At 43.2% G+C, this 288358-nt stretch overlaps 1 protein-coding gene across 8 annotated transcripts; it reads left to right on the plus strand.

Moving 5' to 3' along the window:
* The first annotated feature begins 12774 nt into the window (after nt 1-12774).
* zgc:174356 (uncharacterized protein LOC100137120 homolog) lies at nt 12775-159460 on the plus strand. Of its 8 annotated transcripts, XM_063054994.1 has the most exons (8): nt 12775-13149; nt 22815-22903; nt 23453-23550; nt 25013-25110; nt 86603-86741; nt 117976-118059; nt 123500-123656; nt 159058-159460. In XM_063054994.1, the coding sequence occupies exons 1-8, from the start codon at nt 13048-13050 to the stop codon at nt 159128-159130; spliced, it is 840 nt and encodes a 279-aa protein (XP_062911064.1). In that variant the 5' UTR covers nt 12775-13047; the 3' UTR covers nt 159131-159460. The 8 variants fall into 8 exon arrangements, with proteins under 8 accessions (XP_062911064.1, XP_062911056.1, XP_062911063.1 ...); XM_063054986.1 differs by having other exon boundaries at nt 22815-23550; XM_063054993.1 differs by lacking the exon at nt 23453-23550 and having other exon boundaries at nt 22815-23001.
* Nucleotides 159461-288358: the final 128898 nt, after the last annotated feature.

Genomic DNA, 288358 nt, shown 5'->3' on the forward strand with positions numbered 1-288358 from the left:
TATCTGAAAGCCATCTCCCTGCCTTAGTTCTGTAACCCATAATATCCTTGCCTAATACAAGCTTATCTATCATTGTTTAACATTTTCAATGACACCGTTCTTCAAAGGTGAGATAATAAACATACCACAAAACAGCACAGAAAATGAAACTTCTGTTAAGATGTGTCACAATCTGTAAACAGAAATTAGGGCGCATGGGCCAAGTGGAATCAGGAGATGACCATTACCTTCCTTCAGCAAGATGATGGGGGAAAAGAAACAGCAGCGTTTTGGACAAAGCTCAGCACATCACAAAAATCAACCTCCCCTCTGAGGACTCTGTCCATACTTCTCGCTGCCTCAGTAAAGCAGCCAGCATCATCAAAGACCCCGCATGCCTTGGATGCATAATGGCAAGATAAAAAACTATCATAAAGCCATAGGGTCATGGAAAAGTACAACACAAAAGCAGGCCCCTTGGCCCATCTAGTCTATGCCAAACCATTTAAACTGCCTACTCCCATCGACCTGCACTGGGACCATAGCCCTCACATCCATTTTAAATTTCTCTTAAATATTGAAGTCGAGACTGCATGCCCCACTTGTGCTGGCAACTCATTCCACACTCTCACAACCCTATTAGTGAAGACATTTCCCCTCATGTTCCCCTTAAATTTTTCAATTTTCACCCTCAACCTCCAGTTGTAGTTCCTATTTATACCCCTCATAATTTTCTGTACCTCTTCCAAATTTTCCTCCAATCTTCTACATTCCAAGGGATAAAGTCCTAACCTAGTCAAACTTTCCTTGTAACTCAGGTGCTCCAGTCCTGACAACATCCTTGTAAATGTTCCCTTGTAAATGTCCTTGAGATTGACGGTGCATGTTTCAAAGCCTTTGTATCTTCTGTCCAATAGAAGGGGGGGGGTGGGGATAAAGAGGAGAAAATGTCAGTGTGGGGGGTGCCTTTGATTATGCAGGTTGTTTTTCTGAGGCAGTGTAAAGTGTAGACAGAGGACATAGAGGGGAGGCTGGTTTTCATGCATGTCCACTACTCTGCAATTTCAACACCCCAACCTATCAGGAAGAATATGCCATCAATAAACTTTAAACACATTAAAACATAACTAAAATTGATGAATAGTTAAAACATTAAGATAATGTGGATGAGACAAAGCATTTATCTACACAGCCTTCAGCAAGAGGCAAATAAAGGGAGTAGGGCAGCTGTTAGATCAAGCTGCAGTGCACCTAGGATTCTTTTAATGGTGCATTGATAGAATCGGTGAGAGACAATGGGGATATGCCGAATTTCCTTCGCCTTCTGAGGAAATAGAGGCACAGTGTGTTTTCCTGGCCATTGTGTCTATGTGGCTGGACCAAGACAGGCTATTGGTGATGGTTACACCTACTACAGGGACTTGAAGATCTCAGCCTTCCCCACCTCAGCTCTATTGATTAAAACAGAGGCTACCTGGTCTCTCACATGTGCTGTGCTATACAATATGTCATGGCTGATCCTCCCCTGAGCTCAAATACTCCTCTGTGTCAGTTCCCCAACATTCTTAGTACACTGATGTGTAATAATATATGTACCCTTTTTTAAATACCTCCAATAGTCCTCTGGGGTAGAAAATTCCAAGAATACACCGCCCTCTGCAAGAAGTTCCCACCCATCTCAGTTTTAAGTCCCTAACCCCTTATTTTATAACTATGATCCCTTCTTCATGTCTCTCCCACTAATGAAATACAGAGTCATAAGGTACTACAACACAGAAACAGGGCTTTTGGCTTACCTGCTCTATGCTGGCCCGATCTTCGGCCTAATCCCATCTACTTGCACCTGGACCATATCTCTCCAAGCCCCTCCCATCCATGTACGTATCTGAATTTCTATTAATTGGTACAATTGAACCCGTAGCTATCACCTGCTGGCAGCTTGTACCACCTCATTCTCTGTGTGACAAAATTTCTCCTCAGATTCCCCTTAAATATTTCACATTTCACCCTAAGTATAATGCCTCCAGTTCTAGTCTACTGGAGGGGAAAATGCCTACATGCATTCACCCCTCAAAATTTTATATACTTCTCAATCTCTAGTCATGACCCCTTAAGGAATTTCTGTTTTCACAAAGACATCCTTCATTCTTTCAAACTTCAAAGAATACAGATCCAAATTCTTTAATTATTTATGATAGTGCAGAACACATCCCAGGAATTAGAACATGGAACCTTACAGAACAGGAACAAGGCCTTCAGTCTACATTGTCTACGCTGAGTGTGATAACAAAATAAATTGCATTCCTTCTGTCTGTACACAATCCATATCCTTCCATTCCTTCATATTCATATGTCTAACTCCTTTTAAACACCACTATTATATCTGTTTCTATCCTGGAAGTCCATTCTGCACACCCTCCATTCTGTAAAAAGCCTGGCCTTTGAACTTTCGCCTTTGAACTTTCTCACCTTAACTGCATGCTCTGTAGTACTAGGCAATTTACACTTGGGGAAAAGTTTCTGGGATTCTGTCCTATTTATGTCTTTGTATTTCTCTTTTTCTCTAAGATTATTGCAAATGGGTTTCAACACAAGTATGTCATCTAATGGTTCTTCTCATTTCTGCATGGGATGTACTGCTCATTGCCATGACAATGATGTTACCTGACAGAGAACGGTGAATTTTAATGCTAATGTTCCTGCTAATAGATCCCTCAAATTTGCCGCGCAAGCTGATAGAGTTGTTATGAAGGCTTATGGTGAAATAATGATCAGGAGACTTGGAGTGACAGTCAGTTCAGATGAAAATGGCCTAAAGAACCATTCAATGCAGCACAATTAAGCCTTAGCTTGTTTGCTTTTAATTTTTATTTCAGGTTATGGGTGTTTTTTTCTGTTTTTCATTTATGTTTGGCGAAATTAAACACTTTAGCAAATTAAAAACAAACTGCCATTAGTTGGGGGGATTGAGTTCAAGAGCCGGTAAGTAATGTTGCAGCTCTATAAAAACCTGGTTAAACCACACTTGGAATATTGTGTTCAGTTTTAGTTGCCTCATTATAGGAAGGATGTGGAAGCTTTAGAGAGAGTACAGCGGAGATTCGCCAGGATGCTGTCTGGTCTAGAGAGCATATCTTATGAGGATAGGTTGAGCAAAACAGGGCAATTTCTCTTTGGAGTGAAGGAGGATGAGAGGTGACTTAAAAGAGTTTTAAAAGATGATAAGAGGCATAGATCGAGTCTCTTTTTCCCCAGGATGGAAATGGCTTAATCCGACGGATCATGATTTTAAGCAGATTGGAGGAAAGTACAATCGAGGAGGAACATTTGTGGTAAGTTCTTTACACAGAGAGTGGTGAGTGTGTGCAGAGCTCTGCTGGGTGCTGTGGTAGAGGCAGATACATTAGTAGCAGCATTTGAGAAACTTCAGATAGGCACACAGCTGACAGAATAATGGCGAGCTGTGTAGGAGGGAAGCGTTAGTTTGATCTTCAAGTAGGTTAAAAGGTGGCACAATATTGTGGGCTGAAGGGCCTGTACTGTGCTGTGATCTATAATATGAATGGGCTGCATTAATTTCAATTGCTCTATAACATGAATGAGCTGTATTAATTTCAATTGAATTGGATTTTCTGGAGACCAAAAGTTATACTTGTCAAACAAGTTTGCTTCTAATTTGCTAAAATGTTTAATTTTGCCAAGCATAAATGAAAACCAGAAAAAAACTCCCACAAACTGAATTAAAACATTGAAAGCAAAGAAGCCAAGGCCTAATTGTGCTGTGTTGAATGGTTCCTCAGGCCCACTTCCCTCTGAACTGGCTGTCACTCCACTAGGTCTCCTGATCATTATTTCATCAAACTGACTCGACAGAAAAGAGCACATCTGTCATGTTGTGGTCAGAGCATGAAAGACTGAAGTTCCAGAGAACCAAAGGACAGAGCAATTCACTCACAGTGCTGACAGCAGCAAATGTAAAATAAAACTATGGAATTGCACGCCAGGCTCTTATATGGTGAAGTGCTGCAATACTTTATAAATGACAATCACCATCTGTGGAGGAGTTAGAATGTGTCTAGATACCCAGCGTCCAAATGGGGAGACATCAGTCTCTTTAATTCATGCACATTTAAAATCTAGAAACTGACGTTCACATTTTCCAATGGTGAATAGATTTTTTTTCCCCTGCACAATACGATGATAGCAATAACATTCAACCTGTTCAGTTTGGCTCTCTGTGGTCTGTCAACACCCCTGACCTGGCATGTTTTGAATTGTAGCACAGATCTATATACTCATTAACTAGTTCTTGAAACTACTGGAAAGTTACATACGTGGATAGAGCGTTGGCTGATTGGCAAGAAACAGAGAGTGGGAATAAAGGGATCCTATTCTGATTGGCTGCTGGTTACCAGTAGTGTTCCACAGGGGTCCATGTTGGGGCCGCTTCTTTTTACGTTGTACATCAACAATTTGGATTATGGAATAGATGGCTTTGTGGCTAAGTTTGCTGACGATATGAAGATAGGCGGAGGTGCCGGTAGTGCTGAGGAAACAGAGAGTCTGCAGAGAGACTTGGATAGATTGGAAGAATGGGCAAAGAAGTGGCAAATGAAATACGATGTTGGAAAGTGTATGGTTATGCACTTTGGCAGAAGAAATAAATGGGCAGACTACTATTTAAATGGGGAGAGAATTCAAAGTTCTGAGATGCAACGGGTCTTGGGAGTCCTCGTACAGGATACCCTTAAAGTTAACCTCCAGGTTGAGTCAGTAGTGAAGAAGGCGAATGCAATGTTGGCATTCATTTCTAGAGGAATAGAGTATAGAAGCAGGGATGTGATGTTGAGGCTCTATAAGGCGCTGGTGAGACCTCACTTGGAGTACTGTGGGCAGTTTTGGTCTCCTTATTTAAGAAAGGATGTGCTGATGTTGGAGAGGGTTCAGAGAAGATTTAGTAGAATGATTCTGGGAATGAGAGGGTTAACATATGAGGAACATTTGTCCGCTTTTGGACTGTATCCCTGGGAGTTCAGAAGAATGAGGGGGGACCTCATAGAGACATTTCAAATGTTGAAAGGCATGGACAGAGTGGATGTGACAAAGTTGTTTCCCATGATGGGGGAGTCTAGTACGAGAGGGCATGACTTAAGGATTGAAGGGCGCCCATTCAGAACAGAGATGCGAAGGAACCTTTTTAGTCAGAGGGTGGTGAATCTATGGAATTTGTTGCCACAGGTGGCAGTGGAGGCCAAGTCATTGAGTGTATTTAAGGTAGAGATTGATAGGTATCTGAGTAGCCAGGGCATCAAAGGTTATGGTGAGAAGGTGGGGGAGTGGGACTAAATGGGAGAATGGATCAGCTCATGATAAAATGGCGGAGCAGACTCGATGGGCCGAATGGCCGACTTCTGCTCCTTTGTCTTATGGTTCTAAGATCTATATTAAACTGTAGCTAATTAACCAGCAATGTCACCCTCTACCCCTTCTCTCTTCTTCCATTCAACATTCTGGCTCACTTCTTCACTGTATAAGAGCCTGGCGTGAGAATCCATGGAGTTTTATTTTACAGTTGCTGCTGTCAGCACTGTGGGTGAATTACTCTGCACTCTGGTTCTCTGAAACTTCAGTCTTTCATGCTCTGACAACAACAGGCCCATCACCTCCCTTTGGTACTCCTCCTCCTTCCCTTCACCTCAAGGTCTACTCTCCTCTGCTATCAAATTCCTTCTGATTTATTCTTTTTTTAATTTGACTGAGGTTCAGCATGGAACAGGCCCTTCTGGTCCTTTGAGCCGTGCCACCCAGCAACCCCCAAATTTAATCCTAATCACGGGACAATTTGCAACGACAATTAGCCTACCAACCTGTGCGTCTTTGACTGTGGGAGGAAACTGGAGCGCCCGGAGGAAACCCATATGGGAGAACGTACAAACTCCTTACAGGCAGTGGCGGGATTTGAACCCGGGCCATCTGTACTTTAAAGTGTTGTGTTAACCACTATGCTATCGCGCCACCCATGCATCTCCTTTTCACTCTATCATTTCCTGCTTCTCACTTCACCATCCCCCATCCCCACCCACCTACCTTCTCCCTCACCTAGCTTCACCTAACACATATCTAGTACGCCTTCTCCTTCCACCCCTCCCCCACCTTCTTGCTCTGGCTTATTCCCCCTTCCAGTCATGACGAAGTGTTGGCCTGAAATGTCAACTCTATTCCTTTCCATAGATGCTGCCTGACCTGTTGAGTCCCTCCAGCATTTTGTATGTTTTGCTTTGGATTTCCATCATCTACAGAATCTCTTGTGTTTGTGATCTCAGACAATGGTCTTTCTAACTTATAGAAACTTTGGGTTATCAGTGGTTCTCAGAACACTTACGTGACCCTTGAGTATTTATATATGAAATGAATAGTTTTCCTTCTCAGAGGAAGCTGATTAGGGGCATTTTCTGTGGTCAGGATTTTCTGAGGTCTGGTACGTGCAGCAGTAAATCATCCCACGCGCATCACAGTAGAGTTATTGAGAAAATTGACATCAAATCACAAAGGAATTCAGAAAGAAAGCTTAAACACAAGAATTTCTGCAGATGTTGGAAGTTTGAGAAAAGCTTGGTCAGTTCTTTTGAAATTAATTTTCTGGAACTGGCTTTCACAGCGAAGCCAACATTTATCGCTAATTGGCCTTGAGAAGGTAATAGCGAAGCAGCGTCCTGATCTGCAATCCTACCTGTGAACGTGCTCCCACAATGCTGAGGAAAGACCTTGTTGCTTTAGCCTCAGCAACGGTGAAGGAGTGGTGATATATTTTCAAGTTGAGCACCTTTGCAGGGAGCTTGCTGGAGGTGATGCTCCCCTGCCCCTGCTGTCCTTGTCCTTCTCAGGGTATAAATGAGACTACCTCAAAGGGAAAAAGAAGGTAGAAGGTGCGAAGATGTTTACAGAGGGAATTTAAGGATAATAGACTTATAAACAGCAAGGAAACAATCCCTTTGGATCACTCTGTGTTACGGTATGCATCTGACTGTGCCAGTCTCTGGCGATCCTCCACTTAAAGATTCTGGCCCGCTCCACTAATTGGTGGCCATGTTTTCACGCCAAGATTTGGATATTTAGGAAGCATCTGAACTCGGTTTCGGGGCTCAATTGTCAACTCAACTTCGGTTCAGTCTGCGATTGCATTTAGGGTTTTTGTCCCTTTTGGATGTTCAGCTGGTCTTGTCAGGTTAGTCATGGAATCATAGAAAAGTACAGCACAGAAACAGGGTCTTTGGCCCATCTAGTCCTTAACCTGCCTACTTCCATTGACCTGCACTGGGATCACAGGCCTCCATACCCCTATCATCCATGTATGTATTTAAACTTCTCTTAAACATTGCAATTGAGCTCATGTGCACCACCAGCACTGACAGCTCAATCCACACTTGCCCGACCCTCTGAGTGAGGAGGCTTCCCCTCATGACCCCCTAAACCTTTCACCTTTCACTCTCAACCCATAACCTCCAGTTGTAGTCCCACGCACCCTCATCTAACATCTAGTCAAGTATCCTGCTCTCGTCTCAGTCTCGAAATCATGACTCGATTCTAGTCTTGGATCCTCTAGCACTTGCGTCCTTACCATCCTCGCCTAGACCTCTTGTCACACCCCATCTTCATTGAACGTCAACTACCCATTAATCCCATTGTACATTCATCTCATTATTTGATGCTCCCCATGTTTTCAGCAACTTCACACAGATTCCAGCACTCAGCGACAGACCTGGGAAAATGACATAGCCCAGTTATTCTTCCAACCTGCAAGCTTTTGGAATGTGGGGTCAACCACAATTAAAGGACAAGCACACACACACTCACTCACTCACAGGAAGAGTGTGCAAGCTCTACACTGATAGCAGTCCACTTTCGGACTGAAGCAGAGTCTCTGGCACGGATTATTAATAGCTCTCAACACAACCTATGTGTACACTATGTGGCCATTCTATCAGATACAGGATTAGAACCTGGTTTGGTCTTCTGCTGCTGTAGCCCAGCCACTTCAAAGTTCGACATGTTGTGCATTCAGAGATGGTCTTCTACATTGTTGTAACATCTGGTTATTTGAGTTAATGTCACCTTCCTTTCAACTTGAACCAGTCTGGCCAGTCTTCTCCCAACTCTCTCATTAACAAGGCAATTTTGTCTACCGAAATGCCGCTTATTGGATGTTTTTTGATTTTTCACACCTTCCTCTGTAAACTCCAAAGACCCATCGGTTAATGGTAGGGTGCCGTGGCATAAAAATGTTGGGAACCCCTGCTCTAGAGACTGTTGTGCATAAAATCCCAGGAGATCAACAGTTTCCAAGATACTCAAACCACCCCGTCTGGCACCAATTTCACAGTCAAAGTCACTTAGATCACATTTCTTCCCCATTCTGATATTTGATCTGAAGAATGTTTTGACCATGTCTGCATGCTTTTATACAGTGAGTTGTTCCTATGTGATTGGCTGATTAGATATTTGCATTAACGAGCAGGTGCACAGATGTACCTAATAAAGTGGCCACTGAGTGTACATCTAAAGTGTGCAGTGTGACACAATTTCCCATAGTTCCAAGAAACCTTAAACCAATACTCCACTGGTTTAGATTCTTTCCTTTCTCCAACACAAGAAATAAAATGTGTTTTACTTACAGTTAACAGAATATTTTGGCAGAAGACATAAACAGGCAGATTATTATTTAAATGGTGAGAGAATTCAAAGTTCTGAGATGCAATGGGACTTGGGAGTCCTCGTGCAGGATACACTTAAGGTTAAGCTCCAGGTTGAGTCGGTGGTAAAGAAGGCGAATGCAATGTTGGCATTCATTTCTAGAGGAGTAGAGTATAGGAGCAGGGATGTGATGTTGAGGCTCTATAAGGCGCTGGTGAGACCTCACTTGGAGTACTGTGGGCAGTTTTGGTCTCCTTATTTAAGAAAGGATGTGCTGACGTTGGAGAGGGTACAGAGAAGATTCACTAGAATGATTCCGGGACTGAGAGGGTTAACATATGAGGAACGTTTGTCCGCTCTTGGACTGTACTCCTTGGAGTTTAGAAGAATGAGGGGGGACCTCATAGAAACATTTCGAATGTTGAAAGGCATGGACAGAGTGGATGTGGCAGAGTTGTTTCCCATGATGGGGGAGTCTAGTATGAGAGGGCATGACTTAAGGATTGAAGGGCGCCCATTCAGAACAGAAATGCGACGAAATTTTTTTAGTCAGAGGGTGGTGAATCTATGGAATTTGTTGCCACGGGCAGCAGTGGAAGCAAGTCATTGGGTGTATTTAAGGCAGAGATTGATAGGTATCTGAGTAGCCAGAGCATCAAAGGTTATGGTGAGAACGCGGGGGAGTGGGACTAAATGGGAGAATGGATCAGCTCATGATAAAATGGCGGAGCAGACTCGATGGGCCGAATGGCCGACTTCTGCTCCTTTGTCTTATGGTAATATTACTGACAGAATTCTATGTAAGGTTTACATTTGATGGAATTGCTCCATAGACACGTACACTTAGCAACAAGGAGGAAGTGTGCGCGGGACACACTGAGGAGCAGAGACAGGGAAGAGACAGCAGAAGGGAAACTTGCTGATAGAAGCACAAAAGACTTTTGTGGAAGTATCTAGATGAAGGATCATGAGGGGAAGACAGACACAGGAGAAATGAGACAAGAGGCAAGCAGTTGCATCACTGGCTGGAGAGAGGGAAAGAAGAATATTTCCCTCTGGAGCTCGTAAAAATGGATGCGATTTACATTGTTGGACTCAGAGTCATAGGATCACAGTGTATGGAAGTAGGCACAACATTGGCATGGCATGACCATGCTGATAAAAATTCCCATTTGCCTGTGTTTGACCCATATCCTTCTATACATTTACCATCTATGTGTCCCAATGTCGCTTTGACGTTGTTACTGTACTTGCCTTAACCAACTCCTCTGGTCGCTCATATCATATACTAACCTTCTTCAGTGTAGCGTAGTGGTTACTACAAAACTTTACAGTACAGACGACTGGGGTTCACTTCCTGCCGCTGCCCGTAAGGGGTTTACACATTCTCTCCGTGACCATGTGTGTTTCCTCCGGACGCTTTGGTTTCCTCCCACAGTCCAAAGACGTACATTTGGTAGGTTAATTGGTCCTGGTCCGTTGTCCCATGATTAGGCTAGGATTAGATCAAGGGGATAGCTGGGCACATGGCTTGAAGGGCTGTATAAGATCCTAAGACATAGGAGCAGAATTAGGCCATTCAGCCCATCGAGTCCACTCTGCCATTTCATCATGGCTAATTCTGGATCCCACTCAACCCCATACACCAGCCTTTGATGCCCTGACCGGTCAGGAAACTATCAACTTCCATTTTAAATATAGCCACGGACTTGGTCTGCACCACAATCTGCGGCAAAGCATTCCACAGATTCACCACACTTCGGTTAAAAAAAAATCCTCCTTACTTCTGTTCTAAAAGGTCACCCCTCAGTTTTGAGGCTGTGCCCTCTAGTTCTGGATATGTCCACCAGAGGAAACATCCTTTCCACAGCCACCTTATCTCGTCCTTTCAACATTCAGTAGGTTTCAATGAGATCCCCACGCATTCTTCTAAATTCCAGTGAGTACAGACCCAAAGCTGCCAGATGCTCCTCATATGTTAACCCCTTCATTAACATATAATCGTGAACCTCCTTTGGATGCTCTACAATGACAACACATCCTTTCTGAATTTCTGAGATAAAGGGCTCTAAGCTGTTGACAATACTCCAAGTGTGGCCTGACTAGTGTCTTACAAAGCTACAGCATTATCTCCTTGCTTTTATATTCTATTCCCCTTGAAATAAATGCCATCATTTCACTTGCCTTCTTTACCACAGACTCAGCCTGTGAATTAACCCTCTGGGAGTCTTGCTCAAGGACTCATAGGTCCCTTTGAACCTCTGAAGTTTGAATTTTCTCCCCATTTAGATAATAGTCTGCACTATTGTTTCTTTTACCAAAATGCATTATCATACATTTCCCAACACTGTATTCCATCTGCAACCTTTTTGCCCATTCTTCCAATTTGTCTAAGTCCTGCTGCAATCGCATTGCTTCCTCAGTACTACCTACCCTCCACTGTCTTCTTATCATCTGCAACCTTTGCCATAAATCATCAATTCCACTATCTAAATCATTGACAAACAATGTGAAAAGTAACGGTACCAATACTGACCCCTGAGGAAAACCACTAGTCACTGGCAGCCAACCAGAAAAGGCCCCATTTATTTTCACGTGTTGCCTCTTGCCTGTCAGCCATTCCTCTCTCCATGCCAGTATATTTCCTGTCACACCATAAGATTTTATCCTGTGCAGCAGCCCCACGGGAGGCACCTTATCAAATGCCTTCTTAAAGTCTAAATAAATGTCATCCACTGCCTCTCCTTTATCCACGCTACTTGTTACTTCCTTGAAGAATTCTAACAGTTTTGCAAGATTTCCCTTTACAGAAACCATGCTGTATTTCAACAAATAAATTTAAAATTTGTCCGTAAGATTCCTATTAAATCTTTTCTATCTCACCTCAAAACCTATACATGCTTGCTCTTGATTCCCCAACCCTGGGAAAAAAAGAACCATGTGCATTCAACCTATCTATGCCCCTCCTGAATTAGGAACTTCTATAAAATCAGTATCATTGACCCACATTCCACTGAATAAAGTGCCAACCTGTTCAATCTCTTCCTGTCACCTGATTCCTCCAGCATCCTGGTAAGTCTTTCCTGCTCAGTGCTTGCACGTGTAGTTATCAGCCTCTCCCCCGTGTTGTCCATCGTTATCCCTCGTGTCATTCGGCAAACTTTGTTCACATTGATGCAACAGATAAAAAAAATCCCTGTTGCTCTGGAGCACCAAGCTTTTGTAACCATTGGAAGCAATGGAGACTGCCAACTTTCTCAGATTACACTGACAGCCCCCGAGAGTGAAGTTGCAATTCCAGGATACCAAGGTTTCTTTCCCAGAAAGAGAAAAGATTTCCTTTCAAATCCTCAGGTCAGGGAACTCTGGTGACTGGGTGAAAGGACATGGTGGCTGTGTCCTTAAATAATCCCATTTTACCACATAGAGAGACGTCCAGAAATTCCCTCATTAATTACTATTTGGTATTATTGAGTAGCCCCATGTCCAAGGGTCCTTGATAAAGAATTCCAATTTTTCATGCTCCGAAGCCTTTTCTCCTTGTTCCACATTTTGTGAAACAGGAGAGCAAGAGGACAAGAAGCCCTTTGTAGGAAGAGCCCATGTGGGCTTTCAAAATTGGAGTTCACAGTTGTTACCGGTAAGGAAGTGCATAGATCCATGGTCCATTATAGGATGTGATGCATCTGCATCAAAGAACAAGCGACCTTAAAACCCGTCTGGATTTTCTTAAGACTTGTCATGCGTGATCCCAAGTACTTCTGCAATGGAAGTCAAATCAAGTCACATTCATTGTAATATGCACAAGTATGGCGAAATAGAGGTACAATGGAAAAAAAAACAACTTGCTTGCCGCATCATCACAGGTGCATGGGTTCAGTCAACAGACAGAAAATACAGAAATTATATTTGCAGGTGTGAGCCATGTAGTCAAACGTCTCCTCGGGGGGAGCCCGTGTGTGCGTTTCGAAACTAATCAAACTTCATCTCAGGGGAGTGTCAGCACAAAAGTTGACGCTGACATTGACCGCTGTTACATTGACTTGTGACTCGGGGTGAAGGCGAGAGAGAAATAAAAAAATGTCATGACGACTATTTCTTGGAGTGAACCTCCCGAACCCAGAGGAATGGATAACATGTGATTCACTCATGCCGCGGTGTTGTACTTTGCGGACAGTGTGCAAAATCTCCTCCAGGCAGCCAGTAAAATTTAGCCGCCGACTTGTTCGCCAAGGTGCCGTGAACGTTGCCATTGGCGCTGGAGGCAGCGGAGGGCGGGTCCGCCTGAAGCACGACCGGCGCTGGACAGGTAGTTAACCCGCCTCCCTCACCTGTCTCCCTTACTCGCTGGAGGCGTTGGTTGCAAGTGGCTTTGAAATGGATCTGAGGACCATCGTCACGGTCGAGCCGGTGGTGTTCCTATACTTGATGTCCGGCCTTCTCAACTCCTTCGCTGTTCAGCAGTTGGTGTTGGTCAAGGTGAGTCTGAAGCTGCTAAGCGGCGCCGCGGTTTGGTCCGACTGCTTCCATTCTTTGCCAAAAACATAGTAGGAACCAGCCGCAAATCCAGAGGCAAACGCGCTTCCTCAAAAGTTGCCACCGTTATGAGGTGGTAAGGTGTGCTGCAAAATACTTAAGACTTAAGTATTCGCTTCCATGTCCTCCCAAAGTACCGTAACGGCAGCAATACCGTTTTGTTCTTGAGGTGTATTCAATATTTAACATAGGAACCAATTAATAAACAACAGTTCAGCAAATAAAAGTTTTAACCACTTTTTCTCACGCTGGAAAATAACTGAGGAATAAACTTTGATCAGACCCATACACTTCCTGGGATCTGTTACTTAGAGCTGAGAGAGCGTTAACATTAATTACTCACCACCAGTTAGAATAAGGGAAACGTCAGCCTGGGAAGGTGGTAACTTGGTCCCTCACTCACACTTTACATGTACTAGGCTCATCTTTCCGGGCCAGAGCACAGACACTCTGCACTCACTTTATTAGGTGCACCTGCTAGTTAATGCAAATATCTAACCAGTCCATCGTGTGGTAGCATGCGGATACCTTCAAGGGGTTCAGACCAAACATCAGAATGGGGAAGAAATGTGATCTGTGAATTTGTCCACGGAATGATGGTTGATTTCAAACAGGGTGGTTTGAGTATCTAAGTAATTGTCTGTGAAAACTTCATCAGGTACACCATGTCTGAAAAAAACTGATTTCATGCATGTAATTACGTTCTCTGCTGTTGTTCTGCTCAAACCACACACTTCAGGGTACAATGAGTAGTGATCTGTTATTACTGGATAATCTTTGTTGTCAGTTACAAAAAGATCAATGCCTACCTTTTGATAAGGTCTCTGAGGACTAGGATGTGGATGCAATGGCTCCTTAGGGTTGCTAGATTGGTATTTAAAGCATATTCGACAAGAAGATACCAACTCTGCAATTTCTTGATTCATCTTGGGCCAAAACATCTCTTCCTGCGCCCTTCTCTTACACTTTTCAATACCTAAGTGGCCTTCATGAATTTTCCCAAGCATTTCTTTTCTATAACCTTTGTACAATATCCCATCCACAACAGACAGTTCTGATCTGTGGTTCCAATATTCTTGTACTTCTGAGGTACAGTTCTGCCTATTATCTGGCCATCCATCCATCACCACTTGTATTACCTGACTGAGAGTTTTGTCCTTCTCTATCTCCAGATGCAGCAGTTTCAACTTCTCAGCAGAAACAGGTACAGTCTCTATGATCATATCAACAAACGTCTGAACATCAACAGCGTCCCTGTGACTGTCTTTTGTTGTTGGATCCACAGCTCTGGAAAGTGTGTCAGCCGTGTACATGAATTTTCCAGGTGTGTATGACACTTTCAGGGCATACCTTTGCAATTTGATCATCATTCGCTGAATTCGCAAAGGACAGTCGCTTAAAGGTTTGCGAAACAATGCAATCAGAGGCTTATGATTGGTTTCAACATTAATAGATTGACCCGACACAAACTGATGAAATCTCTCGCAAGCAAACATAATGCTGAGCAATTCTTTTTCAATTTGGGCATATCTTGTTTCTGGATCAGATAATGAACGAGATGCATATGGCACTGGTAGCCATTCCTGATCATGTTTTTGGAGTAATACTGCCCCTAAGCCTGCTTGAGATGCATCACAAGAGATTTTGATGGTTCTCTCAGCATCATAGAATTTCATCACAGGTTCTTTTGAGAGCACTTTCTTGAGATTTTGCCATGCCTTCTCCTGTTCATGATTCCTGCTCCTTTCATTTTTCTTTTCCGCTAGCTGCCTCAATGGATCAAGCTGTTCCGAAAGATCCGGTATGAATTACTCATGTAGTTGACCATTCCCATAAACCTTTGAACATCCTTTTTACATTGCGGTCTTGGCATGTTCTCAATAGCAGGAACCTTCAGTGGATCAGGGTGCACACCCTCTTTGCTGATGATATCACCCACAAAGATAAGTTCAGTCACTCCTAGCTGACATTTGTCTTTATTCAACTTCAGGTTTGCCTTGCGTGTTGCCTCTAAGACTTGTCTAACTCTGGCGTCATGCTCTTGTTTAGATGATCCCCAAACAATAATATCGTCCATGGATGTATCCACGCCCTCAATGTGCTAATATAGCATGTGAATGGTTTTATGGTATACTTCAGGAGCTGATGCAATTCCAAACGGAAGCCTAAGAAAACAGTACCTGGCAAAAAGAGTGTAAAGGTATACAACTTTGAACTCGGTTCATCTAGTTTAAGTTGCCAGAATCCAGAGGATGCATCTAATTTACTAAAGTACTTTGCATTAGCAAACCTTGACATAATTTCTTCATGAGTAGGCAATTTGAAATGTTCTCTTTTATTGGCTCAATTCAAGTCTCTTGGATCTAAGCGAATCCCCAGTTTTCCATTTTTCTTATCAACAATAACAAGTGAATTGACCCATTCAGTCGGTTCATCAAATTTTAGTATGACTCCTAACCATTCCATTGTGTTTTCAGTTGATGACGTAATGCAAAAGGTACTTTTCTACATTGATGTACTACGGGTGGCACTGTGCTGTCAATTTTGATCATGTGCTCTCCTGGAAGACAACCAAGCCCTTTGAACAAGTCCTCATACTCTTTCATCAAGTCACTGTATTCTGACTCTGTATCACTGTCCAGGACTAAATCTCTTTTCACCAAATTCAGTCTCTCACAGGCAGATAGACCCAGTATAGACTGTACATTCTTTGGCACCACCACAGATGAAAGCGTGTGCACAAAATCTTTGTGTGATACTTTTGCCACACATGTTCCTTTAACTGAAATGTCTGCACCTGAATACCCAGTCACTTTTATATTTGTCTGATGTAACTTTGGTCTAGGCTTTAATGCATTAAACTCAGATTCTGCAAGAACATTTACTTGTGCTCCAGTATTCAGTTTAAACAGAATATTGTTTTGGTTCACCTGCAATGGAAGTCCAGTCATTCTTACTTTGTTTGTTTTCACAAAGCACATCTATATGAAACTCCTCCTGTTCATTTTCAAACACTGCAAGTCTCCCCTCTCCACGCCACCGATGTTGTCCAAGGGAAGGGCATTAGGACCCATACAGCTTGGCACCAGTGTCGTCGCAGAGCACTTGCTCAAGGACACATACACTGCCTCAGCCAAGGCTCGAACTAGCGACCTCCAAATCACTAGATGAACGCCTTAACCACCTGGCCACTCACCAACACTATCAATAAATAGCAATAAATAACAAACATAAAATAGCAATCTAACAGAATCTTTTAATGATTCCTTTAATGAATGTAGTTATCCTCTTTTGTTCAAGAGTCTGATGGTTGAGGGGTAGTAACGTTTTTGAACCTGGTGACGCAAGTCCTGAGGCACCTGCACCTTCTACCTGGAGGTAGAAGTGAGAAAAGAGCACGGCCTGGTTGGTGAGGATCCCTGATAATAGATTCTGTTTTTCTACAGCAACGTTTCATGTAGATGTGTTCAATGGTTAGGAGGGTTTTACCTGTGATATACTGGGCTGAATCCACTACCTTTTGTAGGATTTTCTGCACAAAAGCATCGGTGTTCCCACACCAGGCCATGGTGCAGCCAGTCAGCACACTCTCCACCACACACCTATAGAAGCTTGCCAAGGTTTTCAATGACATGTCAGATCTCCACAGACTCCTGAGGAAGTAAAGGCACTGTCCTGCTTTCTTCACAATAATGTTTTTATAATGGATCCAGGACAGGTCCTCTGTAATAGGAACACCCAGGAATTTAAAGTTACTGACCCTCTCCACTTCTGATCCTCCGATGATTACTGGATCATGGACCTCTGGTATCCCTCTCCTGAAGTCTACAATCATTTCTTTGGTCTTGTTGACATTAAGTGAAAAGTTGTTGGAATTACACCACCCAGCCAAGTTTTCAATCTCCCTCCTGTATGCTGATTCATCACCACCCGTGATACGGCCCACAACAGTGGTGTCATCAGCAAACTTGCATATGGTGTTGGAGCTGTACTTAACCACACAGTCACAGGTGTAAAGCGAGTAGAGCGGGGGGCTAGGTACACGTCCCAGCGGTGCTCCCGTGCTGATGGAGCTGTTCTTGCCAATCCAAACCGACCAGGGTCTATAAGTGAGGAAATCCAGGATCAAATTACACAGGGCAGTAGTGAGGCCCAAGTCTTGGAGTTTACTGTTTAGTTTTGAGGGGATGATGGTGTTAAATGCTGAGTTGTAATCGATAAAGAGCATCCTGATGTATGCATCTTTGTTGTCCAGATGTCCCAGGGTTGTGAGAAGAGTCAATGAGATGCCATCTGCTGTAGATCTGTTGCTTCGTTAGGTGAATTGGAGCGGATCCATGTCACCATTCTGACAGGAGCTGATATGCTTCAACACCAGCCTCCCAAAACACTTCATCACTGGGGATGTAATTGCCACTGGGAGATAGTCATTTAGACAGGATACTATGCTCTTTTTGGGGACTGGTACGATTGAAGCCTGCTTGAAGAAAACTTCCGGAGCAAGAGGTTGAAGATATCCATGAACACACCAGCCAGTTGGTCAGCAGACGTCTTCATTACTCAGCCAGATACTCCATCTAGACTGGATGTTTTCCTTGAATTCACTCTCCTGAAGGCAGCATGCACGCCATCTTCAGATACTGAGACCAAAGAATCACGGAGAAACATGGGGTTGCGCGATGGCTCCTCCCTGCTCTGGTGGTCAAAGCGAGCATAGAAGGCACTGAGCTCATTTGGAAGCGAAGCTCTGCTGTCCCCATATCGCAAGATTTAACTTTGTAGGAGGTTATGGCATTCAGACCCTGCCATAGAGGCCAAGCATCCCTCGTTGATTCCAGTTTAGTCTGGAATCTCCACTTCTTGTAGCATTCTTGATCTCCAGACTTGAGTGCCTCTGATCTGGCTCTCAGCAGGTTACAGATTTCATTGTTTGCCCAGGGCTTTTGATTGTTGAAAACCCTGAATGATTTTGGGGGGACACCTTCATCCACAGCTGTTTAAATAAAGTCTGTAATGACTCCGGTGTAATCATTCAGGTCCTCAGATGAATTCTTGAACACGGCCCAGTCCACTGACTCAAGGCAATAAAAAAAAAAAGGCTATCCTGTAACCATTCCTCAGCCTCCCGTGCTCACATGCTGGTGATATGGACTCACTTTCAAGGACTCTACGTCTCATGTTGTTGATATTTATTGCTTATTTATTATTATTATTATTTCTTTCCTCTTGTATTTGCATAGTTTGTTATCTTTTGCATACTGGTTGAATGGCCAAGTTGGTTATTATTCTACTATGGATTCATTGAGTATGCTCACAAGTCAATGAATCTCAGGGTTATATGTGGTGGCATATATGTACTTTGATAATACATTTACTTTGAACATTACAATTGTTGTACTCGGTCCGCTGACCAATGATGGAAAGCACATTTCACCACCCTGTCTACCAGTGTCACCACTTTCGGAGAACTCCGTACTTGTTTTCTCTGAATGTCTCTTTTCTACAACACTCTGCAGGTCCCTGCCATTCAGTGTATATTCTGGTCCGGCTTGTTGTATCACTTCCCCTTTCAATATGTAGTTGATGGGGTGTGGAGTGCAGTTACTGTTTAAAATACAGGAAACAATTTTCGCGTAACGCTTTCCTCCGAGCTGACCAGAGAGTCTGAATCAGAAATGTAGGTTTGGGGTTAAACATTCAGGACAGAAGATGCTTTCAATTTGTATTGCCTTGTTATATTGCCTTGTTGTTTTATGCCTTGTTTCAAAACCTCATCCAAAAGATGACAGTGTAGCTCTTCCTTGTTACTACCTTCTGGATTTCGGTGCTCAGATCTCCTATGAGAAATGTGAACCTGTGACCTGATTTGGGCAGTCATGCTATCCTCTGTGACACATTAAAATACGTGTGTGATCTTGGTTGTTCTCCACTGAGTAGGTGAGGGATTCTCGTGAAAGTCACAGACAGAGAGAACACAAGGGATTCCACGGATGCTGGAAATCTTGGTCGACACACAACAAATGCTGGAGGGACATAGCAAGTCTGACAGCATCTATTCTGCTTCCTGAGCCCATCACCCCCATTGGGACGTAGGCCACCAACAGCAGCTCGCCGGAGTCCGCTGTCCTGGGCCAGTCTTTCAAATTGTCTCCAGATGTAGCCCATCATTGAATACCCTTCCTCTCCCAGCGATGGTATCTTTGTAGCTTCTGCTGGCGTTTCTGTAGTGCTGGGTTTTTATGGGATGCGTTTGCTAGACCCATGCCTGACCCTTCTCCTTTGGAACTGTCCATGACGGAGATGGCTGGCATCTATGGAGAGGAATGAAGAGTCAACTTTTCAGGCCGTGACTGTTCTTCAGCACTGGAAAGAAAGCGAGCAGAAGCCAGAATAAGAAGGTAGATAGAGAACATTCTCTCATTGACGGAAGGGGTCAGAGTCTAGGAAAAATAGAATGAAAATCCGCTGCAAGTGAGGTGATGAAAATTCAATAGCGTGCTGGGAAAGTGACAGAGCGTAGAAACAGACCATTCAGCCTGCCATGCCCATGCTATCAATTATAATGGCTTACATGGACATCGCGGCAGATAAGTCTGTTTTTGATAATATACCTATTTACACTAATCTCCTTTAGTAGAATTTGGTGCACAGTCCACTGTACCTAGGCGATTCAAATGCGCACCCAGATGATTCTTAAATGTTGTGAGAGTATTTTGATTTCAGAATGAGGATCTGGATCTGCAATGCACTGCCAGTGGTCAAAGTGGATGCAGATTTATTGTGATGTCTGAAAGGGAGCTGGATAAATCGCTGAAACCATAGGGCTTTGGGAAGTGAGTAAGTAAGTGAGGGAGCACAATCAAAAAATGCTGGTGAACGCAGCAGGCCAGGCAGCATCTCTAGGAAGCGGTACAGTCGACGTTTCAGTCCGGGACCCTTCGTCAGGACTAACTGAAAGAAGAGATAGTAGGAGATTTGAAAGTGGGAGGGGAAGGGGGGAGATCCAAAATGATACGAGAAGACAGGAGGGGAGGGGTAGATCTAAGAGCTGGAAAGTTGATTGGCAAGAGGGATACCAGACTGGAGAAGGGAGAGGATCATGGGACAGGAAGCCTGGGGAGAGAGAGAAGCGGGGAGGGGAGCCCGGATGGTGGACAGCAGGCAAGGAGTTATAGTGAGAGGGACAGAGGGAGAAAAAAGAGAGAGAGGAAAAAAGGGGGAAAAATAAAAAATATATTAAAAAAAATTAAATAAACAAATAAGGGATGGGATGTGAAGGGGAGGAGGGACATTAATGGAAGTTAGGGAAGTCAATATACATGCCATCAGGTTGGGGGCTACCCAGATGGAATATAAGTTGTTGTTCCTCCAACCTGAGTGTGGCTTCATCTTGACAGTAGAGGAGGCCGTGGATAGACATATCAGAGTGTGAATGGGATGTGGGAATTAAAATGTGTGGCCACTGGGAGATCTTGCTTTCTCTGGCGGACAGAGCGAGGGTGTTCAGCGAAACGGTAAGTGGGGGAATGGGACTAGCTCTGGCATAGAACCAGTATGAAATTGATAGTCTGATTTGCCCCTGAAAGCAACTCAAATATCAAACAGTTTTCAGTGCCCAAAGCCATTCAGTAGCTCATTGTCTCTTGTCCATGACTTGTGTGTACACAGTTATTATTTCAGACATTCTTAGTCTGATTTGGATGGAGGACCAAATATCAAAACCCTGGCATATTAATAGATCAATAGGGTTAGTGAAATTAGCCAATAGCTGTACTCAAACAAGTGAAAACTGCTTCAAACTTAATATCATTTCCCAAAAAATCACCTCATTTTTAACAGCTTAGTTTGAATTTTACTGACAGTTTCAATTTAAATATTTTAAGCTAATTAATTAATATTTTTAAACTAATTGACAAAATAAAAGATAATTCAAGAGGTCTGCTTAAGGCTGCTTAATTGCTTTGATATTCCTGTAAACAGATGCTGTTTTTATCTGAATGTTACCGACAGATTTACTTTGGCTCTTGAGGGAGTTGGAATCCATATTACTTTTCCTGATTATGTTAGCTAAAGACTTTTCATTTTGCATGCAGTATTTGCACTCATTGGCCACTGTATTAGTTACTCCTGTACACCTGCTCTTTAAAGCATGTATCTAATCAGCCAATCATGTGGCAGCAATTCAATGTATATAAGCATGCAGACATGGTCAAGATGTTCAGTCGTTCAGAACATGGAAAGATGGGGTGGCTTGAGTGTCTCAAAATGCTGCTCTCCTCAGATTTAATGCACAACAGTCTCTAGGAATCATATTATACAGAAGAATTTTTTCCTAACCACCCTTCCCACCTCAAATTTGTCATTAGTTTTTAACTTCTTTCTGGACACCTTTTGTTTTTAGGACACTAAAATCTCCGAGAAGGTGCAGAAAAACAAATTATTCAAGCATTTCATTGATGGGAGATTTTAGTTACAAAGTTAGATTGGTGCAAAAATAAACATGACTCAGTTACAGGCCTTGGTATTCTTCAAGTGTGATTCTTCATTCCAGTCACGGCCAATCCACTTTATTAATGCTGCATTCCTGTCTTTTCCCTATACCCTTTGATGCTTAGTGCTTCTAGGAATTGTCTGTCTTTTCTCTTAGTAAGTAACTTAGCCTCTATAGCTCGCCGTGGAAGCAAATTCTACAGTTCACCACTCCCTGACTGAAGAAATTCCTCCTTATCCCAATCCTTAATCTCTTGCCCTGTGATTTTAAACCATGATACTTTTCGGGACACCTCAGCTAAGGGGAACTTTCTCCTTTCATTCTGTTGAGCTCTAGCCAATACAAAACTACTTCACTCAATCTCTCCCCATCCAACTGATCTACCACCTTACAGATCAGTCTGGTGAACCTTTACTGCACTCCCTCTATAACAAGGGGTCCCAATCTGGGGTCCATGGACCCCTGGATTAATGGCAAATAAAAGGTTAGGAACCTCCGCTCTGCATGGAGAAAAGAGCTAGAATTGGCATTGATGGGATTGGAGAGGCCGTCATTGATAAAGTTTAGCATTAAAGAATTTGGGTGTATTTAAGACAAATATCAATAAGTTCTTGAACAGTAATGGGGTAAGGATTATAGAGAGAAGGCAGGAAAATAGAATACAGAGAAAAAAACAACTGCGATTGAATGGCAGAGCAGATCTGATGGGCTGAATGGCCTAATTTGCTTCTCTATCATGACCTTGTGATTGTTCTAATTGAAGCTGCTATAAACCTATTGAGCCAAATGGCCTTTATCTTGCAGCAAGTTTATTATTCCTTTTTTAAATTGAGATACAGCACGGAATAGGCCATTCTGGCCCTTCAAGTCACACCGCCTAGCAATCACCCGACTTAATCCCAGCCTAATCGTAGGACAATTTACAATGACCAATGAACCTACCAACTGTACATCATTGGAGCACCCAAAGAAAACCCTTGTGGTCAGGGGGAGAACGTACAAAGTCCTTACAGTCAGCAGCCGGAATTGAACCTGGGTTGCCTGTACTGTAAAGTGTTGTGGTAGCCACTACGTTCACTTCATAATGTTGAATAATTGAAGTGTTTATGTCTTCCAGGTCTGTGAAGAGCTGCATTTCGAAAAGGAAGTGTGTAGCAGCTTCTCACACAATTCGCAGGAATCGCTCGTGATTCAAAGCAAAGCCTCGTATGTTATGCTACTCTACGTAGCTGTTCTTACCTTCTTGTCCATACCTATGTCAATCCTGCTTGGTGCCTGGTCTGATCAAGGAGGTCGTAAGCTTGGTATGATATTGCCTTGTGTTGGCGCATTAATGGGTGGCGTAACTTTGATAGTGATGGCGTGCGTGAAAGAAATGTCCGTGTACTGGTGCATTTTGGCGTCTGCTTTGATCGCAATCTTTGGAAATTATGCTGTTATTTTTCTCAGTGTCTTCAGTTATATTTCTGACATTACTAATGTTGAGGATCGAACCAAGTATAATGGCATTGTAGAAGCAATGATTTATATCGGGGGGACTGTTGGTTTTCTACTGAGTGGATGGTTGTTCCAGAGTTTTACCTTAACGTATTGTTTTGGTGTGTACTGTGGATCCCAAGTACTGACTATTTGCTACGTACTTCTGTGGCTGAAAGAGTCAAGTCATTCCAGTGAACGGATGCATTTGTCTGATGAAACACCTCCGGACAGCACAGATAGAACCCTAAAAATGTCCTTGTTATTATATGCCTCAAGAACATTGAAAACTTTTTCGAAGGCACGAGAAGGACAAAATCGATTGAAGCTCTATCTCATTTTCTTTTGTGGCACGTTGATAAGTGTTTGCAACACTGGTAAGTTGCAATTTATTTTTTATGTTCAAGGCAGCTTGATGTCCTAGAGTGCGAATCCGCTTGGGCTGGGCTTGTGTTTGAGTTCATGTGTCTGATATCACAATGCTAGTCATTTTAAGAGAACGTAACTGATCTTAATTTTTTTTCTTGTTTAATCTCATTTGGTTTTTTCCCTTGGCTGGTGTTCTTTATTAATTAAGAAATGAAAGTGGACCTTTGTTCCATTTCAATTATATTTAAATAAAATCTTCTGTTGCACATTGGGAAGATTTGCAGTAAACTTCGTTAAGTTGGTGAGATCAGGGACATTGGTCTCAGGGAAATGGAAGGAAATGGAGATGAAAAACAAATTGCTGTTATAGAATCAGAGAAGTATAGCACAGAAACAGGCCTTTTGGCCCATCTAGTCCGTGCCAAAACCACTTAGACTGCCTATTCCCGTTGACCTGCACTGGGACCATAGCTCTCCAAATGTCTATCCACGTACCTATCCAAACTTCTCTCAAACGTTGAAATTGAGCTTGCATGCTTTACTTCTGTGGGCAGCTCATTCTACACTCTCACAACCCTCTGAAGTTTCCCCTCATGTTCCCCTTAAACTTTTCACTTTTCATCCTTAACCCTTGACCTCTGATTGTAGTCCCACCCCAACTTCAGTGGAAAAAGACTAACTATGCCCCTCATAATTTTGTAGACCTCTATCAAATGTCCCCTCAATCTTCTACGTTTTAAGGCATATAGTCCTAACCTATTCAATCCCTCTTTTATAAATTAGATCCTCCAGTCCTAGCAATATTCTTGTAAATTTGCTCTGTATTCCAGATTAGGCTTTGGCAACATCTCATACAACGTCAATATAACATCTCATCTCCTGAGGATGTGCTAAGTTTAATTGTAAACTGTGTATAGGTAAGTTACCAAAGTCCCAAAAAGGGGTGGTTGATGGGAGTAGGCAGTTTTAATGGTTCAGCATGGTCTAGATGGGCCGATAGTCCTGTTTCTAAACTGTACTTTTCTGTGACTCTATGACTCACATGGGCAACTCTTGTAGCTCTGTGGAGAAAGAACAGAATGTATACAGTCAGTACTCAAGGCCAGGACTGAACCCAGATCTTTAGATCCGTAAGATAGTAACACTAACCACAGTGCTGCTATGTTGCAGAGGGTATGGTTAGGCCAAGATTGACCAATCATGTTTTGTGATGTCAGAGAAATTTGAGTGTTATGTCTATGGTGGAAGGAAAATTATATGTGGTAAGATAAAATTGGATGAGAAAGGCAATTGTTATTTTCTTGTTTTCAATTATGTCAATATAGTTTAAGTAGCTTCAGGACTAATGTTACCATGACTTTTCCTCATCAGGTACTTAAAATTTTCTCTCTACTAAAATCGATTATCCAAAAAAAAAGATGCAATGTCCTAAAATTATCTGCATGTTAAATCATTTTCAATATTTTACAGGCGAACAAGCTATTCTGATTTTATTCCTGACGCTCCCACCACAACACTTTTCACCAGAACTATATGGAGTGTACAACGCAATGAAGATGTTTCTTGGTGTAAGTACTGGGCAAGGGTATTGGCCTCTCTTGCATGTTGCCTATGTTTGATTCTCCTATCGCCAGCTCAGGTATGTAAGGTTCCCAATATGAGATGGTTGAGCTGAATGGGTGATTTTTGTGCTGTAAATCCCGTGTACATTTGTTGGAGAAGCCTTGCGTGAAGGATACAATTCAAACAGAGCTGCATGTATTCTTGCATTCCAAAGCACTTACAGATATGTTTGCACTTTATTGTTTTGGCTTTGCTGTCTTTTGATAATTACTTAAAGATCAATTTGTTCACCTGTATCCTTTCCCTTTATCCAATTTTCTGTTTCCCCCTCCTCTCCTGTTTAGAAAATCTTCTTGTTTGAAGCATGAAAGGGAATCACAGCAGAGTCCAATTCTGACCTCACTAGATGATTACACATATGCATTCCTATAGAGTATTTGACAGCAATCAGGTGTAGGGATCTTGCTACTTTTGTCTTTCTTTTCTTCTGGGTTAAATTCATTTAGCAGTACAACCTAATTATGCACAGCACAGGGAGATAACTGACAAGTTACATACTCTCAAGTCCTGATATCAAAATAAGTGGTTTACTTAAACATTAGTAACTCTGGTTTCATTTGGGGTAAAAGGGGCCAGTCTTAAAAATGCAGTCTGCTTGAAATTTGTTGTTGCAAAAGGGCTGGGATTATTTCCCTTGATTCCTTAAGTTGGTATAGTCGGTGGAGGGAGTGGGGATAAACTAGCACGACCTATTAAACGTTTCCGATGGCATGCATCTCAAATAGCCTCTGACAACCAAGTCCAGCTCCTGACCTTCACATGCAGCTTAGAACTACTACTACTGACAGGTGAAGGGGCAAGGCTGGGTTACTGGTGCCTTAAAACCAGTCGCCGGGCAGATGGGGCTCATTTGCTGTGGTTGGCAGCTTATCTAGGAAAACAAAAACTCTGATCTCAAACCTCTGCTTCCTTATGGCTATGCTCATTCATGGGGAAAGCCTCGAGAGTGAACCCTGGGGAAGTATCTGGAGCTGGGGTCCTTAACGCAGTCCTGCATTGTGTTCATTACTGACTGGCAACTCCCGCGATGCTGCTTGTCTCTGTCATCCATTGGATTCATCAGCTGTGTGGAGAGGGGGAGCCTGCTATCAGGGCAACACCTTGCTCTACATATTGTACTGCCCTGGCTTGCATACCACCTCCGGGGCTGGGACGCAACATCCAAAGTTGACCCTGAGCAACGGAGAGTCTATTTCCGCTGGAACAAAGGAGGCTGAGTGGTGACCTTATAGAGGCATTTAAAATCTTGAGGGGTATCAATAAAATGGATGGTCCGTCTTTTTTCCCCCCCAAGGTAAAACGGATCTAAAATTACAACTCCCTTGTCCATTCGTCCCCCCCATCCCTCCCCACTGATCTCCCTGCTGGCACTTATCCGTGTAAGCGGAACAAGTGCTACTCATGCCCTTACACTTCCTCCCTTACCACCATTCAGGGCCCCAAACAGTCCTTCCAGGTGAGGCATCACTTCACCTGTGAGTCGACTGGGGTGATATACTGCGTCCGGTGCTCCCGATGTGGCCTTTTATATATTGGTGAGACCCGACGCAGACTGGGAGACCGCTTTGCTGAACATCTACGCTCTGTCCGCCAGAGAAAGCAGGATCTCCCAGTGGCCACACATTTTAATTCCACATCCCATTCCCATTCTGACATGTCTATCCACGGCCTCCTCTACTGTAAAGATGAAGCCACACTCAGGTTGGAGGAACAACACCTTATATTCCGTCTGGGTAGCCTCCAACCTGATGGCATGAACATTGACTTCTCTAACTTCCGCTAGGCCCCACCTCCCCCTCGTACCCCATCTGTTACTCTTTTTAATGCACACATTCTTTCTCTCACTCTCCTTTTTCTCCCTCTGTCCCTCTGAATATACCTCTTGCCCATCCTCTGGGTCACCCCCCCCCCGTCTTTCTTCCTGGACCTCCTGTCCCATGATCCTCTCGTATCCCCTTTTGCCTATCACCTGTCCAGCTCTCGGCTCCATCCCTCCCCCTCCTGTCTTCTCCTATCATTTTGCATCTCCCCCTTCCCCTCCAGCTTTCAAATCCCTTACTCACTCTTCCTTCAGTTAGTCCTGACGAAGGGTCTCGGCCTGAAACGTCGACTGCGCCTCTTCCTATAGATGCTGCCTGGCCTGCTGCGTTCACCAGCAACTTTGATGTATGTTGCTTGAATTTCCAGCATCTGCAGAATTCCTGTTGTTTGCGCTAAAATTAAAGGACATAGGTTTAAGGTGAGGGGGGAAGGATTTAAAATGGACCAGGGGGACAAATATTTCTTTCAAAAGGGTGGGGGGGGGGCATGTGGAACGAGCTGCCAGAGGAAATGCTAGAGGCAGATACAATTATGACTATTCGAAGGCATTTTGACAAGAGAATGGATAGGAAAGGTTGTGTACATAAGACCATAAGACATAGGAGAAGAAATAGGCCATTTGGCCCATTGAGTCTTCTCTACCATTCAATCCGGGCTGATCCATTTTTTCCCTTCCTCAGTCCCATTCCCCAGCCTTCTCCCCATAACTTTTGATGCCGTGACCAATCAAGAACCTATCAATACCCCCAATGACCTGTCCTGCACCGCCGCCTGTGGTAATAAATTCCACAAATTCACCACCATCTGGCTAAAGAAATTTCTGTGCATCGGTTTTAAATGGATGCCCCTCTGTTCGGAGGCTGTGCCTCTCGTCCTAGACTCCCCCACTATGGGAAACATCTTTTCCACATCTTGTCTACCTAGGCCTTTCAATATTCAAAAGGTTTCAATGAGATCCCCCCATATCCTCCTAAATTCCAGTGTACAGACCCAGAGCTATTAAATGTTCCTTGTATGATAACCCTGTCATTCCCAGAATCATCCTTGTGAACATCCTCTGAACCCTCCCCGATGCACATCTTTTCTTTGACAAGGAGCCTAAAACTGTTCACAGTTCTCAAGGTGAGACCTCACCAGTGCCTTATATAGTCTCAGTGTCACATTCCTGCTCTTGTATTCTTGACCTCTTGAAATGAATGCTAACATTGCATTTGCCTTCCTCATCACTGACTCTACCTGCAAATTAGCCTTTAGGGTCTTCTGTAGAAGAACTCCCAAGTCCATTTGCATCTCAGATTTTTGGATTTTCTTCCCATTTAGAAAATATTCTGCACATTTATTTCCACTACCAAAGCGCAAGACCGTGCATTTTCCAATGTTGTATTTCATTTGCCACTTTCTTTCCCATTCTCCTAATCTGTCTAATCCTACCTGTTTCTTCCACACTACCTGTCCATCCACCAATCTTTGTATCATCTGCAAACTTGGTAACAAAGCCATCTATTCCATCATCTAAATCATTGATATACAGCATAAAAAGAAAAGATCCTAACATCCCTGTGGAACACCATGAGTCACCGGCAGCCAACCAGAAAAGGATCCTTTTACTCCCTCAAAGGACCCTTCTTCAGGACTGGAAAGGAAGGGGGAAGATGCCAGAGTAAAAAGGTGGGGGGAGGGGAAGGAGGATAGCTAGAGCGTGATAGGTGAAGCCTATAGGTGAAGAAAGGTAAAGGGCTGGAGAAAAAGGGATCTGATCGAGGAATTGAGTGAAGCGTAGGAGAAAGGGAAGGAGGAGGGGCACCAGTGGGTGGTAATAGGCAGGTGAGAAGAGATAAGGGGCAAGAGTGGGGAATAGAAGGGGAGGGGAGGGGAGGGAAATTGTTTGTTTATTTATTAACCAGAAGGATATCTGTAACATCAGGTTGGAGGCTACCCAGATGGAATATGAGGTGCTGCTCCTCCATTCTGAGGGTGTGGCCTCATTGGGGCATGAGGAGGCTATGGACTGACATGTTCCTCTGATTCTCGTTGGGCCAGCTGTGTTATCTCTGTTATCCCTTCCTTGACCCAGTAAGGTCTTGATCGGCACAGTACCATACGCAGAATTTATTTACTGGTGTTCAAAATGCCTGTTACAATTGCAAAATACTTTCACCTTTCTTAGTGTTTCTGAAACATTTCATAAAATGGTCAACGACACTGATATAGGGAAATGCAAGATGTAGTGGATATCTATGGCCAACAACCTTTTCAGCTACTATTACTGTCCCTGGCAGTGTCTTTGTACAGTGGACCATTTTGTGATTTGCTTGCATTCAGTTAACCTGGCACTTTCAGTTCAGTTCTTACACAAATATGTGTTGTTTGAAAAGCCAAAACGAAGACTGCAGATGCTGGAAATCCCCAGTATCTTCTGTTTTTTTTTCATGTTTAGTCTGGTCCAGTCAACAAATTCTTTCCAGGGACTGGACTTCACAGTGTGTTGAAATACATCTGTTTACCTTTCGGAGGAAATATCCAATTTTCACTGGGACAGAGGTGATGGATTATCCACTCTCCATCGAGAATGTACTTGTCCTTGGGTGATTATAAGCTGTCGGTTTGTGTTTTGAGTTGCATTGCTCAACATCACCCTCATTTTATATCCTGGGCAGCCATACCATAGCACCTAAAAGTGCCTGTGTGAGAGGGGATCTCACAGAAGTCAAATGCTTCCTTCATACTGAGAATCACTGTCGCCCTGGGAGTATCAGTCATGAGAAGGTCTCAGTTGCCAGGTGCCTTGTGTAGCCCAAAGGTGGCAGGGAAAATGGGATTGACCTGGGTTCAGTAAATTGGTTGTGTAAAAGAAGGAAACAGCCTCCAATGCAAACCGTTCTTCAAAATTTTCCCTCCATTGCATTGTTGCCACAATCAAAAAATCCCACATGAAGTTAATTCTTCATCAACTGGACGATGATGACTTGTTTGTTTTACTTGAGGTCAATATTTTTCAGTCAAACGGTGGTCCCACGGTGTTGGGGGAGGGGACACATTTTGTGGTTCTTGACTTTAGCAATGCGTTTGAATGTCGACACTGCACTTTTGACAAATGATTCCCATCTGGGACCATCTTTCAAGTGAACATTCTGGAAAGGTAAAAGTGTTATCACTCCCAGAATGAAAAGAACGAACCAGCAATCTGCTTTTTTGCACCATACTGTTGCAATATGCACATAACTTTTTCAACAGAAGGTTCTGCTTAAAGCCACTTACAGTTAGTGTAACTATTTTAGCAGTTGAAGATCCACTTTAAACTAACACAGTTGTAGAGTTTTGCCCATTATTACTGTTGCAGATGGACAGATAAACCCACTTGCATTGCCCCCAAATATTTTTGATGATGTAGCTATTCAGTTTCCTGGAGACTATTGGACTAACTTTAAGTTTACTATCACATTCATCTTTTGGTGCTTGTTTGTTTGAATGATTCATTGTGGGTTATATGTGTGAATACATGAATTGCATACATCATCACACTACCACGTGATACGTGCACACCTCACTTAAAGTAAAGAAGTTAGACACATTTTGGACTCCCATATCTTCCTTTGAGTTAGTTTAATGTTTTGAAGTTACAAACATAACATTGGCGATGAGGTATTTTTAAAAATGAACCTGAGACAGCTGTCGACCTGTTGAAGCACAGCGAGGCATTCAAACTAAAAAATAATGCAGCGAGGAACAGTGCAGTTTAAAAAGAAGCAGCACATAATGTGTGAAGACAGTGGAGTTAAATAAAAGGCAGAAAATGGAAGAATTCAGGCTTCTTAAATAGTGACTACTGGGTGATAATATTCATAAAAAGGAGCAGAAATGGCTGGCTACATTAGAAAGTTTGACCTGTCTGAATACACAACAAATAACTAGATTTTATATACTGAACAAATTGAATAGTATTTTGTCGGAAATGAAATAGCCAGTGAGAAACAAATACCAGATTTGCTGAGTGCATTGGGTTTAAAGACAGATAGTTTGCTTCAGGGTTTGACTTCTCCAACCAAACCTGCAAAAATGAGCTTTACTGATATTGTCAAAGTATGCAGGAGCATTTAGAACCAAAGCCATTGTTGATTGCAGAATGTTTTTGATTTCATAAATGGAATCAAGAATAAAGGCAGTCCTTTTCAGCGTATGTGGCTGAATTGAAGAGATTGTCTGAAATTTGTCAGATTGGTAATGGGCTGACTGATCCATTGAGAGATCGTTTAGTTTGTGGAACTTTACAAGAACGCATTTGATAACAGTACCTAACTGAAGCACAATTTACATTTAAGAGAGCAGTTGAAATTGCTGTTTCAATGCAAACTGCAGACAGAGACACAATTGATTGGCAATCAGGAATGAGAGTGGGTGTGAACAAAATTGCAATGTCTAAACAAAAACAGGCATGGTCAAACAGGTGTTACCATTGTGGCAGGGACTCTCATATACCAGACCAATACAGGTTTGGGTGAAACTTGAAGAAAATGCAACAAAGGTCATGTTGGGCAGACAGAAGTAAGTGGACTACACAGGGAAGAGGAAAAAAGAGCACTAATCTGCACGCTGTTGATGAAAAATCTGATAATGATGGGAGTGCTACAGGGCTTTCTGGCCTTGAGATTTACAGTGTGAAAATTAACAGTAGACAAGCAATATGGCTTGCACCAGAAGTGATCGGCAAATTAATTAAAATTGAATTGGACCCTGGCTCAGCTGTTTCAGTTGTTCCCTCAAGTGAGTTTGAGAGGCATTTCAAAGATATTAAATTGAAGCTTGCAGATATCCAACTAATTCTGGAGAAAAGATGACTTCTGAGGGAATGACATTTGCAACTGTGAAATACAACAACCAATAAACCACATTGATCTTGCGTGTGGCAAAAACAGAAGCACCAGCATTGTGGGGGCATGCTCGGCTGAGACAACTACAAATTGCTTGGCGATCCATCCACTATTTGCATGCCACATCCCCTGCAATGAAGCCAACTAACAGCGAATTAAGAAGTGTGCAGGATGATGCCACCACCATGAATGACTGCCTAACAAAGGACAAACAGGTGTTGGTGCCAACCTTTGTGCCTGTGGTTGGAAAGCATATTGTATAAAGGCAGAGCGTGCTGCTCGGAGGAATCAGGAAAGTGACGAAAGCAGTGTCAGACTACAGCAGTTCTGGTAGGCAACATATCTGAGAAAGTTTCTAATGGAGAATAAGACCATAAGATATAGGAGCAGAATTAGGCCATTTGGCTCATTGAGTCTGCTCCGCCATTTCATCATGCTTGATCCAGTTTTCCTCTTGGCCTCAGTCTCCTGCCTTTTCCCTGTATCGCTTCATGCCCTGACCAGTCAAAAATCTACCCAACTCTGCCGTAAAATACATAAAGACTTGGCCTCCACAGTTACCTGTGGCAACGAATTCCACAGATTCACTACTCTCTGGCTAACGAAATTCCTCCTCTTCTTGATTCTAAAAGGACGTCCATCTATTGTGAGGCTGTGTCCTCTGGTTTAGACTCTCCCATCGAGGGAAACATTCTCTCCCCATCCACTCTAATGAGGCCTTTCAACAGTCAATAGGTTTCAATGAGGTTACTCCTCATTGTTCAGAATTCTAGTGAATACAGGCCCAGAATCATCAAACGCTCTTCATATGACAAGCCATTCAATACTAGAATCATTTTCGTGAACCTCCTTTGAACCCTCCCCAGTTTCAACACATCCTATCTAAGACCATTGTCAAAGCCAAAAACTGCTCATAATACTCCCAAGCAAGGCCTCACCAGTGCTTTATAAAGTCTCAACATTATATCCTTGCTTTTATATTCTAGTCCTCTTGAAATGAATACTGCCATTGCATTTGCCTTCCTCACCACAGACTCCACGTACAATTTAACCTTTAGGGTATCCTGCACAAGGACTCCCAAGCATCTCAATTTTTTGTATTTTCTCTCTATTTCGAAAATAGTCAACACTTTCATTTCTTCTACCAAAGTGCATGCTCATAAAATTCCCAACACAGTATTCCATTTGCCATTTCTTTGCCCATTCTCCAGACCTGTCTGTCTTTCTGCAGCCTCTCTACTCCCTCAAAACTACTTGCCCCTCCAGCAATCTTCATATTGTCTGCAAACTTTGCAACAAAGCTATCAATTCCATTATTCAAATCATTGACGTACAACATAATAAGAATTGATCTCAACATAGACCTCTGTGGAACACCAGCAGCCAACCAGAAAAGGGTGCTTTTATTCTTACTCTTTGCCTCTTGCCAATCAGACACAGCTTTATCCATACTACAATGTTTCCTGTAATACCATGGGCATGTAACTTGTTAAGCTGTCTCATGTGTGGCACCTTCTTAAAGGCCTTCTGAAAATCCAAGTACACAATATCAACTGATTCTCCTTTGTCTATCCTGCTTGTTATTTCTTCAAATAATCCAACTGATTTACCAGACTTACTGACTTCCCTTGAGGAAACTATACTGACTATGTCCTATTTTATCGTGTACCTCGAAGTACCCTGAGACCTCATCCTTAATAATCGACTGCAATATGTTAATCGGGCAGTTACTTGTAAAATGTGGCTTGGTTTTAAGCTGAAAGAGAGATTATGGAGTTTCAGGAAAGTTGCAAGCATTCAGCTTTTGGGAGTATAAAGAACCAGAATCTACTCTGCCTGCATTAAAGTTATTGCACGAACTCCAGGATTGAGACAAAAAGCCACCTGTAAAAGTAGATGCAACGACCAAAGCCCAGCAAGATGAATGGAAGGCCGAAATGAAAGGAGTCAACGGAGATACAAAAACAGAGCATTATTCAGATGATGTTGCGGATGGGGATACCAAGATGAGAGATCAGATCGTCAAGGGAGCAATAGAAGAATTAATAAGGGAATTCTCTAGTGAACTAAATGTACCTTCCCCAGATCAAGATGCACAAACTAGAAGAAGAAGAAACAATAATAATAAATAAGCAATAAATATCAAGAATATGAGATGAAAAGTCCTTGAAAGTGAGACCATTGGTTGTGAGAGCATCTTAATGATGGGACAAGTGAAGTTGAGTGAAGTTATCCCTGACGGTTAAGAGGTAGTAACTGTTCCTGAGACTGGTGGTGTGAGTCCTGAGGCTCCTGTACCACCTTGATGGCAATAGCGAGAAGAGAGTATGACAGCAGGGTAGAAATTTCTTGATTCTTAATTGCGCCATGTGCCAGTGAGGGTAGAAGCAGGATGAACTGACAGATAAATGCAAGGCTGAGAAGTGGTGCAGGGGGGCAGGGCTTCAGGTTCTTGGATTATTGGGATCTCTTCTTGGGGAGCTATGACCTGTTCAAAAGTGATAGGTTGCACCTGAACCCGAGGGGAATCAATATTCTTGCGGGCAGGTTTGTTAGAGCTGTTGGGGAGGGTTTAAACTAATTTGGCAGGCGGGTGGGAACTGGAGTGAAGAGACTCAGGATAGGATGGATGGTATAAAAGTAAAGATAGCATGCAGTCAGACTGTCAGGAAGGGCAGGCAGGTGATGGGACTTAGTTGCAGCCAACAGGCTGAGTATCAAAACACCAGGGATACAGAATCAGAAAGGGTAGCAAATACAGTACTCAAGGTGTTGTATCTAAATGCACATAGTATAAGAAATAAGGTGGATGATCTTGTTGCACTATTACAGATTGCCAGGTGTGATGTTGTGACCATCACTGAATCGTGGCTGAAGGATGGTTGTAGTTGGGAGCTGAATATCCAAGGTTATGCATTGTATCGGAGGGATAGAAAGGTAGGCAGAGGAGGTGGTAAAGAATGGCATCAAATCAGTAGAAAGATGTGACATAGGATCGGAAGATGTTGAATCCTTGTGGGTTGAGTTAAGAAACTGTAAAGGTAAAAGGACGTTGATGGCAGTTATATACCTCCCAACAGTGGCTGGGAGGTGGACCACAGATTACAACAGGAAATAGAAAAGGTGAGTCAAAAAGGCAATGTTATGGTAGTCATGGGAGATTTTAACATGCAGGTTGATTGGGGAAAATCAGGTTGGTAATTGATCTCAAGAGAGTGAGTTTGTTGAATGCCTACGAGATGGCTTTTTAGAGCAGTTTGTTGATGAACCTACTAGGGGATCAGCTATATTGGATTGGGTGTTATGTAAAGAACCAGAGGCAATTAGGGAGCTTAAGGTAAAAGAACCCTTAGGAACCAGTGATCACAATATGATTGAGTTCAACTTGAAATTTGATAGAAGAAAGTAAAGTCTGACGCAGCAGTGTTTCAGTGGAGTAAGGGAAATTACAGTGGTATGAGAGAAGAGTTGGCCAAAGTAAATTGGAAGGAGCTGCTGGCAGGGATGTCAACAGAGGAGCAGTGGTGTGAATTTCTGGGAAAAATGAGGAAGGTGCAGGACATGTGTATTCCAAAAATGAAGAAATATCAAATGGTAAAATAGTACAACCGTGGCTGACAAGGCAAGGCAAACTATTGTAAAAACAAAAGAAAGGGCATAAAACAAAGCAAAAATTAGTGGGAAGGTGGAGGATTGGGAAGCTTTTAAATAGCTACAGAGAGCAACTAAAAAAATCATTAGAAGGGAAAAGATGAAATATGAAAGCAAGCTAGCAAATACTATCAAAGTGGATAGTAAAATTTTTTTCAAGTATGTTAAGAATAAAAGAGAGTTGAGAGTGAATATAGGACCACTAGAAAATGAGGCAGAAGAAATAATAACGGGGGACAAGGAGATGGCTGATGAACTAAATGAGTATTTTGCATCAGTCTTCACTGTGGAGGACACTAGCAGTATGACTGATGTTGTGTGTGAAGGAAGAGAAATGGGTGCAGTTACTATTACAAGAGAGAAGGTACTCAAAAAGCTGAAAGACCTAAAGATACATAAGTCACCCAGACCAGATGAACTGCACCCTAGGGTTCTGAAAGAAGTAGCGTTAGAGATTGTGGTAGCATTAGAAATGATCTTTCAAATTTCATTGGACTCTGGCATGGTGCCAGAGGACTGGAAAATTGCAAATGTTACTCCATTCTTTAAGAAAGGAGGAAGGCAGCAAAAAGGAAATTATAGACCAGTTAGCCTGACCTCAGTGGTTGGGGAGATGTTAGAGTCGATTACTAAGGATGAGGTGATAGAGTACTTGGTGACACAGGACAAGATAGTACAAAGTCAACACAGTTTCCATCAGGGAAAATCCTGCCTGATGAGCCAGTTGTAATTCTTTGAGGAGATTACAAGTAGGATAGATAAAAGGGATGAGGTGGAAATTGTATATTTGGACTTTCAGAAGGCCTTTGACAAGGTGCCACACATGAGGCTGCTTACCAAGTTGAGAGCCCATGTTATTACAGGAAAGTTACTAACATGGTTAAAGCACTGGCTAGTAGCAGGCAGCGAGTGGGAATAAAAGGATCCTTTTCTGGTTGGCTGCCAATGACTAATGGTGTTCCGCAGGGGTCGGTGTTGGGACCGCTTCTTTTTATGCTGTATAAAAATGATATAGATGATGGAATAGGTGGCTTTGTTGCCAAGTTTGCAGATGATATGAAGACTGGTGGAGGGGCAGGTAGTGTTGAGGAAACAGGTCGGATGCAGAAGGGCTTAGACAGATGAGGAGAATGGACAAGAAAGTGGAAAATGAAATACAACATTGGAAAATGCATGGCCATGTACTTTGGTAGTAGAAATAAATGTGCAGACTATTTTCTGAACAGGGAGAAAATCCTAAAGTCTAAGATGCAAAAGGACTTGGGAGTCCTTGTGCAGAACACCCTGAAGGTTAATTTGCAGGTTGTGTTGGTGATGAGGAAGGCAAATGAAATGTTAGCATTCATTTCAAGAGGTCTAGAATACTAGCGTACAGATGTGATGCTGAGGCTTTGTAAGATACTGCTGAGGCCTCACCTTGAGTATTGTGAACAGTTTTGAACTTCTCATCTACGAAAGATATTCTGGCATTAGAGAGTGTTCGGAGGAGGATCACAAGGATGATTTCAGGAATGAAAGGATTATCATATGAGGAACGTTTGATGGCTCTGCTTTGTATTTTCTTGCAAAATCGCTGATCTCAGAGCTAGGGTGCTGAATCAGATGGAAGTTAGGACCATGTGTGTCCTTCATTTCACAGAATCCTGGTTAACACCTTCCGTCCTGGATGCAGTGATTCGGATCGATGGGTTTACTATGCACCGTCAGGATAGATCTATAGAATCTCTCAAAAGCAGAGGTGGAGGAGTATGCCTCAGGATCAACTCTTCTCGTTGCACAAATATGTCAGTGCTGTCCCATTTCTGCTCACCAGACCTGGAATATCTAGCAGTTAAGTGCCGTCCTTTTTACGCACCACGGAAGTTCTCTGCGATCATTTTGGTACATTCCACCTCAGGCCAATGTCAAGCAGGCTTTAGATGATCTGAGCAATGGGATCAACATGCATGAAACAGCACACCCTAATGTCTTCGCCATTGTTTTGGGAGATTTTAACCAGATCAGTCTGAAAAGTTACTAAGCAATTGCCATCAACAGATCACTTGTGACACCAGAGGAAACAACACACTGGACCATTGCTATACTGCCATCAAGAATGCCTACTGTGCTATTCCACACTCTCACCACAGGAAGTCTGATCACCTGGTTGTATTTCTACTCCCTGAGTATAGGCAGAGACTGAAGACCACAGCACCAGTAGTGAGGACCAAGAAGGTATGGACAAGGGAAGCACAGGAGCACTTATAACACTGCTTTGAATCAGCGGACTGGACTGTATTCAGGGATTCATCTTCGAACCTGGATGAGTATGTTGCAGTTGTTACCAACTTCATCAAAACCTGTGTGGACAAGTGTGTACCTACAAGGACTTACTTACCTACAGACCAAAAGCCGTGGATGAACCAGGAGGTATTTTGTCTGCTGAAGGCTAGATCTGTAGCATTTAAATCTGGCAACCCAGGCCTCTACTAGAAAACCAGGTATGATTTGAGGAGGGTTATTTCAAGGGTGAAGAGACAATTTGGAATGAGGTTGGAGGCAACATTGGATGCACGGTAACTCTGGCAGGGTTTGCAAGACATTAATTCCAACAAAGCAAAACCCAATAGCATGAATGGCAGCGATGCTTCACTACCAGATGAACTCAACACCTTCTATGCACGCTTTGAAAGGGAGAATACAAATACAGCTATGAAGATCCCTGCTGCACCTGATGACCCTGTGATCTCTGTCTCAAAGGCTGACGTTAGACAGTCTTTAAAGAGAGTGAACCCTTGTAAGATGGAAGGTCCTGATGGAGTACCTGGTATGGTTCTGAAAACCAGTGCCAACCAACTAGCGGGAGTATTCAAGGACATTTTCAACCTCACACTGCTACAGATGGAAGTTCCCATTTGCTTCAAAAAGGCAACAATTATATCAGTGCCTAAGAAGAATAATGTGAGCTGCCTTAATGACTATCGCTCGGTCGCACTCACATTAATAGTGATGAAATGCTTTGAGAGGCTGGTCATGACTGGACTGAACTCCTGCCTCTGCAAGGACCTGGACCCATTGCAATTTCCCTATCGTCACAATAGGTCAATGGCAGATGCAATCTCAATGGCTCTCCACATGGCTTTAAACCACCTGGACAGCATTAACACCTATGTCAGGATGCTGTTCATCGACTATAGTTCAGCATTTAATACCATCATTGAGAAGTTGCAGAATGTGGGCTTCTGTACCTCCCTCTGCAATTGGATCTTTGACTTCCTGACTGGAAGACCACAATCTGTGCAGATTGCTGATAACATATCATCCTCGCTGATGATCAACACTGGTGAACTTCAGGGGTGTGTGCTTAGCCCACTGCTCTACTCTATATATACATGACTGTGTGGCTAGGCATAGCTCAAATACCATCTATAGATTTGCTGACGATACAACCATTGTTGTTAGAATCTCAGATGGTGACGAGAGGGCGTACAGGAGTGAGATATGCCAGCTAGTGTAGTGGTGTTGTAGCAACGACCTGGCACTCAATGTCAGTAAGATGAAAGAGCTGATTGTGGACTTCAGGAAGGGTAAGATGAAGGAACACATACCAATCCTCACAGAGGGATCAGAAGTTGAGAGAGTGAGCAGTTTCAAGTTCCTGGGTGTCAAGATCCCTGAGGATCTAACCTGGTCCCAACATATCGATGTAGTTATAAAGAAAGCAAGATAGTGGCTATACTTCATTAGGAGTTTGAAGAGATTTGGCATGTCAACAAATATACTCTAAAACTTCTATAGGTGTACCATGGAGCATTCTGACAGGCTACATCACTTTCTGGTATGGAGGAGGAGGGCTACTGCACAGGACCGAAAGAAGCTGCAGAGGGTGGTAAATCTAGTCAGCTCCATCTTGGGTACTAGCCTACAAAGTACCCAGGACATCTTCAAGGAGCGGTGTCTCAGAAAGGCAGCGTCCACTATTAAGAACTTCCAGCACCCAGGGCATGCCCTTTTCTCACTGTTACCACCAGGTAGGAGGTACAGAAGCCTGAAGGCACACACTCAGTGATTCAGGAACAGCTTCTTCCCCTCTGTCATCCGATTCCTAATTGGACATTGAACTCTTGGACACTACCTCACTTTTTTAACATACAGTATTTCTGCTTTTTGCATGGTTTTTAAATCTATTCAATATACATGTACTGTAAATTATGTATTATTATTGTTTTATTTTATTATTTTTTTTCTCTTCTGTGTTATGTATTGCATTGAACCGCTGCTGCTAAGTTAACAAATTTCATGTCACATGCCGGTGATAAATAAAGCTGATTCTGATTTAGAAGGGTGAGGGGGTTCTCATTGAAACACAGCCTCAGGATAAATTTAAAATGGAGATGCGGAGAAATTTCTTTCGTAAGAGGGTGGTGAATTTGTGGAATTTGTTACCACAGGCAACTGTGGAGGCAGGTCGTTGGGTGTATTTAAGGCAGAGATTGATAGGTTCTTGATTGGACATGACATGAAAGATTACGAGGAGAAGGGCGGGGAGTGGGACTGAGGAGGGGAGAAAAGGACCAGCTGTGTTTGCATGGTGGAGCAGACTTGATGGGCCAAATTGCCTAATTCTGCCTCTGTGTCTTATGGTCTTATGGTACGTTGATGTGCTCAACAGTGGGGAGGGTTTTCATCCAGCATGATTTTATGTTTCTGTATCTCCATTTGTAACATTGATATTTTTGCTCTCATCTTAATAGTTTTTTTAAAAACATAAAGGAGCATTTTGCCTCCCTTACATAACAATTCTTCACTGAATTTATCCTGTTTGCACTAGACTATAGCAGCTCACAATTTGATTTGGTTGATCACGCTCAATTGAACTGATTTTGGTTTGCAGTTCGGTTGAACTGAGCAATCTCGTGTAGCATCTGGTGCTGAGGCAGTTAAGCAGAGAAATGAAGCATCTTGGTCCTTTATTGTTCTTTTATAGTTGAAGTTCTAGCGTGAGGTGGAGACCAACAACTGCATTTAGTTTATGTAAAACTACTCAAAGCAAAATGCCTTCTCCCTGGTTTATTTACCCAAGTGTATAAACTCGTAAAACAGCGTATATGTTCTCTCGATTTGCTCTGCAGTAAATCCCACACTGATGTGCATGCATAATCCAGAAAAGATTAGAATATTCAAGCAGATCTTATTTGGTCTGCTATAAATATTCAGCGATATGTCTGATTTTTGTGTGTTTTCATGGGGAAAAGAGGGGTTGCAGTGAGCTGCTGTCATGTTAATGCTTTGACAATTTCCCTTGTTACTAAGTACCAGTGATAATTTGTGCATGTAGGAAGATTTTCTCTGGACGCAAGAGATGGGATGGAGCAAGGAGCTGATGATCTGTGGTGGGGGGAGGAGTGTTTTATTTTGGAGGATACAGATGGATGAACCTGGCGTTGTCGTGAGAGATGCCTGTCACAAATGACTTGATCAGTGGAAAAGCAGCTACCGCTTGTGAGTTCAGTTGTCATTGAGTTATACAATATAGAAACAGTCCTATCTGCTTATCTGGTCCATGTCAGTGTGGGCACGTGGCCAAGTGGTTAAGGCATTCGACTAGCGATCTGAAGGTCATGAGTTCGAGCCCCAGCCGAGGCAGCATGTTGTGTCCTTGAGCAAGGCACTTAATCACACAGTGCTCTGCGATGACACTGGTGCCAAGCTGTATGGGTCCTAATGCCCTTCCCTTGGACAACATTGGTGTCGTGGAGAGGGGAGACTTGCAGCATGGGCAACTGCCTGTCTTCCATACAGCCTTGCCCAGGCCTGCGCCCTGGAGAGTGAAGACTTTCCAGGTGCAGATCCATGGTCTTGCAAGACTAACAGATGCCTAAGAAGATCCATATTAACAAAGATGCCTCTAAGGTCTGAACCTTTTTTTTTAATGCCATGAACCAATACCATTAAGCACCCTGCTCTTAACCTGTCCTATCCAAGCATAGTTGGAATTTTGTTAATGTACCTGTCTCCGCCACTTCCTCTGGCAGCTTGTTCCATATACTGACCATCCTCTGGGAGAAGAAGTTGCCCCTCAGGTTCCTATTAAATCTCTTTTTCTCTTTAAATGAATGCCCTTGTACTTGGATTCCAAACCTTGAGAAAAAGACAGTGTGCATTTTCCTAAACCGTGCCCCTCATGTTTTATGCACCTCTAAGATCTCCCCTCAACCTTTTACAGATTGCATCAGAGCTATGAAGGGCAAGGCAATATAAAGTGGGGTAATCAGTTACTGTGCTCATAGAGTCCTACACAACTGAAACAGGCCCTTCAGCCCATCGTGTTCATGATGCTTCTTGTGCCAACCTACAGTAATCTCATTTGCCTTGTGTGCCTTGTTGATTCCAAAGAATCATTGGTCACTAAATACTATCTGTGAACCTTTTGAGAATGGGTGAAGAACGTTGTTTATAATATCTCTGTATTCTTCCTGGCTGTGGGCAGTATTAGGTGTTGTTTGGATATGCAAGAGGCTGTAGCGGCTGGAATTTGGAGTAGAAAATAGTCCGTTGGTGGAGCTCAGTAGACCGAGAAGCATCTGTTGGGAGAAAGGAAGTGTCAGCATTTCAGATTGAGACCCTGCATCAGGACCAGGACAGGACAATACTTACTGCTTCTTCTGGTGCGTTTGAGGAACAACCACATAAAGCACAGCATGTAGACCTGAGCAGGTGGGAATGGTGAACAGTACCATTTCAGCTTGGCGATGATCTGGAGCCTCTCTTTAGTTGTCATTGTCCGCTATGGATGCCTTCCCTTCATGGTCAGATGGCCCACTGGTGCTTGTTGTCCACACTCTCAAGGAGAATTGGTGTAGTACTGGGTTGTTGCACCTATGGAGCTATCACCGTAGCAACAAAACTTGCTAAGAGTGGCGCGGAGGGCTGGGAATGGTATTAGAATTGGCAGAAGTCTGGTGTAGCAATCCCTTGATCATCAAGAACTTGATATCCAAGCACGGCAGCATCTTTCACGATCTTCAGGTAAACTAATATGCCTGTGGAATTCCTTTTCTACTGTAGTCACTCCAGCAATGCACATAAACCCAGGAGTCAATTTATACACAGCAAGCTAAGCTCCGCAAATGTGAGAGTGATGAATGATTGATTAGCTGATGGCAGGTAAATAAATTCCATCCGGCACTCCATGGGCATTCAGATGTCCTTGCTCAGATAATCCTATAATACTACGTAGGACCACCTGAGAGGGATCATAGTGTTTAATACCTGGTCTGAAATTTGGCTCCCCTGACTGAACTCCCTGGAGCAATGCAATGAGGCAGCATCCGTCATGAAGGTCCCCCGTCCCCCAGAACAAGCCCAGTTCTCATCGCTGCCACCGGGAAGGAGGTACAGGAGCCTGAAGGCACACATTCAGTGACACAAAGAGCATCTTCCCCTCTGCTATCGATTTCTGAATGGACATTGAATGCATGAATACTACCTCACTACTTTTTTTCTTTTTATTTTTACACTAATTACTTAATTTAACTATTCGATATATATATAGTTACTGTAATTCAGTTTTTTCTCTATGTACTGTACTGCTGCAAAGACAACAGATTTCATAAATGTGCTGGTGCTATTAAACTTTATTCCGAATTATCAGCCTCTGTTGAAATCCCTGAGGTTTTGCAAAAGCTTATTTAAGAGTCTTTTAAATGCCCCTGATGTATCTGTATCTACCACCACCTCCGGCAGGGCGTTTTGCACACCCAACACTCTGTTTTTAAAAAAAAACCTAATCTCTGGCTTCCCCCCTATACTTTCCTACAGTGACCTTAAAATTATGCCTACTCGCATTATCCTAACTCTTTTAGAATAAGATAAACAGCAACAAGTAGCTGAACTATTCGTACCAAGGAATCAATTAACAAGTGAGGGTGAGGTATGGGGAGAAACAATGCAATTTCTTTTGGTTATATTTTACTGATGGCTTATGAAATTACAAAGAATATAAATCCTCTTGCTAATATGAGGGGACGTGATTATAAGCTGATTGAGGATGTCAGGGGCCATAGTGGTGGATGTTGTGAATGTCGTGCTAGGGCAGTGGTAGAGGCAGATACATTAGGGACCACAAGACTTAGAAGCAGAATTAGGCCATTCAGCCCATCGATTTTACTTTGCCATTCCAACATAGCTTTTCTCAGATCCCACTCAACCGCATGCCCTTGCCCCCTTCTTGCCATTTCCGTTGATGCCCCGACCAATCAGGAAACAATCAACTTCCCGCCTTAAATATAGCCATGGACTTGGCCTGCACCACAGTCTGTGGCAAAGCATTCCACAGATTCACCACGCTTTGGTTAAAAAAAATCCTCCTTACCTCTGTTCTAAAAGGACACCTCTCAATTTTGAGTCTGTGCCCTCTAGTTCTGGATACCCCCACCACAGGAAACATCCTCTCCACATCCACTTATCTAGTCCTTTCAACATTCAGTAGGTTTCAATGAGATCCCCATGCACTCTTCTAAATTCCAGTGTGTACAGGCCCAAAGGTGCCAGGGGCTCCTCATATGTTAACCCCTGCATTCCTGGAATCATCCTCGTGAACCTCCTTTGGATGCTCTTCAATGACAATACATCCTTTCTGAATTTCTGAGATAAGGGACCCAAAGCTGTTGACAATACTCCAAGTGTGGCCTGGCTAGTGTCTTATAAAGCTACAGCATTATCTCTTTGCTTTTATATTCTATTCCTCTTGAAATAAATGCCAACATTGCATTTACCTTCTTTACCACAGACTCAACCTGTAAATTAACCTTCTGGAAGTCTTGCACGAGGACTCCCAAGTCCCTCTGCACCTCTGATGTTTGAACCATAAGACATAGGTAGTAGTCCATCCATTTAGATAATAGTCTGCATGACTGTTCCTTTTACCAAAATGCATTATCATACATCTCCCAACACTGTATTCCATCTGCAACGTTTTGCCCATTCTTCCAATTTGTCTAAGTCCTGCTACAATCGCATTGCTTCCTCAGCACTACCTACTGTCACAATGGTGGGGGGCATTGGGAGCAAGGGTGGACACAAATGCAAGACTCATCTTGTGAGGTTACTTAGAATTAGTTTATTGTTCGAAACCAGGAGAGCAAGGCAGGAGTAGGAATAGCGAACTGAGGACTACGACTGGGCTGGGACCAAGGGTCTGGGCTAGGACTCGGGATCGGCTCCCAGAACTAGAGGAGACATGAAGAGGCTAGGGTATGGACTCTGAGCCCGAGGCTGGGCAAGGAGCCAGTACCTGGGTCTTGCCTCGGGCTCGGACCCCAGAACCAGGCATGGACATGAAATGGACTAGGGAGAGGAGGAACATGGATAAACAGAGCCTCGGTCTCGTGAGAGCAGGTACATGGAACCATGGACACATACACAGAACACAAAGTTGCGACCCCTCCTTGGAAACAGGATACAGGGCTGGGACTCACACACAGAACAGAGAGCCGGGACCCCTCCTTGGGTACAGGACATAGGGCCGGGACTCATGACGCCCCGCGGGGCAACGGCAAGATGGCCTGACTTACCTCATGGAGGCGAGGACAAGACAAGACATGACCCCCTGCGGGGCAACGGCAAGACGGCCAGACTTGCCCCACAGAGGCGAGGACAGGACAAGACCAACACGAAAGCACACCAGACAGTACCTATCTAGCTCTGGCGATAGAACTGGACCGAGGTGCAGGCGAGGGCTGCAGACGAGGGCTCGAGGCGAGAGGGGCAGAGAAGGGATTCAGACAGGGGGGTAGGACAGGAATCATAGACAGCCAGGACCAGGACTTGACTTGGAACTGGGAAGCCGCCAGGGCCAGGACTTGACTTGGTACTTGAATACCGCCGGAGCCAGGACGTGGTACTTGGATCCTCCGGGTAGTGGCAAGCTCTCGACTCGACCTGGGAACAGTAGACAGCGGCTCCTGATTCTCTCCAGCGGGTTAACTGACGGACCCACCTTGATGAGGAAACTTTGCAGGCTCGCTTCGGCGAGGTAACTGGACAGGGTTGCTCCAGTGAGGAAGGGCGAATTACCGGCACTCGCTTCGGCAGAGACTAGGCTTGCTCCGGCCAGATGACATCGGCACACCGTACCTTTGATGACTTTGCAGACGCTCCCACGCCGAACGGCTGAAAGCTGGAGACTATAAACTACTCGTTCAGCTGAGTGGTAATTGCCTCTAATCACCAAAGCCGAGGGACACGGGAAAACAGGGAATCAACGGTCCGGATTGTAACATAAACAAGGTAAATTTAAAGGGACCCCGATCCGGACCATGACACCTACCCCTCCACCTATCTTTGTATCATCCATAGACTTTGCCACAAATCCATCAATTCCATTATCTAAGTCATTGACAATGTGAAAAGTAGTGGTCCCAATACTGACCCCTGGGGAACAACACCAGTCACCGGCAGCCAACCAGAAAAAGCCTCTTTTATTCTCTGTCACTACCTCCTGCCTGTCCGCTATTCCACTGTCCATGTCAGTCCTTTCCTGTTACGCCATAGGACTTTATCTTGTTAGGCAGCTTCATTTATGGCACCTTATCAAATGCCTTCTGAAAATCCAAATATATGACATCCACTGCCTCTCTTTTGTCTACCCTGCTTGTCAATTCTTCGAAGAATTCTAACAGATTTGTCGGTCAAGATTTCCCTTCACAGAAACCATGCTGACTTTGACTTATTTTATCAATAGTTTTCAAGTACTCTGAAATCTCATCCTTAATAACAGACTTCAACACTTTCCCAACGCTCACTGTTTTAGTTGCCTTTTATTGGGTTTTAATAGCTCCCAATCATCCAACTTCCTATTCACTTATTCTACCCTATATGCCCTTCCCTTGGCTTTTATGCAGTCCTTAAGTTCCTTTATCAGCTATGGTAGCCTATCCCTGGCTTTTGAGAAGTTCTCCCTTGTGGGATATATCTATCCTGCGCCTTGTGAACTATTCCCAGAAATTTCAGCCATCTCTGCTCTGCCGTCAATCCTGCCAGTCTCCTCCTCCAATCCACCTGGGCAAACTCCTCTCTCATGCCTCTGTAATTCCCTTTATTCCATTTTGATACTGATACATGTGAATTACGCTGCTCCCTCTCAAACTGCAGAATGAATTAAATCATATAACAATCACTGCCTCCGAAGGGTTCCTTTACGTTAAGCTTCCTAATAAGGTCTGAGTAATTACACAACACCAAATCAAAGATAGCCTTTCCCCAAGTGGACTCAAGTACAAGCTGCTCTAAAAAGCCATCTTGCAGGTGTTCAACAACTTGCCTCTCTTGTGATCTGACACTAACCTGATTTTCCCAATTCCCTTGCATATTGAAGTCCCCCATTACAATTGTGTCATTACCCTAATTACATACCTTTTGCAGCTCCCTTTGCAATCTCAACCCCACATCTTGCCTACTATTTGGAGGCCTATATATATGATCCTCACAATGTTTTTTTTTACCATTGCAGTTTCTTAACTCCACCCACAAAGATTCAACATTCTCTGACCCTACGTCACCTCTTTAAAAAGATGTAATTCCATCTCTTACCAACAGAGCCACACCATCGCCTATGCCTTCCTGCCTGTCCTTTCAATACAAAGTGTATCCTTTGATGCTAAGCTCCCAACTATGGCCTTCTTTCAGCCATGACTCAGTGATGCCCACAACATCATATCAACCAATCTCTAATTGTCCCACAAGCTCATCCACCTTATTCTGAACGCTACATGCTTTTAAATACAGCACCTTCAGTCCTGTATTCTTTGCTCTTTTGAATTTTAACTCTTTGGAACAATTTAACTCTTTGCTCTGTCTGCATTTGTACTCAATCATTGGCATGTTCTTCCTTTCACTCATGTTACATCCATCATCTATTTGCAACCCTGCTGGCTCATCCTCAGCTCTATCATACTGGTTCCCATCCCCCTGCCATATTAGTTTAAACCACTCCCAACACCTCGAGAAAACCTGTCCACAGGAATATTTAGATAGGAACATGGATGATAGAAAAATGATGGTCCATGTGTGAGGGAAGGGTTGGATTGATCTTAGAGTAGGTTACAATATGAGCTGGAAGGCCTGTACTGTGCTCTAATGTTCTGTGTTCTAAATCGGGTGTACTCATGAGCCAGCCAGGAAATACTTGAGCTCCATTGCCTTTAATGTCTTTTTTTCAGCAAAAAAAAATGTAACAAGTGGGAGTTGTAGCAGCTGAAATAGTGAAGAACAGAGGAAGATGCGGAGACCCAAGTAATCACACTCTTCACGCAGGCTGCTGGAGGAACTCAGCAGGCCAGGCAGCAGCTATGGAAAAGAGTAAAGAGTCGATGTTTTGGGCTGAGTCCTGCCAAAGGGTCTCGGCCCAAAATGTCAACTGTACTCTTCTCCATAGACACTGCCTGGTCTGCTGAGCTCCTCCAGCATTGTGTGTGTGTTGCTCAGATGTCCAGCATCTGCAGATTGTCTCTTGTTTGTAATCACACACTTGCAGTGAAGAATGTTGTGGAAACATGTCACTGCACATGGTTTGAGCTTTTCTGAGACTAACCTAATTTGTAGATTTTTATGAAATATTTCCTGATACCACTGACTGATCGTAATTTTCATCGGCCGAATTCCTAAAATTACTCCACCGATTGAAGTGTTGTCAATAAAAATTCATACTCTGTTCCTCAGATGGCTGGGTAAGGAAATGTAACACAATGTGTTATAATGCCATTTAACTCTTCCTGGCCCAGTCTTTATTCAGTGTTAAGATTCTTGATTGCTCTTGGTATATTGGGAAATATTCACTGCGTTTTGGGAAAAGTATGGGGGTCTCACAGTCAAAATGGAGTTCTATGTCTGTTCAAAGTGAAGGTGGGTGGAGGACTCCAGCACAAAGAATCAGAATGCTGGAAGATCTCAATGGTCAAATGGGTATCAAGAGTGAAGCAGTAATAATGGGGCACTTCCAATTGCATATAGACCAGACAAGCTGAAACTGCAGTGCAAGTGAGGAGGAAAAATACATGCAGGTGAGTTTCTAGATTACAAGAGCATATACAACAAAATTCTGGAAGATCTCAGAAGATCAAAAAGCATCTGTGGAGGCAAAAGATTGAAATCGCTGGTTTGATTCACGACCCTACATCAGGATTGGAAGAGAACAGGAAAAGTTGCCAGGTTATGGTGGAATGGAGAGTGGAAAGCTGGTTGGTGATAGGCGGAACCAATTGGGGAAGGGATGTTGGGTAGATAGAGCCAGGTACAAGTGGGGTGGGACTGAACAGAGATATGAACATGGAATTTTCCACTCGTCCACCTACTTCCCTCTGTGTTCATCCTTTGCATCATTTCCCCATCCGGTTTTGTCACACACCACCCCCCCCCCCATCTGGTTACTGCTGCCGCCTAGCAGCCTGTACAGTGTAAGACAGGGGAGCAGAGTTAGGCCACTCAACCCATTGAGTCTCCTCTGCCATTTCATCATAGAAACCGTAGAACATTACAGCACAGAAACAGGCCTTTTGGCCCTTCTTGGCTGTGCCGAACCATTTTTCTGCCTAGTCCCACTGACCTGCACCTGGACCATATCCCTCCATACACCTCTCATCCACGTACCTGTCCAAGTTTTTCTTATATGTTAAGAGTGAGCCCGCATTTACCACTTCATTTGGCAGCTCATTCCACACTCCCACCACTCTCTGTGTGAAGAAGCCCCCCCCAATGTTCCCTCTAAACTTTTCCCCCTTCACCCTTAACCCATGTCCTCTGGTTTTTTCTCCCCTTGCCTCAATGGAAAAAGCCTGCTTGCATTCACTCTATCTATACCCATCATAATTTTACATACCTCTATCAAATCTCCCCTCATTCTTCTACGCTCCAGGGGATATAAGTCCTAACCTATTCAACCTTTCTCTGTAACTGAGTTTCTCAAGTCCTGGCAACATCCTTGTAAACCTTCTCTGCACTCTTTCAACCTTATTTATATCCTTCCTGTAATTTGGTGACTAAAACTGCACATAATACTCCAAATTCAGCCTCATCAATGCCTTATACAACCTCACCATAACATTCCAACTCTTATACTCAATACTTTGATTAATAAAGGCCAATGTACCAAAAGCTCTCTTTATGACCCTATCTACCTGTGACACCACTTTTAGGGAATTTTGTATCTGTGTTCCCAGATCCCTCTGTCCCACTGCACTCCTCAGTGCCTTACTATTTACCTTGTATGTTCTACCTTGGTTTGGCTGATTTATTTTCACTCTCAGCCCTATTCTTCTGCCTTCTTCTGTAAACTTTGACACCCATACTAATCAAAACCCATCAACCTCTGCTTTATATATACCCAATAATTTGACCTCCACAGCCATCTGTAGCAATTAATTCCGTAGATTCACCATGAGAAAGTTTTGACAAGTACAAGCCATTCAGCCCAACTAAGCTTACCAAATTCCAATTTACATAGTGCATTGAAATATGTACTGAGTTTAGATTTGAAAGTCTCTAAGGCACTACTCTTAGCTACACAGCCAGGTAGTTTGTTCCATGTGTCTATAACTCACTGTGTAAAGAATGCTTCCTGACGTTAGTCTGAAATCTCCCTTTAACCAGTCTCCACCTGTGGCCCCCTGTTCTCGTTGATGGATTAATAAGCTGCCTTCCATCTTACTTATACCCTTCATGATTTTGAAATGGGATCTAAAGGAGACCTCCATTGGGTGGAGTTGTGTCCTAGCTATATTGATACGCCAGCCAGAGCTGTACGAGATGGAGAGCAAGCTGTTGCCCATGGAGCAGGCTCCCCCTCTCCACGTAGCTGTTCAATCCAAAGGAATGGCAGAGACCGATAGAGTTTGGCACCAGCAGTGTCGCAGGATTTGCCAGTCAGCATTGAACTCAAGGTAGGACTGCTTTTGGGACTCCAGCTCCAAATCTTTCCCCGGGGGTTTTCTCCTGAAGCCTTCCCCTGAGTTGCTTATAGCCATAAGGCAGTGGAGGTTTGAGATCAGGGTTTTCCTTTTGTAGATGAGCTGACAACTGGTCTTAAGACACAAGTGACCTGCCTTTGCCCTTTCTCCTGTCAGTAGAACCGGTTCCTCTGGGCTTAGTAGCAAAGTCACACATGAAGGCCAGCAGCTGGACTTGGTTGTCAGAGGCTATTTGAGATGCACGCCATTGGGAGGTTTTAAGTGGGAGCTTACAAGCTAACTCTGTCCTAACTTCCCTCATAAGATAATCCAATCATTTAAGGTATCAGAGAGGGAAATGTTCTCTGATCTCTTCTCCCCTTCATGCTGGCTATAAGAACCTGGAAGGACCTTGGCCCGAAACTGTTCACATTGCTCCAAATCTCTTCCGACCTATGCCTCCACATTCCATCCTCACAATTCCACTCCCCCACTTGTAATGCTGTAGCCTGGTAGTCTTTCCCATTCCCTCCCAGACCTGATGCAGGATCATGCCTGAAAACATTGACTTGCACATTTTGCTTGCATTGATGCCACTTGGCCTGCTTGTTCTTCCAGTATTCTGTTTTCTTTTTGTTCAGGGCTCCATATCTGCTGGCTGATCACTGACCCATCTTACTGTAATGTTTCATGTTGGGTGAGTTTCCTATTCTGAATGCTCTGTCTGAAATGGTCCCTGTTAGACACGATGGAAGGGGAATGTCCAAGAGCTGTTGTAAGGCTGCCACAATCTATCACAATCCAGCACCCAGTGTGAACAATGTCATTTCAAGATGAGAAGAAAATTTAAAATGAAATTGCAGCATCTCTTAAAGTGAAGAAAATAATTTTTCTGCCTTGTAAGTGAAGGATGTTGTATCAATCTGCTCTACTGTGTACGGTGATCTCACATTGTGTTGTTTTCCCTCTTTATACAATACTGTGGTTACACTGGAGGCAGAGGAGATGCAGATTTGTGGCAGTTGATTCTGTTTGTTCTCCGGATGTGGGTGGTTCCAGTGGGGCCACATTATTGCTTTTCCCCTGTCTCGCTGAGAAAGTAGTGTTGGCCCTTCTTCAATGGTCACCTTCCTTGTGCAAATGGATTTGGAGTCTACAGTAATTCCAGGTGTTCATCAGCTGCTGGGAAAGGTGGGAAAGGAAGTGATGTCGAGGCAGGCTTGGAGTTGGTGATGTCCTCATTCATTTATTTATCGACATTCAGCGTGGAGTTGGCCCTTCCAGCCCTTCGAGCCGCGTTGCCCAGCAACCCCTGCCTAATCATGGGACAATTTACAAGGATCAACAGGCATGTCTTTGGACAGTGGGAGGAAACTGGAGCACCTGGAGGAAACCCACGCTGTCACAGGGAGAACGTACAAAATGTTACAGACAGTGGCGGGAATTGAACCCGGTTTGCTGGTACTGTAGAGCGTTGTGCTAACCACGATGCTACCGTGTCGCTCACAGCATTATTGATCTTGGCCTACATGTGGCAAGACCATGGGAGCTGGCACTGTAGTAATGACACAAAAACAGAAATGCTGGAAGAACGTTGCTGAAATGCTGATCCCAGAAATGAAAGGGTTAATGTATGAGGAACATTTGATCGCTCTGGCCTTGTACTCACTGGCGTTTAGAAGAAAGAGAAGGGGATCTTATTGAAACCTATCGAATGTTGAAAAGGGAAGATAGAGTGGATGTGCAGAGATTATTTCTCATGGTGGGGGAGTCTAGGACCAGCAGGTACAGTCTCAGAATATAAGGACATCTCTTTGGAACAGAGATGCAAAGGATTTTTCAGACAGACAGTGGTGAACCAATGGAATTCATTGCAACATTTGGGTGTGGAAGGTATATTTAAAGTGGATGGTGATATATTCTTGATTAATAAGGCCTCCAAAGGTTACGAGGAGGAGGCAGGATAATAAATCACCCATGTTGGAAAGGCAGAGCAGACATAATGGGCCAAATGGTCTAATTATGTTCCAATGTCATAGTTTAACATAGCCAGTCAAACAGCATCATTGGAGGGCCTTGTGGGAGGGAAGGGTGAAATTGACTTTAGAGTTGGATAACAACATTTTAGCCTGTACTGTACTAATGCAAAGAGAAACCAGTTAATTGTTAAGAATTAAGATCGTAATGTCTTTTTATTTGTTTATTGCTTTATTCTTGGGCAAAGTGTAGAACCATAAGACCATAAGACACAGGACCAGAATTAGGCCATTCAGCCCATTGAGTCTGCTCCACCATTTCATCATGGCTGATCCCGGATCCCACTCAACCTCATACACCTGCTTTCTCACCATGTCCTTTGATGCCCTGACCAATCAGGAAACTATCAACTTCTGCTTTAAATAAATGCACAGACTTGATCACCACCGCAGTCTGTGGCAGAGCGTTCTGCAGATTCACCATGCTTTGGCTAAAAAAAACACTTCTGTTCTAAAAGGTCGTCCCTCAATTTTGAGGTTGTACTCTCTAGTTCTGGATACCCCCAATGGAGAAAACATCCTCTTCACATCCACCTTAGAAACATAGACACATAGAAAACCTACAGCACAATACAGGCCCTTCGGCCCACAATGCTGTTCTGAACATGTACTTTAGAAATTACATAGGGTTACCCTAGTGTTGGAGAGTGGCCAAGTGGTTAAGGTGTCGGTCTAGTGATCTGAAGGTCGCTAGTTTGAGCCTCAGCTGAGGCAATGTGTTGTGTCCCTGAGCAAAGCACTTAACCACACATTGCTCTGCAACGACACCGGTGCCAAGCTGTATCGGCCCTAATACCCTTTCCTTGGATAAAATCGGTGGTGTGGAGAGGGGAGACTTGCAGCATGGGCAACTGCCGGTTTTCCATGCAACCTTGCCCAGGCCTGCGCCCTGGAAACCCTCCTAGGCACAAATCCACGGTCTCACAAGACTAATGGATGCCTATAAGGGTTACCCATAGCACACCATTTTTCCATGTACCTATCCAGGAGTCTTTTAAAAGACTCCACCACTGTTGCCCGACAGCCCATTCCGCGCACTCACCACTCTCTGCATAAAAAAAAAACTTACCTCCTCTCTACCTACTTCTAAGCACCTTAATACTGTGCTCTCTCGTCTTAGCCATTTCAGCCCTGGGAAAAAGCCTTTGACTATCCACACGATCAATGCTTCTCATCATCTTATACATCTCTATCAGGTCAACTCTCATCCTCCGCTGCTCCAAGGAGAAAAGGCCGAGTTCACTCAACCTATTCTCATAAGGCATGCTCCCCAATCCAGGCAACATCCTTGTAAATCTCCTCTGCACCCATTCTATAGTTTCCACATCCTTCCTGCAGTGAGATGACCAGAATTGAGCACAGTACTCCAAGTGAGATCTGACCAGGGTCCCATATAGCTCTAACATTACCTCTTGGCTCTTAAACTCAATCCCGCGATTGGTGAAGGACAATGCACCGTATGCCTTCTTACCACAGTCAACCTATGTAGAAGCTTTGTGTGTCCTATGGACTCGGAACCCAAGATCCCTCTGATACTCCACACTGCCAAGAGTCTTATCATTAATGCTATATTCTGCCATCATACTCGACCTACCAAAATGAAACACCTCACACTTTTCTGGGTTGAACTCCATCTGCCACTTCTCAGCCCAGTTTTGTATCCTATCGATGTCCCGCTGTAACCTCTGACAACCCTCCACACGATCCATAACACCCCCAAACTTTGTGTCATCAGCAAATTTACTAACCCATCCTTCCACTTCCTCATCCAGGTCATTTATAAAAATCACAAAGAGAAGGGGTCCCAGAACAGATCCCTGAGGCACACCACTGGTCACTGACCTCCATGCAGAATATGACCCATCTGCACACACTCTTTGCCTTCTGTGAGTAAGCCAATTCTGGATCCACAAAGTAAGGTCCCCTTGGATCCCATACCAACCACTGAAGTAAGAGTCACTGGTCTATAATTTCCTGGGCTATCTCTACTCCCTTTCTTGAATAAAGGAACAACATCCACAACCCTCCAATCCTCCGGAACCTCTCTCATCCCCATTGATGATGCAAAGATCATCGCCAGAGGCTGAGCCATCTCCTTCCTCATCTCCCACAGTAGCCCGGGGTACATCTGGTCCAGTCCTTGTGACTTATCCAACTTGATGCTTTCCAGAAGCTCCAGCACATCCTCTTTCTTAATGTCTATATGCTCAAGCTTTTTAATCTGCTGTAAATCTCTACAGTCACCAAGATCCTTTTTTGTAGTGAATACTGAAGCAAAGTATTCATTAAGTACCTACGGTTTCATACACACTTTTCCACTGTCACACTTGATTGGCCCTATTCTCTTGCGTCTGATCCTCTTGCTCTTCACATACTTGTAGAATGCCTTGGTGTTTTCCTTAATCCTGCTTGCCAAGGCCTTCTCATGGTCCCTTCTGGCTCTACTAATTTCATTCTTAAGCTCCTTCCTGCTAGCCTTATAATCTTCTAGATCTCTATCATTACCTGGTTTTTTGAACCTTTCATAAGCATTTCTTATCTTCTTGACTAGATTTTCAACAGCCTTTGTACACTATGGTTTCTGTACACTACCATCCTTTCCCTGTCTCATTGGAACGTACCTATGCAGAACTCCACGCAAATATTCCCTGAACATTTGCCATATTTTGCTATACATTTCCCTGAGAACATCTGTTCCCAATTTATGTTTCCAAGTTCCTGCCTGATAGCTTCATGTTTCCCCTTACTCCAATTAAACAGTTTCCTAACTTGTCTGTTCCTAACCCTCTCAAATGCTATGGTAAAGGAAATAGACTTGTGATCACTATCTCCAGAATGCTCTCCAACTGAGAGATCTGACACTTGACCAGAACATGCCAATTGATATTTGGGAAATTAAAATCTTCAACCACGACAACCCTGTTATTATTACACCCTTCCAAAATCTGTCTCCCTATCTGCTCCTCGATGTCCCTGTTACTATTGGGTGGTCTATAAAAAGCACCCAGTAGAGTTATTGACCCCTTCCTGTTTCTAACTTCCACCCACAGGGACTCTGTAGACAATCCCTCCATGACTTTCTCCTTTTCTGCAGCCATGACACTATCTCTGATCAACAGTGCCATGCCCCCACCTCTTTTGTTTCCTCCCCGTCCTTTCTGAAGCATTTAAAGCTTGGCATTCTAAGTAACGATTCCTGCCCCTGAGCCATCCAAGTCTCTGTAATGGCCACAACATCATAGTTCCAAGTACTGATCCACACTCTAAGCTCATTGGCTTTGTTCATGGTGCTTCTTGCATTAAAATAGACACATCTCAAACCATCCGTCTGAGCGCATCCCTTCTCTATCACCTGCCTATCCTCCCTCTCGCACTGTCTCCAAGCTTTCTCTATTTGTGAGCCAACCGCCCCTTCCTCCGTCTCTTCAGTTCGGTTCCCACCCCCCAGCAATTCTAGTTTAAACTCTCCCCAGTAGCCTTAGCAAACCTCCCTGCCAGGATATTGGTCCCCCTCAGATTCAAATGCAACCCATCCTTTTTGTACAGGTCATGCCTGCCCCAAAAGAGGTCCCAATGATCCAGAAATCTGATTCCCTGCCCCCTGCTCCAATCCCTCAGCCACGCATTTATCCTCCACCTTACTCTATTTCTGTATTCACTGTCGCGTGGCACAGGCAGTAATCCCGAGATTACTACCTTTGAGGTCCTGCTTCTCAGCTTCCTTCCTAACTCCCTATAGTCTGTTTTCAGGACTTTCTCCCTTTTCCAAACTATGTCATTGGTATCAATATGTACCATGACCTCTGGCTATTTTCCTTCCTACTTCAGGATATTGTGGACGTGATCAGAAACATCCCAGACCCTGGCACCTGAGAGGCAAACTACCATCCGTGTTTCTTTCCTGCATCAACAGAATCGCCTGTCTGACCCCCTAACTATAGAGCCCCCTATTACTGCTGCCTTCTTCCTTTCCCTACACTTCTGAGCCACAGGGCCAGACTCTGTGCCAGAGTCGTGGCCACTGTTGCTTTCCCCAGCTAGGTCGTCCCCCCCAACTGTACTCAAACAGGAGTATTTATTGTTAATGGGGACAGCCAGAGGGGTACTCTCCAGCATCTGACTCCTGCCCTTCCCTCTCCTGACTGTTACCCACTTATCTGTCTCCTGAGGCCCCATTGTGACTACTTGCCTATAGCTCCTCTCTATCATCTCCTCACTTTCCCTGACCAGATGAAAGTCATCAAATTGCATCTCCAGTTCCCTAACGCGGTACCTAAGGATCTGCAGCTCGATGCACCTGGCGCAGATGTGGCTGTCCGGGAGGCTGGGAGTCTCCTGGACTTCCCACAACTGACACCCAGTCCAGAACACCAGCCTCACAGTCATACTTCCTGTTTCTATTCTTCACAGGCACCCTACCTCGCCTTGACCCATTATCACCTTATCTCGTCCTTTCAACATTCGGTAGGTTTCAATGAGATCCCCACGCATTCTTCTAAATTCCAGTGAGTACAGGCCCAAAGATGCCAAATGCTCCTCATATGTTAACCCCTCCATTCCCAGAATCATCCTCGTGAACCTCCTCTGGACTCTCTCCAGTGACAATACATCCTTTCTGAAATATGGGGCCCAAAACGGTTGACAATACTCCAAGTGTGGCCTGACTAGCTTCAATATTATCTCCTTGTTTTTATATTCTGGTGGTGGTGGCACCCATTAGTCTTGTGAGACCATGGATCTGTGCCTGGAAAGTCTTGTTTCAGTCTGTGTTGGTAGAACAGCATCTGTTGTTGCTGTAGAGGTCCACATGGGAGTGACAGTCTCGGCTGCAGCAATTACACTTGAAGGCGCTGTCCTCCAGTGTTGCCTTGGTGCTGTTTTTTCGGCAAGTGCGCTTTTCTACAGCAGCAAGCCTCAGCTTCTCTTCTCTTTTTAGTCCTCTGCGTAGTTGCAGCCTCCAGCGAGAGCGATCACTTACAATGTCCTCCCACCTCTTGACATTCATGTTCAGTGATTTCATGTCTCTCTTGCAGACACCTTTGAAACGAAGATGGGGCTGCCCTTGTGCTCTCTTGCCGGAGGCCAGTTCCCGGTACAGCAGGTCTTTTGGGATCAGCATGTCTGACTTGCGGTGTACGTGGCCCAGCCAGCGGAGAAGGCATTGTTGGAGCAGGGTGAAAAGGCTGGGTATCTGGGAGCAGGCCAGGACCTCATTGTTGGTGACTCGGTCAATCCACTTGATGTCCAGGATGCGTCTCAGGCTGCGAAGGTGGAAGGCGTTGAGATGCCGCTCTTGTCTGGAGTAGAGGCTCCAGGTCTCGCTGCCGTAAAGCAGTGTGCTGAGGACACAGGCCCTGTAGACTGCAACCTTGGTGTGCGTCGTCAGCTTTCTGTTCTCCCAGACTCTCTTTGTCAGCCTGGCGAATGTTGAGGCAGCTCGTCCGATCTGTCTGTTGATCTCGGGGTCTAGGGAGAGGCTGTCCGTGATGGTGGAGCCAAGGTATGTAAACTCGTGAACTGCCTCCAGCTTGTAGTTGTTGATGGTAATGGCAGGGGGGTGCTCAACGCCTTGGCCCCACACGTTGGCTTTCTTCAGGCTGATGGTCAAGCTGAAGTCCTGGCAGGCTCTTAAGAAGCTGTCCATGAGGCGTTGCAGTTGCTCTTCAGAGTGTGTTGCCAGTGCCGCATCATCTGCAAACAACATGTCCCTGATGAGTACTTCACGAACCGTGGTTTTTGCCCTCAGCCGGGACAGACTGAACAGCCTTCCATCTGATCTGGTGTGGAGGTAGACACCATCAGTTGATGTTCCAAAGGCGTGCTTCAGCGTGACTGTGAAGAAAATGCTGAACAGGGTGGCGACAAGCACACAGCCCTGCTTCACACCGCTGCGGATGTAGAAGGCCTCCAAAGAAGAGCCGTCGAACTGAATGGTGCCCTTTGGGTTTGTGTGGAATGACTGAACCATCCTGAGGAGCCTCGGGGGACAACCAATCCTGGCGAGGATTTTGAACAGGCTGTCTCTGCTCACCATGTCGAAGGTCTTTGTGATATCAATGAAAGCGACGTAGAGTGGTTGTCTTTGCTCTCTGCATTTCTCTTGTAACTGTCGAAGGGAGAAGATCATGTCGATTATGGAGCGTTCTGACCTGAAACTGCACTGAGACTCAGGATATACCCTTTTGGATATTTTCTACAGTCTGTTCAGGACCACTCGGGTGAAGACCTTCCCAACAAGGAGATTCCCCTGAAGTTGTTACAGTCGCTTCTGTCCCCTTTGTTCTTATATAGGTTGACAATGTTGCAGTCTCTCCTGTCTTGTGGCACTGCTCCCTCTGTCCAGCACTGGCACAGTAGTTTGTGCAGGTGGTTTAGCAGGATGCCCTTTGCGCATTTGATGGCCTCTGGTGGAATGCCATCTGATCCTGGTGCCTTCCCAGTGGGCAGGCTGTTGATGGCTTTACTCAGCTCTTTGGCAGTCAGCAATGCATCCAGTTCCTCCATGACAGGCAGGCATTCCACAGCATCTAGCGTTCTGAATGAGATGCTGTTCTCTCTGGAGAATTCAGAGTAATGCTCCACCCATCTTTCCATCTACTTGCCTTTGTCATTGATTGTCTCGCCTGTTATGGTTTTCAATGGTGCTGTCTTGCTCTGGGTTGGCCCGATGGCATTCTTGTTCCCCACATACACTCCATGGATGTTGCCTGTGTCAAATGATGACTGAATGCTTTCACACAATTGTAGCCAGTAGGCATTTGCACCGCGTCTGGCTGTTTCCTGGGCCTTGCTTCTTGCTGTCCTTAGCGCCTGCAGTGTTGCCTGGGTGGGGTGGCGTTTGTGCTCTAGAAGTGCAACATGCTTCACCTCGATGACAGCGGTGAGCTTACTTGAGCTCGCTTCAAACCAGTCCTGTGTCTTGTCCCGTTTCTTCCCAAAGGCCTTGAGTGCAGTGCTGTGGATAGTGTCCCTGAGAGAGTCCCATCTCTGCTGAGCATCTCCTTCTGGTGGGTTGGCAAGGAGAGCACCCTCCAGTGACTTGACAAGGAGAGCATCTTCCAGTGACTTGATGAACTCTGCAGCTTTGTCTGGGTGATGTGTCTTACTGGCATCAATGCGCTGCTTGCCTGGAGACTTGGCGCAGTGCATCTTCTTTGGCCAAAGTCTGACCTTGCAGCAAACCAGAGAGTGATCCGTGTCGCAGTCGGCACTCTGAAAGGAGCGAGTCATGAGCACGTTTCTCAGGTGGCGGTGTCTTGTGATTGTCAGGTTTAGCTGGTGCCAATGTTTGGAGCGGGGATGTCACCAAGACACTTTGTGCTGAGCTTTGGTCTGGAAGTAGGTGTTGGTGACACACAATTCATGGAGCATGCAAAGCTCGAGCAGTCGTTGCCCGTTGTCATTCATGCTGCCAATCCCATACCGCCCCAGGCAGCTTGGCCAGGAGCGTGGTTGGCACCCACTCTGGCGTTAAAGTCGCCAAGTAGCAGCAACTGTTCCTGACTTGAGATCTCTTATTCCTCTTGAAATAAATGCCAACATTGCATTTGCCACCTTTACCACAGACTCAACCTGTAAATTAATCTTCTTGGAGCCTTGCACGAGGACTCCTGAGTCCCTCTGCACATCTGATGTTTGAACCTTCTCCCCATTTAGATAATAGTCCACACTATTGTTTCTTTTACCAAAATGCTTTATCATACATTTTCCAACACTGTATTCCGTCTGCTACTTAGAACCTGCTTAGCTGCCCTTGGGCAGGGTCACATGAAGCCATGGGAGCAGCTGGGGGGTGGTCGTATGAGCAATTGGTGCACATCACAGAGTTCTGGTTATGTGACCATTGACGCCAGGCAGACAATCTCTGAAGAGCATTGATAACGGCTGGGGTCACCAGACTTGTTGATACACTACCCAGTAGAAAGCAATGGCAAACCATTTCTGTAGAAAATTTACCAAGAACAATCATGGTCATACAACACAGTACATGATGATGATGATGACAATTGCTTCATTGTGGCTAAAGGGATCGGGGGTATGGGAGGAAGGCAGGTACAGGGTTCTGAGTTGGATGATCAGTCATGATCATACTGAATGGCTTGAAGGGCCGAATGGCCTACTCCTGCACTTATTTTCTATGTTTCTATGTTTCTATTATTATCACAGCAACAATGTGATGCTGAGGCTTTATAAGGCACTGGTGAGGCCTCACCTTGAGTATTGTGAGCAGTTTTAGGCCCTTCATCTTAGAAAAGATGTGCTGGCATTGGAGAGGTTCCAGACAAGGTTCACATGGATGATTCCAGGAATGAAAGGGTTATCATACGAGGAATGTTTGATGGCTCTGGGTCTGTACTCAGAATTCAGAAGGATGAGGGGGAATCTAACTGAAACCTTTCGAATGTTGAAAAGCCTAGACAGAGTAGATGTGGAAGGGATGTTTCCTATGTTGGGAGAGTCTAGGACAAGAGGGGACAGCCTCAGAATAGAGCAGCGCCCTTTCAAAACAGAGATGCGGAGAAATTTCTTTAGCCAAAGGGTGGTGAATTTGTGGAATTTGTTGCCACAGGCAGCTATGGAGGCCAGGTCGTTGGGTGTATCTAAGGCAGAAATTAATAGGTTCTTGATTGGACATGGCCGGGGAGTGGGGCTGAGGAGGAGAAAAAAATCAGCCATGATTGAATGAGGGAGCAGGATCGATGGGCCAGATGGCCTAATTCTGCTCCTATGTCTTATGGTCTATGTTCTATTATCATCTGTATCGAGATGTTTTGTTCTTGTTTTGTATACAATCCAGACAGGTCATTCCATACATAAATACATCAAGATTTTAAAAAGAAAACAGAAACCAAAATACGGTTTTGCAATTACAGATAAAGTGCAGTGCAGTTAGACAAATGAGGTGCAATAGTTGCGGGGTTGAAGCAGTTCCTGAGTGTGATGGTTCATCCTCTCTCAGGCCTCTCTGTATACTCTGCCTTGTTGACTAGGGGGGTATCAAAGTGGCAGGGATGGATGCCTGTGATCATCCCTCAGGGACAACATTCAGGTTGTCCCTCACCCAGAAAGACGTTGACCTTCCATCTTGCTTCTGGCGTGCACTTTGTAGTTCCCAGGAAGGCTTTGAGGAATTGTTTTTGAAGGGATAAAATAAAATGCTTCCCCTTTCTGTTTTGATCCTCTCTTGAGTCTTGATTTCTTTTGCTGGATTTTTAAAATTCTGAACACACTAATGCTTTAATCTAAAATCTCCTTTCATGCTATTTTAACAGAGGTTAGCTTGGAAAATTAAATGACTTAATGCTTCAGTTTAAAGCAGGGTGAGGAATTTCTAACTAACCTGTTATTAGTATCACATGGTGCACAGTTCGGGACTTTATTTGCCATCAGGCTATACTTTAAGAATGATAATAATACCAATTTCATAAAGCTAAGAGGAAAAAACTCCCCTTCCTCTTGTCCCACAGCACTCTGGCTCCTTCAGAGATGCAGTAGTTTTATAAATTAACAAATAAAAGTCTGCAGGCTTCCCGGTTTATGAATTTATCAATCCATCCATCGCACTGGTAGAATAACCTTCAGAGTTGGGTGGAAATTCTCCTCCCTGTGGAGGAAGCCACCCTTTTTGCGGCCTCTATCAGTGGAATTAAATGCAGGGGAAAAACAGAAAGGAAATGTCCACAACCTGGTTTTGAATATCAAACTCCCATTAGCTTTATGTTTAATCCAAAAATAATAAAATCCCACTCGGCGGAATGTTTCCAATTAGATTCCTGAGGCATGTTTGCTGGAAGCATGAATTCTTCCAGGTGTTCAGGTATGTGTTGTGTGTTCAGCCGACTTTCAGGAATACCAGGCAGCTGACACAGCTTGTAAACACGGCAGGTTGTGTAACTAAAAAAACTGCGGCACGCTTATTGAAAACAGTGAAATAAGGGGTTTCGTGTGAAATGCTCCTTTCTTGCTGAAGTAGTGCAGGAACTTGAGGATCTGGCTGCACTTTTGAAGGTAGTTGGACAAATATTTTCCTAAGAAAAACATGGAATATTTGATTCTTTTTATTAATGGAAGAATATAAGCTGACAAAGTAAATTGCTTAGTGGCATTTTTTTTTTCTGTGCTGTGGAATCCATTTTCTACAAAGGATAAAATGTGAGTGATGATCAGAAACTTTGTGTATGAATGGGCAGATTTATAGAAAATAGAACAGCACAACATAGACCCTCCGGCCTTTGACGTTGTGCTGACCTTTTAACCAACACCAAGATCAATCTAACCCTTCCCTTCTGCCTAGCCCTCCAGTTTTCTTTCATTCAAGTGCCCTCTAAGTAGTATTAAATATCCCTAATGTATCTGCATCTACCACCAATCCCAGCTGTGCGTTCTATGCATTTACCACTCTCCGTGTAAAACAAAACTTACCTCTGCTATCTCCCTTATAAATCCCTCCAATCACCTTAAAATTATGCTGTCTTGTATTATCCATTACCGCCCTGGGGTAAAATCTCTGACTGTCCACTCTATCAATGCTTCTTCTCATTTTGTACACCTCTACCCAGTTGCCTCTCATCCCCCTTCACTCCAAAGAGAAAAGCCCTATCTTACTCAACCTTTCCCCATAAGACAGGCAGCATCCTTGTAAATCACCTCTGCACCTCCTCTAATGCTTCCAGAATTGAAACTGAGCAATACAGCAATGAAACAGATGCCCATTTATCCAGTTTTTAAAATTTTATTCTTTTATGGCAATGAAAATTTTCCTTGGTAACAATAAATGGAATTTAATTTTTAAGTAATGGAAGTCTAGACTCTAGGACATATGCACATCGCAGAACTTTAAGGTACAGGTTGCACTCTCTGTAGTTACGTCCATGTCTGTGTAGTCCAGAACTTCCCAACCTTTTTTATGCCATGGACCAATAAAATTAAGCAAGGGGCCAATGGACTCCAGATTGGGAACTCCTGGTATTGTCAGAGGACATGCCTGGAACAGCTTTGTTTCAGTAGAAATGAGAAGCCATCTTTTGTACAACTTAAAGGGGACCCTCTAATGTGAAATGGAGGTGGATCCTTTACAAGGATGAGGTATGTTTTCCGTGGTGCATGGAGCATGCAGAGATACAGAACTTATTGAACAGCACTGTCAAAGAGATGGCGCAGGTAAAATGGCCAAATGGTCCTGCCGAGTCCTGTCACCACCATTCATTCATCATGTGCCATGTTGTGTAATATAGGTAATCATGGTCCCATGACTATGATTGTTCTCGGCAAATTATTCTACAGAAGTGGTTTGCCATTGCCTTCTGGGCAGTGTCTTTACAAGACAGGTGACCCCCCACTCCCCGTCCCCAGTCATTATCAATACTGTTCAGAGATTGTCTGCCTGGTGTCAGTGGTCGCATAACCAGGACTTGTGGTATGCACCAGCTGCTCATATGACCACCCACCACCTGCTCCCGTGGCTTCATATCACTCTGATCGGGGGCTAAGCAGGTGCTACACCTTCCCTAAGGGTGGCCTATAGGCTAGTGGAAGGCCCCTTGCCCCTCCTTTGGTAGAGATGTATCTTCACTCAGCCATTCAATGCTGTAAAATTATTATAATTTATGGAATCTAGTTTATAATTTATAAAAAAATATAGATTATTATAGATTATGGTGTGGTCTTTAACAGCTCATTATCATTCCAATACAACACACATGCAAAGTGCTGGAGGAGCTCAGCAGTTCAGCCAGCATCTATGGAGGGAAATGGGTGGTTGACAATTTTGGCTGAGACCTCTCATCATCTCTACCCATTCCTTTCTCTCAGCTGAGTGGAACTGGCTTTTCCTTATTCTCCTAGGTGTCTGGTAAGTAAGGAGCTTTTGATAAGTGTAGGTTTGATATTTGCTTAGATTTACATTTTTAAAAGAGTATTTGTGGGTTGTGGGCGTGGACTTGCTGGGCCTTAAGGCCTGTTTCTGTGCCGTACAGTTCTATGACTAATCCCAGCTTTATGTAACATAAATTTCTAATTCTAGTTCGAGTTTATTGTCAAAGGAATACATACACAGAGTATAAGTGCCATGAAAATTAGCTCCTTATAGCAATAACAGCACAGTGCATGACAAACATAAGTGACATGACAAATGTAAGTTGATGATATCAGTGCAAGTTGTGAGAGAAAAATAAATACCATCTGAGGCAGTGTTTGGGCAAATCAGATCAGTTCAAGAACTTGATGGCAGTGGGGGAAGAATCTTCCCTTCAGGTGTGGGTCTAGAGGCTCCTGTGCCTCCTGCTTGATTGCAGTATTGAGAAGAGGCTATGGTTCTGATGATAGATGTTGCCTTCCTGACACATTGTCTCTTGTAGCTATCCTCAGTAATGGGGAGACTGTACCTGTAATGGAACTGCTGAGTCTTCTTCTCTCTATAGGATCTTGTGTTCTTGTGCATTGGAGCTTCCATACTCAATTATTGCTGACCTGAGGAGTCAGCCATATTGATGGGCCTAGACAGAATGGATCAAGATGGGAAATTTCCTTGGCTGAATGGAGATGTGGGAATACAGATCCATCCTTCCTTGAAAGTGGCATCACAGGTAGAAAAAGTCATAAAGAGAGCACATTGACCCTGATAAACCAAAGCATTGAATACAGGTGTAGGGATGTGATGTTCGAGCCGTATAAGATGGTGAGGCTGAATTTAGAGTTCTGGCCATCAACCTACAGAAGGGATATCAGTAAGAGTGCAGAAAAAATTGACAAGGATTTTGCTGGGATGGAGAATATAGGGAATATAGGAGTTGTAGGGAAAGGCAGTATAGGTTAGGATTTTATGCACTGAAGCATAGGAAAATGAAGGGAGATTTTATAAAGGTAAAAGAGAGAGGAGAACGAGAGAGATATGGAGGGCTATGGTCCGGGGGTAGGTAGATGAAATAAGGCAGAGGACCAGCTAGCACAAACTAGATGGGCCAAAAGGGCCTGTTTCTGTGCTGTAATGCTCTATAACTCTATGAAAGACATCAGTGAACCAGAATTGGTAATAGGACAAGAGGAAACATGGACAACTTTGTACCGTGAATTGTGATCAGGAGGGCAATGCTAACAAAGTTAGTCAGAATCAGAATCAGGTTTAATATCACCGGCAAATGTCGTGAAATCTGTTAACTTTGTGACAGCAGTACAATGCAATACATAATAATAGAGGGAAAGAGAAAACTGTGAATCATAGTGTGTATATATATATAAAAAATATATAATAATTAATGAAATAAGTAGTGTAAAAATAGGAAATTTAAAAAAGAGTAGTGAGGTACTGTTCATGGGTTCAATGTCCATTCAGAAATTGCAAGGCAGAGGGTAAGAAGTTGTTCCTGGGTATGTGCCTTAAGGCTCCTGTACCTCCTTCCTGATGGTAGCAATGAGAAGAGGGCAGGCTCTTGGTGGTGGAGGTCCTTAATGATGGATGCCACCTTTTTGAGGCACAGCTCCGTGAAGATGTTCTGGACACTATGGAGTCTAGTGCCCATGATAGAGCTGTCTAATTTTACAACTCTCTGTAGCTCCCCGCCCCCAAACCAGACAGAGATGCAAACAGTTGGAATGCTCACCACGGTACATCTGTAGAAATTTGCGAGTGCTTTTGGTGACATGTCAAATCTCCGGAAACTCCAAATGAAATATAGTCGCTGTCTTGCCGCCTTTATAGCTGCATTGATATGTTAGGTCCTCAGAAATATTGTGACCCAGGAAATTGAAATTGCTCACTCTCTTCACTTTTGATCCCTTTATGAGGACTGGTGTGTTTTCCCTCATTTTACCCTTTCTAAAGTCTACAAACAGTTCCTTCATCTTACTGATACTGAGTGCAAGGTTGTTGCTGTGACACCACTCAACCGGTTGGTATATCTTGCGCCTGTACACCTGCTCATCACCAACTGAGATTCTGCCAACAATGGCTGTATCATCAGCAAATCTGCAGATGCAGTTTGAGCTGTGCCTAACCACATAGTCATGGGTACAGAGAAAATAGAGCAGTGGACTAAGCACACATCCCTGAGGTGCGTCAGTGTTGACTGTCAGCGAGGTAGAGTTGTTATTTCCAACTGGTGGTAAATACATGGCTTTGGAGAAGAGAAGAACTTCTGGAAAACTTTGCCAGATATTCTGAACAGGTACTAATGGTGTCCCTCTGAATTTGGCATTTTATGAGGTGAACAACACACACAAGATGCTGGAGCAACTTAGCAGGTCTGTCAGCATCTATGGGGGGAAGACAAACAGTTGACATTTCAGGCTGGGACCCTTCATCAGGACTGGAGAAAGGGGGCAGAAGCCAGAATAAACAGAATAAGCAGAAGCTTACAGTTCTGAAGGTGTTGTATTTGAATGTGCACAGTATGTGGAATAAGGTAGATGAAGTTGCAGCACAGTTGCAAATTGGCAGGTATGATTTTGTAGGCATGACTGAATCATGGCTGAAAGAAGGTTATAGCTGGGAGCTTGCTGTCCAAGGATACACATTGTATCAAAAGGACAGGCTGAAAGGCAGAGGGGCAGCATTGCTCTGTTGGTAAAAAATGAAATCTTATTATTAGAAAGAGGTGACATTGGGTCAGAAGGTGTTGAATCATTGTGATACAGCTAAGGAACTGCAAGGGTAAAAATACCCTGATGGGAGTTGTATACAGACCCCTAAACAGTAGTAAGGATGTGGCCTGCAAATTACAATGGGAGAAAGAAAATACATACTGTACCAAATGGGCAACGTTACAAAAGTCATAGGGGACTTCAATATGCAGGTAGACTGGGAAAATTAGGTGGGTGCTGGATTCCAGGAGGGGGAATTTCTGGAGTGCCTACGAGATGGCTTTTTAGCGCAGCTCGTTGTTGAACCCACTGGAGGATCAGCTATTCTGGATTGGGTGTTGTGCAATGAACCAGAACTGATTAGAGAGCTTAAGCTAAAAGAACCCTTAAGGGAAGTGAATATGATCAAATTCACCCCGAAATTTGAGAAGGAGAAACTAAAGGCAGATGTATCAGTATTACAGTGCAGGAAAGGGAATTACAGAGGCATGAGAGAAGAGTTGGCCAGAATTGATCGGAAAAGAACACTGGCAGGGATGATAGCAGAGCAGCAATGTCTGGAATTTCTGGAAGCAATTCAGAAGGCAAAGGATATATACATCCCAAAGAGGAAGAAGTATTCTAAAGGAATGATGTCCTAACTGTGGCTAACAGGAGAAGTCAAAGCCAACATAAAAGCCAAAGAGAGGGCATATAATAGAGCAAAAACTGGTGGGAAGTGAGAGGATTGGGAAGCATTTAAAAACCAACAGAAGGCAACTAAAAAGGTCAGTAGGGAGGTAAAGATGGAATACAAAGGCAAGCTAGCCAATAATATTAAAGAGTGTACCAAAGGTTTCTTCAGAAACGTAAAGTGTAAAAGAAAAGCAAGAGTGGATATTAAGCTGTTGGAAAATGATTCTGAAGAGGTAGTAATGGGGGATAATGAAATGGCAGATGAACTAAATAAGTATTTTGCATCAGTCTTCACTGTGCATTATGGTGGAAGATCCAGGTGTCAGGGGGCATGAATTGTGTGAAGTTACCATAACTAAAGAGAAGCTTCTTGGGAAACTGAAAGGTCTGAAGATAGACAAGTCACCTGGACCAGATGGTACACATCCCAGGGTTCTAAAAGAGGTGGCTAAAGAGGTTATGGAGGCAATAGTAATGATCTTTCAAGAGTCACGAGATTCTGGAATCCTTCTGGAAAACTGAAAAATTGCAAATGTCACTCCACTCTTTAAGAAGGGCGAGAGGCAGAGAAAAGGAAAGTATACTCCAGTTAGACTGACCTCAGTGGTTGGGAAGACGTTGGAGTCCATTATTAAGGATGAGGTCTCAGGATACTTGGAGGCACGTGATAAAATAAGCCATAGTCAGCATGTTGGAATTCTTTGAAGAATTAACAAACTGATTATATAAAAGAGAATTGGTTGATGTTGTGTACTTGGATTTTCAGAAGGCCTTTGATAAGGTACCACACATGAGGCTGCTTAACAAGCTATGAGCCCATGGTATTACAGGAAAGGTTCTAACATGGATAAAGCAGTGGCTGATTGGCAGGAGGCAAAGAATGGGAATAAAGGGAACTTTTTCTGTTTTATGGCCGATGACTGTGGTGTTCCACAGGGGTCTATGATGGGATTTAGTCTTTTTACATTATATGTCAGTGATTTAAGATAACGGGCTTGATAGCTTTGTTGTAAAGTTTGTAGACAATTTGAAGATAGGTGGAGGGGCAACCAGTTTGAGGAAGTAGAGAGGCTACAGAAGGACTTAAACAGATTAGGAGAATGGGCAAAGAAATGACAGATGCAATACCATGTCGGGAATTGTATGGTCATGCACTTTGGTAGAAGAAATGAAAGAGTTGACAATTTTCTAGATGTAGATAAAATATTAAAAAGCTGAGGCTCAAAGAGACTTGGGAGTCCTTGTGCAGGATTCCCTAAAGGTTAATTTGCAGGTTGAGTTTGTGGTGACGAATGCAAATGAAATGTTAGCATTCATTTCAAGAGGACTAGAATATAAATGCAAGGATTTAATGTTGAGACTTTATAAAGCACTGGTGAGGCCTTACTTGGAATATTGTGAGCAGTTTTGTGCCCCTTAGAAAGGATGTGCTGAAACCGGAGAGTGTTCAAAGGAGGTTAATGAAAATGATTCCAGGATTGAATAGCTTGGCTTATGAAGAACATTTGATGGTTCTGGGCCTGTATTCACTGGAGTTCAGAAGAATGAGGGGTGACCTTATTGAAACCTATCGAATGGTGAAAGGCCTTGACAGAGCGGATGTGAATGGGATGTAGTGGGAGAGTCCAAGACCAGAGAACACAGCCTCAGAATAGAGGGGCATCCTTTTAGAACAGAAATGAGGAGGAATATCTTTAGCCAGAGAGTGGTGACTCTGTGGAATTCTTTGCCGCATGCAGCTGTGGAGGCCAAGCCTGTATGTTTATTTGAGGCAGAGGTGGATAGATTCTTAACTGGTCAGGGTATGATGGGATACGGAGAGAAGGCAGGAGATTGGGGCTGAGTTAAAAATTGGATCAGCCATGATGAAATGGTGGAGCAGACTCGATGGGCCAAGTGGCATAATTCTGCTTCTTTATCTTATGGTCTTATGGTCTAAGCTGGAATTTTATGTCCATTATTTTTCTCCCTGTGGAGCTACAGTCTGGTATCAATCTGAGCCTTTGCATTTCAAATGTGTTGAACCGGCAGTTTTTTTGAGTAAAAACCATGATATTATGAATGGAATTGCTATCAATAGATTAACAATTGCTTATACCCGGTTTTCTGATGAGGTAGCAGCAGAGAAAATGAATTCATTGGTTCCAGCCAGCTGAATGATTGAATGAAAATCCAATGTTCCAGCCATTAATCTGCCTAATTTTAAAGGGTATTTGTCAAAGTTTAATAGCATATTGAATAAAGAACAAATTGAAAGTAAGGGCTAAGCTACATGGAGATGATATGACTTTTACAGTGGTTTTCCGGAATTGAGTGCGGGGGGTGGGGGAGGGAGAAAAATATTTAAAAAAAAGATTTTCTCCTCAGTTCAAAACTGGTAGTTCTAGTTTAAGAGAAGTGTTTTCATATAAAATGTTGGAGGAATGCATCAGGCCAGGTAGCACTTATGGAAAAGAGTAAATAGTCGTTGTTTCGTGCCGAGACCTTTTTTCTGCTGAGTTCCTCCTGCATTTTGTGTGTGTTGCTCTGGATTTCCAGCATCTGCAGATTTTCTTGTGTAAGTGTTTTCATATATTCTTTGATGTTGATGAAAGCCAGAAAGAATCCAGACATAATGTAGTACTACTAAAAATGAAAACAGTCCAGCTAGGGAGTCATTGACCAAAATCAGGGACTCTTTCCCTCTCCGCGGATGCTGCCTGACCTGCTGAGAGCATTTTCTGTTTCTCCGCAAGATTCACAACATGCTGGAGGAATTGAGCAAGTTAGGCAACATCTGTGGAGGGACTGCTGAAGATTTACAGTGTCTGAAGAATCTCTTGTGTTTATTTTCTGTTTTTATCTCAGATTTGGAGAATTCGCAGCTTTTTGCTTCTCCAGTACATATCTTACAGTTCCAGCATCTGGTATTTTTGATTATTTTCCTGTGTTTTCATTCATTTCCTTTGCATTTTCATCTCCTTTTCTTCACAATCTTTCATCACCATATCTCAGCCAGCACCTCCACTTGTTTTTTCCTGCTCTCCCCTCTATCACACATCTTCCCTTTTGTTTTCTTCACCCATTCCGTTCTCTGCAATGTAAAACATTGTAATTTTTAGTGTTGATAAAGGAGCTTCTCTCTCTGTGGATGTATCTCCAGCACTTTCTGTTTCTATTTTAGATTTCCAAATGCTATAGTTTCTCAACATGTAGTGTAAAATCTACTTTTGACTTCAGCGGCTTCTGAGTTGTTTCAGTTATATAGCGTTTAATGGATCAAAAAGTGTATCTTAGAAATGATTATGTTCCTTGTTTCACTGACTGAAGAATTCAGTATTTGAATTGCAAATTGAATTGCAGTGGAATATGTTTTATGAAGGTAGGGATTTTCTCTTTGGAGTGAAGGAGGATGAGAGGCAACTTAACAGAATTGTGCAAGATGATAATAACCGTAGATCGAGTGGACCAGCCAGAGGCTTTTTTCCCCAGGGCTGAAATGGCTAATATGAAGGGGCATAATTTTAAGGTGACTGGAGGAAAATATAGGGAGGATGTCAGAGGTAGCTTTTTTTAAGTACACAGAACTGAGTGTGTGGAATTTCCTGCCAGGGATGGTGGTAGAGGCAGATACGTTCGGGACATTTAAGAAACTCTTAGATAGACACATGGATGATAGAAAAATGGAGGGCTGTGGAGGAGGGAAAGGTTAGATTGATCTCAGAGTAGGTTAAAAGTTTGGTGAACCATCGTGGGTTGAAGCGTCTGTCCTGTGTCCTGGGTTTTATGTTCTAGGTAAAATAGAACTGAGGCCAATTTCTGATCGACCATAACCAGACTGGGGATGTACTGGAGAAGCAAAAGCTGTAGATGTTCCACGTCAGGAGCTAAAACAGCACATGCTGGAAAAACCCAGCAGGTCAGGTGGTATCTGTGGCGAGCTGAGGGTTTAACATCCAAGGATGCACATTGTATTAAAAGGTCAGGCAAAGGGTATGGGGTGGCCTGTTGGTAAAACATTGAAATCAAATCTTAAGAACTAAGTAACATAAGGTCTGAAGATGTAGAATCCTTGTGAGTAGAGTTAAAAAGACCCTGATGGGACTTGCATACAGGCTCCCAAACAGTAGTCGGGATGTTGGATATAAATTACAACAGGAGATTAAAAAGGCATGTCATAAGGGCAATGATACAATAGTTATGGGAGATTTCAATATGCAGGTAATGTAAATTGGAAAAATTAGGTGGGTACTGGATCCCAAAAGATGGTGTGCCTATATTGGACATACCTAAACCAAAAGTCGGGGATGAACGAAGAGATTCATAGTCTGCTAAGGGCTACGTCTGTGGCATTCAACACCAGTAATCCAGAACTGTAAAGGAAGTCCAGGTATGACCTATGGTAGACTATTTTATGAGTGAAAAAAGAATCCTGATTGAAGTTAGAGACGGAATTGGATGCATGTCAGCTCTGGCAGGGTTTACAGGGTGAAATCTAACATCACGAAAGGCTGTGATGCTTCGCTTCTATATGGGCTCCAAACCTTTTAGGCACATTTTGAAAGGAAGAATAAAACTACACACCTGTGCGAATCCCTGAGGTACCTGGTGACCCTGTCATCTGTGTCTCGGAGGCTGATGTCAGAATATCACTGAGTGATATTCATGACGGTGAATCTATGCAAATGTCAGACCCTGATGATGTACCCGGTAGGGCATTGAAAGTCTGTGCCAATCAACTGGCGGGAGTATTCAAGAACATCTCCATTCTCTCGACACATATCAAAGTTGCTGGTGAACGCAGCAGGCCAGGTAGCATCTCTAGGAAGAGGTACAGTCGACGTTTCAGGCCGAAACCCTTCGTCAGGACGAACTGAAGAAAGAGCTAGTAAGAGATTTGAAAGTGGGACGGGGAGGGGGAGATCCAAAATGATAGGAGAAGACAGGAGGGGGAGGGATGGAGCCAAGAGCTGGACAGATGATTGGCAAAAGGGATATGAGAGGATCATGGGACAGGAGGCCCAGGGAGAAGGAAAAGGGGGGGGCAGGGAAAAAACACAGAGGATGGGCAAGGGGTAAAGTCAGAGGGACAGAGGGAGAAAAAGGAGAGAGAGAGAAAGAAAGTGTGTATATAAATAACGGATGGGGTACGAGGGGGAGGTGGGGCATTAGCAGAAGTTAGAGAAGTCAACGTTCATGCCATCAGGTTGGAGGCTACCCAGATGGAGTATAAGGTGTTGTTCCTCCAACCTGAGTGTGGCCTCATCTTTACAGTAGAGGAGGCCATGGATAGATGTGTCAGAATGGGAATGGGATGTGGAATTAAAATGTGTGGCCACTGGGAGATACTGCTTTCTCTGGCGGACAGAGCGTAGGTGTTCAGCAAAACACATTCTCAGTCTGCATCGGGTCTCGCCAATATGTAGAAGGCCACATCGGGAGCACCGGACACAAATATCACCCCAGCTGACTCACAGGTGAAGTGTCGCCTCACCTGGAAGGACTTAGTGGTGGGATCCCGTTGGAGGTGGTGGAAGTTACAGGGAATAATATGTTGGACCCGGAGGCTGGTGGGGTGGTAGGTGAGGACAAGGGGAACCCTATTCCTAGTGGGGTGGCAGGAGGATGGAGTGAGAGCAGATGTGCGTGAAATGGGGGAGATGCGTTTGAGAGCAGAGTTGATGGTGGAGGAAGAGAAGCCCCTTTCTTTAAAAAAGGAGGACATCTCCCTCGAACTGGAATGAAAAGCCTCATCCTGAGAGCAGATGCGGCAGAGATGGAGGAATTGCGAGAAGGGGGTGGCATTTTTGCAAGAGGCAGGGTGAGAAGAGGAATAGTCCAGATAGCTGTGAGAGTCAGTAGGCTTATAGTAGACATCAGTAGATAAGCTGTCTCCAGAGATAGAGACAGAAAGATCTAGAAAGGGGAGGGAGGTGTTGGAAATGGACCAGGTAAACTTGAGAGCAGGGTGAAAGTTGGAGGCAAAGTTAATAAAATCAACGAGCTCAGCATCCCACCACTAAGCACATCTTTCCCTCCACCCCCCTCTGCTTTCTGCAGGGATCATTCCCTACGTGACTCCCTTGTCCATTCATCCCCCCCCATCCCTCCCCACCGATCTCCCTCCTGGCACTTATCCTTGTAAGCGGAACAAGTGCTACACATGCCCTTACACTTCCTCCCTTACCACCATTCGGGGCCCCAGACAGTCCTTCCAGGTGAGGCGACACTTCACCTGTGTGTCGGCTGTGGTGATATACTGCATCCGGTACTCCCAATGTGGCCTTCTATATATTGGAGAGACCAGACGCAGACTGGGAGATCGTTTCACTGAACACCTACGCTCTGTCCGCCAGAGAAAGCAGGATCTCCCAGTGGCCACACATTTTAATTCCATGTCCCATTCCCATTCTGATATGTCTATCCACAGCCTCCTCTACTGTAAAGATGAAGCCACACTCAGGTTGGAGGAATAACACCTTATATTCCGTCTGGGTAGCCTCCAGCCTGTGGTATGAACATTGACTTCTCAAACTTCCACTAATGCCCTACCTCCCCCTCGTACCCCATCCGTTATTTATTTATATACACACATTCTTATTCTCTCTCTCTACCTTTTCTCCCTCTGTCCCTCTGACTATACCCCTTGCCCATCCTCTGGGTTACCCCCCCTTTTCCTTCTCCCCGGACCTCCTGTCCCATGATCCTCTCACATCCCCTTTTGCCAATCACCTGTCCAGCTCTCGGCTCTATCCCTCCCCCTCCTGTCTTCTCCTATCATTTTGGATTTCCCCCTCCCCCTCCCACTTTCAAATCCCTTACTCACTCTTCCTTCAGTTAGTCCTGACGAAGGGTCTCGGCCCGAAACATCGACTGTCCCTCTTCCTAGAGATGCTGCCTGGCCTGCTGCGTTCACCAGCAACTTTGATGTATGTTGCTTGAATTTCCAGCATCTGCAGATTTCCTCGTGTTTGCGTATATAATTTGAATGTCATCATACACTACCTTGACATTAATTTTCTTCTGGCATTTGTAGGAAAATAAAGAAATGCCAAAGAATTTATATAAAAAAAACCCTACACATAAATAAAGACTGAAAAACAACCAATGGGCAAAAGAAGACAAATTATGCAAATCAGTAAATATAGTGAGAACATGATGAGTTGTCCTTGAAAATCAGTCTGTAAGGTTGTGCAATCAGTTCAAGTCAAGTCAAGTCACTTTTTATTGTCATTTCAATCATAACTGCTGGTACAGTACACAGTAAAAACGAGACAACGTTTTTCAGGACCATGGTGCTACATGAACAATACAAAAACTACGCTGAACTACGTAAAACAACACAAAACTACACTAGACTACAGACCTACCCAGGACTGCATAAAGTGCACAAAACAGTGCAGGCATTACAAGACAATATGCACAGTAGAGGGCAGTAGGTTGGTGTCAGTCCAGGCTCTGGGTATTGAGGAGTCTGATGGCTTGAGGGAAGAAACTATTACATAGTCTGGTCATGAGAGCCTGAATATTTTGGTGCCTTTTGCCAGATGGCAGGAGGGAGAAGAGTTTGTATGAGGGGTGCGTGGGGTCCTTCATAATGCTGTTTACTTTACGGATGCAGCGTGTGGTGTAAATGTCTCTAATGGTGGGAAGAGAGACCCCGATGATCTTCTCAGCTGACCTCACTATCCGCTGCAGGGTCTTGCGATCCAAGATGGTGCAATTTCCGAACCAGGCAGTGATGCAGCTGCTCAGGATGCTCTCAATACAACCTCTGTAGAATGTGGTGAGGATGGGGGATGGGCGATGGACTTTTCTCAGCCTTCGCAGAAAGTAGAGATGCTGCTAGGCTTTCTTTGCTATAGTGTTGAGGGACCGGGTGAGATTCTCCGCCAGTGAACACCAAGAAATTTGGTGCTCTTAACGATCTCTACGGAGGAGTCGTCGATGTTCAGCGGAGAGTGGTCGCTCCGTGTCCTCCTAACATCAACAACCATCTCTTTCATTTTGTTCACATTCAGAGACAGGTTGTTGGCTCTGCACCAGTCCGTTAGCCACTGCACCTCCTCTCTGTATGCTGACTCATCATTCTTGCTGATGAGACCCACCACAGTCGTGTCATCGGCGAACTTGATGATGTGGTTCGAGCTGTGTGTTGCAGCACAGTCGTGGGTCAGCAGAGTGAACAGCAGTGGACTGAGCACTCAACCCTGGGGGGCCCCGTGCTCAGTATGATGGTGTTGGAGATGCTGCTTCCGATCCGGACTGACTGAGGTCTCCCAGTCAGGAAGTCTAGGATCCAGTTGCAGAGGGGGGTGTTCAGGCCCAGTAGGCTCAGCTTTCCAATCAGTCTCTGAGGTATGATTGTGTTGAATGCTGGACTGAAGTCTATGAACAGCATTCGAACGTATGTGTCTTTTTTGTCCAGATGGGTTAGGGCCAGGTGGAGGGTGATGGCAATGTTGAATGGTTGGGACGGTACGCGAACTGCAGGGGGTCCAGTGAGGGGGGCAGCAGGGTCTTGATGTGCCTCATAACAAGCCTCTCGAAACACTTCAAGATGGTCGATGTGAGTGCGATGGGACGGTAGTCGTTGAGGCAGGACACTGAAGACTTCTTTGGCACGGGGACGATGGTGGCAGCCTTGAAGCACGTAGGAATGACGATGCTGCTCAGGGAGATGTTGAAGATGTCAGTGAGAATCTCTGCTAGCTGGTCTGCATATCCTTTAAGCACTCTGCCAGAAATATTGTCTGGTCCAGCAGCCTTCTGTGGGTTGACCCTGCACAGGGTTCTCCTCAGATGGGCCACAGTAAGACACAGCACCTGGTCATTTGGAGGAGGAGTGGTCTTCCTCACCGCCACGTCATTTTCTGCCTCAAAGCGAGCGTAGAAGTTATTCAACGCATCTGGGAGGGAGGCATCACCAGCACAGGTAGTTGGTGTTGTCTTGTAATTGGTGATGTCCTGAATGCCCTTCCACATGCGCCGCGTGTCACTTGCTGTCCTGGAAGTGGCTGTGGATTCGCTGGGCGTGTGTACGCTTTGCCTCTCTGACTGCCCAGGACAGTTTGGCCCTCGCTGTCGTTCGGGCTGCCTTGTCGCCTGCTCTGAAGGCGGAGTCATGGGTCCTCAGCAGCGCACGCACCTCCGCGGTCATCCATGGCTTCTGGTTAGCGCGTGTAGTGATGGTCTTGGACACAGTGACATCATCAATGCACTTGCTGATGTAGCTAGTCACTGATGCCATGTACTCCTCTAAGTTGGTAGAATTCAGAATTGAGGTGAGTGTCGTTCAGGAGCCTGATGTTTGTGGGGTAACAATAGTTTCTGAACTGTGTTGTGTGGAGCCGACTGCTCCTGTATCTTCTACCCGGCAGTAGAGGTGATAAAAGGGCATGCCCTGTGTGGTTGGGGGTCTTCGATGATGGATGCTTCTTTCTTGTGTCAGTGCTTCTTGTAAATAAGCTCAGTGGTGAGGAGGGCTTTGCCGGTAATGGGGAGTATCCACCACTTTTGTGTAGACTTTACTGTTCCTGGGCATTGGTGTTTTCATACCAGGCTGCGATGCAACCGGTTGAGATATTCCCCACTGTAACAGGTAAATTCAGAAGGCTTATGTGATACCTGGCATTACTGGCGAATAGCAACGATGTCATGCTGGATCTTTATGCAGCGTGTGTGCCTTTATTTAATATACAGTTGAAGTCAGAAGTTTACATACATCTTAGCCAAATACATTTAAACGCAGTTTTTCATAATTCCTGACATATAATCCTAGAAAACATTCCCTGTCTTAGGTCAGTTAGGATCACTACTTTATTTTAAGAATGTGAAATGTCAGAGTAATAGTAGAGAGAATGATCTATTTCAGCTTTTATTTCTTCCATCACTTTCCCAGTGGATCAGAAGTTTACATACACTTTGTTAGTATTCGGCAGCATTGCCTTACAATTGTTTAACTTGGGTCAAACATTTTGGGTAGCCTTCCACAAGTTTCTCACAGTAAGTTGCTGGAATTTTGTTCCATTCCTCCAGACAGAACTGGTGTAACTGAGTCAGGTTTGTAGGCCTCCTTGCTCACACACGCTTTTTCAGTTCTACCCACAAATTTTCTATCACATTCAGGTCAGGGCTTTGTGATGGCCTTTGTTATCCTTAAGGAATTTCGCCACCACTTTTGAGATATTCTTGGGGTCATTGTCCATTTGGAAGACCCACTTGCGACCGAGCTTTAACTTCCTGGCTGATGTCTTGAGATGTTGCTTCAATATATCCACATAATTTTCCTTCCTCATCATTCCATCTATTTTGTGAAGTGCACCAGTCCCTCCTGCAGCAAAGCACCCCCACAACATGATGCTGCCACCCCCATGCTTCACGGTTGGGATGGTGTTCTTCAGCTTGCAAGTCTCACCCTTTTTCCTCCAAACATAACGATGGTCATTATGGCCAAACAGTTCAATTTTTTTTTCATCAGACCAGAGGACATTTCTCCAAAAAGTAAGATCTTTGTCCCCATGTGCACTTGCAAACTATAGTCTGGCTTTTTTATGGTGGTTTTGAAGCAGTGGCTTCTTCCTTGCTGAGCAGCCTTTCAGGTTATGTCGATATAGGACTCGTTTTACTGTGGATATGGATACTTGTCTACCTGTTTCCTCCAGCATCTTCACAAGGTCCTTTGCTGTTGTTCTGGGATTGATCTGCACTTTTCGCACCAAAGTACGTTCATCTCTAGGAGACAGAATGCGTCTCCTTCCTCAGCGGTATGACGGCTGCGTGGTCCCGTGGTGTTTATACTTGCGTACTATTGTTTGTACAAATGATCGTGGCACCTTCAGGCGTTTGGAAATTGCTCCCAAGGATGAACCAGAATTGACATCATTTTCTGACCTCAATCCGATAGAAAATTTGTGGGCAGAACTGAAAAAGTGTGTGCCAGCAAGGAGGCCTACAAACCTGACTCAGTTATAACCAGTTCTGTCTGGAGAAATGGAACAAAATTCCAGCAGCTTACTGTGAGAAGCTTGTGGAAGGCTACCCAAAATGTTTGACCCAAGTTAAACAATTTAAGGCAATGCTATCAAATACTAACAAAGTGTATGTAAACTTCTGATCCACTGGGAAAGTGATGGAAGAAATAAAAGCTGAAATAGATCATTCTCTGTACTATTATTCTGACATTTCACATTCTTAAAATAAAGTAGTGATCCTAACTGACCTAAGACAGGGTGTGTTTTCTAGGATTAAATGTCAGGAATTGTGAAAAACTGAGTTTAAATGTATTTGGCTAAGGTGTATGTAAACTTCTGACTTCAACTGTATATGTAGTTGTGCACAGACACAAAAATTAGCACAACACTTTACAGTACAGGTGACTCAGGTTCAATTCCCCTCACTGCCTGTAAGAAGCTTGTACGTTCTCCCCGTGACTGTGTGGATTTCCTCTGGCTGCTCCAGTTCCCTCCCACAGTCCAAAGATGTACCGGTTGATGGGTTAATTGGTCCTGCGATTAGGCTAGGATTAAATGAGGGGATAGCTAGGCAGTGTGGCTCGTATGTCAATAAATAAGCAAATAGCATACCCACAGCACACTTGATCTAACCCTAGCTGGACGCCTTTTGGAATGTGGGAGGAAACTGGAGCACTGGGAGGAGACCCATGGTGTCACGGGGAGAACGTACAAACTCCTTACAGACGGCAGCAAGATTATTATGCAAAAATAGTGTGGATGGATATGATTGACAGATTTTGTGGTCCAAAGGGCCTGAGTCTGTGGTACATGGTTCAATGTCTAATTCTAGCTTAATGTAACTGACATGCTTCTCTTGTACCATTCTGGTGAAATGCTTCAGTATCTTCTCCAGGGGTCCTGTTACCCTAAGGTATGAGAATTGTTCTCATTATCCTGTCTAAGGCCCTTGCCCCTAAGTTAAAATGGTTTTCAATCTAATAATTTTGCACTAATTCATTGAAGTAATTTCCTCTCGCCCTTCTCTTTTTCCACGCCCTACTCTGCAGCCTCTCTCCTCCCTCTGCGATTGCGATTTGTTTCATTGCCGACTCCAAGTGTTTCTGGTGGGTACAACAGAATGAGGTTGGTCAGTTCACACGGATGAGTCTGAGAATAGGTACTAAAGTGAGACTTTGCGTCCATTAAATGACTTGCATTGGGGTTAAAATTAGGTGAGTCTCACAACATAAAACACCATGGTCTTGGAGTGATTAGCACAACCTTTATACAGCTCGGAGCATCGGAGCTCAGAGTCCAATTCCAGTGCCATTCTGTAAGGAGTCTCTGTACATAAGAACGTAACAAATAGGAGCAGGAGTAGGCCATCCGGCCCAGCGAGCCTGCCCCGCCATTCAATAAGATCATGGCTGATCTGTCCGTAAACTCAGCTCCACTTACCTGCCTTTTCCCCATAACCCTTAATTCCCCTACTATGTAAAAATCTATCTGTTTCTTAAACATATTTAGTGAAGAAGCCTCAACTGCTTTCCTGGGCAGAGAATTCCACAGCTTCACCACTCTCTGGGAAAAGCAGTTTCTCCTCATCTCCGTCCTAAATCTTCTCTCCTGAATCTTGAGGCAATGTCCCCTCATTCTAGTCTCACCCACCAATGGAAACAACTTTCCTACTTCTATCTTATCTATCCCTTTCAAAATTTTGTATGTTTCTATAAGATGCCCTCTTATTCTTCTGAATTCCAGAGAGTATAGTCCCTGGTGACTCAATTGCTCCTCATAAGTTAACCCCTTCATCTCTGGAATCAACCTGGTGAACCTTCTCTGCACTGCCTCCAAAGCCAGTATATCCTTCCTCAAGTATGAAGACCCAAACTGCACACAGTACTCCAGGTGTGGCCTCACCAGTACCCTGTATAGTTGCAGCATGACCTCCCTGCTCTTGAATTCAATCCCTCTAGCAATGAAGGCCAACATTCCGTTTGCCTTCTGAATAACCTGTTGTACCTGCAAGCCAACTTTTTTGTGACTCATGCACAAGCACTCCCAAGTCCCTCTGCATAACAGCGTGCTACAATCTTTCACCATTTTAATAATAATCTGCTCTTCTATTATTCCTTCCAAAGTGGATGATCTCGCATTTACCAACACTGTATTCCATCTGCCAGACCTTGGCCCACTCACTTAACCTATCTATATCCTTCTGCAAACTCTCCACATCCTCTGTACAATTTGTTTTTCCACTCAGTTTAGTGTCAACAGCAAAGTTTGCTACGCTACACTCAGTCCCCTCTTCCAAATTATCAATGTAAATGGTAAACAGCTGCGGGCCCAGCACCGACCCCTGTGGCACCCCACTCACCACTGACTGCCAACCAGAGAAACACCCATTTATACCAACTCTCTGCCTTCTATTGGTTAACCAATCCACTATCCATGCCAATACACTTCCTCCGACTCCATGCATCCGTACCTTATCGATAATTTATAAGTCTCTTGTGCAGCACCTTATCGAACGCCTTCTGGAAATCCAAGTATACGACATCCACCTGTTCCCCTCTATCCACTGCACTCATTATGTCCTCAAAGAACTCCAGTACGTTTGTCAAACAGGACCTGCCCCTTCTGAATCCATGCTGCATCTGTCCAATGGAACCACTCCTTTCTAAATGTTTTGCTATTCCTTCTTTAATGACAGCTTCAAGCATTTTCCCGACTACAGATGTTAAGCTAACTGGCCTATAGTTGCCTGTCTTTTGCTTACATCCTTTTTTTAAAAGTGGTGTGACATTTGTTGTCTTCCAATCTGCTGGGACCTGTCCAGAGTCGAGAGAATTTTGGTAAATGATTACCAACACATCCACGATAACCTCTGCCAATTCCCTCAGCACCCGATGTTGCATCTCATCAGGACCAGGGGACTTATCTACCTTCAGGCCCTCTAGATTGCTCATCACTATCTCTTTAGTGACAGTGATTTTATCGGGGTCCTCACCTCCCGTTTCGTCCATAACATCCTTCTTTGGCATATTCGACGTGCCCTCCACCGTGAAGACCGACACAAAGTACTCGTTCAATGCCTCAGCTATTTCTTCGTCACCTAATATTAATATCGCCTTATCACCTTCCAAGGGACTTGCGTTGACTTTAGCCACCCTCTTCCGCTTTATATATTTATAAAAACTTTTGCTATCTGTTTTTATATTTTGTGCTAATTTACTTTCATACTCTATCATCCCTTTCCTTATTTCTTGTTTAGTTGTTCTTTGTTGCTTTTTAAAGTTTTCCCAGTCCTCCAGTCTCCTACCACCTTTTGCGACTTTGTACACACGAGCTTTTAATTTGATACTATCTTTTATTTCCTTAGTAATCCAAGGCTGGCTTTCCCCACACTTACTGTCCTTACTTTTGACTGGAATATACTTTCGTTGAGCACTGTGAAAAATCTCTTTGAAAGTATTCCACTGTTCCTCAACTGTCCTACCAAATAGCCTGTGCTCCCAATCCACATTAGCCAACTCCTCCCTCATCCTGTTGTAGTCTCCCTTATTCAAGCATAATACACTAGGTTTACATCTAACTATTTCATCCTCCATCTGTATGTGAAATTCAATCATACTATGATGACTCTTTCCAAGAGGATCCCTGACTACAAGATCTTTCATCTTACCTGTCTCATTGCACAGGACTAGATGTAAGGTAGTATTTTTCTTGTAGGTTCAGTAACATGCTGCTCAAGAAAGCCATCACGGATGCATTCTATGAAGTCCTCCTCAAAACTTCCTTGACCAACCTGATTCACCCAATCTATGTGGAAGTTAAAATCCCCCATGACAACTGCCATTCCATTCTTACAAGCCTCTGTTATTTCTTGGTTAATTGCCTCTGCCACTGCAATATTTTTATTGGGTGGCCTATAGACAACACCCACCAGTGATTTTTTTTCCCTTTACTATTCTTAATCTCTACCCAGATGGACTCAACGTTCTGCTCTGTAGAACTTATATCATCTCTCACAATCGCCCTGATCTCATTCTTAATTAAAAGCGCCACCCCAACTCCTTTGCCTTCCTGACTATTTTTCCATATTACGTGATACCCTTGGATATTTAATTCCCAGTCGTCTCCACCTTGCAAGCAGGTTTCTGTAATGGCCACTAAATCGTATGCCTTGGTACTGATCTGTGCCACAAGTTCACTAACCTTGTTTCTAATACTACAGGCATTTAGATAAAGTGCCCTTATACTCATTGTCCTTTTAGAATCTAGTGATCTATGCAATTTTTTCTTTTTACTTTTATGCACTCTACTCTTACTTTTTTCTTCACTAACTCTAGCTCTGGTCTCTGCATCACTTCCCTCTTCTTTTCTATGTGGGTTCACATCCCCCTGCCATATTAGTTTAAAATCTCCCCAACAGCACTAGCAAACAATCTCCCTAAGACATTGATCCCGGCCCTGCCCAGATGTAGACCGTCTGGATGGTACTGGTCCCACCTCCTCCAGAAGCGATTCCAATGTCCCAAGAATCTGAAACCCTCCCTCCTGCACTACTGCTCAAGCCACATATTCATTCTAGCTATCCTGCTATTCCAACTCTGGCTAGTACGTGGCACCGGTAATAATCCTGAGATTATTACCTTTGAGGCCCTACTCTTTAATGTATCTTCTAGCTCCCTAAATTCAGCTTGTAGGACCTCATCCCGCTTTCTTCCTATATCGTTACTACCTACATGCACCACGACAGCTGGCTGCTCACCCTCCCCTTTCAGAACGCCCCGCAGCCTGTCCAAGACATCTCTGACCCTTGCACCCGGGAGGCAACACACCATATGATACATACAGTACATCCTTCCCATGGAATTTGTATGCTTTTCCTGGGTGCTCTGGTTTCCTCCCACAGTCCAAAGACTTACTAGGCAGGTTCACTGGTCACTGTAAATTGTCCCGTGATTAGGTTAGGGTTAAATTGGGGTTTGTGGGGGGGGGGGGAAATTGCTTGGGAGGCAGGGCCTACTCTATGCAGTATGGCTAAATAACATAAACCATTATTGTACTGGAATTCTTCTAAATTGTGATAAAATATTGAATGTTATTAATAAATGAAGGGACTTTATATAATAAAGAATGTTTAAGAGCATTTAAGAAGATACCCCAACTGATAAAAAAAAATTGATCTTGGAAATACTTTGGAATGGTTTGACACACAACCAATCAGCGGCGAGACTTCCTCCCTACATCACAATTGAGTTTCTGTAATGATGACCAATCAGCTGATTGATAAGTATATAAAGGCAAAGGATTCAGAGGACACCACAATAAACAATGTGCTGATGATGTCGTCTCATATGGTGACAAACCGTTTGCAAGTAAATTGCCAAGATTGGAGAACAACTCAACCTGAAATTGGTTTTCTTTTATTAGTAGGAGAGACAATGGACTATGGAAAAATGATAGTGGAGTAGTGAAGACATCAGCTCCAGTAGCTGTGCCATGGTGCTGCCAAAGAATCAAGGGAACAAGGAAGGCTGGGGAGAGATTTAATATTGTTAAGGAGTTTTGAGAGCAGATAGGGAGAAACTGGAGGAACTGCCAGGGTTTATCACTAAGACCATAAGACCACAAGATATAGGAGTGGAATTATGTCATTCGGCCCATTGAGTCTGCTCCACCATTTTATCAAGGCTAATCCATTTTTCCTCCCAGCTCCAATCTCCTTCCTTCCCCCAGTATCCCTTCATGTCCTGACCAATCAAGAATCTATCATCCTCTGCCTTAAACATACATAAAGACTTGGCCTCCACAGTTGCCTGTGGCAACAACCAATCTCTGGCTAAAGAAATTCTTCCTCATCTCCATCCTAAAGGGGCACCCCTCTATACTGAGGTTGTGTCCTCTGGTCTTAGACTTTCCCACCATAGGAAACATCCTCTCCACATTTACTCAATCAAGGCCTTTCACCGTTTGATAAGTTTCAATTAGGTCACCCCTCATTCTTCTGAATTCTTGTGAATACAGGCCCAGAGCCATCAAACACTCTTCAGGTAACAAGCTGTTCAATCCATTTTTGTGAACCTCCTTTGAACCCTCTCCAGTTTCAGCATGTCCTTTCTAAGATAAGGGGCCCAAGTTTAAGGCCATATCTGGCTGGCAGGAACATCTGTCAAATATAGAAACCATCCTATCCAGATGTGCCATTAACTTTATGCGTCCATGAAAAGCCTGATTCTTATGCATGCCTAAATGGCAGTGAAGTACGGTATTACTCAGATATTCTCGAGGTGAAGAATAAGTACATCAGATGCTAATTTCAGCTTCTCTTAACAGAAAATGTAAATAAGTATTTCCTTTATTGATTTTTGTGAAGGAGATTAAGAGAGCAGCTCTCTAGCAAACTTCTACTATAAACAAGAGTAAACACTCTGATCAATTCTCTGCCTATTATCTTCAAAAGCAATGCATCAAAGACACTTTCCTTGTTGGAACTTGTCTCTAGACTATTGTAAAATCATTTGGTAAAAGAATAGCTGCTCCTCGTTCTGTGTTGACCTGAAGAGGTAGCTAGGTAGTGTTTAGTCATAGAGGAGCTTTACAGGCATGCTGCATGAACTGGAGGGCCTGATTGTGGGTAGAGGGGCCATGTTGGACCTTTGCTCCTTGGAACATGGGAGAGTGAGGAGTGACCTTAAGGAGGTTTATAAAATCATGAGGGTCATGGATAGAATGGATGGTCATAGTCTTTTCCCTAGAGTTGAAGAGTCCAAAGTGAGAGAGCATAGATACAACATAAGAGGGGGGAGGATTTAAAAGAGACTTGAGAGGTAATTTCTTTATACAAAGGTTAGTGAGGACCTGGAATAAGCTACTGCAAGAAGTGATCGATGTGGGTACAATGCAGCATTTAGGAGGCATTTGGACATAAACATGGAGGGGAAGGGCTTGGAGGATTATGGGCCAGACATGGGCAACTGGGACTAGCATGAGTCAGTTGGCTGAAGGGCCAGTTTCTATACTGTACAACACTATGACTCTCTATGAAAATGGAGTGGGCTGTCTTTCTGCACAAGTACTGAGCGCTGGAGTTACCAGCACCAGCTTACCTCCCCTATGCCCCATTTCACCACACCAGCCAGTCACCTGGAGCTGGACCTGACCTAATTTCCTGGCTTTGTATTTTATGTATATAAATCAGAGGATTCCAAGCACGGCACCTAAGATCCCTGGGAAAGCACCTTAATCAGCTCAGAGGAGGGATCACTCCTGACTGCAGGAAAAGTGATAGACTGGTTGGACAATGACTTTTCCATCAGCAAATGGCCCACTGCTGAGGTGTACCTGTCTCAGACTAATTATCTACCTCCCTGCCCACACCTAAACCGCACAACCATCAAACTCCATCCAGTAATCTTAACAGTTCACACTCATCTGCCATTGAAGTCACGTTCTCTCCACCTTGAACTTCTCCCTCTGAATATTCAAATACTTGCGCCTTTTTGTCTTAAAAAAAAGGATACCTAATTTGTTACAGACAAATTATCCCGGAAAGAGCCTCAGTACTTAACTTCGCATATACTGTGGAAAGTCTGGTATTCCAGCCAACATCTCCTTCTCCACTTTCTAAACTGCTGCATAGTTACACACTCCAAGATTCCCCCACTAGCTGGCTTTTCAAAGACTCTTAGACAAGTAGAGTACTATTTTCTATCTCCTCCTCCAGTTAGGTAACTTTTTTGCTTTGTAATTTCTTATTTTATTTAAAATTTATTTTATCCCTTTTGTTTGCAGAAAAAAACATTCGTAAAATATTAATGATGGATCCATTATGAGGGCAGTTATTTCCTAAGTCCAGTTTAAATGCTATAGAATGGCTATTTCTTATTTAAATCAATGATGGGCTTGCAAAATATCAGCTCCGCTTTGTGATGTTATCTCTCCACAGGGAGCTGTCTTGGTTGGACTCTTTCCACTTCTGTTGCGTTGCATTAGGGAAATAACCCTGGCCAAACTGGGGGCATTGCTGAGAGTGGTTTCTTTCATCCTGCTCGCATTTTCCACCAATACCTGGATGGCATTTTTGAGTAAGTTCACTTTTTGGAATGAAAGTTTGCAATTTAAGTTGTGCAATGTATTTGTCTGAACATTTGTATCATAGTGTTGATGGATTAGGGTCTAGAATTGTTATTTTTCTAACTTTTTGGAGTTTAACTTTTCCTATGCTTGCATTGTTATATGATTACATACTGTATGTACATGTAATTGTTTACTGAATTTTCCAGTAGTCATTGTACAGTTGCTCTTGTATTTTTCTGAAGGATGTGACACACCACTTAATTCTGGCTATTTTATAGGTTAATTGTTATCAATGGAATTTTGTTTGTCTCTAATTTGAGTATGAGACGACCACAACTTCTTTTCCTTGTGTATTTCTTTGTCTCTGTTCTTACACTGTTTGCTCTTTGTTCTTCTAACTCTTTGTAGAATATCTGTAAGCAAGAAGTTTTATGCCTCATTCCTGAGTTCCCAAATACTTTTGGATCAGCAAAGCATTAGGATCCCCCTGCATGTTACAGAATGGATCTAGGCCCTGCACCCCACTGTCCTCCTCAGAAGGCTAAGAAAATTTGACTTGTCCCTGATGACCCTCACCAAGTTTTACAGATGCACTATAGAAACCATCCTATCCAGATGTGTCTTAGCCTGTAGTAACAACTGTGCTGCCCAAGACTGCAATACATTTTGGGGAGTTGTGAACCCAGCTCAGTCCATCACAAAAGCCAACCTCTCCTCCACTGACTTTGTCTAAAGTTTCCCACCAGCTCACTAAAGCTGGCGACATAATTAAGGACTTCGCCCCCTCTTGACTATTCTGTATCCACTCCACCGCCCCCCACCTCCGATCAGACAGAAGATACAAAAGGTTGACAACACGTACCACCAGGTTCAAGGGCGGATTCTATCCTGTTGTTATTAGACTCTTGAACAGATAACGTATTAGACTCTTGAACAGATAACAACAGCCCCTACCCCCTTCTCCAATCCCCATTCCAGTTTTCCCCTCTCACCTTATCTCCTTACCTGTCCATCACCTCCCTCTGGTACTCCTCCCCCTTCCCTTTCTTTCATGACCTTCTAACCTCTCCTATCAGATTCCCCCTTCTCCAGGCCTTTATCTCTTTCACCAATCAACTTCCCAGCTCTTTACTTCACTCCCTCCCTCTCTCCCAGCTTCACCTATCACCTACTACCTTGTACTTCTTCCTCCCCTTCCCCCCATCTTCTTATTCTGATTTCTTCTCCATTCTTTTCCAGTCCCGATGAAGGGTCTCGGTCCAAAGCGTTAACTGCTCAATCGTTTCCATGGATACTGCCTGGCCAGCTGAGTTCCTCCAGCACTTTGTGTATGTTGCTCTGGATTTCCAGCATCTGCAGATTTTCTCTTGTTTGTCCTACAAAATGAACACTTGATCTCTCAATCTACCTTGTCGTTGACCTTGCATCTCATTTATCCAAGTACCTCCATGTGCAACTTCTCTGTAACTGTAACAATACATTCCGTATCTTGTTTCTCATTCTTGTGTATGGAATGATCTGTCTGAATGATGTTGCAAGCAAAGGCTGTCAATATCTTTCTGACAATAATAATCCAATATCAAAACTATCTGTTTGTTATTTTACTTAGACTTCATTTAAAAAAAGATATATAATTCCACTTTCTTTAGGTTCCCTCACAGCGGGCAAAAGCATTTCATCAATTGCATTAAACTTTCTATAATGACATCTCCTTAATTATGATATTTAGACTTTGATCTCTATTTTCGATTAATTATGCTTGCTCTTAACCAGCAGTGATCCTCAGAAATTTATGTTTCAATATTATATAAGCTGCAAAATGAATTATTTATGATCGGAACTTGAAATGCCAATGTCTGATGTTGCCTCAGTGTATGTGTACGTCAGACATCCAAGTGTGGAGATAGGAAAATACATTTCTGACTGGTTACCTATTTATCTAGATCATCCCCTGGTGATCCATCGGTTATTATTAGTCAGCCTGTACTTCACTTGATAAATGGATCTGTTGTTATTATTCATCTTGTGTGTGTGAACGTTAACCCTATTAGCAAGCAGGGTTTTGATTTATTCAGTAATGAAGGCTTTAGCAGTGCAAGAGAAATAGTTGGACAATGGGGAATAGCTGAACAAACCAGCTTATTCTAAGTATTTGTGATTTTTCAAAGCTTAAAAGCCCAGTTTGACACTGCAAATTGAAGAGCAAAATGGTGTTAGTGAACGAGGCATTGGAGTGGTGCTATGTTTTAAGAAGCAAAGCTTTTGAATGCTGCAGTTTTTCTTTGTTGAATGCCTGGGCAAAATGCAACAGTTGTGGACCATTGGAAATGTTAGCGTCTGATCCCCCCTCTCTCCCCCCATCAAATTTAGTTTGTTTATCTGTTTAGATTAACTTTTAACCCACAGGAGAGATTGTTCCTGAAAACAGTGCTCTGGACGAATAATCAGCTAAAGAGGTTATACTGTAGATTTGCACTTGCAAAATGTCATGGTTCAAAGAATGAACTTTTAAAAGAAGATTTATAGTCAAAGTGGAATACAGCACAGAAAATAATGAGTGCACGCCAATCATTAAGGACCCATTTACAACAATTCTTTTGCCATCCCATTTTTTTAAATTCTCCCCACGTTCTTCTCAACTCAAAGTTAAAAGTAAAATTATTATCAAAGTAAATGTATGTCACCATACAAAACCCTGAGATTCAATTTTTAGTGAGCATACACAGTAACTCCAATAACCATAACAGAATCAAGGAAAGACCATTGTCAACAGGGCGGACAACCAGTGTGCAAAGGACAACAAAGTGTGCAAAAACAAATGGAAGAAGTAAATAAAAACAATAAATAAATAAGCAATAAATATTGAGAACATGAGATGATGTTTCCTTGAAAATGAGTCCATAGGTTGTGGGAACAGTTCAGTGATAGAACAAGTAATAGAAAACATAGAAAATAGGTGCATGAGTAGGCCATTCGGCCCTTCGAGCCTGCACTGCCATTTATTATGATCATGGCTGATCATCTAACTCAGAACCCTGCACCAGCCTTCCCTCCATACCCCCTGACCCCTGTAGCCACAAGGGCCATATCTAACTCCCTCTTAAATATAGCCAATGAACTGGCCTCAACTGTTTCCTGTGGCAGAGAATTCCACAGATTCACCACCCTCTGCGTGAAGAAGTTTTTCCTTATCTCAGTCCTAAAAGGCTTCGCCTTTATCCTGAAACTGTGACCCCCCGTTCTGGACTTCCCCAACATCGGGAACAATCTTCCTGCATCTAGCCTGTCCAATCCCTTTAGGATTTTATACGTTTCAATCAGATCCCCCCTCAATCTTCTAAATTCCAACGAGTACAAGCCTAGTTCATCCAGTCTTTCTTCATATGAAAGTCCTGCCATCCCAGGAATCAATCTGGTGAACCTTCTTTGTACTCCCTCTATGGCAAGGATGTCTTTCCTCAGATTAGGGGACCAAAACTGCACACAATACTCCCGGTGTGGTCTTACCAAGGCCTTGTACAACTGCAGTAGTACCCCCCTGCTCCTGTTCTCGAATCCTCTTGCTATAAATGCCAGCATACCATTCGCCTTTTTCACCGCCTGCTGTACCTGCTTGCCCACTTTCAATGACTGGTGTATAATGACGCCCAGGTCTCGTTGCACCTCCCCTTTTCCTAATCGGCCACCATTCAGATAATAATCTGATTTCCTATTTTTGCCACCAAAGTGGATAACTTCACACTTATCCACATTAAATTGCATCTGCCATGAATTTGCCCACTCACCCAACCTATCCAAGTCACCCTGCATCCTCTTAGCATCCTCCTCACAGCTAACACTGCCACCCAGCTTCGTGTCATCCGCAAACTTGGAGATGCTGCATTTAATTCTCTCATCCAAGTCATTAATATATATTGTAAACAACTGGGGTCCCAGCACTGAGCCTTGCGGTACCCCACTAGTCACTGCCTGCCATTCTGAAAAGGTCCCGTTTATTCTCACTCTTTGCTTCCTGTCTGCTAACCAATTCTATATCCACATCAATACCTTACCCCCAATACCGTGTGCTTTAAGTTTGCACACTAATCTCCTGTGTGGGACCTTGTCAAAAGCCTTTTGAAAATCCAAATATACCACATCCACTGGTTCTCCCCTATCCACTCTACTAGTTACATCCTCAAAAAATTCTATGAGATTCGTCAGACATGATTTTCCTTTTACAAATCCATGCTGCCTTTGTCCGATGATTTCACTGCTTTCCAAATGTGCTGTTATCACATCTTTGATAACTGACTCCAGCAGTTTCCCCACCACCGACTTTAGGCTAACCGGTCTATAATTCCCCGATTTCTCTCTCCCTCTTTTTTTAAAAAGTGGGGTTACATTAGCCACCCTCCGATCCACAGGAACTAGTCCAGAATCTAATGAGTTTTGAAAAATTATCACTAATGCATCCACTATTTCTTGGGCTACTTCCTTAAGCACTCTGGGATGCAGACCATCTGGCCCTGGGGATTTATGTTGAGTGAAGTTATCCCCTTTGGTTAAAGAGCCTGGTGGCTGAAATGTAATAAGTGTTCCTGAACAAGAAGTTTTGTATGTAGCCTGCAGAACATCGCCATGGTTCTCCAGTGCCATCTTGATCCAACTCTCCTGAGATCCTACCTCAAACCTACATGAGGTGCAATTTAATTGGCCAATTAACCTACCAACTGACCTATCCTTGGGAGGTGGAAGGAAACCAGAGCACTTACTATGGTCACAGGAAAAAATGCGTAAACTCCATACAGGTATCACTGGAGGTCGGGAATGAACTTGAGTCCTGAGTTTAATAAACACATGTGCCAACCTACAGTATATTGTAAATTACCTCTTCAAAGCAACTGGATAATGAAGGCATTAATAATTTAAACAAAACAGCAAATAAATAGTTGTGTGGATGCTTAAGGAAATGGTTTTTCGATATAATTCCTTGACGTAACTCAACTGAACTTTAAAAGCTGCTGTATAAGTTTAATTCTGTAATGCTGCTTAATTTTAGTTCCAATAGGAAGTAAATTGAGATGACTCTAATGATTTCATTACTAACAGAGAAATACTGCAAAGGAGACATAAAAATTCCTCTATTTCACTTCCCTAGAATAGAAGGGTAGTTAAGAAGAAAATTTCATGACTGCAATTGAACAGGGATGGATCTCATTTGGCTTCATTCAGGAATGTTAACTTAGAGGAGCGGTCAACGAAATGGCGACCAAGTTATAAATGCTAGTAAAAGATTTATTATTGTCGTATGTACCGAGATAATCGTGGAAAGCTTTTGTTTGCATGCTGTATGCACAGGAAGTACGTTGAGATAGTACCAGAATGCAGAATATACTGTTATAATTATAGGGAAAGTTGTAGCAAAGTAGATGCTAGGAGCAGGCTCTTTGGCCCATCTGGTCTATGCTGAAAACATTTAACTGCCTACTCCTGACTTGCACCTCCATACTCCTACCATCATGTACCCATCCAAACTTCACTTAAACGTTGAAATTGAATTTGCACGCACACTTGCACTGGGCAGCTTGCTCCACACTCTCACAACTGCCTTCTGAATTTACCGTAGCTATACCCCCCATAATTTTGTATATCTCTATCACACCTTCTTCAATCTTCTACGGTCTAAGGAATAAAGTCCTAACCTATTCAATCTTTCCTTATAACTCAGGTCCTCCAGACCCGCAATATCCTCGTAAATTTTCTCTTGTACTCTTTCAATCTTGTGTATGTCTTTCCTGTAGGCAGGTGACCAAAATGGCACACAATACTTCGAATTAGGCATCACCACTGTCTTGCACAATGTCAACATAACACCCCATCTCCTGTACTCTATACTTTGATTTATGAAGGCCAATGTGCCAAAAGCTTTCCTTACGGCCCTAAAGTGTAGTACAGGTAAATAATACAAAGTCAGCATGGCAGTAGGTGCTGTATACTTTTCAGTGCTGGTGACCAGTGATCGAGGGTTCAATTCCCGGCACTGCCTGTAAGGAGTTTGTATGTTCTCCCTGTGGGCACGTGGCCTAGTGGTTAAGGCATTGGACTAGCGACCTGAGGGTTGTGAGTTTGAGCCCCAGCCGAGGTAACGTGTGTTGTGTCCTTGAGCAAGGCACTTAACCACACATTGCTCTGTGATGACACTGGTGCCAAGCTGTATGGGTCCTAATGCCCTTCCCTTGGACAACACTGGTGTCGTGGAGAGGGGAGACTTGCAGCATGGGCAACTGCTGGTCTTCCATACAACCTTGCCCAGGCCTGCGCCCTGGAGAGTGAAGACTTTCCAGGCACAGATCCATGGTCTCACAAGACTAATGGATGCCTTTACTAGCCATGTGGGTTTCCTCTGGGTGCTCCAGTTTCCTCCCACAGTCCAAAGATACACCGGTTGTAAGGTTAATTGGTCATTGTAAACTGTCCTGTGATGAGGCTAGGGTTAAGTCAGGGGTTGCTGGGCAGCACGGCTCGAATGTTCGGAAGGGCCTCTTCTGCACTGTATCTCAATAAATAAGTCAATCAATAAATCAATTAATCTTTATAATAAGCAAGGGCAACAACACTCGAGATAAACTGGGAGATCAAGAGTGCATCTTTAGCATTTGAGAAGTCCATTCGAGCGTCTGATAAGAGTGGGATAGAAGCTGACCTTGAGTCTTTTAGACCATAAGACATAGCAGCAGAATGAGGTCACTCAGCTCATCAAGTCTGCTTCGCTGTTCAGTCATGGCTGATTTATTTTCCATTTCAATGCTGCTCTACTGCCTTTTCCCTGTAACCTTCGACACCTTTATTATACAAAAACTAATCAACCTCCGCTTTAAACATACTGAAAGACTTGGGCTCCACAACTGTCTGTGCATATGATTTCCACAGCTTTACCACTCTCTGGCCAAAGAAATTTCTCCTCATCTTTGTTCTAAAGGAACGTCCTTCTATTGTGAGGCTGTTCCCTCTGGTCCTAAACTCTCACACTATTGGAAGCATCCTCTCCCTGTCCACTCTATCTAGGCCTTACAATATTCAATGGGATTCAGTGTGATTTCCGCATCATTCTTCTAAACTGCAGCAAGTTCCGGTTGCTCAAGTGAAATGCTCCTCAGATGTTAATCCTTTCATTGCCAGGGTCATTCTTGTAAACATTCTCTGGATTTCCTCTGCACTTTCTCCAAAGCCGGCCATGGAACCCCAAAACTGCTCACTATACTCCTAATATGGTCTGACCATAAAGTCTCAGCATTACATACTTGCTTTTATATACGAGTCTTCTTGAAATGAATGCTAACGTTGCATATGGCATCCTTAATATCGACTCAACCCCTTAGTACCTTCTGCCTGATGATAAGGGGGACGAAGTGGAAGGGGTCCTTGATGATGTTAGCTGCTTTTCTGAGGCAATAGGGAGTGTAGGTACTCACTGGAGGTGAGGCTAGCTTTCATGATGGACTGGGCTGCACTCGCAACTCTCAGCAAGTTCTTGTGGTCTTGGACCGAACCAAGCTGTGCTGCATCCACAGAGAAGAATAGCTGTTAACTGGGCATCAAATGCAGACTGACAACACACATCAAAGTTGCTGGTGAACGCAGCCGGCCAGGCAGCATCTCTAGGAAGAGGCGCAGTCGACGTTTCAGGCCGAGACCCTTCGTCAGGGCTAACTGAAGGAAGAGTGAGTAAATGCAGACTGACCAAACTTGCAGAATACGATGATTTCAAACAGCATGAGTGACATTTGAATTCGTGCATCAAAATCCAGGGAATGGAGAATGAGGGTTGGCGGGGAGAGTGAGGGAGGGAGGGAGGGGGGAGGAGAGAGAGACAGAGAGAGAGAAATAATTATTTATAATTACCATTTATTTATTATAATAAATTAATTTATTTTTAATAAAATCAAATAAATATTAAAAATTTATATATATATATATATATATATATATATATAATAAGTAATACATAAAATAATTATAAATGTATTATGGTAAATTTGCATTTACCAGAAATATGTATATTTCTGGCATATGGCACTTGTAATTTGAGGTATACAAATCAGGTTGGGTGTGCTCAAATAAAGAAGAATAAGAAAAGATAGATGAACTCCACAATTTCACTTATTTGTTCTATTCCAAATTACTTTCGATAGTTTGGGCCTTGGAGTACAGGGACATTATTTCTTATGATTATTTTTTCACTTTATCCATTCATAGAAAAGTAATATTACAGCACAGTATAGGCCATAGAGCTTACAATGTTATGCTGACCTTTTAACATACTTCTAAGATCAATCTAACCCTTCTCCCCTGCAAAGTAAATGCCCCTAATGCATCTGTCTGAACCACCACTTCTGACAGGGCATTTCATATATTCACTCTGTGCAAAACACTTACCTCTGACAACACCCCCCCCCGCCCCCCGGCCCCAGATATTCTCCTCCAATCAACATAAAATTATGCCCGCTGCTATTAGCCGTTTCTGCCTGGGAAAATGTCTGGATCTCTGGTTCTCCTTGTACACCGTGTGGATAGTCAGAGGCTTTTCCCCGGGGCTGAAATGACTAATGTGAGGGGGCATAATTTTAAGGTGCTTGGAAATAGGTGCCGAGGGGATGTCAGGGGCGAATCTCTTCACTGAGAGAGTGGTGGATGCGTGGAATGCGCTGGTGGTGGCGGCGATGGAAGCAGTTACAACAGGTTCTTTTAAGAGCCTCTTAGATAGGTACATGGAGCTTAGAAAAATAGAAGGGCTATGTGGTAGAGAAATTCTAGGCAGTTTCTAGAGTAGGCTATATGGTTGGCACAACATTGTGGTCCGAAGGGCCTGTAATATGCTGTAGATTTCTATGTTCTAATATTCCTCTGTCAAGTCACCTCTAATCCTCCTTCACGCTGGAAAGAAAAGCCCTAGCTTGCTCAGCCTATCCTCATAAAACATTCATTTGAGAAGATTTCAGTGACGGTGAGTAAGGTTATCCACCTCCGGTTCAAGAGCTTGATAGAAGAAGAAAGCCCTTAACTCTGAGTGGATTATTTCTTTCTTTCTGTATTTGCACAGTTTGTTGTCTTTAGCACACTGGTTGAATGCCCAAGTTGTGGTATTTCACTGATTTTATTATGGTTGTTATTCTATTATGGATTTACTGAGTATGCCCACATGAAAATGAATCTCAGGGTTGTATATAGTGACATATATATACTTTGATTAGGAATTTACTTTGCAGCAGTAGTTGCAGCAGAGACATGGAGCTAAGATTGTTTGGCTGTGTATCACATAATTGCATTGTATTTCCCCACTTCACCTCTGAACGTTTGCTGGGGTGGAACATTGTGGTTTGACATGGAGAAGATTTATTTGATCAAATACGTGGAGAGCATGCAACTTAGGTTTGCAGCACTGGTGGCAAGGAAGGGTGGAAACAGTACTGCTATGACATGTTGCCGACTCTCCTGTGAGGGTAAGTCAATAGCTGTGATATACAGAATAACTCAAAAACCCTTCAGCACCTGTTTGCTCTGCATGGCATCCCATGTACTGGAATCACAACTTAGCAATTAAGGAAACTTAACACCTCAGGGCGTATCCTGATGAATTTTTACTCAGCCTTCATTGAGAATGTTGTGACCACATCTATCACCATTTGGTTTCCTCCCTCTCCAAGTCCAGGTTGTAGTGAGTGGCCCCCTCAGTGGAGGCGATCGTTGAGTGTCAGCTGCCGACATTAGAAGTCCTGTTCATTGCCTGAGCAAAGAAAAGAGCTGGAAAAAAATGACTGCTGACTCCACCCACCCTAGCAGTCGCCTACTCACCAAACTGCCATCAGGGAGACGCTACAAGTCCATAACCACCATCATCTCCAAGGCTTCTTTCCTGTAGCTATCCAGCTTCTCAACAAAACGCACTCAGGTGTTATACCCTCACTGTTCCTGCACAACATCCATTAGATGGTCTTTCCTGCTCTCCTTGTTCTGTGATAATTTTTGAGTCTGTTCATATGTTCACACAGTTTGATTATTGATGTTTGCTTATGTGACTGGTTCTGCTAATTGTTGATTGTTCATGGCCATTTACACTATTGTCTTGTAAACTGTTGGTTGCTATTGTGTTGTCTGTTATGGAATCGTCCTGTGTTTTATGCTTGGCACCAAACCACAACTAATTCTGGTATGTTTCACATACTGGCAAAAAATTGATTCTGATTCTGAAATGATTCAGCCCAGAGCATCCAACAACTGTCTTGAGACATACAGGAGATAAATTGGTAATAACTTCCTCCTTCCACTCCATTCTTGTGTTGGTTTTGTTCACCCTGTATGCTCTTTGTGTACGTGCAATCAGTGACTGAATAGATATCTGCTTTTTTTCAATGAGTTGGTCTCCAGCATATCAGCGGTTTGAATTCTTTCAGGTCACGAATGTTACAAATTGAGGCACAAGGGCTGGAGGTACAACTTGATTTGCTCAGAACCACAATGTTCCCATATCATCAACAACATCACTGTAAGCAGCTTTCATAGCTACCCCAGCTGTAGGCTACCTGAGTTTGAATCAGGTTTTTCCACCATTTTGAGAATTAGCAACATTTTCTCTCAATTTAAAAAAAAGTTAGGATTATTTATAATTGTGGCAGAGATCTCAGAAACAAACGAATGGCTTGTGAAAACTGGAAATCCCTAAATAAATATGCACAATTATCCACAGCTGCTGCTTCCTGGTTAGTTAATACTTAAGAAAATAATTTCAAACTGACTTTGCTTTTAACTCTAAATATTGGTTTCTCCTTCAGATTTGTTCTGGGTCTTTATATTTGACTGTTTTTGTTGATGCCTGTTAACTGTGAGTAATTGTTTTCCCAGTACTAAGTACCTAGTTGTGGGGCTCCTTCTATTAATAAACTGTTAACCTTCCCGTGTTCACGTGGCACAAGTATCCGAGGTCTGTATGAAACTTTCCATCGCAGTTAGTGGAGGAGATGTAAAAGAGTCTGTGTATAGCCAACCTGATTTTACTCTTAGAGTCATAGAGCTCTACAGTTCAGAAACAGGCTCTTCAGCTCATCTGTATGACCAGAATACCAGAAGAGATGGAAACAAATTAGGCCATTTGTAGAATCAAGTCTGCTTCACCATTTCATCATGGCTGATATATTATCCCTCTCAAAACTGTTCTCCTGTTTGTCCCAATAACCTTTGATACCCTGACTAATCAAGAACCTATCAACCTCCACTTTAAATACATCCAAAGCTGCCTGATTCACCACCCTCTGGCTCAAGAAATTCTTCCTTATCTCTGTTCTAAATGGATGTTCTCTATTCCGAGGTTGTGCCCTCTAGTCCTAGCCTCACCCACTACAGAAAGCATCCTTTCTCCACCCACTCCATTTTGGCCTTTCAATATTTGATAGGTTTCAATGAGTTTGCTCCTCATTCTTCTGTATGCCCAGTACGGGCCCAGAGCCATCAAATACTTCTCATACGTCAGCCCTTTCATTCTTGGAATCATTCACATGAACCTTCTCTGGATCACCTCCAATGTCAACACATCTTTTCTTAGATAAGCCTATGCCAAACTATTAATCTGCCTAGTTCCATTCACCAGCTCCCGGACCATAGCCCTCCATACCCATCCCATCCATACAGTGTACCTATCCAAATTTCTCTTCAATGTTGAAATCAAACTTTCATTCACTACTTCTGCTGGCAGCTCGTTCCACACGCTCACCATTCTTTAGATAGATAGATAGATAGATATACTTTATTGATCCCGAGGGAAATTGGGTTTCGTTACAGTCACACCAACCAAGAATAGAGCATAAATATAGCAATACAAAAACCACAAACAATCAAACAACAAAATGCAAACTATGCCAGATGGAAATAAGTCCAGGACCAGCCTATTGGCTCAGGGTGTCTGACCCTCCACGGGAGGAGCTGCAAAGTTCGATGGCCACAGGCAGGAACAACCTCCCATGAAGCCCAGTGTTGTATCTCGGTGGAATATGGCCGGGGTCCAACAGCAATAAGTTCAATACCTGGTCTACAAACACATTCCTCAATCATAATATGACCAGGATTGCACCATCCATTGTTAACCAGAACAGCAAGCCCACAACTCCTTTACGCTTACCGCTCTCAGTGCACTTCCGGTCAGCCTGAATGGTCTGGAAGCTGTCCATGGAAAAGATTTGATCGGGTATGTCCTCGTGCAGCCCTGATCCAGTAAAACACATAACACTGCACTTCCGAAATGTTCTCTGGCGCCTGGCTAGCGCTGTGAACTTGTCCATTTTATTCCCAGCGAACTCCTCGTGAAGAAATTCCCCTTCACCCCTAACCTTCTCATTCCATTGGCTCCTTTTCATTTATTTTTACTTCCCACTTCTTCAGCATTCCACCCTCCCCCACCCAACCACCTAATGGCTGGGTAAAGATATAATGAGGTATAATGATATAAGATATAATGGCCAAGAATGTAAGAAATGGAGGGAGGTGTAGGCCTTTCAGATTATCAATCCTCTTCCATCGTTCAATAAGATAATAGATGACCTTTTACCTCAGCACTAGTTTCCTGCATTAGGCCAATGTCCATTTTTTCTCTGAATATTCAAAAAAACTCCTGGATCATTGTATCAATTGCACTTGGCGATGGCTGTGGCCACCTGTGGCTGAAGACTGACCTCTTATTTCAAGACTGTGACCCTAGTCCTGGACATAGAAGTTCAGTAGTTCATCCCTGTATCTACGTAAACCGCTAAACCGCATCACATTTTGGTACAATTCCTCTCTCATGAAGTCGTATGCCCAGTTTACCATTCCCTCCTCAAAGGATTACCCCCAGCATTCCAAGAATCAATTGATGAAACTTCCTTATACTCCTGAATTTGTAAATATGCCTTACCTCATTTAAAGAGACCAAGTATATTGTGGTGGCAAAAATAGGAAAACAGATTATTATCTGAATGGTGGCCGATTAGGAAAAGGGGAGGTGCAACGAGACCTGGGTGTCATTATACACCAGTCATTGAAAGTGGGCATGCAGGTACAGCAGGCGGTGAAAAAGGCGAACGGTATGCTGGCATTTATAGCGAGAGGATTCGAGTACAGGAGCAGGGAGGTACTACTGCAGTTGTACAAGGCCTTGGTGAGACCACACCTGGAGTATTGTGTGCAGTTTTGGTCCCCTAATCTGAGGAAAGACATCTTTGCCATAGAGGGAGTACAAAGAAGGTTCACCAGATTGATTCCTGGGATGGCAGGTCTTTCATATGAAGAAAGACTGGATGAACTGGGCTTGTACTCGTTGGAATTTAGAAGATTGAGGGGGGATCTGATTGAAACGTATAAGATCCTAAAGGGATTGGACAGGCTAGATGCGGGAAGATTGTTCCCGATGTTGGGGAGGTCCAGAACGAGGGGTCACAGTTTGAGGATAGAGGGGAAGCCTTTTAGGACCGAGATTAGGAAAAACTTCTTCACACAGAGAGTGGTGAATCTGTGGAATTCTCTGCCACAGCAAACTGTTGAGGCCGGTTCATTGGCTGTGTTTAAGAGGAAGTTAGATATGGCCCTTGTGGCTACAGGGGTCAGGGGGTATGGAGGGAAGGCTGGGTTCTGAGTTGGATGATCAGCCATGATCATAATAAATGGCGGTGCAGGCTCGAAGGGCCGAATGGCCTACTCCTGCACCTATTTTCTATGTTTCTATGTTTCAAAGTATATTCATAATATTCCAAGAGCTATATAAGTGCTGAAAGAAATATTTACTATTATGCTCAATCCTCTTGAAGGCCATTATGCCATTGACTTTCTAATTACTTGCTGTATCTTTCAAATACAATGAGACTGGGTTCCCTCGAACACCAATACTTTTCATGCTCTCAATATTTAAATACTTGGCTTTTTTATTCTTAACCTCCCTTCCCATAAAGAAAAACAACCTTGCATTTTCCCCCCACGTTATACTCCATGTCCTTGTCTGCTCCCTTAGCTTGACCATATCCACCCACCAAAACCTCCCTGCATCTTCTGCACCGCCCTGACTGCCACCCAACTCCGTATGGTCAACACTATCGATGTGGCACATCCTCTTGCTACCCAGTTCTCTGGTAAGGACTGGTGAGAAATGCAAACACTCCTCTGGTTACAGGGATACGGGAGAAGGTAGGAGATTGAGGCCGAGGGGGAAATGGATCAGCCATGATGAAATGGCAGAGCAGACTTGATGGGCCAAATGGCCTAATTCTGCTCCTATATCTTATGGTCTAGTAAACAAAAAAAAAATTATTAATCGAAGTATTACTTAATAATACAAATTAGTTATTAATGATGGTCTGTTTACCTTCGTTAATCCATGCCAATTGATCATTCCAAATCATACACTCCAATTTTATTTACTAATCCTTGTGGTAACAGAAAGCCTTCTAAAAATCCAATTACAATATATCCACTGATTCTCCCTTATTTACCTGCTTGGTACATTCTCAAGCAGAGGTTTGCAACATTTGTTACACCCTCAAGGGCTGATTCCTTTGATGGAATGCTACTTCTCCTGAGAGCCACGGTTGGATGGCTTTTAATGTGAGGGTTTTGTGTTTAGAGAGATATATGTGTAATAAATTGAGGCATACAGTATTAACATTTTAAAATGTCATTGCTAGTTTGCAGACATAGCCTTTAGTGCAGGAGGTACTGAAGCATCAAAGTCCTACACCACCATGTTCAAGAAGAGCCTCTTCCCTGTAACCATTTCATTCCTGAACCAACCTGCACAAGCCTAAAACGCTCTCAGTATAACAACACTATGACTACCTTGCACTACAGAGGAATTTTTGTTCTCGCAGTGCTCTTTTCTGTAAAAATTGTGTACCATTTATATTTAATTAAAAATTCAAAAATTCAAATTAAATTTATTATCAGAGTGCATACTGTATACAGTGCAAAGGGACAAACTGTGCAACTATAAATAAACAACAAGTAGATAAATAAGTAACGCTGAGGACATGAGTGTTAGAGTCCTTGAAAGTGAGTCGATAAGTTGTGGAAACAGTTCGGTGTTGAGGGAATGAAGTCATCCACGGTGGTTCACGAGCCTGATGGTTGTTGGGTAATACCTGTTCTTGAACCTGGTGGTGTGGAACCTAAAACTCCTGTACCTCCTACCCACTGGCAGCAGCGAGAAGAGAGCATGGCCTGGATGGTGGGGGTCCTTGATGATGGATGTTGCTTTCTTATGGTCACGCTCCTTCTAGATGTGCTCAATGTTGGGGAGGGCTTTTCCGGTGATGGACTAGTCTCTATCCATCACTTTTTGTAGGCTTTTCCATTCTTGGGCATTGGTATTTCCATGCCAGCCCATGATGTAATCAGCCATTGTGTATCTGTAGAAGTTTGCCAAAGTTTTCATTGCAATGGCACTTGGGTGCTGGTTGCAAGACAGATCCTCTGAAATGACAATACCAAGGAGTTAGTTTTCCTTGTGAACACTGCTGCGAGCAAGTTTTTCATTGAATTTGCACATACGTGTACTCATGCATATACGACTTCGACTTTAATGTAGTTTCTCAGTCCAGTGTAGCTGACTAATGCTTCATACCTCTAGTCTGCTTTGTGTAGATTTACAGTTCTGGCTTCAGTTTGAATTAAGTTGCTTGCAGACTACATATAATTGTGTTGAATTATGAACAATGTTCTATAATAGTTCCTTAACCATCAGATCATGAATTAATCCCTTTGGATTTCTCTCCAACATCCTTTTCCCATCTAGTTCCACTTACTAACCACCAGTCTCTATCTTCCCCTACCCTTACCAAACTTCCTCCTTCATACTGCACACCATTGGCCCTACCTTGCCAAAGCCATAAGATATAGGAACAGAATTAGGCAATTTGGCCTGTTGACTCTGCCCCACCATTCTATCATGGATGCTTTATTATCTCTCTCAATCTCATTCTCCTGCCTTCTCCGGTGACTTTTGATGTCCTTACTCATCAAGAACCAATCAATCTCTGCTTTAAATATACCCAATGACTTGGCATTCACAGCCGTTGTTGGCAATGAATTCCATAGATTCACCATCCTCTGCCAGAAGAAGTTTAATGGGATGTCCTATTCTGAGGCTGTGCCCTTTGGTCCTAAACTCACCCACTTTTGGAAACATCCTCTCCTCATCCACTCTATCTAGGCCGTTCCATTTTTGATGCGTTGTAATGAGGTCCCCCCTCGTTTTTCTATACTCCAGCCAGTACACGTGTAGAGTCATCAAACAATCCTCGTACATTAACTATTTCATTCCTGGAATCATTCTTGTGAACCTGCTCTGGACCTTCTCCAGTAGCAGCACATTAGGGACTCAATACTGCTTGTGATACTCCAAATTTAGTCTGGCTACTGCCTTATAAAGCATCACATCCTTCCTTTTACAGTATATTCTATATTCTAGTCCTCTCTACAACCAACTCATCCTGCAAGTTAACTTTCAGGGAATCCTGCACTAGGCCTCCCAAGTGCATTTGCACCTCCAATTTCTGAACTTGCTTCCTGTTTAGAAAATAGCCTGCACCTTTATTCCTTCTACTAAAGTGCATGACCATACCCCTCCCAACACTGTATTCCATCACCAAAGACTTTAGCAAATTGTTATGTCACCAAAGAGCTAACAAATTTCTACCTATGTACTGCAGAAAGCATTCGAACTGGTTGCAAGACCATCTGGTATGGTGGGGCTACTGCACAGGATTGGAAAAAGCTGCAGAGGGTTGTAAACTCAACCAGTTCCATCATAGGCACCAAACTCCCCAGTACTGAGGACATCTTCAAAAAGCAATGCCCCAAGAAGGACCCCATCACCCCGGACACATTGTGTTCTTATTACTACCATCAGAGAGGATGTACAGGAGCCTGAAGACATGCACTCAATGCCCTGGTTAAGATTTCTTCTTTTGTGCTGTGAGGTTTTTTATTTTAGCAGTTTTCTTTAAAAGCAGTGTGTTCTGCTGGTAAGAATGTTTTGACTTTGGCTAAAGATAAGGAGCCATGTTGTCCAACTTAGGAATCTTGTTTCAGCCAATGAGGATTGTGGGACGCAGAGAAGGTTCCACAGCTGGGGGGCAAGAGATTTCTGAAGGACTGTAATCTGGTTTGGGGTCCTTTTGGCGGGAGCTGCGGAGCATGGCACAAGGGAAAGTGTGGCAGAATGCCATTGGAAAGAGAGTCCCCATTGCAAGAAGTGCTTTGTGCAGATGAGTGGCTCCAAGAAGAAAGGGCCGATCCTTCTGTTTGTTTGAGATTGTCTTCAAGGGATATTCGGACTGTGGCGGGTGCTTTCATGCAGACCATGAGTCCAGCGCATGAGTAAAGCGATACAGCCCCGACTACTCCAAAAATGAGCTCCAATGTTTATGTGCACATTGGACTGGTTTAACTGTAATGGGCCCTTTTATTTTTCTTTTCCTTTTTCTATAACTGTAACTTTGGTAAATATACTTCCTTTATAATTTTAGGCTGGTGTACAATCTGTCACTTCTGGGCTGTGTATGGGCAGTAGTTGCACAGCATTTACTCAAATTGAGGTTCCTTTAATCAGAACATCCTGATGTTCCTGTTTGGTTGAACCCCAAATTGTACCACCCCTAGACATATATTACTTATGAAAAGTGGCTTTCTCATCACTGAGTCACATGTCTGTTAGTAGGGTTAGCTAATGAGCCCAGGTGAGAGAGTTGTTATATACATATATATATATATATATATATATATATTTCTTATTGAGATAGATTTTTTTTCATATATTGCACTGTATGGCTGCTGCATAATAACAAAACATAATGACAAATGTCAGTGATATTAAACGTAATCTTGATTCAGAGCTATCTTAATGTCCACATCTATAGATCCCTCAAAGTTGCCATGCCAGTTGATAGGGTTGTTAAGAAGGTGTATGGTGTGTTGGCTGTCATTAGTTGGGAGATTGAATTGCTGAGATGTGAGGTAGTGTTGCAGCTCAGCGAAACTCTATTTGGAAAATTGTATTCATTTTTGGTTACCTTCACTCTTGCATTTACAGTATAGCCCTTTTCAATCTTGTCTCCATGTTACTGGAAGTTAGATGTTTGTCATTTTATAAACATTTTATCTTTTTTTATTCTGGAAACTTCTGTATCTTCTCCTGCACTCTCTGTCCCTTTTACTTTATCCTCACTTTTCCAAGCTGTTAAGCCCACCCCACAACTATTTAGTTAAAACCCTTAGGTATGCCATTCACCAGGGCTCTGTTCCCAAATTGGCCCAGTGGAGTCTGTCCCATTGGATCGGGTTTCTCCCTCCCCATCACTGCTGCTAATGTCCCACGAATTCAAACCACTTCTAACAATCTTTGAACCAACATCTTGCTCTCTAATCCTTTTAACCCTGTGCCAGTTTAAACGTGGCTCAGAGATTATTACCTCCTTTGATTCTGTGTTTTAATCTATTCCCTTTCTGCTCAAGTTCTCTCAGCAGAACCTCTTTCCTTGTTCTTCCTATGTCATTGGTACCCACATGGACCACAACAGCTGGATCCTTCCCCTCGCATTCCAAATTAACTCACTTCATTGTGTCTATTCCCCTATTACAACTATATTTCTCTTCTCTTCCCTCTCTCGAATGGCTTGCTGAACCATGATTCGCTTGCTCATCCTTCCTATAGCTCCTCACTCTCATCCTCACGGGCTGCAACAATCTCAAGCTTAATGCCCCTTAAGCAAAGACCACATCTGGTAGACACTGCTCTCAGTGGGTACCACACACTGCAGTTTATTAGAGTTTAATTTAGCATAACCACAGATTTAAATTCTCTAGCCTCACATCGCATAATATAAACAACATTGACATGAAGTACAGAAATTAATCATAAATCATACACAATTTTTTACAAGAAAAAACACAAGAATACAAAAATCTAGTATGTTGGAAATCCAGAGCATCATTAGGTACAGAGGAGATGTCAGGGGTAGGTTTTTCACTTAGAGAGTGATGAGTGCATGGAATGGGCTGCCGGCGACGGTGGTGGAGGTGGAAACGATAGGGTCTTTTAAGAGATTCCTGGACAGGTACATGGAGCTCAGAAAAACAGAGAGCTATGGGTAAACCTAGGTAATTTCTCAGGTAAGGGCTTGTTTGGCACAGCTTTGTGGGCCAAAGGGCCTGTATTGTGCTGTAGGTTTTCTATGTTTCTATGTTTCTATTATTATTATGTGCCTTGTTGTATGAGGTGGTGATCATGGTCTTTCCATGCTCTTGGCAAATTTTTCTACAGCAGTAGGTTGCCGTTGCTGCCTTCTTCACAAGACGGGTGACCCCAGTTATTATCAATACTAAACATAGAAACATAGAAAACCTACAGCACAATACAGGATTTTCAGCTCACACACATGTCCCTACCTTAGAAATTACTAAGGTTATCCATAGCCCTCTATTTTTCTAAGCTCCATGTACCTATCCAAAAGTCTCTTAAGAGACCCTATCGCATCCGCCTCCACCACCGTTGCCGGCAGCCCATTCCATGCACTCAACACTCTGCGTAAAAAATCTTATCCTTGACATCTCCTCTGTACCTACTCCCAAGCACCTTAAACCTGTGCCCTCTTGTGGCAGCCATCTTAGCCCTGGGAAAAAACCTCTGACTATCCACACGATCAACGCCTCTCATCATCTCATACACCTCTATCAGGTCACCTCTCATTCTCCATTGCTCCAAGGAGAAAAGGCCGAGTTCACTCAACCTATTCTCATAAGGAATACTCCCCAATCCAGGCAACATCCTTATAAATCTCCTCTGCACTCTTTCTATGGTTTCCACATCCTTCTTGTAGTGAGGTGACCAGAACTGAGCACAGTACTCCAAGTGGGGTCTGACCAGGGTCCTATATAGCTGCAACATTACCTCTCTGCTCCTAAATTCAATTCCACGATTGATGAAGGCCAATACACCATATGCCTTCTTAACCACAGAGTCAACCTGAGCAAAAACTTACACCTGACAATACTCTTCAGAGATTGTTTGCCTGAACTCAGCGGTTGCATAAACAGGACTTCTGATAAATACCAGCTGCTCATATGACCATCCAACACCTGCTCCTATGGCTTTATGTTACCATAATCAGGAGGCTATGCAAGTACTACATCTTACCCAAGGGTGACCTGTAGGTTAGTGGACGGAAGGAGTGCCTTACACCTCCCTCAGTAGTGACATGTCTCCACCCTGCCACCCTGGAAATCCAGAGCAACACACACCAAATTCTGAAGGAACTCAGCAGGTCAGGCAGCATCTACGGAGAGGAATAAACAGTTGACATTTCGGGCCGAGACCCTTTCAGGGTTGCGTTCTGATGAAGGGTGTCAGTCTGAAACGTCGACTGTTTATTCCTCTCTATAGATGCTGCCTGACCTGTCGAGATCACAAGGAAGTCTATTTTATTGCAGAGTGATCAGAGTAGGCATCACACTGCTAAACTGTAGTGATTAGGGGTGTGTTAATTAATTCATGGCCCTGATGATAGTGAAGATCTTTGAAGATGGATGTTGCCACCTGTCATATGGATTCTTCTGTTAAATCTGTATCCAGGTGGAGCCCATTGCCAGAAGGTCAGGGTGCCATGGTGAACTTTCAGTCTTCAACCAGAATCAGGCACACATTTCTTCAGATGCATAATGGTGGTTGTCCGTTGTGTTCAACAATGATGGGAAACCTGTGTGGGAGAGTTTTTAAAGTGGAAAAGCCCTTTCACCAGGGAAGTTCCACTCTCTTGACCTCAGGTCCAGGTCCAGTGGTACGAACAAGCGCTACAAACTGGGATCTTCCTTGGTTGTAGTGGATGACCATGATGTCTTCTGTGCCTTGCTCTTCACGGAGTGTTGCAGAACCGCCTTCCTGGCTGTTGGATCTCACTGTAGATTTCATCCGGCCAGTCTGCTGGAGCTGACTTCGAATGCTAGGACAGGCATGAGGCCTACCGGCTACCCTCACCTGGTTAAGTCTGCTTGTCGAAGCAGTGTACTGGGGTGTGGCTACTCACATGCAAACAGCCACTTGGAGCCACAGGTGAGAGATGAGTGTCCAGTGGGGACCAAAGTTGAGTGAGGTTTCCCAGAATGGACAAGACAAGCCCCTTCAAAAGAGGAGCTGTCCCTCTCTCCCTGAGCACTCCACACATCCATTATTATGCATAATACCCATTCACCTATTGCTCTTCATGAACACTGAAGCTCCCTGATTTATAATTCCCAGTTCTTTTGTCTTCAAAAACTGCTTCTGTGATTATGGTCTTGACAGTTTCCTTGATAGTTGGAGGAAGGATCACATCCGGTGCAGGTGTTCTGTAAACAAGTCACTATAGAATCTTTTATATGGTAAAATATTCCCATCGACTTTACAAGAATGTCATCAAACAAAATTTGATACAAAAGCAAGCAAGAAGGTATTGGAGCAAATCACTGAAAACTTTGTCACGAAGGAAGGAGAGACTTACAACGGTGAAAGGGAATCTGAATCAGGTTTAACTAGTGTTAGGTAACGAAATGGGTCAGGTCACAGATCTCTCAGTGGGCCAGCATCTGGGGGACAGTGACCACCGTTCCCTGGCCTTCAGCATTATCATGGAAAAGGATAGAATCAGAGAGGACAGGAAAATTTTTAATTGGGGAAGGGCAAACTATGAGGCTATAAGGCTAGAACTTGTGGGTGTGAATTGGGATGATGTTTTTGCAGGGAAATGTACTATGGACATGTGGTCAATGTTTAGGGATCTCTTGCAGGATGTTAGGGATAAATTTGTCTCGGTGTGGAAGATAAAGAATGGGAGGGTGAAGGAATCATGGGTGACAAGTGAGGTGGTAAATCTAGTCAGGTGGAAGAAGGCAGCAGACATGAGGTTTAGGAAGCAGGAATCAGATGGGTCTATTGAGGAATATAGGATAGCAAGAAAGGAGCTTAAGGAGGGGCTGAGAAGAGCAAGAAGGGGGCATGAGAAGGCCTTGGTGAGTAGGGTAAAGGAAAACCCCAAGGCATTCTTCAATTATGTGAAGAACAAAAGGATGACAGGAGTGAAGGTAGGACCAATTAGAGATAAAGGTGGGGGGATGTGCCTGGAGGCTGTGGAAGTGAGCGAGGTCCTCAATGAATACTTCTTTTCGGTATTCACCAATGAGAGGGAACTTGATGATGGTGAGGACAATATGAGTGAGGTTGATGTTCTGGAGAATGTTGATATTAAGGGAGAGGAGGTGTTGGAGTTGTTAAAATACATTAGGACGGATAAGTCCCCGGGGCCTGACGAAATATTCCCCAGGCTGCTCTACGAGGCGAGAGAAGAGATTGCTGAGCCTCTGGCTAGGATCTTCATGTCCTCGTTGTCTACGGGAATGGTACCGGAGGATTGGAGGGAGGCGAATGTTGTTCCCTTGTTCAAAAAAGGTAGTAGGGATAGTCCAGGTAATTATAGACAGGTGACCTTTACATCTGTGGTGGGAAAGCTGTTGGAAGAGATTCTTAGAGATTGGATCTATGGGCATTTAGAGAATCATGGTCTGATCAGGGACAGTCAGCATGGCTTTGTGAAGGGCAGATCGTGCCTAACAAGCCTGATAGAGTACTTTGAGGAGGTGACCAGGCATATTGATGAGGGTAGTGCAGTGGATGTGATCTATATGGATTTTAGTAAGGCATTTGACAAGGTTCCACATGGTAGGCTTATTCAGAAGGTCAAAATGCATGGGAACCAGGGAAGTTTGGCCAGGTAAATTTAGAATTGGCTTGCTTGCAGAAAGCAGAGGGTAGTGCTGGAGGGAGTACATTCGGATTGGAGGGTTGTGACTAGCTGGTGTCCCACAAGTATCGGTTCTGGGACCTCTACTTTTCGGGATTTTTATTAACGACCTGGATATGAGGGTAAAAGGGTGGGTTGGCAAGTTTGCAGAAGACACAAAGGTTGGTGGTGCCGTGAATAGTGTAGAGGATTGTCAAAGATTGCAGAGAGACAAAGGATGCAGAAGTGGGCTGAGAAGTGGCAGATGGAGTTCAACCCGGAGAAGTGTGAGTTGGTGCACTTTGGAAGGACAAATTCCAAGGCAGAGTACAAAGTAAATGGCAGGATACTTGGTAGTGTGGAGGAGCAGAGGAATCTGGGGGTACATGTCCATGGATCCCTGAAAGTTGCCTCACAGGTAAATAGGGTAGTTAAGAAATCTTATGGGGTGTTAGCTTTCATAAGTTGAGGGATAGAGTTTAAGAGTCGCGAGGTAGTGATGCAGCTCTATAAAACTCTGGTTAGGCCACACTTGGAGTACCGTATCCAGTTCTGGCCACCTCACTATAGGAAGGATGTGGAAGCATTGGAAAGGGTACAGAGGAGATTTACCAGGATGCTGCCTGGTTTAGAGAGTATGGATTATGATCAGAGATTAAGGGAGCTAGGGCTTTACTCTTTGGAGAGTAGGAGGATGAGAGGAGTCATGATAGAGATATACAAGATATTAAGAGGAATAGATAGAGTGGATAGCCATCGCCTCTTCCCCAGGGCACCACTGCTCAATACAAAAGGATATGGCTTTAAGGTAAGGAGTGGGAAGTTCAAGGGGGATATTAGAGGAAGGTTTTTTACTCAGAGAGTGGTTGGTGCGTGGAATGCACTGCCTGAGTCAGTGGTGGAGGCAGATACACTAGTGAAGTTTAAGAGACTACTGGACAGGTATATGGAGGAATTTAAGGTGGGGTGTTATATAGGAGGAAGGGTTTGAGGGTTGGCACAACATTGTGGGCCGAAGGGCCTGTACTGCGCTGTACTGTTCTATGTTCTATCGCTGGCATGTGCCTTGAAATTTGTTAACTTTTCAGCAACAGTAGAATGCAATACATAATAGTAGAAAAAAGGTGGTTCCCCACCTGGCACTCAGCTCTCACCTGTGGCTCCCCGTAGCAACAGCCGCCGCACCCCGGGCAACGGCTTCGACAAGCCGGCTAAACCAGGTGAGGGTAGCTGACGGGTCTCAAACCCTCGGTGAGATAGGGAGTTGTCTATCCCAGCATGTGAAGACAGACTCCGGCGGATTGAGCGGACGAGACCACTGGAAGGTCGAACGGTCAAGAAGGCGGTCTCTGTAAGCATCGTGGAATGTGTAGAGCAGGACAAGACACAGAAGACGTCCTGGTCATCCACTGCACCTAGTCCCATCTCCAGCCGTCTAGACTCTGTCTTGCCACTGGATCCAGATGGGAATTGGGAAAAGAGAGTGAGGCTGACGCTGCGTTAACTCTCCCTCACTTGAATCCAAATCACGCGCTGGTCTCGACACCATCATAACGGTGTCGAGGTCCTCATCGATGTTGACGATGGACGAACAGCAGTAGAAAAAAAATTGTGATTTGAAGTAAATATATATAAGCAAAAACAGAAATGAAAAAAGTAGTGAGGCAGTGTTCATTGGCTCAATGTCCATTCAGAAATCAGGTGGCAGAGGAGAAGAAGCTGTTTCTGAATCATCGAGTCTCTGCCTTCAGCCTCCTGTCCCTCCTCCCTGATGGTAACAATGAAAAGAGGGCATGTCCTGGGTGATGAGGGTCCTTCATGGTGGACACCACCTTTTGAAGCATCGCTCCTTGAAGATGTCCTGGGTTCTACGAAGGCTGGTGCCCATGATGGAGCTGACTAATTTTACAAGTCTCTGCCGCTCATTTTGATCCTGTACAGTAGCCCCTCCCCCCCCCATACCAGACGGTGAAGCAGCCGGTCACAATGCTCTCCGCAGTACGTCTGTAGAAAGTTGCTAGTGTTTTAAGTGACAAACCAAATCTCTTCAAACTCCTAATAAAATAAGAAGCAGAGAGGATGGAAGATTTAGTGAGAAAGTTCTAGATCTCAGGATGTCAGCAGATGACAACGCACAGGGTTGGGGGGGGTAAAATTAAGGATGCATAAAACAAAACAGAAGTGTTGTGCATGTGTGTGTGTGTGTGTGTGTGTGTGTGTGTCTGTCTGTCTGTCTGTCTGCATGTGGACAGCTGGAAAGGTGCAACTCTTTGTCGTAGTTTTGCATGGAACATATTCTTTCGCCAAGAGGACTTCATGTTGAAACTGAAGTCTGATTCTTGACATTATATCTTGGACAAATCCAACTGACTTCTGGTGCAGTGCTGATTGTCACTAATGTTCTGGATCGTGAGCTACAGGATATGTCAGAACCTAATAAAGGACATCCTTTGATTTAAGCCCACTATTGTAGTGGATGCATTACGAGCCTGCTGGCATGGATTTAATTAACTTCAAGTAGTTAAAAGTCAGGATAAGTATAGATACTCGATCAAGTGACAGATGCAATGTTACACCATTAAGGTATGCTCTCATAAGCCAAGAATGAAGATAGAAAGCATTGTGGTCAGACAAGATCCATCATTCATTTTCTCAGGTAACCAATAAAACTATTTGTGGAGGTTTGCGGAGATGTTTTATACTGTCTATACTTTAGACCCCTCAGAACATGGAGGAAGTGATGTGGATGTGGAACCCCAATGACTGCATTCCAGGAATGAGCTGTAGAATTAAATGTATCCAAGTGCAATTTTTATTGTATCATCCAGGCTAGAAATCTGTCAAGTAAATAAAGCTGGAACACAGCAGGACTTTTTGTCCGACCAATTTATTGCAGACACTTGAATTATCATGCAGGGATATGTACTTAATGAGCAAAAAATTCTTGATGTAAATCCAATGTTACTTTATAGCAGATGACTAGACTCTCCTGTACTGACTGTTAAAAGCAATTACTTGCAAGTATTTTGCACCTAGATCAGCAGGATGCACATTCAAGATTGCTGTGAAACATTTGGAATTATAACTTTAGTTGCAGTGAATGTTCTCCCATGCTCAAAGTTGATCGTATCAGCAGATATCATTCTCCTTGGGGTTCATGGTGCAACTTTCTTGACCAATAACTAGGTAGGTAAGAAATAAAAATTGCAGTAGTTTCTGTTATGGGGTCCATGCGAAGAATGGAAACCTATGTCTTTTGGGGCAGAAAGTAGGGTCATAGAACAACACAGAAACAAAGCCTTCAGTCCATTTATTCCATGCTCAAGTACTTAACCTGCCTACCTCCTTTGATCTGCACCGGAACCATCCCCTCACAACACCCCTACCTCCATATACCTGTCCAAACACTTCAGAGGAGCCATTTTATAATTAACAGTTAATAGTACAGTTAATATTACTGAGAACCCTACATTAGATTAAAGGCTAGATAAAGATTAGCTTTATTTGTCACGTGCACATATAAACAGTAAAACATACAGTGAAATGCGTTGTTTGCCTCGAATCAAATCAGCGAGGATTGTGCTGGAGAGCCTGCAAGTGTCACCATGCATCTAGCACCAGTATAACATACATGCAGCTTACTAACCCTGACCGTACACCTTTGGAATGTGGGAGAAAACTGAGCCCCCAGAAGAAACCCATGTTACCACAGGGAGAATGTACTACTCCTTGCAACAGTGGCAGGAATAGAACCCTGACTGACGATGGCTAGCGCTGTAAAGCGATTGCACTAACCGCTGCATTACCACGCTGCCCTGTGCTCCAGGTCTTTCTACCACTACACTATCTGCTTTCATTGTCATGTTTTGCTGGGAAGGGCTAAAGTAGGGTTTAATATCCTCTGGACTTTAAAGAAAAAAACCTGCAGATGCTGAAAACCTTTGGATTTGGTTTGGGTTCTCATCGACAAAAGATGCTGCTGGAACTTCAGTCTGTCATCCAGTGAAATCCCTGGAGTCAAATAAAAATGGAGAAGTAACTCCTCCATTTTAGCTTTGATGAAACTCAAGAGGTAGATAAGGCAAGGGTTCCCAACCTGGATCCACAGACCCTGCTTAATGGTAGTGGTTCATGTAATAAAATAGGCTGTGAACCCCTGAGTTAGGGAAAGATTGGTGTCCCTATGGACCAAATGAGTCATCTGCTTTTGGAACCAGGCATTGTGGATAAGGTCCTAAATGAACGCTTCTCAACTGTATTCACCAGTCAGAAGTACATGAAATTAGGACTGAAATGCCTAATACTATAAAACGTGCATTGAAGGTGAGAAGGGTAAGTTCCTAATCCACCTATGGTCTTTTATTGGCTCTCCTCCATTATGTCCTGTTTAAGTTTAGAGAAAATAAGAAGTGGAACATTTGATACATCCTTTAAATTTGAGCAAATCTGGCGACCTTTTATCCAATATTTTCATTAAATTTGATTTATTACTCTTCCAATCTTTTTTTCTCGAAGTTTTAGATTTGATCAGAAAGTCTTTCTTTCTATTTTTTGGTTTCTTTTTTTATATAGTGTAGTGGGTTTTTTCCCTCTCCATTTAAAACTCAATGTTTTTTTCTTTCCTCTTCATGAACTGATAAGAGGAGAATTGCTTTTTTCATTTTTTTTTATTATATACTAGCTTAACAATATGTATGATTTTGACAAGGTCTATCTTAATCTCAGTTTGTATTGTTATTGATATATATATTTGAAATAATTCTCCTCTTGATTGTATTTATGTTCCTTTTAAATCAATAAAAATATTAATAAAGAAAAGAGAAGGGTAAGTTCAAAGGGTATGTGTGAAGCAAGTGTTTTTCCACAAAGTAGCAGGTGGTTGAAATGCACTGCCGGGGTGGTGGTGGAAGCAACTGTGATGGAGGTGTTTAGAAAGCTCTTAGGCACATGAATATGCAGAGAGTGGAGGGATATGGGCATGTGTAGGCAGAAGCAGCTAGTTTAGTAGACTTTTAATTGCTAGTTTAGTTAATTCAAAGTCCAAAGTAAATTTATTTTCAGAGTACATATATGTCACCATATACAACCCTGAGAGTCATTTTCCTGTGGGCGTACTCAATAAATCCAGAGAACATTAACCATAACAGAATCAATGAAAGACCACACCAACTTGAGCATTTAGTACTGGCCTCACACATATCCTTTGCAAAAGATAAGAAACTGTGCAGATACAAAAGAAATATTAATAACAATAAATAAATTAGCAATACAAATCGAGAGCTTGAGATTAAGGGTCCGAGGAAGTGTGACCATTGGGTGTGGGAACATTTCAATGATGGGGCAAGTGGAGCTGTGAGTCCTTATGCTCCCATACCTTCTTCCTGATGGTAGCAGTGAGAAGAGAGCAGGTCCTGGGTGATGGCGGTCCCTAACGATCGATGCTGCTTCCTTGTAGCAGTGTTTCATGTAGGTGTGCTCACTGGTGGAGAGGACCTTACCTGTGTTGGACTGGGCCATATCCAGTACTTTTTGTAACATTGTGGGCTAAATGGTTGTATTAAGTTCTAAGTTCCATCATAAGTTCAGGGACAAATATGTACGTTTGTGGATATATATAGGTTATCAGTGTTAAGTTGGTAGTGTTGTAGATAGGCAAGAAGGGTGCCCAATGGCACAGCATGATACCGATTAGATGGAGAAATGCACAGAGGATTTCCAGATGGAATTTCATCTTGAGAGTGCAAATGAATGAAACAAATGTCTCAATTAAAGCAGGTGATGAAGTAAATTTGTAATCACTTTCTGATATAGTATGTGGAAGTACACTAGTTGATGTCAGTGGTGGCTGGCTTGTTCGCCATCTTCTCCTTTGAAGAAATCAAATTGATGTTTGAACATTGTGCAGTTCTTGGAGTCTCTGATTCTATCCAAACCACAGCATAGGTGAAAGCTAATCCCCATCCATAGGTAAGAACCTCAAAGTGAGAGTTGGATTAGATAGTTTATAGAAAGAGGCATTGGTGAGCCCCTTGACTCATTTCAAATCCTATTTGGGGCTTCATGCAATTTAGGATGAAGTTTTAATGCAATACTGAATGAGTACTTTTGATTAAAGCATTGAAGTGTGGCGTTAATGCATAAAAGATTTCATTGCCAAAATGGAAGGGGAGTAAAGGATTTTCTCTGATGTTCTGGAAAATATTTGTATTTCAGTATAACCAAAGCACACTATTTGGTCAATCCCTCTCTTTGTGCATCTTAGAGACCAAGGTAGAAATAGTCCTCGGTGAGATGTGTTAAATATACAGAATCAGTATCTGGTTTAATATCACTGGCATATGTCATGAAATTTGTTGTCTATGCGGCAGCAGTACAATGCAATACATAATAATAGAAAAAAAATGGGAGTTACAGTGAGTAGTGAGGTCATGTTCATGGGTTCAATGCCCATTCAGAAATCGAATGGCAGAAGGGAAGAAGTTGTTTCCTGAATCGTTGTCAGTACCTCCAGTTGAACTTTGTCTTTTTGTGTGTTTTCCCCCTAGCCGTCAGTCTGTGGTTTTGTATTGCCATGTGCTCTTGTTTGTTTTCATGTCCCATGTGCTCCTGCCCCCACTCCTGCTCTACTCCAGCCCTTGTGTTACTGAGTACTCCGGCTCTCACCTGTTTCTCATTGTTACCTGTATTGCTGCCACCCGTGTCTCATTGTGCTCCACCTATCATCTGCCTCTCTGTTTATTGCTCAGTGTATTTCAGTCCTCTGTTTTCGCCTGTTTGTGGTCAGGTTGTACTAGTGAATTTTTCCTGAGCCTTTTTAGCATTCGCATCTGAACTCTGCCCATCTGAGTATCGACTCTGCCTGTTTCCCGATTCTGGTTTTTGGATTTCTGTGGGTGTTTTAATCTCTGCCTGAACTTTGACACCAACTTTGTTTGCACCTCAGGATTTGTTACTCAATTAATATCACTCTGTGCACAGTATTGGGTCTGCAATTGGAAGCCTGCTCCAGCGCCCTGACAATCGTTGGGTGTGAGCCTTCGGGCTTCTGTACCTCCTTCCTGATGGTAGCAATGAGAACAAGGCATGACCTGGGTGATGGGGGTCCTTAATGATGGACACCACCTTTTGGAGGTATCGCTCCTTGAAGATGTCCTGGATACTGGGCAGGCTAGTGCCCATGATGGAGCTGATTGAGCTGCAGCTTATTTTGATTCTGTGCAGTAGTTCCCACCCCATACCAGACGGTGAATAAGCCAGTTAGAATGTTCTCCACAGTACATCTGTAGAAATTTGCAAGTATCTTTGGTGGCATACCAAATCTCCTCAAACGCTGAATGAAATATAGCCACTGCTGTGCCTTCTTTGTAGTTGCATTAATATGTTGGGTCCAGGATAGATCCTCAGAGATATTGATACCCAAGAACTTGAAATTGCTCACTCTTTCCAATTCTCATCCCTCTATAAGGACAGGTATGTGTTCCCTCATCTTAGCCTTACTGAAGTCCACAATCAGTTCGTCAGTCGTACCGATGTTGAACGCATGTTGTTGCTACGACACCATTCAACCAGCTGATATATCTCACTCCTGTACACCCTATCATCACCATCTGAAATTCTACCAACAATAGTTGTATCATCAGCAAATTTATAGATGGCATTTGAGCTGTGCCTAGCCTCATAGTCATGGGTGTAGAGAGAGTAGAGCAGTGGGCTAAGCACGCATCCCTGAGGTGCACTAATGTTGATTGTCAGTCAGGCGGAGATGTTATTTCCAATTTGCATTGACCGTGGTCTCCCACTGAGGGAGTCAAAATTGAAGTTGCAGAAGGAGGTACGGGGGCCCAGGTTTTGGAGCTTGTTGATTAGAAATTTGTGAGTATCTTTGGTGACATACCAAATCTCGTGAAACTCCTAATGAAATATACTGGCTAATGCATGTTACACTCCATTTCTGAAATTTTAGCTCATAATGCAGCATTACTAATTTGATGTCAGAAAGCTCTAGAGAAGATGAGTGGAGGAAAATTTAGGGAGCAGTCGGTGTTAGGTTACCAAGGGCAGTAGGTGCCTGGAATGCACCGCTGGGGGGGCGGGGGGGGGGGCGGGTGGTAGAGGCTGTTGCTTTGGGATCATTGAAGAAACCCTTAGATGATGATGCTGAATGGATGAAGGTAAAATGGTTATGGGCTGTGTAGGAGGGAAGGGTTAGATTGATTGTGGAGTAGGTTTAAAAAGTTGGCACAACACTGTAGGCCAAAGGGCCCATACAGTGCTATACTGATCTGTGTTCTATGCTCTGAAAATGCAATATCTTTTACTTCAGTTTCAACTGCAACACTCTCTTGTTACAGTATCAACTGTGTAGGAAGAAGCAAATTTGATCTGCACTTCTTAATGAACAAAATGCAGTGATTGTTTTCTTGAAATAATAATCTTTCAGGTGCCGTGATGAATAGTTTCTCTGGATTCCCTGGACCGGTACTGCGTTCTATGGCGTCAAGTGTTGTGGAACAAAATGAGCAAGGTCAATATTGCAATTTAGCTTGCAAAATAATTACATTTAATGATTTTGTTATAATTCGATTTGACTTGCTTTCATTACAAATGGCTTGAAATGTGATCTTAATCTGATTCTTTTCATATTATACCATTATAACTTTCACAAGTGTTCAATATTCCCTCATAAATCTTGTAAATCAAGTCAAACAAAGGCATAGATGATTGCTTTGTGCTGTGCACAAGATAAATGGTGACGCAGCCATGTTCACTCTCACCCTGATCCAAAGTACACAACAAAACTAAAACCATTTTGAAAAATTGCTCCAAGTCTGAAATAAAACAGGATATGCTGGAAATACTCGGTGCACCAGGCAGCAGCTGTAGCGAGAGAAACAGTGTCAATATTTCAGGTTGATGCCTTTTCATCAGTTCTGTTTCTATTTAAGCAAAATCTAGAAAAAAATAAAAGTTGGAAGTTTACCAGGTTGTTTGTCTATGTATGAAGAAAGGCCCTGAAGTCCTGAAGTGTTTTATTACACATTCCAAAAGATCTAAGGGACTATTTTTGTGAAACTAGAAAGAAATTCTGAAATAAGAACAAAAATGCTGCAAATACTCAGCAGGTGAACAGTAACTGTGGAGAAACAAATGGGCATATTATTTCAGGTCAGTGATCTTTCATGGAAATTCACCAAGCTGAAAAGTTTTTTTTTTGTGTGTATCTCTCAAACTGCTGACTAGTTCCAGTATTTTTAACTTAACTTTGGATTTTTTTCTGCATCAGACCTATCTTGGAAATTGGAAGACAGCTGATGCTGGAAATATGAAACGTAAAATGGGTCTCACGTAAGCGGCATGGTAGCGTAGTGGTTAGCACAACGCTTCACAGTATAGGCTCCTTGGGTTCAAATCCTGCTGTAAGGAGTTTGTACGTTCTCCCCGTGATCTCGTGGGTTTCCGCTGTGTATTGCGGTTTCCTCCCACAGTCCAAAGAGGTACAAGTTGGTAGGTTAACTGGTGATTGTAAATTGTCCCGTGATTAGGCTAGGATTAAATCAGGGGATTAGTGGGCAGTGTGGTTTGAAGGGGTGGACGAGACTAACCCATGCTGTAACTCAATAAAAAATAAATTACTTAACAGCTCCCGAGACCCAGGTTCAATCTTGACCTCTGGTGTTGTCTGTGTGGAGTTTGCACACTTCCTTGACCATCTCTCTATGTGAGATTCTTCCATGTGCCCTGGCTCCCTCCCACACCCTGAAGATTTGCAGCTTGGCAAATTCACTGGCCACTGTGAGTTGTCTCTAGTGTGTGGTGAGGGCTGAAGGAAAACATTAAATGGTACTAGTGTAGGATTATTATAAATGTGTGCTGCAAGGTTAGCCCAGAGTCAGTAGGATGAAGGGCCTGTTTCCACGCTATATAACTTCTAAAATGCTACAAGCACTCAGCAGTCACGTAGCCTCTGAAGAAAAAACATATTATTTCTACAAGGGGCTGCCTGACTGGCTGAGTATTCCAAACACTAGCCTACAAAGTACCCAGGACATCTTCAAGGAGCGGTGTCTCAGAAAGGCAGCGTCCATTATTAAGGACCCCCAGCACCCAGGACATGTCCTTTTCTCACTGTTACCAGCAGGTAGGAGATACAGAAGCCTGAAGGCACACACTCAGCAATTCAGGAACAGCTTCTCCCCCTCTGCCATCCGATTCCTAAATGGATACTGAACCCTTGGACACTACCTCACTTTTTTAGTATATATTATTTCTGTTTTTGCATTTTTTATATATTCAATATGCATATATTGTAATTGATTTATTTATCTTTACATTTTTTTCATCTATATTATGTATTGAATTGAACTGCTGCTGCTAAGTTAACAAATTTCATGACACATGCCGGTGATAATAAACCCGATTCCGATTCTGATTATTTCGGGGTTATTTTGTATTTACAAATCAGCACATACGCCCATAAGCCCCAGGAGTAGAACTAGGCCATTCAGCCCATTGAGGTTACTCTGCCATTCGACCATGGCTGGTTTATTTTTCCTCTCAACCCTATTCCTCTGCCTTCTCTCCATAATCTTTGACACCTTTATTAATACAGAACCTATTAACTTCTGCTTTAAATATCCCCAAAGGCTTGGCCTCCACAGTAGTCTGTGGATTTGCCACCCCCTGTCTAAAGATATTTCTTCTCATCTCTGTTCTAAAGGGACATCCTTCTATTCTGATTCTGTGCCCTCTGGACCTAGATTCTCACACTAAAAGAAATAACCTCTCCAAATATCTTGCTTTTTATCCACTTTTTATTTTGTCTCTGAAGCACCTTCAATAACTCCAAAAGACTGAGGTTTGGTAAAATACTGAAAGGCTTTTATTCGCTGTACAATACGACCTCCACGGTGAGTGTCTGCCCCCGGACTGAGAGGGAGGGGCAAGGCGAAACACCTTTATACATGAATCTGTGGGAGGAGCCACAGGGGCAGTCAGCAGAGGGGCGTGTCCAGAGAATTAACCCAGTTACAACACATATATATGGTTTACCACAGTTTCATACTTTCTTTTCTTGCCGTTTGCACTGTGGATCACTGTGCTTCTTAACTCATTCCAGCTCGTATAATGCTCTTTCCCTGACAACGCTCCAGCTATTTGCATTGCCACCAAATGCATCTGATCATTAAGGCATCAAAAGTGAACCCGTTTTTCTACGTTTTAGTATTCCACTTTGCCGCAGACTTTTCTGTTCTGCTTATGAATTCTAAATAGGCTTGTGTATTTTCTCATCGAGCAGCACGGCACAGTACTGGCTCTTTGACCCACAATGTTCTGCGGACCCAGATAAATCTACTCCATTTAACACACCCTCTTCTCTTTTACACAGCCAACAACCATCCATCTTTCTTACATCCATTTATATATCTCAGAGCCTCCTAAATTGTCTTCTGCCATGATGAAGCCACTCTCAGATTGGAGGAGCAAAATTTCATACTCTGTCTGAGTAGTCTCCAACCTGACAGGATTTCTGTAGCTTCCAGTAACTTCTACCATCTCCCATCCTCTCTTTTTTCTATTCTGCAATGTGGCTCCACTGTTACCCCTTCTCCTCACCTGCCTTTCACCTCCTTTAACTCTCCAATGCCTTGTTCAGCCCTTTACTTTTTTTTCTACCTATCACCTCTCAGCTTCTCACTTCAGTCCCCTTCTCACTTCAGTCCCCTCCCCAATCCCCCCCTCATCTGGTTTCACCTATCATCTGCCACTTACCCCCAGCCTCCCAACCTTCCTTCTGGCTTCTCCCTGCTTCCCTTCTAGTCCTGTTGAAGGGTCTCAGCCTAAAACATTAGCTCTTTATGCCTTCACATCTGGGGTTTGAAAACTGGGGTCCACAGACCTTGGTTAATGGTAGGGGTCCATGGCATAAAAAAAGATTGGGAACATCTGCCTCCCATAGATGCTGCCTGACCTGTTGAGTTCCTCCAGCATTGTGCGTTACTCACCTTAAACCTTTATAGACGAAAGGTGAGTGGAAGAAAGATTAAGCGAGATGTCAGAGGTAGGTTTTTACATAGAGAGCGATGGGTGCCTGGAACACACTGTCAGAGGGGTGGTAGAGGTTACTACAACAGGAACATCTAAGCAACTCTTGGATATGCACATGGATGTAAAAATGTGGAGGTTTATAGTCATAGTCATGAAATTGGTTTTTGTTACAGTTGCACCATAAATAATAAATAGTAATAGAACCATAAATAGTTAAATAGTAATATGTAAATTATGCCAGTAAATTATGAAATAAGTCCAGGACCAGCCTACTGGCTCAGGATGTCTGACCCTCCAAGGGAGGAGTTGTAAAGTTTGATGGCCACAGGCAGGAATGACTTCCTATGACGCTCTGTGAGGCATCTCGGAGGAATGAGTCTCTGGCTGAATGTACTCCTGTGGCCACCCAGTACATTATGTAGTGGATGGGAGACATTGACCAAGATGGCATGCAACTTGGACAGCATCCTCTTTTCAGACACCACCGTCAGGGAGTCCAGTTCCATCCCCACATCACTGGCCTTACGAATGAGTTTGTTGAGTCCGTTGGTGTCTGCTACCCTCAGCCTGCTGCCTCAGCACACAACAGCAAACATGATAGCACTGGCCACCACAGACTGGTAGAACATCCTCAGCATCGTCCGGCAGATGTTAAAGGACCTCAGTCTCCTCAGGAAATAGAGACGGCTCTGACCCTTCTTGTAGACAGCCTATAGGCTGTGTAGGAGGGAAGAGTCAGTTCGACTGTGGAGTAGGTTTATATAGGTCAGCACAACATAGTGGGCCGAAGGGCTCTTATTGTGCTGTGCTGTTCTATTCTATGTTCTGTGGCAAGTCATTCACAGCTTCAGTGACGCAAGTTCGATCCTGATCTCAGGTGCTGTCTGTGTGGAGTTGGAACGTGCTTTATGAATGTGTAGGTTTCCCACAGGTGCTCTGGTTTCTCCTCCCATTCCAGACACGTGCTGCTCTGTTAATTTTGGCTACTGTAAAATGCCCCCAGTGTAGGAATGCGGGAAAAGTAGTGGCAAGGCCACCTGACAGGCAAAAGTAAGGGAATGGGCTTTATATATCAAACTTCAACGTACATACAGTATATGTCACCTGAGAATCATTTGCTTGCAGGCATTCACAGTAACTACAAAGGAACACACTGGAATCAGTGAAAAACCACACACAAAGTGGGCAAACAGTCAATGTTCAACAGACTTGCGAAAATGGAAAAAGAACTAAAAAAAAACACATAAATGAGTAATAAATATCACGAACATGAGATGAAGAGCCCTTGAAAGTGACTCTATAAGTTAAGGGAACAGTTTAATGTGGGGGTGAGTAACTTTGTGAAGTTATACCCATCTGTTTCAAGAGCTTGATGGTTGAAAGTTAGTAACCGTTCCTGATCCTGGTGGTGTGGATGTACTTTCCTCCTGATGCCAGCTGTGAGAGAGAGTATGTCCTGGACAGCGCTCCTTGCAGATGTGCTCAAAGGGAGAGAGGGACTGGGCCGTATCCAATATTTTTTGTAGGCTTTTCCATGGCATTGGCGTTTCCATACCAGCCAATGATGCAACCAGTCAGTAGACTCAAGGAAAGAAGTGGCAGCATTGAACTCAGTGCACAGAATAGCCTTGTATGTCATCACAAAAGTCAAATGACAATGCGGAATAGGTTCTGAAGAAGGGTCTTGGCCTGAAACGTCAACTATTTATTCATCTCCATAGATGCTGCCTGATCTGCTGAGTTCCTGCAGCATTTTGTGTGTGTTGCTTTGGATTTCCAGCATCTGCAGAATTTCTCGAGTTTATGATCTAGGTTAATAGTTGACAACATTTCATCTGCTGCTGTGTTTGCTTGCTGGTCATTATTCTGAACTTATATTGGTGACTTCATAAATCTGTTTAATTTTCTTTTATGAATAGGTGCGATGTATTCTTGTATGGCTTCTATAGATACAATCTGTATTATAATTGGGTCATCTGCATTTTACGCACTTTATCCTGAAACACTCTCGACATTGCCTGGTTTCAGCTTCATTGTGATGGCAGGCTTCCAAGTGATCCTATTGATTCTTGTACAGTAAGTAGCTCATTATTATTGGGTTCCTCATGTATGTGTCTGTGTTATGTATGTGAAATAATGGGCAACAAAGGAAAAAGTGATGGTCCATTCAATAATAGTCCTAATACCCTCTGCCTTCATTTTGTTAACAGTATCAATTCTAAATCCTCCTTATCCATCATATTTCCTCTCTCAATACACTTTCCCTTGATCAAGGAACTCTGTTACTTATGGCATGTCTTCAGCAAATCTGCACTGGCTGTCCATAATAACTTTGATCATTCTACGTGAGCAATATTGACCTTACAATGACCTGAAGTGGTTTGCCCACATCTCGTGTCAGTCGAAGGCCTATAAGTCATGACTAGCTGCTCCTCTGACTTGTGCAATTCCATTCCATTCTCTTGTGCTCATTATTTACCACTATCTTTTTCCTTGAGAAAACAGACAAAACATGCATTTAAACATGCATTTATCCTCTATGAAAGGTTACATTTTGTTCTCTAACTTCCCCAATTTAGCCTGAACTTTCTCATCCTTTTCCTTGTGTTTAAAAAAAAACATAATTTTCCTTTTGCATACTCTTCCTTCTTGACTGCGTGTTCATCATCATTTTTATGCATCTCCGTTATGCGTTTCCATTAGTAAAACAAAATGGAGATGTATATATTAGAAACATGACATAATGGGTGCAAGGTAGCACAGTGGTTAGCACAACGCTTTACAGTACAGGCGACCCAGGTTCAATTCCCACCGCTGCCCGTAAGGAGTTTGTACGTTCTCCCTGTGACCACGAGGGTTTCCTCCGGGTGCTCCAGTTTCTTCCCACAGTCCAAAGCTGTACCGATTGGTAAGTTAATTGGCCACTGTATATTGTCCTGTGAGTAGGTTGGGGGGTTGCTGGGCGGTGTGGTCCTATTCTGCACTGTATCTCATTGAATAAATAAATATGATTCTAGACCTTCCCTTAAATTTTAATTTTCTACCAACTTTTGCAATGCGCTTTTTACTGCCAGTGAGGCTCAGGCTTATAGGAACTTTGAGCCTTTCCTTTCTGAGAGTCATAAACTCAGAGTAATACAGCACGGAAACAGGCCCTTCGGCCAACTCATTCACGTTGACCAAGAAGCCCATCTATGCTAAATCCATTTGACAGTTTTGAGTCTAAATCTATCCTATCCGTGGAGTGCATTCCAACTGGCTGCATCACCGTCTGCTGTGGGGAGGGGGAGGTGCTACTGCACAGGATCGAAATAAGCTGCAGAGAGTTGTAAACTTAGTCATCTCCCTCATAAACTCTAGCCTCCGTAGTGTCCAGCGATGCTTCAAAAAGGCGGCATCCATCATTAAGGACTCCCTATCATTCAGGACATGCCATGTTCCCATTGCTACCACCAGGAAGGAGGTACAGAAGTCTGAAGGCACACACTCAACAATTCCAGAACATCTTCTTTCCCTCAGCCATCCATTTTCTGAATGGACATTGAACCCATGAACACTACCTCGCTACTTCTTAATTTCTATCTTTGTGCTAATTTAATTTAACTATTTAATATATACATACAGTATACTTCAATTTTCTTGTATTATTATGCATTGCATTGTACTGCTCCTGCAAAGACAATAAATTTCACAACATATGCCAGTGATATTAAACCTGATTCCGATTCTGATCCATGGACCTGTCCAAATGTATTTTAAACGATGTTACTCTACCTGCCTCGGTCTCCTCCGAAAATCTCCCTTTGTCGCATAGTGTCTGCTTCCCTTTTCCAGCTTTCCTTTTCTAACAAATAAAAAATGTGTTCGAGTCAAGTATCATCTAGTTTTGGTATTCATCGCTTCAGTTATTGCATTGAATCTTTGGGAGTTTTTTTCTTGCATTGTACAATATCTGCTTGCTTCGGTTCGCTCTCTCTTGAACTTTATAGAGCAGTTCTCACTGAACTAAGGACAGCCTTATTCCACAAATGAATATTAAAAAAATAATGATTTCTGCGCAGTTGAGGCTATTGAGATCTCATCTGTGTGAACAATTTGTTGAATAATATAGCCTGTAATGCAAGATCCTGGAAAATTTTCATTAGATTACTAAGGAACTCAGGCAATATTTCACAGTTTAATCTTCTTAAACTTTTGCCTGTGGTTTGTCATTTTTCTCAAGATTAATTGCATTTTCACAAATAGTAGCGCTCATTGCTTATTTGTATATTAAAAATAATTGGCCCTGCGATCTGTGTGACTAGCTAAGTAATGAGATTATAGCTGACTGATTAATTTGTAGAGCCGAACATCTGGATTATTTTCTTGGTTGGGGGGATTTGAATGTTATATGCTGCTGGTGTAAGTGCGTGGGAGTGTGCAGAATATAAGAATGGGATGAGAAAAGAGCACTTCACTCATGAAACCTATTTTTTCATATTTACCACGGATAATCATTCTGAATATAGAACTGCTTTGAATCTGAAGAGAAAGGGGTGGAATTGAACAGTAGTTTCCATTGTGGTCATCAATGTACTGATCTCCTGTCAGCATTTCCTCTAAAGACCCCCTTCTTCCCCCTCCCCCTCCACCCAGTAAAGCAGCCAGCATAATCAAACATTCCACCCACCCCAAACACCCTCTCTTTTCCCCTCTTCCATTGACCAGAAATTACAAAGCCTGGAAGCATATAAGCATATACCACCAGGCTCAAGGACAGGTTCTATTTCACTGTTAGAAGATTATTGAATCTTTCCCTAAGATGGACTCCTGACTGCACTATCTAAGGCCATGGACCATAAGACATGGAAGTAGAATTAGGCCATTCGGCCCATTGAGTCTGTGCCATCATTCCATCATGGCTGATCCATTTCTCTCTCAACCCCACTTCTCCTATAATAGCATAAGAATAAGCCTCATTATGAGCTTTTAATGTAACCAGGTGAGATTAATCTCAATGCTGGGGATGCTATCCTGGGAGAGGACACTGAAGCTGGTTCATGTCCTGCCAGCAGATTTGGAGAACTCATCTTAATTGACTTCTCCCAAGGCAATGAACTGGGTAAATACAAAAGAAAGAAAGAATAATCATAAATAAGGAATAAATATTGAGAACATGAGCTGAACAGTGCTTGAAAGTGAGTCTATTTGTTGTGGGAACATTTCAGTGATGGGGCGTGAAGTTGAGTGAAGTTATCTCTTTTGGTTCAAGAGCCTGATGTTGAGGGGGTAATAGCTGTTCCTGAATCTGGTGGTGTGGGTTCTGAGGCTCCTGTACCTCCTTCCTGATAGCAGCAGCGAGAAGAGAGCATGACTTGGGTGGTGGGGGGTCCCTGATGATGGACGCTGCTTTCCTCTGACAACACTGGTTCCGGAGCCTGATGGTTGAAGAATAATAACTGTTCTTGAACCTGGTGGTGTAGGACCTAAGACTCCTGATGGAAGCAACAAGAAATGAGCATGGACCAGATGGTGGGGGTCCTTAATAATACTGCTGCCTTTTTTGTGGAAGCACTCCTTGTAGATGTGCTCAGTGGTTCAGGTTCACTGGGTCTACACTGTGGATCAACCCTCCTATTGCTTTGATCTTTTCCCATAACTCTGCAAATAATTATCCCACAACTGCCTATCCTGTTATCTTCCAGCGGCACTGCTTGATTTTATTTCCATATAGAGTTCTGAACATAGTCATTCTTGGTGGAGGAACACATCTGACATTGCCCTTGTATCTTTTGCCCCAAACTTTGAATTCCCATGTCCTTGGCCAAAAGCTATTGTAATCGCATCTGCTCCAGTCTAACTGTTCTTCTCATCCATGGAACTCTTCTGGTAAATATACCCTCTCTAAGACGATTACATCCTTCTTAAAGTGTGGTGACTGGAGCTGGAAGCAGAATTCCAGCTTGGAGGCCAACAATGTTTTATACAAGTTCATTATAACTTCCCTCTGTTGTCCTATGAGTATCTGCTTAGGAATCCCAGGATTTGGTATGTTTTACAAACAACTTTTTCAACACAGTTTGCTGACATTAAAGATTATGCCTCAGAATTGTATGATCCCTTTGTTACTGCAGACCCTTTCTGATTGTGCCATATATTCTAATTTATAATTGATATTGGTTTATTATTGTCACCTGTACGGAGATACCATGAAAAGCTATTGTTCACCTACCTTCCAGACAGATCATTCCGTACCTAAGCACATGGAAGCAGTTCAAAAGAAAACAGAATTCAGTGTATAGTGTCAGTTACATAGAAAGTGCAGTGCAGGTAGACAAAATAAAGATAAAGATTTGTCAAATATATATTGAAATATGAAGGGAAATGTGTTATAGTGCGCCAATGACTAACACAGTTCGAGGACTGTGCTGGGCGAAGCCCAAAACTGTCGCCACAGTTGAAGCAGCAGCACAGCAAATTAGGATAGATCAGGCTTTTTCCAAAACACACCTACAGTGATAAAATGCTTTGGTCATGGTCTAGAATCTACTCCTGCCTAATCAAGGATCTGGACCTGCTGCATTTTGCCTATTGCGACAGTGGATGCAAACTCACTGGCTCTCTAATCGGTCTTGGATCACCTGGACAATAGTAACACCTACATCAGGCTGCTGTTTATTGACTACTCGGTGTTCAGCACATTCATACCCTCAGTTCTAATCGACAAGTTTCAAAACCAGGCCTCTGTACTTCCTCTGCAACTCGATCCCTGACTTCCCCACTGGAAGAGCGGAGTCCATGCAGATCAAAAATAACACCTCCTCCTCGCTGACAGACAACACTGGCGCACCTTAAGGATGCATGCTTAGCCCACTCCTCTATTCCCTCTACACCCACGATTGTGTGGCTAGGCACAGCTGAAATGACACCCTATAAATCTGCTGACAACAGCTATTGTTTGGATGGTGAGAAGTAGACATACAGGAGAGAGATAGATCAGCTGGCCAAGTGGTGTTCCAACAATAATGTTACACTTAATGTCAGAAAGACCAAGGAATTGACTGTGAACTTCAGGAAGGGGAAGTTGAGGGAACACACACCAGTCCTCATTGGAGGGGGTCAGAAGTGAAAAGGGTGAGCAAATTCAAGTTCCTTGGTGTCAGCATCTTTGAAGATCTATCCTGGGCCCAGCATTTTGATGCATTTATAAAGAAGGCATATCAGTAGGTATATTTTATTCGGAGTTTGAAGAGAATTGGTATGTCACCAAAAACATTTGCAAATTTCTATGGGTGTACTGTGGAGAGCATTCTAACTGGTTGCATCAGGGTCTGGTATGGGGAGGGGTCAATAAGAAAAGTTGCAGAAAGTTGTCAGCTCAGCCAGCTCCATCGTGGGCACCAGTTCCCCCGGTGTTATCTTTCTTCTATTTAAACGTACCGTGGGTTAACAGTAAAGAATCATATTCTCGAAGCATTAGAGATCTTTTATTTACAGTAATAAACAAACATGTCTTAAACCCGCCACATGCTGGAACATTCTGGCAAACCCCGCGCATGCTCAGTGCTCTGTCCAATCGTGTACCGGCATGTCTTTGCACGTGATGACACTACATCTTCCCTTCCTTAACAAGAAAAAATAAATAACATTAATCAAAGCAAAGGCATAATTCAACAAGTCTCAATCAGTCTCTCTGAGGGTTTGCGAACACAGGTAGACCTTCCAAGTGGTACACACAGATCTTATGTTTCCTTGTTATTATTTACATGTTTTGTCTCATCTGCATCCGTCAACTGAATCTCTGAAGAATCACATCTTCCGTTCCTTAAAAAGAAAAACAAATAACAACATTAACCAATAAACAAATCTATATCAGCTAACTGAAACTCTGAAGTTGGCTGTTCGCTATCTGGGCCATGACTCTTCTTCTGCTTCTTTTTCTTCTTCTTTTCTGCTTTAAGCTTTTCTTTACGTATCTCAGCTAAACCTTTTGGTATACTCTCACATGCCTCCTGGTTAGAATCTGGAATTTCAGGTAAGCAGTTCAAGCTATCCTCCTCAGCTATCTGCTTCCCTGCTTTATCTTTCCTAATTCCTTCCACTTCCATTTGTAATGAAATACGAATCTTCTTTTCTTCATCTAATTCATTCATTAACTGTGTAATCTCTTTTTTAAGCTGAAACTTTATCATTTCAACACAACTTCTCAACTCCTTCGACTTGTGTTTTCACTTCTTCCTTATACTGTGCCCACTGTGAGCATCACCGTGTGATTAGACTGAATCTCATATTCTCTCAGTGTCTTGTTCATTATCGCTCGCATTGAGGCAACCTCTTCCTACCATTGCTTTTTCACATCATCAATTGCCTCCTGTTTGGTCATCTCAGACACTGTAGCTACTGCTTTTATATTCTCCATGTCAGCATTTTCATAAAGTGCACCTATATAAGATTCCTCATGGTCATCTTCAATCACTGCATTTACTTGTTTCATTTCATTTTCCTTCTTTCTACTTCAACAACAGTGGAAACGATTACTCTTACTGCAGTTGTAGCAAAGTTTGCCATATGCGAAACATTGATTTAGACGGTGTTCCCGCGCACAGCAATCACATGACCTTTTTTTTCAAATGCCGACTTGCTCTCTGTTGGATTTATCGATGTATTGTTATACTTCTTGATATATTTGCACTTTTTACAGCATTTACATTGCAGTTTTCAACAAAAAACTCTTCAGCCTGCGACATTATGGTCTCAGAAGCTTTGCAGAGCACGAAAGCTTTTTCAAAATTTAAATCTTGCTCACGCAACAGCCTTTCTCTCAGTGCATTATCTCAAATGCCACAAACAAGTCTATCTTTAATGAGAGAGTCCATGAGAAATCCAAACTCGCATGTTCTACTATGCTTTCTTACCTCAGTCACATACTGGTCAATTGTTTTAGCAGCCCTTTGCGCACATGTGAAGAATTTATATCGTTCACACGTTAAGTTCTGCTTAGGTATACAAAATACTTCAAATCTGTCCTTTATTGACTTTAAATTGAAATAATTTCCATCTTCAAAGACAAAATTATTATATACCTCTACCGTTTCATTCCCGATTATATGAAGCAGAAGCGTAGCTTTGGTTTTATCCGATTTCTCTTCATAATCGATCGCCGATCAGTACAGTTCAAACTGTTGCTTGAAGATCCTCCAGTTCTCTGCTGCATTCCCAGTCAGCTGAAGTTTTGGTGGGGTTTGTAAACCTTCCATTTTACTGTTTGCAGTGCGAACTTTTTCCTTCTTCTTTTCTCGATTACCTTCGACTCTCGATTCTCCCGTATTATTCTTCCAGAAACACTTCTGACACGATGTTATATTTCTTCTATTTAAACGTACCATGGGTTAACAGTAAAGAATCATATTCTGGAAGAAATGAAGAACTTTTATTTACAGTAATAAACAGACACGTCTTAACCCAGCCATGTGCTGGAACATTCTGGTAATCCTGCGCATGCTCAGCGCTCTGTCCAATCCTGTACTGGCACATTATTGCACGTGATATCACCACACCCAGCATCGAGGACACCTTCGAAAGGGAAGCCTCAAAAAGCAGCATGAACACAATAACTTAGTATTTTTCCCCTCTCTTTTTGCACTACTTCTTTAATTTCCAATTTTTTAAGTATACATATTGTAATTTATAGTTTTATTACTATGTATTGCAATGTACTGCTGCCACAAAACAACTAATTTCACCACATCTATATTGATCCTGATTATAATTCTGAGATTAGGAAAGATTTTGCGATGTTCTGACAATTGTTACTCAAGGCCATCACAAAAACTAATATTTAAGTTTTCCTTTTCTAGCTTGCTTTATTGAAAGCAAGTTTAACATTTTTAAAAATTATCTGAATTAATTATTTTCCTGCCCGAAAGTCAACTGAATATTCCTCTCCATAGATGCTGTCTAACCTGCTGAGTTCCTGCTGAATTTTGTGTGCATTGCAGATTCTTTTGGGTTTAAAGTTCAAAGTTCAAAGTACTTTATAAAATCAAGGTATGTATGCAGCATACAACCCTGAGACTTCATCCCAGGGAACAAGGATGATTTCAGGGATGCAAGGGTCATTATTCGAGGAACATTTGATAGCTCCGGGTCTATAGTTGCTGGAATTTAGCAGGATGAGGGGGGAGTCTCATTGAAACCTTTTGAGTGTTGAAAGGCCAAGACAGAGTAGATGTGGAAAGGATGTTTCCCATGGTGGGAAAGTCTAGGACAAGAGGGTATAGAGGGGCATCCATTTAAAACAGAGATGTGGAGAAATTTCTTTAGCCAGAGATTTGTGAATTTGTGGAATTCATTACCACAGGCACCTGTGGGTGCCAGCTGTATGGGTATACTTAAGGTGCTAATTAGTTTGTTGATTGGACACGGCATCAAAGGTTACAGGGAGAAGGCTGGGAAGTGGGGAGTGGGGCTGAGGAGGGGAGAAAAATGATCAGCCATGATTGAATGGCGGAGCAGACTTGATGGGCCAAATGGCTTAATTCTGCTCCTATGTCTTATGGTCTAGAATCAAGATAAATCAAAATTTTTATCAATGTCTTCTATAGCATAAAATTTGCTGCTTTATGGCAGCAGTCCAGTGCAAAGACATAAAATTATGATAAATTACAAAATAAATAAATAATTTAGGTGACACACAGAAATTCTGGAGGAACTCAGCAAGTCAGGCAGTATCAGTGGAGGGAACTGAACAATCGAAGTTTTGGGCGTTGAAAGGTGTTCTTCATAGTTCCCACTCTCCTGCTGGCAGAGACTGCTGCTTTAGTAACCCTCCCCTCAGCAGCCCAAAACACCTTAGACAACTATGTGCCTGATTCCTTGGACACTTCCAGCAGTGTTCTGCTTCTACGTTTCAGCAGCAGTTCTGCGTGCTGCCTGGAAGCTTGTTACAAGGTTCTTTGCTTGTTTGTTTTCTTTCTTTAATCCCCTCATTAACCTATTAACCAGATCATTCTATAAACATTGTAATCACCTAAATGACACTGGCCTCACCCATCTTTGTGTTCTCCATAATCTCACCTTCCTCTTTGCAAACTCATTAGTTTGTTTTGACATGTTCCCAGTTCTGGTAAAGAGTTTTTGACCTTAATCTTTGAGTGGGAGATATTTGTCCTTACAAAGGTACTGCTTGGATAGCTGAGGCATTTTCTTTTTTAAAATTTCATAATATAAGCTTTACTTGTTTTGTGGGATACGTTTTCGTGAGTTCATTTTTCAGCAGTGGAGATAATGAGGAATTGTAAAGGCTTTGTAAGGGTGTTGCTGAAACAGTGGATTTTGACCAACTCTAATGAGGTGTTTAGTGAGACAATAGGCCCTGGAGGTTGTGGAGGATGCTCGGGACGTTAGAATCTGATGCAGGAGGTTAAACGTAGACTATAAATTGTAAGATGGGGGAGCAGAATCCAGTTGAAAATGCTTCGCCATTCACTCATCGCTTATTTTTTCCAACCCATTCTCCTGCCTTCTGCCTGTGTTCCGTAACCCCCTTACAAAACAAGAACCTATCAATTTCTGCTTTGAATACGCACAATGATTTGGTTTCCAAAGCCCTCAGTGGTAATGAATTCCACAGATTCAGCACCCTCCGGCAGCAGAAATTCCTCCTTTATTCTGAGGCTGTGCCCTTGGATCCTAGACTCACCCACTAATGAAAGCATCCTGTCCATGTCCCCTCTATCCAGGTCTTTCCATAAGACCATAAGATATAGAAGCAGAGTTAGGCCATTTGGCCCATTGAGTCTGAGCACCATTCACCATGGCTCATCCATTTCCCCCTCAGCCCCAGTCTTCTACCTTCTCTGTATCCCTTCATGTCCTGACCAATCAAGAATCTATCAACCTCGGTCTTACAGTAAATATACCCAATAACTTGGCCTTCACAGCCGCCTGTGGCAACAAATTCCACAGCTTCATCACTCTCTGGCTAAAGAAATTCCTCCTCATTTTCATTCTAGATGGATGCCCCTCTGTTCTGAAGCTGTGTCCTCTGTCTTAGACTCCCCCACTACAGGAAACATCCTCTCCATATCCGCTCTGTTGAGGCCTTTCAACATTCAATATTCAGTAGGTGTCAATGAAACATAGAAAACCCACAGCACAATACACGCCCTTCGGCCCACAAAGCTGTGCTGAACATATCCTTACCTTTGAACTACCTGGGCTTACCCAGAGCCCTTTATTTTTCTAAGCTCCATGTACCTATCCAGGAGTCTCTTAAAAGACCCTATTATTTTTGCCTCCACCACTGCCACCGGCAGCCCATTCCACGCACTCACCACTCTCTGCGTAAAAATACTTACTCCTGACATCTACTCTGTACCTACTTCCAAGCACCTTAAAACTGTGCCCGCTCGTGCTAGCCATTTCAGCCCTGGGAAAAAGCCTCTGACTATCCACAGGATCAATGCCTCTCATTATCTTGTACACCTCTATCAGGTCACCTCTCATCCTCTGTCGCTCCAAGCAGAAAAGGCCGAGTTCACTCAACCTATTCTCATAAGGCATGCTCCCCAATCCAGGCAACATCCTTGTAAATCTCCTCTGCACAGCTTCCATGTCTTTCCTGCAGTGAGGCGACCAGAACTGAGCACAGTACTGCAAGTGGGGTCTGACCAGGGTCCTATATAGTCGCAACATTACCTCTCGGCTCTTAAACTCAATCCCATGATTGATGAAGGCCAATGCACCGTATGCCTTCTTAACCACAGAGTCAACCTGTGTAGCAGCTTTGCGTGTCCTATGGACTCGGACCCCAAGATCCCTCTGATACTTATAATGAGACTGTTCCTCATCCTTCAGAAGTTTCCACAATCTTCCTTAAGTACAAGGGTGGCATTTTAGTGTAGTGGTTAGCCTAACACCGTTACAGTGCCAGCATCCCAGGTTCAATTCCACTGCTGTCTGTTAGGACTTTGCAGATTCTCCCTGTGACTGTGTGGAGTAAAGGGAATTACAGAGGTGTGAGATAGGAGCTAGCCAAAATTGACTGGAAAGGAACACTAGCAGGGATGATGGCAGAGCAGTAATGGCTGGAATTTCTGGGAGTAATTCGGAAGGTACAGGATATATATGTCCTAAAGAAGAAGAAGAATTCTAAAGGGAGGATGACAAACCATGGCTGATTAGAGAATTCAAAGCCAACATAAAAGCCAAAAAGAGAGGACATATAATAGAGCAAAAACTAGTGGTAAATTAGAGGATTGGGAAGCTTTTAAAAACCAACAGAAGGCAATGAAAAGATCCTCTCAGTGCTCCAGTTTCCTCCCACATTCCAAAGATGTACGAGTTAGAAGGTTAATTGCTCACATAGATATAAATGGGCAGTGTGGCCTTGTGGGGCCTGCACCATCTCTCTCCAATGTGTCTGTTGTTGGACCTAATTCTGAAAAAAAACATACCAATATGTGCAACAGATAGCACACCACAACAATAAAGTCAAACTATCGATATTTTATAGAAAAATGAGAAAAATAGGTTGTGGCCCAAGCTTGAGCACCCAACCCAGGAGTGTAAGGGTTTAAATACTGACAAGAATCTAGCTTAATACATCTAAGCTACCAGCAGGACAAGGCAGAATTTCATATTCCGTTTGAAAACTTGTTTGGGAATAATGAATGGTTCATGGTTTCAGTGGATAACTGTTACTGAGGAGAGTTCCTACTGCTCGAGTCAAATGGCCTGCATTTGATTGTACAGAACCAGGCTGCATCCTGACTCAATATTAAAGATGTGATGTGAAGTGCAGATGACTTGGCATTGTCAAGCAAGATGAAATTTATCGTTCACTGGTGTGCAATATTTTTGGCTTTCATGTTTCAAATTAAAAGTCAATTACAATAGCTGACAAACACTCGCAGTTTTTCGCACTGGCCTTAATAGTGCTTCCCTTTTATACTAGCAGTAAATCTCAGCTTGGTTCCTGAGTGTGCAGAGGCATATGTCCTTAACCCACCAAGCAGTGATGAAATGTCAAAGGGAAGCTGCTGTGCAGTTTCTGTGTAGGCAGTCCCTCTGCAGAGAGGGTGACTTATTTCCATTTCAGTTCCATATGTTCTGAGAGGGAGGGTGAGGACCCTTCAGAAGCAGTCACAGGCGGGGCAGGGAACGCTCAAGGGAATGGATGCATGGGTAGTATAGTCCATAGTATAGCCTCTGCCACTTTTATTGAGTTTCTGTGTGCTCCCAGTGAAGAGATTCTAGGTTTTCAGTGCCCACTTAGATAATCCTTCATCATTATAAATGGTATTAGAGACCAGCACAAGATTGCAGTACGGCTGCATGGCGGTTAGCACAATACTATTACGGTTCAATTCTGTTGCTGTGTGTAAGGAATTCTCTCCCTGACCACGCTGGTTTCTTCCCGGTGCCCCAGTTTCTTCTCAGCATTCCGAAGATGCACAGGTTACATGGGTGTAATTGAATGGTGCGGGTTCATTGGGCTGGAATATAAATTATTTTCAATCATGAGAAAATCTGCAGATGCTGGAAATCCAAAGCAACGTACATAGAATACTGGAGGAACTCAGCAGGCCAGGCAGCATCTATGGAAAAGAGTAAACAGACGACGTTTTGGGCCGAAACCTTTCTTCAGGACTGGTGAAGGTCCTCCATCATGTGTATTGCATTGTCAGTACTCCACTTGAACTCTGTCCTTTCGTGTGTTTTCCCCCCAGCCATCATTCTGTATTTTTTTTTGTTGTCATGTGTTCCTGTCCCTGCTCCTGTTCTACTCCGACCCCTGTATTACTGAGTACTCTGTCTCTCACCTGTTTCTCATTATTACCTGTTTTGCTGCCACTGCTGTCTCATTGTGCTCCACCTATCATTTGCCTCTCTGTTTATTGCTCAGTGTATTTCAGTCCTGTGTTTTCACCTGTTTGTTGCCAGATTGTGCTAGTGAATTTTCCTGAGCTTCTCCAGCATTTGCATCTGAACCCTACCTGTCTGAATATCGATTCTGCCTGTTTCCTGATTCTGGTATTTTGGAGTTCTCTGGAATTTTTGATCTCCGCCTGAACTTGGACGCTGGCTTGTTGCTCCCCTGGATTTGCTGCTCAGTAAATATCACAGTGCACGCAGCACTTGGTCTGCGATTGGGTCTCTGCTTCAGCGTCCTGACATGCATATAAATTGTTCTGTAATTTGTAGTAATTTTATGTATGCCCTATACTGCTGTTGCAAAACAACAAACTTCACACTAGATATTAATGATCTAATGATAATAATCCAGAATAACTCACACGGGATGCTGGAGGAACTCAGCGGGTCAGGCAGCATCTATGGAAATTAATAAATAGTCGATGTTTTAGGCCAAGACCCTTCTGGAAAGGAAAGGGGAAGATTCCAGAATAAAAAGGTGGATGGACGGGAAGGAGGACTAGCTAGAAGATGCTGATTGACTTGCTGAGTTCATCCAACGTTTTGTGTCTGTTCCTCTGGATTTCCAGCAGTTCAAAGACCTCTTGTGTTGATAATAAATCTGACTCTCTTTCTGATTCTGACGTCTCTCCAGGGCTTTGAGGTACCTGCTATATGTAATCCTTATCTTAGCAACAGAGATCAACTTTCCCAGTGGATCATAAACTTCATGTTGGATTTGAGATCATGATCTTCAAACCAAACTTTCATTTTCTCAGAAGCCAACAATGTGCTGGAGGAACTCAGTAAGCCAAGCAGATTTTGTGGAGGGAAAAGAATTTTTGACATTTTGGGTTGAAATACTGCATCAGATGTTGGTCCTTGCTTTGATCAGGATCAGATCTGGGAGCCCTGCCCCAAAATATTGACAATTCCTTTCTTTTCACAGTTGCCTCTTGACCTTCTGAGTTCTTCTAGCAGTTTGTTGCTCCAGATTCCATCATCTTCAATCTCTTGAGTCCTCACTCTTTTCCTCAGGTGACCAATAGCTGTTCCGGCCTCCTGAATGAGAAGGTGAATTCCATGTTCATCAACTGCCCTTGCAAAGAAATGATGTAGGTTGCAGCATTGGTCTTTATGTTAGGTTGTGGCATTGTGTAGTGACTCAGGTTAGTACAGGACCTTGATTGCAGACATTTAGTGCAATCTACAGTACCTTGTGGGAGATGCCAGAGGGTGGTAGTAGGTGGATGCCTCTCTGACTGGAAGCCTGTGACTAGTGGTGTGCCACAGTATCGATGCTGGGTCCTTTGTTGTTTGTCATCTGACACCAAGATTGTGGGTGAAGTGGACAGTGAAGAAGGCTATCATGGCTTACAAAACGAGCTGGAAAAATGGGCTGAAAAACGGCAGATGGAATTTTATGCAGACATGTGCAAGGTTTTGCACTTTGGTCGGATCAGCCATGGTAGTTCTTACACAGTGAATGGTAGGGCACTGAGGAGTGTTGTAGAACAAAGAGATCTAGGAGTATAGATCCATCGTTCGTTGAAAGTGGCGTCACAGATAGATAGGGTTTTAAAGGAAGCTTTTGGCCCATTGGCCTTCATAAATCAAAGTATCGAGTACAGGAGATGGGATGTTATGTTGAAGTTGTGTAAGACGTTGGAGAGGCCTAACTCAGAGTATTGTGTGCAGTTTTGGTCACCGACCTACAGGAAAGATGTAAACAAGGTTAAAGGAGTGCAGAGAAAATTTACAAGGATATTACTGGGTCTGAACGATCTGAGGTATAAGGGAAGATTGAATAGGATTGGACTGTATTCTTTAGAATATAGAAGACTGAGAGAAAATTTGATAGAGGTATACAAAATTATGAAGGATATAGATAGGGTAAATGTAAGCAAGCTTTTTCCACTGAGGTTGGGTGGGTCTACAACCAGAGGACATTGGTTAAGTGTGAAAGGTGAGATATTTAGGGGTGTGGAATATTGAGTGTGGAGATATTCCTCGGAGTGTGGAATGAGCTGCCAGCACAAGTGGTGCATGTGAGTTTGATTTCAATGCTTAAGAGACGTTTGGATGGGTAGATGGATAGTAGGAATATGGAGGGCTATGGTCCCATTGCAGGTCAATGGGAGTAGACAGGTTAAATTGTTTTAGCATGGACAGATGGGTCCATGGGGCCTATTTCTGTTCTGTACTTCCTATTTACTGTGCAAAAGTCAGGCACCTATATATAGCAAGGATGCCTAAGACTTTTGCATAGTACTGAAGTAATTTTATGTATTGTACTGCACTGCTGCTGCTGCTGCAAAAAAATCAAATTTCATGACATACGTGAGCGATGATAAACCTGATTCTGATATAGGTCTGTATTGTGGACCGAAAATGGGGAGAGGGCAGGGAGAAGGGGAATGATGGCCGGGAAAAGGGGAAGGGAGAGAGGATGGAGTGGGAAGCACCAGAGAGACATTCTGTAATGAATAATTAACCAATTGTTTGGAACCATATGACGTTGCCTGGTGTCTCAGGGCTGGGTGTATCTGCACCCGTGCCACCCTCTGCCCTTGGCACTTCTTCTCTGCCACCTGTCTCACGTCACGCCATTGGCGCACCACCCTCTCCATTTTGCACAGCACAGAGATGCTTCGGTGAATACCCTGATCCTGCTGGAGCTCAACTGCTCGGCATTTACATATGCGAGCATCATCTGCATGGACCCGACAACCATCAGGCATCTGAATCGGCGTGGATAACTCATAGAAAACACACAAAAACCTACAGCACAATACAGGCCCTTTGGCTTACAATGCTGTGCCAAACATGTACTTACTTTAGAAATTACTTAGGGTTACCCATAGCCCTCTATTTTTCTAAGCTCCGTGTACCTATCCAGAAGCCTCTTAAAAGACCCTATTGTATCTGCATCCACCACTGTCACCGGCAGCCCATTCCATACAGTCATAGCTCTCTGCGAAAAAACTTACCCCTGACATCTCCTCTGTAAATACTTCCAAGCACCTTAAACCTGTGCCCTCTCATGTTAGCCATTTCAGCCCCGGAAAAATGCCTCTGACTATCCACACGATCAATGCCTCTCATCTTATATACCTCTATCAGGTCACCTCTCATCCTCCATCGCTCCAAGGAGAAAAGGCCAAGTTCACTCAACCTATTCTCGTAAGGCATGCTCCCCAATCTAGACAACATCCTTGTAAATCTCCTCTGCACCCTTTCTATAGTTTCCACATCCTTCCTGTAGTGAGGTGACCAGAATTGAGCACAGTGCTCCAAGTGGGGTCTGACCATGATTCTATACAGCTACAGCATTACCTCTCAGCTGTTAAACTCAATCCCACGGTTGATGAATGCCTTCTTAACCACACAGTCAAGCTCTGATCCTCCACACTGCCAAGAGTTTTACCATTAATACTGTATTCTGCCATTGTATTTGACCTACCAAAATGAACCACTTCACACTTATCTGGGTTGAACTCCATCTGCCACGTCTCAGCCCAGTTTTGCATCCTACTGATGTCCCACTGTAAACTCTGACAGCCTTCCACATCATCCACAACACCCCTAACTTTGTGTCATCAGCAAATTTACTAACTCACGCCCCCACTTCCTCATCCAGATCATTTATAAAAATCACAATGAGAATGGGTCCCAGAACAGATCCCTGAGGCACACCACTGGTCACCAACCTCCATGCAGAATATGACCCACCTACAACCACTCTTTGCATTCTGTGGGCAAGCCAATTCTGGATTCACAAAGCAAGGTCCCCTTGGATTCCATGCCTCCTTACTTTCTCAATAAGCTTGGCATGGGGTACCTTATCAAATGCCTTGCTGAAATCCATATACACTACATCTACTGCTCTACCTTCATCAACGTGTTTAATCACATCCTCAAAAATTTCAATCGGGCTTGTAAAGCATGACCTGCCTTTGACAAAGCCATGCTTACTATCCCTAAACATTTTAAGTCTCTCCAAATGTTCATAAATCCTGCCTCTCAGGATCTTCTCTATTAAATTATCAACCACTGAAGTAAGACTCACTGGTCTATAATTTCCTGGGCTATCTCTACTCTCTTTCTTAAATAAGGGAACAACATCTGCAACCCTTCAATTCTCCGGAACCTCTCCCGTCCCCATTGATGATGCAAAGATCATTACCAGAGGCTCAGCAATCTCCTCTCTCACCTACCACAGTAGCTTGGGGTATATCTCGTATGGTCCTGGTGACTTATCCGACTTGACGCTTTCCAAAAGCTCCAGCACATCATCTTTCTTAATGTCTATATGCTCAAGATTTTCAGTCCGCTGTAAATCATCCCTACAATTGCCAAGGTCTTTTTCCATAGTGAATACTGAAGTAAAGTATTCATTAAGTACCTCTGCTATCTCCTCTGATTCCATACACATTTTTCCACTGTCACATTGATTGGTCAATGCACACAGCCTTCTTGCCAGGGTTGGGCTTTCAACAGCTAAATGACAGGTTTAAAATGAAGAGGTTTACTTGGAACCCGAGGGGAAACTTTTTTACCAGAAGGTGGTCACTATGTGGAATGAGCTGCTGGAGGAAGTGCACAGGACAGGTTCATTAAAAAACATTTAAAGGGCACTTGGACAGGTACTGTAGATGGATAGGACAGTGTCAGAGACAGATGGACCAAGTATAAGCAAATGGAGCTATCTTCAATGGAAAGTTTGGTTGGCATGGACCAGGTGGGCTGAATAGCCTATTTCTGTGCTGTGTGACTCTGTGTCTCTTATATAGCCGTAACATTACATCCTTGCTTTTATATTTTCATCCTCTTGAATTGAATGCTAACATTGCATTTGCATTCCTCACCACAGACTCAACCTGCAAAATAACCTTTAGGGAATCCTGCACAAGGACTCCCAATTCCCTTTGCACCTCAGATTTTTGTATTTTCTCTCCATTTGGAAAATAGTTAACCCTTTCATTTCTTCTAAACAAAGTGCATGACCATACACTTCTTGACACTGTATTCCATCTGCCATTTATTTGCCCATTTGCCTAATCTGTTTAAGTCCTTCCATAGCCTCTCTACTTCTTCAAAACTACCTCCCCCTCCACCTACCTTCATGTCATCTGCAAACTTTGCAACAAAGCTATCAATTCTATCATCTAAATCATTGACATATAGCTTAAAAAGAATTGGTTGCAATATACACCCCTGTGGAACACACTAGTCACCAGCAGCCAGCCGGAAGAGACTCCCTTTATTCCCACTCTTTGCATCTTGCAAATCAGCCACTGCTTTATCCATGCTAGAATCTTTACTGTAATACCATGGGCTTTTAGCCTGCTAAGCAGCCTCATGTGTGCACCTTATCAAAGACTTCCTGAAAATCCAAGTACACAACATCAATCGATTCTCCTTTGTCTATCCTGCTTGTTATTTCTTCAAAGAATTCCTACAGATTTGGTAGGCAAGATTTTCTCTTGAGGAAACCATGCTAACTACTGCCTACTTTATCATGTGCCTCCAAGTACCCTGAGACTTCATTCCTAATAATCAACTCCAAAATCTTCCCAACCACTGAGGTCAGACTAACTGACCTATAGTTTCCTTTCTTCTGCTTCTCTCCCTTCTTGAAGAGTGGAGTGATATTTGCAATTTTCCAGTCTTCCAGAACCATTCCAGAATCTAGTGATTCTTGAAAGTTTATTACTAATGCCTCCACGATCCCTTCAGCCACCTCTTTCAGAACTGTGGGGTCCAGGTGATTTATCAACCTTCAGACCTCTCTGTTTCCCAAGAACCTTCTCTCTATTTATGGTAACTTCACACACTTCATGACCTCTGACCCCTGACACCATCCATCATACTGCTAGTGTCTTCCACCATGAAGACCGATGCAAAATACTTATTCAGTTCGTATATTGTATTATTATATAAATAGATAAATAATAAATATCGACAAAATGAGATGAAAATGACTCCGTAGGTTGTGGGAACAGATCAGTGTTGAAGAGAGTGAAGTTATCCCCTCTGATTCAAGAGGCTGATGATTGAGTGGTAATAACTGTTCCTAAACCTGGTGGTATTGGTCCTGAGGTTCCTGTACCTTCTTTCTGATTACAGCAGTTAGAAGAGAGCATGGCGTGGATGGTGATGGTCCTTGATGATGGATGCTGCTTAACACTAGCCTAATCACAGGACAAATTTACAATGACCAATTACCCTATTAACTGGCATGTCTTTGGAATGTGGGTGGATTCCCACACATTCATGGGGAGGATGCAGAAACTCCTTACAGACAGCGTTGGAATTGAACTCTGAACTTTGATGCCCCGAGCTGTGATAGTGTTGCACTAATCATTGCGCTACCTTAGAGGGTAGGCAAATTTGAAAATTGAGGGACATGTAATTAACCACAACAATGACAACACAAAATTACTCCCTTTTTCAAAAGTGGCATTTGGCAGAAATGTGTTGTGTAGCTTCAAGATTTGTTAATTATATGTTAGCATTTGAGTGGAGGGAGTAATATTTTTGGAAAAGACAATGTGGTGTGGGCTGTAGCGTGACTCTTGGAATTCTACTCAATCATTTCAGTCTTTAGTCTGTGTGCTCCCTTTCCTCTCCATCACTTCTCTGATTCTATGAACTCCTGCTTCTCTGATCGGTGAGAGAAACACTAAGACAGAACAATTTGGTGCATTTCTTGTTTGCATTTTCTCCTTGTTTTCTTCACTCCAAGAATGCCACAGGAAACAGTTGAGGCCAGTTCATTGGCTATATTTAAGAGGGAGTCAGATATGGCCCTTGTGGCTAAAGGGATCGGGGGTATGGAGGGAAGGCTGGTGCAGGGTTCTGAGTTGGATGATCAGCCATGATCATACTGAATGGCGGTGCAGGCTCGAAGGGCCAAATGGCCTACTCCTGCACCTGTTTTCTATGTTTCTATGTAATGGATTCTCCCTTTTGTGACACTGTCCCCTTTAGCCACTCATAGCAACTCATGAGGTGAGGATGTAGAATGTGATATCAATTTGTTCTTTAGAACAAGGTTGTCTACTCAGCCCCTCAGGACTGTTTGGCTGCTTAATATGATCATGGCTGATCAAATTGTGATCTCAGTTCTGTCCTCTCATGACAGCAACGTGCAACAGAGAAGTGGTCTTCTCTGTCTATTTAGCTTTAGTTGACAAATCGATCCATGTCGTCGGGCAGATGGGAATCTCTACCTACTCTTCGAGGTTGTGTCATGAGGGCATGGCGAGATGCCAAGCTTCCTTGCGCCTCCATCGCTTTGCACTCCTCAATTGTACTGGCTGCTCGTGGGAGAGCGTTGGTGGCACCATGAGCGCAGAGGAGTTAGGGTGGCCTCGTCGTGCAGGAAGCAGAGTCGCTGCCTCACGGTGCCAGTTCCGGGTTCGATTCTGACCTACGGTGCTCTCTGTGGAGAGTTTGAATGCTCCCCCTGTGACTGTATGGTTTCTTCTGCTTTCTCCATTTATCTACCATATTGCAGACAGTTATGGGGTTGTATTTAAATATTCAAAGTTCAAAGTAAATTTGTTATCAAAGTACATATACGTCACCATATACAATTAGTGGTCCAAGATACATTTTCATGAATACTCAATATATCTAATAATCATAGTAGAAACAATGAAAGGCTGCATCAACGTGGCAGACAGCTGGTGTACTAAAGAAAAAACACTGCAAATACAAAAGGAAAGAAACAATAACAATTGTAATAAATAAGTAAGCAATAAATATTGGGAACATGAGATGATAAGTTTTTGAAAGTGAGTCCATAGGTTGTGGGAACATTTCAGTGATGAGGCAAGTGAGATTAAGTGAAGTTATCCCTTTTGGTTCAAGAGCCTGATGGTTGAGGGATAATAACTGTTCCTGAGCCTGGTGGTGTGAGTCCTGAGTCTCCTGGACCTCCTTCCTGATAGTAGCAGTGAGAAGAGAGTAGGCCCTGGATGGTGGGGGTCTCTGATGATGGATGCTGCTTTCCTGCAACAATGCTCCATGTAGATGTACTCAGTGGGCTTTACCCATGATGGACTGGACCATATCAACTACTTTTTGTATGATTTTGCAATCAAAGGCATTGGTGTTGTTATACCAAACTGTAACACAGCCAGTCAATACACTTTCCACCACACATCGCTGGTCTGGAAATCTGCCACTCCCTCATCTGCTGCTGCTTGGTTAGAGGATGTAATGTTTTTTCTGAAATTAGAAAAGATTAAATTCGCTTTGAGGGGGTCTGTGAAAAAGTTCTATTCGAAATGGGGACCTTTCTTGTCATATTTTGGGAGTCTTAAGGAATTACCTACTAGTTGAGTGTACTTGGGAAGTTGCCTTCCTTTTACCATGCAGGGTGACTGATGAATTGTAATATGGGTGTATTTTGGATCATCTGACATGTTGTGGATGTGTGTGGACCTTTGTCTTGAAGTAGTGTGGGGGTATGGCTGTGAGATGTCCATACTTGTATTTGTAAATTGTTGTATTGTAAATACATTAGCTGCCATGGTATGTTCGGGGAGGGTGGGTGGGGGGAGGTTTGTTTAGGGGTAAGATATAAAAGCAAAATGGAGGAAAATATAATCCATTATGTATTCTGTATTGTGTCATTCCTTCAATAAAAATATATTTAACAGGAAGTATAGACACTGTCATGCTTTCATTGTAATTTCACTTACGTACTAGATCCAGGACAGTTCCTCTGAAATGATAACGCTGAGGAATTTAAAGTTATTAACCCTCTCCACCTCTGATCCTCCATTGAGGACTGACTCGTGGACCCCTGGTTCCCTCTTCCTGAAGTCAATAATCAGCTTCTTGGTCTTGCTGACATCGAGTAAGAAGTTGTTGCTATGGCACCTCTCTGACCGATTTTCAGTCTCCCTCCTTCACTGTAAATTGCTACACATGTAGGTGAGTGACTGAATCTGGGGACAGCTGATGAGAATGTGGGGAGAATACAAAATGAGATTGAAACAGGATTAGTTTAAACGGGTGGGTGATGGTTGGCATGAAATCTGTGGGTGGAGGGGCCTACTTATGTCCTGCGCTTCTGTTTAAATCTGTGACTGTCTGAATTACGTGTTCTTAGTTTTCCATATTCTACAATACTTTTGCATATAGTGTATGTGAGTATACAAACTCAATAGTGTATTTGCAAACCACTCGAGTTGAGTGTGATGTCCTCCTAAGGGGTTGTCCATTGGTGGGTCCTCTGGTACTGTAGAGGCTGATCCAGGATCCACATATTCTGGTGCTGTGTGGTGTGGGTAAGACTCGGTGCTGGCTGTGGTTAGGGGTCGGGACATTTGGTTGTTCAATCTCTCCTTTCACAGTTGCCACTTGTTCCCTGCATCACAGTGGAGGTTGTTCTCATGTAGTGCAGCTCCCTCTTGAACAGATTTCCTCCAGTGGTATTTGAAGAATAAGACAAATGGATGACTCTTGCATTCCAAGTGAAAGTCATTTATGTTCTGAATGGAGCTCTGATACCAGTTTAAAAGCAATACTCTCATCAAACACCTTTGCTTTTCCGGCTGCCAAAGGACATATCTCCTGGTGGCTACCCATTTCAATTTGACTACTCATTCCTATTCTGACATGTCTGTCTATGACCTCATCTACTGTCTTGGTGAGGCCAAACTCAGGTTGGAGGGGCAACACCACATAATTTGGCTCCGTAGCCTCCAACCTGATGGCATGAATATTGATTTCTCCCACATCCGATAATTTCTCCCCCTTCCCTCCTTCTCTCTTTTTCCATTCCCAATTTGTATTCCCCTCTCACCCTTCTGTTCTCTTCACCCATCCATCACCTTCCTCTGGTTCTCTTCCTTCCCTTTCTTCCATGGTCCACTGTCCCCTCCTGTTAGATTCCTTCTTCTTCAGCCCTTTACCACTTCCACCTAACACCTCCCAGCTTCTTACTTCGTCCCCCCCACCACCTTACCTTCCTCCGTCACCTGGTCTCACCTATCACCTGCCAGTTTATACTCCTCCCCCTCCCTCTACTTTCTTATTCTAGCTTCTGTCCCCTTCCTTTCCAGTTCTTGATGAAGCCTCTCAGGCTGAAACGTCGACTGGTTATTTCCCTTTGTAGATGCCCGAGTTGCTGAATTGCTCCAGCATTTTGTGTGTGTCGCTCTGAAATTGGGATTTAATTGGCATGTAATAAACCAATAGATATGAAAATAGATCTATTATTCTATTCTGCCACAGTTAATCCATAATCTAACTCAGGTGACCTGTCTGTACCCTAAATTTTGCAAAAATTGCAAATAATAAAAATCCAGTAAACTCTGATTTAAAATTTATGGTTATCATTTGTAAAGAATGTTCTAGCACTTTGGCATCAGTGATTCCTTTTTGCACTTAATTCAACTGTTCTCCACTTCACTCACCCCTATTCCCTTGGATCAGTTATTGGGTTAGAAAGCAAATATCAAAGTCAAAGTAAATTTATTATCAAAGTACGTATATACTGTATTACCACATACTACCTTGGGATTTATTTTCTTTCACATATTTATAGGAGAATAAAGAAATACAATAGAATTTATGGAAAACTATACATAGTGGTGCATGCGAGCTTGATTTCAATGTTTAAGAGATGTTCGGATAGGTACATGGATAGTAGGAGTGTGAAGGGCGACAGCCCCAGTGCAGGTCAATGAATGTAGGCAGATTAACTGGGTCAACACGGACTAGATGGGCCAAAGGCCCTGTATCTATGCTATACTTTGTCTTGACTATGACTCTTTAAAGGAAGACTGACAAACAACCACTGTGCAAAAAAGGAAAATTTGTTTAAATTACAAAAAAGTAACACTGGCAACATAAGACCCTGAAAGTGAGTTTGTTGTTTGCAGAATAAGAGCTGCACTTGTACTTCCTCTCAAAATATCAGATACCTGTAAATTCTTCATAACCAATAAGGGATCTTTGAAATGTTTTCACGGTTGGAAACAGCCAGTTTATGCGCAGTAAAGACCCATGGACGCTAGAGTGGGAAGAACCCCTGATTATAGGTGATCAAAATATTAGGACCAGTGGTCCAGTTCTTCTAAACTCAAGGAGCTTCCTTTGATTTTATGAGGAGACAGCAGTAACTAAAAGGTTTTATCCTTTGTCTGGATTTGAAGTTGTTCAGCAGTGAGGTCCATGTGAGGTTTACTGGTCTACCCCACTATATCGAGGCTCACCCTCCCTCAACTGTATAGTTGTAGCATGTTATTTATTGGAATTGGATTTGGTTTATTATTGCCTGATGTACCGAAGTACAGTGAAAAGCTTGTCTTGTATTCGGGGGTGTCACAGTAGTTTAGTGGTTAGCATGACACTTTACAGTACCAGTGAACCGGGTTCAATTCTCACTGCTGCCTGTAAGGGGTTTATGCGTTCTCCCCGTGACCGCGAGGGTTTCCTCCTGGTGCTGATTCCTCCCACAGTCCAAAGATGTATCGGTTGGTAGGTTAATTGGTCAATGTAAATTGTCCCATGATTAGGCCAGGGTTTAACTGCGGGTTGGGGAGTGTTCAAAGGACTGGAAGGGCCTACTGTGTGCTGTACCTCAATAAATGAATGAATATACTGTTCATACAGATCAATTCATTGATTTCTCCCGTGCTTTTAACACCATACGACCTGCTTCACTAGGGAGTAGCTCACAGAGATACAAGTGGATGCTCCACTAGTGTCCTCAACTACACACTACCTGTCCAGACGGCCACGGTATGTGAGACTGCAGAGCTGTGTATCAGATACTGTGGTTAGCAGCACAGGGGCACCTCAGGGGACTGTCCTGTTCCCCTCCCTGTTCACCGTCTACACCTCGGACTTCAGGTACAACTCGGAGTCCTGCCACCCGCAGAAGTTTTCAGACGATTGAGCAGTTGTGGGCTGCATCAGCCGGGGTGAAGAGGCTGAGTACAGAAGAGAGATGACCAACCTTGTTGAGTGGTGTGGGCTGAATCACCTGCAGCTCAACATCACTAAGCCTAAGGAGTTGGTGGTTGACCAGGAAGGTGAAAACACGCTACATTCTCATCTTAGCTGCTAAGCTTGTCAGGAAGGCTGGTTCTGTTCTGGGGGTGGAACTGGATTCCCTGGTGGTTGTGTCTGATGCAGAGGCTACGGAGCATTATGAACAGTCCCTCCCACCCCCTCCATGACATACTGGACAAACAGAGAAGCACCTTTAGTAACAGGCTGATTCCTCCAAGGTGCACCACTGAATGCCACAGGAGATCCTTGCTTCCTGTGCCTATAAGACTCTACAAATCCTCCTCCTCCTTAAGTATTTAAGTACATGGTTTCATTCCACATCTGTATTTTGCACTATTACTTTTTAGTGCACTTTTTGTATTCTTTTGCACCTCAATGCTTACATTTTGTATTTTGAAGTATATGTTTCTCACTGAGCAACCGTGCAACAATAACTTCCTTTGGGATAAATAAAGCTTTAGCTGATTTTATCTTATCTAATTATATTGAGGTAGAACAAGAAAAAAAAATGACAGAGTGCAGAATAAAGCAGAACAGTTTCGGAAAAAGTGCAGTGCAAATACACAATAAGGTGCAAGATTGTAATGAGGTAGACTGTGAGGGCAGGAGTCTGTTTTAATGTACTAGGGAACCTTTCATAACGTACTAAGGAACAGCAGGGTAGAAACTATCCTTGAGCCTGGTGGTATGTGCTTTCAGGCGTTAGTATCTTCTGCCCAGTGGGAGCAGGGAGAAGAGAGGATGTCCAGGGTGGATGAGGTCTTTGATTATGCTGGCTGCTTCTTTACTGAGGCAGCGAGAAGTACAGAAAGAGTTCATGGATGGGAGATCTTTTTTCTGTGATGTGCTGAGCTGTGTCCACAACTCTCTGCAGTTTCTTGTGGTTGTCATACCAAGGCGTGATGCATCCGGATAGTGTACTTTCTACAGTGCATAGATAATGATTGATAAGGGTCGACAGGGACATGTCAAATTTCTTTAGCCTCCTGAGGAAAATAAAAGTCCAACAATAATATATAACAGGAGTCTCATGATTTAAGGTCTGCATTTTTTTATAATCAAAGTTTTATTACTGTTACACAGTGTAATTTAGTACCTGGATATTGGATTGAAAGCGTTCTTAGCATTGAATTATTGAAAAATAATGAAATAGAAGGAGGGCTTTTAGTTCATTATGTTTATTCTGGTCGAAAAGGAGCTATCTAGCCTGATTCTACCTTCCAATTAAGGTCATTAGTACCACAGATCATGGCTCTTTGAGTGCACATACAAGAACAGTTTAAATGTGAGAGTTTCTACGTCTACCACTATTTTACAGTCAATTTCAGATGTTTAACATGCTCTGGGTGAAATTATTGTTTTCTCTTTTCCTTCTGCTTGGTACTTGGTTCTGCCAAGGGAAATAGGTCTTTCCTATTTACTCCCTCTAGGCCTCTCATAATGTTATACAAATCACTGAAGTCACCCCTCAGTGTCCGCACTTCCAAACAAAACAACCCCAGTTTATAGCTAAAAAATTTCAGTCCTCATAAATCTCACCTGTACACTCTCTGGTACAATCACATCACTCCTGTAGTTTGGTAACCAGAGGTGTACACAATAGTCCAATTGTGATCTCACCAGCAATACAAATAGTACATAAAAGCAATGTACTCTAGGGTAGAGTGTGTTAGTGGTCCATTCTGAGTGAATACAAGCTCAAAGGGAAAATATACCAGGTACTTCTAGCCAATAGTGCCTAAGCTGGTTCTGATGATTGTCTTGCGTCAAACACAAATGTGCTGATGTCATCATGTACACTGCAACTCTGTGACATCATTATTATATGCTGTGTTGTATGACGGGGGCGATCATGATCTCATGAGCATGATCGTTGTTGGCAATTTTTTCTACAGAAGTGCTTTGCCATATTGCGTTCTTCTGGGCAGTGTCTTTCCAAGATGGGTGACCCCAGCCATTATCAATACTCTTTAGAGATTGTCTGCCTGGCGGCAGTGGTCGCATAATCAGGATTTGTAATATGCACCAGCTGCTCATATCTGCTCCCGTGGCTTCAGGTGACCCTGATTGTTGGGGGTGGTGGTGGTGGGCTAAGCATGGTGCTACACCTTGCCCAAGGGTGATCTGCAGGCTAACGGAGACACCTCCTTTGGTAGAGAAGTATCTCCACCCCGCCAGCTGACTATCTTTTGACCTTGTGACTTTCTAAGTATTTTGAAGCTTTAAGGTTTGCCATCAAGCAAGGAACAAATTCCACACAAGATTGCCAAAGTTACATAAATGAAAGGGTCCTCAATGTCACGTGGAGACACTAGACTGTAGATGCTGGAATGTGGAGCAAGAATCAAGATTCTGAAGGAACTCGGCAAGTCAGGCAGCATCAGGTTGAGACTCTCCTTCAGAAATGACCCAAAGTGTCAACTGTTGGTTTCCCTTCGCAGATGCTGTCTAATTCTCTTGAGTTTCTCCAGCATCTGGTTTGTTGGTCAATGTGATGTTGATGTTTTGCACACAACCATTATATTCACTGCTTGATCTTTGTGCTGAGGCATCTCTGTGTGACTCCTTGATGCACTCCTCAGTGTGAGGTGCTGTTATGTCTACCAATCGAGTAGCCTGAACCTCAGAGAGGAGGGTGGCCATCCTTTGGCACAGGATGTAAATCATGGCAGAGGGGAGAATCACACACACTGGAAATCACTGTCTACCCGTGTTTGAGGGGAAGGTCCCACATATTTCAGATCACCATTCCACCCCCACCCCCAAGTCTCTCCTTGCCACCGTGGCAAGTTTCCTGCAGCTGGTCTGCAGCTGCCATGGAGGGAGATCATTCAATCTCCGTCCATATACCAATTGACCAGGATAATAGGGATATGGCAGCTGTGATCTCTAAATGCCAAATTTCAAAGTAAATTATTATCAAAATATCTATATACAACACTGAGATACATTTCTTGCAGGCATTCACAGTAGAACAAAGAAATACAATGGAATCATTGAAAAACTACACACAAACTGAGACTGACAAACGACCTGTGTACAAAAGAAGCTATACAAATACAAAAATAAATAATATTGACAACATGAGTTGTAAGGTGTCCTTGAAAGTGAGTCTATAGGTTGTAGAAGTTGAGGTGAGTGAAGTTATATAGGAGCCTGATAGTTTGAGGGTAATAACTGTATCTGAACCTAGTGGTGGGGTCTTAAGACTTCTGTACTCCTTCCCGATGATAGTAGCACGAGGAGAGCATGACCTGGTTGATGAGGGTCTTTGATGCTACTTTCTTGTAGCAGTGCTCCTTGTAGATGTACTCAATGGTGGGGAGAATTTTGTCTGTAATTGACTAGGCTGTTCACCATTTTTGTAGGGTTTTTCATTCTTGGGCATTGGAATTTCTCATACCAGGCCACAATGCAACCAGTCAGGATACTCTCCACTGTGCACTAATAGAAGTTTGTTAAAGTTTTAGATAGCTTGCCAAATCTGCACCAACTTCTAAAAAAGTAGAGGTGCTGCCATGCCTGCTTTGTGATGGATGTTTTGATGTCATCAGGAACTGCACAGAGTCAAATCTTAAGACTCAATTATGGCTGATAACCAGCCCCAGCAAGCTTTAACTGTGGTCTTCCCCAAATTTCACCATTTTTCTATGTGGGTTACCCAAAGTGCCAGGCTCAGCACCCATGAAACTGGGCAGGAAAGGGTTGCACACCCATATCTAGCTTGCTTCCCTCTATTCCTTCTCACACTTGTAATGATAGGGCTGGACAACATGATGGAAGGGAACATCAGGAAAGACATAGCCATTAGCAATATGCTTCTTCAGCATTGTCTGTGTATTTTAACTTGATTCTTGCACACTGGCAGGCTCATTAACTTTTGCAAGTCACTACTTGCAATGATCCCTGACATTCCATATTTAAATATAAATATTCAGCAGAATTGAAGAGAGTAGAATGAGTTTCTGAGTTACCTCTCCTTCTCTTCCTCACTTGCCACTGTGAAGGTCATTCCAGAGGCGCCTACAAATGCTCGGCTGAAAGGCAAGTGGCTGTGCTCTGCAGGGACTGAGATGATGAAGGTGCCTGAGTAACAGAGCTAGGGATCTAGGATTCCACCTGTCACACTGAATCCTCAGTCTGAACCCTCCGATATTTGTCTCCCTCCAACTCCACCAGCAAAACCCCAGCCCTATGCAGACCCCGATCTCTCACCCACCCACTTAGCCCCTGGGTGGGCTCTGATCTCTGGCCCCTCATAATCTCCTCTGCCCCAACCCCAATTCCTGAGCCCCAACCTGTAAAGTGTTGCACTAATCTACGCAAGTGCTGTGCAAGTCAAGTCCATCGCTTTTATTGTCATTTCAACCATAACTGCTGGTACAGTACACAGTAAAAACGAAACAACGTTCCTCCAGGACCATGGTGCTACATGAAACAACACAAAAACTACACTAGACTACCTGAAACAATATAAAACTGCATTAGACTTTAGACCTACACGGGACTACATAAAGTGCACAAAACAGTGCAAGACAGCACAATAATTAATAAACAAGACAATTGGCACGATAAAGGACAAATTACAATATAATAATACAAGATGTAAATGTAAACAACGTAAACAATATTTTAGCAGGAATTGAGAAAGAAATGAGCTAAAATTGCAAAATGCATACTATATACAACCTTGAGATTTGTCTCTTTACAGACAGCCACAAAACAAAAAAAAAGAAAGCATTAAAAAACCCCACACAACAAAGACTGTCAAACACCTAATATGTGATAAAAAAGAACAAATTCTGTAAATAATAAAAGAAAGTAAACAAATAGCACGCAGAACATGAACCAGAGAGTCTGCGGCTGTGAGTCCACAGCCAAGGAACCAGTTCAGTGCTGCAGCCCGTCCAGAATCCCTGATGGGTGCAGGCCACAGCTGCAGAGTCGGTTCAGCACTGAGTCGAGTAAACCTCATGGAGTCCTTCCACCCTCGGCCTTGACGCCTTGATCTTTTTAATCTGGTTTAAGGCTTAAATCCATCAAATATTGATTTGTTTTTTGCTCTGGGGCCTGGGCCCCGTCGCTTTGTTCCGGCCCCACATCCATCCCGGCATGGCCGTACCCGCATTCTTTAGAGTCCAGTTTTGCCAAATCCTTCAGGATACCACAAAAATGGCAAGTTGTAAAGCTGATAGAAAAGCATGACTCACGAAGGAAAATTACCCGCTGTGGACTGCAGTGATCATAGTCCAGGAAATGAAATAGTACCTTTGTTTGCTGCCTGCAGAGCGTCGCTGTGTCTTGCCAGCGCCATCTTATCATGTCCTCAAATTGCTAATATAAATACAGTTTCCTGTTGCTGCTTCAGTTGGGTTTCCTCCAGGAGCTAAGACTTCTTCCTCCAATCCAAAGGTTTACGAGTTAGTAGGTTAGTCGGTCACATGAGTATAATTGTGTAGTCTGGGCTTGTTAGGCTGGAAAGATGTGTTACCCCTGCTATATCTCTAAATAAATAAAAAATATTATAAATAACTGGGTTACTTCAGCTCTCAGGGCTGGGGACAGTGACTGCAGAATTATCTACCCTTTACCCATAAGACCATATGACAAAGGGCCATTCAGCCCACTGAGTCCGTTCTGTCATTCCATCAAGGCTGTTTTATTTTCCCTTTCAACCACGTTCTCCGCCCTTCTCTTTTTAAACTGATCAAAAGCCTATCAAATCTCAGCTTTAAATACACCCACTGATTTGGCCTCCACAGCCATCTGTGGCAATGAATTCCACAGATTCACCATCCTTTGGCTAAAGAAATTCCTCCTCATTTCTGTTCTAAAGGGACGTCCCTGTATTCTGAGTGCCCACTTTCCCTAGTCTCCCCCATGATAGGAATCAATCTCTCTATGTCCTCTTTATCTTAGCCAAGATTTGAATAGTAATCTTCCTCTCATGCATTGGCTGGCATACTGACCCAGTTATTGACCTGTGCCTCAGCCGCACGATTAACTCCTCTTTTCCAAAAGCTCACTGCCGCCATAGTGCGGGGTCAGAGGTCGTGATCCTCTGCAGGCAGGAGTGAAAGGTGGGCTGCAGATGGAGCCGGAAAATGGCCTGGCTCTGAAACGCAACTAGCCTCCAATGGCACAGCTGGATGGTCCGCATGTACAAGGTCCACAAAATAGTGCAGCAAGTTGATGCTTTGTGATGGTAAACCTCGTGATGGTGAATAACGGGCGTGAATTAGAACATAGAACAGTACAGCACAGTGCACGTCCTTTGGCCCACAGTGTTAATGAATTAGGTTTGAAAATAACGCGTCTGTGACAGCACTTGTCATTATTCACATGTAAATGCCAGAGCAGCTGCAGATGTGAAGTGAAATGCCCAGAGGTTGCACTCTGAGTTGCATAGCTCTGCTACTTTCTTCACAAAAGCGACATCTTTGCCTTATCCCTGACTGCTGTGAAGTTGATACATTTGTGCAGTAGATGATAACTAAAGGTGCTGAAAATATTCAGTTCAGTAATTGGTGCAAGTAGCTTCGGTACCAAGTGAAAATTATTAATTACTGCCAATCAGTATGGTTGGCTATGAATCTTAATTACTCGGCTGCATTCTTTCAGATTTCTATTTTAAGGAGGATATGAAAATAAGGCCATAAGATATAGGTGCAGAAGTAAGCCATCGACCCTGCTTCACCTTTATATCATGGCTGATTTTTTAAATCCCGTTCTCACCCTGTTTCTCCCTTAACCCCATTACTAATCAAGAACTTCTCAACTTCCGCTTTAAATACACCCAATGACCTGACCTTTACAGCCACGTATGGCAAGCAATTCCACAGATTCACCAGCCTCTGGCTAAAGAAATTCTTCCTCATCTTGGTTCTAAATGGACGTCCCCTCCATTCTGAGCTTGTGCCCTCTGGTCCAAGACTCCCCATTATAGGAAACATCTTCTCCACATCCTAGTTTTAAAAAGACATCTCTATTCTGAAGCTGTGCCTCAGATTCTAATTTTGCAATTCATATGATATTTAGATTGAAAAGCTGTATTTTATTTATCTGTCTTTTTTTGCTCAGTCACAGAGTTATAGTCTCTTTTTTTAATTCTGCTCTTCTTTCTCCTCTTCATGCCTCTTTTGACATAAAATTCACAGCCTTTAATTCTCGCTGCTTACCACCAATCCTTCAGTGCCTTTGGTTGAAGAAATAAATTGTTGATTTGGCTCTCAGATTCATTGTTCACATTTTAAGCAACTTTTGGGAAGAAAAGTATTTTGTAGCTGAAGACTACAGGGGCTGATCTAATTAACAGCAGAAATCCCAACATGGAGTTCTGACTAATTGTAACTCTGAACCTTTCATCTCACCCAGCATCTGAAATGTAATGTGGAGACATTTCAGAAAGAGTAACATCCAAGTGTTGAATGGTGAGGCGAAGTTTATAACATGGGCAGAAGATGCTGGGAATACTTTACTTTATTGTCGCCAAACAATTGATACTAGAGTGCACAAACATCACAGCAATATTTGATTCTGCACTTCGCGCTCCCTGGATTACAAATCGATAGTAAATATTAAAAATTTAAATTATAAATCATAAATAGAAAATAGAAAATGGGAAGTAAGGTAGTGCAAAAAAAAATGAGAGGCAGGTCCAGGTATTTGAAGGGTACGGCCCAGATCCGGGTCAGGATCCGTTCAGCAGTCTTATCACAGTTGGAAAGAAGCTGTTCCCAAATCTGGCCGTACAAGTCTTCAAGCTCCTGAGCCTTCTCCCTGAGGGAAGAGGAATGAAAGGTGTGTTGGCTGGGTGGGTCGTGTCCTTGATTATCCTGGCAGCACTGCTCCGACAGCGTGCGGTGTAAAGTGAGTCCAAGGACGGAAGATGGGTTTGTGTGATGTGCTGGGCTGTGTTCATGATCTTCTGCAGCTTCTTTCGGTCTTGGACAGGACAACTTCCATACCAGGTTGTGATGCACCCTAGAAGAATGCTTTCTACGGTGCATCTATAAAAATTAGTGAGGGTTTTAGGGGACAGGCCAAATTTCTTTAGCTTTCTCAGGAAGTAAGGGCGCTGGTGGGCCTTCTTGGCAGTGAACTCTGCTTGGTTGGACCAAGTCAGGTCATTTGTGACATTGATCCGAGGAACTTAGAGCTTTTGATCTGTTCCACTTGCGCACCACCGATGTAAATTGGATCCTGCAGTCCACCACTCCTTCTGAAGTCAACAACCAATTCCTTCATCTTGCTGACATTGAGGGATAGGTTATTGTCTTCGCACCATGCCACCAGGTTCTTAATTTCCTCTCTGTACTCAAACTCATCATTACCTGAGATACGCTAAGCAGGTCAGAGGGCTATTAATGTCACAGGTACTGAGGTACTGTGGAAAATCTTCGTTTCGCATGTCAGCATGCAGATCATTTCATCACATCAGTACATTGAGCTAGTAGAAGAGAAAAGCAATAACAGCACGAAGAATTAATCGTCACAGGTATGGAGAAGATACCGTGTAAGCAGACAATGAAATGCAAGGCCACGATGAGGCAGATAGTGAGGTCAGGATCTTAGGGCAGCGTGCACAGCTGCACAGGTTGACTGGGTGGTAAAGAAGGCATATGGCATGCCTTTAGTGGAGGCATTGAATTCAAGAAGCAGAAAGTTATGTTGCAGCTTTTTGAAACTCTGATTCGGCCTCATCTTCAATATTGCATTCAGTTCTGGTCACTCCACAATAAGGAAAGGCTGCTGAAGAAGTTTACCAGATGCTGTCCGGAGTACAGAGCATTATAATGAGGAGTTGGACAAACTTGATGTGTTTTCTCTGGAGTTATGGAGACTGAGGACAGACCTAATAGAAATCTGTAAGATTATGAGAGGTTTGGACAGAGTGAACAGTTGGTACTTTTTTTCCCATGGTTGAAATATCTAACAGAGTAATAGAGTCATAGAACACAACAGCAGAGAAACAGGCCCTTCAGCCCATCTAGTTCATGCCAATCTATTATGCTGCCTAGTCCCATTGACATACAAAGCACTCATCACTCCTCCCATCCATGTACCTATTCCATTTCCTCTTAAATGTTGAAAGCAACAATGCATCCACCATTTTCGCTAGCAGTTGTTCCACCATTCTCTGAGTGAAGAAGTTCCCCCACGTGTTCCCCTTAAAGACGTGACCTTTCACCCTTCATCCATGACCTCTAGTTCTAGTCTCTCCAGGTGGAACTTGATGGGGCAAGTGTGCTGGAAAGGGAGTTGCTTACTAGGTTCATGCACACTGTTTATGCTTGGCCTCTGCTGACGGGGCTGAAAGTGCTCTCTCCCTATCTGGACGCTTCTGTGCAGTTTTCTGCAGTCATGGTCCTAGCGAACCCAGGAGTCACTGAAGGTGCTACATCATCTTTCAAGGAGGTTTTGAGGAGTTTTTCACTCCCTTTTTGGTGTGATCAAGCTCACTGCAGAATGTTTGAATTACTGAGATTGCAGTGGACAGCCACATGCCTGTTAATGGCCTGACCCTTCTGGTAAGATGGCAGCATGCTCGGATGTAGTGGTCACTCTGGGGCCAACCAAAGTTGTTTTGGTCTTTTTTTAGCATCTTTTTTTTTTATGATTGCTAGACATTGCTGGACATTAAGTACTTCAGGTACTGCAGGCCTGCCCCCATCAGCAGTTGCTGAAGGAGCTGGATCTGGTGCGGACTATGTTGTTGCCCGTACACAGACCTTAGAGTCGGTGCATAAAGTTGTTGTGCAGTCTAACAGCCAGTGATTGTCTTGGACACTTTTCTTGTGGTTGCAAGACTGTGCAAGTGGTAAAAACACAGAATATAAAACACAAAATCAAAAGGCATCTTTCAGTTCTGCTGCTTAAGATTAGACATCTGTTTTTAAGCACCTGTGTCGTCTCCCAGGTGACAGAACAAAATGTGCAGGATAGCAGGCATCTTTGATCGTACCACTTGCGCACGTGGGGGGGGGGTGGCGCGGTTTGATGTTTCCCTTTGACAGATTGGTTCCATTGTTCTTCTTTGTTTCCTGGCTGTCCGTGGGGAAGAGTAATCTCAGGGTTGTAAACTGCACACATACTTTGATAATAAATATAATTTGAATCTGCTTCCCCACTCCTATCCGACTTCTGAATCACTGACCTCTCTCCTACCCCTTCACTGGTGATGCTGCCACATTCTTGTACTCCTAACTTTACCTCGTTCTTGTCATTTCAGCATTTCTTTTTGCATGATTTCATATTGCACTGTAATTTTAGTCCAAGATCTTGATTTTGAACCTTGTATCTATTCTCTTTTGTGCACAATATTGTATTTAGTGTTACATTTTCTATTACCATATATACTGTTTGATCTGTGAGCTTCAGAAGAACAGGGAATTTCACGGCACCCTAATGCTTAATAAATTAATCTAAAGTGAAATAATGCCGATAAAAACATGTTTTAATCATCAAAGGAGACCCAATGAGAGTATTCTCCAACTTTCTGTGGATCGCCCTCTAACAAACTTTCTTTGCCTTTGCGTTCCAGATGGCTTAGTGAAATACCAACTTCGCATCATCCCTTGATTGACGCTGAGAATCGCAATACTACAGAAGAATGAAGAAGGTCTCGAAAACTATTCGGGTACTTGGAGTCCGTGACGAGAACAGCGGTCCTTTTGCTGGTCTTGGTGAAGTGGAATCTATCACCACAGGAGAGGACATTTGGCCTTTTGTGCCTGTACTTACAGCTTTCATCTAAATGTCACGGGCTAACAGCAATGATATACTTCCAGAAAATGTTGCGATTTCTATTTGTTGATTCATTTCAGAGGTTTGGTGCCATTACTGTTTGGGTAACCGATATCTGCCTTCAGGTCATTGTGTATGCCAGTCAAATTTTAATTAAAAATATTAAGTAATTGTATTGAAAATATGATAGTTACTTTGTATAAAATTCAAGATTCAAAATTGTTTGTTGTCATTCTTCAGTAGATGAGTGTAAAGGAGAACAAAATGATTGTTACTCCCAATCCGATGCAGCATAAAACAACACAATAAGCATCAAGAACACAATAAAAAATCAAAAAAAACACTATAAATATAAATAGAATAGCAATACTATAAAACACAAAGTACAAGTCACTGTTATATACAAAGACTGATTGTACGTACATGAAGTGACATTAGTTGATGTGTATGTCATAGTGGTGGGTTAGGTTAATGGGTGGGGGTGTTGATCAGTCTGACATAATTGCAGCAATCTTATAGTGCAGTTAAATTACAAATTGCTTTCAAAAATTGACCAATTAATTGGCACTACTACAAACATGACGTGCTGGAGAAGGAAGTGAAATGCTGGTGTGTAATTCAGGAAAAATAAATGATCTTGGAAAGCTGGCATTCCAAAATAAGGCAATTGCACTAGTCAGTAAGCCAAAATTAATAAATAACAGTGCACCAGCAATTTAGTCTTGCTATGTGAAGTCAGAATTATGAGAAACTGATCATTGCTGACATCTGCGGCAGTGAAAATCGTGCCATTGTTTAAAAAAGTGGGTAACTATAGGCCAGTTAGCTTAATGTCTGTAGTAGAAAAATATGTGAAGTCATTATTAAGGAAGAAGTAGAGAGGGAGACATCTGGATAGAAGTTGTTCCATGAGGCAGACACAGCATGGATTCATGAAGGACGCATCCTGTCGGGCAAACTTATTGGAATTCTTTGAGGATATAATGAGCACAGTGCATGGTAGGGAACAGTTAGATGTTGTACTCCAAACACAAACAAGAGAAAATCTGCAGGCGCCGGAAATCCGAGCAACACACACAAAATGCTGGAGGAATTCAGCAGGCCAGACAGCATCAGTGGAAAAGTGTATCGTTGACGTTTTGGCCTGAAACATCGATTGTTTATTCATTTCCATAGATGCTTCCTGGCTTGCTGAGTTCCTTCAGCGTTTTCTGTGTGTTGCTTAGATGTCTTATATTTGGATTTTCCGGAAACAGTGTGGAAGGTGCCACATAAAAGCAAAGGGTTCATGGAATTGGGTGGGTAATGGATAGAGCATTGTTTAACCAATGGAAGGCACGGGGTTGAGTTAACTAGGTGTGTCTCTGGTTGATATTTGGTGGTGAGCAGAGTATTGCAGGAATTGGTGCTGGGCCTGCAACTGTTCACGATATACATGAATGACTTGGAAGTGGGGACGAAGTGTGGTGTATCTAAGTTGCTGATGACATTAAATTGATTAGCGAAACAAATTGTGCAGAGGATATGTAAAGTCTACAGAAATATATAGATAGGTTAATTGATTGGGCAAGTGTCATGTTGTTAAATGTGAGGTCGTCAGTAAATAGGAGGAGGAGGAGAAGATGGTGGCGCGACGCAGCGCGCGCGGCCTCTCCGGTAATGATATCTGTTATCTGTCAAGTAGGATGCCGTGCACAATTCTTATTTGATGGAGGCAGACGTGAGAGCACAGAGGAACATCTGGTGAAACTTCTGAAATGCTTGTTTCGCTGCCGCTGCTACTGTGTGATCCGAAATCTCCGGAGGGGAAGGCCCGGAATCCTTGGCTTTGCTTGTTGCTCGATGGCTGGGGTGTAGTTGAAGCGCTTGGCAGAGATAGTGCTCAGTGCTTGGTGTCGGGAGACTGGTTGGAGGCTCAAAGTTCTCGGATGGACTCAGAGTCGGACTGAGGTCGGGTGCTTCCAGGGTGCTGCATCGGCAAGTTTGCGGCGCTGGAAGCTCATGGCAGGGAGAGTTTATCCCTTCAACCGTCTGCGTGAGATGATGGGACTTTCAAGGGAGTTTGAGACTTTTTTTACCGTGCCCATGGTCTGCTCTTATCAAATTACGGTATTGCTTTGCACAGTTGTAACTATATGTTACAATTATGTGGTTTTTGTCAGTTTTAGTCTTGGTCTGTCTTGTGTTTCTGTGATATCATACTGGAGGAGCATTACATCATTTTTTAATGCATGCATTTCTAAATGACAATAAACGAGGACTGAGTGTCCTCATAATCTAATCTACTCCACTTTAGAAGGAAAACTGGAAGTCACTTTGTTATTGAAAGATTGCAGCATGCTGTTGTGCAGAGGAATTTGGTAATGCTTACATAGAATTATGAACGGGATAGGTAAGATAGAGGAAGGAACATAGTTTCCACTGGTAGGTGAGTATAAACCTGGGGCATAACCTAGGGATGCAGATTTAGGTTGGAGATAAGGAGAAACTGCTTTCCTCAGGGGGTTATGAACCCGTAGAATTCTCTGCCCAGGGAAGAAATAGCGATGAGCTCATTAAGTATACTTAAGCCCACAATTAGATAGAATCTTGTGTTACAAGGGAATTAAAGGTTATGGGGAAAAGGTAAGTAGGTGGAGTCCAAGTCCAGACGTGTCATGACCTTATTGAACGGTAGAGCAGATTGATGAGCCAAATGGACTTCCCCTGCTCCTATTTCTTACGTTCTTATATCCTGGACTGATAAAGCAGGATATTCCATTGTGTCCAATCAGCCGTTGTCACCAACACTGAGTCATAGAGTCTTTGGAAAGTACAGCACGGAAACAGGACCTTCAGCCCTTCTAGTCCATGCTGAACCATTTAAACTGCCTACTCCCATCGACCTGCACCAGGATCACAACCCTCCATACCCCTACATCCACGTACCTATCTAAACTTCTCTTTATTGTGAAACCAAGCTTGCATGCATCACTTGGGCTGGCAGCTTGTTCCACACTCTCACGACTCTTTGAGTGAAAACCCTTCCCCTAATGTTCCTCTTATTATTTTCACCTTTCGCCCTTATCCCATGACTTCTAGTTGTAGTCCCAACCAACCTCAGTGGAAGAAGCTTGCTTGCATTTACCTGCAAGACCACTCGCCCTTCTCAAGAGCTGCAAATAGATTACCCTTCTAACGATATTATTTCACCGTGTTCTTGCCCCAAGGGCCTGATTTCACCAGTCTCAGTACTTTTCTTTAACATTTTGGCCAACATTCTCTTGCCAACATTATTGATTCTTCTCAAGCCTTCCACTGCTTTAGCAGACTCCAGGGTTCCTTGGTCAATATTTCTTTTGCCTTGACAACAAACCTGACTTGACAGTTTTGCTGCATGTGGGAACTGTGGTATTAGTTATGCAGTCTATGTGTGCAACATTTTGTTCTCACCTTCACATCTTTTTCTAAAATACTGATAAAGTTTTGACCGCTTTGTTGAGCACCTCCACTTCACCTGTCAAAAGCACAATTACCCAGTGGCCAACCATTTTAATTCCTATCCCCATTCCCATTTTGTCATGTGGGCCCATGACCTCTGCATTTGCAATGATGAGGCCACTCTTAGGATGGAAAAGCAACACTCCATATTCCATCTAGGTAACCTCCAAACTGATGGCTTGCACATCGATTTCCCCTTCCGGTATTTCTTTCCTCTTCCCTCCCCCTTCCCTCTTCCTCTACTCTCCACTCTTGCCTCTTAACTATCACCTCCCCCTCCTTTTCCCTTTCTTCCATGGCCCACTCTCTTCTCCTATCAGATTCTTTCTTTTCCAGCCTTCCACCTTACCCACCCACCTGGCTTTACCTATCTCCTTATGGCTTTTAAAAAACGCAAACAACAGGAATTCTGCAGATGCTGGAAATTCAAGCAACACACATCAAAGTGGCCACATATCCACGGCCTCCTCTACTGTAAAGATGAAGCCACACTCAGGTTGGAGGAACAACACCTTATATTCCGTCTGGGTAGTCTCCAACCTGATGGCATGAACATCGACTTCTCTAACTTCCGCTAATGCCCCACCTCCCCCTCGTACCCCATCCATTATTTATTTTTATACACACATTCTTTCTCTCACTCTCCTTTTTCTCCCTCTGTCCCTCTGACTATACCCCCCCCCACTTATCTTTCTCCCTAGGCCTCCTGTCCCATGATCCTCTCGTATCCCCTTTTGCCTATCACCTGTCCAGCTCTTGGCTCCATCCCTCCCCCTCCTGTCTTCTCCTATCATTTTGGATCTCTCCCTCCCCCTCCCACTTTCAAATCTCTTACTAACTCTTCCTTCAGTTAGTCCTGACGAAGGGTCTCGGCCTGAAACGTCGACTGTACCTCTTCCTAGAGATGCTGCCTGGCCTGCTGCGTTCACCAGCAACTTTGATGTGTGTTGCTCCTTATGGCTTGTTCTCCTTCCCACCCTTCCCCCCCCCACACCTTTTTATTCTGACATCTTCTCTCTCTCTTTACAGTCCTGATGAAAAGACTTGGCCTGAAATATTGACTGTTTATTCCATTTCATTGATGCTACCTGTCCTGCTGAACTCCTCCAGCGTTTTGTGTGTGTTACTCTGGATTTTCAGCATCTGCAGAATCTCTTGTATTTATGATAAAATTTCATTTCTGATATGGATCAGAACTTGATCTGCGAAGATTCAATATGCCAGTAAGCTAATTTATATGAGAAAATTGTAATATGTTACATGAGTTTTAAATATTTCAAGCTAAGATCTCAAACTGAAGATGTAAACCCAATTTGCATTCCATGTCACTCCAAAGATTTGCAATATATTCTTTGAGATCAGCTAACTTGTACGCATCATAAAGCACATTGTGTGCATGTAATTCAAGACTCAAAGGACAGAAAATTTTGTACTGGTTTTATATCTCAATTGAATGGCTTATAATACTGCAAAAAAGCAACCTCGAGGAGCTGATAATTAAGGAGGAGTTCTCTATTCTTAACCTTTAAGATTTCATGTGTTTTGTATGTTCACTTTCAATTTTATTGAAATACAAGATTATTTCAGTAAATATTGCACATTGTAGATGGAAAAGTAATGTTAAGTTGACTTAATGCTCATTCAGCACTCTTAACCTGCACTATTCAATGGGGAATTATGCTAATCCTGAGCAGATTTCACATAAACAGGTTTGGGATTGACTTTAATAGTCTATTTATTTTTGTATAGGGTGCGAGATGTACCTTCAGCCATGCTTAGCTCGAGGAAAATCTCCTCTGGTAGTAGGTTTGTGAATTCCATTCTTAGACTTGGTGAAATTTAAACTGGCTTCCTGGAAGTGTATGAGAGAATGGCTTGGAGTAAGGCCAAAAGGCCATACGACATAGGAGGAGAATTCGGCCATTTGGTCTATTGGGTCGGTTCTGCCATTCCATCGTGGCTGATTTATAATCACGCTCAACCTCATTCCCCTGCATTCTTCCTGTAATCTTTGTCATCCATACTAATCAAGAGCATATCAACCTCCGCTTTATATATTCCCAATAACTCGGCCTCCACAGCCATATGTGGAAATGACTTCCACAGATTCACCACCCTCTGGCTAAACAAATTCCTCCTCATCGCTGTTCTAAAGGGATGTCCCTCTCTTCCGAGGCTATGCCCTCTGGTCCTAGACTCTCCAACTATGGGAAATATCCTCTCCACATACACTCTATTTTGGCCTTTCAGTATTCAACAGGTTTCAGCAAGATCTCCTTTCATTCTTCTAGCCTCCAGTTAGTACAGGCCCTCATGTTAACCACTTCTGCAATGATTCCTGGAATCATTTTTGTGACCCTCTGGACCCTCTTTTGTGGTGTTCTTTCGGACAGATTCAGAGTAATCTTTATTACCATTGTCTTATATAATATGCAATTTGTTGCTTTGTGGCAGCAGTGCACTGCAGACATAAAATTACTATAAATTACAAAATAAATTAATAGCGTGAAAGAACGGAATAATGAGGTGGTTTTCATGGGTTCATGAAAAATTGGCGGATAATAATTTTATTATTATTTGTACAATTTATCTTTTGTACATTGTGTTTTTGTCAGTCTTTATGTATTGATTTTCGTAAAATTTTATTGTATTTCTTTACTTTCGTGTAAGAAAATGAATCTCGAGGTAGAATGTGGCAACATCCATGCACTTTGATAATAAATTTTACTTTGACTTTTAGCCGTTACATCTCCCTGCCAAATGTAGTCACTGACCTGGGAACAAGTGTGGTCTACTTAGAACAGAGAACACTGAACAATACGCAATAGGAACAGAACCTTCAGCCCACAATGCTATGTCAAATTAATGAAGCGAATGATGCCTAATACTGTTCTGCCAGCACAATGGTCCATATCTTTCCATTCTCTCACAATCACTTGTCCTTCTAAAAGCCTCTTAAATGCTTCTATTCTACTTGCCTCCACCACCATCCCAAGCATCTCTGTGCAAAAAAAATCTTACCACACACATCTCTTTGAACTTAGCCCTTCTCAACTTCAGTGCATGCCCTCTGGAAATTTTGACCTTAGGAAATGGATACTCTCTGTCTAGATTAGATTTAGATTAGATTATGAGGACACACAGTCCTCTTTTATTGTCATTTAGTAATGCATGCATAAAGAAATGATACAATTTGTTCCTCCAGAATGATATCCCAGAAACACAAGACAAACCAAGACTAAAAAAAACTGACAAAACCACATAATTATAACATATAGTTACAACAGTGCAAAGCAATACCATAATTTGATGAAGAACAGACCATGGGCATGGTAAAAAAAAGTCTCAAAGTCTCCTGAAAGTCCCATCATCTCATGTAGACGGTTGAAGGGAGAAACTCTCCCTGCCATGAGCTTCCAGCGCCGCAAACTTGCCGATGCAGCACCCTGGAAGCACCTGACCACAGCCGACTCTGAGTCCGTCTGAAAACTTCGAGCCTCCGACCAGCCCTCTGACACCGAGCACCGAGCACCATCTCTGCCGAGCGCTTCGACCCCGGCCCCGGCAACAGGCAATAGGCAAATCCAAGGATCTGGGACCTTCCCCTCTGGAGATTCTCGAACACACAGTAGCAGTGGCAGCCACGCAGGCATATCAGAAGTTTCTCCAGATGTTCCTCCGTGCTTCTCACGTCCGTCTCCATCAAATCAGGATCGCGCACGGCCCCTATTTAACAAATACGATATCAATTTGGAGCGGCCGTGAGGGACCTACTCTATTTATGTCTTTTATTATTTTATTAATTTCGATCATACCATCCCTTCCCCCCATCTTCAGCCTCCACCACTCCAGAGACACCAACTCTAGTATGCTCAATGTCTATGTAGCACAGGCTCTCTAATCCAGGCAGTATCTCAGTCAACCTCTCCTGAACCCTTTGCATCACCTCATATTTTTCTCACAGTGGGAAAACCAGAACTTAATGCAGTAGGCCAGACGCAGCCTAACCAATCACTTCGGGCGGATGGGGCTCACCAGCCATGGTTTGCAGCTCATCTAGGAGAAGGAAAACTCCGATCTCAAACCTCCACTGCATTGTGGCTATACCACTCACGGGGAAAGCTTCCGGAGTAAACCCTGAGGGAAAAATCTGGAGCTGGAGTAGCTAAGGCAGGCCTACGTTGTGTTCAACTGGCAACCCCTGTGACACTGTTGGCACCAGACTGCATCAGTCTCTGCCGTTCCTCGGGGTCCATCAGATTTATGGAGAGGGAGAGCTTGCTACATGGGCAACAGCTCGCTCTCCATATCGTACAGCCCAGGCTTGTCTACTTAGATAGCTAGGATGTCACATCCACGCTTGACTCTGACCAAAGGAGGGCTCTGAGCCTAACAAAAGTTTTAATTTGCATACAGTAATATCACAGAATTTTTCAGATTGCATTCGAGATATTGGAAACAATTTTGAACCCTGTATCAGAAGAAAGGTATGCTGGCCCTGGAAAGAGTCCAGAGTCCAGCGGGGGTTCACAAGAATAATCTCAAGAATGATGTACAAGGATGTGTATTTATATATATAGAGAGAGAATGAGAATGGGTTCTTGTTGAAAACTTAAAGGCTGGTATGGTCATTGTCGTCGTGGCTATCCTTCGAGGTCGAGGATGATGGTCTTTGTTCTGAAGCAGTGGCCACAGAGTGAAGACGCCTGTGCGTGTATTTGTTTAGCGTGTACTTGATGTTGCACTCCAAGAAGCACACGATACTTCACAAATCAACCAACTGATTCCAATGGCATGGAAACCACGACGACTGGAGCTGATGGATTTGTTGCAGTCTTCATCCGCCTTCACAGCCATTGAGTTCAAAGTAACTTCATCCACCTGTTCCACCGTTGAGGTCTTGGTTGGATTGTTCTCTGTCAGGGACCTCATCCTCGACCTTACCGCCATGGGTGACCCAACCAAGAGCATAGCTCCAGGCAGCATCGCTCTCAGGATCACAGGACCACACAAGCTTCTCCACCGCGACAAGGTGACAATCCTCGGAGAAGAAAAGGCTGGTATAGAGTGGACATGGACAGGAAGCTTCCATTAGTAGGAGGGTCTAGGATCTGAGGACACAGCCTGACAGAACTATGATGAGGATGGTGATTCTGTGGAATTTGTTGTCACAGGGGACTGTGGAGGTCAAGTCATTGAGTGTATTTAAGATAGAGATTGATAGCTTCTTGATTGTTAAAGGAGTTAAGAATAATGGCAAGAAAGCAGGAGAACAGAGTTGAGAAAATAATCAACTATGATTGAGTATCAGAGCAGACTAGATGGGCAGAATGGCCTAATTCTGCTCCCATATCTTCTGCATACCACAACTGAATATGTCATCGGATATCCTGTTGAGGTTGAGGAATAAACTGGAGAAAGCGACCCTATTGTTTAAAGAATGTGGGAGCCTTACTCCCTGAGAGGTACTGAGCTTGATAGCTTCTCCAGTGATGTGTCACTACTCCAGCACTGCATCATAATTCCAGTCCAGCTTATATACAAGAAAACTAAATCTTTCGTGGCTTCAGAATGGGAAAGCAGTCTGATGGTTTCTAACCTTCCTTCTGGACAGTGTAAGTGTGTGATGTGCAGACGGAATTTGTTTCGAAGCACTGTTTACTGTGACTGAAGGGTCTGATGACATTTTCCCGATCCACATTGTGTGTCGAATGACCACCGGGGCGAGAGGCTGGAGCCCTTCTGCCCCCCAGTGAGCCACATATGCTGAGTCATGTTGCAGGGAAAGAAGAAACAATGGAAATCACTGGATAAATTTCAACATCAAAATTCTTTCCATATGAATTAATGGGAATAATTTAAAGCATTTGGTGGGGGGGTGGAATTTGCAGATTTGAGATAATGGAGTAAATATAGAACTACATTCGGAAAAGGCTGGAGGAACTCAGTCAACTTTCTGAGCCGAGACCTTTCATCAGAACTTCTGAAACGTCTTTGCCTGAAATGTCAACTGTTCATTCCCCTCCATAGATGCTACCTGACCAGCTGAGTTTCTAAGTAACACATACAAAGCGCTAGAGGAATTCAGGAGGCCAGGCAGCATCTGTGGAGAGGAATAAAGTGACAACGGGCTGAGTTCCTCTGACATTTTATGTGTGTTGTCCTGAATTTCCAGCATCTACAGAAGCTCTTGTGTTTAAACTATGATATTACAATTTTCAGAGATGATTAGGATAAACTGCACAAATACACGTAGGGGAAGTTAGATGGATACATAAGTGAGAAAGGTGACAGGAATATATTGAAAGGATGCTCTTGGGGAACACGAGCAGAGGGGCCAGTGAACTGTTTGCGTGGTGTGGCGTCCATGTAATGCAATGCAAGTTGCTGTTTTCTGTCACTGCAGAAGAATAGCACAAACGGAGAGCTAAATTTGCAGAGGAAAATCAATCCCATTGACTAAATGAAAAACCATAACATATATGATTGTACAAAAGCAATTAGTTATTAAGAAGTGGGTTTGTAATTTTCGGTATTCCAGACACAATTTCTGATGAACATCTACTTGAAACTGCTTTTTCTGCATTCAGTGACACTTTATTGGTAGATTTATTGGGTGTCATTTCATCTTAATGTGTGTTAAATCAACTGATGGACTGAGTACAGTAATGTGTTGCCCCTGGCAATTCCTTCATAAATTAAGAAAAGAGGTCCTTAATAAAATGTGTTTTGTTGATGACATTTTAAATGGGGCATGAGTTTTTAAAAAGTTTGCTGGGTGAAAAATGTATCAATGGAAATATAGTTTACCGAGTCAACTAGTGAATCAAATAAGCAGCCGCATTTGCAATGTTCTGCATGTACTTACAGTTTTTGCAGAGGTAAGGCATCTTCCTTGGTACCGTTGTCAGAATCAGATTTAATATCACTGTCGTATGTTGTGAAATTTATTAACTTTGCGGCAGCAGTACAATGCAATACATGATAATATAGAGAAAAAACTGTAAATTACAGTAAGTATATATATGTATATTAAATAGTAAAATTAACTAAGTAGTGCACGAAGAAAAGAAAAGCAATGAGATAGTGTTCATGGGTTCACTGACCATTCAGCAATCAGAAGGCAGAGGGGAAGAAGCTGTTCCTAAGTCATTGAGTGTGTGGCTTTAGGCTTCTGAACCTCCTTCCTGATGGTAGCATGAGAACAAGGCATCGTGGGCAGAATCTCAGGTGGTGACGAGAGGGCGTACAGCAGTGAGATATGCCAACTAGTGGAGTGGTGCTGCAGCAACAACCTGGCACTCAACATCAGTAAGACGGAAGAGCTGATTGTGGACTTCAGCAAGGGTAAGATGAAGGAATCCTCATAGTGGGATCAGAAGTGGAGAGATTGAGCAGCTTCAAGTTCCTGGTGTCAAGATGTACATAGAACATAGAACATAGAATAGTACAGCACAGTACAGGCCCTTCGGCCAACAATGTTGTGCCGACCCTCAAACCCTGCCTCCCATATAACCCCCCACTTTAAATTCCCCCATATACCTGTCTAATAGTCTCTTAAACTTCACTAGTGTATCTGCCTCCACCACTGACTCAGGCAGTGCATTCCACACACCAACCACTCTCTGAGTAAAAAACCTTCCTCTAATATCCCCCTTGAACTTCCCACCCCTTACCTTGAAGCCATGTCCTCTTGTATTGAGCAGCGGTGCTCTGGGGAAGAGGTGCTGGCTTTCCACTCTATCTATTCCTCTTAATATCTTGTATACCTCTATCATGTCTCCTCTCATCCTCCTTCTCTCCAAAGAGTAAAGCCCTAGCTCCCTCAATCTCTGATCATAATGCATATTCTCTAAACCAGGCAGCATCCTGGTAAATCTCCTCTGTACCCTTTCCAATGCTTCCACATCCTTCCTATAGTGAGGCGACCAGAACTGGACATCGTACTCCAAGTGTGGCCTAACCAGAGTTTTATAGAGCTGCATCACTAGCTCGCGACTCTTAAACTCCATCCCTCGACTTATGAAAGCTAACACCCCATAAGCTTTCTTAACTACCCTATCTAACTGTGAGGCAACTTTCAGGGATCTGTACACATGTACCCCCAGATCCCTCTGCTTCTCCACACTACCAAGCATCCTGCCATTTACTTTGTACTCTGCCTTGGAGTTCGTCCTTCCAAAGTGTACCACCTCACACTTCTCCGGGTTGAACTCCATCTGCCACTTCTCAGCCCACTTCTGCATCCTATCAATGTCTCTCTGCAATCTTTGACAATCCTCTGCACTATCCACAACACCACCAACCTTTGTGTCTTCTGCAAACTTGCCAACCCACCTTTCTACCACTACATCCAGGTCGTTAATAAAAATCACGAAAAGCAGAGGTACCAGAACCAATCCTTGTGGGACACCACTAGTCACAATCCTCCAATCCGAATGCACTCCCTCCACCACGACCCTCTGCTTTCTGTAGGCAGCCAATTCTGAATCCACCTGGCCAAACTTCCTTGGATCCCATGCCTTCTGACTTCCTGAATAAGCCTACCTTGTGGAACCTTGTCAAATGCCTTACTAAAATCCATGTAGATCACATCCACTGCACTACCCTCATCCATATGCCTGGTCACCTCCTCAAAGAACTCTATCAGGCTTGTTAGACACGATCTGCCCTTCACAAAGCCATGCTGACTGTCCCTGATCAGACCATGATTCTCTAAATGCTCATAGATCCAATCTCTAAGAATCTTTTCTAACAGCTTTCCCACCACAGACATAAGGCTCACTAGTCTATAATTACCCAGACTATCCCTACTACCTTTTTTGAACAAGGGGACAACATTTGCCTCCCTCCAATCCTCCGGTACCATTCCCGTGGACAACGAGTACATGAAGATCTTAGCCAGAGGCTCAGCAATCTCTTCCCTCACCTCATGGAGCAGCCTGGGGAATATTCCGTCAGGCCCCGGGGACTTATCCGTCCTAATGTATTTTAACAACTCCAACACCTCGTCTCCCTTAATAGCAACATGCTCCAGAACATCAACCTCACTCATATTGTCCTCACCGTCATCAAGTTCCCTCTCAATGGCGAATACCGAAGAGAAGTAATCATTGAGGACTTCACTCACTTCCACAGCCTCCAGGCACATCTTCCCACCTTTATCTCTAATCGGTCCTACCTTCACTCCTGTCATCCTTTTGTTCTTCACATAATTGAAGAATGCCTTGGGGTTTTCCTTTACCCTACTCGCCAAGGCCTTCTCATGCCCCCTTCTTGCTCTTCTCAGCCCCTCCTTAAGATCCTTTCTTGCTTCCCTATATTCCTCAATAGACCCATCTGATCCTTGCTTCCTAAACCTCATGTATGCTGCCTTCTTCCACCTGACTAGATTTTCCACCTCACTTGTCACCCATGGTTCCTTCACCCTACCATTCTTTATCTTCCTCATTGGGACAAATTTATCCCTAACATCCTGCAAGAGATCCCTGAACATCGACCACATGTCCTTAGTACAGTTCCCTGCAAAAAACATCATGCCGATTCACATCGCAAGTTCTAGCCTTATAGTCTCAAAATTTTCCCTTCCCCAATTAAAAAATTTCCTGTTCTCTCTGATTCTATCCTTTTCCATGATAATGCTAAAGGCCAGGGAGCAGTGGTCACTGTCCCCCAGATGTTAACTCTCTGAGAGATCTGTGACCTGACCCGGTTCGTTACCTAATACAGTATTAGATCTAGTATGGCATTCCCCCTAGTTGGCCTGTCAACATACATAGAAACATAGAAACATAGAAACATAGAAAATAGGTGCAGGAGTAGGCCATTCGGCCCTTCGAGCCTGCACCGCCATTCAGTATGATCATGGCTGATCATCCAACTCAGAACCCTGCAGAATACTGTGACAGGAATCTGTCCTGGACACACTTAACAAACTTTGTCCCGTCTAAACCATTGGAACTAATCAGATGCCAATCAATATTAGGGAAGTTAAAGTCACCCATGATAACAACCCTGTTATTTTTGCACCTTTCCAAAATCTGCCTCCCAACCTGCTTCTTGGTATCTCTGCTGCTACCAGGGGGCCTATAGAATACCCCCAATAGAGTAACTGCTCCCTTTCTGTTCCTGACTTCCACTCATACTGACTCAAAAGAGGATCCTGCTACATTACCCACCCTTTCTGTAGCTGTAATAGTATCCCTGACCAGTAATGCCACCCTTCCTCCCCTTTTTCCGCCCCCTCTATCCCTTTTAAAGCACTGAAATCCAGGAATATTGAGAATTCATTCCTACCCTGGTGCCAGCCAAGTCTCTGTAATGGTCACTACATCATAATTCCATGTATGTATCCAAGCTCTCAGTTCATCACCTTTGTTCCTGATGCTTCTTGCATTGAGGTACACACACTTTAGCCCTTCTACCTTACTACCTTTACACCCTTTATTCTGCTTCTCCTTCCTCAAAGCCTCTTTATATGCTAGATCTGGCTTTACTCCATGCACTATACTTGCAGTTCTCGCATGACCTTTCTCCTCCTCCACCTCACTATCTGCTCTAACACTCTGGTTCCCCTTCCCCTGCAAATCTAGTTTAAACCCCCCGGAGCAGCACTAGCAAACCTTCCCGCAAGGATGTTAGTTCCCCTCCAGTTCAGGCGCAACTGCAGTTCAGTTCAGTTCCATCTCTGAGGATCTAACCTGGTCCCAACATATTGATGTATTTATAAAGAAGGCAAGACAGTGGCTATACTTTATTAGGAGTTTGAAGAGATTTGGCATGTCAACAAATACACTCAAAAACTTCTATAGTTGTTCCGTGGAGAGCATTCTGACAGGCTGCATCACTGTCTCGTATGGAGGGCACAGGACCAAAAGAAGCTGCAGAAGGTCATAAATCTAGTCAGCTCCATCTTGGGTAATAGCCTACAAAATACCCAGGACATCTTTAGGGAGTGGTGTCTCAGAAAGGCAGTGTCCATTATTAAGGACCTCCAGCACCCAGGACATGCCCTTTTCTCACTGTTACCATCAGGTAGGAGGTACAGAGGCCTGAAGGCACACACTCAGCGATTCAAGAACAGCTTCTTCCCCTCTGCCATCCGATTCCTAAATGGACTTTGAAGCTTCGGTCACTACCTCACTTTTTTTTTAATATACACTATTTGTTTTTGCATATTTTTTAATCTATTCAACATATAAGAGGGGAGGAGAAGATGGCGGTGCGATGCAGTGCGTGCGGCTGCTCCGAAATGATATCGTATTTGTTAGGTAGGGGCCGTGCACAATCCTGATTTGATGGAGACAGACGTGAGAAGCACGGAGGAACATCTGAAGAAACTTCAGAAATGCCCGCTTCGCTGCCGCTGCTACTGTGCGATTGAGAATCTCCAGAGGGGAAGGCCCCAAATCCTCTGCTTTGCCTATTGCCTGTTGCCGGGGCTGGGGTCGAAGCGCTCGGCAGAGGTGGTGCTCAGTGCTCGGTCTCGGAGGGCAGGTCATAGGCTTGGAGTTTTCGGATGGACTCCAGTCAGCTGTGGTCGGGTGCTTCCAGGGTGCTGCATCGGCAAGTTTGCAGCGCTGGAAGCTCATGGCAGGGAGAGTTTCTCTTCCTTCCACCGTCTACGTGAGATGACGGGACTTTTGAGAGTTTTTGAGACTTTTTTTTACCGTGCCCAGGGTCTGTTTTTTTTAATCAAATTACGGTATTGCTTTGTACTGTTGTAACTATATGTTATAATTATGTGGTTTTTGTCAGTTTTTTTAGTCTTGGTTTGTCTTGTGTTTCTGTGATATCATTCTGGAGGAACATTGTATCATTTCTTAATGCTTGCATAACTAAATGACAATAAAAGAGGACTGCGTGTCTTCATAATCTAATCTAATCTAATATAATTGATTTACTTGTTTATTTATTGTTAGTTTAAAATTTTCTTTATTATTATTTTTTTCACTCTGCTAGATTATGTATTGCATTGTACTGCTGCTGCTAAGTTAACAAATTTCAAGTCACATGCCGGTGATAATAAACCAGATTCTGATTCTGACTGGCGGGTGTGGGTCCTTAATGATGGATGTCACGTTTTAGAGGCACTGATACTTGGAGATGTCCTGGATACTACGGAGGCTAGTGCCCATGATGGAGCTGACTAATTTAACAACTCTCTGCAGCTTTCTTTGATCCTGTGCAGTAGCCCCCCCACCCCCCCCCAATACCAGCTAGTTGGAATGGTTTCAATAGTACATCTGTAGAATCTTTCAAGTATTCAAGGTGACATACCAAATCTCCTCAGACTCCTGTTGAAGTATAGCCACTGTCTTGCTTTCTTTATAGCTGCGTTGATATGTTGGTACCAGGTTAGATCCTCAGAGATGTTGATACCCAGGAATTTGAAATTACTCACTCTCTCCACTTCTGATCCCGCTATGAAGATTGGTATGTGTTCCCTCATCTTACCCTTTCTGAAGTCTACAATCAGTTCTTTGGTCTTACTGACACTGAGTGCAAGGTTGTTGCTGTGACACCACTCTACCAGTTGGTATATCTCGCTCCTGTACGTGCTTTGCTGAAATTTAATTCTGGTGAGCTCATCCTTGAGGAAGTGTTACATTGTTGGAGGCAAATACATGAACAATATTTTGGACAGGTATATGGATAGGAAAGGTTTTGCCCTTCAATTTGAATACAAAAATTCTGATAAGTGTTTGCAAGTAACTTCTTTATGTACTGTATCCTGACCATTATTACTCATCAGATTAGCTGAGAAATTCAATTGCATAATGCACTTTTAACATTATGCGATTAAACCAATTTTAATCAGAGGGAATCTCAGGTATCAAACTGTCCTGCACTTCTCTTGAAGTTCAGAGGTTCTCTCCCAGGGCGGTTCACTACAGTGTGGCTGACAGGATTTCCATGGGACGTTGCTGTTCTCTGTTCATTGCTGGCAGAAGTTTCTTTTTATTTATTCTTTTACGGATGTGGATATTTCCAGCAATAATTTGGTCCATCCCTAATTGGCCTTGATCTCACCTAGAGGCATAAACATCGATTCCTTCAATGTTCAGAAATTTCTGTCCTCTCTCTCTCTTCTCTCGTCTTTCATTCCCCATTCTAGCTCCACTCTTACCCATTCTTTTCAACCAATCACCTTCTTAATCAGTCTTCTTCCTCATTCCTTTCCAGTCCTAATGAAGGCTCTCAGCCTGAAACATTGACTCTTCATTCCTCTCCATAGATGCTGCCTGTCCTGCTGAGTTCCTCCAGCATTTTGCATATATTACTCTGGATTTCCTGCACCTGCAGAATCTCTTGTGTTTTCCAGGTAAAGGTGACAGGTTTCCTTCCTTATGATGTCATGACTTAAGGTCCATCCATTTGGGAGTGATCACCATTGAGAACTTCCTTGGCAATTGGACCTTCACAGTGGATTCCTGCTCTGGGGCTCGTGAAAGACAACTAGCAGTCCCCTTGCTACCTGCCCATTTTCTGAATATCTGACATCAGCCCACATGTAAGATCTTGGTCTCTGCACCTTACCCAACTCTCCCACTATTAATCCGATCTCTAGCCTCTGACTGACTACCAGTTACCTTGCTTAGTCGCTGACCCTGACCCCGATCCCTCGCCCCTTGCCCTCTCTTTTCCCCATCACACCACACCCACCTCCTGGTCCTGGACCGGCATATCTTCATCAATGAAAATGTACAGTGCCCTTTCTGAGATTCACAGCAGGGTGTTCAAAACTGAAGCAATAATTATCATACAAAATGCTGGTATGGATCATGTGTGATTATGCAGATCCTGATGAAGGGTCTTGGCCCAAATCTTTGACTGTTTATTCCCCTTCATAGAAGCTGCCTAACCTGCTGAGTTCCTCCAGCATTTTGTATATGTTGCTCGGGATTTCCAGCATCTGAAAAATCTCTTGTGCTTAGAATAATCATCGCACTGCTAATACAACTGTTACAACTGCTGATAGTGATCGGTAGAGTTATACAGGCTCTACAGCCCAACATCAATGCACCCATCATGCTAATCCTGCTTGCCTGCATTAACTCCACACCCTTCTGTGCCCTGGTTGCTCCAGTACAGTCAGGATATCTCTGAAATGTTGTTACTGTTTCTTCCACCACTTAGAGAGGGTCAACGCACACTGTCTCTTCCCTAAGACTGGACAATTAAGAACTGGAAGGCATAGGCTTAACATAAGAGGTGAGAAATTTAACAGGACCCTGAGGGGCAACTCCTCCATCCAGATGGCTGTGGAGGTCTAGTCAATTCCACAGCTTCATCACCCTCTGGATTAAGAAATTCTTCCTTATCTCTGTTGTAAGGGATGTCCCTCTATTCTGTGGCTGTGCTCTTTGGTCGTAGACTCTCCCACTACAAAACATCCTCTCCATGTCAACGTTATTAAGGCCTTTCAGTTCTTAGTAGGTTTTAAAGAGAATCCCCACACCTATTCTTCTAAACTCCAGCAAGTACAAGCCCAGAGCCATCAAACACTCTTCATACATTAACCTTTTCATTCTCAGGATCATTCTCATAAATCTCCTCCAGACCCTCTCCAAAGAAAGCCTATCTTAGATATGGGGCCCAAAACTGCCCACAATGCCCAAAGGCAATCTAACCAATCCCTCATAAAGCCTCAATAAATGACTTTCCTTGGAGGACATTAGTAAACCAGATGAGCTTGGTGATTGCAGATGATGACTGAAATTTCTTAATGTTCCAGATTTAAATTCCACTGGGGTCATTGATGTGATTTGAAGTTTACTTGCTAAATTGTTACTGGAGGCCTTTAGATTTTCCGGGCATGGAACATCCATTCAGGTAAGTGTGGGTTAATCTCTGTTTGCCTCAGGTTCAAACCAATGGAACTTAACAAGTCTATCTTTCTCCTGGCACCCATCCAAGAGTGATAGAGCATTGTTCTACCTAGCTGTCTTCAATAAAGTAGGCTGGGTGGCTTGAACTAAATTGAAAAGAACAGAATCTTTGTAAAAGGCTGCAATTTTTCACAATGGCAGCATGCAATTCTTGCCAAGAAGTGGGGAATGAATGGGACAGCTCTATTCTCTTCACATAATGGATGAGAATGTATTTCTTTTCTATTAACAAATATCTGAAATATCAGCCACAAGTGTCCTTGGAAATGCAAGAATTAGTCCACCTGCCTCTGCTTTGGATGTTGAATAGGATCAATAATATTTGAATAAGAAAATCTAAGGTTGGAAAACTGAGCCTAAACATTCATTTTTTTAGATTTACATTGATGTTGTGTAGAAAAGTGAGGGCAAGACAAACCTCTCTTTAATAAAGCATTCCTCTCAGCTGAATGACCTACCAGGAGAGAAGCAAGTGAAATGACATATTCCTTGCACTACTGAGAATGCAAAGCTTGCCCATCAGTTACTCTCCTTTTTTTGTTTAATCTTCTCTAGGGCTAACTTGTTACCATAGAACTTAGAGACCTCTGATCTCAATAAATACCATTAATATTGATACCCAACTGATAGCGTCTCAAGAACTATCGCGAGTACTGTGTTGCTTCCCTCACACAACTGTTTGCTAAAGGCAGATAAAAATGATCCTTGGCTTTAATAAAAAACTTTGAACTGATTCTATGGATTATCTCTTCCTGCAATCAACAGTTACTGAGCGCGATGTTTCAACCAGCAGGTAGTGCTGCTGCCACACCTCCCCTGTGGCCCATCCTTAATCACAACCTTGCCTGCTGTCCACAGTAACGTGCAAAAGTTATAGGCAAATATATGAAGGGTGATTGATAAGTTTGTGGCCTAAGGTAGAAGGAGTCAATTTTAGAAAACCTAGCACATTTATTTTTCAACATAGTCCCCTCCTACATTTACACACTTAGTCCAGCGGTTGTGAAGCATACCGAACTTGGGCCTCCAGAAAGTGTCCACAGATGGGTGATTGATAAGTTTGTGGCCTAAGGTAGAAGGAGATGAGTTATACAGCTCTCATTACATGCGCATATAGGTCAATGCTTTGAGTGATTATGTAGAAAGTTTGAAGTTAGTACCTCATCTCCTTCTACCTTAGGCCACGAACTTATCAATCACTCCTGTTGAGTTATTAACTGATGTTATTAACTTCAAACTTTCTACATAATCACTCAAAGAGTTGAACTGCATGTGCACGTAATGAGAGCTGTATAACTCATCTCCTTCTATGTTAGGCCACAAACTTATCAATCACCCATCTGTGGACACTTTCTGGAGGTCCAAGATCGGTATGCTCCATTACCGTTGGACTAAGTGTGTAAATGTAGAAGGGGAATATGTTGAAAAATAAATGAGCTAGGTTTTCTAAAATTGACTCCTTCTACCTTAGGCCACAAACTTATCAATCACCCCTCGTATATAGCTAGGGTGTCATAGGGAGGTGGCTGGGAACAGACCCAAGTGCAAGACACAGACACTAAAGTACTAGGGACAGGACTAGGATACAGGGTGAGGGCTAGGACATGGACAAGAAAACTGGGAATCCAGAACAGGACTGGACAGGAGAGCTGGGAGCCAGGGCTTGGACTCCGAGCCAGAGACTGGACAAGGACCCAGAACCTGGGTTTTGCCTCTGGCTCAGACACCAGAACTAGGCTTGGCTGGCAGGCAAGACTAGGCTGGAGTCTTCAGGCTTGATGCGAGGCTGGAGACCAGAGACTTGAGGCAAGGCTTGAGACTAGAGGCTTGAGGCTTGAGACCAGAGGCTTGAGGCAAGGCTTGGCTAGAGGCTTGGGGTCTTGAAGCTCCTCCTGGGCAGGGCGCAGATCACCTGGGCAGGGCGCGGATCTCCACCCGACCAAGGCAAGAGACAGGAAGGGACAGAACCCACGGCAGGGTAACGGTAATCTGGCCTGGTTTACTTGATGGAGGCAAGGGACAGGAAGGGACAGAACCAACCGTAGAGTAACGGCAAGACGGCCTGGCTTACCCAATGGAGGCAAGGGACAGGAAGGGACAGGACCCACCGCAGGGTAATGGCAATCTGGCTTGGCTTACCCAACAGAAGCATGGGACAGGAAGGGACAGAACCAACCGTAGGGTAACGGCAAGATGGCCTGGCTTACCTGACGGAGGCAAGGGACAGGAAGGGAGCTAGGTGCAGGGTGGCTCCAGGACAAGACTGCAGGCGAGACGAGGCGAGAGTTACCAGCAAGACAAGGCGAGAGTTACCAGCAAAACAAGGCAAGGCTTCAGGCAATGCAAGGTGAGACAAGAACTTCAGGCGAGGCGAGAGTTACCTGCAAGACAAGGCAAGGCTTCAGGCAATGCAAGGCGAGGAAGCAGAAGGCAGGGGAAGGGATACAAGGAGTAAGAACAAGAACAATCCAGCAGCCATGCCCTGCTCTCTGGAGGTATTTATGCAGCCAGTCCCAACGAGAATTAGCTGCCTCAATTAGTGCTCAACAGGAACAGAAACAAGGTAGACAGGAAAACCGGGAGCAAGGGTCGGTGGACCAGACCGTGAACTGGAATGCGGACTACATGGACTGGACCATGACATAAGGTGACTAAGCCTTCTGCACAGTACTGTGTTTGTCAATATGGAGCAGAGAGTGAGTTTGTAAATCTGGTGGAAGCAAAGGACGTCGGGAATGGTGAGGTGGAGCACCGCAGAAGGGGTGTGGGACAGGTGGCAGAGAAGAAGTGACGGGGGTGGGGGGTGGCGTAGATGCAGACACACCCAGCTCAGAGACACCAGGGAATGTCATCTAATTCCAAAGAGATGGTTCCTCCCTTCTCCCTTTCCCTTTCCTTATCCATGATTCCCCTCTCCCTGTCCCTTCCAACTCTCAGACCACAATAGAGACTCTTATCAAAATTAGATTTATCACCATCATGAAATTTGTTATTTTTTTGCAGCAGTACAGTGCAATACTTAAAATTACTACAGTACTGTGCAAAAGTCTTAGGCACCCTTGCTATATATATGTACCTAAGATTTTTACATGGAACTGTATGTGGAGTTGGCACATCACCCCCTCCCCCCACTCCCACCCCGGTGACTGGCTGGGTTTCTGCTGGGTTCCCCATTTTCCTCTCATTGCAAGATGAATCAATCCCCAACCTACAGATTCACCTTCAGAACTCTTTACAACTCATGTTCTCAATGTTATTTTCTTGTTATTTGCACAATTTATATACTTTTGCACATTGGTTATCAGTCTTTGTTTATGCCAAGCTTTTTATAAATACAATTGTATTTCTTTATTTTCTTGATTACCAGAAAATAAATCTCAAGATGGTATAGATTCAATGATTCAAAGATTCAAGGTACAGTTGAAGTCAGAAGTTTACAGTCACCTTAGCCAAATACATTTAAACTCGGTTTTTCTACAATTCCTGGCATTTGATCCTAGAAAACATTCCCTGTCTTAGGTCAGTTAGGATCACTACTTTACTTTAAGAATGTGAAACATCAGAATAATAGTAGAAAGAATGATTTTTTTTAGCTTTTATTTCTTTCATCACTTTCCCAGTGGGTCAGAAGTTTACATACACTTTGTTAATATTTGGTAGCATTGACTTTAAATTGTTTAACTTAAGTCAAACATTTTGGATTGCCTTTCGCAAGCTTCTCACAGTGAGTTGCTGGAATTTTGTTCCATTTCTCCAGACAGAACTGGTTATAACTGAGTCAGGCTTGTAGGCCTCCTTGCTGGCACACACTTTTTCAGTTCTGCCCACAAATTTTCTATCGGATTGAGGTCAGAAAATGATGTCAATTCTGGTTCATCCTTGGGAGCAATTTCCAAACGCCTGAAGGTGCCACGATCATTTGTGCAAACAATAGTACGCAAGTATAAACACCATGGGACCACGCAGCCGTCATACCGCTGAGGAAGGAGATGCATTCTGTCTCCTAGAGATGAACGTACTTTGGTGCGAAAAGTGCAGATCAATCCCAGAACAACAGCAAAGGACCTTGTGAAGATGCTGGAGGAAACAGGTAGACAAGTATCCATATCCACAGTAAAACGAGTCCTATATCGACATAACCTGAAAGGCTGCTCAGCAAGGAAGAAGCCACTGCTCCAAAACCGCCATAAAAAAGCCAGACTACAGGAATTCTGCAGATGCTGGAAATTCAAGCAACATACATCAAAGTTGCTGGTGAACGCAGCAGGCCAAGCAGCATCTATAGGAAGAGGCGCAGTCGACGTTTCAGGCCGAGACCCTTCGTCAGGACTAACTGAAGGAAGAGTGAGTAAGGGATTTGAATGCTGGAGGGGGAGGGGGAGATGCAAAATGATAGGAGAAGACAGGAGGGGGAGGGATAGAGCCAAGAGCTGGACAGGTGATAGGCAAAAGGGGATACGAGAGGATCATGGGACAGGAGGTCCGGGAAGAAAGACAAGGGGGGTGACCCAGAGGATGGGCAAGAGGTACATTCAGAGGGACAGAGGGAGAAAAAGGAGAGTGAGAGAAAGAATGTGTGCATAAAAATGAGTAAATCTAACTTCCGCTAAGGCCCCACCTCCCCCTCGTACCCCATCTGTTACTCATTTTGCATCTCCCCCTCCCCCTCCAGCTTTCAAATCCCTTACTCACTCTTCCTTCAGTTAGTCCTGACGAAGGGTCTCGGCCTGAAACGTCGACTGCGCCTCTTCCTATAGATGCTGCTTGGCCTGCTGCGTTCACCAGCAACTTTGATGTATGTTGCATAAAAAAGCCAGACTACAGTTTGCAAGTGCACATGGGGACAAAGATCTTACTTTTTGGAGGAATGTCCTCTGGTCTGATGAAACAAATATTGAACTGTTTGGCCATAATGACCATTGTTATGTTTGGAGGAAAAAGGGTGAGACTTGCAAGCCGAAGAACACCATCCCAACCGTGAAGCATGGGGGTGGCAGCATCATGTTCTGGGGGTGCTTTGCTGCAGGAGGGACTAGTGCACTTCACAAAATAGATGACATCATGAGGAAGGAAAATTATGTGGATATATTGAAGCAACATCTAAGACATCAGCTAGGAAGTTAAAGCTTGGTCGCAAATGGGTCTTCCAAATGGACAATGACCCCAAGAATACCTCCAAAGTTGTGGCAAAATTGCTTAAGGACAACAAAGTCGAGGTATTGGAGTGGCCATCACAAAGCCCTGGCCTCAATCCGATAGAAAATTTGTGGGCAGAACTGAAAAAGCATGTGCGAGCAAAGAGGCCTACAAACCTGACTCAGTTACACCAGTTCTGTCTGGAACAATGGAACAAAATTCCAGCAACTAACTGTGAGAAGCTTGTGGAAGACTACCCAAAATGGTTGTCCCAAGTTAAACAATTTAAGGGCAATGCCACCAAATACTAACAAAGTGTATGTAAACTTCTGACCCACTGATGATAGAAATAAAAGCTGAAATAGATCATTCTCTCTACTATTATTCTGACATTTCACATTATTAAAATAACGTAGTGATCCTAACTGACCTAAGACAGGGAATGTTTTCTAGGATTAAATGTCAGGAATTGTGAAGAACTGAGTTTAAATGTATTTCGCTCAGGTGTATGTAAGCTTCTGACTTCAGCAGTACATTTATTATCAAAGTGCGTGTGCAGTATACAACCCTAAGTTTCTTCTTCTCACAGACAACCACAAAACAAAGAAACACCATTGGAACCCATTCAAGGAAAACATCAAACGTGCAACACGCAAAAAAAAAGAACAAATTCTGCAAACAGCAAAAAACGAGCGAAAAACACACAGAATATAAACATCAAAATCAGTCTAGATATATTCTGTTTAGTTCAGCTCAGTTCAATTTAGTGATTTGTCATTTGTTGACTACAGGCCGCAGAGCCAGTCAGTCCCATTCGAAATCACATCAAATAGCAATAAAAAGGAGTAACCAGAAATCAGAAACACATATCATATGAAATGCAGAGCTAATCCACAAACTGCATTAATTAAATCTTGCCCAAGACCCAAGACTCCAGCATCATCCCCCGGCAGCATCAAGCGAGACCGAGAGGGAGAGAGACCGGTCAAACGCAGGTACCTTCTCCCGGCTGCAGTGAGTGTGTGTGAGAGAGAGAAAGGGATTGGTCAAATGCAGTGAGAAACCATTGAACACCCACCCACCTTCCACTCTAGTTGATTTCAATCTTGCTCGGCTCTTTAATCGGTCAGATCGGCAAGAAATGGAGTCGATCATGGGGTTGCGCCCCATCTCCAGGGTTTTTGACCTCCGCTCCGAAGCTCACCGAACTCCCTCAGAGACAGCAAAGTGCCAGATTGCTCAATTGGCCCAAAAGCACACCATCAAAATGTAAATTAAAGGATTCAGTAGTAGCAGAATCATATTTAAAAGAAAAAGTAAACAAAGTAGTTTTGTGAACTGTCTGAAGGATGTCGTCTTTTGTTGCATTGTTCACCGGCAACATCTCCAAGTATGTAGTATATGGTGACATATACGTACCTTAATAATAAATTTTACTTTGTCTTTGGAGATAAACTGACCATTGTCAGTTATCCCTGATGAAGATTGATGGCAGGAGAACTGAGTGTTGATGGGCATGTGAGGAAGAATAGGGTCCACAGGAATGGGTGAATGGGACTGATGATAATCTTCTGAGAGATCGTATATGTCAATGGACCAAATAGCCACTCCTATGTTGTAGGGAAATAATGTTTGAATATATTCCATCATCTTAAAGGAAGAAATAATTTATACCATGTCTTTAATAAACTTAGCACACTATAAAATATTTTCCAGGCAGTTAAGTACTCTGCTGCCTTAGGAGGTGACTGAGCAGACAGTATGAGTTAGACTTAGACTAGTACAGCCCAGTACAGGCCCTTCAGCCCATAATCTTGTGTTGACCAATATGAGCCTACTGCATGATCAATGTAACCCCTCCTACACAGCCTATGACCCTCCATTTTCCTTATATCTACGAGTCTTAGCATTCAAACAGAAATCGGTTAATGGTCAGATTATTCTTGAAGTACTATTGATAGGGGGATTAATCTTAGCCACAGCAGAAAATTCCCCTACTCTTTGTCAAGTAGTGTCACGGTGTCTCTTAAGAGGACAGAGGTGACTTCTTTACACTCATTCATCCGTCGTATCGGCAAGTCCTGGGGTCGATACTGAAGATCAAAGCCTGAAGGTCAATCGGCAGTCTGGAAGTCTGTGGATGCCTGGGTCTGCGGGGCCCCTGGAGAAATCGAAGCCCAGTGTCTGCGAGTGAGTCAGCCGGAGGCTGAAGATGCTCTATGCTGATGTAATACAGTGCTGCTGACTTTTATTCTGATTGCAAGACCGCCTTTAAATTTGAAATTCAGTTGGATCACGTGAGGGTAGTCATTTTGTTGTGGCGGAGTTCTCTGAGTCAGACTAAAGCACATTTACACAGCCCTGTGTCATCTTTCCCTTGTCTGCCCCATCACAAACCATCATTTGTAAGTGTTGGCTTAGTTCATAAAGGGGAACGCTACCTGAGCAATGTTGAGTGTTGATGTTCTGTGAAAGTTTATTCCCGATTATCGGTATTGTGATCGACCAGCCTTGGTAAGGTAATGAATGCTTACATGATATTAATCTTCTTGCAATCTTTAAAACTTTGCTTAATCATGTTGTGTATAGTTATGGATATTTTACATGTGTCTACTTTCATATTCCTAACTCTGATGAATGTGTGATTTAATCATCATAAGTTTGCTGCATTAAGTACTTGCACTATTTTTCTGGTTTGCTGTCAGTTTTCTTCCTCTTCTTGGGCACTTAGCTCCCAGTGGAGCAAAGACCATTGTTGATGTCCCAACTCAATTGTCCAAAGTCGATGGTGTGGTTGGAGTTCATCAATGTTTCTGTAATCCATTGTATTCACCGTACAGGAGATTGGCCTATACAGCTTCACCAGAGTCTTGTTGGCTGGCCTTATCTGTTTCCACCTCTAACAACGGGGATGTAGGGTTGGACCTTGAGAGGCGTTCTCAGTTTTACTTGGACTTAATTGTATGTGTGCATGCTGCCAAATAAAACAGCTGGAGCTTGGATGTTCTATCCTGTCTCCCGTGTTCTGGTGAGCCAGGTTTGGTTAACTGCTGAATTGTGTACTTCCTACTTCACAAGGTGCACAGTACACCTGGGGTGGGAGGGCTGTGTGTGTCCATGGGTGGGAGGGATGGGGCTTGTTTCGCTGTTATTGCTTTATTGCTTGTTGCATTCTGTCTTGTTGTGTTCTGTGTTTTCTGCCGAGCAGTGTGGCATGCTATGTGAAGGTGAAGAAGATTATTTGTCAAGTGTACATCGAAACATATAGTGAGTGCATTGTTTGCTTCAACGACCAACAGAGTCCAAGGATGTGCGGGTGTTGCCTTGGTCCTTCCACCATTTTCACTGGACATCTCCATTCTCCTGACATGGAAACCCAATGTTCGCATGCCTTCCTAGAAGCTGCTCTGCACTCTGATTGACTCCAGGTCAGGGGTTTGCACATCTCTCAGAATATTACAGTTTTTCACGTAGGTTTTGAGAACATAGAAACATAGAAACATAGAAAACCTACAGCATGATACAGGCCCTTCAGCCCACAAAGCTGTGCCAAACATGTCCTTACCTTAGAACTACCTAGGCTTTCCCATAGCCCTCTACTTTTCTAAGCTCCATGTATCCATCCAGGAGTCTCTTAAAAGACTCTACCGTTTCTGCCTTCACCACCGCCGCCGGCAGCCCATTCCACGCACTCACCACTCTCTGCATAAAAAACTTACCCTTGACATCTCCTCTGTACCTACTTCCAAGCACCTTAAAACTATGCCCTCTCGTGCTAGCCATTTCAGCCCTGGGAAAAAGCCTCTGACTATCCACACAATCAATGCCTCTCATTATCTTGCATGCTTCTGTCAGGTCACCTCTCATCCTCAGTCGCTCCAAGGAGAAAATCCTTGAAACAGTTTTTGTGCTGTTGGTTCAGTTATTGTGTCAATGAATTTGCAGAATTTCATGGAGGCATTGTTCATGGTGTCTCTCCAGTGCTTTCAGTCCGACTATACAGTCCAAACCTTCAAGGAGTTCAGAAGATCAACACTTCCTCTATCTGCCCTAACAATGAGTAACTTTTAATAATTTCACCATTCTACAGGCAATGAAAAGCAGAAGAGAGCTGCAGTGACTCAGCAAAGCAGTGTAGAGCTTTCTGATTATCTTCTGACCAAAGAACATATCTCTCTTTCAAACTTGTGATGCACTTGGACGAAGTTCACAGTCTGTTGAACAGGTAAATGTTGACCCCAGCGGTGGCTGCAGAGATTGTGGAGGCATTAGTACTAATTTTTCAAGACCCACTAGACTCTGGAATGTTTCCAGAAGACTGGAAAATTGCAAATGTCACTCCACTTTTCAAGAAGGTACGGAGCCATAAGATAGGATATTATAGGCCAATTAGTCTGACCTCAGTGGTTGGGAAGATGTTGGAGCTAATTGCTAAGGATGTGGTTTTGGGATACTTCGAGGCACATGATAAAATAAGCCATAGTCTGCATGGTTTCCTTAAGGAAACCATGTCTTGTTTGATAAACCTGATGGAATTCTTTGAAGAAATAACACAAAGGATAGAAAAAAGGAGAATTGGTTGATTTTCAGTACTTGAATTTTCAGAAGGACATTTTGACAAGGTGTCACACATGAGGCTGCTTAACATGTTCAGAGTCCAAGATAATACAGGGAAGATTCTAGCATGGATAAAGCTGTAGCTGATAGGCAAGAGGCAAAGAGTGGGAATAAAGGGAGCCTTTCTGGCTGGCTACCATTGACTAGTGGTGTTCCATAGGGGTCTGTGTTCGGACCGATTCTTTTTACATTATAGGTCAGGGTTCCCCAATTAGTTTTCCACAAGGGCCAAGTTATGTCAAGCATGCCAAGCCAAGGGCCAAAACGTCCAGGGTTTTTTTCCATTGTGCCAGTAAGTTGATTTATGGGCAGATGTTGTTGCTGCTATTACCATTATTATTATTAGTAGTAGTAATAATTTAGGCCTGGGATTCTAAAAACCTGTGTTATTGGTCACAGAAGAAAAAAAATGCACTCTTGAAACAAAATAAGTCCAAAACCAACCACTTAATTATGACTCTTGCTATCACAACTGTCAGCTGTCACATTGAGAACTCATCTGGGACTTAAAATACACACACACACACACATTGTAAAGATGGTAGTCTTCACCACTTCTCTTCCACACAAAGAGATTTAGTAGTACTGCCTTTTCCACTGTTTCTGTTCTTCCATTTAATCTATTTGTTCTTTTTAATTAAGCTATGTAGCATTTGAAGTATGAAGTGTAGCTATAAATGAAATTATGTATTATTGCTGTTGTAATATTATTATACCACAATAAGATTGACAAATGGACAAAAATAAATTGATTCACTCACCACTCAGTGAGAGAAGTGACAGCGACGGGATGAGGCAACCATCCTGATGTCGGGCCTGTATTCTGTTGTGGCAATCCTGAGGCACTGGCCCAGATGTGCATTGAGTAGTCTGTTTCCGTCCTGGTTCTTGATAGAGTTCACTGAAGAAAACGATGACTCACATATGTACGCGGAGGGGAACAGTGCGAGTAGGAGCATTGCAGTAGCTCTCGTGTTTTTGAATTGAGCTTGGGAAACCACATTAATCCAAAAGTCACTCACCCCAACGTCCTTGTGTTGTGCTTTGAGCAAATCAGATGTTCCCATTTCCAAGACCTCCATCTGAAGAGTTGCCTCATCTATGGAAGGCACCAGCCTTTTGGCCTCTGCAGTCCACTGGCCGTCAGCTGAAATGAAGAACAGCTGTCTCAGGAAGAGGAGGATGTCACCTGAGAGTTTAGGGGAGCTTTCAAATCATTCCCTGAAGTTTTCTGCCAGGCTCGTCACAAAATCCTTCATCACTAGATCCTCCCGCATTTCGTTCTTCTCGCAATGCTCCCACAGACATGGAAAGTGCAACTTTCTCCCATGAATGTCTCTCTCCAAAAGGTTCAGCTTTGACCAGAAAGCTTCAATGGCCTCGTACATGTCCGCAACAGTGTGGTTGTTGCCTTGTAATTGCCAACTAAGTTGATTTAGATGAGAGATGATGTCACACAAAAAAAGAACATGTGCCATCACCTTGTTGTCACTTAAAAACCTCTTAAATCCTTGGGCTTTTTGGCTCTGCAAGCTGGATAAAAATGACACAAGCTCATCGTGCAGATCGTACACCCTCTCCAACACACGGCCTTTGCTCAGCCAGCGAACATCATTATGCAGCAAAAGATCTTTGTCTTCCGCTGAATTTCCTCCAGCAATGCTCTGAAAAGGCAATGTTGCAGACTAGAACGCTCACAAACGAAATTTACCAGTCTCGTCACAGTATCCATCGCCTCTTCCATTTCCCCACACAGTTTAGCGCACAACAATGATTTGTGAATAATGCAATGAAATGCCAAGAGTGCTGGGTTAACAGCAACAAACCTGCTTACCAAGACCTTGTGTTGTTCCACCATGGACAGAGCCCCATCGGTGACAACGGACACAATTTTGCTCACATCCAAGCCATTCTTCTCAAAGAACTGTGTCAATTCATTAAAAATTATTTCCCCAGTTGTGCACCCAGGTAGAGGAAGCAAACAAAGTAGCTCTTCCCGAAAGGTCTTCCCATCAAAACATCTAGTGAACTCAGATAGCTCTTCCATATCGGTTTGGTCACAGACAAGTCTATGGCTAGTGATATGGCTTCTGCTTTCTCCAAAATCGGTGAGTAGATTGGAAAAACACTCCTCCGCTAAAACTTCTACTCTTCTTGCTGCCGTGTTAGCCGACAATGGCACCATCTTTAATAGCTCCACAACCGTTTTCTTGGTTTTCTCATCATGACTTAAAACTTGGCCAACCATATCAATTGCACACGTTTTAATCAACTCAGCATCAGCAAATGGCTTCTTAGCTTTGGCAAGATTCCATGACACATGCTGTTGTGCTCTCTTGTGCAGATGTTGACTTACAGATAGTAGAAACGGAGTGCTTGTATGATGTTATCATATTTACAATTTTTTGCTTGCATTGATCTGATTTTGCAGGGTAGTTGGCATTAAAACTGGCAGCATGCATAGTGTTGAAATGCCACTTTAGATTTTCTGATTTGCAGACAGTTACGGACTGCATGCATTTTGAGTATGTTGGTTTAGCATTGGCATGGTGAGGTAAAATAAAAGAAAACTGATCAGTCCAGTCAGGTTTGAACTGACTGCTTTCCTGGTCGACTTTGTGCTTTTTCGCGCAGGCCATGTTGTTCTTAGTTTAGGGTCCGTGAGTTACTGCTGGTGACAATTCGCTTAGATGACAGATTCGCTTCTTAGGTGACAGACAGGTAGCTGGTGCGTGCCGCTGTCTGGTCAAGGACTGTAGAGAGCGCGCTCTACCGGGGCGTAGGTCAAGTGTACGGTGTGGGATGAGGTTAAAATAAATTAGAGCAGCACATGCTTTATTTACATGTTATGACAGGTGCGTTCACGTAAGTGCCAATGGGTTGGCGTGGTCCAGACACTTGGTTCTCGTGGTCCGGACCTGGCCAGCAGTCCACCTACTGGGGTTGTCTGTTATAGGTCAATGGTTTGGACGATGGAATTAATGGTTTTGTTGCAATGCTTGCGAATGATATGAAAATATGTGGAGGGGCAGGTAGTTTTGAGGAAGTAGAGAAGCTACAGAAGGGCCTAGACTGATTAGGAGAATGGACAAAGAAATGGGAGATGGACTACAAATGGCACAGGAAGTGTATGGCCATGCACTTTGGTAGAAGAAATTAAAGGGTTGACTATATTGTAAATGGATAAAAAATACTAAAAAAAAACAGAGGTGCAAAGGCACTTGGGAGTCCATGTGCAGGATCCCCTGAAAGTTAATTTGCAGGTTGAGTCTGTCATCAGGAAGGCAAATATGATGTTAGCATCCTTTTCAAGAGGACTAGAATATAAAAGCTAGGATGTAATATTAAGACTTTATAAAGTATGGGTAAGGCCTCACTTGGAGTACTGTGAGCAATTTTTTGCCCCTTATCTTAGAAAAGATGCACTGAAACTGGACAGGGTTTAAAGGAGATTCATGGAAATGATTTCAGTTTTGAACTGCTTGTCGTATGAAGAGCAGTTGATGGCTCTGGGCCTGTATTCATTTGAATTCAGAAGAATGAGGGGTGACCTCATTGAAACCTATCACATGGTGAAAGGCCTTGATTGAGCGGATGTGGAAATGACGTTTCCGATGAAGGAAGAGTTTAAGACCAGAAGACACAGACTCAGAATAGAGGGACGTCCTTTTAGAATGGAGATGAAGAAGAATTTCTTTAGCCAGGGAGTGGTGAATCTGTGGGATTGTTGCCACAGGCAGCTGTGGAGGCCAAGACTATGAATATTTAAAGCAGAGGTTGATAGGTTCTCGGTTGGTCAGGGACGAAGGGATACAGGGAGAAGGCTGGAGATTGGGGCTGATGGATCAGCCATGATGAAATAGTGGGGCAAACTCGATGGGCCAAATGGCCTAATTCTACTCTTATGTCTTATGGTCTAATGGAAATCCCTTAGGGACAGCAAAGCACCAAATTGTGCAATTGGCCCAAAAAGCACACCAATCGAAACGTAAATCACTGGTTCCAATAGTAGCAGAATCTTATGTTAAAGAATTAAAAGAAGTAGTTTTGTGAACTGTCTGAAGGACGTCGTCTCTGGCTGCATTGTTCAATGGCACCATTCCCAAGTATATAGTATAGAGTAGCATATACATTCTTTAATAATAATATTTACTTTGACCTTGAAGATGTGTTGGTTGTAGGTTAGCTGACCTGTTGAGTTTCTCGAGCACTTTGAGTTGGTAAACTGCTAAATTGGTTTATCATCGTCACAAGGATGAAGTACAACAGTGAAAAACCTGTCCTACATCCAGTTCAGATTGATCATTGCATTCCAACAGTGCAGTGAGGTAGTGCAAGGTACAACAATGCAGATTGCAGAATAAAGTGCTACAGTTACAAAGAAAGTGCAGGGAGGAGGCAGAAAGCAGAACATCCAGTATGGGTGGGGTCTTTGATTGTGCTAGCTGCTTCACTGAGGCAGCAAGAATTACAGAGTCCACGGAGGGGAAGATGGTTCCTGGGAAGTGCTGAGTTGTGTCCACTACTCTCTGCAGTTTTGTGTGGTCAGAGCAGTGTCTCCAGATTGGCCGTTTTCTGTGGTGCATCAATAAGGGTCAAAGGGGACATCCCAAGAGGATATAGAGACACTGGTGAGCTTTCTTGCTTGTGGCATCTACATGTCTGGACCATAAGAATGGAAGAAGGATTAGGCTATTTGGCCCATTGAGTATCCTCTGTTATTTACTGTCAGCGACAAAAGACCAGGACCGTCTGTTGGTGATGTTTCCTCCTAAGAACTTGCAGCTCTCAACCCTCTTAATACCAGCAAACAGGAGAATGTGCATTGACCTCTTTCCCAAGCTTTACCAAGAGGGATTTCTCGCAAGCCAGAGGCACTTATTTAAAAAGGGAGCTTCGAGAGCGTTTGTCCATTGTACGTGGCCTATCAGCGGCTATATCCAGAGCACCAATCGTGAGTTAGATAGTAAGGAAGGTTCAAGCATCAAAGGGAGACACTGCCTAGTGGACACGTAGGTACCAGTGACATAGATAGAAAAAAGGAGGAGGTCTGAAGAGAGGATTCAGGGAGTTGGGTAGGAAGCTGAAAAGCAGAACCTTCAGGGTTGTAATCTCGGGATTGCTGCCTGTGTCATATGCTAACAAGCGCAAGAATAGCATGATTAGGCATATTAATGCGTGGCTGAGAGACTGGTGTAGGGGGCAGGTCTTCAGGTTCCAGGATCATTGGGGCATCTTCTGGGGGAGGTACGACCTGTACGAAAAGTATGGGTAACACCTGAACCCAATATCCTAGCAGGTAGGTTTAATAGAGCTGTTAGGGAGGGTTTAATCTAATTTGGCAGGGGGGTGGGAACCAGAGTGATAGGGCTGAGGAAGGAGAAAACAGAAATAAATCAAAGATAGCGTGCAACAGAGATGATACAAAGGACACACAGGAGATAAAGCATAGTAACAGCCAGTGGGATGAGTTACAGGGCAATAGAGGCGTGGTGCAGTTAAAACAGAAAGCAACAAATACTGGACTGAAAGTGTTGTATTTGAATGCACTCAGCATGAGAAATAAAATGGACAATCTTGGAAATTCAGCTACAGATTGGCAAGTATGATGTTATGGCTAAAGGATGGCTGCCATTGGGAGTTGAATGTCCAAGGATATACGGTGTATTGGAAAGATAGGTTAGTAGGCAGAGAGGGTGGTGTGGTCCTGAGTATAAGAAATAATATTAAATCATTAGAAAGGGAAGACATAGGATTAGAAGGTGTAGAGTCTCTATGGGTTGAGTTAAGAAATGGAAAGGGTAAAAGGACCCTACTGGCAGTTGTATACAGACCTCCAAACAGCAGTCAGGGTGTGGATTAGAAAGGCATGTCAGAAGGGTAATGTCATGATAATCGCTGGGGATTTTAAAATGAAAGTGGACTGGGGAAACCAGGCCAGTACTGAACCTCAAGAGAGAGAATTTGTAAAATGTCTAAGGGATGGCTGTTTAGAACAGCTTGTTGTTGAGCCCACTAGGGGATCAGCTGTGCTGTATTGGGTGTTGTGCAATGATCTGGAGGTGATCAGAGAGCTTAAGGTTAAGGAACCCTTAGGGAACAGTGCTCACAATATGATTGAGTTCACACTGAAATTTGAGAAGGAGAAACTAAATTCCAATGTGTTGGTATTTCAGTGGAATAAGGGAAATTGCACTGGCGTGGGAGGGGATCTGGCAGAGCAGCAATGGCTGGAGTTTCTGCGAAAAATGAGGAAAGTGCAAGACAGATATATTCCAAATAAGGAGAAGTTTTCAAATGGAAGAAGGACACTACCGTGGCTGACAAGTGAAGTCAAGGCCAAAGTAAAATCAAGAGAGAGAGCATACAAGGAAACCAAAGCTGGTGGGAAGATAGAGGACTGGGAGAAGGAAGCTGGCGACTAATATCAAAGGAGATACTAAAAGCTTTTTTAAGTATATAAAGCAGGGTTCCCCAATTAGTTTTCCACAAGGACCAAATTATGTCAAGCATGCCAAGCCAAAGGCCAAAATGTCCAGGGTTTTTTTTCATTGCCCAGTAAATTGTTTTATGGGCAGGTGTTGTTGCTGCTATTACCATTATTATTATTATTATTATTATTATTATTATTAGTAGTAGTAGTAGTAGTTTAGGCCTGAGATTCTCAAAGCCTGTGTTGTGGGTCACACAAGAAAAAAAAATGCACTCTTGAGAAAATAAGTCCAAAACCAACCATTTAATTATGACTCTAGCTATCACAACTGTCAGCTGTCACATTGAGAACTCATCTGGGACTTAAAATACATACACACACACACACACACACACATTGTAAAGATGGTAGTCTTCACCACTTCTCTTCCACACAAAGAGTTTCAGTAGTACTGCCTTTTCCACTGTTTCTGTTCTCTCATTTAATCTATTTGTTCTTTTTAATTAAGCTATGTAGCATTTGAAGTATGAAGTGTAGCTATAAATGAAATTATCAGTATTATTGTTGTTATAATATTATTACACCACAATAAGATTGACAAATGGACAAAAATAAATTGATTCACTCTACCAATCAGTGAGAGAAGTGACAGCGACGGGATGAGGCAACCGTCCTGATGTTGGGCCTGTATTCTGTTGTGGCAATCCTGAGGCACTGGCCCAGATGTGCATTGGAGAGTCTGTTTCTGCCCTGGTTCTTGATAGAGTTCATTGAAGAAAACAATGACTCACACATGTACGTAGAGGGGAACAGTGCGAGTAGAAGCACTGCAATAGCTCTCGTGTTTTTGAATTGAGCTTGGGGAACCACGTTGATCCAAAAGTCACTCACCCCAACGTCCTTGTGTTGTGCTTTGAGCAGGACTGGACCTTAAGCAGGGCTAGGCTGAGCTGCAGCCCAGGGGCCCGAGCTGCAGAGGGGCCCAAAATAGGTAGCTATGGCAGTCAAAAAAAATACGAGAGTGGAGCAGAGAAAAGAAAAAAGAAACAAGAAAAAGAGGACCGTGAGAAAGAAGCATTAAAAAAGACATTGAAATTGACAGAATTTTTTAAACCATTCTCGATGGTGCAGCAGTAGCATCACTCTTGTCACAGTCTGAGACCGGTGGACAAACGAAGACTTGTTCAACAGCTAGCGCTAGCACCAGCATTAGCACAGGACCACCGTCCCTGCCACAGTCAGCAGCTAACGTTGAAGAGGCAGAGAGCATGACTTTCGGATTCCCGACCACAGAGGCCTCCGAACAACCAAGTCGGGCCACCATTAATGTTAACATTACCCCTACTGAGGATCCTTACAGCACTGATCCTGCTCGCTGGGGAAAGGAAACGTTAGATGATTCAGTCCGAGCATACTGGGCTATGAAAGGGCCCGAGTCCTGCCAGAATAAGGATGTGGATATCAAAACTTCGGAACGAGTATACAAACAGCAGAGACGTTTTTTCTCCAAATTTCACTTCAAATGCAAGCTCGTAAATGGTGAGTACATATCAAGGAAATAGCTTTTATATTCCCCTTCCACCGGCTGTGTGTTTTGTTTCGCATGCCACATCTTCAGTGATGGTAACTGTCAGTCCATCTTCGAAACTGGCTTTAGCGACTGGAAACATGCCGCTGAGAGCATAGGAGAGCATGAAAATAACGAACACGCAGGAAAACGATACTGACCTACGTTTCACTAGCGTCTGACAGCGGAAGAATAGATACAGAACTGCAAAAACAGTTCGAGTCAGAGTGCGTCTACGTATTGAGAAGAGTGTTGGTGGTTGTGAAGTTTTTGGTCGAGAGGGGACTGGCTATCCGAGGCTCCAGTGACATATTTGGCAGACCTGATAACGGCAACTACATAGGCTCAGATCCACAATGGGACAGGACAGGCTGAATCATCTTCCTCTGATATCACTTGAAAGTGATCTTGTTCAGAAACTGGATTTTAGTGATCTGATGAAGGACTTTGCTGAGAAGAAATCCAGAAGAACTAGGCTTTAATTTTGAAAAACAAGCATCTGACTTCGTAAATATCTAGGCTTGTGTGTCAGTGCTGTTCCTGTTTTTGTGGCAATAGGCTAGTAGTTGACTGTTTACAAACTTAGTAAGTAATAAATGGTCTTTACTCTGCAAGCCACACAGTACAGCAATAGGTTAGTATGTGCTAGATCTCATTTTTCAAAATGATTGTTGGAGTATTGTCAAGTTTCCTAGTTTGCCATAGTGCCATCTTTCTTGGCCTTTTTGTCTCTCATTTCCATTTTGCTTTCTCAGAACACAGGGTTGAGAAAAATACCCAGATAAAAATGCTTTGGCATCGTTGAGAAATAAGGCCTATTGTATGTGCAGCAATAGCTAAATGAAGATTTAAGATTGGGTACATCATACTTCGTCTCCCTCATAACTTTACTAAGCCAACTAAGCCTAGGTCAATTTTTGAGTGCTTTAGATGCTGTCCTTCAACTGCATTACTTTCTGTCCACCCTCTTAAGGCCTGTACGTTTATAGCCTACGTATTGTACTAAATCAATGTCTTGGTCCACAGCTTTGATATTTAGACCAGTACGACCTTTGCTCTTGTTTTTGCCTTTTTTGGCCTGGTACAGCAGCATTTTACTTTGTCGGCAGGGGCCCCGGCCCCACTAAATCCGGCCCTGGTTTTGAGCAAATCAGATGCTCCCATTTCCGAGTCCTCCATCTGAAGAGTTGCCTCATCTATGGAAAGTACCAGCCTTTTGGCCTCTGCAGTCCACTGGCCGTCAGCTGAAATGAAGAAAAGCTGTCTCAGGAAGAGGAGGTGTCAACTGAGAGTTTAGGGGAACTTTCAAATCATTCCCTGAAGTTTTCTGCCAGGCTCGTCACAAAATCCTTCATCACTAGATCCTCCCGTATTTCGTTCTTCTCGCAATGCTCCTGCAGATGTGGAAAGTGCAACTTTTTCCCATGAATGTTTCGCTCCAAAAGGTTCAGCTTTGACTGGAAAGCTTCAACCTGTCTGCAACAGTGTGGTTGTTGCCTTGTAATTGCAGATTAAGTTGATTTAGGTGAGACATGATGTCACACAAAAAAAAATGTGCCATCACCTTGTTGTCACTTAAAAACCTCTTAAATCCTTGGGCTTTTTGGCTCTGCAAGCTGGATAAAAATGACACAAGCTCATCGTGCAGATCGCACACCCTCTCCAACACACGGCCTTTGCTCAGCCAGCGATCATCATGATGCAGCAAAAGATCTTTGTGTTTCGCTGAATTTCCTCCAGCAATGCTCTGAAAAGGCGATGTTGCAGACTAGAACTCTCACAAACGAAATTTACCAGTCTGGTCACAGTATCCATCTTCTCTTTCATTTCCCCACACAGTTTAGCGCACAACAATGATTCGTGAATAATGCAATGAAATGCCAAGAGGGCTGGGTTAACAATGACAAACCTGCTTACCAAGCCCTTGTGTTGTTCCACCATCGACAGAGCCCCATCGGTGACAACGGACACAATTTTGCTCACATCCAAGCCATTCTTCTCAAAGAACCGTGTCAATTTGTTAAATATTATTTCCCCAGTTGTGCGCACAGGCAGAGGAAGCAAACAAAGTAGCTCTTCCCGAAAGGTCTTCCCATCAAAAAATCTTGTGAACACAGATAGCTCTTCCATATCGGTTCGGTCACAGGACGAGTCTATGGCTAGTGATATGGCTTCTGCTTTCTCCAAATCTGTGAGTAGATTGGAAAAACACTCCTCCGCTAAAACTTCTACTCTTCTTGCTGCCGTGTTAGCTGACAATGGCACCATCTTTAATAGCTCCACAACCGTTTTCTTGGTTTTCTCATCATGACTTAAAACTTGGCCAACCATATCAATCGCACATGTTTTAATCAACTCAGCATCAGCAAATGGCTTCTTAGCTTTGGCAAGATTCCATGACACATGCTGTTGTGCTCTCTTGTGCAGATGTTGACTTACAGATAGTAGAAACGGAGTGCTTGTATGATGTTATCATATTTGCAATTTTTTGTTTGTGTTGATCTGATTTTGCAGGGTAGTTGGCATTAAAACTGGCAGCATGCATAGTGTTGAAATGCCACTTTAGATTTTCTGATTTGCAGACAGCTATGGACTGCATACATATTAAGCATGTTGGTTTAGCATTGGCATGGTCCGGTAAAATAATCGAAATGTAAATCACTGGTTCCAATAGTAGCAGAATCATATGTTAAAGAATTAAAAGAAATAAAAGAAAACTGATCAGTCCAGTCAGATTTGAACTGACTGCTTTCCTGGTCGACTTTGTGCTTTTTCGCGCAGGCCATGTTGTTCTTGGTTTAGTGTCCGTGATTTACTGCTGGTAATAATTGCTTAGATGACAGATTCGCTTCTTAGGTGACAGGCGGCTAGCTGGTGCGTGCCGCTGTCTAGTCGCGGACCGTCGAGAGCGCACAATAGGTCGTGTGCTCTACGGGGGCATAGGTCAATTGTACAGTGTGGGATGAGGTAAAATAAATTGGAGCAGTGCGCGCTTTATTTACATGTTATGACAGGTGCGTTCACGTAAGTGCCAATAGGTCGGCGCGGTCTGGACCTGGCCCGCGTCTGCCTATTGGGGTTGTCTGATATAAAGAGCAAAAGAGATTTGGAGGTAGACATAGGACCAATAGAAAATGACATTGGAGGTATTGTAATGAGAGACGCAGAGATGGCAGAGGAACTGAATGTGTATTTTTCATCAGTCTTCACAGTGGAAGATACCTCCAGTATACCAGACATTCAAGAGTGTATGGGAAAAGAAGTTTGTGCAGTGAAAATTAGAAGGTACTGAGGAAGCTTAATGGTCTGAGGGTGGATAAATCTCCTGGACCTGATGGAATACCCCCTTGGGTTCTGAAGGAAATAGCTGGAGAGATTGTGGAGGCACTAACGGTAATCTTTCAAGAATCGATAGATTCTGGCATTGTACTGGATGACTGGAAAATTGCAAATGTTACTCTGCTATTTAAGAAGGGTGGGAGGCAGCAGAAAGGAAACTATGGACCTGTTAGCCTGACATTAGTGGTTGGGAAGTTGTTGGAATCGATTGTTCAGAATAAGATTACGGAATACCTGGAGGCACATGACAAGATAGGCCAAAGCCAGCATGATTTCCTAAAAGGAAAATCCTGCCAGACTAACCTACTGCAATTCTTTGAGGTAATTACAAGCAGGGTAGACAAAGGAGATGTAGTAGATGTGGTGTACTTGGAGTTTCAGAGGGCCTTTGACAAGGAGCCGCACATGAGGCTGCTTAGCAAGATAAGAGCCCATGGAATTCCAGGAGAGTTACTAGCATGGGTGGAGCATTGGCTGATCGGCAGAAAACAGAGAGTGGGAATAAACGGATCCTATTCTGGCTGGCTGCCGGTTACCAGTCGAGTTCCACAGGGGTCGGTGTTGGGACCACTGCTTTTTACGATGCACATCAATGATTTGGACTATGGGATTAATGGATTTGTGGCTAAATTTGCCAATGATACAAAGATAGGTGGAGGAGCGGGTAGCGTTGAGGAAGCGAAAAGCCTGCAGAGAGACTTAGATAGTTCAGGGGAATGGGCAAAGAAGTGGCAAATGAAATACAATGCTGGAAAGTGTATGGTCATGCACTTTGGTGGAAGAAATAAATGGGCAGACTATTATTTAGATGGGGAGGGAATTCAAAATGCAGAGATGCAAAGGGACTTGAGAGTCCATTTGCAGGATAACCTAAAGGTTAACCAAGTTGAGTTGGTGGTGAAGAAGGCAAATGCAATGTTGGCATTCATTTCTAGAAGTATAGAATACAAAAGCAGGGATGTGATGTTGAGGCTCTGTTAGGCACTTGTGAGACCACACTTGGAGTATTGTGTGCAGTTTTGGGCACCTTATTTTAGAAAGGATATACTGACATTGGAGAGGGTTCAGAGAAGATTCACGAGAATGATTCCAGGAATGAAAGGGTTACCATATGAGGAACGTCTTACAGCTCTTGGGCTGTATTATCTGGAGTTCAGGAGAATGAGGGGGGATCTCATAGAAACATTCCAAATGTTAAAAGGCCTGAACAGATTAGATACAACAGAGTTATTTCCCATGGTAGGGGAGTCTAGGACAAGGGGACACAACTTCAGGATTGAAGGTTGTCCATTTAGAACAGATGCGGAGAAATTACTCTAGTCAGAGGGTGGTAAATCTATGGATTTTGTTGCCACGAGCAGCTGTGGAGGCCAAGTCATTGGGTGCATTTAAGGCAGAGATAGATAGGTTCTTGGTTAGCCAGGGTATCAAAGGGTATGGGGAGAAGGCAGGGGAGCGGAGATGACTGGAAGAATTGGATCAGCCCATGATTGAATGGTGAAGCAGACTCAATGGGCCAAATAACCTACTTCTGCTCCTATATCTTATGGTCTTATGGTCTCTTTCTGAAGAAAATGACCAGCTCTTCTGACCAAGCTTCAAGACCTTGGCTTCAATACCTCGTTGTGCAATTGGACCCTTTATTTCTTTACTTGCAGTCCCCAGTCAGTCTGGATTGGCAACAATATCTCCTCCACAACCTTCATTAGCACAGGTGCACCACGAGACTGTGTGCTTCGCCCCATGCTCTACTCGCAGTACACTTTTGATTATGTGGCTAAGCACAGCTCCAGTGCCATATTCAAGTTTGCTGATGGCACCACTGTTGTAGACTGATTCAAAGCTGGTAACAAATAAGCATATAGGAGGGAGATTGACAATCTGACTGAGTGGTACCGCAACAATGATCTCTTACTCAACGTTGGCAAGACCAAGGACTTCAGGAGGAGGAAAACAGAAGTCAATGAGACAGTCCTCATCGGGGCATCAGAGGTGGAGAAGATCAGCATCTTTAAATTCCTCAGTGTTATAATTTTGGAGAACTTGTCCTGCGCCAGCATGTAAGTGTAATTAAAGTTCAAATTAAATTTATTATCAAAGTACATATATGTCACAATATACAACCCTCAGATTCCTTTTCTTGTGGGTATACTCAGTAAATCTATAGAACCATAACCATAAAAGAATCACTGAAAGACTGCCCAACTAGGGCAATCAGCTGGAGGGCAGAAGACAACAAACTGTGCAAATATAAAAATAAGAAATAATAATAATAAGTAAGTAAACAATAAATAACAAGAACATGAGATGAAGAGTCCTTGAAGGTGAGTCTAATTTTTGTGGGAACATTTCAATGATCGAGCAAGCAAAGTTGAGTGATGTTATACGCTTTGGTTCAAGAACCTAATGGTAGAGAGGTAACAACTGTTCTTGTATCTGGTAGTGTGAGTCCTGAAGTTCTTGTACCTCCTTCCTGATGGCAGCAGTAAGAAGAGAGCATGTCCCATGTGGTGGGAGTCCCCGATGATGTTTTGGGGATGGAACTGGACTCTCTCACAGTGGTGTCGGAAAAGAGGATGCTGTCTAAGTTGCATGGCATCTTGGTCAATGTCTCCCATCCACTACATAATGTACTGGGTGGGCACAGGAGTACATTCAGCCAGAGACTCATTCCGCCGAGATCCAGCAAAGAGCGTCATAGGAAGTCATTCCTGCCTGTGGCTATCAAACTTTACAACTCCTCCCTTGGAGGGTCAGACACCCTGAGCCAATAGGCTGGTCCTGGATTTATTTCATAATTTACTGGCATAATTTACATATCACTATTTAACTATTTATGGTTCTATTACTATTTATTAATTATGGTGCAACTGTAACGAAAACCAATTTCCCCTGGGATCAATGAAGTATGACTACCATGACTATGACTACTATGATGGATACTGGTTTCCTGCGACAACGATGCATGTAGGTGTGCTCAGTGGTTGGGAGGGCTTTACCTGTGATGGACTGGGCCATATCCACTACTTCTTGTCGGATTTCTTCATTCAAGGGCATTGGTGTTTCCATACCAGGCTATGATGCAACCAGTCAACATACTCTCCACTACACATCTGTAGAAATTAGTCAAAGTTTTAGATGCCATACCAAATCTCCAAACTCTTAAGGAAGTAGAGGCACTGCTGTGCTCTCTTCATAATTACACAGCATGCCACTCTACAAGAAGGAAGAGAGGCAGAAGAAAGGAAATTATAGGCCAGTTAGTTGATGTCAGTGATTAAGAAGATGTTGGAATTGATTGTTAAGGATGACATCTCAGGGTACTTGGCAGGACATGATAAAATAGGCTGAAGTCAGCATGGTTTCCTTAAAGAAAATTCTTGCCCGACAAATCTGTTGGAATTTTTTGAAGAAATAACAAGCAGGACAGACAAAGGAGAATCGGTGAATATTGTGTACTTGGATTTTCAGAAGGCCTTTGACAAGGTGCCACACATGAGGCTGCTTAGCAAGTTAAGAGCCCATTGTATTACAGGAAAGATACTATCCTGGTGTCCTGTGGGGGCATGCCTTTTTCTGATAGTTGGAAGTCACGTCCATTATGATTGGTTAGTTTAGAAGCTGCAGCTGTTTTTCCCATTGGATAGAGGCCAGGTGTCCCGCTTCAAATATCCTGGGCATATAAAATAGCACGTGGAAGGGGCTTGCTCTCTTCTTCCTTTGTTTAAGGCAGGACCATTGGGAAGGTATGTTCTGTGCACACTTTTAACGAAGTATGTTTATTGAATGTTGGTATGTTTGTTGAGTCAGCTTTGTCGTTTCTGTAACCTGGGAAACATGAATGCTTGGTCAAATTTTTACTGTTTGTAAATTAATTATTAATATACATATTTGAAGACAGTGCATGTGGTATCTCACTTGCCAGACCCGCAAGCTTGATTGAACATTACACATGGATAGAACATTGGCTAACTGGCAAGAGGCAAAGAGTGGGAATAAAAGGAGCCTTTTCTTGTTGGCTCACTTCTGCCCCCTGACACTCTTCATCCCCAGTTACTACCTCTCCAGCATCATTTTTCAGCAGTCCGATATCCACTCCTGGCTCTCGTTTACTTGTTATATATATGAAGAAACTTTTGGTATCCTCTTTAATATTATTGGCAAACTTACCTTCATATTCCATCTTTATGACTTTTTAAAATTGCCTTCTGTTAGTTTTTAAAACCTTCCCAAACTCCTAACTTCCCACTAATGTTTATTCTGTTATATGCCCTTTTACGTTGTTTTGTCTTCCCTTGTTAGCCATGGTTGCTTCATGCTGCCTTAGAATGTTTTCTTCTTTGGGATGTATTTATCCTGCGCCTTCCAGATTGTTCCCAGAAACTCCAGCCATTGCTGCTTTGCCATCATACCTGCTAATGTCCCCTTCCAGCTCTTATCTCATGCCTCTGTAATTCCCTTTACTCCAGTGTAATACCATTAAACCTGACTTTCGCTTCTCCTTCTGAAATTGCATAGTGAATTCTATCAGGTTATATTCACTCTCCCCATACCGTTCCTTTACCTTTAGCTCTCTAATCAATTTTGGTTCATTGCACAACACCCAATCCAGAATAGCTGATCCATTGGAGGGCTCAACCATGAGCTGCTCTAAAAACCCATCTCATAAGCAATGTTCCCTCTAATTTGTAATGACCAGTGTGCGCAAAAATCTTGTGCTGAGCAATTTTATTTCCCAGTGACAAAAATATGTGAGCACTTAATTTTATATATAGGAGTATCCATTATAACGGCTAGCAAAACACTGTCAATAAGAACTTTGATCTCCTCTGGGATTGATCATTTTCATTCTCATTCATCTGCACGCTCACAAAACATACATAGCAGGTAATGAAGGATTTTCTCGTCAGAGCTTTTATACCCTGTTCATATGTGATTTGCTTGCTAAATGACACATTAAAAAGTCAAGTTTCCAAATCTCAATCCACTCCTTCCCATTTGCAAATTCTCCAGCAACTTTTGCATCATGACAATGCATACAGGTAACATCAGTTTCTGTATTGTAGATAAATATTTCTTGTAGCCACACATTCCTGACCTCGGTGTGCTCAAAAAATCTTGGGCTGTGCAATTTTTTTGTCTAGTAACAAAAACATGGGTCCACTGAATTTTATATATAGGAGTACCCATTTTAACAGCTAGCAAAACTGTGAGCTTTCAGCGTAGCAGTTTCTACTGTTACATTAAGCCATTCCACTTTAAATGAACTCGCTGTTCCTATGCGCTTCACACCCCTTGCTTCTTTGGAATTTGACATAGTGAATCAATAATTTGTTCAATAAAAACAGTATGAATAAGCCAGTTCTAAAATTTACAGACAACTCATTGCAAACTCCACGTTATCAACACCATTCACATCAGAAACCGGAAAAGGAAATGTGATTGTGTATGATCGTGATATATTGTTAACATGCCAACGAGATAGTGGGTGACAACCTTTTGTATGCGGTTTAAATTCTTTTGTGAGCTGGTAGCAAAAGAGGTGTGTGCATGCGCATGCACACACCTTAGAGGGAACATCACTCACAGGCACTCTACAAATTACCTTTCTTGGCACCCGGCACCAACCTGATCTTCCCAATCTACCTGTATATTGAAATCCCCCATGACTATCGTAACATTGCTCTTTTGACGTGCTTTTTCTATCTCCTGTTATAATTTACATCTTGGCTACTGTTTGGGGGTCTGTATATAACTCCCTTGCAGTTTCTTAGCTCGACTGACAATGATTCTACACCTTCTGATCCTATATCACCTCTTTCTAATGATTTGATTTCACTTTTTTACCAACAGAGGCCACGCCACCCCCTCTGCCCACCTGTTTGTCCTTTTGATACAACGTGTATTCTTGGACGTTAAGCTCCCAGCTATAATCTTCTTTCAACCATGGTTCAAACCATGGTTTTTGATGCCCACATCCTCACACACATCAATCTGTAACAAGTTCATCAACCTTATTCTGTATACTGCCTGTATTCAAATACAATACCTTCAGTCCTGTATTCATCACCCTTTGCGACTTTGTCCATGTTTTACATTGCAGCTCCTCCTATTGACTGTAATTTTGCCCTATCATCAGCCTGTCCTTGCTGACAATCTCACTACACATGGCCTCCGTTTGTAAAGCAAATAGCCCATCCTCGGCCCTATTACTTCGGTTTCCATCCCCCTGCCAGAACTGTCAGCTGTTCTGGAACCCAGTTTTGGATTGGTATTGTCTCTTGGAATCCCTGGTATCTTGATGGTGATCACATCTTGTTTTCTTGTAAAGGTCAGGGTCACCCAATTTGAACACTGCAGTCCAAGTCACTTCAGTAGGGATTGGATCTCCCAGTTCACCCGTGGTTTCTGATTCATGGTCCATAACAGCTTAGAAAGATCTATCACTCTCACGGGCACCCACACTCATATTCCAGCGAAACAATTGTTCACAGACCACAGGCACCCACACTCATATTCCAGCGAAACAATTGTTCACAGACCACAGGCACCCACACTCATATTCCAGCAAAACAATGGTTCTTATACCACGGGCACCTGCACTCATGTTCCAGCTTACAATTACGTCTTCTGATATTAGCCATTACCACCTTGGGAAAAAGGCACTGGCTGTCCACTCTATCTATGCCTCTTTTGGTCGTATACATCTACATTAAGTCTCTTCTCATCCTCCTTCACTTCACTACAAGGGGAAAAGTGAGAAAAGCCCCAGCTCACTCAACCTTTCTTAATTAGGCCTGCACTCTAATACAAACAGCATCCTGGTAAATCTTCTCTTCATCCTATATAAAGCTTCCATATTCATCCTATAATGAGCCAATCAGAACTGAGCACAATACTCCAAGTGTGGTTGAACCAGAGCTGCAATATTACCTCGTGAGACTTGAACTCAATTCCCCAACTATGAAAATCAAAACACCATATGCCTTCATAACCACCTATCAAGTTCCGCAGGAACTTTGAGTGATCCATGTACTTGGACCCCTAGATCCTTCTGTTCCTCTGCACTGCTAAGAGTCCTCCTATTAACCTTGAACTCCACCTTCAAGTTTGATATTCCTAAGTGTATCACTTTATACTTTTCCAGACTGAACTCCATCCGCCGCATCTCGGCCCAGATCTGCATCCAATCTATGCCCTGTTGTAACCTATGATAACCTTCTACACAGAAGAGATGTCAAAGCAAACAAAATTTACTGTTTCCATTTCCCCAACCTGTTCTCATTTTAACATCGCTAATCTTCAATGAGAAGGAAGCATGGCTTGCATTTTTAATAGAAGATTTATCCAATTAACTGCTCTAGTGGGATTTAAACCTGGTTTGGAGATGATTATTCCAAGTCTCTGGATTACTAGCTCAGTAAGCACTGCATTATCATGTCTCCTTGGCACAGGCTCCAATGACATCAATTGTTTAACCCTTCAATAATTTTACAATATAGAAAGCAACAACACTCTCCAAGTGTGTGGTGCATTGGGTTAATGTCCAGTCCCTTCTCATGTGTCCAGCTTTGCTTCCAAATCTGAAACTGATTTGTAAGGGTCTTCCATTGAGACTGAAGCTTCAAGTCTCTGCAAGGCAATAGTGCAGTACAAGCTGGAAGCAATCCAACAGCAACTGCCCAGTGTTGTCAGAGAGAGGGATGTCAAAGAAAATTCAACACCTGAGGAGAGTCTCTTGATCACATGGGGCTTAAACTGGGAAACATTAATTTCCTGGAACTGATATTCTTCACCTCCATTAACAGAGAAAATAAAGCTGGCAAAAAGGAGTCATGTTGAAAAAAAATTGACACAAGCAATGAAATTGTCAAAAGAGCCCATAAAATTCTATTCAAAAAATTCATGCTGTTGGATTAGTTCCTCGGAACCTTTTTCATGGCACGTTTCCCATACAAATTGAGACTTGAAACAGCTACTCCATCAGTAAGAATCTGCACTTCGAGCCACACATTTCCAATTTGGTTTGAGAAGCTTAATCCCCCTGCTGAGATATTATTGTTTTTTGAAGTTTGCACCCAGAATCATTGTGCCTGTTAAAAAGACACATTTGCTTTATACTGTTTTGAATGGTTGTACTGTAAATGAAGATTATATGTGAAATGAGTCTGTTCGTGTCTGTCTGGTGTATCTGGGATTCATGCATTTTTACTTATGTTGCATAATTAGTCCTTTCAAAAGTACATGGGAAATCAAATAACAATTATTCTTTCAGCTGTCTCACTTTATCTATTCAAGTATTAGCATTGGTTTAAACATGGATAACACCAAATATTTAGAATTGCTCTGCTGGGTTGTTCACATTGCTAAGGCATTGCAAACACTTTCACAGTTCATATATTTTCCAGGTCGCTGGTATTTTTTTTCTCCATTGATTAAGAAGAGTAGCAGTTAGCACAATGCTATTACCGCTTGGAGCGCTGGAGTTCAATGTTCAATTCTGGATCCTCTTTAAATAGTTTGTATATTTAAGGCAGAGTTGGTAGATTCTTGATTGGTCAGGGCATGAAGGGATACAGGGAAAAGGCAGGAGATTGGGGCTGGGAGGAAAATTGGTTCAGCCATGATGAAATGGCAAAGAAACCTCAATGGGCCAAAGGTCCTAATCCTGCTCCTGTATCTTATGGCCTTATGGTGATCATGGGGGTTTCCTCTGGGTGCTCCAGTTTCCTCCAAAGATGTAATTTCTTTGGGCAGAGAGTGAAGAATGTGTGAAATTCAGTGCCATAGCCAGCAGTGGAGGCCAAGTCTTTACTCTTTGGAGAGAAGGAGGATGAGAGGAGACATGATAGAGGTGTACAAGATAATCAGAGGAATAGATAGAGTGGATAGCCAGTGCCTCTTCCCCAGGGCACCACTGCTCAATACAAGAGGACATGGCTTTAAGGTAAGGGGTGGGAAGTTCAAGGGGGATATTAGAGGAAGGTTTTTTACTCAGAGAGTGGTTGGTGCGTGGAATGCACTGCCTGAGTCAGTGGTGGAGGCAGATACACTGGTGAAGTTTAAGAGACTACTAGACAGGTATATGGAGGAATTTAAGGTGGGGCTTATATGGGAAGCAGGGTTTGAGGGTCGGCACAACATTGTGGGCCGAAGGGCCTGTACTGTGCTGTACTATTCTATGTTCTATGTATATTTAAGGCAGAGGTTGATAGATTCTTGATTAGTCGGGACGTGAAGGGACATGGGGAGAAGGCAGGAAATTGGGGCTGAGAGGGATGTCGTTCAGCCATGATGAAATGGCAGAGCAGACTGACTTCTGCTCCCATATCTTAAGGTCTTATGGTCTTATGGTAGCAGTTAGTTGGTTAACTGGTCATTGTAAATTGTCCTGTGATTAGGCTAGTGTTAAATAGGTGGGTTGCTCTGAAAGACTAACAGTTTTAATATCCTTAATATCTTGATCTGTAAGGAGTTTGCAACCACATGAGTTTCCTCTGGGTGCTCTAGTTTCCCGCAACATACCAAAAACCCATGGGTTAGGTTAGTGAGTTGTGGGCATGCTATGTTCATACCAGAAGCATGGCAACATTTGCGGGCTGCTCCAGCACATCTTGGACTGTGTTGGTCATTGACGCAAAAGAACGCATATCACTGTATGTTTCAATGTTTCAGTGTATATGTGATAAATGAAGCTAATTTTTATTTTTAGACCAGGACACCAAGAAGAATTCCTCTGCTTTGCTTTGAAATCATGTCACAAGTCATTCTATCTGGAGGGATAGTGAGACCTCAGTTCAATCTGTTATCTGAAAACTGTACTCCATAACCTTAACACTGATTAAAGTGTTACTGTTCTGTAATTCATGTTGAATCCACAACCTTTGACAGGTCAACACACACAAAAAGGTGGAGGAGCTCAGCAGGTCAGAGTGCATCTATGGAGGGAAATAAACAGTCTAGGCCCTCCATCAAAATAGTGCTGACACTTCAGTTAATGCTAAAAATACGTGCTTTATTAAAGGATTAAAATATGCCCTTGATCAAAGGAAAACAAATCTGCAAATACTAGAAAACTGAGTGTGCAGGGAATGAACAGGGAACACAAGTGATTATTTTAGATTCCTGGGACACGGTAAACTTATTCTCTTTAGGGACATCTGTCTAAATCTAGCCCAGATCCTGGGGGTAGTGGAGGTTGAAAGTGTTTGTATGAGGGGGTGACAAAATGAACCTTTCTTCGAATGGCTAGAAAGATTCTACCGGCAACTTGCAAGAAAATTTGAGCAAGGAACCCTTTTGTCTGGAAGGACAACATGCTTGGTGTCAGTAGGTTTGATTGTAAATTGTCACTCACTCAAAAGTAACATGTAAGCCTTATTTCATAACAATACAGGAGCTCACTCAAGCCAGCAAGTCTGAGCTGTCTCCTGAGACCAATACCACTCCACCCATTCTCTCATCTTATGTCATAAAACAGGGAACATTACAGCACAGTACAGGCCCTTTGGCCGACAATGTTGTGTTGACCTTTGAACCTACTCTAAGATCAATCTAGTCCTGCACATCCCTGCATCTTACTCCCTCTTACAGCTGTCTATCGGCTTGCCCTTGGATTTATCCATCAAGGGGTACTTTGTGATAGCCATTTAACCTACCTAAGTGGCGGGATGGGGGTGGGGGTGATACATCTCCACCAAAGGAGGTGGAAGGCACTCGTTCCCTCTGCTAACCTGCGGGTCACCTTGAGTATGGAGTAGCACCTGCTTAGCTCAATCAGGATCATGTGAAGCCAAGGGAGCAGGTGGTGGATGGTCGTATGAGCAGCTAGTGTGCATCGCAAATCTTGGTTATGCAACCACTGACGCCAGGCAGACAATCTCTAAAGCGTATTGATAATGGCTGAGGTCACCTATCTTGTAAAGACACTGCCCAGAAGAAGGCAATGGCGAGCCACTCCTGTAGAAAAACTTGCCAAGAACAATCTTGGTCAATGACCATGATCACCTACATCATACGACACGGCAATTATGATAATGATGACGATTTAACCTAACAGCATGATGCTGGGATGTAGGGAGAAGCTGAAGCAAAATAAGGAGCAGCATTCTCCAACAAGCAATCCATTGTGAGCCAGCATTTCACTGCGGGGTGGACATCGAATGTCAGGGAACCAGAGGAATGCAGGAGAAAGAGTGAAAGCTTTTCAGATCTCAGCAAAGATGGGAGGAGGAGAATAGCCACTATGAATTCTGGCATTTGCAGGTGAACTAATTGGTCTGTCTCAGTGCTGAAAAACTCCAAATAACTCAAAGTTCAAAGTAAATTTATTATCAAAGTACATAGTTGTCACCAGACACTACCCTGAAATTCATCTTTGTGCAGGCATTCTCAGTAAAACAAAGAAAGAATATAGAATCACTGAAAAAGTACACACAAAGACTGACAAACAAACAATCTGCAAAAGAAGACAAACTGTACAAATAAAAATAACTAAGTAGGTAAATAATACCGAGAACACGAGTTGTGGAATTGTTGAAAATGAGTCCATAGGTTGTGGAATCATTTCTGAGTTGAGATGAGTGAGATTTTCCATGCTCGTTCAGGAGTCTGATGGTTGCATTTTCATAACACTACAAGTAAGAGTGACTGAGAACTACTTATTATATCCATTGTTTAAAACCATTGCTTTGGCCACAGAATCACAGCGCTCGAGGCAAACATGGAAATGGAGTGGAGGTGCTTTGACAAACCAGGTCCCTTTCTCAACCATCAGATAGTGGGCAACATTACAGACTTCGGCACAGGCCATTTGACAGCAAAAGGCTTTGTGATTTTATTATCATAAATTCTTGCCAGCTTTGTAGTCTTGGAGCACAGCACTCTAATGCCCAAGGTTAGGGTGCATAACAACGAAACTTTAAAAAAACTGCTCTCATGATTGCTGATATGATGAGTACCACTCTGGGTCTGCATCCCCTCTTTCATAATCTGTGATTCCCTGAGTAATTTCTCAACTGAAGCTGCTCTCTGTTTGTTGCTGGAGAATCCATTGTAATCTGCAGAAGTGTACCTGTTATTGTCAAATCTTCCTCTGGAGGGGCAACAGGCCAATCGATACATATCAGCAACCAATTCGTTTATCAAGCTGTTCTTACCAATTGAAAATCATACCGGAGCTGGGGGGGAATGTGAGGCCAATCTCAGTTGCCGGGAGGGAAGCAATGCCTCGTCAAAGGCTGGGTATGTGAACTGTGGAGGCTTTTAAAGAAGAGGGCAACGGCTGTGTTACTTCACTCTGGATCCTGAAGCCTGATTGTCGAGGATCTGAGTTATAATCCAGCGTAACAGTTGAGAAATTTAACTTCAAATAAATAAAACCTGAAAATAAAAATTAGGATCATCGTAGTAGCTGGGAAACTACTACAATTGTCAGGACCAAATATTGGAAGGCCTCGATAGAGCGGATGTAGAGAGGATCAGAATCAGAATCAGGTTTATTTTCACTAGCATGTGCTGTGAAATTTGTTAACTTAGTTGCAGCAGTATAATGCAATACAAGATAATACAGAAAAAAAAACTAAATCAATTACTGTAAGTATATATATGTACAAAATAGATTAATAATAGTGCAAAATCAGAACATATATATATATATATATACTGTATATAAAATGAGGTTGTGGTCATGGGTTCAATGCCCATTTAGGAATCGGATGGCAGAGGGGAAGAAGCTGTTCCTGAATCACTGAGTGTGTGCCTTCAGGCTTCTGTACTCACTTCCCGATGGTAACAGTGTGAAAAGGGCATGTCCTGGGTGATGGGGGTCCTTAATAATGGATGCTGCCTTTTTGAGAGACTGCTCCTTGAAGGTGTCTTGGATACTACGGAGGCTAGTACCCAAGATGGATGCGAGTAATTTTACAATTTTCTTAGCTTCTTTCAGTCTTGTGCAGTAGTGCCCCCCTCCCCCCATACCAGGCGCTGAATCAGCCTGTCAGAATTCTCTCCATGGTATGTCTATAGAAGTTTTCCAGTGTTTTAGGTGACAAACCAAATCTCCTCAAACTCCTAATGTAATATAGCCACTGTCTGGCCTTCTTTATAGCTGGATCGATATGTTGGGAACAGGTTAGATCCTCAGAGATCTTGACAGCAGGAACCTGAATTGCTCACTCTCTCCACTTCTGATCCCTCTATGAGGATTGGTATGTGTTCCTTCGTCTTACCCTTCCTGAAGTCCACGGTCAGCTCTTTTGCCTTACTGACATTGAATACAAGGTTACGCCCTTTCATCTCCATCTGAGATTCTGCCATAAGTGGTTGTATCATCAGCAAATTTATAGATGGTATTTGAGCTATACCCAGCCACACAGTCATGGGTATAGAGGGAGAAAAGCAGAGGGCTAAGCACACACCCCTGAGATGTGGCAGTGTTGGTCGTTAGCGAGGAGGAGATATTATCACCAAACTGTACAGATTGTGGTCTTCTGGTTAGGAAGTCGAGGATCCAACGAGATCGCATCTGCTGTAGAGCTATTGTGGTGATAGGCAAGTTGCGGTGTGTCCAGGTCCTTGCTGAGGCAGGAGTTGATTCTGGCCAGACCAGCCTCTCAAAGCATTTCATCACTGTAGATATGAGTGCTACTGGCTGATAGTCATTAAGGCAGCTCACACTCCTCTTCTTAGGCACTGGTATAATTGCTGCCTTTTTAAAGCAGGTGGGAACTTCTGACAGTAGCAGTGAGAGGTTGAAAATGTCCTTGAATAATCCTGCCAGTTGGTTGACACAAGTTTTCAGGGCCTTACCAAGCACTCCACTGGGGCCTGCCGCCTTGCAAGGGTTCACGCTCCCGAAAGACAGCCTGACATCAGCCTCTGAGACAGAAGTCACAGGGTCACTGGGTGCAGCAGGATCTTCACAGTTGTAGATATATTCTCCCTTTCAAAGTGGACATAGAAGATGTTGAGTTCATCTAGTAGCAAAGCATCCCTGCCATTCATGCTATTGGGTTTCGCTTTGCAGGAAGTAATGCCTTGCAAACCCTGCCAGAGTTGTGCATCCGATGTCGCCTCCAACCTCGCTAGGAATTGTCTCTTCACTCTTGAATTAGCCCTCCACAAATTATACCTAGTTTTCTTGTACAGATCTGGTTCACCAGACTTGAATTCCACTGATCTAGCCCTCAGCTGACAACGAAAATCCTGGTTCACCCATGGCTTTTGGTTTGGGAATGTACAGCAAGTTTTCATGGGCACGCAGTCATCCACACAGGTTTTAATGAAGTTGGTAACTACTGCTGCATACTCATCCAGATTTGAAGATGAATCCCTGAATACAGTCCAGTCCACCAATTCAAAGCAGTCCTGTAGGCACTCCTGTGCTTCCCTTGTCCATACCTTCTTGGTCCTCACTACTGGTGCTGCAGTCTTCAGTCTCTGCCTGTACACAGGGAGAAGTATTGCTAGGTGATCAGACTTTCTGAAGTGTGCGTTTGGAATAGCACGATAATCACTGTTGATGGTGGTCTAACAGTGGTCCAGTGTGTTGTTTCCTAAAGTGGTAATTTGTTGATTACCATCAACAAATCAACAAGTGATTTGTTAATGGTAATTGTTTAGTGACTTTTTTCAAGCTGGCCTGGTTAAAATCTCCCAGAATGATGGTGAAGGTGTTAGGGCGCGTTGTTTCATGCATATTGATCCCATTGCTTGGATCATCTAAAGTCTGCTTGACATTGGCCTGAGGTGGAATGTACACCACTACCAAAATGATTGCTGAAATCTCACTTGGCGGGTAAGATGGACAGCACTTAATTGTGACATATTCCAGGTCAAGTGAGTGGAAATGGGACAACACTGATACATTTGTGCACCAAGAGGAGTTGATCTAGGCATACACCTCCATCTCTGTTTTCGAGAGCCTCGACAGTCTGATCCTGATGGTGTACAGTGAAACCATCAAACTGAACCGCTGCATCCGGTATGGAAGAGGTTAACCAGGATTCCGTGAAACTAAGGAGGCACACAGTCCTAATGTCCCTCTGATACAGCACCCTAGCTCTGAGATCATCAATTTTATTTACTAGAGACTGTATGTTTGCCAGCAAGTTAGCCAGTACTGGGAGTTGAAAACCCCATTTTCTTAAATGATCCCATATCCTAGACTGGCGGCCACGTTTCATACGAGGAGACAGTGAGAAGTACGGCCACATTGTTTCCATCAGTTTTAAGCAGTGATAGATTATCCAGTTGCTTTGAGACATCCTTATTAACTGTACAGACGTTGGAAACAGTTGTGATTTGAATGCAACTGTAACGAAAACCAATTTCCCCCGGATCAATAAAGTATGACTATGACTATTCTCAGCTGTATCAGGTTGAAATGGGAATATTTAATTGTATCCATCAAGCTGTGCTGCACGAGATCACCTTCAAGGTGCCTGGGAAGTAAAAAATATCTTTCCAATAGCGGGAGAGTCTAGGACCAGCGGGCAAAGCTCAGAATAGAAGTACAGAGGTGAGGAGGAATTTATTCAGTCAGAGGGTAGTAAATCCATAGTATTCATTGCTACAGACGGCTGTGGAGACCAGATGATTGGCTGTATTCAAAGCGGAGGTCGATAGTTTCTTGATTAGTAAAGGTGTCAAATGGTACAGGGAGGGGCAGGAGAACGGGATCGAGAGGGAAAATAAATCAGCCATGATTGAATGGCAGAGCAGACTCGATAGGCAAAATGGCCTGATTCTGCTCCTGTGTCATATCGTCATATGGACACTGTTAATACTTCCTGCTGTTTCAGTACAGCTGCCAGCGTAATCAAAGACTCCACCCACCCTGGACATTTTCTTTCTGCCCCTTCCCCGAGGCAGAAGATAAAAAAGTCTGAAAGCAGGTCAGACCAGGCTCAAAAACAACTTGCACACCAGTGTTATAAAACTATTAAATGGTTCCCTAGTAGGATAAAATGGAGTTTGGACTTCACAATCCACCTTGTTATTATCTTGTACCTTATTGTCTATCTGTACTGAACTTCCACTGTAGCTGTGAACTTTATTCGGCATCTGTTACTGTTTTAACTCGCGCTCCCTCAATGCACTGTGTAATGAATTGATCTGTATCAACAGTATGCAAGTTTCTACCTCAGTATGTGTGACAAATAAAAAATGAATCCAGAATCTCATAAAGGAAGGAAAACAACTGTTATCATCTGGTCCAATTTCTGAATGCTCACTGCCCTATGAAATGTCCCAACTAGCTGCAGATGGGCACGGCAGTAAATGCCTTTGTGAATGGAAAAAATACTTTCTAAAACAAATATCATTCCTAAATTCAAAACATTACAGCCTTGAGCTATTATAGATTCTTGCCCATGTTGATTTAAAAAAAAAATTGGCATTGGATTTTACTCGTTGCTGGAACCAGGATGGGAAGGGTTAAAACTCAAGGTCACACAAAGAAGTCTGCCAGCAGAAATTATCAGCTCAAACAATGGGAGGCCTGAGGTAGGTGAAATGTACAGCCATCAGCCAAAAGATTGTCCTGCACTTAAATGCTAATCTAACTTAAGCAGAAAGTATTATACAAGCAGGTGGACTTCTCCTTCTGGACTCATGTTCATAAAGAAAGATAGCTGATTTTTATTTTTTTTCCACAGACCAAGAAATGTAATGGAAAATATACACTCAGCGTCCACTTTTTTAGACTTGTCTGTTTGCCCGCACGTTAATGCAAATAGCTAATCAGCCAATCATGTGGCAGCAACTCAATGCATAATATCATGCAGACATGGCCAAGAGGATCAGTTAAAGTTCAGGCCAACATCAAAATGGGGAAGAAATGTCACTGAGTGACTTCGATTATGGAATGTTTGCTGGTGACAGATGGGGTGCTTTGAGTATGTCAGAAACTGCTGATCGCCTGGATTTTTCATGCACAACAGTCTCTAGAGTTTACGGAGAATGGTGTGAGAAACAAGAAGAACATTGAGTGAGCAGCAGTTTGGTGGACAAAAGTGCCTTGTTAATGAGGGAAGTCAGAGAAGAATGGCCAGTCTGGATCAAGCAGACAGGAAGGAGGCAGTAAATAAATAACCACGTGTTACAACAGTGCTGTGTAGAAGAGCATCTCCAAATGCTCACACAGTGAACTTTGAAGCTGACATGCTAGAGCTGCAGAAGACCATACCAGGTTTCAGTCCTGTACTCAATGAAGTAGCCACTAAGTGTATTTGCCCAGTACAAAAACGTGGGCTGTTTATTTATCTATCAATTGTAAGTGATGTAACTGAAACTATTTGTTAATTCAAAGCTAAACGGAGAAACTTGTTTCTGTAATGGATTCCAGCAGGTTGTGGTAAAGTGTGAAGGGCCCTTGGATTGTTTCTGGAGTTGTGGTATCATTTACTGGGGAGTGAAAGAAATATTAGATTCCAAGTCCTGGTGACACCTAATTAAGGGTCTTGGCATGAAACATCAAGTTTTTATTCTTCTCCATAGATGCTACTCAACTTGCTGAGTTTCTCCACGATTTTGCGTGTGTTGTTTTGGATTTTCAGCATCTGCAGAGCCTTCTTTGTTCCAGATGTCAAGGGCGGGATGTTAGCATCGTGGGCACAAAGCTTTACAGTTCCAGTGACCTGGGTTCAATTCCTGCTGCTGCCTGTAAGGATTCTGTACGTCCTCCCCGTGACTGCGCGGGTTTCCTCCCGGTGCTGCGGTCTCCACCCATAGCTCACCGGTTAGTAGGTTAATTGGTCATTGTAAATTGTCCCATGGTTAGGTTAGAATTACATTGGAGCATTGCTGGGTGGCATGGCTTGAAGTGCCAGAAGGACCTATTCCACACTCTTCCTCAAAAAATAAATGTGAATGTACCCGCAGGAATGCTTGGTAATGCTAAATGTGTGGAAATATTTAGTGAAACAGTGCCTTTATATATTTTAGCACTAAACACAAAACCAAGCTGTGCCAGTTTGTACCGGGTGGCGGGCATAGGGTAGGAAGTACAGGGAAGAGGAGGGTCTGTTCTGTTAGCAAGAGCAGTGAGGAGATGCTATAATCAACCAGTGAACCTTTGGGCTTCAGAGATGTTTTATTCATTTTGCAAGATGGGGATTTCACTGCCAAGGTCAAATTTATTAGCTGTCACTAATTGCCCCTAAGTAGATCACCATGAGCTGGCTTCTTGAATCACTGTAGCCTTCTCCCACAGTGTTGACTGGGTGGTGATCAGACCCATCAGTGAAGGAACAACCATTTATTTCCAAGTCAGGGTGACCTGAGACTTGGAAACCTGGGTGATGGCTTTCCCCATAGACTGCTCCCCTCTAAGGTGGCAGTGTGTTTGCATCTTCATCAGGGATGACGCCTGAGCATATTAGGGATGATGGGGTTATAAATACCACCAGACCAAATATATCTAGGCATCATCCCTGATGAAGATGGCAGAGTTTGTCATCGAAACATTGGTTAAAATTAATACCTGTACCCAGCTTGAAGCCTGAGAAGAGTTTATTCATCATACACACCGGGAAAGCACCAGATTCTCAATTCATCACCTCTCTCGACATCCAAAGTTCTCTTACATTGTCATCCTTGTCCTACCTTCAGGCTGGAACATGCCTGTCCTGTAATCTGTGCAGCTGGTTTTTGAACACTGTCCACATGTAAAATGTGCACTTGCTCAAAAACAGCTATTTCCAATTAATTCTCCCTAGTTCCTGCCTAAAACTCTCTCAATTTGCCCTTCTCCAATTTAATGCTCTCCCACAAGGTCCATACTTAAACTTATCTATAGCTAACTCAAAAAGTGAAGAGATAAGGTTCACTGTTTTGTAACTGCTCACCCACTGAGAGGCCGGTTAGCTGACCAGGCTCATTATCCAATGTCAGGTCCAAAATAGCCCCTCCTCTTGTTGGACTATCAAGATTTTGATTTAAGAAACCCTCCTAGATGCACCTAACACATTCTGTCCCATCTAAATCTCTTGCACTCAGAAAGTCCCAGTTTTTATTAGGGAAAGTGAAATCCCCCATGACAACAACCCTATTATTTTTACACATTTCTTTGATCTGATTACACACCTGTTCGTCAATATCCTGGTGGCTATTAGGGGGTTTTGTAGTACAATCCCATCAGTGTGACTGTAATGGCCACAACATCATTGATCCATGTACTGATCCATGCTCTAAGTTCAGCGCCTTTATCCGTAATACTCTTAACATTAAAATACACAAATTTCTAACTATCCATCCCACTGTATCTATAACTTTGCTTCTCCGTTTTTACTGGTCCCGGCATCTACCTTCCTCTCCATCCCTCCACTTTCTGACCTGGTGCTTTGGTTTCCATCCGCCTGCCAAACTAGTTTAAACCTTTCAGTTACACTAGCGACCCCCCTGGCAGAATATTGGTTCCCTTTCAGTTCAGGCGCAACCTGTCCCTCTTGTACAGGTCACTCCTGCCCCAGAAAAATCTCTAATGATCCAAGATCTAGGCATGAATGCGCAGGCATGTGGATGTCAACGAGTTAGACCGGCGGGAAGAATTTAGAAAGAAGACAGCTTTATAGAACGGACGCCAGTGGGTGATGGAGTAGAGGGAGTCAGAGTAGTAGGGCTTTGGCTCAATGGGTCGAGGCGAGGTAAGTTATTTGAGAAGAGTAGGAATGGGAAGTATGTCTGTAAGGCCAGTGTTCTGTACTGGGTATCAGATGTAGGATGTCCAAGAGACTCCCTGCCTCACGGAGGGCCGCATCTATGCCAGGTGCGTTGAGCTGCAGCTCTTTAGGGACCGCGTTAGGGAACTGGAGATGCAGCTCAATGACCTTCGTCTGGTCAGAGAAAGTGAAGAGGTGATAGAGGAGAGCTATAGGCAAGTAGTCACAATGGGGCCTCGGGAGACAGATAAGTGGGTAACAGTCAGGAAAGCGAAGGGCAAGAGTCAGATACTAGAGAGTACCCCAATGGCTGTCCCCCTTAACAGTAAGTACTCCTGTTTGAGTACTGTTGGGGAGGGGGTGGGGGGGGCAACCTACCTGGGGGAAGCAACAGAGTCTAGCCCTGTGGCTCAGAAGGGGAGGGAAAGGAAGAGGGTGGCAGCAGTGATAGGAGACTCTATAGTTAGGGGGTCAGACGGGCGATTCTGTGGACGCAGGAAAGAACCACGGATGGTAGTTTGCCTCCCAGATGCCAGGATCTGGGATGTTTCTGATTGCATCCATGATATCCTGAAGTGGGAAGGTGAACAGCCAGAGGCTGTGGTACATATTGGTACCAACGACATAGGTTGGAAAAGGGAGGAGGTCCTGAAAACAGTCTACAGGGAGTTAGGAAGGAAGTTGAGAAGCAGGATCGCAAAGGTAGTAATCTCGGGATTACTGCCTGTGCCACGCAACACAGAGTATAGGAATAGAGTGAGGTGGAGAATAAGTGTGTGGCTGAGGGGTTGGAGCAGGGGCAGCAATTTAGATTTCAGGATCATTGGGACCTCTTTTGGGGTAGGTGTGACCTGTACAAAAAGGACGGGTTGCACTTCAATCCCAGGGGTCCAGTATCCTGGCTGGGAGGTTAGCTAAGGCTATTGGGGAGAGTTTAAACAAGAATTTCTGGGGGGTGGGAAACAAACTGATGAGACAGAGGAAGGGGCGGTTGGCTCACAGATAGAGAAAGCTTGTAGACAGTGTGAGAGGGAAGATAGGCAGATGATAGAGGAGGGATGTGTTCAGACTGATGGCTTAAGGTGTGTCTACTTTAATGCAAGGAGTATGATGAACAAAGCGGATGCGTTTAGAGTGTGGATCAGTACTTGGAGCAATGATGTTGTGGCCATTACAGAGATTTGGATGGCTCAGGGGCAGGAGTGGCTACTTAGAGTGCCAGGCTTTAGATATTTCAGAAAGGACGGGGAGGGAGGCAAAACAGGTGGGGTGTGGCACTGTTGATCAGAGATGGTGTCACGGCTGCAGAAAAGGAGGAAGTCATGAAGGGATTGTCTATGGAGTTTCTGTGGGTGGAGGTTAGAAACAGGAAGCAGTCAATAACTCTACTGGGTTTTTTTTATAGACCACCCAATAGTGACAGGGACATCGAGGAGCAGATCGGGAGACAGATTTTGGAATGATGCAATAATAACAGGGTTGTTGTGATGGGAGACTTTAATTTCCCCAATATTGATTGGCATCTCCCTAGGGTTTATAGTCCGTGAGCCGGGACCCCAAATTTGGGCCACCAGTACCATCTGGGGGGAATAATTCTTATAGTGATTTTTGGCAAGGTATACACCTCTAGTTCTAGAAAATATGTGATAGCATTGCAGCGGTGGTAGCTCTCATTAGCTTCATAGTCCATGAATGGAGGAAGGCGGAGTACAGAGCAAAGCTACAGGAGAAGATTCTGTATGCAACTGTGAATGATAAATGTTACAGAATCACATCTCAAGACAGTGAGGAGGTGTCAGCTCTTCAGTGTCAACAAGAAGAAGCAGATGGCCACCTACTTCTCCATGCTGCCCATGCCACAAGAGAGGGATACCAATCTGTGGTGATCTGCTCAGAAGACACAGATGTCTTTATCATATCTTTAACATTTTGTGACAAGATTGAGGCCCCATTGTTCCAGAAGTGTAGCACTAGAACCCGTACAAGGCTTGTAAACATCAGGAAGGTTGCTGCCACTGTTGGCATAGAGATTTGTAGGGCTCTCATCGAGTTGCACGCATATACAGGATGTGACACTGTGAGTGCTTTTGCAGGCAAAGGGAAGACAAGTGCCCTAAAACTTCTGACCAGCAACAGGAAAACTCAGGACACATTCTTAGAGTTGGGTCAGGAATGGGACCTCTCCCCAGAACTGATGGACAAACTGGAGGCATTTACATGTCTCCTGTATGCCCCAAAAGCATCGACCACCAAGGTCAATGAGCTCAGGTATCACCTTTTCTGTGCCAAAAAAGGTGAAATCGAAAGTCATCAACTCCCACCATGCAAGGACTGCTTAACAAAACATGCACAGCGAGCCAACTACCAGGCTGGTATATGGAGAAGATGTTTGGAGAAGGACCCACAAGTGCCAAGCCGTGTTGGCATAGGATGGAAGATGGAGAGAGAAGAGGAAGCTGAACAGTTGGTGGTGCACTGGATCGAAGGCCAGCCAGCACCTGATGCCGTCCTCCTGGATCTACTGGCCTGTAACTGTCAAAGAAAATGTTCACTCCCAAGGTGTATGTGTGTTGGAAATGGCCTCAAGTGTACTGACATGCGTAGACTGGCAGACTGTGAGAACCAGGCATCCACCTCAGAGAGTGTGGAAAGTTCAGATGAAGATGTGGAAGACGTGGAAGACTTGGAAAATTATTAAGATTATTGATAGGTTATGAAAGCATGGAAAACAAAGTATGGAAAGCAGTCTTTGATTAAATATATTCATTTTACAACCAAATGGGGCCTCGGTTATGGCCGTGTGGAAACCCACATTTGAATTATTGTACTGTAATTCTATATGCTATGACAAAAGCTTAAGATTGTTTTGATTTTATACAACAATATGGAAAATATCATGACATTGATAAAACTCCAGAAATCTCTCCAAATGAGGTTATTTACCTTTTTTTGGGGGGGGGGGGGCGGGTGCGGTAAGGTAACATCTTCTGCTGTACTGATGTTAATATGGAATATATACAAAAAGTGATTACTTATTTGAATTCCTGAATAAATTCTCCACAAATCCATGTGATTATATATGTCCAAAGGTTTTTATTGACTTTTCCAAAATAAACAACAGACAAATACTTTTTCAAAAAATGAAATGATACACTCTACTGAAATTGGACACTGTACTGCGAGTGCCACCAATGACATAGTTTTCAATGTCGAATTTTATAACAACATTTGATGAAGAGTGCTTGAACTCAGCTATCATTGTGACAAATTTCAATGTTGAGGGATCACTGATGACAAAATACCACTAGGTTGAATATATATATGTTGTACTTTATATTGGCCATTTTTCAGAAATTCTTATTTCAGGGTAGTTTTATAAAAGGCATGATTAAAAAAGCTACCACTGGTGCAATGCTATCACACATTTTCTAACTCTAGAGATGTATACCTTACCAAAAACCACTATGAGCATTACTCCCCTCAGATGGTACCGACCAACCCTATTGGCTCACGGACTATTAGATGGGGTGGAGTTTGTTCAGTGAGTTCAGGAAGGTTTCCTGACATAATATGTAGATAATCCTAGAAGAGGAGAGGCAGTCTTTGATCTGGTATAGGGAAATGAACCTGGTCAGGTGGCAGTTCTCTCAGTGGGAGAGCATTTTGGAGATAGTGATCACAATTCTATCTCCTTTACCATGACATTGGAAAGAGACAGGAACAGACAAGTTAGGAAAGGATTTAATTGGAGTAAGGGGAAATATGAAGCTATCAGGCAGGAACTTGGAAGCATAAATAGGGAACAGATGTTCTCAGGGAAATGTATGGCAGAAATGTGGCAAATTTTCAGGGGATATTTGTGTAGCGTTCTGCATAATTACATTCCAATGAGATAGGGAAAGGGTGGTAGGGTACAGGAACCATGGTATACAAAGACAGTCGAAAATCTAGTCAAGAAGATAAGAAAAGCTTGCAAAAGGTTCAAAAAACTAGGTAATGATAGCTATCTAGAAAATTATAAGGCTAGCAGGAAGGAGCTTAAGAATGAAATTAGGAGAGCCAGAAGCGGATCTGAGAAGGCCTTAGTGAGCAGGATTAAAGAAAACCCCAAGGGATTCTACAAGTGTGTGAAGAGCAAGAGGATAAGATGTGAGAGAATAGGACCAATCAAGTGTGACAGTGGAAAAGTGTGTATGGAACTGGAGGAGATAGCAGAGGTACTAAATGAATACTTTGCTTCAGTATTCACTATGGAAAAGGACCTTAGCGATTGTAGGGATGACTTACAGCGGACTGAAATGCTTGAACATATAGACATTAAGAAAGAGGATGTGCTAGAGCTTTTGGAAAGCATCAAGTTGGATAAGTCTCTGGGACCGGTCGAAATGTACTCCAGGCTACTGTGGGAGGCTAGGGAGGAGATTGCTGAGCCTCTGGCAATAATCTTTGCATCATCAATAGGGATGGGAGAAGTTCTGGAGGATTGGAGGGATGCAGATGTTGTTCCCTTATTCAAGAAAGGGAGTAGAGATAGCCCAGGAAATTATAGGCCAGAGAGTCTTACTTCAGTGGATGATAATTTGATGGAGAAGATCCTGAGAGGCAGGATTCATGAACATTTGGAGAGGCATAATATGATTAGGAATAGTCAGTAAGGTTTTGTCAAAAGCAGGTCAAGTCTTACGAGCCTGATTGAATTTTTTGAGGATGTGACTAAACACATTGATGAAGGTAGAGCAGTAGATGTCGTGTATATGGATTTCAGCAAGGCATCTGATAAGGTACCCAATGCAAGGTTTCTTGAGAAAGTAAGGAGGCATGAGATCCAAGGGGACATTGCTTTGTGGCTCCAGAACTGGCTTGCCCACAGAAGGCAAAGAATGGTTGTAGACGGGTCATATTCTGTATGGAGGCAGGGGACCAGTGGTGTGCCTCAGGGATCTGTTCTGGGACCCCTTTTCTTCATGATTTTTAAAAATGACCTGGATGAGCAAGTGGAGGGATAGGTTAGTAAGTTTGCTAAAGGTTGGGGGTTTTGTGGATAGGGTGGAGGGCTGTCAGAGGTTACAGCGGGATGTTAATAGGATGCAAAACTGGGCTGAGGAGTGGCAGATGGAGTTCAACCCAGATAAGTGTGAAGTGATTCATTTTGGTAGGTCAAATATGATGGCAGGATATAGAATTAATGGTAAGACTCTTGGTAATGTGGAGGATCAGAGGGATCTTGGGGTCTGAGTCCATAGGACATTCAAGGCTGCTGCGCAGATTGATTGTGTGGTTAAGAAGGCATATGATGTATTGGCCTTCTTCAATCGTGGGATTGAGTTCAAGAGCTGAGAGGCAATGTTACATCTGTATAGGACCCTGGTCAGACCCCACTTGGAGTACTGTGCTCAGTTCTGGTCACCTCACTACAGGAAGGATGTGGAAACTCTAGAAAGGGTGCAGAGGAGAATTCAAGGATGTTGCCTGGATTGGGGAGCATGCCTTATGAGAATAGGTTGAGTGAACTTGGCCTTTTCACCTTGGAGAGACAGAGGATGAGAGGTGACCTGATAGTGATGTTATAAGGTGATGAGAGGCATTGATCATGTGGATAGTCAGAGGCATTTTCCCAGGGCTGAAGCAGCTAACACAAGAGGGAACAGTTTTAAGGTGCTTGGAAGTAGGTACAGAGGAGATATCAGGGGTAAGTTTCTTAAGCAGAGAGTGGTGAGTGCATGGAATGGACTGCCGTCGACGGTGGTAAAGGCAGATACAATAGAGTCTTTTAAGAGACTCCTGGATAGGTACATGGATCTTAGAAAAATAGTGTGTTATGGGTAACCCTAGGTAATTTCTAAAGTAAGCACATGTTTGGCACAGCATTGTGGACTGAAGGGCCTGTATTGTGCTGTGGGTTTTCTTTGCTTCTATGTTTCTAACCTGATACCCTGCTCCCTGAAGCAGTTCCTTAGCCACTCATTCTCAGAGGAGTGGTTGACACCCTGACATAGTGGTGCCAAGATAACAACCTCCCCCTTAGTATCCAAAAAACAACAGAGCTGATTGTGGATTGGATAGGAGGAATGGAGACAGGCTCGCACCGATTAACATCAATGGGTCTGGAGTTGAGTGGGTGAGATAGATTCAAGTTCCTCGGTGTACACATCAATGAAGATCCAACCTGGACTTTAAACACAATGGCTTTGTGGCAAAAAAAAACACAACAGTATCTCTTCCACCTCAGGTGACTGATAAAGTTTGGCATAAGCCCCTAAATGTTCAAGACCTTCTGCAGGGGCACCATTGTGAGCATCCTGACTGGCTGTATCAGTGCCTGGTACAGGAACTGCACCAACCTTGATCGTTGGGCACTGCAGAGGTCGGTACGGACAGTCCATCACATCTGTGGATCTGAACTTCCCTCTGTTGAGGACCTTTATAGCTGTAGGTTCAAAAGAAGACCCGGAAGATCATCGGGTACACCAATCACCCCAATCATAAACCGTCTGGGCTAATTCTGTCTGGCAAATGGGCATTATCATCATCATCAGATACCATGCCCAGTTTGAGCTTTGACTGCCATGGCCCACACACTCCTGTTTCGGGTCAAGTGGATCAATTCATTGGTATTCATTTCCAGTTCTCTGGCTGCTGTCTCCATCATCATTTGTCCTTGCCTTCCTTTTCCTTTCTTCCCTTCAATCTTTCCCATAATTACCGTGCATTCTAACTCCTCTTTCCTAATCACACGTCCAATGAAGTTACGTTGCCTTTTCATGATCTCAGACATTATTTCCCTTTTTGTGTTTGCTCTGTTCATAACATCCTCGTTAGATATTCATTTTGTCCATGATATTCTTTGCATCCTCCTCAAAAACCACATCTCTGCTGCTACAATTTGTTTCCTCATGTTACTAGATATTGTCCAACATTCTGAGCCATATAACATAACTGGATAAACGTAAAATTCCAGTACTCTGAGGCAGGTTGTCATGCCTAGTTTAGTATTGGTCAGTATACTCTTCATTCTCGTAAAGGTGTCTTTTGCCATCCCTATTCTTCTTTTGATGTCCAAGTCGCACCTGCCATCTGATGTCACCCAGCTTCCTAAGTAGCAAAAGTTCTGTACTTGTTCTATGTCTTCCCCATTTATTCTCAGCCTGCAGATAGGATTCTCCTTCTTTCGGATATCAGCATACATTCTGTCTTTTTGCAATTGATAGATAGACCCATTTTTATACTTTGTTCAACAATTATATCAATTAAGTTTTGTAGTTCTTCCTCCGTACTTGCAATTAACACAGTGTCATCTGCATATCTGAAATTATTGATGTTTTCACCACCAACTTTGATTCCCAAGATGTCTCTTATTTTTTGTAATATTGTTTCACTGTTCACATTAAATAAATCAGGGGAGAAATATACCCTTGTCTATCGCCTCTCTTGATTTTCGTAAACTGACTCACTTCTCCATCTATTCTTACAGTGGCAGTTTGTTCCCAGTACTGATTTCTGATTAGGCGGAGGTCTTTTGAATCTAGATCTGGAGTTTTTCTGTAATATTTCAAATAACTTATTGTGCTTCACTTTATCAAATGCTTTTGTGTAGTCGATAAGACAAACAAGCAAATCCAGAATCAGAATCAGATTTAATATCACTGACATATGGTGTGAAATTTGTTAACAGATGCAGACAGGAATATGTGAGGTCAATAACCAGCTCTTTTGTTGACATTCAGGATAAGGTTGTTGTCATGACACCATGTTGCTAGACTCTCTATCTCCTTTCTGTACTCCAGTTCATTGTTATTTGAGATATGGCCCACCACAACAGTGCCAGCAATATTGATGTCTTGACTAAGAAAGCTCACCGAGGACTTCACATGGTCTGTATACACCAGCTGTGTGGTGAAAAAGGCACAACAGTGTCTCACCTCAGATGGTTGAGGAAATTTGGTATGGGCACCCAGATCCTAAGAACTTTCTACAGGGGCACAATTGAGGGCATCCTGACTGGCTGCATCACTGCCTGGTACGGGAACTGTACTTCCCTCAATCGCAGGACTCTGCAGAGAGTGGTGCGGACAGCCCAGCGCATCTGTAGTTGTGAACTTCCCATGATTCAGGACATTTACAAAGACAGGTGTGAAAAGGGCCTGTAGGATCATTGGGGACCCAAGTCACCCCAAGCACAATCTATTCCAGCTACTACTATCCGGGAAACGGTATCGCAGAATAAAAGCCAGGACCAACAGGCTCCGGGCCAGCCTCTTCCACCAGGCCATCAGACTGATTCACTCATGCTGATTTGAGTGTATTTCTATGTTACATTGATTGTTCTATTTATTATAAATTATCGTAAATTACTATGATTGCATATCGCACATTTAGACGGAGATGTAACATAAAGATTTTTACTCCTCATGTATGTGAAGGATGCAAGAAATAAACTCAAATTAATTCAATTCAATAACACCGCTACTTCCTTGGGAGGCTACAGAAATTTGGCATGTTCCCGTTGACCCTCACCAATTTTTATAGATGCTCCATAGAAAGTGTGTGACCACAAGAAACTGCTGAGAGTTGTGGCCATAGCTCAACCCATGAAGGAAACCAACTTCCTCTCTGTGGATTCTGTCAATACTTTTTACTGCCTTGGTAAGCAATCAGCATAATCAAAGACCTCTCCCACCCCAGACATTCTCTCTTCTCCCTTCTTCCAAAAGCCTGAAAGCCCACACCAGGAGTAGCTTCTACCCTGCAGTTATTAGATGAATAAATGGTTCCTGAGCATACCAAGATGGACCCTTGGCCTCACAATCTGCTATATTATGATCTTGCACGTTATTGTTTACGCAAAGAGCACTTTTTCTGTAGCAGTAACACTTCATTATGCATTGTTATTGCTTTATCTTGTCTAGCTCAAAGCACTGTGTAATGATTTTATCTGTATGAACAGTATACAAGACAGGATTTTCACTCTGTATTGGTACAAATGACAATGATAAGCCAATCCCAAAAGCGATAGTCAGTCTCACTTCATCTATGGAATTCTATTGGGTCAAATTTCAAAGTAAATTTATTATTTATATACATATATGCCATCGTACAAAACCCTGGGATCCATTTTCTTGTGGGTATATACAGTAAATCCAAAAAATAATAGAATCAATGTGTTACATGCCAGCAGCAATAAACCACTGACGCAGATTTTAATGTTAAACAAATATATTTTCAATATCTACCCATAATATAGACAATTAAAACAATTGCTCCCCTAACCAAAAATTAACAGTGCAATGCATCTTAGCTCACAAACTGTGGAGGTCTGGAAACAGTCCTTCCCAAGTCCTACTCAAACAGAGTCCTAGGATGGCAATCCAGAAGATTCTGGAATCCACGGGAACAGGCACAGTGTCTGTGAGGAAGGGTTCATAAATCCACATTAAGATGACACAAGGTGACGATCATGAAAGGTTCCAGAGGACAAGTGATTGTCACGTAGCACACTGGATCCATGCAGGGAAAACAAGGTAACAGTCTCAGAAGATTCCAGAAGTCGAGTGGTCACTACTTAAATACTAGAGACCACGCAGGGATAACGAAGTGCTGCCTAAGTTCCAAAATCCACGTAAGGATATCACAAGGTGACAGTCACGGAATATTCCTTAACACAAGTGGTCGCCACGGAACACACCCGAATCCATGTATGGATTAACAAAAAGTGCTCGCCACAGAATACTCCAGAAATCCAAGTATGGATCATACAAGGTGACAGTCACGTATCCAATATGCACTGTGTGCCGCGAATTATCACAATCTTCTGGACACGGAGAAATATTGGGAATGCCCACTGCTGTAATGAACTCTTCAGTTAACTCAACTCAACTCACTCTCTCGCTGGCAACTCACAGTCCGTTGCATCGCTTAGCTGCCGAAATTTCCAGAAACCTCCTGAATTGAATAGGAAAAAAAAGCCTCCACTCGTTTGTTATACGACGTCATCCACACGCCTCATCCAGGTGCACCGAAATGACGCTTACGGTTAATCAAAACAACGTTGACATGTAACAAATGAAAGACCATACCCAACAGAATGGAAAGGCAACTGAAGTGCAAAAGACAAAAATCTGTTCAAATACAAAAAAAGGTCTAATAATAATAAATAAATAAGCAATAAATATTGAGAACATGAGATGAAGAGTCCTTGAAAATGAGTCCACAGATTGTGGGAACGGTTCTGTGATGGAGAGAGTGCAGTTATCCCCAATAGTTGAAGAGCCCGATGGTTGAGAGGTAAAAGCTGTTCCTGAACCTGAAGGTGTGGGTCCTGAGGTTCCTAAGGCTCCTGTACCTTCCCCTTGATGGAACCAGTGATAATACAGCATGGTTTGGGTGGTGAGGCTCCTTGACGATGGATGTCGCTTTCCTGCGACAGCGCTCTGTGTAGATGTGCTCAATGGTAGACCTGTGATGAAATGTGGAGACCATGATCTACATTTTGGTGGTTTATTTTCCGGCTGGTTGATCTGGCACTTTGCTGTCTCCGTGGGTGTTCCGTGAGGCATGCAGCCTCAAAGCCAAGAAGCTTGGAGGTGGGGCCATTCATGATCAACACCATTTCTCCCTGATTAAAGTGTCAAAAATGACTGAAATCATCAAAGCTTGGGCAGAAGGTGAATGGGTGTTCAGCACTGTCTACCAGCTGCTGGAGGAACGTGCTGGGTGTGATGGTCTGTCTCTTTCCCTCTCGCTTGTTGCTCCCAGAGGAAAGTCCTTGTGCTTGAATGGTCTCTCTTTCTCTCCCTCAATGGTGTCAGAGTTCTGGGTTTGTAGATAATGAACTACGTTCCACTAGGTTGAACTAGAGCTGAGCTGAACCGAATATGCCTGGACTCCTTTGATTTCATGCTGGTTTAGCACTGCCTAACCTAAGATTTTATTATTGGGCAATCAATATTTGATATTTAATATTTTGGACACAAGATTGGAATATAACTCCAAACCCATATTGGGTAAACCTTGAAGGCTACTCTGTACAAGGGTTCTCATTAGCTTCCATTTTAGGAACTTCACTTCCTTTTGTACTATCTAAGTTGAATAAACATATGGTTAATCCAATAGTTAAACATACATTGCGAATATGGTTTCAATTTCGCAAATTTTTTGGTTTGAACAAATTTATATTATCAAGTCTATTACATCTATTTTTTTTCAACCCTCGGTTATGTACCAAGCCTTTTTGATATGGAAAACGAAAGGTATAACATGTTTTCGTGACTTATTTCTGGATAACTGTTTCATGTCTTTTGAACAGTTATCTAAGAAATTTGATTTGACTAGACCCCATTTTTTTAGATATTTACAAATAACATTTTTTTTAAAATACTATGTTGCCTACCTTTCCGACCTCATACCCTACTGATATCATTGATAAAATTTTAGGTTTAAATCCTCATCAGAAGGGATTAGTAGTATCTATTTATGATATAATTATAAAATTACAGCCAGGTATCTTATAAAATTAAAAATGAATGGGAAAGAGAACTTCAACTTTGCCTACCTATAGAGAAATGGGATAAAATTTTTCAGTTAGTCAGTACTTCCTCTATATGTGCTAAACATACATTAATACAATTTAAGGTAGTGCATAGGGCCCATATGTCCAAAGATAAATTAGCCTGTTTTTATTCCCATATAAACCCTATTTGTGGCAGATGTCACTCTGAGGTGGCTTCTTTAACTCATATGTTTTGGTTCTGTCCTCTCTTGGAAAAATATTGGAAAGATATTTTTGATATTATCTCAACAGTACTATTTTGATTGACAACCCCATCCTATTACAGCAATTTTTGGATTGCCAATGGTAGAACATAGATCCTTGTCTTCTTCAGCCTGTCAGATGATTGCATTTGTTACTTTAATGGCCAGAAGATCTATTTTATTGAACTGGAAGGAGACCAATCCTCCTACTACATTCCAATGGTTTTCCCAAACTATATTATGTTTAAATTTGGAAAAAATCAGAAGTGATATTTTTGATCCTTTGGTTAAATTTGAAGAAACTTGGAAACCATTGTTACGTACCCCATAACTGGGTTGCCAAACCAGCAGAAATGGATCACTCAGTTGGAGTCTGGATTACTAGAACTAAGAAGGTTTTATTAAAGAAACAAGTAACACAGTACTCTAATCAAAAGGGTAATGAATGCAACAGTTCAGCAATGATAAACATACATGTACACAGAATTAAGGTAACAGGATCAATCAAGCTCTATCGTTGTCTAGGGGTAAATGACCAGTTTCAAAGTGACGCAAAGTTCAGTTCAATTTAGTTCAGTTCAGTTCGCAGTAATCGCTGCCGTGGCAATGGACAGTGGGGGGAAGGAGAGAGAGAGCAAAACGAATGAATATTCAAAACGACTTCCACACAGACCTTCGCAGTCAGCTTTCGGGTGAGTCCTTTGTGATGTCATCTGAGGTCACCGACCGTGACCCCTCCGTTTCCAGATACGATCGTTTCCCTGCGGTGAACCTGGCACCCAGGCAAGGGTGGACACACACCAGGTTCCCGCCGATCGTGCCTTCCACCCTAAGCGTTTATGGCTTGATCCCGCGACCAGCCATCCAAAAACTTCCCACCGACTTGTGAGAGGCGCACCGCTTCCAGGGTCTCGTTACCTCAGGTGTCATGTGTGTTGCCTTAGCAAACCTGTCCCTTTTTATCCCCCTGCTGGGGTATTGCCTGTCCATCACTTCAAACAGTTCAGGGTTCAAAGGGGGAGCCGCTCTTGACAGCTCTCCTTCCTTCATTAAATCTCCAAATGCTGCTCCATTGTTTTCCTTATCTCTCTCTCTCCTGAAGACAGGTGGCAGACCAACTGCTGATTCCACTGGTGCCAGCACAGGACAGCTACATCTTAATCTATGTGTATTCTTGTCACACCATTTATTCAACATTTTCATATGATGTAATTTGACCTTTCTGAATCTTTCTTATTAACTTAAAATATATGAATAGAGGAGTTGACGACATTACTGAATGTGTTCGAATTAAGATATTGGTCTAGCCCTATTTTGTTCTGTTTGCTTTTTTTGGGTTTAGTATTTAGTTCTTTTTTTTCTTTTTTCGGGGGGTTTTTCTTTGTATTTTTTTTCTTTTTATTTCTTTTTTTCTTTATGATTAATTACATCATGAATTTGGAAGTCAATTATACCTGTGTTATTTGAAGTCTTTTTTGTATATGTTTATTAACAATAAGATGATTCCAATCTCTTTGCATCAACATTGTTATTTTGTTTATAACTTTGAAAATTAATAAAAAGATTTAAAAAGAAAGAAAGAATATTCTGTGCTTCTCACTTTTTTTTGCCATTTGCATGTTTTTTTGCTTGGAGGGGGGAGTGGGGGTGTTGACTTTTTCTGTAAACAGGTTCCATGTTTTTTTATTTTGTGGCTGTCTGTGGAAAGATGAATCTCAGAGTTGAATACTGCATACATATTTTGATAATAAATGTACTGTGAATCTTTGAATTGTGTGGTTCTGAAGAAACCCAGACTAAGAGTTAGTAAAATAACTTCTGATGAGCCATGGTTGTTAGGATGGCCACAGTAGCATAGTGGTAAGCGCAATTTTTTACAGTGTCAGCAGTTACTAATTGGGCTCATTTCCTGCTGCTGTCTGTAAGGTGTTTGTATGATCTTTCTGTGACTGCGTGGGTTTCCTTTGGATGCCTGACTTTCGTCCACATTTCAAAGGTGTACAGGTGAGAATTAGTGTGGGTTTCCCCCGGCACAATCCACGGACTGTGTTGGTGGCTGATGCAAGTGACGCGTTTTCACTGTAGGTTTTAATGTGTCAATGTACACGTGACAAATAAAGCTAATGTTTAATCGCTAGATTACACCGTCCATGGCACCTTCTGCCACTTAGCCGACAGTGAAGAGTAAACTGGGTTGGATTTGCCCTGGCTCTTCTTAACCAGCAAGTTAAAATGATCTATGTACAGAAGGAGAATTCAAATGAGCGTGATTAGAGTGACATTCACAGTCAAAGTGCATTGATATTTACGCTCTGCTTCTTCATAAAACACATTCAGAATACCGTTCATGGTCAATGAATACTTCTCAGGCTCAATCTTTGTTGTAATATCAAACATGTAGCATGCTGTTGGCACACAGCAAGACTGCACCAGCAGCTCTGTAGTAATGACCAGATAATCTGTTTTTCTTTCATGACTGATTGACCAGGGCCAAAGAGAACATCCTTGTTTTTCTAAAGCAGGATCTAAGAGAGCAGGTTAGACTAATTAATCAAATCCGATTAATTTCTTTTGCATAAAAGTCTGAGTCACGTGCTTTTAGAAGAGGAGGATCATTGGATAAATTTCATCTGCACACAGGGCAATTGAAATATTATAAAGCTATGTAGAGGAGAACGCACAAATTGCTGGAGATCCAGCAGCATCTATGCAGGGAACTGGATTTCTCTCCACAAGTGCTGAGTTCCTTCAGCATTTTGTGTGTCGCTCAAGGTTTCGAGCATCTTCAGAATTTCTTGTGTCTCTTATCATTGTACTCCTCATGATTGTCTCTCTATTTCAAGAAAGCACACCCATGGCATGTTGGAGGAAGAAATGATACACAAGGTCAAAGGGTCAAACCTTACATCTAATTAATACTTCAAAGGAGATATAAACGGTTGTGTTCATGTATATCCTGACCATTAAAGCTTAGTCAATGTTATAATGTGGGGGACGATGTGATGATAACCTGATAATCAGTTTTTAATTATGTTGATGGTAGGATAAATATTGATCTTTTCTCAGGCTGCGTCCACACGAGACCGGATAATTTTGAAAATGCCGGTTTCATGTAAAAACGATAGGCGTCCACACCAGGCATTTTTGAAAATATCTCCGTCCACATTAAACCGGATATTTGGGCGAAATCTCCTCCTACTGGGCATGCGCAGGACACACAGAAAACAAGCGAAGATGGAACAGTATACTTGGTGCGCGTTTGTCCAGTTACAGACTAGAAAAACTTAAAAGGAAATTGCCAAACGAAAGACTTGGTGTGCGTTTGTCCAGAAACATTTCCTACAGCCATAGTCTCTTCACCGATGAAAGGGATGACAGCTACAACTAAATGCAATAAGACTTGTTACTGGGAAAAAGTGAAATTTGCTGTTACCTCATTTGTTTGCCTTTACTTTTGCCATGTCTTTGTGTATTATTTTGCTGTATTTAACATGTGCAATAAAACGAGTTTCTGGGCAAAAGTGACAATTGCATCTATTGAATGTTTGCACAAGCAATACATTAATAAAGCACCTTGTTAAATGTATAAAACATGTCTGCATCAGTGTTATCTTGTATTTCCATACAATGCTACATAAGGCTGTTACACATCTATTGTCAGATATTGTTGTTGTGGTGTTGGAGTTAGCCTTCAAGAAAACAATGAAATGCCACACTACCGCCACCGTTTGTTCCGGCACGTCATGACAGCGTTTTAAAAATAAGCCAGTTACCCCGTACACACTACAATGGCCAACCGGCATTTTCAGATTTAAACACTCTGGAGAGGTTTTTAGAAAAGCTCCATTTTCGGGGGAGGAAAACACCGTTTCATTGTGGATGGAGAGTCAAAACGAAGAGAAGAAGCTTTGGTTATGGATTTATCCAGTCTAGTGTGGACGTAGCCTCAGCTCTGCATTGGAAGTTTTTGTGCTGACGTTGCTGTGGTGGGATTTATACAACAGGCCTGACCCAAAATTACCAACTGATATCGCTGTCACTGAATTCAGATTGTGGATTCGGTAGTGGATTCAGCCCAGTACATCAAGGGAAAAACCTTCCCAACCATTGAGCACATCTACATGAAGTGCTGCCTTAGGAAAACGGTGCCCTTCATCGGAGATCCCTGCTACACAGGTCATGCTCTCTTCTCACTGCTGCCATCAGGTTGAAGGTAAGGGAGCCTTGGGACTCACATCACCAGGTTCAGGAACAGTCACTATCAGGTTCAGAATAAAAGGGGATAACTAAACTCACTCGCCCATCATTGAGACGTTTCCCACAACCAATGATCTCACTTTCAAAGACTCTTTATCTCATTGTCTCCTGTTCTCATTATTTATTGCTATTTATTTATATTTGCATTTACCCAGTTTGTTGTCTTCAGCACTCTGGTTGATCTTTCATTGATTCTGTTATAGTTACGATTCTGTTATAGTTACGATTCTATCGACTTGTTGAGTGTGCCACAGAAAGACTGAATCTCAGGTTGACATATATGATGACATTTATGTACTTTGATAATAAAGTTTACTTTGACTTTGTAGATTTTTGCTAGAGCTGTTGGGGAGGACTTAAACTAAGTTGGCAGAGGGATGGGAACCAGAGTGACATGGCTGAGGATGGAGCAGTTGCTATACGTCGATACACTGTTTTTTTTAATGTGACTGTATTTTACTGATACCTTGTATCTTGTATCTTGCCATCTTATATGGTCCCTGCACTGTGTGCGACTGTTGGTAAAGTGTTTTGCACCTTGGCCCCAGAGTAACGCTGTTTCATTTGGCTGTATTCACAGGTATTCGTGTATGGTTGAATGATAATTAAACTTGAACTTGTAACTTGTAAAGGACTTGTAGTAAAATAGTAAGGATGGACAGGCAGACGATAGGGCAAAATTGCAATCAGTGGGATGAGGTGAAGTGTAACAAGAGGACAAAATCGAAAAGGTCAATGAATACAGGACTGAAAGTGCTACATTTGAATGCATGCAATATATGGAACAAGGTGGATGATTTTTGTAGCACAGTTAGAGATTGACAGATATGATGCTATGGCATCTTTGAGTCATGGCTGACAGAAGATCGGAATTGGGAGCTTAATATCAAAGGGTGCTCATTGTATCGAAAGACAGGCAAGTACGTGGGGTGGCGGGGGGTGGACAGGCTCTGTTGGTAAAAAATCAAATCAAATCCTTAGAGAGAGGTGACATAGGATCGGAAGATGTAGAATCATTGTGGGTAGAGTAAAGAAACTGCAAGAGTAAAAAGACCCTGATGTGAGTTATATATAGTCCTCTGATCAGTAGCCTGGGATGTGAGATACAAGTTACAATGGGAGATAGAAAGGACGTGTCAAAGTGGCAATGTCATGATAATCATGGGGGATTTCAATATGTAGGTAGATTGGGAAAATCAAGTTGGATCTGGATTCCAAAAGAAGGAATTTGTAGAATGCCTATGAGATGACTTTTCAGAGCAGCTTGTGGTTGAGCTCACTAGGGGAAAGGCAATCCTTGACTGAGTGTTGTGTAATTAACAAGATTTGATCAGGGAGCTTAAGGCAAAGGAACCCTTAGGAGACAGTGATCATTATATAATAGAATTGACCATGCAGTTTGAGAGGGAGAAGATAAAGTCAGATATATCAGTATTATAGTAAAGTAAGTACAGAGGAATGATAGAGAAGTTGGCTAAAGTTGATTGGAAGGGAACACTAGCAGGGATGACAGCTGAACAGCAATGATTGGAGTTTCTGGGGGTGGGGGGAGTTCAGGAGGCGTAGGAGAAATACATCTCAAAGACGAAGAAGCATTTTAAAGGGAGGATGAGACAACTGTGGCTGACAAAGGAAGTCAAAGACAGTATAAAAGCAAAAGAGAGGGCATGTAATAGAGCAAAAATCTGGTGGAAAGTTGGGAGGATTGGGAAGCTTTTAAAAACCAACAGAAGGCAACTAAAAATAAACATAAGGAAAGAAAAGATGAAATATGAAAGTAAGTTAGCCAATAATATAAAAGAGGATACCAAAAGATTTTTCAGATATAAAGGTATTCATTCATTCATTCATCCATTGTGAAAAGATGAGAGCCACTGTAGTCATCTGCATTTTGTACGGGTTGGACGTCTATGGGTATGCAGGTGGCTGCAGAAGCAAATCCATCCTCAAAAAGTCTTTTGGCAGTGTGGACGAAAGATAGCAGCCACATTGGATTTCCTGGTCAGCTCATGACTCTGCTGCTATTGTCCGTTCTGCCTCATGTGTCACTGCACCCATACAGAGGGTGGAGAGCCATTCAGCCTTATCCTGGATGATATGTTGCCAAGTGTCTAGATTGATGCCAAAGGCTTTTAGTTAAGATTTCAGGGTATCTTTATCGAATTTACTTCACCCTCTACAGGAATGCTTTTCTTTCCTTCCTGTAGTTCACTGTAAAATAGTCTCTGATGGTCTAGCATTAGAGCTAAGCGGCCTGCCCAGCGTAACTGGGACTGCTTTAGGATGGTGTAGATGCTGGGCAGACTAGCCTTGGTACATACGTCAATGTCAAGGATTCTGTCTTGCCACTTAATGTTGAGGAGCTTTCTGAGGCAGACTGTATGGAAATGGTTTAGTTTCTTGGCATGCTGTTGGTACACTGTCCATGTTTCTCTTTCTTTTTAAATCTTTTTATTGAATAAGTATACAAAAAGGTAAGCCATATAGGCACTAATACACTGTTAGAATATATTAAAATTACAGGAGATATTAATACAGATTAAAAAAAGTGATACAAACAATGTAATTTAAACATAACATAATAAGGTAACATAATAGTATACTAATTTTTATATATATATATATCAATAGAGAAAACGAAAAAACCCCCCAAAAAAACCCACCGTGCAACCAAACTAAAAGCAAAGCAAAGCAATGGGCTAACTTGGAACCAAGTAGAGTTAAAGAACTTAAAATCATGTCCTCAAACCCGACCTCCATTAAAAACAGTAAAAAAAAACAAGAAGGGTATATAAATATGGAGCAAAAAACAGAAGAAAAAAAAATTACATTAAATGAAAATATTGAATAAAAGATCTCCAGGTCTGTTCAAATTTAAGTGAGGAATCATAAAGATTGCTTCTAATTTTCCCCAAATTCAAGCATAATATCGTCTGAGAAAACCAAAAAAAGGTAGTTGGAGCATTAAGCTCTTTCCAACGTTGTAAGATACATCTTTTCGCCATTAAAGTAAGAAATGCAATCATTCTACGGGCTGAAGGAGAAAGATTACTGGAAATTTTAGGTAATCCAAAGATAGCAGTAATAGGGTGAGGAGAGATATCTATATTCAATACCTTTGAGATAATATTAAAAATGTCTCTCCAAAAAGTTTCCAGAGTAGGACGAGACCAAAACATATGAGTTAAAGAGGCTATCTGCCCCAGACATCTATCACAAAAAGGATTAATATGAGAATAAAAACGAGCTAATTTATCCGTATGTCCAAAATGTGCTCTATGAACAACTTTAAATTGAATTAGGAAATGTTTAGCACAGACAGAGGGAGTATTGACTAATTGTAAAATCTGCCCCCAGTCATCCACGGAAATGATAGAACCCAATTCCTGTTCCCAATCTACCCTAATCTTATCAAATGGAGCTTTTCTAAGTTTCATAATAATATTATAAATCATAGCCGATGTACCTTTCTGACATGGATTAAGGTTAATTATAGTATCTAAAATATATGTAGGAGGAAGCATTGGAAAGGAAGAAAGTATAGTACTTAGGAAATTTCTAACTTGTAGATATCTAAAAAAATGTATTCTTGATAAATTATATTTATTAGATAATTGTTCAAAAGACATAAGGGAACCATCTAAAAATAAATCCAAAAACCGTGAAATACCCTTAGTCTTCCAAATTTGAAAAGCATGATCTGTGAAAGAGGGAGGAAAAAATATGTTACCTAAAATAGGAATCGCTAGCCCAAATTGGTTAAGATCAAAAAATTTTCTGAATTGAAACCAAATACGTAAGGTATATTTAACTATTGGGTTAGAGATCTGTTTGAGGCGTTTCAAATCAAAAGGAAGAGAGGAACCTAAAATAGAGCCAAGTGTATAGCCCTGAACAGATTGTAATTCCATTGCTACCCATTTAGGAATGGATAGTATATCCTGGTCAAGTAACCAAAATTTCATATGTCAAATATTAATTGCCCAATAATAGAATCTAAAGTTAGGTAATGCTAAACCTCCATCTCTCTTAGCTTTCTGTAAATGTATTTTACCCAGTCTCGGGTTTTTATTTTGCCAAATAAATGAAGAAATTTTTGAGTCAACTTTATCAAAAAAAGATTTTGGAACAAAAATTGGTAATGCCTGAAATATATATAAAAATTTTGGCAGAAAAAACATCTTAACTGCATTAATACGACCAATCAAAGTTAAATATAATGGAAACCATTTAGATGAAAGTTGAATAATATGGTCAATTAAGGGTAAAAAAATTAATCTTAAATAAATCTTTGTGTTTACAAGTAATTTTAATCCCAAGATATGAAAAATAATTATTAATCAATTTAAACGGAAAGTTATAGAAACATAGAAAATAGAAAATAGGTGCAGGAGTAGGCCATTCGGCCCTTCGAGCCTGCACCGCCATTTATTATGATCATGGCTGATCATTCAACTCAGAACCCCGCCCCAGCCTTCCCTCCATACCCCCTGACCCCCGTAGCCACAAGGGCCATATCTAACTCCCTCTTAAATATAGCCAATGAACTGGCCTCAACTGTTTCCTGTGGCAGAGAATTCCACAGATTCACCACTCTCTGTGTGAAGAAGTTTTTCCTAATCTCGGTCCTAAAAGGCTTCCCCTCTATCCTCAAACTGTGGCCCCTCGTTCTGGACTTCCCCAACATCGGGAACAATCTTCCTGCATCTAGCCTGTCCAATCCCTTTAGGATTTTATACGTTTCAATCAGATCCCCCCTCAATCTTCTAAATTCCAACGAGTACAAGCCCAGTTCATCCAGTCTTTCTTCATATGAAAGTCCTGCCATCCCAGGAATCAATCTGGTGAACCGTCTTTGTACTCCCTCTATGGCAAGGATGTCTTTCCTCAGATTAGGGGACCAAAACTGCACACAATACTCCAGGAACATACATCAAAGTTGCTGGTGAACGCAGCAGGCCAAGCAGCATCTATAGGAAGAGGCGCAGTCGACGTTTCAGGCCGAGACCCTTCCTGACGAAGGGTCTCGGCCTGAAACGTCGACTGCGCCTCTTCCTATAGATGCTGCTTGGCCTGCTGCGTTCACCAGCAACTTTGATGTATGTTGCTTGAATTTCCAGCATCTGCAGAATTCCTGTTGTTTGCGTTTAAAAACAATACTCCAGGTGTGGTCTCACCAAGGCCTTGTACAACTGCAGTAGTACCTCCCTGCTCCTGTACTCGAATCCTCTCGCTATAAATGCCAGCATACCATTCGCCTTTTTCATTGCCTGCTGTACTTGCACGCCCACTTTCAATGACTGGTGTATAATAACACCCAGGTCTCGTTGCACCTTCCCTTTTCCTAATCGGCCACCATTCAGATAATAATCTGTTTTCCTATTTTTGCCACCAAAGTGGATAACTTCACATTTATCCACATTAAATTGCATCTGCCATGAATTTGCCCACTCACCCAACCTATCCAAGTCACTCTGCATCCTCTTAGCATCCTCCTCACAGCTAACACTGCCACCCAGCTTTGTGTCATCTGCAAACTTGGAGATGCTGCATTTAATTCCCTCATCCAAGTCATTAATATATATTGTAAACAACTGGGGTCCCAGCACTGAGCCTTGCGGTACCCCACTAGTCACCACCTGCCATTCTGAAAAGGTCCCGTTTATTCCCACTCTTTGCTTCCTGTCTGCTAACCAATTCTCCACCCACATCAATACCTTACCCCCAATACCGTGTGCTTTAAGTTTGCACACTAATCTCCTGTGTGGGACCTTGTCAAAAGCCTTTTGAAAATCCAAATATACCACATCCACTGGTTCTCCCCTATCCACTCTACTAGTTACATCCTCAAAAAATTCTATGAGATTCGTCAGACATGATTTTCCTTTCACAAATCCATGCTGACTTTGTCCGATCATTTCACCGCTTTCCAAATGCGCTGTTATCACATCCTTGATAACTGACTCCAGTAGTTTCCCCACCACCGACGTTAGGCTAACCAGTCTATAATTCCCCGGTTTCTCTCTCACTCCTTTTTTAAAAAGTGGGGTTACATTAGCCACCCTCCAATCCTCAGGAACTAGTCCAGAATCTAACGAGTTTTGAAAAATTATCACTAATGCATCCACTATTTCTTGGGCTACTTCCTTAAGCACTCTAGGATGCAGACCATCTGGCCCTGGGGATTTATCTGCCTTCAATCCCCTCAATTTACCTAACACCACTTCCCTACTAACATGTATTTTGCTCAGTTCCTCCATCTCACTGGACCCTCTGTCCCCTACTATTTCTGGAAGATTATTTATGTCCTCCTTAGTGAAGACAGAACCAAAGTAATTATTCAATTGGTCTGCCATGTCCTTGCTCCCCATAATCAATTCACCTGTTTCTGTCTGTAGGGGACCTACATTTGTCTTTACCAGTCTTTTCCTTTTCCCATATCTATAAAAGCTTTTACAGTCTGTTTTTATGTTCCCTGCCAGTTTTCTCTCATAATCTTTTTTCCCCTTCCTAATTAAGCCCTTTGTCCTCCTCTGCTGAACTCTGAATTTCTCCCAGTCCTCAGGTGAGCCACTTTCTCTGGCTAATTTGTATGCTTCTTCTTTGGAATTGATACTATCCCTAATTTCTCTTGTCAGCCACGGGTGCACTACCTTCCTTGATTTATTCTTTTGCCAAACTGGGATGAACAATTGTTGTAGTTCATCCATGCAATCTTTAAATGCTTGCCATTGCATATCCGCCGTCAATCCTTTAAGTGTCATTTGCCAGTCTATTTTAGCTAATTCACGTCTCATACCTTCAAAGTTACCCTTCTTTAAGTTCAGAACCTTTGTTTCTGAATTAACTATGTCACTCTCCATCTTAATGAAGAATTTCACCATATTATGGTCACTCTTACCCAAGGGGCCTCTCACGACCAGATTGCTAATTAACCCTTCCTCATTGCTCAAAACCCAGTCCAGAATAGCCTGCTTTCTAGTTGGTTCCTCGACATGTTGGTTCAAAAAACCATCCCACATACATTCCAAGAAATCCTCTTCCTCAGCACCTTTACCAATTTGGTTCACCCAATCTACATGTAGATTGAAGTCACCCATTATAACTGCTGTTCCTTTATTGCACACATTTCTAATTTCCTGTTTAATACCATCTCCGACCTCACTACTACTGTTAGGTGGCCTGTACACAACTCCCACCAGCGTCTTCTGCCCCTTAGTGTTACGCAGCTCTACCCATATCGATTCCACATCTTCCCGGCTTATGTCCTTCTATTGTGTTAATTTCTTCTTTACCAGCAACGCCACCCCACCTCCCCTTCCTTCATGGCTATCCCTCCTGAATATTGAATATACCTGAACGTTGAGCTCCCATCCCTGGTCACCCTGGAGCCATGTCTCTGTGATCCCAACTATATCATAATCATTAATAACAATCTGCACTTTCAATTCATCCACCTTATTACGAATGCTCCTTGCATTGACACACAAAGCCTTCAGGCGCTCTTTTACAACTCTCTTAGCCCTTATACAATTATGTTGAAAAGTGGCCCTTTTTAATGCTTGCCCTGGATTTGTCGGCCTGCCACTTTTACTTTTCTCCTTAGTACTTTTTGCTTCTACCCTCACTTTACACCCCTCTGTCTCTGATTTAAGGGAAGTTGTTTATTAATCGGGAAAAGTTCACTCTTACTAAGATTTAATTTATAACCTGAAAAAAGACTACATTGTGCTAATAGATCTAAAACAGCAGGCATGGATTTTTGAGGATTAGAAATATATAAAAGTAAGTCATCAGCATAGAGTGATATTTTATGGGATTTTAAGCCCCGAGTTATCCCAGTAATATTTGGAGATTCTCGAATGGCAATTGCAAGAGGTTCTAATGCAATATCAAATAATAAAGGACTAAGAGGACAACCTTGTCGAGTACCTCGAAAAAGAAGGGAAAAAGATGAGCTTAAAGAGTTAGTACGGACCGAGGCCACAGGAGAATGATATAACAGTTTGATCCAGGATATAAATTTCCAGCTAAAATTAAACATTTCAAGCACCTTAAATAAGTAAGGCCATTCTACTCTATCAAAAGCTTTCTCAGCATCTAAAGAGATAACACACTCAGGAACATTTTGTGAGGGGGTATAAACAATATTTAACAGTGTGCGAATGTTATAAAAAGAGTAACGACCTTTAATAAAACCCGTTTGGTCTTCCGAAATAATAAAAGGAAGTACTTTTTCTAATCTGTTTGCTAATAATTTAGAAAAAATTTTAGAATCAACATTTAATAAAGATTCGAAGAAGGAGTCTGAGAGTCTGAGTGGGAGTGCCGAAAAAGAGATTTTTGAAATTTTCGTTATTTTTTTTTTCTCCAACGGCTTTCTGAGAGGCGGGACTGCGCAGGCGTGTGACGTCGGGCAGTGCAGCGCGGCAGATTTAAAAGGGCAGACATCCTGCTTCGGATTTGATTCGAAGAAGGAGTCTGAGAGTCTGAGTGGGAGTGCCGAAAAAGAGATTTTTGAAATTTTCGTTATTTTTTTTTCTCCAACGGCTTTCTGAGAGGCGGGACTGCGCAGGCGTGTGACGTCGGGCAGTGCAGCGCGGCAGATTTAAAAGGGCAGACATCCTGCTTCGGATTTGATTCGAAGAAGGAGTCTGAGAGTCTGAGTGGGAGTGCCGAAAAAGAGATTTTTGAAATTTTCGTTATTTTTTTTTCTCCAACGGCTTTCTGAGAGGCGGGACTGCGCAGGCGTGTGACGTCGGGCAGTGCAGCGCGGCAGATTTAAAAGGGCAGACATCCTGCTTCGGATTTGATTCGAAGAAGGAGTCTGAGAGTCTGAGTGGGAGTGCCGAAAAAGAGATTTTTGAAATTTTCGTTATTTTTTTTTCTCCAACGGCTTTCTGAGAGGCGGGACTGCGCAGGCGTGTGACGTCGGGCAGTGCAGCGCGGCAGATTTAAAAGGGCAGACATCCTGCTTCGGATTTGATTCGAAGAAGGAGTCTGAGAGTCTGAGTGGGAGTGCCGAAAAAGAGATTTTTGAAATTTTCGTTATTTTTTTTTCTCCAACGGCTTTCTGAGAGGCGGGACTGCGCAGGCGTGTGACGTCGGGCAGTGCAGTGCGGCAGATTTAAAAGGGCAGACATCCTGCTTCGGATTTGATTCGAAGGAGTCTGAGAGTCCGAGTGGGAGTGCCGAAAAAGAGATTTTTGAAATTTTCGTTATTTTTTTTTCTCCAACGGCTTTCTGAGAGGCGGGACTGCGCAGGCGTGTGACGTAGGGCAGTGCAGCGCGGCAGATTTAAAAGGAACAGAGCCTCATAGAGCGGGCAGCGTAGTTTGCGGGCGGCGGAGTGAGCCGGGAGCAGAGTGAAGACTTAAGGGCTTCGGCTCACCGGGCTTAGGCGGAAGCGGGTGAGGCGAGGAAGGTTTGACATTCATTTTCTGTTGCTATTTGAGGAGAGGGGCATTATGACTGTGAGGGCAGTTTGCTGTTCTCGGTGTCGGATGTGGGAGGCCCTGGAGTCTCCAAGCCTCCCGGACGTCTACATCTGCGCCAAGTGCATCGAGATGCAGCTCCTAAGGGACCGCGTTACGGAACTGGAGCTGCAGCTCGATGACCTTCGTCTGGTCAGGGAGAGTGAGGAGGTGATAGAGAGGAGTGGAAGGCAGGTGGTCACGCCGGGGCCACGGGAGGCAGACAAGTGGGTCACGGTTAGGAGGGGGAAGGGGAAAAGGAAGGTGATGGGGAGTACCCCGGCGGCTGTGCCCCTTAACAACAGGTACTCCTGTTTGAGTACTGTTGGGGGGGACAGCTTACCCGGGGGAAGCGACAGTGGCCCTGCCTCCGGCACAGAGTCTGGCCCTGTAGCTCAGAAGGGTAGGGCAAGGAAGAGGAGGGCAGTTGTGATAGGGGACTCGATAGTAAGGGGGTCAGATAGGCGATTCTGTGGACGCAGTCCAGAGACTCGGATGGTAGTTTGCCTCCCTGGTGCCAGGGTCCGGGATATTTCTGATCGTGTCCAAGATATCCTGAAGTGGGAGGGTGAAGAGCCAGAGGTCCTGGTACATATAGGTACCAATGACATAGGTAGGAAAAGGGATGAGGTCCTGAAAGAAGAATATAGGGAGCTAGGAAGGGAGTTGAGAAAAAGGACCGCAAAGGTAGTAATCTCGGGATTACTGCCTGTGCCACGCGACAGTGAGAGTAGGAATGCGATGAGGTGGAGGATAAATGCGTGGCTGAGGGATTGGAGCAGGGGGCAGGGATTCAAGTTTTTGGATCATTGGGACCTCTTTTGGCGCAGGTGTGACCTGTACAAAAAGGACGGGTTACACTTAAATCCTCGGGGGACCAATATCCTGGCAGGGAGATTAGCGGGGGCTACTGAGGTGACTTTAAACTAGAATGGTTGGGGGGTGGGAATCAAATTAAAGCGGCTAGGTGTGAGGAGGTTAGTTCACAACAGAGGGATGGGAACCAGTGCAGAGAGACAGAGGGGTGTAAAGTGAGCGTAGAAGCAAAAAGTACAAAGGGGAAAAGTAAAAGTGGCAGGCCGACAAATCCAGGGCAAGCATTAAAAAGGGCTAAGAGAGTTGTAAAAGAGTGCCTGAAGGCTTTATGTGTCAATGCAAGGAGCATTCGTAATAAGGTGGATGAATTGAAAGTGCAGATTGTTATTAATGATTATGATATAGTTGGGATCACAGAGACATGGCTCCAGGGTGACCAGGGATGGGAGCTCAACGTTCAGGGATATTCAATATTCAGGAGGGATAGACACGAAGGAAGGGGAGGTGGGGTGGCGTTGCTGGTTAAAAAAGAGATTAACGCAATAGAAAGGAAGGACATAAGCCGGGAAGATGTGGAATCGATATGGGTAGAGCTGCGTAACACTAAGGGGCAGAAGACGCTGGTGGGAGTTGTGTACAGGCCACCTAACAGTAGTAGTGAGGTCGGAGATGGTATTAAACAGGAAATTAGAAATGTGTGCAATAAAGGAACAGCAGTTATAATGGGTGACTTCAATCTACATGTAGACTGGGTGAACCAAATTGGTAAAGGTGCTGAGGAAGAGGATTTCTTGGAATGTATGCGGGATGGTTTTTTGAACCAACATGTCGAGGAACCGACTAGAGAGCAGGCTATTCTGGACTGGGTTTTGAGCAATGAGGAAGGGTTAATTAGCGATCTTGTCGTGAGAGGCCCCTTGGGTAAGAGTGACCATAATATGGTGGAATTCTTCATTAACATGGAGAGTGACGTAGTTAATTCAGAAACAAAGGTTCTGAACTTAAAGAGGGGTAACTTTGAAGGTATGAGACATGAATTAGCTAAGATAGACTGGCAAATGACACTTCAAGGATTGACGGTGGATATGCAATGGCAGGCATTTAAAGGTTGCATGGATGAACTACAACAATTGTTCATCCCAGTTTGGCAAAAGAATAAATCAAGGAAGGTAGTGCACCCGTGGCTGACAAGAGAAATTAGGGATAGTATCAATTCCAAAGAAGTAGCATACAAATTAGCCAGAGAAAGTGGCTCACCTGAGGACTGGGAGAAATTCAGAGTTCAGCAGAGGAGGACAAAGGGCTTAATTAGGAAGGGGAAAAAAGATTATGAGAGAAAACTGGCAGAGAACATAAAAACGGACTGTAAAAGCTTTTATAGATATGTAAAAAGGAAAAGACTGATAAAGACAAATGTAGGTCCCCTGCAAACAGAAACAGGTGAATTGATTATGGGGAGCAAGGACATGGCAGACCAATTGAATAATTACTTTGGTTCTGTCTTCACTAAGGAGGACATAAATAATCTTCCAGAAATAGTAAGGGACAGAGGGTCCAGTGAGATGGAGGAACTGAGCGAAATACATGTTAGTAGGGAAGTGGTGTTAGGTAAATTGAAGGGATTGAAGGCAGATAAATCCCCAGGGCCAGATGGTCTGCATCCCAGAGTGCTTAAGGAAGTGGCCCAAGAAATAGTGGATGCATTAGTGATAATTTTTCAAAACTCGTTAGATTCTGGACTAGTTCCTGAGGATTGGAGGGTGGCTAATGTAACCCCACTTTTTAAAAAAGGAGGGAGAGAGAAACCGGGGAATTATAGGCCGGTTAGCCTAACGTCGGTGGTGGGGAAACTGCTGGAGTCAGTTATCAAGGATGTGATAACAGCACATTTGGAAAGCGGTGAAATGATCGGACAAAGTCAGCATGGATTTGTGAAAGGAAAATCATGTCTGACGAATCTCATAGAATTTTTTGAGGATGTAACTAGTAGAGTGGATAGGGGAGAACCAGTGGATGTGGTATATTTGGATTTTCAAAAGGCTTTTGACAAGGTCCCACATAGGAGATTAGTGTGCAAACTTAAAGCACACGGTATTGGGGGTAAGGTATTGGTGTGGGTGGAGAATTGGTTAGCAGACAGGAAGCAAAGAGTGGGAATAAACGGGACCTTTTCAGAATGGCAGGCGGTGACTAGTGGGGTACCGCAAGGCTCAGTGCTGGGACCCCAGTTGTTTACAATATATATTAATGACTTGGATGAGGGAATTAAATGCAGCATCTCCAAGTTTGCGGATGACACGAAGCTGGGTGGCAGTGTTAGCAGTGAGGAGGATGCTAAGAGGATGCAGGGTGACTTGGATAGGTTGGGTGAGTGGGCAAACTCATGGCAGATGCAATTTAATGTGGATAAATGTGAAGTTATCCATTTTGGTGGCAAAAATAGGAAAACAGATTATTATCTGAATGGTGGCCGATTAGGAAAAGGGGAGGTGCAACGAGACCTGGGTGTCATTATACACCAGTCATTGAAAGTGGGCATGCAGGTACAGCAGGCGGTGAAAAAGGCGAACGGTATGCTGGCATTTATAGCGAGAGGATTCGAGTACAGGAGCAGGGAGGTACTACTGCAGTTGTACAAGGCCTTGGTGAGACCACACCTGGAGTATTGTGTGCAGTTTTGGTCCCCTAATCTGAGGAAAGACATCTTTGCCATAGAGGGAGTACAAAGAAGGTTCACCAGATTGATTCCTGGGATGGCAGGTCTTTCATATGAAGAAAGACTGGATGAACTGGGCTTGTACTCGTTGGAATTTAGAAGATTGAGGGGGGATCTGATTGAAACGTATAAGATCCTAAAGGGATTGGACAGGCTAGATGCAGGAAGATTGTTCCCGATGTTGGGGAGGTCTAGAACGAGGGGTCACAGTTTGAGGATAGAGGGGAAGCCTTTTAGGACCGAGGTTAGGAAAAACTTCTTCACACAGAGAGTGGTGAATCTGTGGAATTCTCTGCCACAGCAAACTGTTGAGGCCAGTTCATTAGCTATGTTTAAAAGGAAGTTAGATATGGCCCTTGTGGCTACAGGGGTCAGGGGGTATGGAGGGAAGGCTGGGTTCTGAGTTGGATGATCAGCCATGATCATAATAAATGGCGGTGCAGGCTCGAAGGGCCGAATGGCCTACTCCTGCACCTATTTTCTATGTTTCTATGTTTCTATGTTTCTATATTGGTCTATAAGATGCACATTGAGCAGGATCTTTATCCTTCTTTAATATTAGAGAGATTGATGCTCTATTGAAAGTTTCGGGAAGTTTACCAAGTTTTAATGAAACCTCGAAAACCCTACAGAACCAAGGGATTAATGAAGGTGCAAAACATTTATAAAATTCTGCGGTAAACCCATCAGGGGCAGGAGCTTTCCCCAGGTTCATAGAGGAAATAACATTCTTAATCTCATCAGTGGTAATGGGAGTATCTAACATAGAAGACATACCCTGTGAAATCTCAGGGAAGTCTAGGTTATCTAAAAAATCATTCATATATTTAGAGTCTCGAGAAGACTCAGATTGATATAAGAAAGAATAAAAATCAAAGAAGGTTTGATTAATCCCCGCATGATCAAGTATCAGTTGATCATTTTGATTATAAATCTGATTAATTTGAGATTTAGCATAATTAGACTTCAATTGGTTAGCCGACAGTTTGCCAATTTTGTCACTGTGTACATAAAATTCACTTCCTGTTTTCTTTAATCGGTTTACAATCGAGGACGAAAGTAATAAACTGTGTTCCATTTGAAGTTCAGTTCTTTGTTTATATAACTCTTCAGAGGGAGCTGTAACATATTTCTTATCAATTTCCTTAATCTTGTCCACAATTACCAACTCCTCCTGCTTCAGCTTCTTCCTCAAAGCAGCAGAATACGAGATAATCTGACCATGAATATAAGCTTTAGAAGTATCCCAAAGAATGTTCACAGAAATATCCTCTGTATAGTTGATTGTAAAAAAAAGATCAATCTGTTCATTCATAAAGTTAACAAAGTCCGAGTCCTGAAGCAACAACGAATTAAAACGCCATTGTCTATTATTTTGTGTATTGGCCTGAATTTTAATAGAAAGCTTAAGTGGAGCATGATCCGAAATGGTTATAGAGTCATATTCACATTTAATCACTGAAGAAATAAGACAAGAGTCAATAAAGAAATAATCAATTCTTGAATAGGAATGGTGAACATGTGAAAAAAAAAGAAAAATCTTTTTCCTGAGGATGCAAAAAACGCCAAATGTCCATCGACCCAGAATCAGAGAGGAATGAATTAATCAAAGTTGCAGATTTATTAGGTAAGGTCCGTAGAGATAACAGTCCAAAGCTGGAGATAAACAGGTATTAAGATCTCCGCCCCAGATCAATGAAAACTCATTCAAATTCGAGAGAAGAAACTGTTTCTCATAGAGTCTCCTGCCTGATGGTGGAAAGTCAAAAAGGATGCTGGATGGATGTGTGGGATCCTTAATAATACTAAGAGCCTGATAAATGTCTCCGATGGATGGTGGGGAGACTCCTATGATCCTCTCCGCTGTTCTCACAGTCCTTTGTAGGCACTTCTGGTCCGATGCTCAGCTGCTTCTGTACCAGATGGAGATGCAACTTGTCAGGTCGTTCTCAATGGTGCTCTGGCAAAATGCAGTTAAGATGGAGAAGGGGGGAGCCCTGCTTGCCTCAATCTTCTTAGGAAGTGGAGGTTCAGCTGTACCTTCTTGTTCAGGGAGATGATATTAAGGGACCAGATGAGGTCATCTGTGATGTGACATCTCAGGAACCTGGTGTGGAGGGAGGATGGAGTAAGGTCAAGATGGCGCTAAATGGCGACTCCTTTGCTTGTATCTTCAGCAACAGCTCCTTTTCTATCTTTGATATCTTTTTTTTTTCTTTTCAAGGTTCTTTTGAAGACCCTGATCTGGAGTTACATTCTGACTTTGGTTCTTTGTAGCAACGGGACCCACTCTCAGGGCCTCACGACCGGCCACTTTTTGATTTCCCAAGGACGCGGCCTGGAAGACTAGGGCATCTTCAGGGTGCCGGATACTCGTGGCTCTGGAGACGGGCTAATTCAAGGCCGCTGCCCCTGACTGAGGCATTGCGGGAAGACACGGAACATCGGGAGCAGCGACTTGGCTGCGGGCCATGTGTCCAGAGACCTGAGCCTTTCTGGGGCCCATTCTCTGGGCACAGAGCCTGGAAAAAGCGACGAAACAGACTTTTAACATCATAAATCAGTGAGTTGTTTGTTATGTCTCCTCTCTCACTGTGTAATGTGGACACCTCTTTTTCCCTCATTTGGCAGAGAGAGAGCCTGTGGTATGTTGAATTACTGGGTGAACGAGTAGTCTTTTGGGTACTGAAGGTCTGTGTCTTATTAATGCTTTGCTGCATGCTTGAGTGCTCGGTGGAGGGCGCTGATGCTTGTTTTTGCTGGTGGGGGTGGGAGTCATTGCCTTGCTGCTGCTTGTGCATGGGAGGGGGGAGCTGGGGGGGGCTTTGGGGTTCTAAAGTTTAACTGTCATTCATTCTTTGGGGCATTCCTCTGTTTTCGTCGATGTTTGTGAAGAATAAAAATCTCAGAATGTATCTGACATTAAATGTACCCATTGAACATATTGTGCACCTTCCTGAGGCCCAGATTGATTTCCTCTGTCTTTTCCACGTTCAGGCTTAGCTTGTTCTTCTCACACCAATCTACCAGCCGCTCCACTTCCTCCGTATGCTCCGTCTCCTCATCGTGCTTGACATTGTTGTGTCGTTAGGTGAGGCACTGAGAATAGCTCTCCTGCTTTCTCCTTTGAAATGTTACCATGCAGTCCATGACAGAATGAGAATCACGTTTATTTTCGATGACAGATGTCACGAAATATATTGTTTTGTGGCTGCAGTACATAAAAAATACTACAAATTACAGTTAGAAATACAGTTCGAACAAAGTGATTTATTTTTGTATAAAGAGAACAAAAATACTGAGGTATTGTTCATGGGTTCATTATCCATTCAGTAATCCGATGGTGGAGGGTAAGGAGACATTCCTGATCTGGTCAGTGTGTGAAAAACAATGGACAAAGATAGTCAACGAGCATTCAGTAGATCGGGCAGACAGGGCCGGATTTTGAAATCTGACAGCACACCTCTGCAGCCATATTTCACGGCAGCAGCTGCTTAAATTTTTGGTCTTAGAGTCTTTGGAGTGGGGAAAGCCCCCAACCCTAAACAGGGGTAACTGCGTTACCCAGTGATCGTCACTTAATGGACTTCGTGTACTAAGAGATTGCTAAGATCCACAGAGAGACCACTCTTGGCGACAAGGCACTCACTAGAAATGATAATCAGCAAGGACTTTGTAGGCCTGAGCCCCACGCAAGGTGATCGTGATGAAGCAAAAATACAATTGAACTAAACTGAAAGCATCTGCCCCCAAGCAATCAGCCAGAGACAATTGCCAAAACAAACATTTCTAGTAAAAATGAAGAATAAATTTCTGACATAAATGTAAATAAGACCTCAGCTTCTGTGCTCATGGAGGTTGATTATAGCCTGAAGGTCTGTTTCCAGCAGCAGATGATAACTGGGTGTGCGCAAAATCCTCTCATTATAAATTATTCAAATACCTACTTCTCACAGTTCCTTGATGTTCACCTTTCCAACCGGCAAGGAAAACATGCAGCGTAGCGTGTAACTTTCATTTCATCCCAAGATTGATGCAATCACGGCCCAGGCTACAAGGCAAACCCAGTGAAGAAGGTGATAACAAACGGGCTTGTGACAGCAAGTTTTCATTCTGTGTTTATCTTACGCTGTGATGGCAGAGAGTCTGGGGCACTGATGATTAAAATCAGCGGCCACTTTATTAAGTACACCTGCTCATTAATGCAAAAATATCTAATCAGCCGATCACGTAGTAGCAACTCAAAATTCAAAGTAAATTTATTATCAAAGTGCTTGTATGTCACCATATGCAACCTTGAGATTTACCTTCTCGCGGGCATTCATTATAAGTACAAGAAACACGATAGAATCAATAAAAGACCACACCCAACAGGTCGGACAAACAACCAAATTGCGAAAGAAACAAACTGTGCAAATAGAAAAAGAAAGAAAAAGAAATTATAATAATAATAATTTTTTTATAAGCAATAAATATATAGTACATGAGATGAAGAATCCTTGAAAGTGAGTCCATAGGTTGTGGGAACAGTTCAGTGATAGGGCAAGTGAAGTTAAATGAAGTTATCCCCTCTGGTTCAAGAGCTTGATGATCAAAGGATAATAATTATTCCTCAACCTGGTGGTGTGGGTCCTGAGGCTCCTGTACCTTCTTCCTGATGGCAGCAGCGAGAAGAGAGCATGACTTGGGTGGTGGAAGTCCCTGATGATGGATGCTGCTTTCCTGCAACAGTGCTCCATGCAGATGTGCTCAATGGTGAGAAGGGCTTTGCCTATGATGGACTGGACTGTAACCTTGACATTTTGTCGGCTTTTTCAGTCAAAGGCATTGGTGTTTCCATACCAGTCAATAAACTCTCCAACACACATCTATAGAATTCAATGCATAAAAGACCAAACAACCATTGGGGAATAAATGTGATCCAAGTTACTTTGACCATGGAATGATTGTCATCCATTGGGCTACAGCAGTAGAAGTCCCCAAACATACATTCAGTGGTCACTTTATTATGGGACACTGCCTCAAGATTCAGGGGAGAAGATTTAGGATGGAGTTGAGGAGAAACTGTTTTTCCCAGTGAGTAGTGAATCTGTGGAATTCTCTGCCCAGGGGAGCAGTTGAGGCTTCTTCACTAAATATATTTAAGAAACAGTTAGATTAGTTTTTACATAGTAGGGGAATTAAGGGTTATGGGGAAAAGGCAGGTAGATAGAGCTGAGTTACGGACAGATCAGCCATGATCTTATTGAATGGCGGGGCAGGCTCGATGGGCCAGATGGCCAACTCCTGCTCCTATTTCTTATGTTCTTATGTACAGAAGGTACCTAATAAAATGGCCACTGAGTGTACTTAAATGGTGAGTGACTGAGAAATGTTGATGTTCAAAGGGACCTGTGTTTCCTGAAGGCTAACATACAGGTGCAGAAAATGATTAGGAAAAAAATGATATATTAACCTTTATTGCAAGAAGATTTTAGTGCAGGAGATATCTAACTACAATCTCTTAGGGCCTTGGAGAGTCCACACCCAGAGCATCGTGTAATATCCTGGTCTCCTTATTTAAAAGATCATAAGACCATAAGACCGTAAGATTTAGGAGCAGAAGTAGGCCATTCGGCCCATCGAGTCTTCTCTGCCATTCAGTCATGGGTTGATCCACTTCATCTAGTCATCCCCACTCCCCTGCTTTCACCTCATACCCTTTGATGCCCTGGTTAATCAAGAACCTATCTATCTCTGCCTTAAATACACCCAATGACTTGGCCTCCACACTCGTGGTAACAAATTCCACAGATTTACCACCCTCTGACTTAAGTAATTTCTCCACATCTCTGTTCTAAATGGACATCCTTCAATCCTGAAGTCATGCCCTCTTGTCTGAGAATCCCCTACCATAGGAAATAACTTTGCCATATCTAATCTTTTCAGCTCTTTTAACATTTGGAATGCTTCTATGAGATCCCCCCTCATTCTCCTGAACTCTAGGTAATACAGCCCAAGAGCTGCCAGATGTTTCTCATTCGGTAAACCTTTCATTCCTGGAATCATTCTCGTGAATCTTCTCTGAACCCTCTCCAATGTCGGTATATCCTTTCTAAAATAAAAAGCCCAAAACTGCACACAATACTCCAAGTGTGGTCTCACAAGTGCCTTATAGAGCCTCAACATCACATCCCAGTGCTTATATTCTACGTCTAGAAATAAATGCGAACATTACAATCTCCTTCTTCACAACCGACTCAACCTGCAAGTTAACCTTAAGGTTATTCGGCAAAAGGACTCACAAGTCCCTTTGCATCTCTGCATTTTGAATTCTCTCCCCTTCTAAATAATAGTCTGTCCATTTATTTCTTCCACCAAAGTGCATGACCATACACTTTACATTTTGTTTCATTTGCCACTTCTTTGCCCATTCCCCTAAACTATCTAAGTCTCTCTGCAGGCTCTCTGTTTCCTCAACACTACCCGCTCCTCCACCTATTTTGTATCATCGGCAAACTTAGCCACAAATCCCTTAATACCATAGTCCAAATCATTGACATACATCGTAAAAAATAATGGTCCCAACACCGACCCCTGTGAAACTCCACTGGTAACCGTCAGCCAGCCAGAATAGGATCCCTTTATTCCCACTCTCTGTTTTCTGCTGACCAGCCAATGCTCCACCCATGCTAGTAACTCCCCTGTAATTCCATGGGCTCTTATCTTGCTAAGCAGCCTCGTGTGTGGCACCTTGTCGAAGGCCTTCTGAAAATCCAAGTGCACCATGTCTACTGCATCTCCTTTGTCTACCCTGCTTGTAATGTCCTCAAAGAATTGCAGTAGGTATGTCAGGCAGGATTTTCCTTTCAGGAAACCATGCTGGCTTTGGCCTATCTTGTCATGTGCCTCCAGGTATTCCGTAATCTCATCCCTAACAATCGATTTCAATAACTTCCCAACTACTGATGTCAGGCTAACAGATCTATAGTTTTCTTTCTGCTGCCTCCCACCCTTCTGAAATAGCGGAGTAGCATTTGCAATATTCCAGTCATCCGGTACAATGCCAGAATCTAATGATTCTTGAAAGATCGTCGTTAACGCCTCCACAATCTCTCCAGCTATTTCCTTCAGAACCAGAGGGTGTATTCCATCAGGTCCAGGAGATTTATCCAGCCTCGGACCATTAAGCTTCCTGAGCAGCTTCTCAGTCATAATTTTCACGGCACAAACTTCACTCCCCTGACACTCTTGAATGTCCGGTATACTGGAGATGTCCTCCACTGTGAAGACTGATGCAAAATACGCATTCAGTTCCTCTGCCGTCTCTGCATCTATCATTACAATATCTCCAGCGTCATTTTAATTAGGTCCTATATCTACCCTCGACTCTCTTTTACCCTTTATATACTTAAAAAAGCTTTTAGTATCTCCTTTGATGTTGGTCACCAGCTTCCTCTCATAATTCATCTTTTCCTTCCGAATAACCTTCTTAGTTTCCTTCTGCAAGTTTTGAAAAGCTTCCCAATCCTCTATCTTCCCACTAGCGCTGGCTTCCTGGTATGCCCTCTCCTTTGCCTTTACTTTGGCTCTGACTTCACTTGTCAGCCACAATAGTATCCTTCTTCCCTTTGAAAATTTCTTAGAAGAGGACATACTGTACATACCTCAAAGGAAGTGTTGCAAAGCTTTAACAGACTGCTTCCTGGGATGGGAGATCCTTCACGAGTAGAGATTGATCAGCCCAGCTTCTGTTCTCTCATGTGTAGGAGCGGAGTATACTCATTTTGCTCAACAGGGTAGATGCAGGAAGGATTTTTTCCCTGGTCTGGGAATCTAGAATTCAGGATCTCTGTCTAAAAATAAGGAATAGACTACCTAAGGCAAAAATATGGAAAAATTCCCTCACTGAAGGACTGATAAATCTTTGGAATTCACCATACCGCAGGTGCTACTGAGGCTCTGAGTGGCGAGTTCCTGTTTCTCTTTCTTATTTAGTGAATTAGTCCTTAAGACCATCAGAACACAATTAGACCATTTGTCCCATTGCATCTGCAACCCCATTTAACCATATGGAGTTTATTGATGTAATTACCAATATGACCAATCCTTAAACATATTTGTTCTCTTAATGAATTAATTGAGCTTTAAATCATGTGAAATTTCCATTATCAAAACAATTGACTTCCTTCTCACTTTATGCATCGTCGACTCTGATACCTTTCTGTAGCAGGTACCAAGCCCAGCTCTTGCGCCACAGAGCAGCTTACAGACTGGGTAGACCTGCGGTACTTGACGTTCTTAATGCTCAGCATTGTCTTGAGGTCATAAAAATGACATTTAAAAAGACAAAAACACTTTTGTTCATCCCAGAGATGCCGCTGCGGCGTAACGCCCCTCCATCTTACCAAAGTTGATGGTGAATATATAGATATACAGTACGTATATTAATTCATACTGTGGGCACGTGGCCAAGTGGTTAAGGCATTCGACTAGTGATCTGAAGGTTGTGAGTTCAAGCCCCAGCTGAGGCAGCGTGTTGTGTCCTTGAGCAAGGCACTTAACCACACAGGGCTTTGCGACAACACTGGTGCCAAGCTGTATCAGCCCCTGCCCCTTCCCTTGGATAACATCGGTGTCATGGAGAGGGGAGACCTGCAGCATGGGCAACTGCCAGTCTTCCATATAACCTTGCCCAGGCCTGCGCCCTGGAGAGTGAGGACTTTCCAGGCACAGATCCATGGTCTCGCAAGACTAACGGATGCCTTAGATATTTATTCAGGATCACCAGATGCTGCAGGGATTCACACAGTTGTAGGTACAGTATATTTGCCTTTTCAAAGTGTGTATAAAAGGCATTCAGCTCATCGGGCAGCAAGAGTTTACCTAACATTTACCCCTCAATTATCTTCACTAGAGCAAGCACATGATATGGTCACTATTACTCTAATGGGAGCTTGCAGTTGACAGATTTAGTAATGTAATTCCTACATGAAGCGGTGACCACACATAAGAAATCGTTAATTAGCTGTGAGGATTTTGTGATCAAATGCATTTGTGAAGGTTGCAATTTTTTACATCTCTCTGCCATTGCTTAAAAAGCTGCAAGTGTACATTCAAGGCACGGCTTGCTGGTGTAGGCATTGTACTAGTGCTGTGAATTGCAATGAACTGGAAACCATCACTCATTGCAGAGACTGACAGCCCCGACATCTGGAACTGAATGCTCCTGCCCAGCCTTGTGATTGACAGAGATGTGTCAGATGCAGCAAATTACATCACAACTACAGAATTCTGGGGAATCCCAAGCTGCCCCACTGTACGCATGTTCAACCCCTGGAAATCACTCACATGCATCTCCATCTCCTTGCCGTTTGGAGAGCAAGGTTACGGTCTGTGTGTGTCGGATGTGACCTGTATCCTGGCTGACTGTGTGCTCTCTCTCCTACCCCTTACCACACTGTTCTCCTGTCAATAGTAATGTGTGTTTTATTGGTCAAAATCATATACCCATCCAGCTACTGAGCTACTGCCAATCAAATGTGTACAGTAAACAATGAGCCGATCTCTTAGGGTGACAATGCAGAGAATTATGTCCCATTACATGACCCAGGAGCTGCCATTCACTCCAGCCAGTCTTACTAGCATTTTTGTATCCCTAAGCCCTCCTGTCCTTTGCAACCCAGTCCCTCAGGATGAAGGGAGTGTTGTTTCCACTCTCACTCTCTGGCTGATCAGACCAATATGGTAGAGTCTGGGTCGGTGGATGGACTGGGATAGGTCATGTGTTCCTTCCACTGCAAGCAGGGGCTCAAGGTGCTCAGTTCCATTCTGAATTTGATCAGGCACAGGCTATGACTGGGTGAGTAGGTTACATTTATCCACGGAGACTGTGAGAACATCCTTCAGGAACTCTCCCCACCCTCCTGGAAATTGTTTGCTGTGAGTGCTTGTCCAAGTACTGTTCGACAACAGGAGCCACGGAGATGCCATGATGAAGGAAGTGCACTAACTAGCCCCTCTACTGACTGAGAAGGCTAAAGGAATGTGGCATGTTCCCATTGACTCCCACCAATGTTTATCGGTGCATCATCAAAAGCTCATATCCAGATGCATCACAGCTTGTTACGGTGAGTACTCTGCCCAAGGCCATTAGAAACTGTAGAGACTTGTGAGCACAGCTCAGCACATCACAGAAACCAGCCTCTCCTCTGTCTACAATTCCCTCTGCCTTGGTTAAGGCACCAACATAATCAACCGCCCCACCCACCCTGGATGGACTTTCTCCTCGCCCCTTCCATCAGGCAGACGATACAAACCCCTGAAAGCATGTGCCACCCATCTGAAGGGAAGAGTCTGCATGCATTCATCCTAACCATAGCCCTCATCATTTTGTATAATCCTAGAAGATCCCTCATTCTCCTGCACTCCGGAGAAGCAACTCCAAACCTATACAACCCAAGTCATTGATGAGCTGATAACCCAAAGTCCTAGAAAGGAGAGAGAGCGAGAGAGAGAGAGAGAGAGAGAGAGAGAGAGAGAGAGAGAGAGAGAGAGAGAGAGAGGGATACTGTAGGGAGTGAAAGAGAGAGAGGAAGAGGTAGGGTGAGGGAGAGATGGGGAAAGAGAAATAGAGTGATATAGAGAGGGAGAGATGGAGAGATAGAACAGGAGAAAGAGTGAGAGATAGGAGATACTGTATAGGGGGAGAGGAAAGGGATAGAGGGGGGAGATAGAGATGGTGAGATGTAGAGGGAGAGATTGAAAAAGCTGAAATGAGAGAGATATAGCATGGCAGAGAGATAGAGAAAGGTAGTGTGAGAGGGAGAGGTAGGGAGAGATGGAGAGATAGAACAAGAGAAAGAGTGAGAGATAGAAAGAGATACTGTACAGAGGAAGAGGAAAGAGATAGAGAGGGGGAGATAGAGGATAGAGATGGTGAGATGTAGAGGGAGAGATTGAGAAAGATGAAGTGAGAGAGATATAGCATGGTAGAGAGAAAGAGAAAGGTAGTGTGAAAGAAGGAGGGGGAGAGAGAAGCTGATTATTCTTTCTTCCCCTCTGTCCACTTACCCAGAAGAAATCTTGGTCTCTCAGTCTCCTTGATCGACTATCTGTGCTGTACTTTCTCTGTATTGGTAATATTGTGCTCTGCATTGTCTTCCGTTGTTTCACCTCGATGTGGAATGATCTGCCAATCGAAGATTTTCATTGTGCAGTATCTCACTATGTGAGACAATAATAAGGCAGCTAGTAACCAATGACCTATGACCTTACAGAATGCAAACAGTACAGACAATGCCAGCATCTGTTACGCACATCTCTCAAACCCCTGAATTAATGCAGGAGTTGAAATTCAACCATGTTTCTGAGTCTAGAATCACATAACTTGCATACAGGTCAGACTAGGTTTAGACAGCAAATTCTCTTCTTTGAAGGATATTAATGAGCCATATACAGTATTATGACAATCAAGTAATTTCATGGCCCCCATTGCTACTGATAGGTTTTATTGCTCCTGATTTATTCAATTACCTGAATTATAAATTCCACAGCAGCCATCATGGGACTTGAACTCAGGCCTTAGCCTTTAGTCTAGCAAATTAACCATTATGTTACCACACATGATCGATGAGGCACTTAAGATGAGCTGGATGAAATGAACAAAAATTTTTTCCTGAATGATTTGTTTTTCAAAAGATGAGCAAGTACTTTCACATTCAACCCCTTGTGTCAGTGCCCTGATTACATAATCTACCAGGGATTACAAACATTAATTATCCCAAAGCCCTCTTGAAAGAGTTATGTAAAAACCTACAAGATAGGGGAAGTCGGTTGGGCTAGCCATTGCACTTTAAGATTGTACCTAATAAAGTGGCCACTGTGTGTATGTTCATGGTCTTCTGCTGCTGTAGCCCATCCACTTCAAGGTTCAACATGTTGTGCATTCAGAGATGCTCTTCTGCACACCACTGTTGTAATGACTGGTTATGAGTCGCTGTCGCCTTCCTCTTAGCTTGAACCAGTCTGGCCATTCTCCTCTGATCTCCTTCAATAACAAGGCATTTTCACCCTCAGGACTGCTGCTCACTCAAGTATTTTTTTCCGTTTCTCGCAGCATTTTCTGTAAACTCTAGAGACAATTGCACAAGAAAATCCTGGGAGCTCAGCAATTTCTGTGATACTCATACCACCCAATCTGACATCAATGCTCATTCCGCTTAGTCACTTAGATGACATTCCTTCCCCATACTGATGTCTGATCTGAACAGCAACTGAACCTCTTGACCATGTCTGCATCCTCTTATGAATGGAGTTGCTGCCACATGATTGGCTGATTAGATATTTGCATTAACAAGCAGGCGTGCAGGTGTACCTAATAAAGTGGCCACTGAGCGTATACTCAGAATTCCTGTTGTTTTAATTTTTGTATTATTAAGTGACAAAGCAACTCAGGCCGTTGTGTGGATTTTTGTCGACTTGTAATTGACTTGACAGAAAAACCTAACGCGCAAAATTTTTCATGTTGGCCAGTCCAAATTTATAACACTATAAATAACATTATAAATTTATAACATTATAACATTATAAATTTATAATCATTCAGTGGAATTGGATGAGTCCACAGTTCTCTTCGTTTCCTTGTGATCCTATGCATTGGAGCCAGACCGTGATGCAACCAGTCAGAATGCTCTCCACAGTACATCTGCTGAAATTTGCTAGAGTCTTTGGTGTCATACCAAATCTCCTCAAACTCTGAATGAAGTTGCTGGTGTGCCCTTTTCACGCTTGCATCAATATGCTGGGCCCAGGGAATATCTTCCGAGATGTCAACACCCAGGAACTTGAAGCTACTCACATTTTCCACTGCTGATACCCTCACTGAGGACTGCTGCGTGTTCTCCTGACTTCCCCTTCCTGAAGTCCGCAATCAACTCCTTTGTTGGTATCGAGACCTTTTCTGCTGCCTCTGGTTGTAAGCAGATCTCATTTCTTGGTTTGCCCTTCATTCAACATTTTCGCGAGGTTACTGCAGAATTCCATGTCTGACCTTTATTCCTTACCTTTATTTGACCAGGTTAAAACAGAAGAACAGGAAAACAGCACTGGAATACCACCCCAGGCTGGCAAAATGGAAGTGGCAGTGGCTTATTGGACGTGTTGACACAGAGATGGATGGCAGGTTGGAGATACGTCTCCACCAAAGGAAGTGTAAGGCCTGCTTCCCTCTGTCATCCTGCAGGTCACCCTTGGGCAAGGTGTAGCACCTGCTTAGCTCCTCTCCTCCTGATCAGCATCATGTGAAGCCAGGGGAGCAGGTGGTGGATGGTCGTACGAGCAGCTGGTGCACGTCACAAGTCCTGGTGATGCGACAGCTGACGCCAGGCAGACAATCTCTGAAGAGTATCGATAATGGCTAGGGTCACCCATCTTGTGAAGACTCTGCCTCGGACTTCTGTAGAAAAATTTGCCAAGAACAATCACAGTCATGGAAAGGCCATGGTCGCCCACGTCATACAACAAGGCACACAATGATGATGATGGCACAGAAACTAATATACAGGACTAGTGATAAGCATTCAAAGACACAAGTTTGAATCCTAAAACGGCAGCTGGGGAGTTGAAATGCAGCTAATTAAATAAATCTGGAATGAAAATTAACTAGTATCGGACTATGAAATTGCTTGATTGTGATAAAAACCCATCTGGTTCACCAATGTCCTTCAGTGAAGGAAAACTGCTGCGCACACCCGTTCTGGTGATTTAAAGCCCTATTATTCTCTGATGTGCCCACTTGTTTTTCAGAAATGTTGCTGCTCTGGCCAAGAATGCACACACTCTGTGACCAAGAGGTATTTGGATTTAGTGAGGACACAGGACAGGCAGTGTTATATTCATGCCCTGGAATAGTCCCTAGACTAATCAGAAGGGCCATATAAATAACAGCAGATGGGTCACCACTGCTGTCAGGTTGGATAACATTCTACAGTAATATCCAATTTCTATCATTCTGTCAGTTAATTTTCACTTCTGGTCTCCGAAAAGCAAATGATCAATGGCTCGCGGCAAAAACTGCAGGACTTTCAATAATAAATTTCCTTCCCAAGCAACCCTCCCAAGCAATCTGTTGGTTTGCTAGCTTCCATTCACACAGGTGCCAAAAACAATCTAATAACCTTCGAAAATGTGTTTTCAGATGGTTTATTAAATCCATCTCAGAGCTCTGGAGAAAGCTGTTTGTCCAGAGAACACTTTGAATATGGAACTCACTCCCACGTGGAGTGGTTATGGTGTATCAGTATATTTAACAGAGTATGGGGGGGATATAGGACAGATGGTTTTGCAGATGGAGTTGAATGATGCAGGGTGGTAGGGGGCTTGTGGGGAGTGTAAACTGCCCTGGACTAGTTGGAATAGGAAATGGCAGAGCAGATAAAGATTTTGTGCAGCAAACATTCTGCTGGAGGAGCTCAGTGATCAAGCAGCATCAGTAGGGAGCGGATTGTTGGCGTTTTGGGTTGAAATCCTGCCTCGAGCCTTTCAAGGATTTTATGTCTGCCTTCATGAAAGATGTAATAAGACTTGCAGAAATACAAAACTCAAGGATCAAATGAGAAAAGAACAGAACGAGTATTTGTAAAAAGACAGCACAGTGTTGGACGAGCTGGAGAGTCTTGTTGCTAGTGTAGTGGATAGCACAACGCTTTATAGTACAAGCAACCCAGGTTCAATTCCCGTCACTGCCTGTCAGAAGTTTGTACGATCTCCCCGTGACCACATGGGTTTCATCCCACAGCCCACAGATAAACCAGTTGGTAAGTTAATTGGTCATTGTACATTGTCCTGCGATTCGGCTCAGATTCAATTGAGGGGGTTGCTGCGTGGCATGAGTCGAAGGGCCAGAATGGCCTACTCAGCGCTGTCTCTCAATAAATAAAGAAAACATCAGGGATTTGTTTATCTACACCCCAGAGTTTATGAATGGGCTACTGAGAAAACATGTACCTTGGTTGTCATCAAAGTTCAAAGCAAATTTATTTTCAAAGTACATATATTTCACCATATCCTAACTTGAGATTCATTTTCTTGCAGGCATTTACAGGAAAATAAAGCAATACAATAGAACTTATCAAAAAAAACTATATATAGCAAAGCCTGTCAGATAACCAATTGTGCAAACAATTGTTTGCTGGTCAGTCTTTGTAATTTATCATCTCCCGAAATACAGTAAATTCTGGAATTTTCCCTGCAGAGTACTACTACTATGTTGACTCAGGCCTGGGGGGCCAGCGTCGGGCACGATGATGGACTCTCCACTTCTCCCTCTCCCTCATCAGTGTGTTCAGTTCATCTACATTAGCCGCGCCGCTGTCTTCTAGGAGCGTGTTGACCATAGTCTTGGGAGGGTGCCCAGGGTTCATCCTCCCGTGCTTGGGCTCCCATATGATGACTAGGCTGGCAAGTAGCTCGGGGTGGTGTAGACAGTGCCCCACTAGTTGCAGTCTTCTCGCCTCGATTTTAGTGGAGAGCGCCGGTAGGTTGTTATAGAGCTGGACGTTCGCCATGTGCTGTTGCCCACTCACGTCAAGAGCCACCCTGCAGAGTGGAAGGTAGCAAATGTGAGCCTACTATTTAAAGGAGAGAGAGAGAGAAAGACAGGGAACTACTGACTTGTCAGCCTAATACAGTACGGAAAAAACTGGAGGAATATTAGAATAGAACATCCAGAAAAAGAAAACAGGATGTAGCTTTGAAAGTGAAATCATGTTTGACTAATCTATTACAGCTCTTTGAGGATGTGGTGAGGGGGAATAGTTAAAGGGAAATTATTTGATGTACATTTGATATATTTATATTTTCAGAAGGCTTTTGATAACAACATTGAAAGACCTTTGGACAGATAGGAAAGGCTTGGAGGCATGTCAATCAAACACGGGCAAATGGAACGAGCTCAGACAGACATTTTAGTCAACGTGGGTGATTTGGGTTGGAGGGCGTCTTTCTGTACTGTGTTAGCCCATGATAAAGCTCCATGCAGGAGGCTAGTCAACAAGATTAAATCACATGGAACTGGGGAAGATAGATACAAAATAAAGTTCAAAGTAAATTTATTATCAAAGTACATGTATATTATCCTGAGATTCATTTTATCGTGGGCACTTGCAGTGGATACAAAGAAACACAATAGAATAAATGAAAAACTAAACACAAAGACTGACAAACAACTAATGTGCAAAAAAAACAAGCTGTGTAAATAGAAAAAAATATATAATAATAAATAAATAATACTGAGAACATGAGTTGTAGAGTCCTTGAAAGCAAGTCCACAAGTTCAGGAGCCTGAATTGGTGTGGACTGTGAGACAGTTTACAGACGGAAAGTCGAGAGTGGGAATAACTGTCGTTTTCAGAATGGTAGGCAGTGACTTGGGCTTCAGCTTTTCACAATCAATATTAATGATTTGTCTAAGGGAAAGCAATGTAATATATCAAAATTTTTTGATGATACAGAACTAGATGGAGTGGTAAGCAGGAAGAAGGGTATAAAGATGATTCAAGGGAACAAGTGAGTGGGAGAGAATATGGCAGATGGAAATGAATGTCGATTAATGTTATGTCATCTATGTTAATGTTGGGCTGAATGGTCTGTCTGTGCAGTTAGCACTTTGTAATTCAGGACACAGTATGTTAGTCTTTACAGTTTGTGCCCGTCCTACCAATATTAAATTACTTAGTGTCCTCCCATCCTGGGACTATTTTAAGGTAGAAATAGTTAATCCCGAACCAGCCTCTTATCCAGGGCACCAACTGGAGCAGGAAAGCTGGTTCTAGAACCCAAAAATGAGAAGCAAAAATAGGACACACATTGACGTCCAATAGAGACAATTGGAATCAGAATCAGGCTTATTATCACCGGCTTGTGTTGTGAAATTTGCTAACTTAGCAGCAGCAGTTCCATGCAATATATAATAGAGAAAAATAAATCAATAAATAAATTACTGTATATGATTAAAAATTGTGCAAAACCAGAAATAATATATATTGAAAAAGTGAGGTAGTGTTCATGGGTTCAGTGTCCATTTTGGAATCGGATGGCAGAGGAGAAGAAGCTGTTCCTGAATCGCTGATGTCCAATAGGGACACTTTGACGTCCGAATTATCCTTTTACTTTAGTTATTTAGAGATAGAGCATGATAAAAGGCCTTCCCAACCTGCGGCACCCAATTACACCCGTGTGACCAGTTAAGCTACTAACCGTTCCATCTTTGAAATGTGGGAAGAACCTGGAGCAGGCAGAGGAAACTCACACAGTCAACGCACAAACTCCTTGCAGACAGCAGTGGAAATGGAACTGAAACCCAGGTCGCTGGTGTTGTAATAGCATTCTGCTGACTGCTACACTATCTATGCCCCTAGAACTTACCTATATAAACTATAATCCCCCTGCTGATCCGAATATCCCTCCTTTATCCTGGAATCCAAAAATCTCTCAATAGTCAGAATGAATTTACTCAATGATTCAACACTGGAGCCCTCTGGCAGAGCAACTTGCAAAGATTCATAAACTTCTGAATGGAGGAGTGTCCTGTTCCTCATGCCTTTCAGCAAAAGTCAATTCAGTAAATATTCCTTGCGCTTTCTCCAAGGCAGACATCTCTGTTCAGAACTAAGGCTACCCAGACTGCTTGTGGTGGTCGTGCTGTAACCTATGGTTCAATGGTTCAGTTTAGTATCAGAGAATGCATACAGTATACAACCTGAAATTCTTACTCGTCACAGACATCGATGAAACAGAAGAAAAACCCCAAAGAATGAATGACCGAAAAGTTAGAACCCCGAAGCCCCCATTCCCCCATGCACAAGCAGCAGCAAGGCATCAACCTCCCCCGTCCCCTCCCCTACCTGCCTCAGCAAAAACATCAGAACCCACCACGAAAGCAATACCAAAGCCCCCAAAAGACCACGATCTTAAAAAAAACACTGTTACAGTCAGCAGCATCACTTATTTTGACAGCAGCATACACCGCTCTCTTGATTTTCTGACCTCGCATGAAGCTTCAGTTGGCGACACCAGCGAGGAATCGGGTCGTCCACAAGGCTGCAAGGCCACACCCTGAGGGAGCATGTCTCCCAGGCCGCTCCTGGTGTTATCGAAAATGTTAAGCTGCTTGGCAGGCTCTGGGAGCAGGAAATCACTGCCATGACGAACCGTAGTTTGAGTGCAGCTGTAGATCTTGGACTCCAGCAGGACCCCAGCCGCGTTGAAAAGCAAAGAAGAGGCATTAGAGAGAAGAATTTAATCTGTTTTGCAGATGAGCAGGAAGAAACCACCCTCTGGCACCATCTTTAGCTCTGCCTCCAGCAGATTTATAAAGGTCTAATCAGATTTTGATGGACAGATTGGCTTCCCGATTCTGTTCATCAAAGTCCTGCACGGTTCAAGGAAGATTTCACTTTTCCCAGAAGGAAGTGCCTGCTATGTCGATGGTCCACCTATGCCTTCACTGACATGTATTCCCCTCTTCCTTGGTGACAGCATTCCCCCTGTTCCTCATTTTTCCTTTGAGTGACCTTGTAAGACTTCCCGGTGACTAAAGGAGGGAAAATATTGAGCCTAGCACCTGTTGAAGATCAACTGTGGAGATTATTGTGACCATGGGAACGATGGATACTATCCTCGCAAACATATCCATGACAATAAATGAAATATAATCACTACCTTGCTATTCCACTCTTCAGGATGAACTGTTCATCCTTCTAGCTGTGACTCGTACTTACAGTGCTGGTGGAGAAGTGTGGGAATGGAACTGATTGGATTGATTAATAAAGTACTAACTAGATTTCGATGGACAGATTGGCTTCCCGATTCTGTTCAATTCCTGGTACAATGGAGAACCTTGTTTGGAGTCTCCCTTGTTCAAAAACCCAGTGGGAATTAGACTGGAATGGGTTATAGAATTCGAACAAGCTTGGAACGTAGGTTGAAGATTACATTAATCACCCTACCTCTTTCCACTGGAAACCCATTCCAAATCAAAACCAAACAACAGGAATTCTGCAGATGCTGGAAATTCAAGCAACACACACAAAAGTTGCTGGTGAACGCAGCAGGCCAGGCAGCATCTCTAGGAAGAGGTGCAGTCGACGTTTCAGGTCGAGACCCTTCGTCAGGACTAACTGAAGGAAGAGTGAGTAAGGGATTTGAAAGTTGGAGGGGGAGGGGGAGATCCAAAATGATAGGAGAAGACAGGAGGGGGAGGGATGGAGCCAAGAGCTGGACAGGTGATTGGCAAAGGAGATACGAAAGGATCATGGGACAGGAGGCCCATTCCCATTCTGACATACATGTCTATCCACGGCCTCCTCTACTGTACCCATTCCCATTCTGACATGTCTATCCACGGCCTCCTCTACTGTACCCATTCCCATTCTGACATGTCTATCCATGGCCTCCTCTACTGTAAAGATGAAGCCACACTCAGGTTGGAGGAACAACACCTTATATTCCGTCTGGGTAGCCTCCAACCTGATGGCATGAACATCGACTTCTCTAACTTGCACTAATGCCCCACCTCCCCCTTGTACCCCATCTGTTACTTATTTTTATACACACATTCTTTCTCTCACTCTCCTTTTTCTCCCTCTGTCCCTCTCAATATACCCCTTGCCCATCCTCTGGGTCCCCCCCCCCGTCTTTCTTCCCGGACCTCCTGTCCCATGATCCTCTCGTATCCCCTTTTGCCTATCACCTGTCCAGCTCTCGGCTCCATCCCTCCCCCTCCTGTCTTCTCCTATCATTTTGGATCTCCCCCTCCCCCTCCAACTTTCAAATCTCTTACTCACTCTTCCTTCAGTTAGTCCTGACGAAGGGTCTCGGCCTGAAACGTCGACTGCACCTCTTCCTACAGATGCTGCCTGGCCTGCTGCGTTCACCAGCAACTTTTATGTGTGTTGCCCAAATCAAAACCAACTTGGCATGTTAATTCACCATGGTGGGTTTTTAATCGGCCTCGGCGTCTTCTTGAATTGCGAAGGTCACCTCAGATCAGGAAGCCTCATCTTATACTCTTCCACACAAAGGGTCGAGAGGAGAAATAATTCACTGTGGTGGATTTTTATTGACCTAGCCAGTAACACCAATGGGAATACAAAGTGTACTCGCACCTCCCTGCAAAGCAATGTAAAAGCACATCAACTTAGTTACCAAATTAAACGTGCTGTCATTTTGCTCTCTCATCCAATACATCATTAATGCATTAGCTGTTAAATGAAATTCTATTAATTTCTTTGTAGACACTTTATCAAATGCATTTATTGTCATCTCTGCATCAATATCCTTGCTATTACAGTTCCATAGTCAAGGCTTCTTAAGCTTTGCATTTGCTGACTGCAGAGTTAATCAGAATTAATATATATTTGATCATACCTATGGACAAATGCCCACTCAGATTGGCTGCTGGCCACATTCTCTCATTTAATTGAATGTTTAGGCTATAACAAGCTGACATTAGCAGGCCTTCGCAAGATGAGTACTCAGAGAAGAATCTGTAGTCCTGCAGTGTGTCAGTTCAAGTCAGGGCAGCTAACACTGAGGTTCCGTTGTTGTTCAGACCAAATGTCAGAGTGGTCTAGAAATGTGATCAAGGTGACTTTGACTGAGGAATGATTGCTGATACCAGATGAGGTGGTTTGAGTATTCCAGAAACCGCTGATCTTATGGGATTTCACACAGAAGTGTTGACTCTCCATATTTTGCAGAGAATTGCACAAGACACATAAAAACTTCCTGTGAGTGAAAACTACTTGTTAATGAGAGGAGTCAGAGGAGAATGTCCAGACTGGTTTAAGCTGACAGTAACTCAAATAACCATGTGCTACCACAATGCCGTGCAGAAAAGCATCTCCGAATACACAGTACGTTGAATCTTGAAGTGGATGGGCTACAGCAGCAGAAGACCACAAACTCTGTGCCACTTTATTAAGTACATGAGACATCTAGTATAGTGGCTACTGAGTGTATAATGCCAACAAAGGGCAGGAAGAATATTTAATCTATGACTGCCCAGCGCATCATGTATACAGAATTCCCCACCACTGGGAACATCTATATGGAGTGCTGTCATAGGAAAGCAGCATCCATTCACAGGCACACCGCCACCCAACCATGCCCTCTTCTCACTGCTGCCATCAGCAAGAGAGAAAAAGATCTTTGGATTTCCAGCATCTGCAGAGCTTCTCATGATTATAAGAAGGTGCAGAAGCCTCAGGACCCACACCACCAGGTTCAGGAGCAGTTATTATGCCCCCAACCATCAGTCTCTTAAACCAGAGGGGATAATTTGTCCTGTAGGGTAATGTAATGGGTGACAGATATCACCTATTGTTCATAATAGCAACTGTTCTAAATAATTCACAAACACTTATTGAATTGTTGCGTTCACTTTAAAAGTTGGTATTTGACATTGATGTAAGGTGATCGTTTTTGGTTTGCTGGTAACGGAAGTAAAGGGCTACAGATTTTGTTTAGCACATAAAATGACCCTCACATTTTATTCAGAAAATCAGCTTCACTCGACCCATCTCTGATCTGTTCCTACAGTCCATGGATTCACTTTCAATGGCTCTTCATCTCATGTTCTCGATATTTATTGTTTATTATTATTTTGTTTTTTGTATTTGCACAGTTTTTGTTCTCTTTTGCACACTGGTTGTTTGTCCATTCTGTTGGGTGTGGTCTTTCATGGGTTCTACTGTATTTACTGTATATGCCTGCCAGAAAACAAATCTCAGGGCTGTATATGATGACATATATGTACTTTGATAATAAATTTACTTTGAACTTCAAACCAGGCAAGGTCACCTGATTCCAAACAACTGGTGTACTGGTCATTACAGAATGTCTCTTTGGTGCCTCCTGCTCCCTCTCCTCCCTTTCCCTCTCCCTGCCCTCTTCCCACTCTCAATCCACAATAGAGACCCATATCAGAATTAGATTTGTCATCACTCTCTGAGAACATGAAATTTATTTTTTTTGTGGCAGCAGTACAGTGCAATGCATAAAGTTACTACTGTACTGTTAAAAATTCATAGGCAGCCTGGCTATATACAGTATTTGTGCCTAAGGCTTTTGCACAGTACCATTTGCAGGCAGATCTGCATTGTAAATCGGCGCATCACAGTCAGCACAGACATTGTGGGCAGAAAAGCCTTCTCCCGTGTGGTGGTGTTCTATGTTCTGTGTTCTCTTACCACAAAGAGAGTATCCTCATTTGTTCCAATTTAACCTTGTAGTTGGAATCCCTGATCGCTGGAACCACTCTGGTAAATCCTTTCTGCTTTCCCTCCAGGGTGCCCACATCCTGTGCAACGTGTGGTGATCAGTTAGATCCCGTAGTTGCATTCCGACAGCCGTGGAAACAAAAGCAATCTTAATGGTCCGCTCTTCCCGACAGACATCCTCATCCCTTTATCCAGTGGGGAGAGCTCCCACTAGGACCCAAGTTAAAATCAGCGTGTGTCAGGAGTCGTAGAGTCATCATGCACAGAAACAGGCCCTTCGGCCCATCTAGTCCATGCCAAACTATTATTCTGTCTAGTCCCGTCTAGGGTGGCAGGGTGGAAATATGTTTCTACCAAAGGAGGTGTAAGGCACTCCTTCCATCCGCTAGCCTGCAGGTCACCCTTGGGCAAGGTGTAACACCTGCTTAGCCCCTTGATCAGTGTCATGTGAAGCCATAGAAGGAGGTGGTGGATGGTCGTAGGAACAGCTGGTGCATATCACAAGTCCTGGTTATGTGACCACTAATGCCGGGCAGTCAATCTCTGAAGAGTATTGATAATGGCTGTGGTCATCCGTCTTATAAAGACACAGCCCAGAAGGCGGCTACAGTAGACCACTTCTGTAGAAAGATTAGTGTATGGGGTCTTTCTTTTTTTTGTATGTTAAATTTAAAATGGCTTCCTTGTTATGTTATACTTGGGAATGCTTCTTTGTTATGTTAAACGCTAAGGAAGTCCTTCCCTCTGGCAGTTTGTTGAACCACGCTACTGATAAAGAAGATGTTATGAACCAATTGGGATAGTTGTTATGTTTTTGGTGTATTTGAAGATACTGTATGAGCGGGGTTTTGGGGCAGAAGGTGGGAGAGCGAGACAGAGGATGGACGATGTGCTGTGATGTCCGCTAATGGGGTCGGACCCTGAGGAGGGCGTTCGGCGAGGAGACGGAGACGGACTCGTGTGGAGCGTCTGGTCGACCACCATTGTTGGTCCCAGGCAGCCGGTCGAGGTGGTCTGAGGGGTCGCAAGGAGAAGAAGAAGGTTCTTGAGCTCCAACTGTTTTGTGCACGAAGAGATTGAACTTTGATAAGTGTGGCGCCTTTTATTTTCCTTTTATATTTTATTCTCTATTAATTATATAGTTCCAGTAATATCTATAAACTGTAAATCATTTAATCGTATCTGGTGTATTGTCTGTTATTTGGGCGGGGTGGGGTACATCACACAGCATCCACACAAACTAATTACTCAGTTTGGCGGGGCCGAGGCTGTTTCCCTAGACAACAGCGAGCCGAGCGACCCTGAGGGTGGCTGGGGGGCTACATTAGCTACAAATAGTCATGGTCAAGAGCATGATCGCCCATGTCATTGACACAGAAGATGATGAGTCCTATCGCCCCATACCTTGAACATAGCCCTTAATGTGATAGGAGGTATGCTTAAGACTGTAAGGCTAAGCTACCTTTCTGAAGAAGGACTCATCCATTTCAGACATGTGTATTAAACACCTCTACAGAAATGTGGCTTAAAGATATGCAGGATGCAACAGACAAATGTCCCTTTTGGTATTAACCTTTCTTTCTCCCTACTCCCATCACTCTCATTGCAGAACTCAGGATTACAACTGTTTCTTCTGTGTGGGCGCCTCATATCAGCAAGGACCCATTGGCACCAGAGTGTTCAATAACCATTGGCATGACCTGTCCATGACCAAGAGGAGGAGGGAAATGGGTGGGGTAAAATATTACAGCTTTGATATTCCTCTGAACTGCAGAAGGCCTTTGCTATCTGATGCAACACCATTCACTCATTGGGGAACCACTGTCTCGGAGGGATGAAGCAGGAACACAAATGTGTTGAGTTCTCTTCCCAGGCGCAGGGAGCCTGTGGGAGTTCAGTGGCTGGAATGACTTCAGCTGGGCATCAGTGAAAGATCACCAGCAGCAGTTCCTCCAGGAACAATGCAGCCCAACAGCTTAACCAACTCCAATCCCACCACAGGAGACCTCGGCCTCCCCACAGACACTGTCCACGGGGACTTGTCCCGGGGCCCTGGGGCCAACATTCAAGATTCATTCAACACCAGCTGCAGAATATGACCAAGCACCTGGATTCTGTTTGAGGGATTTTTCTGTGAAGTATTCACCAGTAAGTCCAATGTTCGAGGTCTGGAGTTTGGGGAACCGCCAGTGGAGAGTCCTCGGGTAGATACTGAAGATCAAAGAGCAAAGTTGGCACATCCGGAATTCGAGGCCCGATGGTCGAAACCATGGGTTTGTCTGCGAGTCCACTGTAGTCCCTATACTGGGGTTGGGTGCCTGTCTGCGTGTGTGAGTGGGTGAGTGGGAAGGAGGAAAGGGGCTCGTTTTTCTGCTGTTTTGATTTGTTTCTGTGGTGCTGTTGTTGCTTCATGTGTTATTCTACTGAACATTGTGGACATACTGTGTTAATGCAGGAATGTGTGGTGCAGCTTGCAGACTGCCCCTAGCTCATCCTTAGGTTGTGCTGTTAATGACAGTAACGTGTTTCACTGTACGTTTTGGTGTACATGTGATAATCTGAATCACTCAGGTATAAACCTCTTCTCCCTTCCTCACCTGAGCATTTTTAATCCCTTCTTTGCTGCAGAAGGGGATCACCTGTGCTGAGTGAAACTCCGGGCAGTGACATGGCTCAAAGGGATCTGAAGATGTTACCAGGCAGGTCCTCCCTGTTGGATCCTTCCTGCACGGTCAGATCCTTTCTCCACAGGACACGCTGCCCTCAAGGCAACTACAATGAGGATAAGACAATCACCAACCTCTTTGTAAACAGCGTATTTGCAAAGAAAATCTGGAAAAGGATGCAGGAGGTCTTGTCTATGTTCATCACAAGAGACTGCATAACAGAGGACTCTCTGATCTACCAGTTGTTCCCAGGGACTCACACTGGGACAGGTATTGACTGCCGCTGGAAAGTCATCAACGCATGAAGGATGCACTTTGTTCTGCTCGAAACTTGTTGGTTTTCCAGCACAATGCTATTGTTTGGCTCACCCCAGGCTGCAGGAGTACGTGCTGAGGGATCCAATGAAGTCTGTGCAGAAAACGCAAAGGTTTCACAAGGAAGAACCACAGTCTATGGCCCTGCTGCCACTGGATATCGAGGGGTTCAGTTCTGTACCAAAGTGTCTCCAACACTTGAAGATTTTATCATTGACACAATGATGCCTTGTCCTCAGAAGTCACTAACTTTAAAAATGTCATCATCATGGCTATCTCTCGAGGTCGAGGATGATGGTCTTCATTCTGAAGTGGTCCACAGAGTGAAGATGCCTGTGCGTGTATTTGTTTAACGTGTACTTGATGTTGCACTCCAAGAAGCACACGATACTTAATAAATCAACCGACTGATTCCAATGGCATGGAAACCACGACAACTGGAGCTGATGGGTTTGTTGCAGCCTTCATCCGCCTTCACAGCCGTTGAGCTCAAAGTCACTTCGTCCGCCTGTTCCACCGTTGAGGTCTTGGTTGGATTGTTCTTTGTCAGGGACCTCACCCTCGACCTTACCGCCATGGGTGACCCTACCAGGAGCATAGCTCCGGACGGCATCGCTCTCGGGATCTCAGGACCACACAAGCTTCTCCACCGCGACAAGGTGATAATCCACGGAGAAGTTTAAAAATGTGTAGCTCCAATAACTGTTCAGACAGCACCTACAGAGGAAATATTGAGAGCCGAGACTGCAAATCTCTGTGAGCCCATTTGGGGTTGGTGGGGGGGGGGTGGTGTCAAAATCTGGGGCCTGCAGATGTGAATCCCCATCCACTGGAGGCTGGAGCTGGAGTTGTGTCCTGGGGCTAAAGGACTGTGTATGTGCGTGGAAGGGAGAAAGGAGCAGAGCTTGTCTTTGTTGTTTGTGATTGGTTTCATTGTATTCTGTGATGATCTGCCGAGCATCGTGGGCATGCAATGCTGGCATCAGAATGTGTGGTGACACTTGCGGGCTGCCTCCAAGCACAACCTCGGGTGTGTTGGTTGTTAACGTAAGCAATGCCTTTCACTGTATGTTTCAGTGTACACGTGATAAGAAAACTTGAATCTTGAACTGTTGATGTTTCAGGCTGAGACCCTTCATCGTGCACTGGTCTTGTATTTCTTGTGATATGTTTTTATGAATAAAGTTTATTTTTGAATGATATAAAAAATACTCTGATTGGAATGCTGACACCTTAACTTGGCTCAGAATACGAATGTTAAGCACTTTCCTGCTTGTTGGAATGTATTAACCCTGCGCTCCTGGGCTCGAAACCCAGTGGGAGAAAGCACTGCTGTACATTTCCCTGCCAAGCAATATTTAAATATTTCACACTTACCACTGCAGTCGATTTATGATACTAATAAATCCAAGTGCCAGACACATTCCTGGAGGACTGATAGTTCTGCGTGTCTTCTGGTCAGGCACCTGAGGCAACCTGAACGATGGAAACTTCGTGTGCACGCAACAATCCAGCTCATCTGCTGGGCACGTGACGTTCTATAGAAATGAAGGAGACACCAAGCATATTGTCATAGAAAGGTTATAACACAGAAAGAGGCCAGTTAGAGCACCGAATATAAGAGCAATCCAGTTACTCCCACTGCCCTGGCCTCTTGTCTTAATCCTGTAAATACTTAAAGTGCTTATCCCTTTGAACACTAACGGAATCTGTCTCTGGCACTAATCACTCCCTATATAAAACTAGCTTCCCTCCTTTCACTTTTGGTTCTTTTGCCAATCAGTTACATTCCACAGCCTCTTATTCTAGACCTTTCCTCCAGTGGAAACAGTTTTTTTCCATCTACTCTGTCGATGCTCTCTAAAGATACGTGACCTTCTAGAATTGAAGGTGATGGGACAAATTTGCTAATATGAGACCATAGTCTATATTGGAACAGAATTAGGTCATTTGGCCCATCAAATCTGCTCTGGTATTCATTTATTTTCCCTCACAGCACCATTCTCCTGCCTTATCCTTGTCCCCTTTGATACCCTTATTAATTAAGTGCATATCAACGTCTGCTTTAAATATACAGTACCTAATGTCTTGGCCTCCACAGATACCTTTGGCAATGAATTCGCCATCCTATAGCTAAAAAAATTCCTCCTCATCTGTTCTGAAGGGATAGCAACGACTTCATAATGATACATGAAATGAAAATCCTATCAGCTACTTTAGTATACTTTGGTATCTGCTACACCCCTGCTGAAATCTGGTGGAAACACACAGAGGGGGATCATAAAGCTGAGGAAAGACGACTGGGTCGAGACAACAGAGACTTTTGGAGAAGAGGAGTTCGGTGGGTAATACCGTTCCAACTGACCGGAAGTGCACTGAGAGCGGTAAGCGTAAAGGAGTTGGGTGCTTACTGATCTGGCTAACAATGGATGGTGCAATCCGGGGTAAATTACGATCGAGGAACGTGTTTGCAGACTGGATATTGAACTTTTTACTGTTGGACTTCGGCCACATTCCACTGTGATACAACTCTTGGCAGCACGGGAAGTCGTTCCTGCCTGTGGCCATTGAACGTGCAGCTCCTCCCGTGGAGGGTCAGACACCCTGAGCCAATAGACTGGTCCTGGACTTATTTTCCATCTGGCATAGTTTGCATTTTGGTGTTTGATTGTTGGGGGTTTTTGTATTGGTATATTTTGCTCTATTCTTGGTTGGTGCGGCTGTAACGAAACCAAATTTCCCTCGGGATTAATAAAGTATATCTATCTATCTATCTATCTTTAGTATCCTATCTACTAATTAAATATAAGTTGGCAATTTTACAATATAAATGGCAAAAGCTGAACAGATCAGTTCAGTGGGGGCCACACAGAAAGAGAAAAATAAAACACTGGAAGAACACAATGGGTTAAAAAGCGTTTGTGGAGGTAAAGGAATGGTTGATGATCCTGCATATGATGGATGTGTTCAAGATTTTCTGAGACCATAAGGCCACAATATACAGGAGCAGAATTAGGCCATTTGGCCCATCAAGTCTGCTCTGCCATTTCATCACGGCTGATCCATTTTTCCTCACAGCCCCAATTTCCTGTCTTCTCCCCATATCCCTTCATGCCCTGACCAATCAAGAATCTATCAACCTCTGTATTAAATATACATAAAGACTTGGTCTCCACAGCTATCCATGGCAATAAATTCCACAGAATCACCACTCTCCGGCTAAAGAAATTCCTCCACATCTCCGTTCTAAAAGGACGCCCTTCTATTCTGAGGCTGTGTCCTCTGGTCTTAGACTCTGCCACCGTAGGAAGCATCCTCTCCACATCCACTCTCTCAAGATGCCTGAATGTGCAGGAAATGGCAAGATGTGGGCATTGTGTGGGCAGAAGAGATTAGTTTAGTTGGTCATTTGATTACTAATTTAATTAGTGTGGCACATCGAAAGAGCCCGGACCTGTGCTGTACTGTTCTATGTTCTTTGGCTGTCAGGCGGTCTGACTGTTTCAGATGGTAGCCTTTGCACATAGAAATGGACTGTGAATAGACTGATGAGAGGGAAGATGGATGGACTGATCCAAATGCTGAGAAGTTCAACCTCCATGTGCTGCAGCCAAATCCTGATCTTGCATCTCTTGTTTCCCAGAGTTGCAGTTGTTTTTGAACTGCCTTCAACCAACTCTTGTTCATTATCTAGCCAGGCTCTGTCCTCAATGGCACCATGGTGTACTCACCTGTCTAGATTCCTATCGAAACATGAAGCTGGCAGAGGGCCACAAGTTCCCTGTTTGGAGTTGGTTAATTCCTCAGTTGCTTGTGTTGGGGGATTCAGTCCTTGCTTGCCATTGGCCATTGAAATGTGGACCAGGAATCAAAATGATGGTTGGCCCACCACACCTGAAGGTAATTTCATGTCATTAGTTTTTCCTCCATAATCCTCACAAAGCATCAACTTGCAGTTAAATCTGGAATCAAACAGAAAGGGACAGGCAGTTTAGGGAGAGTCAGCAAGGGTCCGTGCAGGGCAAGTCGTGTCTTACTAATTTAATTGAGTTTTTTGATGAGGTGATGGGAGTGATTGTTGAAGTCAGAGCTGTGGATGTTGTCAACATGGATTTTACTGAGGTATTTGTCAAAGTCCCTCATGGGCGGCTCATCCAGAAGATTAAGGTGCATGGGATCCATGGTGAATTGGCTATTTGGATTCAGAACTGGATTGCCTATAGAGGGTAGTAGTCAAAGGGACTTATTCTGTGATTAGCGGGTGTTCTGCAGGGATCTGTACTGGGACCTCCGCTGTTTGTCATGTATGTAAATGAAAAGGTAGATGTGTGTGGGTTAGTAAGTTGGCAGATGATACAAAGATTGGGCGTGTTTTTGATAGCGCAGAAGACTAGCAAAGAATACAGCAGGAGATAGATCTGTGGCAGATGTAGGTGGAGAAATGACAAGGGAGTTTAACCTGGCCAAATGTGAAGTGGTGCATCCCTACGTAGGTCAAATGTAAAGAGACAGCGTACTGTTAAGGGCAAGACCCTTATCAGTGTTGATGTGCAGAGGGATCTTGGGGTTCAAGTTCACAGCTCTCTGAAAGTGGCTACATAGGTTGATAGGGTGGTTGAGAAGGCATATGGCATACTTGCTTTTATTAATCAAAGGCATTGAGTTCAGAAGTCAGTAAGTTACGTTGCAGTTCTAAAGAACTTGAATTAGGCTGTATCTGGAGTATTGCATACAGTTCTGCTTGCCCCATTATAGGAAGGATGTCGAGGCTTTGGCAAGGGTGCAGAAGAGGTTTACCAAGCCGCTGCCTGGATTAGAGATAATGTGCTATAATGAGAGTTTGGACCAACTTGGGTTGTTTTCTCTGGAGTTGAGGAGGTTGAGGGAGATCGGAAAGACTTTTATAAGATTATGATAGGCATCGCTGGAGTAGACAGACAGTATCTTTTTCCCAGGGTTGAAATGCCTAACACCAGAGGGTATGCATTCAAGGTGAGGGGAGGTAAGTTCAAAGAAGGTGTGAGGGGCAAAGTTTTTACACAGAGTTGTTTGGTGCCTAGAATGTGTTGCTTGAGGAGATGGTAGAGCCAGATACATTGGGGACTTTTAAGAAACATTTAGATAGGCACATGAATGTAAGGAAAATGGGAGGATGTGACATTGTGTAGACAGAAGAGATTGCTTAGACATTTGAAGACTAATTTAATTGGTTTGGTACAACACTGTGGGCAGAAGGGCCAGTTCCTGTGCTTTACTGTTCTATGGTCTATGGTCCATGTCATTTCTGAAGAAGCTGAAGAGAGGTGGACTATGAAAATCAGTACTAACGACCTTCGACAGATACACTGTATTGGACAGGAGGGCTTTACAGTGGGTAGTTAAAACTCTCCAACGCATCACTGACACCAACCTACCTGCCGTCAAGCACATGTAGACAGGAAGGTGCCGTAAAAAGATCAGCAGCACTGACCAGGCTCATGGACTATTGGTCCCACTCCTACCAGGTAAGCGGCTACACAACATCCATGCCAGGACCACCAGACTCAAGGAACAGCTACTTCCCCCAAACGCTGAGGCGGATCAACACCTCCGCCCACTAACCCACCCTTCCACACCCCCTACCAACACTACTTCATCACTTCCTGTCAGAATTACCTCATGTACAGACAGTCCTGTTCCTTGTGCCACTTTATGTAAATGCAATCAGAATATAAGCTGTCTTGTGTACTTATATTTATTGTTTTATTGTGTTCTTTATGATAATCATGTTTTTATGTTGCATTGGATCCAGAGTGATAATCGTTTCATTCTCCTTCAGACTTGTGTACTGCCGAATGACAGAAAGCAACTTTGAATCTTGAATATAACCACATCTGCTTAAACTCCGCATGATGTTTCATTCACTCCATCTGTTTTATCTTAACCTTTCAACCGAACTTCCTTCCTTCTTCCGCCATGTGCTTATCTTGGAGTAAGTGTCTCCACCAACTACTCATCTGGTAAGGAAGATTCTCTGCATCTTCCTGCTGTATTTATGAGCAATCATTTTAAAATGGTGACTTCTTCTAAGTCACAATCAGAATCAGAATCGTATTAAGGATCACTGACTTTTACAGTTTGACACGAGATTTGGTGGCAGCAGTACTGCGCAAAGACATAAAGTTCCTACAAAAAATTGTACGAGTAAATAAACAGTGCAAAGGGAAGGAATGACGAGGTCACCAAGAAGAGAAAATCTGCAGATGCTGGAAATCTGAGCTATACACACAAAATGCCAGAGGAAGTCTGCAGGCCAGGCAGCATCCAGGAAAAGACTACAGTCAACGTACTCTGGACGTTGGCAGGAATAATGAGGCAGTTTCTTTGAACTGTTCAGAAGTTAAATGTCGGAGGGGAAAAAGCTGTATCTAAGTAATTGAGTGTGGGTCCTCAGCCTCCTTTACCTTTGCTCTGATTGTAGTAATGAGAAGAGGGCATGTGTTAGACTCTCCAATCCAACCTTGGACATCTTTACATGAGTCCCTGAAGGAATAAAGTTCTAATATGTATCACCTTTCAGGATCTCTTGGACATGGTCCTCTCACTGTAGATCTTTTTGGTATTTTGGACCATGTTCCTATCTCCACGTTATCATGCAGAGGTAACACATTAATTGTCCCTCCATGGTGCTGTACTGGAAACAGAAATAAAAAGAGCATTATAGGCTATCCAGGCCTCCAGTTTGCTCACCACTCAATATGATCATATCTTGGCTCTAATGGAACTCTTGCTTCTAGAATTTCTGGCTACTGAAAACATTATCCATGTAATCTATTTAGCCTTGAAAGGGTTTTACAGGTTTCTATGAGATCTCCTCATAGAAACCTATAAAACCTTGGTTCCTTAAGGTTTTCATAGTTCCCATTACTTATTAAATGCTCACAATGGAGTGTTTCTGAAATAGCCTCTGACAATCAAGTCCAGCTCCTGGCCTTCACATGTGGCTCAGCTGCTAAGTCCCATTTCTACTGACAGGAGAAGGGGCAAAGGTGGGTTATTGGCGTCTCAAAACCGATCGCTCCAAGCAGGTGGAACTCATCAGCCATAGTTGGCAGCTCATCTAGGAGAAGGAAAACTCTGATCTCAGACCTGCACTGCCTTCCCGCTGAACCCAACTCATGGAGAAGGCTTTGAGAGTCAATCCCGAGGGGAAGATCTGGAGCTGGTTTCCTAAGGCAGTCCTACATTGAGTTCAACACTGACTGGCAACTCCTGCAACAGCACTGGTGCCAAACCCTATCGGTCTCTGCCTTTGGATTCATCATCTACTTGGAGATGGGGAGCCTGCTGCATGGTTAACAGCTTGTACTTCCCTGGCTTGAGTTCTGATTCACATATCTCATAGACAGCTAGGCCGCAACATTGGTGGTCCGGTTTCCTCCCACAGTCCGCAGATGTACCGGTTAGTAGGTTAATTGGTCATTGTAAGTTGTCCCGTGATTAGGCTAGGGTTAAACCGGGGGTTGCTGGGTGGCCCGATTCGAAGAGCTAGAAGTGCCTACACAGTGCTGTATCTTGATAAATTGAAACAAAAACATATTCTCCTCATACATCAGTCGAGTTATTCCAATACCGGTTTAGTAAATCACAGCTGCATTCCATCCGTGGCAAGAAAACCCTTCCTCTGATAATGAGACCAGAACTGCTCACAATTCTCCAGATGGGGTCTCAGCTCAAGCAAGACATGCGTGATCCTGCCAAGCCTCATGCCATGCAGGCCAACATACCATTTATTAATCTGTTGTGGTTTTATAGCTTGTATTCAGTAGTCCCAGAATAAATCACTGGGCTTTGTTAACATCACATTATACTGCTGACCCGTGATACTGCTAATGTGCTGCCTTTCACAAGTGACTGGTTATTAAACAAAGCAAGTTGGAATCATTCTGCATTGACTAGGCTTTGAAACATGAGGTATGCTCGGAGCAAGAAACTGAGTGGGAGAAAAAAAACGTAACCACTTCTTGTTCAAGATGATCTGTACGTTGCTGTTTTCACAGACAGGTAACCCCCTGCTGGCTTCTTGGGTGAGAAGTGCTGACTGTGAAAAGAAAATAGGAAGGATGGAAGTTCAAAGTTCAAAGTCCAATGTCCAAAATAAATTTATCGTCAAAATATGCATATACCACCATATACTCCCCTGGGATTCATTTTCTTGCAGGCATTAACAGTAGAACAAAGAAATGCAATAGAATCAACCTAAAACTACATTGACTCTGAGGTATTTCTTTATAGATTCTTTTGATTCTGTTGTAAAAGAATGCTGGCACAAACAGCTCATACTTTCAGACATCCTGCATTCTACTGTTTGATGAGGCCTATCTGGAGAACAGAGAGGACAGGATAGTGGGTCAGGTCAGGAACGATGATGGAGAAAGTAGAATACGGCGGGTTCTGTGGGGTGAGGTGATGGAAGTAGTGGGTGGAGAAGAGGATCAAAATGTCAGTGAATCAAAATCAGAAGCAGGTATAACATCACTGGCATACAATATGTCATCAAATTTCTGTCCTTTTGGCAGCAGTACATTGCAATACATAATAATAAAAAAATCTAAGTTACAATAAAAAATATATTATCAAAAATAAATCAAGTAAGTATGCAAAAAGAGAGAAAGTATATTGAGCAGCGGACATGGGTTCATTTTCCATTCAGAAATCTGATGGCGGAGGGGAAGAAGCTGTTCTTAAAGTGTTGAGTGAGTCTCTTCAAGCTCCTGTACCTCCTCCTTAATGGCAGCAATGTGTAGGGGGCATGTCCGGCATGATGGGGGTCCTTAATGTGGATGCTGCTTTTCTGAGGCATCGGCTCTGGAGGATGTCCTCAATACTGGGGAGGCTAGAGCCCATGATGGAACGGGCTGAGTTTGCAACTTTCTGCCGCTTTTTCTGATCCTGTGCAGTTGCCCCTTTCATTCCAGACGGTGACGCAACTAGTAAGAATGCCCTCCATGGTACATCTGTAGAAATTTCGCATGGGAGTCTTTGGTGCCGTACCAAGTCCCCTCAAACTCCTGATGAAATATAGCTGCTGTCGTGCCTTCTTTGTGACTGCATCAATATGTTGGGCTCAGGATAGATCTTGGGAGATTTTGACACCCAGGAACTTGAAACTGCTCATCCTCTCCACCACTGATCCCTCGGTGAGGACTGGTATATGTTCCCTCGACATCCTCTTCCTGAAGTCCACAATCAGTTCCTTGCTCTTACTGACCTTGAGCTGTTGTTAAGCACCACTCAACCAGCTGATCTATCTTACTCCTGTACCCCTTCTCATCACCATCAGAAATTCTGACAACAATAGTTGTGGCATCAGCTAACTGAAAGATAATGTTTGAGCTGCACCTAACCACACAGTCATGGGGATAGAGAGAGTAGAGTAGAGGGCTAAGCAGAAATCCTTGAAGTGCACCAGTGCTGATTGTCAGCAAGGAGGAGGTGTTATTTCTGACCTGTGGTCTCCCGATGAGGAGGGCAAGGATTGAGTTGCAGATGGAAGTACAGAGGCCCACGTTTTGCAACTTGTTGATTAGTAGTGAGGGTATGAACACTGAACTTGAAAAAACAATCAGCAGCCTGACATAAGTATTGCTATTGTCCAGAGAGTGGAGAGCAAGAGAGATTGTATCTGCTATAGACCTATTCTGGCAGTAAGAAAACTGCAATGGGTCCAGATCCTTGTTTAGGCAGGAGTTGCTTCTGGCCATGACATATATTTCAAAGCACTTCACCACAGCAGATGTGAGTGCAACTGGTTGATAATTGTTGAGGCAGCTCACCCTGCTCTTCTTCAATACTGGTACGATTGTTGCCCTTTTGAAGCACGTGGGAGTCTCTGAATGCAGCAGTGAGAGACTGAAGATGCCCTTGAACACTCCCACCAACTGGTTTGCACACGGCTTCAGTCTCCGACCAGGCACACCATTAGGGCCTGGTGCCTTGTAAGGGTTTACTGTCTCTAAAAAATGTTCTGATGTCAGCATCCAAAACAGAGATCACAAGGTCATCAGATGCTGCAGGGATCTGAACAGGGGTAGTTTTATTCTCTCTTTCAAAGCATGCATAAAAGGCATTGAGCTCATCTGGGAATGAAGTGTCAGAGCCATCCATGATGCTAAGCTTTGCATCGTAGGAAGTAATGGCCTGGAAACCCCACCGGAGCCCACGTGCATCAAATTCCATTTCTAACTTCAATCAGAATTGTTTATTCACTCTTATAATAGCCTTCTGTATGTTTTACCTGAACTTCTTTCTTGGTTCTAGCTCAGTGGTCTTGAGTACCAGAGACCTATCCCTCAGCTAACTCCGAATATGGTTCATCTACGGTTTCTAGTTTGGTTATATCCAGTATGTTCTCAAAGGCACACACTCATCCACACAAGCCTTGATGAAGTCAGTGAGAACTGTGGCATATTGTCTGAATATTTTCCAGTTCACTGGCTCAAAGATGTCCCATGACCACTGCTCTGCCTCCATTGACCATACCTTCTTGGTCCTCACCACTGGTGCTGCTGTCGTTAGTCTCTGCCTATACTCAGGGAATAGAAGTACAGCCAGGTGACCAGCCTTCCCTAATTGTAGATGTGGCAAGAGATGGTAAGTGTTCTTGGTGGTGATATGACCAGTGGTCAAGTGTGTTGGTGCCTCTGGCTCCACAGGTGATATATTGTTGGTAGTTGTTCAGAGGCTTCTTCAAGCTGGCCTGGTTGAAATACCCCGCAATGACAGTGAAGGCATCAGGGTGCGCTTTTTTTTTAGATTATGAGAACACTCAGTCCTCTTATTGTCATTTAGAAATGCGTACAGGCAGTAAGAAATGATACAATGCTCCTCCAGAGTGATATCACAGAAAACAGGACAAACCAAAGACTAACACTGACAGAACCACATAATTATAACATATAGTTACAGCAGTGCAAAACAATACCATAATTTGATAAAGAACAGACCATGGGCACGGTAAAAAGAAGTCTCAAGTCCCGATTGACTCCTGAGTTGCTGATGCCTTGCCGATGCCTTGGGGCAGCCGACCACAGCCAACACCGAGTCTGTCCATCCGAAAACTTCGAGCCTCCGACCAGCCCCTCCGATACAGCCTCCCAAGCGCCGTCCTCTGCCGAGTGCATTCAACTTAGCCTCGGCCGCCAAAACAAGCAAAGCCGAGGATTCGGGGCCTTCTGCTCCGGAGATTCCGGTTACCACACAGTAGCAGCGGCAGCGAAGCGGGCATTTCAGAAGTTTCTCCAGATGTTCCTCCGTACTCTCACGTCTGTCTCCATCAAATCAGAATTGTGCACAGTCCCCTACTTGATAGATTACAGATATCATTCACCGGAGAGTTCGCGCGCGCTGCGTCGCACCGCCATCTTCTCCTCCTTCCAGTTTTGTGACTGCTAATCATGGTGCTCAGCTCCTCCAGTGCCTGCCTGAGGTGGAATGTACACTGCTACCAAGATTATGGCAGAAAACTCCCTTGGCAGACAAAATAGACAACACTTGTTCTAGGTTGGGTGAGCAGGATTGAAACAAAACCACTACATCTGTGCACCATAATGAGCTAATTTTGCAGCATACGCTCCCTCCTCTACCTTTAAAATTGAGTGGGACTTTGTGGTCGTAAAAGGATCATAAATAAGCATTTCTTATCCAGGAGATTTGGCGCTCTCCTGTCACATCAGTCTTAAACAGATTAATAGCTAATGGAGCCTTTAGTTGAGAACAGAGCTGGATCACTAGCCATAAATGCCATGCTTCTAATAATTTCAAATTTCTGTTTGGTTTAATAACTCATGGGGGTACTTTTAGAACATGGTATTGCACTATATATAGAACAAGCAACACAAACAATCTTATATGATGGCTAAAAAAACCTGACTCTAAATATTATCTGTTTCACACCAATCTAGTATTTTATATTAGACCTGGTAAATTGATTTGATGTGTTTTTTTTTCCCAATGGACCTCTGTTAGTTGACATTTTAAAGGGATTGTGTCATCTTTGGAAGACTCTTTACCGTGTTTACTCAAATAAGGTGATTAAAAAAAGAAGCAAAATACTTAACTTGATGTATGCCTTTACGGCTAATTAAGTTAATTTTATTTGAAGGGCAGTCACTATTGTAGGGAATATGGAAGCTAATTTACGCACAGCAAGATGCTGCAATTATCATCTGATGAGAGAATGAGCAGGTAGTCTGCTCTTTGGATTTTGCATGAGGACATGAAGGAGGTTGCTCTTTTATCAAGGCAACAATGTTATCATTAGTCAGCTTCGTCATGAGTACTAGCCTCCATGATATCTAAGACATCTTCAAGAAGTGATGCCCCAGAATGGCAGCATCCATCATTAAGGACCCCTTCACCCACGACATGCCCTCTTCCCATTGTTACTGTCAGGAAGCAGGTACAGGAGCCTGAAGGCACACACTCAGTGAACCAGGAACAGCTTCTTCCCCTCTGCCATCCGATTCCTAAATAGACATTGAACCCATGAACACTACCTCACTTTTTGAATATTATTTCTGTTTTAGCACTATTTTTAATTTTACTAATTAATAGGCATATACGCCTACTGTAATTGATTTACATAGAACATGGAACATAGAATGGTACAGCACAGTACAGGCCCTTCAGCCCACAATGTTGTGCCGACCCTCAAACCCTGCCTCCCATATAACCCCCCACCTTAAATACCTCCATATACCTGTCTAGTAGTCTCTTAAATTTCACTAGTGTATCTGCCTCCACCACTGACCCAGGCAGTGCATTCCACGCACCAACCACTGTCTGAGTAAAAAACCTTCCTCTAATATCCCCCTTGAACTTCCCACCCCTTACCTTAAAGCCATGTCCTCTTGTACTGAGCAGTGGTGCCCTGGGGAAGAGGCGCTGGCTATCCACTCTATCTATTCCTCTTATTATCTTGTACACCTCTATCATGTCTCCTCTCATCCTCCTTCTCTCCAAAGAGTAAAGCCCTAGCTTCCTTAATCTCTGATCATAATGCACACTCTCTAAACCAGGCAGCATCCTGGTAAATCTCCTCTGTACCCTTTCCAATGCTTCCACTTCCTTCCTATAGTGAGGCGACCAGAACTGGACACAGTACTCCAAGTGTGGCCTAACCAGAGTTTTATAGTGTTGCATCATTACCTCACAACTCTTAAACTCTATCCCTCGACTAACACCCCATAAGCTTTCCTAACTACCCTATCTACCTGTCAGGCAACTTTCAGGGATCTGTGGACATGTACCCCCAGATCCCTCTGCTCCTCCACACTACCACGTATCCTGCCATTTACTTTGTACTCTGCCTTGGAGTTTCTCCTTCCAAAGTGTACCACCTCACACTTCTCCGGGTTGAACTCCATCTGCCACTTCTCAGCCCACTTCTGCATCCTATCAATGTCTCTCTGCAATCTTTGACAATCCTCTGCACTATCTACAACACCACCAACCTTTGTGTCATCTACAAACTTGCCAACCCACCCTTCTGCCCCCACATCCAGGTCGTTAATAGAGGCCAAATTTACTCAACCCATTCTCATAAGGCAGGCTCTGCAATCCAGGCAACAGCCTTGTAAATCTCCTGTGCATTCTCTCTATAGTATCCATATGCTTCCTGTAGTGAGGTGACCAAATTGAACACAGTACTCCAAGTGGAGTCTAAGCTAAGGTCTTATATATATCTGTAACAGTACTTCATGGCTCTTGAACTCAATCCCATGGTTGATGAATGCCAACACACCATACACCTTCTCAACAATACTGTCAACCTGTACAGCAGCTTTGAGTATCTAATGGACAAGGAACCCAAGATCACACTGAGCCTCCAGACTTTCAAGAGTCTTACCATTTATATTATATTCTGTCTTCAAATTTGACCTACCAAAATGAACCACTTCACACTTATCTAGGTTGAAATCCATCTGCCACCTCTCAGCCTATTTCTGCATCCTATCAATGTCCCGCTGTAACCTCTGACAACCCTCCAGACTATCCACAACAACCTCAACTTTTATGTCATCAACAAACTTACTAAACCACCCTTCTACTTCCTCATCCAGGTCATTTATAAAGATCACAAAGAGCAAGAGTCCCAGAACAGATCCCTGCGGAACACCACTGGTCACCGACCTCCATGCAGAATACAAACCATCTACAACACCTTTTGCCTTCTGTGGGCAAGCCAATTCTGGATCCACAAAACAAGGTCTCCTTAGATCCTATGTCTCCTTACTTTCTGAATGAGTCTTTCATGGGGAACCTTATTAAATGCCTTACTGAAATCCATATACACTTCATCAACTGCTCTACCTTCATTAATGAGTTTTGTTGCCTCCTCAAAGAATTCAATCAGGTTCGTAAGGCATGACTTGCCCTTGACAAAGTCATGCTGACTATCCTTAATTAGATTATGTCTCTCCAAATACTTATAAATTCTGCCTCTCAGGATATTCTCCAACAACTTGCCCACCACTAAAGTCAGATTCACTGGTCTATAATTTCCTGGGTTGTCTCTACTCCCTTTCTTGAACAAGGGAACAATATTCGATTAGATTAGATTAGATTATGAGGACACTCAGTCCTCGTTTATTGTCATTTAGTAATGCATGCATTAAGAAATGATACAATGTTCCTCCAGTATGATATCACAGAAACACAAGACAGACCAAGACTAAAACTGACAAAAACCACATAATTATAACATATAGTTACAACAGTGCAAAGCAATACCGTAATTTGATAAAGAGCAGACTATGGGCACGGTAAAGTTTCAAAGTTCTGAGGTCCCATCATCTCACGCAGACGGTAGAAGGAAGAAAATCTCTCCCTGCCATGAACCTCCAGCGTCGCAAACTTGCCGATGCAGCACCCTGGAAGCACCCGACCACAGCTGACTCTGAGTCCGTCCAAAAACTTCGAGCCTCCGATGAGCCCTCCGACACCGAGCACCGAGCACCATCTCTGCCGAGTGCTTCGACCTTGGCCCTGGCCGCCAAGCAACAGGCAAAGCCGAGGATTTGGGGCCTTCCCCTCTGGAGATTCTGGATCGCACAGTAGCAGCGGCAGCGAAACAGGTATTTCAGAAGTTTCACCAGATGTTCCTCTGTGCTTCTCACATCTGTCTCCATGAAATCAGGATTGTGCACGGCATCCTACTTAACAAGTAACAGATATTCATTCCGGAGTGTACGCTGCACACTGCGTTGTGCCGCCATCTTCTCTTCTCTCCCAGACCCATAAATATTTGCAACCTTTCAATCCTCTGGCACTTCTGCCATCCGTACTGATGACACAAAGATCATTGCTAGAGGCTCAGCAATCTCTTCCCTCGCTTCCCACTGAAGCCTTGGGTATATCTCAGCCTGTCCGAGCAACTTATCAAACAATGCTTTCCAAAAGCTCCAGCACATCCTCTTTCTTAATGTCTATATGCTCAAGCATTTCAGTTCACTGTACGTCATCCCCACAGCGTGGAGAGTTTAAAAAGGAAGGTTACTTCCTTCGGCTTTCTTTTGGATCAGCGTGGGAGCTGAATTTTGAAGGAAGGCAATTTTTAAAAAACTTCTTCGAGTGCAAGAAGGACGAGACTGCGCAGGTACATGACATAACAGTACAGCGCGGAGCGTTTAAAAAGGAGACCACCCTATACAGCGGGTAGCTGTCGGAGCGGGCAGTTGAGTGA

The sequence above is a fragment of the Mobula hypostoma genome, chromosome 8 (genome assembly GCF_963921235.1).
Source record: "Mobula hypostoma chromosome 8, sMobHyp1.1, whole genome shotgun sequence".
NCBI lineage: Eukaryota > Metazoa > Chordata > Chondrichthyes > Myliobatiformes > Myliobatidae > Mobula > Mobula hypostoma.

What these genes read in the sequence shown, in the direction of transcription:
- zgc:174356 (XM_063054986.1), top strand. Translation starts at nt 13,048, where the DNA reads ATGGATCTGAGGACCATCGTCACGGTCGAGCCGGTGGTGTTCCTATAC. An exon ending in GATAAGTGTTTGCAACACTG is followed by an intron (nt 23,551 to 25,012) that starts GTAAGTTGCAAT and finishes AATATTTTACAG; the next exon opens with GCGAACAAGCTATTCTGATT. An exon ending in TGTGGAACAAAATGAGCAAG is followed by an intron (nt 118,060 to 123,499) that starts GTCAATATTGCA and finishes TTTTATGAATAG; the next exon opens with GTGCGATGTATTCTTGTATG.